This window comes from Macrotis lagotis, chromosome X (genome assembly GCF_037893015.1).
Source record: "Macrotis lagotis isolate mMagLag1 chromosome X, bilby.v1.9.chrom.fasta, whole genome shotgun sequence".
Lineage (NCBI taxonomy): Eukaryota > Metazoa > Chordata > Mammalia > Peramelemorphia > Peramelidae > Macrotis > Macrotis lagotis.
The window spans coordinates 643,117,128-643,405,323 of NC_133666.1; the positions used below are offsets into that span (position 1 = coordinate 643,117,128).

The following is a 288,196-nucleotide window of genomic DNA, read 5'->3' on the forward strand; positions in this document are numbered from 1 at the left end:
TTTGACTGAAAGTCACTTTCTCACTTTCAGGTAAGAAATCAAGTTCACCTGGATGAAAATTCCTTGGGTCTTTGCCATACATAAAGTACCTGCAATACATGCAGGGGTCCCTGCAGCACAAGAAACATTCCAAATGGAAGTCTGGGCAAGAGGTTCCAGTAGGTTCTTCTAATATATATGGTACCCCAAATTTCCTCAATGGACCCCTGCAACACATATGGTCATTCAAATGATGGTCTGAACTTTCCCCTCACTAGGACAAGCAAGCTAGGTCAAAATTAAACTCAGAAAAATCCCAAAGAAATGTGGGGCTTCCCAGAAGGAATTAAATAATTGGAATTAAATAAGGGCTTCTAGGTCATCAGGCAAACCTTATCCTATGGATATAGCATTTATAAGAATCTCATATAAACTTTCTGGACTTATGCCACAATAAAGCAAGAAGTATAGCTATGCTTAAAAGCAAAATAGAAAATTAACAAAGATTGGCTTTCACAACATGTTCTAGGAAAAATTGTTAATCACTAGTGCTCTAGGGATGCAGCTTATATAGTGCTCCTATCATCTTTCATACTGGCACAGCAATATTGGATCACAGTTATCAGTACTTAGGAATTTAATCATGAAAATGTTATCTCAAAGACACTTATCTGACTTGTAAAGGAAAAACAACAGAAAACTTACTATCCAATCATACTCTAAAACAAAGACACTGCACATGCACACTAATCTGGGGAAAATCAAACACACACACACACACACACACACACACACAAAACATATATACTCTATATTGCAATCAAATTAGATGTGTTTATTTCTGGATCTTATTTTGCCTCTCCCATCTCTGTGGATTTGAGAGACCACATCACATGCCTAGAACTATCTCTTCTTCCCTACTCTTATCAATTCATTCTATTAAAATCCTTTCCTTTCATCATATCTCAGTTCAGGTCCTATTAATATCTTCCCTCTACACATAATCATTTAATAATTTTCTAACCTATATTAAAGTTATTTGTTTGTGTGCCTCATCCCCAGCTAGATTGTAAGCTCTAAAAAAGCAGATCTGAACATAATAGGGTTTAAATGTTTAATAAATTGAATGTCAATTTGATGAAATTACTAATATTGACCTGGGTGGGGGGATAGACCTGATGAACCACTGACTTGATTTGTAACTACAACCACCACTTTTTTTAATGAATATATACAGGAAATTCAAAACCACTAGTTTATTTCAGACTAGGCTAAAATTCTTAGACTCATTTTCTAAAGCAATCAGTCCTAGAGTTAAATCTTAAAATTCATCCAATTTATTAATCTTCCCAATGGATTACTTGTCCTTTACAAAATTCCAAAGAAATAGTCCTCTAAATTTACATTGAACACCTTCAGGGATGAGAAATTCACTCCTATGCTGCAGTTATTTCATCTTTTGATATCTCTATTGGAAAGATTTTCCTACACAGTTTAAACTTCCCTATGACTCATCCTATAACTTCAACATCCTGATTCTAATTCTTATTCTTCATGCTTCTCTGCTTCACACATGTGCTCAGTGACTATTTCCTTCAGAACTGAGTCCATTCTGGACATTCAAATCCCTCCATAATTCGGCACTGACTTACCTCTTCTCCAGATTTAATTCACACTGCTCTCCTATATCAACTTACTATTCCACTCTGTAGATTCCCATTTCCAAACCTTCTTCAGTCTTTAAGGTCTAGTCAGGTACTACCCTCTCTACAAAAGCTTCTTGGACCTGTCCATGAAAATCTTTTCCTCCTCAGAAAGTATATCACTGAATGTGGCTAATCAGACCAAATCAAGTTTGGAATGTTCTACCACAGGTTGGGCACAAATAATTCATACAAACTCCTGGGGTGGGTACTTTAAACTTATACATCTCATGTTTCTTTTGAATTGTTTCAATTCTGCCTTGCTCATAAAGTGCAGCACCCTCACTGATGAGGACATGCCATGCTGGGCAGTCAGTTTTGTGCCAGTGTCTCCCATGCTATATAATCTATTCCAAAGTTCTTAAGAGAGACCTTCAGGGTATCCCAGTATGACTTCTTCTGACCCCATTGTGAGCACTTGCCTTATGTGAATTTTCCATAAAATAGCCTTTTTGGCAAATCAACGACTGGCATTTTAACAATGTGTCCAATTCATTGTAATTGTACTCACTTTAGTAATATTGAAATGCTAGGCAGTTTAACTCAAGAAAGGACTTAAGTATCTGGTATCTTCTCCTGCCAGGTGATCTTCAGATTTTTCCTAAGACAATTTAAATGGAAATGATTCAGTTTCCTAGCATGGTGCTGGTAGACTGTCCAGGTTTCACAGGCACACAGCAATGAGGTCAGCACAACAGCTTTTGTCGACCTTCAGTTTGGCAGTTTGTCTAATACCTCTTCTCTTCCACACTTTCCTTTGGAGCCTCCCAAATACTGAGCTAGCTCTGGCAATGCATATGTCAACCTCATTTTCAATGTGTACATCTCTGGAAAGTACACTGCCAAAGTAAGTGAACTTATCCACAGTATTCAAAATTTCTCCCTTTGCTATAATTGATGGTTCTGACTTGTGTTTTCTTGATGTTAATTGTTAGATCAAAATTAGCACAAACAGCAGAGAATTGATCCATACTTTGTTGCATCTCAGCTTCAGAAGCTGCATTGAGGGCACAATCATGTGCAAACAGAATATCATGCACCAGCATTCCCTCCCCTTTGGTCTTGACTTATAACCCTTTCAAGCTGAAGAATTTACCAGCAGTTCAGTAGCTGACCTTGATGCTGTGTTAATCCTCAGGGAATGCGTATGATAACACGGTTGAAAACATTATGCTATAAAGCATGAGAGCAAGGACACAGCCTTGTTTCACTCCATTGGTAACTGGGAAATCTCAACAATATCCAGAACCCGGTTATGCACGCTGTCATGAGATGTACAATACTGATGAACTGATGAATTTCAATCATAATTTTCCATAAACCCTCTTGACTGATGGTATCAAAGACCCTGTTCGGATCTACAAATGTTGTAAACAGACCTCTGTTCTTCTCTTGGCATTTTTCCTGGAGTTGTCGGGCAGCAAATACCATCCTCCATCTTTTCTGAGGTTTTCCTCACCCTCCCTGGCTCTCAGGGAGGTGACCATCTTCCAGGTGAAGGATCAGCCTATTGAGGAGGATTCTGGCAAGATTCTTACCAGCAATGACTAAAAGAGAAATACCCTGTGATTGCCATAGGACAATCTATTCCTTTTACCTTTATAGAGAGGGAGGATAGAGGCATCCTTGAATTCCTTGGGGGTTAATCTCTTCATGCCATATAACCTAGAAATTTTCACTTAGCCTTTGTATGAGCATTGGACCCCCTACCTTGTAAATCTCAGCTGGGATTGAATCAGCACCAGGTGCTTTGCCACATGAAAGGAGCCTAATGGCATTCAAAAACCTCTTCTTCAGTTAGAGTTTCAGTTAGGAATGGATTTATTTCAACTCGAGGTAAATGGTCAGTGGCTTCTACATTGATTGAAGAGGATCTGTTAAGGATACTAAGAGAGACTGGCCAGTATGACCAGAAAGGACAATGATCAATGTTGGAAGAGATGTGGGAAATTTGGAACACTAATACATTGTTGGTGGAGCTGTGAACTCATCCAACCTTTCTGGAGAGCAGTTTGGAATTATGCCCAAAGGGCAACAAAAATGTGTATACCCTTTGATCCAGCAATACCACTACTGGATCTATACCCTGAAGAGATGATGAAAAAGTGCAAAAACATCACTTGTACAAAAATATTCATAACAGCCCTGTTTGTGGTGGCAAAAAATTGGAAATCAAGTAAATGTCCTTCAATTGGGGAATGGTTTAGCAAACTGTGGTATATGTATGTGATGGAACACTATTGTTCTATTAGAAACCAGGAGGGATGGGAATTCAGGGAAGCCTGGAAGTATTTGCATGAACTGATGCTGAGTGAGATGAGCAGAATCAAAAAAACAGTGTACACCCTAACAGCAACATGGGAGTGATGGTCAACCTTGATGAACTTGCTCATTCCATCAGTGCAACAATCAGGGACAATTCTAGGTCGATGGAGAATTCCATCTGTATCCAGAGAAAGAATTATGGAGTTTAAACAAAGACCAAAGACTATTACTTTTAACTTAGAAAAAAACTTATCTTTTTATATAATTTTGCTATCTCTTATACTTTATTTTTCTTCCTTAAGGATATACTTTCTCATCACATTCAACCTAGATCAATGCATACCATGGAAACAATGTAAAGACTAACAGACTGCCTTCTGTGGGGTGGGGGGAGGGAAGCAAGATTTGGGGAAAAATTATAAAACTCAAAATAAATAAAATCTTTCTTGAATGACATATGTCATTCAAACAATGTTTTGTTTAGTTAATGCAGTGGATAGAATACTGACCCTGGAGTCAGGAGGACCTAAGCTCAAATCCAGCCTCATACCCTTAATAATTACCGAGTTGTATGACCTTGGGCAAGTCATTTAACCCCATTGCCTTACCAAAAAAAAACAACTATGGAAGTGTTCAATTTATCCCTATCATTAATCAATGTGATTCCCTCAGCACTGACTAGTTGAGATGCACTGTATTGTTTTGGCCTATAAATAGCCTTCAGAGCAACATAAAAGCACTTTGGATTGTTACTAACTGCATAAAACTGAATTTCATCTGCCTTCTTACTGAACCAAGAATCCTGCATCTCTCTAAGCTTCATTTACACTTTTCTTCTGATGGAATTAAATACTGCTCTCTTAGAAATGGATGAACTATCCTGCTGGTAAACCGTGTGGAGTTTTGTTTTTTTTTCCTTTGATTTCATCAGGGTTCCTCATGGTGGGAGCATAAGCACTGATGGTGGGGGGCATGGCATTTTCCTGGAAATGGCAATCTCATTGTCATGAGCCTGACATTCACTCCTTTTGGTAGGCACTCAAGCTTGTCAACTACATTAGCTTTGATTGCAAAATCTACCCCAATTTCCCAGTGCTCCTCTTCACTGAGGCCACTCCAGAAAAATGTGTATCCGGCTCCAACTTCTTTTTTTTTTAATTAATTAATGTATTTATTTTCATCCATTTGTACATGCATATTTCCAAGTTACAAAATTTCCCTCCATCCTCCCTTCCCACCCCCTCCCCTCAGCAGGGAATAGTCAGTATTATACATACATATTTTGTTAAACATATTTACAAATTAGTAATTTTTGTCATGAGGAATTAGGATTAAGGCAAAGAGATACATAAGAGATAATTTTTATAAAGTGTTCATCTAATTCGAAAGGGTTGTTTTTTTCTGTGTGTTTTGTTTTATTTTGTTTTTCTTCCTCTGATTGGGGATAATATAGTTCATATCCAGTCAAAAACAATTGTCCTAGCTCTCTGGACTGTTGAGAGGAGTTGCTTCCATCAAGGTTGTTCATCTCATAATGATGTTGATGTGTACATTGTTCTTTTGGCTCTACTCCTTTTGCTCAGCATCACATCCCATAAGTCATTCCATGCTTCTCTGAAGTATGACCATATGGTTTCTTATAGAACAATAATATTCCATAGTATTCATGTACCATAACTTGTTTAGCCATTCCCCAATTTCCAATTCTTTGCCACTATAAAAAGAGCTGCTACAAATATTTTGGACTTTTCCAATTTTTTGCAATTTCTTCTGGATGTAGTCCTAAAATTGGAATTGCTGGATCAAAAGGTATGAACAGTTTATTGCTCTTTGGACATAGTTCCATAATGCTTTCCAGAAAGGTTAGATCTGCTTACAATTCCACTAGCAATGCATCAATATCCCAATCCTCCCACAACTTCTTCAACACTGATCATCTTCCTTTTTTCTCATCTAGGCTAATCTAATAGGTGTGAGATGATACCTTATTGTTGTTTTAATTTGCATTTTTCTAATCAATAGTTATTGGAGAATTTTCTCATATGATTATAAATAGCTTTAATTTCTTCATTTGAAAACTGACCATTTATCAATTGGGGAATGACTTGTGATCTTATAAATTTGATGCAATTCTCTATATATTTTAGAAATAAGACCTTTATCAGAACTCCTGGTTGTGAAGATAGTTTCCAGATTTCTGCTTTTCTTCTAATTTTGGCAGCATTGATTTTATTAGTGCAAAAACTTTTTAATTTAATATGGTCAAAATCATTCATTTTGCAGTTTATTAAGTGCTCTATTTCTTGTTTAGTCATAATTTTATCCCCTTTTCCATAAATCAGATAGAATATTTTTTGGTCTATTAATTTATCTATGGTATGGCTCTTTATGTCTAAATCCTGTACCCATTTTGACTTTATTTTGGTATGGGTTGTGAGATATGGATCTATGCCTAGTTTTGCCATACTATTTTCCAGTTTTCCCCAACAATTTTTATCAGATGGTGAGTTCTTATCCCAGAGGATTTGTCGAATAGTAGGATGTCTGTGGTCACTTACTGCAAATTCTTTTGAACCTCTCCTAATCCACTGATCCATTACTCTATTTCTTAACCAGTACCAGGCAGTTTTGATGACTGCTGCTTTATAGTACAGTTTTAGCTCTGACAGATCTAGGCCACCTTTCTTTACATTTTTTTTTCATCAATTCCCTTGCTATTCTTGCCCTTTCTGACTTAGTAAGCTGGCCTTCACTTGCCAGCCTTGTTTCCACTCAGGGCTGCTATCTGGATAGGATTCCTGCTGAGTTTTCTTGCAACAAGAGCTGTTCATTTTTCACGTCTAGTGGATCTTGTTTTGTCTATGAGTATGTGCACATTCCATGCATTGATGGTGAATGGAATCTTCTTTGAAGAAGTTTTTGTTCCTTTTTCTGTTCCTTCTTAAAAGGACTGTCCACTGGCAGGGGGCTGCCGAATCCCACTATTGCTTCCAGTGAGGAGAGGACCCGATGACCTGGGCTACCTTACTTGCCTGTAATCACAGGACTTTGAGATAGGAATGGTAAAGTGGTTTGGGTATATCTTTTGATTTGTGCATAAATTGGATTTAAGTGAAGCAGAGTTGCATTAAGTTGTCAGTCTCACTTTCTCTTCCAAAGTCATCATTGTCCAGTGACAAGACAGAATCAAAACAACTGTTGATGGCTCTAGATATAGTGGATGACCTTGGCATCTTCAATGTCTAACTAAGCTCTAAGCACTCCACAGTTTGTTTCTGCTGCCTTCATGACCACTAGAATGAATTGTTCTCATCTGCCCATTCCTCCACCAAAAGACTTTACATGTTTGGGGTAAATATCACCCCCCTCCCCACTCACTGATGGATTTGAGATCCAACAAATACCCTCAAGCTGATTTAGCCTTTCTTCCAAAATGATTTACTGGGGTGTGCCCATTGTTCATGCTACAGCTTATTGGGAGCTCAGGTGAGATTTAGGTGACTCAGGTAGATGTCAAAGGTGGAAAGCAGCCCCCAAAAGGATTCAGTAGCCCTTATAGCAGAGATACTATTCTTTCTTGAACATACCCTACCCACCTTGGTGGAGAAAATAAATATATCAATGAAACCATCAATCTCTAAAGAGATGTGATCAGTGCTAGGGATACAAAAATGTAAAATTACAAAGTCAATAACCTCAAGATGCTTAAAATTTAATAAGAAACTAAGGCTCTAAAATGACATGTTCTCTCATGTTTACCTTTTCTCATCACTAGCGACTAGGTCAGTTCCCTCACTGACTCCAAACCATTCCATGCTATGATATATGTTGCTCCCTGAGTAAAATACCTGACTTACTCCCTTATGCCTCTTCACAGATTTGAGAACTAGTATCACAGACCCTCAACAACCAGAAATGCCACCAAGCAGAATGGGGAAAAGACAAGTCAATGAGAGGCCCAAACATACTCCAAGAGCCAATTACAATTTTAAAAACTATTGATTAACACTTTAATTTACTTCAGCATTTCAAGAATCCATAATTGATGTGGGCTTGTCCATCACCTAAGAGAGCAAGTCCTCCAAAATTCCTCACTTGGTGCCAGCCATCTCTTGATGAGCAACCTTAAAATCAGATTAGTCATCCAGGCCAATATTTGAAGCCTTTCCATCTTGGTGGAACCTACCAATGTTTGCATTTCATGGGCATAGACTTTGAAAACTCAAAAATCACCTTTATATCATGCTGAGACATTTGAGGAATAACTGAGTGGAAATAACAAGTCCTTCCATTTAGCTGTATGTAACACCTTTTTAGAATGTAAGCTGGAGTTGCCAATTATCCCAAAAAGGCAGTGACTTGTTTTAGAATGAAATATTTTTGTTTTCTTGTCTCCACTGTAAATTACAGCTTTCTCAGCAACCTATATACCTCTCTTCTAATTATAAAACTATGTGCTATTTTGTAAATAAGGCAGGGGTCTGCTGTATCTAAAAATGTGGTTCAGAACATAATTCTGGATCATTTAGTTTCTGAAATGGAATCTTCAGTGCTTGCCAAAATGAATCCTTGTCAGTCCTATGCAGCAGGTGTTGGAATTATACCAGGCTTCTACAAACCACATCTGGGAACATTTAAGAGTTTAAAGAAAGTTCTGTAAAAACTGCTTATACAGTATATAAAAACTATTCATCAGTCAAATCCATGAGCCATATTCAGTTATCCCTTGCATGCCACAGAGCTGAGTGGGGTTTTTTTTAATGAAATTTACAAAAATAGGAATTAAACTCTTCACAAAATCCCAGGAATTTCAGGAACTTTCTAGCAATCTGGATATGTGACAGTAGGCATTCAATAAATACTTGTTGATTGATTAATATGACTGTGTGGAATGGTGGTAGTAAGAAGGAGGTATTTCTCTTCTAAAGTAAGGGATGTAATGATAATAGCTAACATTTATGTTGAATTTTTTCAGCACAATATATTTTTTATATAATATTTCATTTCATCCTCACAATAATCCTATTAAGAGAAATGGTGAAAATTATTATTTCCATTTTGCTTATGAGTAAACTGTAGGCTCAGCCACAGAATTACAGGCTTTCATGACAATGGGTCATGAAAATGAAGCATAATATATGAGGCAAACAGAGATCAAATGACTTGCCCAGGGTTATAAGCTAGTAAGTATCTGATACTGAATTGGATCTTGGGTCTTATTGATTCCAGGACAGGCGCTCTATACACTGCACCACCTAGATAGTTGCTCTGTCCCACAAGATCATTCAAAATTCATAATATTAAATGAGAAGTCCAAAGTACAGTTTGGGTTCAGAGAAAATAGAGATTACCTCTACTTCCGGGGTTCAGAAAATGCTTCATTAAATAGAGTAGCCCATGATCTGGGCCTTGAAGGATAAACAAGATGGCAACTGGTGGATAGGATAGGGAGGGCAATACAGATCTAAAGAATAATATGACCAAATATATAAATGAATGATGAATAATATGATTGTGTTAGAAAGTGAAAGGGAACAGTGGAAATGAAGACTGGAAAGGAAGGCATTGAATTTTGAATGACCTTATGGGACTGAGCAGCTGTCTAAGTGGTACAGTGTATAGAGTGTCAGTCCTGGAGTCAGGAAGATCCAATCCAACTTCAGATACTTACTAGCTTATAACCCTGGACAAGTCATTTTATCTCTGTTTGCCTCAGTTTTTTTCCTCTGTAAAAATGGGGATAATTACAGTAACACCTAACTTTCAGGGTTGTTGTTGATATTAAACAAAATAGTATTACAAATGAGAAAATTGAGGTTGCCTGGTTTAACCAGGGTTCCTTAGGTAATAAACAGAAGGGATGGAGGTATCCTAAGTTTGGAGACTGAAGAGGTGGTGGAGATGAAGGTCATGAATTGTTTTGGAGAAGTTCAATTTAAAATACCTAAAGAGTGGGAGGCTAGGCGGCGCAGTGGATAGAGCACCAGTCCTAGAGTCAGGAGTACCTGGGTTCAAATCCGGGCTCAGTCACTTAATAATTACCTAGCTATGTGGCCTTGGGTAAGCCACTTAACCTCATTTGCCTTGCAAAATCCTAAAAAAAAATACCTAAAGAGGCATCCCTGAGGAGATGTCCAATAGGAAGTTGATTTTATATATATACATATATATGTAATATATATATATATATATACATTTGTGTGTATATACAAAAACATATATAAATAATATGGAGCTCAGAAGGATAATTAAGAAAAGGTAGATAGAATTTGGAGTCATTTTCATAGAGATAATAATGATGTTTGTCCTTCCTCCTTGAAGAAGACAAACCATCAGGGAAGTGATGCCATGATAAGTACATGAGTTGGATTTGAGTGGTTGGGGGTGGGGCAGTGCTAAGTCACCAGTCTCACTTTCTCCTCTGGAGTCATCTGGGTCCAGTTGCCAGATATAAATCAGGATGACTGGAGACAGCCCTGGATGTGAGACAATCAGGCTTCAGTGACTTGCCCAAGGTCACACAACTAGTGTCAAGGGTCTAAGGATGTGTACAAAAATATTCATAGCAGCTCTGTGTGTGGTGGCAAAGAATTGGAAATTGAGTGAATGTCCATCAATTGGGGAATGGCCGAACAATTGTGGAATATGTACACTATTGTTCTATTAGAAACCAGGAGGGATGGGAATTCAGAAAAGCCTGGACGGATTTGCATGAACTGATTCTGAGCAAGAGGAAAAGAGCCATAAGAACATTGTACAACATAACAGTAACATGGGGTTGATGATCAATCTTAATGGACTTGCTCATTCCATCAGTGCATCAATCAGGGACAATTTTGAGGTATCTGTGATGGAGCATACCCTCTGTATCCAGAGAGAGAATTGTGGAGTTTGAACAAAGATGTTATCTTATTATGTAATTTTGCGCTTATATTTTATTTTTTTCATAAGGATATGATTTCTCTCTCAACACATTCAACTTAAATCAATGTATAGCATGGAAACAATGTAAAGACTAATAGACTACCTTCTGTGGGGAGTGGGGAGAGGGAAGCAAGATTAAGGGAAAAATTGTAAAATGCAAAGATAAATAAATAATTTAGTCTAAGTCTAAGGATGGTTTCGAACTCAGCTACTACTGACTCCAGGATTGGTGCTCTATCCATTAAACCATATAGCTGACTGATTGAGATAATAATTGAACCTATGCAAGTCTTGAAATTCTCAAGGAAGAGAATACAGAGAAAGAAGAGATGAGGACCCAAGACCTAGCACTAACAAGAAAAAGAAACAGGAAATAAATCCAAGAAAGGAGAATAAGGAGTTCCTAGATAAGGAAGAGGAAAACCACTAGAGAATAATATCTCTGAAAGTCAAGGGGAGAGAATGGAGAGAAAGGACTCATCAATAGTGTCAAAAGTTGTAGAAAAGACAAGAATCACGCTTTTGGACATCACATTTATACATTAATAGATTGATATAACTTTGGAGAAGTTGATCAACTTGGAGAAAGCAGTTTCCATAATAAAAGGAATAATTCAATTTAGCAAGCACTTATTAAGCACCTATCTGCTAGGCTCTATGTTAAGTGTGGGAGTTACAAAGATAAAAACATATCAGTTCCTGTACTCAAGGAGCTTTCAGGAAGATCTAGATCTAAGCAGCCCCTCTAACATATACTAGTTTTGTGATCTTAGACAGACCACATAACTTTTCAGTGTCCTCAGACTACTCTCTAATACTATATGAATTACAGAATAATGGCAATCTGCATTAATAGGTGTTCCATGTTCTGCTAAAAGAATAGGTCCAGTAACCCTATTCCTCCCCAAATATTATGAATATATGATATTTCTAAATTCATGTTTCTAATAGATTTACATCTCCCAACCTTACCCATATCCATTCCCATCTTTCATTTCCCTCCCTCTATCATTAATACACTCATTGTCAGCTTTTAATTTCATATACTTTTAATCTTCTTATACACATTAAAAATTAGGTTTCATCAGAAGGCATTGAACCAGGAGTCAGAAAAACCTGAATTTAAATCCTACCTAAGGTGCCTACTGACTGAGCAAATCACTTTTCTGTGCCTCAGTTTTGCTTCTAGTTCTAAATCTATGATCCTCTATCTTCACCTACTCCCCACTGGCACTGCTAGACTCTAGTCATCATTTGGTGACTTTTCTGCATCATCCTGGAAAAATCCTTATTTCTGTAATTGATAGGCTTCCAAGTTATTATCTCTCTTTTCTTTCTTTTTGTGGTTTTAGGAGAATGCTCAACATGAGCAAACAGTCTGGGGGCCAAAACAGCTAATGAAATCATGGGCTATATCAAGAAAAGCTGAACTTCTGAGAATAAGAATATGACAGCCTTCTCACTCATCAGATCTCATCTGGAATATTGAGTTAAGTCCTGGGCACCATAGCTTAGGGGAAACATCTATTAGCTGGAAAGAATTCTGAGGAAAGTAAAAAAGAATGGAAGGCCCTTGAGTATGTCATATGAAGATAAGGAAAGAAGAGTCGAGGAGAACATGATGAAAGCTGTTTTCAAGTACTTGAAGGGCTATTCTATAGAGATGGGTCCTAGTTGACTCCAAATGTCAGAATTAGGAGCAAAATGGAAATTGTAAGGAGGCCAATTTGGACCTTGCCAGTTTAAAAATTGGTGTCATCCTCATCTTCACCCCCCACCTGCTGCCAGCCTCCTTTGGAGATGTTCAAGCAGAGATCAGATGACCACTTGTTGGATATGGTGTCATGGGGATTCTTCTGGGCATATGAATTGTATTAGATGGTTGCAGGGTTTAATATGCTAGGAACACAGTGAGTGCTTATATTAACTTATATGTGGTTCCTAGACACCCTTTCTACTCCAATCCAAGCAGGCCATCTCCAGTCATCCTGATTTATGTCTGGCCACTGGACCTAGATGGTTCTAGAAGAGGCTGTGACATTGCACAGTCCCCCTTCCCTCAAATCCAATTCAAATGCTTGTCATGGCATCACCTCCCTGATGTCAGGTCCTCTTTGAGAACAAAGTACAAACAACAATTACAATCCATTCTCTCACACTTGGAGTATTCAGTACATACACTGATATCCCTTTAAATACTCTGGAATCCTACTTCATTCAACCTCTTATATAGTCACTGCATTTTAGGGATAATCATCCTAAATCATAAGCTCCCATAACTATGTCTCTCTCAAGATTTTGAACTCTGAAATTTGCCTTTCTGATCAGTCTCATTCCTCCTCTTCCTCACCCTTCTTATTGTCTTCACTGTAAATTCTAGCTAATTCATCTCTCTCTCTCTCTCTCTCTCTCTCTCTCTCTCTCTCTCTCTCTCTCTCTCTCAATCTCTCTCCCCTCCCAGTCCATCACCTTTGCCTTACTTTCTTTCATAGTCTTGAAGCTACAATTAAAGAAGTCTATAATTCTCTTCTACTCTCAAATCCTGTACCTCCTAGTCCTACTGATCCCATCTACCATCTCTGCTCTTAATTTCATGCTATTGAATACTACCATAATGAATTAAACAACCATGTTGTACTATGTCTAATACAAATTCATTTTATCATATTTCAACTGGGTACTCACTTTTTATTATCTAATTTTGTTATTTCTTTTATTTCTTTGTTGATCTTACTGCTTCTCAGTTGAGTCTTATGTCTGAGATCTTTTCAGTATTAAACCTGGTCCCTTCACAACTTTGCTTTGCTTTATTATTCCACTATTCATTTTTTTTTAGTTTCGTTTTTTTTTTGCAAGGCAAACAGGGTTAAGTGGCTTGCCCAAGACCACACAGCTAGGTAATTATTAAGTGTCTGAGACCAGATTTGAACCCAGGTACTCCTGACTCCAGGGCCAGTGCTTTATCCACTGTGCCACCTAGCCACCCCACTATTCATTTTCAATAGTATTTTGAGTAAAGGATAGATTAGAAGGAAAAAAAATTAGACATAGAAAAATTAGGAAAGTTAAGAAGGAAAAGTCCAAGAAATGGTAATAACAGTTCACAAGAATAGTTCATATTATTATAATATCTGTCAGTAAATAAAGCATTTTCCTCACAGCTACTCTGCTAGGAGAAAATGAGGGACAAAAACAGGTTCTAGCAATAGCTTGTTAACAGATGAGGAGGTATTTACAACAGTCTCTGCTGAATCTTCATCTACATCCTAATCATGGGTGTCCCAGAGGACTCGGTCCTGGCCCTCTCCTCTTTTCCCTTTATTTCACTTGGTGACCTCATTAGCTCCCATGGATTCAATTATCTCTCTGATGATTGTTCTCAAATCTATTTATCTATTCCTAACCTCTCTTCTGATCTCCAGTCTTACAATTCCAACTGCCTATTAAATATCTCAAACTGGATTGTCCCATAGACAATTTAAACTCTTGTTCAAAAATGAACTCATTATCACTTTTGCCCCAAACTCTGCCTTCTTCCTAATTTTTCTACTACTGTTAAAGGTACTACTTTCCTCCAAGTCACCTTAGCTCACAACCTAGGTATCATCTTCAATCCTTCTACTCTCACACCACTCTCACATTCAGTCCAGTCAATTCTACCTTCACAACATCTGATACATGACCACTATCTCTGACATCATGTTGCAAGTGCTCATTGCCTCAAATCTGAATTATTGCAATTACTGTGATAGATCTGACCACCATAAGTCTCTCCCCACTCCAGTCCATCCTTCACTCAGCTATCTGGATGATCTTCCTAAAGCTCAGATCTGAGCCAGTCATTCCCCTATTCAATAAACTCCAGTGTTTCCTCATCACCTCCAGGATCACATATAAGATTCCACTTGGTGTTCTTGACCCTTCAATACCTGCCCCCCTTTCCAGTTTTCTCACAACTTATACCCCGCTCACCCCATTTTACACCTCACCTACTTGCTGTTCCTTGAACACAATACATCTCTCAACTCTGGGCATTTTCACTGACTGAATCTCTTGCATAAAAACCCTTTTTCCTTATTTCCATCACTGGCTTCCTCTAAGCTTCAGCTAAAATCCCACCTCATATATAGAAAATCTTTACTAATTCTCCTTAATTCTACTATCTTCCCTCTGTGGTTTCCAATTTATTTTGCCTATAGCTTGTTTGTACATAGGTATTGAATATTGTTTCCCCCATTAGACTGAACCTGAATCATAATAGGTGCTTCATAAATGTTTATTGACTTTTTTTTTTGCTGAGGCAATAGGGGTTAAGTGACTTACCCAAGGTCACACAGTTAGTAAGTGTCAAGTATCTAAGGTCATATTTGAACTCAGATCCTCCTGACTCCAGGCCTGGTGCTCTCTCCACTGTGCCGCCTAGCTGGCCCCTATATGATTGACTTTCACAAATTAATCTTTGCTTTACTCAGATTGCACAAAAACCTCTTTCCATCTCATTCTATTTATGCTTCATTTTTCTACATGTGATCCGGATCACTCTCTCTGTACCTGAGTTATCTTTCTCTTGCTCAACAGCTCTCTTCCCAACAGGCTGTTCAGGCCAGATCTGTTGACATCACTGAATGTGACCTTATCTGACTCTCCCTCCCCCAGCTCTCCTGAACTACTTCACTTATTGCCAGAATTGTTTGATAAGATCTGAATTAAGAATCTTAATGGATGATAACGTAAGCAACAGAAAGATCACAGCTGGGTTCATAACTCCCAAGAGGAAGGTTTGATGCTGACAGAGAAGCAGTTGTTTAGTTTGTTAAGCTGAGTGAACCTGCAGTGGAAGTCATTGAAGAAAGTTAAGAATGGAGACATCATGCTGCCATCATGATGGCATCATTAGCTAATGACAATGGATTACTGAACCCTGGAAATCTGTTGTCTGCTAAATAACACACAAATTCCTTAGCCTGGCATTCAAGGTACAATATGTCACTTCTCTACATTTTTAACCACATCTCATATTAGACCCCCAGATAAACTGGACCATTGGCCTGCCTAAATGCATCCTATCCTCTTAGCCATTCTCTCTGCTTAGAACATTCTTCCCTAATGCCTCTGCTGGTTAAATCCCTATTCAGTTTTTCAGAAACATTCAAAAATTCACAGAGGGAAGGAAAAAAATCATTTATTAAAAACTATTATGTTCCAGGAACTATGCTGAGTTCTTTACAAATGTTTCATTTGATCCTCAAATTGGAAGATAAGTATTTTCATCCCAATTTTACAGATGAGTAAACTGAGGAGGATAGTGGTTAAGTAACTTGCTCAGGGTCACACAGCTAGTGGGTAACTGACTCTATCCACTAGGGTTCTACAAACTTAACTACCTAGCTGCCTCTAGGAAACTAAGGTTCATTTAGAATTTTGTCGAATTTTGTATCATAGTTATTTGCAAATTCCTCTACTCTTTCAGTCTGCCTCTACTACAATTCTCATCTATGGACCCAAGAAGCTGTATCATGCACACTGGCCATACTCTAGTAAAACCACCTTGGCAGATGAGCTAAACTAGGTTGAGGGTAACTGACAGGCCTCAGTGAATTGAGGGAAATCTGTCCCAAGGTTGTGAAGACTTCCCTATGTGCAAAGGGATAAGGACAATTTCTTCCAAATGGCCACTTAGACAAGAGCACTTAGACAAGAGCCAAGGTCATTTGCTGCTTTCTTGGCCTTCTCCAGTAGTCCTGACTTTTGTCTTGCCACTAGACTTTGAAGACTTTAGAAAGGCTGACAACTTTGTACAACTCCTCCCTTAAATCCAGTTTATATGTAAATCAAGACATCACCCCAAGATATCATTGTTATGATGAAAACCAATGAACAGCTACACCTAGAGATGACTACTCATTGGATCGCATCATTATCTACAATTGTTCCACTTCCTCAAATAGAAATTGATATCCCTCAGAGGATAAACTCCTATCAGTCCATTCTCTCTATATCTCAGTCCTTCTAAACATATTCTTCAGCCATTTCAAGACCTATAATTCCTCTAAACCTCAAGGCCTGCTCTAACTTTGCTTTCCTCCCTTCCCATTCTCTTCTTAAATTCTATACTGTCCTCTGCTCTGGAATCCCTTGTCCCCTTGCACTATCATCATTCATCACTTGCCAAATCAGTCCTGTTATTACTGACTGATCTGACACTGGTGCCCTGATAGTTCAGGTTCTGTGTTGGGATTAATGAAGCACTCATAGGTAACTGAACTGTTAACAAAAAGAATTTACTTAGCTCTAAGATAGCATGGATATGTAGTACCACTTAGCTCACTTAGCTACAGCCCCACCTTGGATTAGAGAGTGCTTTCCCATCCTGGGATGGTATTGATTTGTCACACATATGGTTATTGGGAGGTTGGACACCCAATGTAGGCAGTCAGTTGTACAATGATGTAACTGTTGATTAACAAGGTCAAAATTCTTGTGCATTTTGCCAGATAGAGACAAGATGAGGGTCACTTAGATTAGATGAGTGCTCTGGTTGGCCCAAGCAGCCCTGTTGGACAAGAATCCAATTGGAGCCTTATCCTTAGTTAGGGGGAATCATTTGATTCTGTGAACAGAACAACACAACATTACCAATCAAAATGTCCATGTTAGCAATAGATCCTTTCCTTTCCTCCCCTTAACCTCTGCTTTTCTTGTATACAATCCAGCTGTTTAGCACATAACATCTCAAGTGGTTACAAACATGTCCCACAAACAACTGTATGCAGAGGGAGATATCCCAAAATTCCTCTTTCGGTCCTAACCCTAATCTTTCTTGTGCTCTCCAGGCACCAAATCCCTTGACCAAACCCATGATTAGCAGCCAAGAATCAATGGAGATAAAGGTTTTTCTGTGCCCCATACCTCAAAGCTCTCTTATCTGCCAGGCAAATGAAGCTGGGTTCACAAAAAGAATTTTCCAGGAGCCTCATTCCCTGGGAAGATTAGCAGCTCCAGTTGTATATGCCTTTCTTGTAGCCTGTGGAGTTACCAAAAAAAAAACCCCATCATTCCTCAGGAGTCAGTCCTTATAGGTGAGGGTCAATTAGTTTAGCAAAGGAGGGAGGGTTCTGGGACCTAGAAGAATAATCTCAGGTTCTGGCTAGGTTATAAACAAATTGTTTGGGAAGGGCACTAACATTGGAGGGACCCAGGCAAATATGATTTTTGAATGTTCCATATCCATTTAGCAAAAGAAGTCTTGTTATATACCTTGTCTTGTGGAAAAGACCATTTTCCAAACTTATAATACACAACTATGGACTAAGGACGACAGTATGACTCTATTTAGTGGCAACTAAGGCCCAGGAATAATAGTAGTCAATTTTCAAACACAGAATAGAGAGTAGCTATTTTGGAAAAATCCACAGTTTTTGTGACCTGGTCTTTGGACAGATATTGATAGAGACTTTACAGGGTTTTGCAGGATCAGGAGGACCTAAGGGAAGAGATGGCTGCATAGTCAGCTTTAGATCTTCTAGGACTGTTAGCCTATTCTGAGTCTCACCTGAAAGAAGTGGATTTGAGAGAAATTTAGTTAGTGAGTCCATCATAATATCCAGATGAGGAAGGTGAGCTCTTCAAAGTCTAAAGAGGTCAATAAGTTTCTGAGCTTCCTTCTTAAAGTATGAAGAAGCCAGTGTTAATAACTTATTATGAACTGTGCCTAGAATCTTCTGGGGTTCTCCCACTCATATTTCCTAAAAGTTGACTGAGTGGGCTTGACCAATGGACTTTCTTAGCATTGATTTTCCTATCTCTTGTTCCACATATGGGCCACAATCTAATCCAGTACTTCTTGTCATCATAGCCTCATCTGGCCTGGTCAACATTACATCATCAATGTAGTGATTCACATCAATGCCCTCAGGAAGGGAGGCCCCTTTCAGTTCTCTGTCCATTAAAATGAATGAGGATTGGGGAAAGTTTAAGTAGCTCTGGGGACAGAAGGGTAATGAAGTTTGTTGGAGAGTTTTTATAAAATCTTTAGAGTAATTTTTGATACAAGACAGCTAAATCTTAGATAAACAGTAAGTCAATCCTGTAAGGAACAAAGCTTGGCAGATTCCAAATATAATATCATATTTGTTTTGTTTTGTTTTTCATTCACATCTTGCTACTCTATACAATAATTAACAATTCACTAAATATAGTTTAACAATCTGGTAGAGACTGTAAAAAACATACTAGAGAAGTACTTATTATTTCTCTTAAGGAGTTGAAAATAATCAAGGATTCTTATAGTTCTTTTCATGCAATATATTTAAACTCTTAAAAAAGCAGTTTGTTTCCTCAAAGCACATGCCATCTTAAAAAAAAATCAGGGGGCGGCTAGGTGGCATAGTGGATAAAGCACCGGCCCTGAAGTCAGGAGTACCTGGGTTCAAATCCTGTCTCAGACATTTAATAATTACCTAGCTGTGTGGCCTTGGGCAAGCCACTTAACCCCGTTTGCCTTACAAAAAAACCTAAAAAAAAAATCAGCAATGCACTCAAATTTAAAATGTTGCTCCATCTTCTCCTGAAAAAATTTGCATAAAAAATTCAAGACTGTCTGCAATATTGCTCCCCTTGAGTCATTCCAGGACCTCAAACCACTAATAAGCACTCAGTGCAATTCTATTGCTTCTCATTTCTGTAGGAAACACAGAGCAGAAGCTGCCTCTGACCACAACTGTCTCCTGATGGTTCCAGTGACAACTTCTCTGCTTTATTTGAAATATTCTCTTTTTTTGGTCTGTTTTAGTAAAGTACAAACAGAATCCAGTTTAAAAAAAAAGGATGGGCAAGGGGTGGGGGGGAGAGAAGGGAAGGAAGGAGGAAAAGAGGGAAGGATTTAATTTCTACCCTGTGCTAAATACTGATAAAAAAATAGACAAAAATATTTTCAGATTTTATCAATTCACCATTTTGAAAGTTATTTTTATTTCTGAAAGCATTTCTTAATGTAAATCAAAAGCAGTTCCTGAGCAAATGTGCAAAACAGTGTGTGTGTGTGTGTGTGTGTGTGTGTGTGTGTGTGTGTGTGTGTGTGTGTGTGTGTTCTTTGCAATTTATCTTTTGGTTCTGCCTTAATTTACCTCCCAGTTTTCAAGTCTAATCACTCTAGAATGTACAAGTTCAATAGCCTCATCTCCCAAGTTCAGAAGCTGCAGGTGCCACTGCAACATCCTTGGGTGCCACAATGGTGGTAGAGAGCATCCCAAGGATCAAATCCTCCAGTGCCCCAGAAAGGAGAATCCTGCACATCTTTTTCAGCAGACCCCCGTGGCTGCCACGTGTGGAATTTACATGACTTTCTGCAAAATCTCTTCTATGTGACTTACCAAATTTTTTGCTTAATTACTCTCTCTGAATTTTTTCATATGGACAGAGTCTCATAGCATGGAATCTTTCCAAATTATTCTTCATCTTCACTACTTTTTCTTCTAGAAATATATACTAGCTGGACAATAGGACCAGAAATGCCTAAGCAGCTCCCCCCATAGTCACACATAAGTGTTTTAGTTCCAATTGAATGTCATTTGACAACATCTGGTTTATGATTTGCTATAGTCCTCTCTGCATAAATGCTCCTCCAGGGGATAGGGTTGTAATGGTAGTACTTGAAGATCACCTGGAAGGATCAGATACCAGACACTGAGACCCTTTCTCGAACTAAACTGCCGAGCATTCAAATGTTGCTACAGAAAGCATAAGTCTAATGTTGTTAGTCATGTTGTTCAAATGCCATATGTACACTTGCCAAAAAGCCTATCTTATGGAGAACTCACACAGGGAAAGCACTCACAGGGGAGTTCAGAAAAAGTGATATAAGGACTCTCTCAAGAACTTTGGAATTGATTGTGCAGCAAGGCGCAGGACCACCCAGAATAGCATGCCCTCATCAGAAGGTGCTGTGCTCTATAAGTAAGGCAGAATGAAAGCAAGTCAAAAGAAAGGAGAGATGTGTAAACTTATAGAACCCACCCCAAGTGTTCACATGGACTATTTGTGTCTAACCTATGGGTGGAACATTCTAAGCCTGTATTGGTCTGATCAGCCACAGTCAGACATATTGTAACTTGTCTCTATGGTGATGCCATTTGGTTTTCTTGATATCAAGAATTAACTAGCTTGTAGCACCACTTGAAAGAATCTGAGTTAGTTTGGGTGTGTAAATTTCCATTTCTTGCTTAATATTCTGAAAATAATTGCTAGTATTGTGTACTGTTGCATATTGGAGAGACTAAATTGGAGGTGGGTCATGATAATACCTATCTGACAAGCTTGGGGAAATTGTTTTTATACTATTATTTCCCCCCACCCCGGTGGCACAGAATGGAGCACTGGCTTTGAAGTCAGGAGGACCTGCTCTCAAATTCAACCTCAGATACTGTGTGATCTTGGGCAAGTCATTTAATTTTGATTTCCTCACATCCAGGTCTATCTTTGGGGTCTTGATTTATATCTGGCCACTGGACCCAGATGGCTCTGGAGGAGAAAGTGAGGCTGGTGATTTAGCACAGCGCCCCCTAACTTAAATCAAATTCATGTGTTTGTTTAGTGATATCCCCTCCCTGATGTCATGGTCTTCTTCAAGAAAGGACAAATCCCATAATCATCATTATATCCCCCCCAAGTCTCCATTTTCAAAGAGTCCCTGTAATTTTCACCCTTTTGACTGAGGGATGAAAGAAGTCTGAATAATTTTTGTGCAGCTGTTCTTGCCATTGAGATCATTTGGAGCTTTTTATTTCCTGAGGCCTAATGCCAGAACCAGAGCATTTTAATGCTTAAATCTCTTGATAATCTCAGTATTGCTATTTTCCTTTATAGATTTGAAGAATTGGAAGTAGATGGCACAGGGAAAACCTCATAGGCCTCATCTAACCATTTATCCTCCACTAATGGGTTTTTCACTCCTAGGGATTCCATTGTTTTTAAACTCATCATCCATTTCAACACATTCTGCAGTCATTTTTGATCCTGTGTTCAGGTGATCTCTATAAAAATAATGGGATTGAAAAAAATTAATGTCCAGAGCTCCTGTTACATGGACTGGTTTCTGTACATTTCATTCATACTGCTGGGTAGGTCCTAAATATGGACTCAATGATACCAGAAGTTACGTTTTATCTTAGGTCACTACAGCCAACATCTGAGACTGTACGTCAGTCAGGAAAGCCCACATCCTGCTACAGGGCTATCCATAGTATTCATGCTTAAACAATTGATCCAGAATTCTTCAGCACTGATCCCAACCAGATCTTTATAAAGCTGAAACAGAATAGGATCTTATTGTACCTGTCTCTTTTCCTTTTCCAGTTCCTTGTTGGTTTTCCTCTTGAATTTAGGTAGCAACTGCTGAGAAAGGTCTTTCTCGGCATCTCTGGCTTTTCTGGTTGCACTTTCACTGGAAAAGGAGAAGTTGGTTCTGTCTCTTCAGTTGAGGCTGGAGTTTAGCTTTGCCATCTGGACTGCTTTTCTGGCATTTTCTTGTTGTTACGGGTCTGCCTTTGCCTCCAGTTGCCTTTCCACCACGAGGTACAGACCCCCAACAGCTTCTTCTGCTGCACTTTCTTTACAATCACTAAAACTTCTTCTAATAGAACGACCTTGCTGATTGGAAGGTGACTGCGGGAGCACGATGAGAAGAGCATCCATTCCTCCGCTCCTCCCTGGGCTCGAGCACGTGCTCGCGCTACCTTCTGGGTAATCTCGCGGCTTCTCGAGGACACGTGACCGGAAGCGACCATGACACTTCCGGTTCCCCACCCTCTCACATTTCACTGGCTCCTCTCTCAGACTCCTCCCCCCAGCACTACCCCACGTGACCCAGCTCAGGCTGCCGGCCATGCCACCGCCCCCCACCCCCATCCTCTGTTTAACTCCTGGAAGTGTTAGTCCTGCGAAGCCTGAGGGCGATCCGGCCAGGGGATCCTCTAGTGAGTGAAAGTAAATGACCCCAGCTTCGTCTCTGGGCACTGCCCGCACTCATCTCATCCACCACGTCTGTTTAGGAGGGTGGCGTCACTGCCCAGTGCCACGTCACTCATCTCGTCTGCTTCTTGGTCTACCAGACTGGCAAGATCGGGTACATCTGCAGCGACTGGCACGGTGGCACGATGACCCTGCGGGGTGCCATCTGGCCTTGTTCTCCTCCTCCTTTATCTCCCGCATCACTAAAGAAGAACTAGCTTTCATCAGTCCCCAGTCCCCAGAGTTGTTTGCTGTCAACCACATGAGATGGTCTAGGCAATTCTAGAGGTTTCCCTTTAACCCTACCTACATTCTTTGCTTCACTGATGTTGCTGAAAGAGCTCACACCTATTTGACTCCAAAATGCCCATGACACCCATTCCTTCCAAGGAAGCTTCCCCCTGAATGATCCAAGTGGGGCAGGGGTTTTAGAAGATACCTTGGCATCGGGTCACCTGATGCTGAAATCTTCCTATAAAATTGTACCAACACATCCAAAGACTGGTTATTAGTTCCTTTCTTATCAACTACCTGCTTCAGAAGTCATACCCAAAGTCCCTTTCAGGTGAGGGTGTCATTGTCCTCTACCTGCCTGGCAGGTAGCCACTCCCCCTCATTTAAACAACAATATATATCCAAGCCACAGCTTTCCCAATCTTATACTCAAATTTCACCACTGATTGGACTGCACCTGTACATTTATGTGACAGAGGAGATGTGTGCTGAAAGTCAGATGAATCTTAAACCATTCTAGTGGCACTCTACCAGGAAGGGAGGGTCAAATTGTTCCAGAGGTGGGCTGATCATAGATTGTGGCAGGATATTTCTTTTAGGAACTTTATGGCAGAAGGAAAATTTCAGCCTTGTCAGGAGGTTTCAGGGTGGAAGAATTTCCCACAGAGAATGAAAAGGTATACTTGGAGATACTTGGAGATCCCTTTTGACTGCAGTTCATCTTTATGAAGCCAGGCACAATAACCCCGCATCTCAGTCAAAAAAAGGAGAGAAAGGGGTTTGTAATTCTAATTAATTAAGGATCCTATAACAATAAGTCCTCAGCTTCCTAAACCTTTGTTATTCAGGTATAGAGTGTATCAGGATTGGTTCCATTAGACTTCAGTTGAAAGTCATTGCCCCAATGATTTATCACGTTTCTATTTGAATTTTTCATGCAACCTCCCAGTTCCTTGTTGGCAAAGACCCATCTTCCCCTTTCTCCCTCTGTAGAGGAAATTATCATTCTCTTATGAATGTCATTCAATCTGGACCTTGAATCTTTAGACCACTGGGGGAGCTCCTAAGTCTTTTCTTCTACTCTCATTATCCTGTCTCACGGCTCTCATTTAACAGGATGTCATAGAATTGAAACGTCTAGACTGAAGGTCATAAAGTAGGTTTCAGTGTGACTTGTCAGTCCCCACCTTCATTGCATAACTGTAGCTTCATGAACTTCTCAGCCTTCCCTGTCTGGTTCCTAAATGCTGGCATCTCTCTGTAGCTGCTGAATGTTCTCAACCTTATTATGTTGGCAATTAAAAGGTTGGTCAGAAACTTGGTGAATTAGTCCATATAAACAGGAACCTACTCCCTGTTCTTGGTAAAGGACTTTCCATGCATTGCAGAAGAGGTCCTACAAGGAAATGCCAAAGTACAGTCCCCTAGTGCCTTCTCCCCAATTCAACCATAGTATGAGTCATGAATCCATGCCTCCCCAAGGAGTACTATGTCAAATGGTAGGTGCAGACCTGAAGCCAGCACTCTGTTATCTCAGGTTCATTTATGGGGTAAAACTCAGTATTCACAAATCATGGAAAGGCTTACAAAAGGAGGTTTACTTGACCCAAATAATGAGGATCTGCAAAGAGGATATATAGGGTCACTTAGCTTTTATAGATGTCTCAATCATCCCGAAGAGAAACATATCTGTGAACAGGTCAGGGGTTTTTGATTGGCATAGTCTTTAGGCATCCACCAAATCAGAGGGGCCCTGATTCTATATGAATGGGACTCTTATATGACCTTAGGCAACTGGGAAACTATCTCAAGGGAGGCAAGGGCCAATCAGGGCTTTTTATTTTTAAACAATATCTTGGGTCTCTTCCTCACTTCCACTCTCATTCTACTGACTCTGACGTTGATCTCTGTGAGATACAGAAGAACCTCTGTGTTGAAGACACAGTGGGTACTATCTGTGTCCTGGCAGTCCCCACCCTTCTTCAGGTTCAATGTTGGGACAAAATGAGGCACTTCAATATTAAACTATTAGAAAAAAAGGTTACATTTCCTAACATACTAAAGATACACATCAGTACTTAGTTCGAGTTTTCATATGGAAACAAATCTGTTCAGCAAATTAGGGTATGATAAATCCTGTGATCTTTGGACTTTTACCAAGTAGGAGGAGCACAGCAAGTGGGAGAGGTCTTTTATTCCCCCTAAGTAACTAGAAAGTCACATCAATACAGCCAGAGATAACCAAGAAACTTTGTCAAGGAAGGCATAGCTTGAGCCTTGTTTGTTGTCTTTTAAGATCTACCCATGCTTCAAGACTGGAGGGCAAAGGGGGCAAAGAGGGAAGAAGAGAACCCAGATATGTAGATATCAAGTCCTCTCACATGTGTATTACTCCCATCATATAATTCCTTTCTACTCATGCACTCTTCCCTGAGCTGAAGAAATACCACAACTAAGAGGTTCCTGAAGAAAGTTAAACTAAAAAAAAAAAAAGTAGTAGTATTCTTCCATCTAGTTATATGAAAAACTGAAAGAAAACCTAGATATATGGAAAGAGTGAGAGGAGTCACTACAACTTCCTGAGCCTCAGGTTCCTCTTTTAAAATTGGGGGGGGGGCAGAGAGAATTGGACTCTAAGACTCCTTCTAAATCCTAGTTCCATGAATTAGTGCAAGGATTTCACGAATATAAAAGTTCACCAATCAGCTGATTTTAAATGGTTTGTCCTTTCTGCTTTTTGAGCACAGATATTAAAATGACAACTGACAAAATGTATAAAATTTCATTTTACATTCATTATGGTTTTTGACTCACTAGCTTATGCTTCAATTACAAGTTTATCTCACTCCTACAAGAGAAGATAAAGTCAAGAAACACTTCTCCCCACCTAGGTTATCTGGGACTATGATTTTTTTTCTTTTAATAGGGGTGGAGCTTTAATAGAGGAAAAAAGAATCTGACTTGGCAGAAGGAAAAATCTCATCCTTGTCAAGAGGTGTCAGGGTGGAAGAATTTCACACAGAGAATGAAAGGGAATACTTAGAGATAATAACAAATTGGAGATTCTTCTTGAAGGGGAAGGAGATTATATTCTAGGGAGGAAGCAGCCACAGCAGCTATACAATGACAATATTTTCAGTAAGGATTAGAGAGGGAGAAGAAGAGGTTAATAACTCCCTGAGCAGGGCACTGAAACAGCTATTTCTTGAAATGATGACAATTAGTTGAGAGGTCTGCTGGCTTCTCCTCCAAAGATATCCAAACAGATGACTACTACCCATTTCTCATGATTCAAGGTGGAGGGGAAGGGATTGTGTGCTAATAATACTGCCATGAGGAACCAAGAAAGCATTACCAAGATTTATGAAGTCTTGGGTAAAAATCTGAAAATGACAGGGTCACAGGTTGTTTTTTTCTTACTGCTCTTTATTAAAAGCAAGGGATATAGGAGACAAAAATTGATTTGTGAAGTGAATTGCTGGCTAAGAAGTTGATATCTGAGAATGTGATTTGAATTTCTGAACCACAGCTTAAAATATAAGAATGATAGACTTTTTTTTTTAGGTTTTTGCAAGACTAACGGGGTTAAGTGGCTTGCCCAAGGCTACACAGCTAGGTAATTATTAAGCATCTGAGGCTGGATTTGAACCCAGGTACTCCTGACTCCAAGGCTGGTGCTTTATCTACTATGCCACCTAGCCACCCCAGAATGATAGACTCTTAGTCAAGGGTTGGAGCAAACCTGACAAACATTGGTAAGAATATATTTGTATGTCATCTTACAAATGTAATCAAATAGCTTAAAATTTTTTAAAAGATGGGAGAGGGAAAAATCCACCAAACTAGATTCAACAAAGACTAGTTACTGTGAAAAAAACATAAGGGAAGCACCTAGAATTTTACACGAAAGATCTAAGTAACGAACTATACTACATCCAATGACTTAGATTTTTTTTATTGTTCAGTTGTTTGGTTGTGTCCCCCTCTTTGTGACCCCATGGACTATATATATATATGTATACATATATATATATATATTTATATTTATTACAATATTACCCATGGGATTTTCTTGGCAAAGTTACTGAAGTGATTTGCCATTTCCTTCTCCAGTGACCTCATATGTCTTTATTCAAATGACCAACATTTAGGCAACCAACCTTAGGAATTGAAGGTTCCAACACAAGAAGGCAAATATAAAAAATATCCCTGCGACTTGCTAAGTTGAAATCCATGGACTATTCCTCTGTATGTGAATATCTTATATTTTTTAAAGGACCAAATAAAAGGGGATAGAGTAGCATTGAATATTTAAAAGGTACTCATGTGAAGAAATCTAAGACTAGAGTAGAGAAATATGATAGAACAGTGGTATAAAACTCAATTAGAAACACATTCCTGTAGGCCATATGATGATTTAGAAAACCATAAATTAATATGATCTCTGTTAAATTGAATTTTTTGTTTACTTTACTACTTTATTTTGCCGATTACACTTAAATCTGGCTTTGCAGGCCTCATGAGCAACAGGTTTGACACCTCTAATGTAGAACATTAGGTGAAGATCAATGGAGGGAGAAACCAGAAGCAATCATTTCATCACAATATAGACCACTAAGACAAAGAAGAAATAGATGAAGAACTCAGGCTACAAATCATAAATCTAGCACAAATGGATGATATGATGCAGTGGGACTTCAATTATTCATCCAAATACTGGAATTCTTTGATGAAAAAAAAAGAACAATTAATAATTTCCTGACTTATTTTAATGATCATTTCATTCTTCAAATGGTAGGAGAAGTAACCAGAGGAAATTTTATTCTGAATCTGCTTTTCACTAACAGAAAGGTCTTGGATGGTAGATGGAACTTTGGAGGGAAGTTATCATGCCTTCCTGGGCTTTATGATGCAGAAGGGAAAGCCAGGCCTAGATTTTGAGAAAGCAGATTGTAAAGGGTAGGTAGGATTCAATGAAAGAAAATTTTGTAGGAGAAGGCAGCTTAGGAGGGATAGAAAGTTCCATCCCTTAGGAGGGATAGAAAGTTAAAAATTCTAAAGGCACAAAAAAGAAACCATTTATGATGCAGAGGAGAAAGTCATTAAAAGAGATTGGTTTGGATGTATAGGAAGTTACCAACCAACTTAAATTTTTTTGAAAAAAGATATAAATTTGTATATACTGCCAGACATAGTTAAGTGTAATTTTTTTAGTTTTACTCAACTGCTCTTTTTTTAAACAAATTCTTTGTTGCAAGGGCTGAACCATTGACTGGCAAGAGATATATTTGGATATGAAAGTGATGGAAAAACAAAATGTATCCAAAATATTTAGAATTTTACATAGAAGATAGAAGTAAGGGTAAACAAGTAACAAAGGATAGATATAAGGGTGTAGCAAGTATACTGTATTTCCCCATGTATAAGATGCATCTTAATTTTGGAACCCAAAATTTGAAAAAAAAATGTTACATAAAGTTACTAAAACTCATGTTTTATTCATCATAAAATTCATATAACTCCTCATCACTTTCAGATTTCCCATCCATTAGCTTGTCCTCATCTGTGTTTGATGATGAATCACTGACTTAGGAGAGGCTCTGACTGCACTCCTGCCTGTTCTCTGGTCTGTGGTTGACCACAGGCACTCTCTGGGCAAGTCTGGGGTGTGGACGCAAGTTTGGTCCATTCTGTTTCATGAACCTGAAGCAGCAATTGTGTCCTCCTATGAAATCAGTCACTTCTTTTTCATCAGCAATTCCTCTTGCCTCTTGCTGAACCATCTTTATGGGCACAGGAATTTCACTGGCTCTTTTGCTCTTCCATCCATCTCTTCAATTCCCTCTCTAAATCAGGCCATTTTTCTGACTTGCCTCTCGGGGCCTTCTTCTGCCCTGGAGTTTTCAGTGGGATTTCTTCCTATAGCTAGTCTTGGATTATTTTGTTAGTTGGAGGAGCACAATTTCCATTCATATTTGCAAACTGGATCACTTTGAACTTGAATTCTGTACTATACAAAAATCTTTTCTGAGCCATTTCTGGATAGAATGTGGCAAAACATAACCTATTATACCGGTAACAAATGCAAAGCAATAAGCACAAAGACAACAAGCATGAAAATGTGGGAAATGCAAGTAAAAAAATCTACAACCACTGGATAAAATGCGCCCAGTTTTTAGACACCAAATCTTTCGAAAAAGGGTATGTCTTATACATGGGGAAATATGGTATATAAAAATAGTGTCAGGAGAGCTAAAGCTGGCAATTCTGTGTGTGTGTGTGTGTGTGTGTGTGTGTGTGTGTGTGTGTGTGTGTGTATTGGATACCAAACCCTCATCAGAGACATTGGATATGAAGTTTGTTTCCCATCCAACCACTTCCCTTCTTATTCTAGATACATTGATGTTTTCTGTGCAGAAACTTTTTAGTTCCAAGTTATCTAAGTTATCTACTTTACCTTTCATAATTGCCCAAATCTCTTGTATGGTTACTCTTATATCTCTTCTTTGTAGCCAGAACCCCTAGAAAAGGCTGTTTACAATGGGTGCCTCCATTTTCTCTCCTCTTACTTCTCAACCCCTTACAATACATTTTCAGATAATATCATTCCATCAGAACTATTTCCTGCAAAACTACCACTGACCTCATAATGGCCAAATCCAATAACCTTTTCTCAATTCTTAATCTTCTTGACCTCTCTACAGTTTTTGATGCTGTTGCTCACTCTCTTCTCCTTGATACTCTCTTCTCTCTAGGTCAGAACACTACTCCCTCCTGGTTCTCCTCCTACCTTTCTCACCATTACTTTTCAGTCTCCTTTTCTAGTTCCCCATCAAGGTAATACCCCGTTTTTTCTTTTCTCCTTCTATATTACTTGACTTGGTTGTCTCACTAGCTGCCATAGATTTAATAACCATTGTGCAAGTCCCTTAACTCTGATTGCCTCGCATCCAGGGCCATCTCTAGTCATCCTGATTCATATCTTGGCCACTGGACCCAGATGATTCTGGAGGAGAAAATGAGACTGGTGACTTGGTCCAGCACCCCCTCACTCAAATCTAATTTACATGCTTGTCATGGAATCACTTCCCCTGATATCTTAATCTTTGAAAATGAATGACAAACATTAAAATCAATATGCGAATGATTCTCAGATCTACCTACCCAGCCCTAATCTCTTTGCTAACTTCTATCTTACATCTACAAATGCCTTTCAGACATCTCAAACTGTATGTGTAGGAGACAAATTAAATGCAACATATCTAACACTGAACTCATTATCTTTCCCCTTAGACCCTCCTTCCTGTACCTTCCCTATCACTGTTGAGGTCACCACATCCTCCCAGTCCTTTATGTTTGTAGTCTAGGAATCTCTTAGATCCCTCACTATCTTGTCTCCCCTCTATCCAATCTGCTACTAAGGCCTGTCAATGTAACTTTTGGGACATCTCTTGAATATGCTTTCCCTCTCTCTCCTTTGACACTGCCAATCCTTTATAAAGAACACACTTTTATCACCTCATACCTGGAATATTGTAATAGCTGCTCCTGGGTCTGTCTGCCTCAAATCTCTCCCCATTCCAATTTCCATAAGTATTTTTCTTTAAACTCAGATTTGTCCATGTCATCCCCCCCTCACCCCAACTCAGTAAACTTCATCATCTCCTTATGGCCTCTGGGATCAAATACAACATTCTCTGATATTTAAAGCCCTGCATAGCCTAGTTCCCCACCCCCACCCTGCCTTTTCAGTCTTTTTTGCACCTCATCCCCTTCAGTCTAATGACATAGGTCTCCTTAATGTTCCAAAAACAAGATTCTCCATCTCTCAATTCTGGACATTTTCTTTGGCTGCCCCCATACCTGGAATGCTTTCCCCCTTCATCTCCACTTCCTCACCTCCCTGATTCTTGTCAAATCTCAACTAAAATCTCATCTTCTTTAGGAAGATTTTCCTAACCACTCTTAATTCTAGTGCCTTCCCTCTGTCAATTAACTTCTGTTTATCCCAGATGTAGTTTGTTTTATATATATATATATTTTTTTGCATGTTGTCTCCTCCATTAGATTGCAAGCCTTTTAAGGACAGAGGCTTTTGTCTCCTCAGCACTTAGTACAGCAACTGGCCCTCTTAATACTTCCTGACTGAGAGAAAGAGAGAGAAATGGCACTGCTGCTTTGGGGGGGAGGGGGTGAAAGAAACAATGATAATAGAGCACAAAGAGAAGGGAGCAGAACAGCTCAATTCTTGCTATGTTTCTGTTTTCTCAATTATGGAGACTGATCATTGCACCAGGAATGGCAAAATCAAAATGCCTAACCAGAAGTTTGCATCTAAACAGCCTTCAATTTCTCTTCATGAGCTCACCTGGCCTAAGGAACTCCTTGTCAGGCTTTGGATGGAACTGGGAGGCATGTCTTCTGGGTCCCTATGAAAGTAGTGATGGGGTGTTTGAAAACTTATAAAGAAGGGAAGAAGGCACCATAGAACAGAAGAAAGACAACTATTATCTTGATTTTTCAGAAAAAGAAAAAGAAGAGTCTCCAAACTGTTTCGATGAGTTAGACTTCTATTCCTAAAAATGTTTTAGATTAGATCATTTAAAGAGATGGTTTGTGAGCTCAAGGAGAAGAACTGCCAGACTGACCTTATTTCCATTTTTTGACAGGTTGGATCAGAAAAAGTGTTGTGGATGTAGCTACATTTTAGCAAAACAATGGAAAAAGTATATAATAATATTCTTGTGTTTTTCTTTTTAAGTTTATTTTTTAAAAAATATATCCCAATTACATGTTGAGATAGTTTTCAACATTATTTTTATAAAATTTTCTCCCTCCTTCCCTTCCCTCTCCCCTTCCCCAAGACAGAAAGCAATCTGATATAGGTTATATATGCACAATCATTTTAAACATATTTACATATTAGTCGCACAGTAAAAGAAGAATCAGAACAAAAGGGGAAAAGCATGAGAAAGAAAAAAACAAAAAATAAAATTCAAAAAAAAAAGTGAAAATAAGTGTGCTTTGATCTATATTTAGAATCCACAGCTCTTTATCTGCAGGTGCATGACATTTTCCATCATGCCTTTTAGAATTGTCTCTGATCATTGCTTTGCTGAAAAGATCCAAGTACATCATAGTTGATCATGATAGTATTCTTGTGAGGAAATGAAAAAGCATAATCTAGATGACAATACAATTAGATAATTTAGAGTTGATTGAATAAAAAAACTGAGAGAGTTACAGTAGGGATTTCTTTTAGTATATGAGTTGACATAGATGACAGCTAATGTCTCCATCAACTCTAAAATTCTGATATGCTTCTGGCCTTCAATATTTGTTACTATTTGTTGACAATCTCTTAGCTCAAGTATAGACAATACTGGTTAAAAAAATGGGAAGAAACATTTTCAAGTAATTTTAGATTTTTCTCTTTTAAGATAGTACAATGTAATACAAAAATCTCTGTATTTAGAAGGCCAGGGAACAAATCCCAACTCTGGTTCTTATTACATTTGTGATCTGGGAAGTAAGTTTAATTTTCTGGGTCTCACCTTCTAAATCTCTAACATTAGGAGACTGGGGGGGGGGGGCGCAGCTAAGTGGTGCAGAGGATAGAGTACCAGCCCTGGAATCAAGAGGGCCTGAGTTCCAGTGTGAGTTCAGACACTTAATGATTACCTCGCTGTGTGACCTTGGGCAAGTCACTTAATCCCATTGTCTTGCAAAAAAACTAAAAAAAAAATGTTAGGAGATTAGTATAGGTGAGTTCTACATTACCTTCCAGCTTTAAATTCTATAATTCTACTGTTTTGCTTGTGTGTGTGTGTGTGTGTGTGTGTGTGTGTGTGTGTGTATATATATATATATATATATATATATATATATTACAGGTAGCTATTGGATAAATAAAAGCATTTTAGAATGGTTATATCACAAAAGAAAACTCCACTGTAACAGGAGGAAAAATAAGACTGATCATACTGAGGGAAAATTCAAGTAATTTAGTAATACAATTACAAAGACAGGGTAATTAGAGAGTAAGTTTAAAATAAGAATGTAAGAAGGATATAACATAGCATTATTAAACTCTCTTGCAATATTTGTAACCATTTATCATTAACTCTCCCCACCCCCCAACTAAAATTCTCCTATCATGGCTGATGGAGGTGAACTCTGAAAGCTATATCAATAGACAGCAAGTTCTGCTGGACTCATAAAGCTGAAATGTTTTGAATAATTCCTATTGACATCTAGTAGGCTTGCTCTCTGAACAAAGAATGACAAAAGTTTTATTTTTAAAAAGCTGAATATTTATCATCCAACTCTTTCCTCTCTGAGAAGTCTATTCTACTTGTTCTTCCTTCCTTCTCTTTGTCACATTCTTCTATCCTCCAATCTCTTAACATAGGTCAGGATTCTCAGATTCCTTTTCAGATTCTTACATTTCCTCTGCATAAATACCTGGAATATTTCATTTGATCTAAGTTTTTATACAAAGTTTGATACAAGTATTTTTACAGGAAAAAACCAATAGGTTGAAGAATGCTTATAGTTCAGATGGTGATTTTTGTTGGAGGGACAATCCATAGAGCTGGTCTATATATACATATATCTCATAGAGACACTAGAGATGGACAATGAATTGGGCACAAAATTGAGTTGAAGAAAGAAAAGGCTAGAGGACCTTTGGGAAACCAAATATTGCTTCTTAAAAACAAGCAAACTTGTTCTGATTGATATTTTTTGTTTTTACATTGCCTATATCTCTTCTTCCCCTCTCCTAGAGTCATCTTATCTAACTAAAACTATTTTTAAAAGAAAAAGAAGATAAGAAAAAAAATCAACAAAAACAGACAATACATTGAAAAAGAAAAAGAAAAGAAAATATATATAGATGATGCTTCACACCAGTGGGCCACTTAGTTCTACAAAGGAGTGGGAAGAAGTTTCTTTTCCTATAACTTCTTTAAAGTCTTTGCTGTTTTGCAGCATTCACTTTCAATCATTTTATGGTTGCTTTTTCTCTATTTAGTCCCTGTGTGTTATTACTGTTTCCTTGGTTCTGCTTAATTTCACTCTGTATCAGATCTTGCAAAGTGATCCCTGCATCACCATAGTCACTGTTGCTTGTAGTACAGTATATTCCATTTCATTCATGTTCCATAATTTGTTTCACCATTCCCCAATCAGTGAGCATCTACTTTACTTCCAATTCTTTTTTTTTTATTTTATTTTTTTTAGGTTTTTGCAAGGCAAATGGGGTTAAGTGGCTTGCCCAAGGTCACACAGTTAGGTAATTATTAAGTGTCTGAGGCCAGATTTGAACTCAGGTACTCCTGACTCCAGGGCTGATGCTCTATACACTGCACCACCTAGCCACCCCTTCCAATTCTTTATCACATAAAGAGCTGCTACAAATATTTTGGTGTAGGTGGACACTTTCTTTTTTTATCAAAGATCTTCTTGGGGGTGTAAGCCCAATGGTACAATCTCTGGGTCAAAGCATATGGACATTTATTCACTTTTTGCACAATGGATTTAAAATTTTCAAGTTTTACTTTGGGGAAAAAAAACTCATCTTTTTTAACATCAAGAGTATCCTGGTGTATGATTTTTAAAAATTAGGGTGCATTTTTTTCTTTGCTTCTCCACAGGGTACCTGTGAGCCATTCTTTGATCCTATAATTTCCTTCTTTCTTTTGTCTTAATTTATAGCAAGAATGTCAAGATTGATAAAATTCAGTGAATCTAATTAAGGATCTCACATTTAATATCAAGAGCCAAGTTAAAGTTTGAGTAACTTCAGTTGAAAGATAAGGTTGGAATTCAGATAGCAGAGATAAAACTGAGTAGAAAAGAAGTGGAGGCTGTTGTTGCAGATAGTTTAACCAGGAAAGGAGGAGAGAGGTGTAGGATGATAGCAGAGATGGATGGATCTAATGAGGGTTTTTTGAAGTTGAGTATGTTTGAAGGCTATAAGGAAGCAGCCAGAAGACTGGAAAAGATTGAAGATAAGTGAGAGTATAGAGATGATAGAGGACAATTTGCTTGAAAAGATAAAATGGAGAGGGATTACTTGCACAAGTAAAGGAATTTGCCTTTGCAAATCTCTTTGTGTGAGAGATAGGAGTGAAAGAGAAGATAATCTTGAATGATGTATATTTTTGAGGAGGAGGGGAGAAGAGGAAGCTATGGGAAATTTAAACAGGCATGGAAAGATTTAGGAAAACTGGTGTGGTGAATGGTGTCTGGAGTCAATTGTTGTTTGTTGCTTAGTCAATTTACTTGAGTCTAACTCTTCATTACTCAGTTGGGGATTTTCTCAGAAAAATATTAGAATGATTTGCCATTTCCTTTTTCAGCTTATTTTTACAGATGAGAAAACTGAGGCAAACAGAGTTAAGTGACTTGCTATAGTAAAGATTCAATTTATGTAACATAATTTGTAGTGGACCAGGTCAACTTGATCTCATGATTTCACTAACTTTGATCATCTGAAGGTGGCAGATGATTGGAGTAATCCAAAGCTGATGCTTGACTGGGCAAGATCTTCAGTAGGGCAAGGGACTCAAGAGAAGACAATGTTGATAGAATTGAACTGGTTCACCAAGGAGTCAAGGTAGGGAAGGGAGGAGGTATAGCAAGAGTGATGGTCTGGTAAAAAAAAAATTGAGTGGAAGGAATAGAGATCATGGTGAGAACAAAGAATCGAATTGGAGAAGTGAGACAGAGACAGAGGCAATGGTGAAATGACAATAGATTAGTCAGGAGTACCTGGGTTCAAATCTGGTCTCAGACACTTAATAATTACCTAGCTGTGTGACCTTGGGCAAGCCACTTAACCCCATTTGCCTTGCAAAAACATAAAAAAAAAGGATTTCAGAGTTCATGAACAAGGAAGTGGGACAGTTGTAGGTGATGGCAAGAGTAAGGCTATGACTAATTCTGTGAACAGCTGAGATGAATTGGGAAAGTATATCAAAAGGTTGAGGAGTTGAAAAGCAAAAGAGTATAAGAGAGTATTGATAACTAATGTTGAGGTCCTTTATATAAGGTCAGGAGCTGAAGGTAAAATAGACTGCCCAGGGTTACACAACTAATAAGAGTCTGAGGCCATTTTTTAATTCAGGAAGGTAGTCTTTCAGATTCCAAGTTTAGAACTCATCCACTGTGCCACCTCGATGCCCTGAATCAATTAGAGAGGTATAAAAGAATTGCCTTGCTTGAGAGGAATGTTTATATGCTTATTTTTACTATACCTTTGAAGTAAATATTTCTTCATAAAAAATCAATCTGAGGGGCAGCTAGGTGGCGTAGTGGATAAAGCACCGGCCCTGGAGTCAGGAGCACTTGGGTTCAAATCCGGTCTCAGACACTTAATAATTACCTAGCAGGGTGGCCTTGGGCAAGCCACTTAACCCCATTTGCCTTGCAAAAAAACCCAAAAAAAAATCAATCTGATTCTTAAGTGGTTAATTTGACCTGGGGTCCTGAGTATTCTTGAAACTTGAAGGAACATAATTAAGGGAGTTTGAGCCAACAGAATAGACTAGATACCTTCAAATCCCTTAAGGGTACCAGAGAACCCTAGAGGAGGCATAATATGTTGGATCTTCAAGCACTGGGGGGTCTAGGTAGCCACTGTTTCAAGATGTAATAATTCTCCATCTCTGGAGGTACAAGAGATCTGGAGAAAGATTTATTGGGGATGTTGTTTAAGAGATTCCTATTTAGATAGAGGTTGAACCAAATGGCCTTTGTGATGTCTTCTCTCTAAGATTCTGTGAGCACCAGATGGTTGGTCCTTATGGTGATGAATTTTTAAACTCAGAAAAACTCACAAATCCTATTGTTAGGTTGTGGTTGAATTGTAACCTGCTTGTTAGAGGGAGGGCCCACAGGGATGAAATCATGGATTCTTGAAATACTGAAGTAACTAATCATTCCCAAATGATAAAGGATAGTTACATAGTAAGATACTATAATGAAAAATATTTCTTCTACTGTGAACATGAATAGTGAGTAACTTGTACTGAAATTTAACAGGAATCTCATGGAAGCATTTTTTCTGCATTATTCGTTCATTCAGCAAATGTAGAATAAATGCATATTATGTACTCTGTACTGTATTTCGATAAGTAATTCTGATCAATTTGGCTCCATCCATAAAAGTCTTTGTTGTACTGCATAAGTTAAATTATAATAGCACTACAATATTTACAGCAATCACCTACATTATGATAGAAACAGTGTATACATAACACAACTCATTTTACAATGGGAAGCAATGCGATGCTATGATATGGGATTCAAGTGCCTAGATTCTAGCCCCCAACATATTGTTATCTTTATCCCATTAGAAATCTCAATATCTGTCTTTAGAAAATGAGAGAATTAAGCTAGATAATATCTAAGGTTCCTTCTGACTCTAATAATATCACTATAGATATTATTCTACCATCTGAATTTTAAATTAAAAAAAGAAAAATTAGTTTACATAATCATCATCATCATCATCATCATCATCATCATCATAATGACTGAGCTCATCCCAGAAAAAGAGATAAGCAAAATCCCCCCTTCTCCCAGGTCCACTCTTCATTTTCTGGACTTTTCCACTTCTTCCCAATCTACCTTCTCACCTTGGAGAGACAGCTATCACTTTAGTCCTCTTTGATGCATCAATCAGTTCTTGCCTAGAACCTCCACTTAAGGAAGAGCTCTATCCAGCCACAATCACTTTTCTCCTGACTCTTCTCCTGCCTTTACACCTTAATTCCCTTACAAGTACCTTTCCCTCCCACTACTCCATCACCCCTAGTTTTGAGCTCCTTTTTATATTTTTCCAACTAGAATGTAAGTTCTTTGAGGGTAAAATTTGTCTTTCTTTTTGCTTGCATTTGTATGACCAAGACTTCTCAAAATGGTTGGCACATAATTAGACCCTTAAAAATAAATTATTTATCTATTTATACATCTTTCTATCTAATTGTATAGCCGGGGGTCTGTGAGTATGGAATATTGCATCTACTGTTATGACAGATATATTAATTATTTTTTCTGAACTTATTTTTTCCTTTGTTATAAAGAATGGCTCTGTGGGTGGAGGAAGGGAAAGATATATTTGAAAAAGATGATGTAGACATAAAAGATATCAATAAATGTTTAAAATAAAAAATAAAGAATCTAAATAAAGAGACAGAGGAAATTCTATAAAATATGTCAAGAGCTAGCACAATATGTTTTTAATTCCTTTCCCATTGTACCACTGCTGCACCTAATCATAGTGTCTCTCTCTCTCTCTCTCTCTCTCTCAGATTCAGAAGGAATCAATCCCTGACAAGTTATCAGTCAGACTCTGCTTAAATATCGCCACAGTGAGTAGAACTATGATCTATCATGGAAAAATATAGTTCTTTATTCTAATTCTAAAAAACTTTTGAGACTCCCAGGTAAGCTCATGACCTCCATTTCTTGTGAAATTTCTCATTAAATATATCATTAAGGGGCAGCTAGGTGGCACTGTCCCTGGAGTCAGGAGTACCTGAGTTCAAATCTGACCTCAGACACTTAATAATTATCTATCCGTGTGGCCTTGGGCAAGCCACTTAACCCCATTTGCCTTGGGAAAAAAAAAAAAAAAAAAAAAAAAATATATATATATATATATATAAAATTAAAGAGCTCTTGTTTAAAAAAAAAGAAAGATGATCTAAGGTAGTGATCCAAAAGTAATAAACAAATCCTCAAAATAATTGCAAACTATTAGCAATCATGTGAAATGTTGCTCCTGTCATTAATCGTAAGAGAAATATAAATCAAAAAAGTTACACTGAGTTTTTACCCTCATGTTCAGCAAAGATAGGTCCAGCCATCACCATGGTTCAGGTCCTTGCCTATACTATTTCTATGGCCTTCTTTCTGTCTCCTGTCTCCCCAATCCATCTACCACATAGATCATCAAAAAATATATTCTTAAAGTTTAGTTCTGACCATGTCACTTTTCTGCTCACGAAGTTTAAGTGGCTCCATATTCTATTAGGACAAAGTACAAGCATTTAAAACCCTTCACAATCTGACTCCCATTGAGCTTTTCACATTGAATATATTTGCCACCTCACATTATGCATACATGTACACAAAATTCAGTCTCCTATTTGTGTATCTTCTATAGGCTGTCACTTACTCCTCTAATGCTAACCCTCTTTACTTTCAACTCACATCATGATCAACTTCTGTACAGACATGACAGTACTGCCCACCACCACCACCACAAGAGGCCTTTCCTGATCTCCCAGTTAGTGCTGCTCTCTGAACTCACTTTATATTAATTTACTTTGCATGTCTTATGCATGTATTGCTCTAGGTAGATGTTGATTTCCCCCCAAGAAACTGTAAAATCCTTGAAGGTAGACAACTGTTTTCTGTTTGTCCCAGAACCCAGCATAGTGTCTAACTAATGAGAGCCATTCCATAAATGCTTAGGAAATTGAAATAAAGAACCTTCTCAGTAGTATGCTGTCTAGCAAGAAAATGGGGAAAGTAGAGAGAGACCATCATTTTACTATTCCTGAATGATGCCTCTCTAAATGTCACCTGAATTGTATTAGCTTTCTTTGCTGCTATATCACATTGTTTATGCTGAGCTTGCAGATCCACCAAAATTCCTAATATTCTTCAGATGAATTTTGGTGTAAGCATATATTTTATCTTGAATTTGTGAAGTTGACTCTCTTTAATCCCAGACATTAGATGTCTCTCTATTAAATGTCTTCCTATTGGAGTCAACCATCCCACAAGCACTTATTAAGCATTTACTATGGGATGGGCACTGAGCATACAAACACAAAAATGGAACCTCTGCTAAAGGGCTTCAGACATTATCAAGAGAAACAACATGTACACATATAAGTGTATGCAAAGCTTATAAAAATTCTGGAGAAGTACCAGCAGCTAGGGGAGCAGGAAAGGACTTGGGTAGGAGGTGGCATGAACTGAGTTCTGAGCCAGCTGGAGAACTAAAAGGTGCAGATGGGAGTTCATTCCAAAAGTGGGACACAGCCTGGACAAAGGCTCAGAGATGGGTGATAGAACATTATCATGTGTGAAGGTCAACAAAAATGTCAGTTTAGTAGTGCCCAAGGTTAGGTGAATGAGGGGAATGTATTACAAGACTGGAATCAAACTGATTGAAAATAAGTTTATAAAGGGCTTTAAGTGACATATTCTGCCTGATGGCAAGGTCTTTTTGTATCCTTAATCTGTCATCCAACTAATCAAACTTTATATAATTTGTAAGTATTATGAGTAAGTCACCTATGCCTTCATCCACGTCATAAATAAAAAATTCAGACAATATCAGGTCGTGTCACTCACTCAAGAGATTCCAAGTTAACATCAAGCTAAGTAATAAATTCTTATATATTGACTAGCTTTAAAAGAAACTTTAAAAGAAATAATAATGGAAATTGTCAAAAATTTTACTAAAATCTAGGTAAATGTGGACAGGACTAAATAAAAAAGATCCATAAGCAATTGAATATTAGGAACCCAGCATTTGGCACATCCAAGAATACAAGTCTGTTGGGGAGAGGCCTCTTCATTCAACAGAAACTTCTGAGAAATGGAAAGCAATTAAATAGAAAGTAAATTTAGGCCAGAATCTAATGTAACAAAATAAATTTCAAGTGAATAAGAAATCTAAATTTACAAATTAGAAAAGAGAAAGTTTTCAACTATCACAGAGAACATTTTTTTACTCAAAGAGATAGATTACATAAAGTTTTTACAAAGCTTTTTGATGAACAATATCAAAGCAGCTAGAGTAAGAATAGAAACTTTTAAGCAGGAAAAATATCTTTGCTCAAGGCAGCTAGGTGGTGCATTGGATAGAGCACTGGTCTTGGAGTCAGGAAGACCTGAGTTCAAATCCAAACTCAGACACTTAATACTTACTTAGATGTGTGACCTTGGGCAAGCGACTTAACCCCATTGCCTTGCAAAAATCAAAAACAAACAAACAAAAAAATCTTTGCTTTGTGTGCCTCCCATAAAAGTCTGATGACCAAGATATATACAGGACTGACAATACCAAGAACTATCTTCTAATAGGTGAGTGGTCAAAAGATATTAACAAGTAGTTTTCAAAAGAAGAACTGCAAACTTCAAAAAGTTTCAAAATATTGCTCATAATCACTAATAATAGGAGAAATGCAGGTTAAGAAAACTGAAGTTTGACTTCATACTTCTTAATATGGTAAAATGTGATCAAAGATAGAAACAGTATTGGAGGCTTTATAGGAAGACTATAATGTAATGTTGGCTGCTCTGTGAATTGGCATAACTGTTAGAAAAACAATTTTGAATTATTCAAGAAAAGTTAATAAACTTTTTGATCTGGTGAACTCACTATTGGTTCACATGTTGTTTCCTTCCCCACTGCAATGAAGATGAATGATAGAAAGGTTCTATGATCTGTCACAGTATTCATAATAACACTTTTTATAGTAGCAAAAAATTGGAAATAGAACAGTTGTTCATGTGATGGATGGAGATAGACTGGACAAATTAAGCTACTATATATAAATGTAATGGAAAGTATTATAACATAATAAATGAATGGAAAGAATTCAGTCTTAGGACAACTTACATGAATCGGTGCATGAACAAACTAATTTCACTTAGTGATTTCATCTGCTCTCTTGGATTTAATAATCATCTCTATGCTGATGATTTTCAAATCTGTTTATCCAATCCTAATTTTTCAGTCTCACATCTCCAACTTCCTCTTAGACATCTTGAATTTTATGTTCTACAGATATACTAAACTCAACATGTCCAACTCTGATCTCATTTTCTTTCTCTCCAAAAACCTCCTTCCTTCCAAACTTCCCTATTATTGTTAATGTCACCATTATTTTCCCAATCCTCCAGGTTGACAACCTAGGTGTCATTCTTGGTTCCTCACTCTCTCTTAAGACTTCTTCTTACCTGAAGAGCAGTACTCTTTTGGTTGATCTTCCTGCCACAAATCTCTCCCATTCCAATTCATCCCCACTTCAGCTATCTAGGCTATCTTCCTAAAGCTCAAATCTGACTCCATTATTTCCCTATTCAATAAACTCCAGTGGTTTCCTATCATCTCCACCTTGATCCTCCAGAATCAAATATAAAATTCTCTGGTTGACATTCAAAACCCATCATAAGCAGCTCCCTCTCACTTTTCCAGTCTTCTTATTTCTTTTACCTACTCTTCCATGAACTCTTTGATATAGTGACACAGGTCTCCTGGCTCTTGCTCAAACAAGAAACTAATCTGTACTATAAGCATTTCCTCTAACTACCCACCTTGCAAGGAATTCTCTGACTCATTGACTTCTCTGATTTTTTTCAAGTTCCAAGTAAAATCCTATCTTCTATAGGAAACATTTTCTGATCCATCTTAGTTCTAGGGCCTTCCCTCTATTATTTATTTCCAATCTATCCTGTATGTAACTTTTTTATACATAGTTTTTATGCCGAATTCACTAAGTTGAACTGTGTTATCCCTTTAACCCTAGCACTTAGGCCAGTACTTGACCATAGTAGGTACTTAATAAATGTTTATTGACTGCCAATGACTTTAATAAGGATGAAGAAAACACTAAAAGGCAGTTGAACTTTGATTATTTTTGTAATAATTAGTCTCAGAGGGGCAGCTAGGTGGCACAGTGGATAGAGCACTGGCCTTGGAGTCAGGAGTACCTGAGTTCAAATCTGACCTCAGACATTTAATAATTACCTAGCTGTGTGGCCTTGGGCAAGCCACTTAACCCCATTGCCTTGCAAAAACTAACTAATTAATAACTAAATAACTAACTAAATAAATAAATAAAAATAATTAATCTCAGAGATCTGATGATGGAACATACCTCCCTACTTTCAATAGAATTTCATAAATTTTATTGTAAGTTTTCTCAGATTCTGTTATAAATTCATTTTGTTAATTTATAAATTCTATTGTAAACTACAATTCTACTGTAAATTCTGTCAGATTCAGTTTCTATTAAGACTGATGTTTCTCACATAGACCATGAACTTTGAGGATCTTCTTCCCAACTTCCACTCTCACAGATGAGCCCTGAGTCATGAAGCAAGACTGGAACTGCTCCTGAGGAGTTAGGAATTGTTGGAATCCTCACTGTCTTCTTTTTCCCCAATATTAACAGCTAAGAATTATCTTAATCAGCCAGGCTTGGGTAGTTTTTAGAAAGGAGTATTTATTAAGGTAGTACAGTAATACCATTAGTACAGTATATTGCCCCAAACTCTGTGACATTTTTGCATATATACATGCTGAGTGCTGGGGAAAGATGACTCAGTCTTGGAGAATACAGGTGGCAAAATGGTAGCTCAAAGCTCTAAATCAATAGCAGTTCTTTTGGCCCATTTTGGGCCTCTTTGCTGAGCTCCTTTCAGGGTTATGAATCAGCATCCAGTCTGTCCTTGGTTCCCAAAGTAATCACTGCTATAAGCTGATCTGGGGTTGCGATGAGCAACTTGATGGCAAAATGGGAAGCCCCACATCCTCTGGACCTTTCGAGATGTTCAAGGTCCTCCAACCAAAGAGAAAAGGAAAGGAGACCTAGGCCAAGACCAGGAGTTTTATTAGTTTTATTAGTTTTATTAGAGTATCATGCTTAATCCAAACTCTTAAATGACTCTGATTCTAAACTAGCTTATTAATTTATAGATTCCTAGGGCATTACCAGGTTTCTTTAACCTTTTTGAAAACTGTTGTCTATGTCCTCCTATAAATATTTCACAGAAAGACTATGTAACATGCTAAACACCTAGGTCTTGGGGAGGTAGTAATTTTTTAAATTTTAATTTGTTTATAATTTTTTCCAATTACATGTAAAGATAATTTTCAAAATCGATTTTTGTAAGATTTTGAATTCCAAACTTTTCTACTTTTCTCTCTTTCTCCCTTTCCTCCCCCCACCCTGATCAATCTGATATAGATTGTACATGTACAATCACATATTAGTCATGTTGGGAAACAAAAAATCAGAACAAAACGGAAAACCACAAGAAAAACAAAAAAAATTAAGTATAAATGATATGCTTCCACCTATATTCAGACTCCATAGCTCTTTCTCTGGATATGGATGGCATTTTCCCTCACAAGTCTTTTAGAATTGTTTTTAATCACTGTATTACTGAGAAGAGTTAGGTTTATCATAGTTGATCAATACACAGTATTGCTGTTAATATAGACAATGTTCTGATTCTGTTCGCTTCATTCAGCATCAATTAGTATTGTCTTCCTAGGTTTTTCTGAAATCTGTCTACTCATGATTTCTTATAAAACAATAGTATTCCATCACAAGTATATACCAAATCTGGTTCAGTCATTCCTCAATAAATGGACATCCTCTTAATTTCCAATTCTTTGCCATCACAAAAAGATCTACCATAAATATTTATATATATATATATATATATATATATATATATGTGGATTTTCCCCCTTTTTATGATCCCTTTGTGATACAGAACTAGTACTGCTGTATTAAAGGATATACACAGTTTTATTGTCCTTTGGGCACAGTTCCAAATAATACCTAGGTTTTAACATTAAAAAAGCTAACAGTGCAACATTTGAGCTTTTTTTGTTTGTTATTTCTACTCTAGATACATAGCAAGTCTATGTTCTTTTTCTATTTATAGAACACAAATGATATTTTATGTAACTTTTAGATATTAATTATTGACAATATACTGTAGTTCAATTTTGCTGACCATGTGTCTCTTAACTTCCACTGGGTAATGGCAATTCTGATTCCTTGGAGCCTCTGATATTCTTTGGGTGAGATTAGGTTGAAGCATATAATTTGTGGGCAAGAAATGGAATAAAATGTATCACTAAGGAAATACATGATTGGAATAAGAGGTGGGCCAATCATGTAGCCAGAATGAGGAACAACAGATGGGTAACTAGAAGGATGAATTGGTACTTACAGATATTAAGCCTTCAAAACATAGGGTAGATCCTTTTTTGAGGGACTTCTGAGAGGACATAAACAAAAGCCTTCTCTCCATCTTTTAGGTTCCTTGGCTTCCTTCGGGTCACAGATGAAATTCCATGATCTGTAAGAAACTTTTCCAATCTCCTCTAATGCTAATGGCCCTCCATTGATATTATCTCCAACTTATCTGGTATAATAGTTTGTATCTTTTCTCTCCCATTAGACTATGAGCTCCTTGAGAACAAGGTCAGTTGAGGGTTTTTTTGGTCTGGAACATAGTAAGTGATTAATAAATGCTTGTTGACTTGAAGAGCCACAAAGGATGAGAAGGCAGAGATGAAATGTGATCTTTACCTGTGCAGGGGCTATTCATTAATGAGATCCCCTAATCACTAAAGTAATCTCTTAGTGATGTGAAGGATGGATTGTAATGTGGAGAGACTAAAGTCAGGGTCACCAGTTAGAGGGCTGTTGTAATAAAAATATGGATTGTAATAAGGCCTGTGCTAAGATGGTGTTAGAATAAAAAAGAAAAAATAGGTGGTAATAATAATAATAATAATAATAGCAGCTAACATTTAATGACTACTATATGTTAGGCACTATGCTAAGCACTTTACAAATTTCTTATTTGATTCTCATAGCAAACCATTAAAGTTGGTACTATTAATGACCTCATTTTACAGTTGAAAAAACAAACAGTAGTTAAGTGACCTACCCGAGGTCACACAGGTAAGAAATGTCTGAGACCAAGATTTGACTTCAAGTCTTCCTGATTCCAAGCCCAGTACTCTATCCACAGAACAACCTGTTGTCTCTACTTTAGAAGTCAAATCAACAAGGCGCAATCTCTGATTGGCTATGAAGTTAAGGAAGAAGAGAAAGATAAACTAAAGTTTATCCCTAACTAGGAAAAAAGTCTGTCAAAATAAAGAGTGAGTTTGGTGGGGGAAAAGATTAGTTGCTTACATCAATGATTTTGCAGTATTTGTGAGACTTCCTAGTGGAGATGTCTTGAAAGCACATGGGAATTCAAAAGCCTAGAACTCAAGAGTAAGAAGAGAGTTAAAGATGTGGATTTTGGAGTCATGTGTAGGGTGATAGTTGAAGCCATGGAAGAACATGAGTTAGTGAAAGCAGAGAATATAAAATATAGAAGACCAACAGCAGAATATGTATAATATAATCCACCCATGAATTGGTTTCCAGTTAGTGGTAGTCAGTAAGTTTTCAGTTATAACCATCCACACTTTTGTTTGATTTCCCTGGTATTTCTATGATGGCTGGCCAAGGTTAGTAGTTCCTGTTTATATCTGTGCTTGACTAACTGGGCAATATAGGAAGTCAATCTGTAACTTTAATCTAATTAACATAATGTTTTACCAGTTGAACAAATGGAAGATGCAGCTGATACATAATCAACAAAAGAAGCAACAGAAATATTTAAATGTTCAATGATTAGGTAACTGAAGAATGAATTACCAAATAAGTTGTTAAGTAAAAACTCAGAAACCAAGAATTTAGTTAATTCTTGTAGATAAAGGGGAACATGTAGAAAGATAGTAAATAACAGTTAACAAATTATGCTAGAAAAGGTCATTATATCTAGATTTGTGGCCGATTGATAAAAACAGGCTTTTTTAATTGTTTCAATGTATTGGGTATGTGTAGAATCATGCCCTGCCACTCAAAGGATCTAAGAAACACTATGAAAAGTATCAGCAAATATGGAAAGACAAAAGACTAATTAAAGGGAGAATAATGGAGTGGGAAAGCAGAGAATGGTGTTCTGCTATTCTTTGAGGTTAAAAACCTGAGGGAAGCTAGTCTTCAAATTCTACACAAAATAAAGGAAGAAAGAACATTTACATAGTTAAGAGAAAGACTAATTGGAGTGTGATTCTACTTCTGACAGGAAATTATCTGAGCAACATTATAAATAACTCATAAGTCAAACCTTATTTGTATATTTGCTCATAAAATACAGTCAGCAAAGAGGTAACCTGTAATTATTTCTACTCGGGTTGGGCAGGCATGCTCTCACAAAGTCATTGGAAATGCATTTAATTGGAAAGACTTAGTGGTTCTGTGAATTAAAGCCTTGGTTCCTAACAGTCTCTGTTATAGCTGAGTATATACTTCCTTCCGGAACCGCTAACAGAGTCCTTGTTCTCCAAGGAGGGGAACATACTGTAATCCAATCAATTCCCATTAGCCTAAAAAGGAGAGACATTTGTTGGAGCCATGACCAGCTTTTTGGCTGGTCATCAGCAGGAGACCAAGCCAATTACTAACCCTGCCATTACAAAGGATGATGAAGAGGAAGAGTTACCTAGAAAAGGAAAAAAGAATTAGAGTTAGGGTTAAATATGGGAAGGGGAATGAGAAAGGAGAAGAGGAGAGAGAAAGAAAGAGAAAAGTAATGGATAGAGCACTAGACAAGGTACCAATAAAATCTGAATTTGAATCACTCAGACACCCAGTCCCTGGGCAAGTCCCCTAACCTCATAGTGGTTAATAGTGTTATTAAATTATTAAAATCTATAGTCTATATAATCTATATTATATTATATATAATAAATATATTAAATAATAAGTTAATTATCTAAAATGATAGGGTTAGACTCAATTCCATCAACTAATTCTCCTGTCTTGCAAACAAGGTCCTTCATCTTTGATTGCCCTGCCCCCCACCCACTTTTTGTGAGGTAGGCTATTGTTTCCAGACATTTCCTCAGGCCTTCCCATTTGGAAAGGACTTTCCTCTTAAACTAAACCAGGGGAAAATGGTGCTGGCCCTATCTCAGCACCAACATTAGCTTCTTCCTCTCACTCCCCACCCCAAAACCAGCCACAGATGACTCATTAATTAGGTTAGAAGGATCCCAATATAAATATTCTTTCTCTATCCTGGAAGTAGTAAAAATTTTCTTTTTTTCAATTTTAAGCCCCCAGAGCCAGAAAATAAAATTGATGGCAAAAATTGTGCAGCACCAAAATCCTCCTCCTCCTCTGTCTCTGTCTGTCTGAGTGTATTTGCCTCTGTGTGTGCGTGTGTGTGTGTGTGTGTGTGTGTGTGTTTCTGTGGTTCTCTCTCTCTCTCTCTCTCTCTCTCTCTCTCTTTCTGTCTCTCTCTCTCCCGCTCTCTTCCACCTGACAAAGTCACCCAATTGAACCCTCCCAACTGACTTTCCAATAATATACCTAGATTATCAATGCTTGTAATTAATACTTTGTTAAAATTTCTGACTTCAGAGACAACAAACATTTAAAGAAAGATAAACAAGGCAAAAAGAAGGTAAACAAACTTAAAAGAAACAGACTTTCCAGTTTCCAAGAAAAAAAATATCGACTCTAATTCTTTTCTTGGGAAAGGAAACCAGGGAACCTAGAGGAGAAGAGAACTAAAGAATCACCACCCAAGGTTTCACATGACAAAAGGACAGAAAATCCATCATGAAGGTATATGCACCAGTCAACCACACAGCTTTGCTCCAGGGAGTTCTGGTATCTACTCTTGGTGGCTGCTTCACTATACCTTTTATTCTATTTGTTCTGAGGTCTCCACATTTCCTCTTCTTTTTTCCACTCACTTGTCCCCTTAGGTGAACTTGTCAGCTAATTGGTCTGCCTTGGGACAAACTCCTTAGGAGTCAAGGTGGGAATACTGGAGAGACTTCTGAAAATTCACTGAATATTCATCTCTATCATCCCTATCTCTTTGTCAGCATAAAGACAGCACTATATAGAAGTATCACTAAACTTGTGCAAGTTGCTTAATGACTGTATCTAAATAGCTATTATCTCATGGAACTATTGTTAGATCTAATTACAATAATGGGCATAATACACTTTATGAACTGCAAAGCAGGACATATATATATACATATATATATATATATATATATATTAGTTTTTTTCTTACTTAAAAATGAAGGGATTGGACTAAATGGGCCCAAGGATCCCTTCCAAATTTAAAATTCTTTGATTCTATGATTGAAAGAATATAATCTGACAAGTCAGAAGGAAAAGAGGGCCGTATTGTGTTGGAGAATGTGGGACAGTAGAGTAATTGGTGCATGTGAACATGATTTACTAGAGCATATTCAAAAATTAGATGCTATACCTTGTTAGAAATATGCACACAGGGGTGGCTAGGTGGCTCAGTGGATAGAGCACCAGCCCTAGAGTCAGGAGTACCTGAGTTCAAATCTGACCTCAGACACTTAATAATTACCTAGCTGTGTGGCCTGGGGCAATCCAATTAACTCCATTCTCCTTGAAAAAAACTAAAAAAGAAATATGCACACACACACACACACACACACACACACACACAAACACACAAGTGAGTCTGTCAAAATCCAGATATTCTTTCTAAGTAAATTACAAGCTATAATCTCCTTCTCTCTGCTACAATTTTAAAATTACAGGAAGAGAAGCCTTTCAGAAAGGAGAAGCACTTGAGCTAACAGTATCATCTACCCTTTGAGCAGAAGTGATGACAGTAAAATCCAAAAAGTTTAACAAAGCAAGATCCAATTCCAAGATCCAATTATCTGTTTCTGGGATCCTGAGCTTACAGACTAACAAAATGATCCTCTTTGCCTTGATCTGAGAAAATTATTATCAGCTCCTTAATTCATTTAATTAAAATGTTTTTTGAACATGTTCTATACATAAGGTGCTGGGAACAGAAAAACAAAAATGCAAATGGTCCCTGGCCTCAGGGATCTTCAATTCTATCAGTATAGTATTGCTATATGCAGGAAGTAACAGCAGAACAAGTAGATAACATGCTCTGCCACTAACAAAGGTGGTGGAAAGGAATAAGCTCAAATGCCTACAACCCCAAGTCTAGAATAAAAGAGGCACAATTAAGCAAAAGTCTGTATATATAAAAAATACCTGAAGGTTAAAGTGAATTGAAAACTCCCTGTTATCAATAATATGACATGGTATCCATAAACCACAGATGTCAGACTCTGTTGGGAGAGGCCAATAAGGGAGATTTTAGTGTCACAAATACCCTGGATCTAAAACCATGTGCAGTTCTGTGCAAGGTTCTTGGTGCTAGTTTAGGAAAGACAAAACCATTAAAGTCAATCTAGAATAAGGTGATCATTCTACATAAGAATTGTTTGGAGAATCTTGGGGTGTTTAGCCTATAAAAGGCAAGGGAAACATAATGACTGCTTTCCAGTTTCTAAAGGGCTGTCATGTGGAAGAGGTATTAAGTTTCTGCAGAATTAACAATAATGGATGGAAATTCCATGTAGATAGATTTCAGCTAACAATAGGAATTATCTAAAAGAGGAATAAACTACTTCAGGAAGTAGTGGATTCTTTGTCACTAGGAATCTTCCATCAGATACTGGATAATCACTGTCAAGGACATTGTAGAAGAAATTCCTGTTGACCATATGTGTTGAATTCTGAGGTCCCTTCCAACTCTGAAATTCTATCATTCTGCTTAAGGAAGAAGCTTTGGAGAAGTGAAAAAGCAGTAGATTAAGAATGGGGTGTCCTAGGAGCTTGACTTACCTCTATCACAAACTCATTGTATGACCTTGGGAAAGTCATTTTTTTTAGGCGTTAACATAATATGAAAGCAGAGCAATTGCACCCTGGAATCAATTAACCTAATGGAGTATCAGCCTTTCTCCTACCTTGAGGCTGTTCTTAGGAAGTTGCTGGGACAGTTAAATCAGTGTTCCTAAATGAATACTTATCCCAAGGCTACAGAGCTGAATGTGTTGACAGGAGAATAAGAGAACCAGATGAGACCACTTTCTGGCAAAGCATTATTGAGGGGAAGAGGAGGAAGCTTGTGCTCCCTTGGGTCTGTATTTCTCTAAGTTAAGTGTATGTCCTGAGAGGTGGCAGGGCATAGGGGAAAGAGCACTGACTGGACTTGGAGTTAAAGGACAAGATTTCAAATCTCAGTTATTCTCTTTGCATAAATTGTACTAATTCCTTAATCTCTCTAAGCCTCAGTTTCCACAAATATAAAATACACTGAATTAAATTGTTGATCTCAAGCTTTTTTTCCAAAGCAAAGTGCAAGCACAGCTTCCTGCACAAGCTTTTACTGATCCATCCACCCTTAGTTATCAGCACTTTTCCCTTTAAATTATTTTTAATTCTTTAATTGTGTATGCATTATATCCTCCAGTAAAATGTAAGTTGGGATGTAGGATTTGTTCAAGGAAACTGCCTCATTAATGATAAATTCTTCAGCTTGAAAAGGTTACAAGTCAAGACTACAGCGGAAGGAATGTTGGTACATGACCTTCTGTTTGCAGATGACTGTGCCTCAATGCAGCCTCTGAAACTGAGATGTACCAAAGTGTGGGCCGATTCTCTGCTGCTTGTGCTCCTTTTGGTCTAACAATAACACCAAGAAAACCCAGGTGCTCCATCAGCCAGCACTACACCATCCATATGTGGAACAATCATTAATTATAGCAAATGGAGAAGTTTTGAGTACCATGGACAAGTTCACTTATCTTGATAGTATATTCCAGGAAGGTCGACACACACATTGCCAGAGCTAACAGTATTTGGGAGACTCTGAAAGTATGGAAGAGAAGAGGTATTTGACTACCAAACTGAAGGTCTATAGTACTATTGTATTGACCTCATTGCTATATGCCTGTGAAACCTGGACAGTCTACCAGAGCCATGTCAGGAAACTAAATCACTTCCATTTAAATTGTCTTAGGAGGATTCTGAAGATGCCCTGGCAGGAGAAGATACCAGACACTTAGGTCCTTCCTCTACAACACTGCCAAGCATTCAAACATTAAACAGAGAGCACAACTACAATGGAACAACCAAATCGTTCAAATGCCAACCATATGCTAATCAAAAAGACTGTTTTATGGAGAAAAATTGATACAAATTGACATTCTCAAAATCTCTTTTTAGAACTTTGGAAGTGATTGTGCAGCATAAGAGATACTGGCAGAGGACCACCCAGCATGGCATGCCCTCATCAGAGAGGATGTTGTGTTTTATGAGCATGATAGAATCGAAGCAGCTCAGAGGAAACATGAGATGTGCAAGTTTAGAAAACCCAACCCAGCTGTTCATTGTACTATTTGTACCCGACCTATAGAGAGCATTCCAAGTTCATAATGGTCTGATCAGCCACAGTCAAACACAGTAAAATTTGTCACTGACATAGTGATATTATTTTAATCTTCTTCAATAAGGAAGGACATGATTTAAGAACCAAATCAAACCAAGTCAAATTAGGCTCTTTAAAGACAGACACTTTTTCATTTTTATCTTTGTATCTCTAGGACCTAACACATAGTGCTTAATAAATATTTATTAAACTGAATTTCAGTTCTAAATCCTATGATCCTAGAATTCTTATCACCAAATTATTCTTCACATTGCCTTCAATATTGGGTACAGAGAACTCCAGAGGACTGGACAATGCCAATAACATAAGGTCTGAGACAGTTGGTATCTTTGATAATTCTTTCTTTCTTTCTTTCTTTCTTTCTTTCTTTCTTTCTTTCTTTCTTTCAGGCAATTGGGTTAAATGACTTGCCCAAGGTCACACAGCTAGGAAATTGTTAAGTGTCTGAGACTGGGTTTGAACTCAGGTCCTCCTGACTCCAGGGTTGATGCTCTAGCCACTGTGCCACCTAGATGTCCCTTGATAATATTTTCTGAACCCTTCACTGTTTTTCTATAAAAAAATAGAAATGCCATCAAAAGGGTAATAATTTTTTTTTTTTAGTTTTTGCAAGGCAATGGGGTTAAGTGGCTTGCCCAGGGCCACACAGCTAGGTAATTATTAAGTGTCCGAGACCAGATTTGAACCCAGGTACTCCTGACTCCAGGGCTGGTGCTCTATCCACTGTGCCACCTAGCCACCCCAAGGTAATAAATTTCTGACCAGGACAAATAGTTCTCTTTAGTCAATAATTATCCCCTTAGCACTTAGCATGGCAAAACATGTCCTTTGATACTGGTGCTCAAGGAAACATGGAGGTAAAGATGAGCTCCAGGGTATTTGGAGTCAATGAAAAGATCAGTGGTATGAATGACAGTGAGTGGCAACATAGTGTAGCTATGGGTCGATGAAATCTGTATGATGCAAAGTAATTGTTTATGTGAGAAAAAGAATGAAGGAAGATTTGGGAGTTTGAATCCTACTTTGGGAAGGGGTCTTATAGTGAGAAAAATAAATAGTCCATGGAATCAGGTACAAATGGTTCATGTGAAGACCTTGACTTCAGGTCTGAAGACATAGTGAGCAAGCATGATATTTGGTCCTTCCTAAAGCACAACCCCATGACAGCTACGCAACCCAATGGATAGAGAGTTGGGCCTGGAATCAGGAAGAATTAAGGTTTTTAAATCAAGCTTCAGACACTAGCTGTGTGACCCTGGGAAAGTCATTTAGCCCTGTTTGATTCAATTTCCTCAGCTAAAAGGTGGCTGTTGTGAAGATTAAATGACATATTTGTCAAGTACTTAACCCAGATCTTGGAGCACAGTAGTCACTTAATAAATGCTTGTTCCTGTCTGCAATATTCATTAGACTCCACTGGTTCCCTTTCCTCCAGGATCAAATGTAAAATCCTAGAACCCTCCATAACTTGGTCCTTCTTTTCCAGTCTCCTTCTACCTCATTTCCTTATGTATTCTGTGATCCACTAACCCTGGCCTCCTTGTTATTCCTTAAACAAGAGGTCATTCTCCAGCAGCCCTCTCAAGTGTGAAATTCTCTCCTCCTCCTCTCCATCTCCAGATTTCCTTGTCTTCCTTCAGACTCTATTTTAAGAAGCCCTTCTTAATCTCCCTTAATGCCAGTGCCTTCTCTCCGCTGATTATCTCCAATTTAATTCTGACTCTGCCATTTGATTGTTAGAAGTCATGGGTCTTTGGCAGTCAAAGACAGTATAAAGGACTCTGTATAAAGGACTAGACCTCAATTATTTTGACCATAAAAATGGGTCTATTGGACTAGGCTCTTTCCAATTCTATTATTTATGTGTTCTAAGGTCCCTCTTAACTCTGATATTTTATGTTCTATTTTCTAATTAACCATTATAGCTCTAATACTCTATGATTATCATAGGTCTAATTTTAGCATAAGTGTCCATTACATGCTAGCAAATGTGCCTAATAGTTTTAATATATATGTATATATATATATACATCTTTTTGAAGATAGTAAAACAAATTAAATATGAAAATTTTCTTACTGATTAATGAATGGTTAATTAACTGATGGTTAAATTAATTAACTGATGGTTAAATTATACTGAATTGAGAGCTCTACAAAGGCATGTGGGGTATTTTTTAATATTTAATTTTTATTTTATTTTCTTCTCAATTACATGTAAACAAAAATTTTTAACATTTTAAAAAAAATTTGAGTTCCATATTTTTCCCTTCTTCCTTTCTTTTGCCCCCTTTGAGAAGGCAAGCAACTTGATATAAATTATATTTATAACAGGTACAGTCATGCAAAACATTTTCATATTAGCCAAGGTATAAAAGAAAACGCAGATGAAAAAACTAAGAATAATAAAGTTTAAAAAGTACATTTCAAATGGCATTCAAACTCCATCAGTTCTTTCTCTGGAGATGGATAGCATTTTTAATCATGAATTCTTCAGAATTGTCTTAAATAATTATATTAATTAAAATAACTAAGTCATTCACAATTGATCATCATGCAATATTGCTGTTACTGTGAACAATGTTGCCTGATTCTTCTCACTTCACTTTGCATCAGTTATGTAACTCTTCCCAGGTTTTTCTGAAAGTATCTTGTTTATCATTTCTTATAACATAACAGTACTCCATCACAACTGTATGCCATAACTTGTTTGGTCATTCCCCAATTGATGGATATCCCTTAATTTCCAGTTCTTTACCAACACAGAAAGTTGCTATAAATATTTTTGAACATATAGGTCCTTTTACTTTTTCTTAGCTCTTTTTGTAGTATAGATTCCATACTGGTTTATTGGGACAAAGAGTAGGGATAGTTTTATAACCCCTTGGACATAGCTCCAAATTGTTCTCTAGAGTGATTGGATCACAGAGGCAAGCTAGGTGGCACAATGGATAGAGTCAGATACTTAATAATTACCTAGCTGTGTGGCCTTGGGCAAGCCACTTAACCCCATTTACCTTGCAAAGAAAACCAAAAACCTAGAATGATTGGATCAGTCAACAATACCAACAGTGTATTAATATACCTATTTTTCCACATACCCTCCTATATTTGTCATTTTCCATTTCTTTCATATTAGCCAACCTGATAGGTGTGAAGTGGTGCCTCAGAATTGTTTTAACGTGCATTTCTTTAATCAATAATGGTTCCAAGCATTTTTAATGACTGCAAATAGCTTTGATTGCTTTGTCTATATACTCTTATCCTTTGATTATTTATCAATTTGGAATGATTCTTATTTTTATGAAGCTGACTCAATTTTCCATATATTTGAGAAATGAGAGCTTTTTTCAAAGAAACTTGCAGTCAAAATTTCCCCCCAGTTTCCTACTTTCCTTCTACTCTTGGTTGCCTTGGTTTTGCCTGTATTGAAACCTTCTTAATTTTATGTAATCAAAATTATCCATTTTACATCCCATAATGCTTCTTATCTCTTGTTCAGTCATAAACTCTTCCTTTATTCATAAAACTGACAAGCAAACTGGTTCCTACTCTCTTGGTTTGTTTATGTTTTTATCCTTTATGTCTAAGTCGTGTGCCTATCTTGATCTTATCTTGGTATATGGTGTGAATTGTTGCCAAACTAGTTCCTGCCAAACTGCTTTCCAGTTTTCCCAGCAGTTTTTGTCAAACAGTAATTTTTTAATCCCAGAAGGTGGAGTCTTTGGGTTCATCAAAAAGTAGATTAGTGTAATCCTCACTACCGTGTCTTTTGCACCCTCTCTATTCCACTGATTCACCTGTTCACTTCTTAGCCAATACCAGATTGTTTTAATGATGACTGATTCATCTGGTACTGCTAAGCCACCTTCCTTCACTTTTTTTAATTGGTTCCTTGATATTCTTGACCTTTTGTTCTTCCAGATGAATTTTGTTATTATTTTCCCTAGCTCTATAAAATAATTCTTTGGCAGTTTGATTATTATGGCACTGAATAAGTAAATTAATTTAAGTAGAACTGTCATGTTTATTATATTGACTTGGCCTACCCAAGAGCAACTAATATTTCTCTAATTGTTTACTTCTGAATTCATTTTGTGAAAAGTATCTTGTAATTGTGTTCATATAGTTCCTGAGTTTGTCTTGGCAGGTAGACTCCCAGAATTTTAAATTATCTGCAGTTATTTTAAATGGAATTTCTCTTTCTATCTCTTCCTGCTGAACTTGAAAAAAACAGATAGAAATGCTGGTGATTTATATAGGTTTATTTTTATATCTTATAGGAGCACATTTTGAGATATATCAGATACAATTCATCACTTGGGAATTCTTGATATTTTGATAAGGTTCAATGATATCAAGATTTCTCTGACATAGGAACCTAGAATAAGTGAAAAACTGAGGAAATGAAAGAAGCATAGAGGGAAGAGAATGGAAAGAGGAAGAAGGGGAAAAGGGGAAATGGTAAAAAAGGAAAAAGGAAAGAAGGGAGGAAATGGAAGGGAAGAAGAAAGGAGAAAGTGGATTGCAAAAAATGACTAATTCAAATTTTTATTCACTTTATCAAGTGAATTAAGTCAAAGATTCCAAGTAAAACATCAAAAAAATTATTATATAAGACCAGGTGTGGTGACTCTTTTTCCATTGTTATAATATATATGTAGTGGCAAATCATGGGTCAAAGTCACATACAGTACTGTTGTATGGTTGGTGACTGCCCCCTACAGGCCCCAGAAAAATATTTCTGGAAGAAAGAAGTCAACAGTTAAGAACCTACTATGTGCTAGGGACTGTGCTAAGCAATAGGGATGCAAAGAGACAAAGGACAGTCCCTAATCTCAAGGAACTCATATCTAATGAGGGAGACAACATGCAAATAATTATATAGAAGCCAGCTTTAGAAAGGTGAGGAAAATGATTATTTTCTTATTATATTAATAACCAATTTATATATGGGACCCAATGATTCTTTTTTTTGATTTTACTAACCAACTATTAGTCCTCATTTAAAGACTAGTCCTTATGGGTCAAAGAAAACTATGAAGGACAGTCAGCTGGAGGAGCAGAATGACCTCCTCATTAATATAGTCACTCTCCTCATTAATTGTTAACCAATCAGAGCTGATTTTTACTCTCAGGTTCACACAATTTTTCCAAAGATACTTAAATATGGGATGGGTGTGTGTGTGTGGGGGGGGGTGTCCTTTGGTTTCAGGAGAAATTAATGACCTCAATCTTTTGACTATTTGCTGGGCCTAATTAATAAATTAATTATTAATTGCCCAGAAACTCTGTCTCTGGGACTTTTCATTTGGTTCTAAGATTAATTTGAGGTAATCAGTAAGGGAAGGCACTAGCCTTAAGTAGGATTGGGATAGGCTTCTTGTGGAAACCTTTAAGTTGGATTTAATCAAGAATTTAAAGGAAATTATTAGTATTCACTCCCTGGAAATTACTTTATATATTAATTTGCTTTATATATGTATCATTACATTTAATTCACTGTATAAGGGAATGTAAACTTCTTGAAGGCAGCCTGAACTGTTTCATTTTTGCCTCTGTATCAAAGCCTAGGTGTTTTGTAAATGTTTAATGAATTTTAAATGAAATGACTTCTTCCTAGTGGCATTTGTTTCCTGAAACAAGGTCTAGTAAATCTAATCTTTCTTCTAAATAGTCTTCTTTTACCCAAGCCATATCTATACCTGTCTTTGCATCTATGTACCTTTTCTGATTCCCTCAATGATAATGCCTTTCCTCTATTGAGTATTTCCATATCTATAGTTCATTTGTATTTAGTCGTTTGTACATTATCTTCCCCATTCAATTATGAGCTCCTCCTGCAGGAAGAAACTATTTTTTTTTTTGCAAGTCAGTGGGGTTAAGTGGCTTGCCCAAGACCACACAGCTAGGTAATTATTAAGTGTCTGAGGTCAGATTTGAACTTAGATATTCCTGACTCCAGGGCCAGTGTTCTATCCACTGTGCCACCTAGCTGCCCTAGGAAACTATCTTTTACCTCCTTATATACCCCATCACAGCACAATGTCTGGTACACAGTAGGCATTTAATAAATGTTCACTGACTGACTGCTAGTACCCTGGTATCCATTTGAACTCTTGCAATAGTCTACTGGCTGTTCTCCCTGCTTCAGGTCTCTCCTCAACCCAGATAATTCTCTATTGAATTGTGAAGTTGAGTATCTTAAGGTATGAGAAACACCATACCACCTTCCATTTTAAGAAACTTCAATGGCTCCTTTTCACCTCCAGGATCAAATATAACATCCTCTGTTTCTATTATAAAGCACTTTATAAGCTGGTACCTTCCTGGCTTTCCAGTTTTCTCATATCCTGCCTCCTTCTCTCACCGCCTATGTGGTCTATGATTTGGAGAAGTCACTGGCTTCCTTCACAAACAGCATCCATTTCTTGACCACAAGGCACTTTTTACAAGCTGTCCCCATGCTGGAATGTTCTCTCTTCTTTCTACCTCCTGGTTTCTACCATTTTCTTCAAATTTCAGTTGAAGAAACCATTCCCAGTTGCCCTTCATACCAACTTACCTATTTCCATTTGGTTTTTCTGCACATAGTTGTTTGCTCGATGTGTCTTTCTTTGGATGGGAATTTCCTTAAGAGCCTAGCCTTTCTATTCCCAGTGTATTTATCTTCTTCATATTTATTCTGTATGTTTATATATGATCTCATCTCACTAAAACATTCTTTGAGAAAAGGGCTTGTCTTACTCTTTGTCTCTCTATCCCCGAAGAATAGCTCAGTGCCTGGCTCATAGTTCTTAATAAATGTTTAATGACTGACTGATTAGTTAAGATATCACAGATATTTTTAAGCTGGAAAAGATTTTAGAAATAATCTAACCTAACCTTCCAACTATGGACCAGTTGTTATTATAGTGTTAGATAATAACAGCTGGAAATCTGGAACACCTAATATCTGGGAGGAAAATATTCATTTTATTAAGTGTTTACTAAATATTTGCTGATTAAATGAATAAATAAAAAAGAAAGCAAGCCATCTGAAAGCAAGAAACCTGGATGTCACAAATAGTAAAATATTCACTTAGCATTCAAATAGCATTTGAATGAATACACAAAATATTCAAATAGTAAAATATTCACTTAAATGCTTGAAACTACAAGTCTTTTTTTTTTTAGATTTTTTCAAGGCAATGGGGCTAAGTGGCTAGCCCAAGGCCACATGGATAGGTAATTATTAATTGTCTAAGGTCGGATTTGAACCCAGGTACTCCTGACTCCAAGGCCAGTGCTCTATTCACTGCGCCACCTAGCCACCCCCTGAAACTGCAAGTCTTTATGAAAAATATTCACATAAAAATAGGCAAAACATAATGAAATGTGGAAAATATTCCCACCTTCATGTCCTATGCAGATGACTCCTAAGTTTGTATCTATAACCTTTACTACTCCAGTTGTTCCTCTCATACTGTGTATCTTCAATTGCCTTCTAGACATTTCTATTTTCTTTCCTGTCACCTCAAACTAAATATAAAACAGATTGTCATCATACCCTTTCCTCCTCTCCCCCCCCACCTCAATGATATCCTTCTTAACTTCCCAATTTCAGTCAGTGTTATTAGTCAGAAAACCTAGATTCCAGTTCTGACTCCTATGCTATTTACAAGCTGTAAAATTTGGGGCAATTGGTATCATTTGAAGAAACTTAAATATCCCATTTCTTATCTAAAATGGAGATGATATTGTTAAAAAGATCAAATGAACTAATAAATATGAAATTTTTTTGTAAATGTGTAAAGTGCTATATGATATTGCCTATGATTAATATCATTTCTCCATGTGACCCAAGTGGGGATATAGAATCATAAAATTTAAGAGTAGGAAAAAACCCTAGATCTTTTATAAAGTTCCACCTCTCATCAAAGATAAAGTGCCTTCCTCTTATCTGTCATATATAATTAATCTCAAGTCCTTTAAATTCTTCCTTTGATTATAACCATACCTTCTTTTCTAGTTCTATCCCAGTGTAGGCCTTTTACCTCTTATCTGAATTTTTAAATAGACCATTAAACTGGGTTCTCTCTTCCGTTATCTCTTTCTTTTTTTGATTCACCCTGCATGCTGCTGCAAGATTAATTTTACTAAAATATCATTTTTATGTCATTTCACTGATGAAGAAACTTCCATGACTGTCCATCACTATATATGATTTAAGCCACTTGGCCTAGTTTTTCTAAACCTATAATTCATGCTCAACAGAGTTTTACAAACTTACCTCCGACTTTTTCCCAGCATGACGTTCTATTCCAGCCAACCTGGTCTAATCACTGTTCCTGGTACTCATCAAACTCATCTCACTTCACCATTGCTATGACCTCTTCTTTATCTATCCCACTTCTTTCAAATACAATTTCCACCTCCCTCCCAAAGGTTTTTCACCTGAAGATGGTAATAACATTTTTTTTTTTAGGATTTTGCAAGGCAATGGGGTTAAGTGGCTTTCCCAAGGCCACATAGCTAGGTAATTATTAAGTGTCTGAGGCCAGATTTGAACTCAGGTACTCCTGACTCCAGGGCCAGTACTCTAACCCCTGCACCACCTAGCCACCCAATAACAAACTGAAAATCCCATTCAACCTATATGTTGATCACTTATTGTATCCAAGGAATTCTTTTAGGTGATGTGCAGGATCAAAAGATGAATGAGACATAGTCCCTGCCCTTTTGAACTTTACAATTTAGTACAGAGAAGAAGATACGCACAAATAAATGTAATTCAAGATTAAATATGCTAATTGCTCTAGGATAGGCATAGCCAAAGTGCAATCTGAGCATTGAGGATAAGATTATAGCTGACTATGGGAATCAAAGAAAGGTTTTATTGGTTATATGTTGCAGCTTGCAACATTCACTTCATAGCTCTCCATTTCCCGTTGTGTAATAACTTTTTAGTTCTTCAGAAGCAGTTGTATTCCATGTCTTGCTGCTATGTAGCAACATCAAATAGAAAGCTGGTATTAAAAAGACGTCTTTTTGTTTTCATGGGAAACTGGGGTCAATTAAGAAGTTTCATTAATTTCTAAAAGTAATGCAATCTACTCTGCTGCTTTTCTTCAATTCTGAGCTCAATTTGTGCATCCATACTATTTTTCCCAGATAACTAAACTAATGATGGACAATCCTTAAAGGGTAGGGATCCAAACACTTCTCTCTGCTTTATAAGATGATTCTACTTATAATTGTCTCTCATCTTTTTTTATAAGATTTTATAAACAAGTTTATATTCTAACCTAGTATTGTCTTTGTCCATATCTTTTTGACAAAAAAAGCCAGATGCTTGTTGAATAAGGAGATTTCTTTTTATCTCCTTGTGGAAATGCATCTACATTGATTAAACTTCTAGATAAAATTTTTATAGTAGAAGTTAATGTCATTTTTGTTGTACATTTTTCCTCCTCCTCTTCCTTATCCTCCATAAATTTCTGGTTTCATTGTACTTAGATAACTAACTCAGAGATAATTTCCACAACAGTAACAAGACTTTTCCTTTTTAACTTATAATCTATTTCCTTCTTTATGATGTTATTTGTTTACTGAGACAAGCTTCTACCAATTATTTTTAAATATATTTTAGTCCTTTTTTTTTTTAGGTTTTCGCAAGGCAAATAAGGTTAAGTGGCTTGCCCAAGGCCACACAGCTAGGTAATTACTAAGTGTCTGAGGCCGGATTTGAACCCAGGCACTCCTGACTCCAGGGCCGGTGCTCTATCTACTACGCCACCCAGCCACCCCTAAATATATTTTAAGTATTTTCCAATGTCATGTAAAAAATGTTAACAATCATTTTTTAATATTTTGAATACCAAATTTTCTCCCTCCTGCTTACCCTTCCGCCCTTCAGAAGGCAAGCAATTAGATATTGATTATACTTGTGAAGTCAAAATACTTTGCAAAATGTATTTCTACATTAGCCATGTTACAAAAGAAAACACAGAAAAAAATAGAGATTTTTAAAAAATATGCTTCAACCAAAGCTATTATCTTCAATTTTTTTTTAAGTTGGCTTATGTATTATATTATTTTGTTAAAATATTTTTTTCTTCCTTTTGGATCTGATTCTTCTCTCAAAACACATTCAATATCTATTGATGGTCTTGAAAAATTACCAATTCTTTTCTTAATGAAGGTATTCATAATATAAAAGTTCAAAGTTTCTATTCTTGAATCATACTTTCCCATATAGTTCCACCTGTCTTCATCTTTTACACACCTTCATTGAAGTGACCAAGAATCAGGGTATGATTTTTAATTTGGAATCTTTTGAGTTCTTTATAGTTTCCCTATCACTGTATCCTCAACAACCAATATTAGTACATATGATACAATTATTTTCATGGTGATCTTTTTGGCAATATTTATCATGAGCACTATAACATGTGATGGCCAAATATACCATATAATATTTTTTGTTGCTGTGGGAAGTACAATAAAATCTACTCCAATAACTCCTTTTCTGCCTCTTCAAAAAGTTATCTGTATGCTCTCCTTCCATGTATCTGTAATTTCTTTCTCCTGGTTTCACTTAGAGCAAGAATATCAAAAGTGCTATGACTCAGCTCCTCCCACAAAACAGCCACTTGTTGGTCTTGAATAAAGAGCTTAAATTTCAAACTTACTAAAGATCTAAACATTATGTGACTCTTAGCACTTTTGACTCCTTTTCTGTGAATATGCCACTATCCCCCTGAGAGTGTGGTCTGGATTAAGAAATTCCTCATTTTTTTTTGTTGCATTGATTACAATCTTCAAAAAAATTCATTATCAGGGGCGGCTAGGTGGCGTAGTGGATAGAGCACCGGCCTTGGAGTCAGGAGTACCTGGGTTCAAATTCGACCTCAGACAATTAATAATGACCTAGCTGTGTGGCCTTGGGCAAACCACTTAACCCCATTTGCCTTGCGAAAAAAAAAAAATTCATTATCAAGTGGTCAGCCCCTTCTTTCACCCCAATTGGGGAAAAAACAAGATTCAAACTAATATTAATAATCAAAGCCTTTCTAAAATTATGCAATCTGACAGTGCTTACATGATGCTGGCATGGCCTCTAAGAACCCACCAGCATAATGCACTGGAGCAGAGATACCCCAAATCACTAATCATAATACTATGGACTCACAAGTTTTGGGAATGAATAAATGAAAGATGGTCTGCAAGAATTATGTTCCCCTCAAAACTCCAAAATGTTCCCATTTCTCATTCATCCTCCTTATATACACTCTACTACAGTCAAATGGGATTATTAACTTTCTTGTACATGTATATTCCATCATCTGTCTTTCATTCCCAGTGCTTGAAATATCTCCCTAACTCATCGTACTTTCATCTATCCTATAAGATCCATCCTGTAAGATCCAATTCATATGCTATCTCCTTTCATAAAGTCTTTCCTGATTTCTCAGTCAGGGAAGAAATTTTCTACTTTTCCTCACTCAAAAGACTGCATATATTTATTTTGGATCAATCTGGAATTTATTATATACCATTTTGTATTCATTATTTGTAAGAGTTAGTCAATTTCTTCAGTGAAAGCTTTGATGAGGACAGGAACTAGGTCGTATTTATCGTTATATTCTCTGGCAGCATAAACTGTTAATATTTGTTGTAGTTGATGTTAATAAACAAGTTTTTAAATCTCCTGTTTTCCAGATAATATGGCCAAAATAGAAATTTAAAGTTTTATAAATAAATTACACATCAAAGTTACTAAATATGTAGTGTCCTGCAATAGTTAAAAAAAAAGATAGAACTGCCCAAGAAAAGATATTTTCCGGGATATTATACACAAATGCCAACTAACATTTGGTTTGGATCATTGATTTTGAAAGTCAGCATTAAAGCTTTATTTTCAAGCTGGGAATCAAATCATAGCAATTTCTCTGACCTATTTCAAATGAAAATCAAAATGGGTATATTTGTGTGATAAGGTAATCAGATTCTTTTTCTTGTTGAAATGACTTGCTAAGCTTATTTATGGACATGGCTTAAACAGTTTTGCAAAATCTAGCTTCCGATGTGTGCATTCCTGAAAATAAAGCTCAAACTGTTCACTGACCACTGACAACTCCACCCTTTTTCCTAAGCTTGATTTAAATCTAAAAACCTTATTGTTAAAATTAACTTTCTTTCTTACATGTTCTGAGCAGAATGCTCTGATAATGATGAATGTGCTCTTGGTCTTCTCCCTTTTAATAGAGTTCAGTTTCACTAAAGAACTAGCCCATAAAATTGAATGAGATGAAGAGTCAATTTTTATTGCCAATAGATTTTAGGATAAGAATATTATTTCCTTGTCAGTGTTTATAATTGACTATCCAGTGTTCAAATGAAGTTACAGAGCTCCAAAGATAATTTTTGAGGTTTAGTTTATAATGAGAGGCTATTCTGCTTCACATTATTTATACCTAAATTATTTTAATGGTTCACTATTTGTACACAGGCCTACACCAAAGAGAAATCTTTGGTAACCTTTTCTTTATTGATTATGTCTCTCCTCCTGCATAGAGATTTTTTTTTCCATTATTTTTGCTGACCATAGAATGTTAGAGCTAGAAGGAATTCTAGAACAAAGACTTTAGGATTTAGAATACAGAAAATAGAACTAAAAGGGACCTTAGAACATAATGCCTACAATTATAGGGCTAAGAGCTACCATAGAACATAAAATACCACAGATCTGAGCTGGAAGTCATCTTGGAACATGTACTATTAGATTTGGAAAGCCCATGTAGTCAACCCTCTCATTATACAGATGAGAAGTAAAGTGACTTGCTCAGGGTCACACAATCAATCATCTGGTTGAATAGTAGTTAATGACCTAGTGTCAATGTGGCAGGTTTCCAGGTGAGAACTCAAGGGTTCTCTGCATGACTCAGTGTTACTTAACATTTTTTTTTATCAGAGACTTGTATAAAAGGCCTATATTGTATGCTCATCAGATTTGTAAATGACAACCTTATTCACAAGAGTGAATAAGAAAGTCAGGATACAAAATGATTTTTACCGGAAAAACCCTGGGAATCTAATAAGATAGAATTTGAGAGGGATAAATATAAAGTCCTCCACTTGGATTAAAAAAAAAAACAAACCCTTGATAAATATGTTAGGGGAGGCACAGATAGACAGCATCTGTCTTGAAAAGCATCCTTTTGTTTGACACAAATGCTAATACAATCTTGAGGTACATTAGGTGAGATAGAGCTTCCAGGAATGGAGAGATGATGATCCCCTTGCATTCTGCCCTTGTTAGACCTCATTCAGAGTCTTGCATTCACTTCTGAGCACAATTTAGAGATATTGATAAGCTAGGGAGCCCAGAAGATGGCAACCAGGCCAGTGAAGGGTCTTAAATTTACTGATATGAGGATTAAAGGAACTGGGTATGTTTAAGCTAGAGAAAAGATTCAGGGAGGACAGAACTATCTTATGGTATTTGAAGGGCTGTCATATAGAGGAGAGATTATATTTGGTACTTCCCTTTCTAGTCAAATTATCTCGTTTGCTCCCCAAATGAACTGGACCCTCCCCAAATACACTTCTGAAATGAGTCTTATCTTCCTATTTCCCATTCTAGTCAATAAATGTTAAGTTGAATTCAATAAACATTTGTTCAATGCCTATTTCATACAGAACACTGTGGCAGGTACTAGGGGAGATATACAAAGCTAAGAGAAGATGTAATCCCTTTCTTTAGCCTAGTATAAAGATAAGATATAAACAGATAACTATAATTCATTATGGAGGTACAAAGTGCTGAGAGTGAAGCTCAACAGACTTCAGGGATGGAATCAGGGAAGGATTTATTGAGCTGTGCAGGTAGAAGTTCATTAAGCAAAAGGATAGGGAAGGAGGGCATTCTAGACCCAAAAGCATGTGTAAGGAACGGTACAAAAGCATGAATGTATAAAGCTTGTTCAGGGAGGCTAGAGTATAAAATTTGTGGATGAGGAACTTCTGGATCATATGATTGACAATATAGAGGACTAAATATTTTCTCTGAATCTGCCAAAGATAAAGCAACTTTAGATGTTACCATAATATTCAGGATCCCTCCCCAACCAATGAGGTTAAGAAAAACAAACAGGTCATGAAGCATGAGCATCCCCTCCTCCACAACCCACTACACTCCTATCGTGGGATTTATACCAGGGATGATTTAATGTTAAGAAAAAAAATAAACATAATTAATCATATTAAAAATCCAAAATGTCTAAAACCATATGATTATCTCAACTGATGCTGAAAAGACCTTTGATAAAGTACAGTGCAAATTTATGCTAAAAACAAAACAAAATCCTACAAAATATTTGCACAAAATAATTTTTTTTAATTTTAAAAGACATCTATCTAAAATGAAAAGCAAGCATCACAAGCAATGGAAATATACTAGAATGTTTTTCCAATAAATGCCAAAGTGAAGTAAGAATGACCTCTCTCCTCCACAATTATTTGATATAGTCCTTGTAACAGCAGACAGTAAAAGCAATGAGAAAGAAATTAGATAAAGTAAAAAGGTAATAAAACTATCACTGTTTACTGATAATGATGTAGTCATCCTGTGAATAAATAATGAAGCCAATTTCTTAAATCCAAGGTTAAGACTTTATATTTATCCCTCAATATCCCTTTCATCTTTATCATTAAAAATTTAGATGCCTTTATTTTGATAGTTTTTAAAAATATTTTGGACTTAAAATGCCAAAAAAGACTAGTACAAATTATATAATATAGAAAATAAAAAGGTTATATATGAAATCATGAATCTCTACTCCATACCACTTGTTTTAAAATATATATAAAATAGGGGCAGCTAGATGGCATGGTGGATAGAGTACCTCAGGAGGGCCTGAGTTCAAATCCGACCTCAGACATTTAATGTTTGTGTGACCTTAGGCAAGTCACTTAACCCCATTGCCTTGCCAAAAAACACATAGTTAATTTGATTTGTTATTTTCTTTCTTTTCTTTTTCTTAGGTTTTTTCCTTGCAAGGGATTAAGTGACTTGCCCAAGGTCACACAACTAGGTAATTATTAAGTGTATGAGGCTGTATTTGAACTCAGGTACTCCTGACTCCAGGGCCGGTGCTCTATCCACTGCGCCACCTAGCTTCCCTTTGATTTGTTATTTTCAGAACTCTTCTGCTCATCTATACTCTTCGATAGCACTCTGGACCTAGAAGTTAGACCTGAGTCAAATTCAGTCTCAGATACTAGCTGTGTGACCCTACAAAATCAATAACAGCTATCTGCCTGTTTCCTGAAATATAAAATGGAGGTGATGATAATAATAAGCATCTATCTCAAAAGACTGTTGTGAGAATCAGATATTTGTAAAGTGCTGAACACTATATCTGGCACATGTTAAGTGATTCTTTTCTTCCCTTCCCCTTCTGAATATATGAATATCACAGACTATTATTGTGCTATAAAAAAGATCAAATATGAGGAATGTAAAGAAGCATGAGAAGATTTGAACAAAAAGAAAAGTTTTGTACTATAACTACAAGGTAAATAAAAGCAACACTAAAAGATAATTCAGAATAAATGCAAAGACCAGTATTGAATATAGATACTAGACGACTATGAAAGCCAAAAGTAAACAGTCACATAATTGGTTGGTTTTGCTTAATTCTTTTGTTAAAAGGGACAAGTTTGGGGAGAGAAATATATAGATATTGGGGAATGATTTTGATGTAAAAATAAAGACATTGGTTTTTAAATGTCTTTAAATTAAAAAAAAGCTGGACAGTGAAGGGGAGAAGAGATGGAGAGGAACTAGTTGATGTACAAAGGTCAAGAGGTTTTTCCCCTTTGAAACCTGATTCAAAATCCATCTCCTCTAAAAAAATTTTCCTTGATTAATTCCATATGACAATTCTTTGCTCTTTTTAGCATTATCTTTGTATTTTTTTTTCGTTTCTCATGCTTTATACTTCTGATATGGCAAAGGATCTGTGATCTCATCCAAGTGGCTACTCCCTTTAAGGGGTAGCTGCAAGCCTGCTCATGCTGATTCTTGATGTTCTATAAATCCTCTAAAAGGCTGGGAGACTTCCTCCAGGTCTCGAGATAATTCAAAGATACTAATGGAATGAATATCTGTATCCTTTGCTCTTGCAGCAAGAATAGCTTCCTTTCCCAGTCATGCTCTCTTCAATTATGCTGTTTGTCACTCTGATGCACAATCAATGGGTCAGCAATAATTTTGGGGCTCAGAACAATGTCACCCCCACACAAAACATCTGAGAAATGTCATGATCTACAGGGAATCCTTCATATTTGCATACTTGGCAAATATCTTAGGTGAATATGTCTTTCTGTTCCATGCCTTTACTTGATATAAATCAAATGGCTAATAGAATTAGTTCTCTTGGTGTCTTTCAATCAATCTTGTAAAATTTTAACATGTGGCTTTATTGGAGGATTGTCTTTATAGTGGTATGGTGCTCTACTAAATCTAATGCCTTTTTTGATCACTATACAATAAGCATGAATCCAGTATTCTCGTCCTTTTCAATTGGGAGTTGTGACTTTGAGAAAGCCTGTTTTTGTCAGTTTTGTAATGTTTTCCAGATTCTTTATCAATTTCTTCTAAGGGTCGTGCATTATATTTTGAAGATAATACTCTTTTTCTGCCCCTGCTGAACTTCACCCAGATGCGACAACTTCCCCTCTATGGTTCCTGTACTTTCTCAAGAATTAACACCAATTAATTTAGGTTTGGGTTTTTTTTGGTTTTTTTGCAAGGCAATAGGGTTAAGTGGCTTGCCCAAGGCCACACAGCTAGGCAATTGTTAAGTGTCTGAGACCAGATTTTAACTCAGGTACTCCTGACTCCAGGGCCGGTGCTCTATCCACTATGCCACCTAGCTGCCCCAACACCAATTAATTTAGCAAAAATGTATTAAGCACCCAGTATGTAGACAGACACTGTGGTTGATGCTTGGGATATGAAGACAAGGCAAACTTTCCATATGCTTATATTTTTCTGGGAGAGAGACAGCTCTCCCACACTATTGTTGTTCCCAGTCGTATCCAGGTTAGATATACTAATGCAATTTTCTTTCCCCCTCATGGGCAAATTTCTGGGCATGAGCCTCACTAATCCTCAGACCAGAATCAACAGCATCACAAACTGTCAGAACCTATCCTTTATTCATCAAATGGCATCTTAGTCCCTTCCCTCTGAAATTATCTACAATTTATCCTCTATGTTTATACACCTATTTAGATATTGTCTCCCCTCTTAGATTACAAACTCTTTGAGATCAGAGTCTAATTTCATCTTTCTTTGAATCCCCAGTCCTTCTCACAGGTGCTGAATATGATAGCTGACAACTTGCTGCCTTTAAAGTTAAGCAGGGGTGGCTAGGTGGCATTGGGGCGGCTAGGTGGCATAGTGGATAGAGCACTGGCCCTGGAGTCAGGAGTACCTGGGTTCAAATCTGGTCTCAGACACTTAATGTCTGAGAAGGCGAGCATCTGTGATACCTGAGCTCTCTTGCTCATTCTACTCAGGAGCCTGTCAATATTCAACTTCTCCACTTCTTAGAGATCCAGTGTTTCCTAACTTACATTTAAAAATATTTTGAGGGGAGGCTAGGTGGCACAGTGGATAAAGCACCGGCCCTGGAGTCAGGAGTACCTGGGTTCAAATCCGGTCTCAGACACTTAATTACCTAGCCGTGTGGCCTTCGGCAAGCCACTTAACCCCGTTTGCCTTGCAAAAAAAAAAAATAAAGTTAAGCAGACATTTTGTTTGATACAGACTTCCTTCTGATAAAAAAAAAATATATAATACTAATATCTTTCCCTAAAGGGAAAAAGTTGTAGTCTCAAAAAAAAAAGCCATAACTAAGCCTTAGGAAATCCAGGTTCCACTTCTGGCTTTCTGCCATTTAATCCTGTGTGACTTTGTTTAAATCATTTCTGTTGGGAGAGCTTCAGCAGTTTCCCTATCTCTACAAAGAAGCTAGACCAGATAATTTCTTGGGTCCCCTCCTAGCTCCAAAACATGTGATTCTTTTTTTTAAAGGTTTTTGCAAGACAAATGGGGTTAAGTGGCTTGCCTAAAGCCACAGAGCTAGGTAATCATTAAGTGTCTGAGGCCGGATTTGAACTCAGGTACTCCTGACTCCAGGGCCGGTGCTCTATCCACTGCGTCACCTAGCCGCCCCAAAACCTGTGATTCTAAAAAATTTTAATGTTTCTTTTAAAATTCAAATAAAAATAAAAACACAGGTTCCTCTCTTCTGTATAGGTATTTTTATATTGTGCACCACTATCAAAAAAAGTAAATGAAGTTCTCCCTCCAGTGGCAGAAATCTGTAAAGGCAGCTAAATTAAACTACAAAAACTACACTTAATTCACCCATGAAGAAGTGGTAAAGAATAGACTCAAATCTATTTGAGCAGTGTCATTAAAACAGAATGAGACATATAAAAATATTCATAGCATCTCTTTTTTTGCTGTGGAAAAGAATTGGAGAGATATCCATCAATTGGGAAATAGCTAAACAAATTATGGTATATGTATGTATGTGATGGAACACTATTGTTCTATAAGAAATCATGAAGGACAGGGTTTCAGAAAAGTCTGAAAAGACTTGCATGAATTGATGTGGAGTGAAATGATCAAAACCAGGAGAATATTATACACATTAACAACATGGGATCATGACCAACTATGATGGACTTGTTCATTTCAACAGAATAATCAAAGACAATTTTAAAAGATTTGTGATGGAAAATAATATTCATATCCAGAGAAGGAACTGTGAGGTTTAAATCAAGAACAAAGCTTATTATCTCTAATTTTTACAATTTGTCTTACATATTATCTTTTTTTTCTCTATAATGTTTTCCTTCTTCCACTCGGATCTCATTCTTCTCTCACAACATAATATTAATCTATGTTTAGTATGGCTATAGATATAGAACTTATATCAGATTGCTCTCTATCAGGGATGGGGAAAGGAAGAGAGGGAGAGAAATTATAAGTCATAACTTTGTCAAAAAAATGGTTGTTAAAAACTACTGTTGCATGTACTTGGAAAAAAAACAAATATTAAAAAAAAACAATGTGAGAACTAGAAGGACTTTTAGAGTTATTTCTGTTCAGGGGTTCTGAGTTATGTAAATTTGTTTAAAATATTTTATAAACAGTAGTTTAATATAATTGGTTTTCTTCATAATTCTATACATTGTTCTATCCATTTGAAACCTTATTCAGACTGTCAATGGCCAAAGTTAAGAATCTTTACTTAGTTAAAACCCCTCATTTTTTTTTTTGCAAGGCAAACGGGGTTAAGTGGCTTGCCCAAGGTCACACGGCTAGGTAATTATTAAGTGTCTGAGACCGGATTTGAACCAGGTACTCCTGACTCCAGGGCCAGTGCTTTATCCACTATACCACCTAGCCGCCCCCAAAACCCCTCATTTTATAGATGGAAAAACTGAAGCCCAGAGGTGACACCTGTTCAAAAAAAAACAAAACAAAACCTCAAAACCTTACAGGGAGGGGTTCCTTTCAATGTAACAAAGGAAATTTCTTCAGGCCTACTTCAAATTTAAAATGATCTGGCCTTTTTATATTGCTAAATATTAAAAATTAAATGCACCCATTTGAAAATGCACAAAATTTTATGCCAGGAATCTTTTATTTTTGATATCCCAAAATCTCTCACAAAATATAATGCAAAAACATTTAATACACATTGATTTTAAAGTGCTAAGTGTTCTGAATGCCATAAAGACAAAAATATGTTCTCTACAGTACTCAAATATTTATGCAGAGAAATACCAAACCACTAAAAATGTAAAACTGTGTCAGAGACAACTTATTGTTGATGTGATAAACCTAAAAATATAAGCACCTATTAGGCCTTCAGTTGTTTTTTGTAGTATTCTCTGAATTCTCTCGATTAAAATACCACTGGCTTAGGTTCTGTGTGCCTTGAGTCTCTTCCCAGACTTCTTGGTTAGTTAAAGCAGCTTCTTTACTAACTTCAGAGGATAAGTTAAGCACATGGGCAAAGCTCCTGCAAACAAATCAGAAAAAAATTGGCATTTCCTTTGTCCAATGACGAGTTGGATAACCACAGCAATGTCAATATTAGTAAAGAAATGGTATAAATATAAATGCCTGTTTGGTTAAAGAAACTGGTAACATTTAATCTAGAGAAGATTTAAAGTGAACATGATGTTCACTGACTTCAAAAATCAAAGAGTCATCTCTTGTCTCCAGAGGAAATGACAAGGACCAAGTGATGTTCAATCATTTCAGTCATGTCCAACTCTTTATATCCCATGTGGGATTTTCTTGGCAGAGATACCAGAATGGTTTTCCAGTACCTTCTCTAGTTCATTTTACAAATGAGAAAAGTGAGACAAATAGGGTTAAGTAACTTTTCCAGGGTTGCACAGCTAGTAAGGGTCAGAGGCCAGATCTAAATTTTTCCCAATTCCCAAATTCTATCTGCTAAGTCAACTAGCTGCCCTAAGGACAAACTTAAAACAGTTAAAAGATAGAAGACTTCAAATCAAGATAAAGAAGGATACTCTGAACCATCCAACAGTAAAACGGGGTTATGTCGTGACATAGTGAGATCTCTATGAATTCAAACAAAAACTAGATGAACACTTGCTAGGGATTCCAAAATGTGTAATCTGTTCCTTGTTGAATCTGCATTTTTTTTCTTTCACCCTTTATCTATCTTTGTTCTTTCACACCTGATGATTACAACAGCCCCCTATTTGTTCTATGATTTCATCAGTAGTACAACTGTGATTTAATAATTTCTAATGAGCTATACAAAATGATTTGTCCAGCATCACAGTACTAGGAAAATGTCAGGGAAGGATCTGAACCCAAGTCTTCTTGCCTCTAAGATCAATATGCAAACTATACTATGCTTCTGTTTATTCATATTTTCTACAGTAAATGCAGTTGTTAAAGGTTCAGAGATAAGGAATTTATGGCATGGAGAGTAATAGTCTAACCTATCAAGCAATGGAATCAAAACTTCTCTTTGGAAGACATTGAAATACAATAAATCAAAGTGAAATAAGTGGAATACTATTCAGTAAGGCAAGGCTGTCCCACCTTATTTTAAAAATTTTTATTGAAACAATAGACAATATATTTTGATTTGCCATTTTAGTGAAAGCTCTGCAGTAGCTTGGCTTTGTTTTCTAAAGTATTTAGTAAACCCACAGGGGGCTGCATAAAATTGGGCCCTGTAATAAGTTGATTGTTTTACCCCTTACTAGTCATGTAACCATAAGCTCATCATTCTACCTCTGGGAGCCTTCATTTCCTTGGATAATACTCACCTGTCCTACCAACTCACCCAGGTCTATATATATATATATGAAAGCTGGGATCAGAACCCCCATCTTGTGAGTCCATTATGCATTCTATTTCAGATCACCCAACTAACTCCTGCTAGAGGGTCATTCCAAGTTTCTTGGGATTACTGGATTTTAGAGTTAAAAGGAACTTACAGATCACTTAATAAGCCTCCTCACTTTATGACTGAGTAAAATGGAGCACAGCAGCCCCAGCAGGCTTCTCTTCTTCCCCTGGGTACAGGGGATACTGCTTTCTGGACAAGCATGCCCTAAGTCACAAAGGTCTCCCTAAAGGACAATGAAGGCAGGGCAGCTACAAGTGCTGAGAGTCCCCAATTTAGGCAGAAAGGTAAAAATCACAGGAGGTTTAAAATTGGAGTTTGGAATTAGATTCCTATTGTCCTAGAACCTGCTCTTTCTCTAGCTTGAGTTTCATTTCTAAGTTTTTATTTTTCACATTTTTATGTTTCAATTTCCCACCTTGGTTATAAGAAGCTGTACATGGGAGAAAATAAAGGACTCATCTCATTTTCTGTCTTTACAACTCCAAAGCCAACCGCAGGGCTTTACACTCAGTAAGTCAGTGCTAAATGTGTATCACTGATGAATTTAATCTGTGTAGGTCACACTGCATTTAGTACAATGAAAGGGGCTCACTAAGCACTCATTGCTGATTCAGAAGAAGGCCTTGCTGCATGACTGGAGCAGCAAAGGCAGGTCCCTATGGTTCAGTGGAACTCAAGAGCAGTATGGAAATGCAGGGAGGGGACAGGAAGGAAAGGCCTCAGACCCCAGTTGGTGATGCAAGTCAGGTTCTCAGCTCAGCCTCTTCACTACACTGCTCTGGAAGAGTCACAACTTCTAGAGTCTTGGCTTTCTCACATGCAAAAAACATGGGATGGCAACATGTGAAGATGGGCAAAGGGAATGGACATCATACAGATCAAATGAAATAAATGTAAAGTATATATAAATATTAAATATGAATAAATATAAATATCACCATCATCATCATCATCATCATCATCATTCTTATCCTGACAACCAACCCCAAAGCAAATCTGAAGGACATCATACAGATAGAATGTCCAGTAATTCATGATTAAATGGATATTTCAAAGAGACAAGAATTCAGAAACAGAAAGGAGAGGGGGCAGAAAGACAGATGGACACAGGCAGGCAAGCAAAGACAGAGCATCAAATAGAAAGACAGAATAAGAGACAGAGACAGAGAGACCAAGAGACAGAAACACTTGAGCTGAACTAACTCCTTTATCTCCAGTTCCTGGTTTCCCTGGCTGCCTTCAAGTCTCAGCTAAAATCCTACCTTCTACAAGAAGCAGTTCCCAGTCCTCCTTGATGTTAGTGCCTTTCTTCTGAGATCATCTTCAGTTTATCTTGACTACAGTTAGTGTGTGTACAGTTGCTTTTACAAGTATGTTTCCCCACTAGAAATTATGCTTCAAGAGATCCAAGATCTGTTTTTTGTCTTTATTTTTTGAGGGCTTAGCAGAGTGGTGTTAGTAAAGGTTCCTGACTTTTTTTGGGAAACATGGGGTGCAATGGATGGAATGCTGGACCTGGAGTCAAGAAGACTCCAGCCTCAAGTCACTGTACCCTGTCTGCCTCAGTTTCCTCATCTGGAAAAAAAGCTGGAGAAGGAAATGGCAAACGACTCCAGTACCTTTGCCAAGAAAACCTCAAATGGAATCAAGAAAAATCAGAAACAACTAAAATGATGGAACAATAACAACAATGACTAACTTTATTTCCAATTAAATTATCATTTGATTCTAATTGTTATCTTACTTTATTTTCATCATAAAAAGCAATACAAAAGCTACCTTGAATATAGTTTATTTTGCCATAATGTTAGCAAAAAATTTACAGTGGCATCTTATTTTATAGAAATTTTTCAGAGGAATAAACCCTATTTCTTTAATAAACAAACTACATTTGATGCATTTTATATAGAAATCTTGCAAAAGTATGATACTTTCCTGCCTTTTTAAAGTATACAACACATAATTTCACCCTCTCCCAATTATAAAGGGACATCTTTAGAAACTCTTAAACACCCTCAAGTGTTAATTTAAATATATAAAGCTGTTTGCTCCTAGACCAAATGACTTCAAATGATTTTTGTAGTTTGTATATCTATTCTTTAAAAGCTCTTCTAATTTAGACAACTAGCATTTCTTAAAAGTCAATGATGTCCTGACATTTCCATGCTTTGGGGTTGGTTGTCAGGATAAGAATGATGATGATGATGATGATGGTGATATTTATATTTATTTATATTTAATATTTATATACACTTTACATTTATTTCATTTGATCTGTATATATGTCTTCAGAAGATACCTTGCAAAACCATTCTGCTCTGGATTAAGAAACCAGATTATCAAGCCTTTTATGACTGTGTACAAAGTAACGTAGGTCAACAGGTTCAAAGGATTTGAAAGTAAATTACATGCACTTTCCAATACACTTCAGCAAAAGGCCTTTTCCACTGACTTTACCAGCACAGTTGGGTTTCATGTTTTAAGGTTGACAGAAGTCTGATTTCTAGACAAATAAAGTATTACTACATTTTTTAGCAAGTTTATGTAGGAAATACCTTTTAAGTTCTATATCCTTTTCCCGCACTACTTCTTTAAATTCATCCAACACATCAAATACTTTAGCAGTCTGTCCTAAGTGACTGGTAGTAATTTCTGCCAACAAGTTCTGTGTGATAGATAGTTGGTGTTGTAAATCATCTACAAGGGAAAAATAACATTTAAAAACTGCTTTGGGTTACCAGGTCTGCAGAAATATTTTTACATCTAAAAAAAGGTTCAACAAGGCAAGGATTCAGTCAGTATATAAAGTGTTACACTGCAAAATAGGGGAGGGGAGGGATTAAGCATTTAACGAGTACTTATTACATGTCAAGTACCATGTGAAGAAGCACTTTACTAATATCTCGTTTGATCAATAACCCTGTGATACAGAGGTTGTAATTACTCCCATTTTGCAGTTGAGGTGACTGAGGCAAACAGAGGCTAAATGACTTACCTAGGGTCACGCAACTTAGTAACTCTTTAAGGATTTGAACTCAGTTCATCTTTTTCTTTTTAAAATCAGATCTTTTTGACTCCACTGCTAAGAAGTATTAATTCCATTTTGGAGATGAGGAAAATGAAGCTCAGAGATGTGGACTGGCTTCTCCATAGTCAAACAGATAATAACTATCTCTACAAGGATTAAAACACAATCCTTCTGACTCCAAGTTCAGGGTTCTTTCTGTTGCCTCCAAGGAAGATATTTGCATAGTGCTTCTCTAATATACTAAGTAGAATGGCCATGACATCCATACCTAAAAATTTGTCTCTGTCTCCTTCCATGTGAATAGATTTCATAGGTAGTCCATGTCTGGTAGAGTCCAATGCAGTTGCAAAAATTTTATAATCCTTCTTAAACCCCTCAGACATTGCCACAAAGGGAGTAAGTAATTCATTCTGTAAGCAAAAAAAAAATTTTTTTAAAGCATTATTATAAACTAAAAATTGTGATCAATAATCTAGTATCTCCTAGTCTGCCACTCTAAAATACCAACCATACCATTCTGTACTTGGGGGAACTGGTATGTCTTAGTGATTAGGAAATTCACTGTAAATAAGGTTTTTCTGCACCAAAACAAAGGGTTATGTTCCTGTGATTTTACACTACTTCCTCTCCTTAAAAATCTCTAATACATATGCTCTTTAACTAAACAGAGTCAAAAGTCAGAAGTCTACAAACAAAAAATGATTTAGCACATGAAATGAAAATATTGGACTTTTTAGTCCACCATTATCAATGTTACTACTTAGTGAGAAGCCCATTTCCTGACAGTTATTTCTACCTACATATGCCCATTCTCTAACATCGGTGTAGCACAAAGTAGGGTTAGACAAACCTGAGTAGCAAGTACATCCACCATTTCCTCCTCTTTCTGGTTAAATAAAAGTTTATGTTTCAATTCCTGCAGTTTTTTCTGCCGTTTGTCCTTTTCTTCACATAACATGATTAGATTTCTTTCTGCTTTTTCTTCCATTACAGCAAGACGTTTCTTCATCTGTAAAATTCAAGAGTCCCAACAACTTTACCCTCACTCTTTAACAAAGAGTCTGAAATTTTGGCTACTGCTGAAGGATCTCCTCTTCTGAGACAGGGGCAGCACAGCATTGTAGAAAATTCATCAAAGTCTACCTCAGACAGGTAGTCTGACTTCAGTCAAAAAACACTATTAAATAGGCTCCTTCTAAGTGCTAGGCCAATAGAAAGTCCCTGCCCTCAAGGAGTTTACAATCTAATGGACATGTCACTTACACTCCACAAAATCAGTGGACTGGCCTCTCCAGTCCTTTTTAACTCTAAATCTATGGGATTTACAATTTGTCTGAAGTTAAGGGTCAAAATTCACTGCCTTGCTTGGGGTCACACAACTAATAGGTGTCACAGGAAGGGTGTAGACTCTCCATGGAGCCAGTTCTCTATTCCTGACTCTGTACTCCCTCAAACTCTACTACAAGACTGACTCCATCACTATGACATCCCCTCCCCTTAAACACCTGAAGAGAGGCCAAGAGCCTGGGGAATAGCAATGCCTTCCAGATCACCAGTTCATGGATCCACAATCCTCACCACCGCTAACACCACCAATGCATTGCCATGAATAGGCAGGTAATATAGAAGAACCTTGGGAATACCAGTCCCCTATGCCAAGATTTGGTTTCCAGAGCAGTCCCTGGAGCCTTCAAGAAATCGACCCCCTCATGAATAAGGGGTCTGGCCAGCACTAGCACAACTGCCACTCACTGGACTTGTAAGGACCCTAAAGAAACATAGGACTTCTGCATGTGTCAGATGTATTAAACTATCACCACCTTTTTCCTTTAGCAAAGTATAGCTTTTTTTTTGCGAACTGTTTTTTCTTTCACAAAATGCCTAATATGGAGTATGTTTTTACAAGTATACATTACACATATACAACCTTTATCAAATTGCTTATCATTTTAGAGAGGAGGAAGAGAGAGAAGAAAAATCTGGAACACAATTTTATTTAAAAATAGATGTTAAACATTGTCTTTATATGTAATTGGAAAAAAATAAAATACTATTTAAAAATTCCTCCTCCACCTAGTCCACCTTCCCTCAGAAAGAGAAAGCTCAACAAACTCACAGACAGTAGCACTACCCATCCAGACACTTGCATCTAGCCCAGACCAAACAACCATCAAACATAAGAAAAATCCTGACAAGCTATCTCTCACCTCAAACATTATGGTTCAATCGAAGATGTGGTTATGGTTTGTTTTTACAAGAGGAAATAATATTAAATAATATTATCAAATATTAAAGAAGATGCATTATCTTCTGCTTTGCCACTGTACTGTCAAGACAAAGGAACTTTTTTGACTAGCAGTTGAAATTTGAAAATATTATCTCCTTCAAGTAGAAGATAAGATTCTAGACACTGTTCTGCTTTGCTTTGCTTCTCACTCGTTCACTGTCCTATAAATATATTTGAAGTCTTTAATTTACCTTCACTGCCAGAAGGGTTAGAAGTAACGTCTGGGACTCCATCATTCTGCTATCTTCTGGGGAAACCTAAAAAAACAAGCATAAAAAAAAGTCTATAACGTGTTTGATTACAAATTATTTTTTGCACATTAGTATACTTCTGGGATTGGACATTCCTACTCAACATACAAAAATATATTTGTAGGATTATAAACTGTCCTCCTCTACTCTGAGGTTTCATTTCCCTCATCTGAAAAATGAAAGTGGCCTAGATGATTTTTTACATCTTTTGGCTCTCAATCTTATAATCCTTCCTCTCTGCCCTTTGTCCTCACTCTGGGACTTTGAATCAAAGGGTACAAATGAAGCTTCCCCTGCTTAGGACAAGCTTTGGACCCAATACATGCTGGATATTCTTCAGACCTCAATATTTCCAACCTGTTCAAAGTCCCTGGAGTGAAGAGGCAAAAAAAATTCATCCTAGGGGAAAGTAGGAGAATGGAAAAGGAAAAATAATTAGAAAAGAATTGTGAAATATAGGCTCAGCAAAGGTTGGAGTTAAGGGGACAATGTCCTCTTTTATACTTATATATCTTTGTTCTAGGTCTGTACAAAAGATCTATATGCTGATGGGGTCAGCAAATCTGATGCTCAGCCTGTTTAAGTGCATGACTATCAATGGTTTTTACAATTTTAAATATAATAAAACATAATTTTGAAATGTAAAAACCAAGTGGCAGCCAGATTTTGTTCATACTCCCTATTTTGCTGATCCGTGCTGTAAAATATTCAACTGATCATCTATCTAAGGTACTTGAGAATAACTGAATTTCATTAAACATTAAGAGTCTATGTGCAGGCAGCTCACCAAGACATAAGTGATGAAAGGATAAAGACAGGAAGAATCCCCAAAAGATTGTAAACTATTAACCATATGAAAATTACTCCAAATAACTATTATGTGAAATACAAATCAAAACAACCCTGAGGTTAACATCTCACATTTAGCAAAATGGCAATGATAACAAAAGAAACAATCAATGTTTAAGAGGTTCTGGAAAGACAGGTATACTAATGCACTGTTGGTGGAGCTGTGAAATGATATAGCAATCTGGAAAACAATTTGGAATTATGCAAAGATTATGGCCCAGATATTCTACAGCTAAGTATATTCCCTAAGAAAGTCAATGTCAAAAAGATTCCATATGTATCAAAATATTCATTGCAACATTTCTGCAGTAGTAAAAAATTGTAGACACCCAAAGAATGGAAAATGGCTAAATAAACTATGGTGAATGAATGTAATCAAAAATCCAATGCTATAAAGAAATGAGAAACATGAGAAGGTTTACATGAACTGATGCAAAGTGAAAGCAGACACAGGAAAAGAACATTCACAATGACAACATAGAAAGAATGATACAACAGTTTAAATAAGGTAAACAAAGGTACAAAGTTCCAAGTATGATCAATTTATTAGTAAAGCACAAATTTACTAAGAGCCCAAATTGGGGGATGGTTTTCTTCTAAAGGTTTTGGAAAATACAAAACAAAGAACAGAGCAGGGTAGCTGCTATCATGGGTTATCATGATTGGTTATGGAACTGAGCCAAGGGGAACAATGGTTGGAACAATGGTTGGAAAAATGGTAATGAAGGCCTAGCAAAAACCCTCTTTCCTTCCCTCCCTCAACTAAGAAGTGCTCAATGTTTGAGTCTACCTACAAGATAGTGGCCCAGGTTTCTTTGGATAGAAAACTAGATATCCTTGAAGGATAGCTTGGTGAAATAAAGATATTTATCTCAACTTCCATTTGGCAAGTCACAAGGTTAGTAGAATTCCTTAAGTCAAGAATAGAACAGTGATTAGCAAGGGGAACAGAATTTCTGAACTTAACTCATTTTAGACCAGGTGAATTTCTGAACTAAGTTCAGAGAACTTCAAAGAACCATGACTTAAAGACAGACAAAATCAATTAATTGTAAACAATATTGGTCTTTCATGCTTGAAGATCATGGCATCAGGGAAGTGACATCATGACAAGCAAGAGAATTAGATTTGAGTGAGGGGGGTGCTGTCCTTGTTCAGTTTCTTCTCCAGTCATCTGGGTCCAGTGGCCAGAAATGAATCAGGATGAATGGAGATGGTCCTGGATGCAAGGCAATCAGGGTTAAGTGACTTGTCCAAGGTCACACAATAGCCTCAAGTGATATGAACTTGACTCCAAGTTCTCCTGACTTCAAGACCACTGCTCTATCACTGCTCTATCCACTATGCCACCTAGCTGCCCAATTGTAAATAGAATCAATTAAAAAGTATACAGAACCAATCAATCATTTCGATACAAATGAAATGGAATGCCGCAAAAGTATATGGTCTAAAGCTTGATTCCAAAGTGATAGAAGAAAATAGCTCCCCCTGCTCTTTTGCAGCAGTGAGAGCTCCCTGAGGTGGAATACTGCAGATTCTTTTGAAGTACTGAGTGGTTTTCCTTTTCTTCCTCTGCTTTTCAAAACATATTTGTTATGAGGTATGGCTGTCTGAAAGAGAGTAGAGGGTCCTGGGGAATAATACAGGTGATGTAAAAACAACAAAAATCTATTTAAAAAAAAGCTTATGTACAAGGAATTATGCTACTGCATGGGAAACAAAAATAAAAAAGGAAAAAGTCTTTGTCCTCAAGGAACTTTTATTTTACTAGGACAGTTGTTAATTGTTATTAGAAAGAGAATTTTTATTCTATGTAGAATACAAAGATCTCTACCAAAATAAAAAAGCCATTACACCAAGAACAATGAAATGTAGAGGAGCAGATTGAAACATATCAACAATGAGGAAACAATGACTTCCCTCAAAGAACTGCAGGATGGAAGATGAGTAAGGAGGCAAGAGAAAAGAAATGAGTAGAGTCAGAAGTTTCCCGAGACCCTTGTTTTGTCTAGAGAAAGGCCTCCAATACACTGGATGGTTTTGCTTGAAGACTCTATGGAAAGACATGGACAGTAGGTAAACAGAATAGGCAGGCATTGCAGCTTATATTGTTGGAGGGAACTTCTAGATCAATCAGATCACAGAGTCATCGAACTGCTTGAGTATGACAGTTCAGTTCAAGTAGGTGTTTGAATGCTAAAGAAATGCTGCTAAGTTTAAGAAGAATTCTTGCAAATGGTACTTCAGAGAACAAGTTCGAAGCACCTACAAAACAGCAGCAAGAATAAAGTCCATGTAGCAATAAGACATGGAATAGTCTGGTCCTTCTGTTCTGGTATATTCTCCACCTACTGAGAGAGAGCAGGCAAAGGATGCAGAAGAGCAAGAATGCCACAAATTTCAGGCAGGTTAGGTCACCTGTGTGAATACATGATAGTAGAAACCAAGAATCTGGAACTTCAGAATTTAAAGTGGTCAGTAGGAATTCCTAGAATGGCAAACATTTATTTACAGGGAAGAGAAGACAAGTGCAATAGTGGAGAGTGTTAGATTTGGAATCCCAAAGACCCATACTTTGTAGGATTTAAATTCTATCTATAAGACAGAAGCTGAGTGACCCCTGTTACTTTTCAGAGCCAGTCTAGGAATTATAATAGAATCCTCCTCAGAGAAGTGGAATGATGAAATGAGATAATGCATATAAATTGAGTTGAAAACCTTAAAGCAGTATATAATTGCAAGCAATTATTATTATTATTATTATTATTATTATTATTATTATTATTATTATTATTGAAGAGAAAAAACATGAGGTAGAAAGTCAGTATCAATAATAATAATTATCATTTTTATAGTACATTACATACAACTTCTCATTTGATTTTCATCTCAGCCCTGTGTGAAGATCAAAGTACAGGTATTATTATACCTATCTTTAAAGATAGGAAAACTGAGTCTCAAAAAACGTTAAATAACTCACCAAAAACCACAGACCAAGTAGCAGTGGTAGAATTTGAATCTAGGTCTCTCCTGATTTCGAACCCAGAATTCTTTCTACTCTACTATGCTGCCTCTAAAGAAGTAAATGCTAGTTAATTCTGGGATTCCTCCTGGAAAAAACTAAGTAGAGATATTTCACTATCATAGAACAATGGTCTATATCAGAAGCACCCTATTGACCTGAAGGACCCAAGAGATTCCACTGTGGTCTACTTCAATTATTTGGTTGACATGTGTTTGAAGGATTATGAAAATCCTCAAGCTATCCTACAACAGCAATTCAATCGAGACAGTGAAACATGTTAAATGCATTCCCTGACTCCTGGAAGACCAATTCAATGAAAAAGAATGAGAGCTATCACTCCACAGATGAAGGAAAAAGCATCAATAAGTAAAGAGCCCCAAGAGAATGAGATGTTATTGTGGCTTAGCCAGACAAATTCCATGTGACTGAGATTCTCTGAAACAGAAAATAAGAACTAGGTTCTACTCCTTTCCCCAAGTTTTCTCTTTCCCTACTAACAATATCAATATTGGCTTTAAACAAAATGTCAAAGTCTATAAATAGTAGTTTGGAGTCAGGAATCCTGCCTAGAGTAAACAGGCTTCCTAATATTTTGTTGAGTTTGACAGTTAAATTTACAGGTTTGGGGAGACAAGTATGAACATGGAAAACATGGGCACCAAATATAAGTACATTTGCCTGAGAAACTGATATTTAAACTCAAATAAATAATTTGAAAATGAAAAATCCAGCAATTCTTTAATTTATTTGCTTTAGAGAGACTGCTCTCTCTTTAACAGTAGGAGAATTTATGCTTATAAACATTTAAATGACAGGCATGAAGTAACTATAGATATATAGATTTCACTTCTTAAATGTGATACTTATTTCCCTAATACAATTCCTACACAATCCTAATAACATTTGTGGTATTAGAGATTAACTGGGGTTGAGGAAAAGTTGTTTGAGCATTAAGCTGGCAAAACTGGAGTCAGCAATTTTTGTCTAAAAGTCATTTTATGCCTTCTTGCCTTATCTACAAACTGTTACTGCTGACACTCAGATGAGAAGGGAAATTTAAAAAATTAGGCAGACAATGCCTACTTAAGTTTTCCTGAATTTTTGTAAGTAAAGCATTGATCATAAATCTCAAGCTACTCTTATTTTTATTATTGACCAAAATAAAACTACTGGGCTTGGCTTTATCCTCCAAAATTTTTAGCTACAATGAGTTTCTTCCATTTTGACAAAGGTGGTAATGATGCTGATATAGCCAAGGATATATTTGTTCAAGGACAAATGCTGCCAGGTCAAGCAAAAATAGGAATGCTTAAATACAGGCCTAGTGAGAAACAGTCCATCTACTGTCAGAAGATTAACTTCTTTAGGTTTAGAAATGATCTTTTCCAGAAAGTCACTAGACTATGAATTTTTTTGGACATAGCAATTCACAAAACCAACTACAGCATGAAGGGATTTATAGCCTGCATTTGGAGAGTATCCTCTTGAATGAAATCATGAATTCTTAAAAAAAGTATAAGGATATAAGAATTCAATAAATTTGTACATGACATAGGTTTTAGCACAATGTTCATAGGATTCTTCCTAATACTACATATGGTCTTTTAAAGGATAGTTTATTGACTTTTTTGTTTTTCTACTTAAGCTTAATTAATCTAAATTCTTCCTACACAACTATTTGACCAGTTTCAAAATGTATAGGGTTGTACTGATTCTAATTGGAACTACTCTATTTTTTAAATTCCCAGTTCTTCTATCATTCTAGTATTTCTTCCACTAGACCAAGCAATAGTTTTCAGTGGGAAGAACACTGGAGAACTGGGACTCAAGTCTCAACCTCGGCTCTATGAACTGAGATCTGGAGCAAGACACTTTAGCTCTCAACCTCAGTTTCTTCAACTACAAAACAGATGTCACTGAAGTGGCCACCTATCAGAGTTACTGGGAAGACAAAACAATAACATACTTGTAAAATGCTTTGTAAGCCTTGGATACTACATAAATAACAGATATTACTACTTAGCAGCAAAAATGAAAAACCTATCCTTGATCCCTGTAATAACCCAACTGATCTTTAGTCCTTGAGTCCTGCTTTTCTTTCCCCATTGGGTGTCTCTCCTCTCAAATTCTGGTATCATTTACATTCTATGTCATTCATCTAAGGAGAATGAGAATAGAAATTGTTTCTGTTTTGGCCAGAAATACTGAGGGTCTTCCCAAGACTGATTCCTTTGTGAAGGTAAACTAACCTAGCCTTTAGTTACTGAATGAGTGTTGCCTCAGACAAACTGAGACCTGGGAAAGACCTTAATATAAAAAGGCTAAGGTTTCCCAATGCACCAGAAACTATCACCAGTCATAATAACCTATGTATTATCACTAGACTCCAAAGACTCTAGAAGAGAGAATGAGGTTGATGACTTTGCATAGCTCTACCTCACTTAGATCCAATTCACTTCCAAATCAAAATGTTTCCTTGATGCTGTCAATGGTTCTTTTTGAGAACAAAAGACAGAAGACAACATTCACCTAACATTGAGTCATATCAGAACTTAACTGAAAAAGGTCCCTTGTTTCAATGGTGAGGGTATGAAGAGACACCACTCCCATGTCAATCTGTAAACACTGGCTTCAGCATATATGGGAGCCTTCCCTTACCAGAACTCAGAGGCAGATTACTACATGAAAGATCTCTGCCAATAGTCAAATAAAAGCTCTGCTTTACAGGCTCTCTGACATCCTGAAATGGGATTTCCTTATAAGAAGTGAAATCCTAAATCCTGTCTGTATCCTCAGTCCATACACAGTGCTCAATAAAAGGTTTCCCACTGCATTAGAAGGTCTCTACCTGGTCCTCTGAATATCTAAGAAGCAACAACCTCAAGGCCCTGCCCACTGTTTTTCAGGTCTGATATCTTTTCTCCAAAGCACAAGTTCTGGTTCCTTCTGAGTTTATGGTCAAACTGTTCTAGTTGTTCTGCTCTCAGTCATCCTATGGATTACCCAGAGAGCTTCAAGTTTTGTAGCAGCAAAGCTCCCTGGGATAACACTGCATCTTGAACTCTGTCCTAAATGCATTCTTTCATATGTTTGTCTTCTCAATTGTTGGAGAAGATGAATAAATTTCTGTGTAATTCAGTGCCCAGCATAGTCCTAAGCATACAATGATACTCAAATGTTTGTTCATAGTAGGATAGCAGAAGTTTGAAACCATTTTTGTGTCTTGAATCATTTTTAGCAATCTGGTGACATCTATAGACCTTTCTCAGAATAATGATTTTTAAATAATTGAAGAAAATGCTGTGTTTAAGGAAATGCTAAAGTTCAGTTAAGGAATACTGAAAATAAACATTTAATTTCAATTTTTCTTTCCAAATTCATGGACCCAGGTTAAGGGTCCCCCCCACCATCTTGGAGTATTTTTTTCCTTCTTTAAAACACTTACCGTGTTGGGATTTTTTGGTGTTTTGGAAATTTGTCCTGTATTAGCTTTATTGGCTAATTGTGGAGTCCTTCTCTTGATATTTTTATCTAAATCAAACAAAGAATAGTATTTTAACATGATTTTACAAAATAGAGAATGCTTATTTTATTTCAGACTAAAGCAATGAAGTAACACTGAAGTAAATTATTTACCATTAATAGCAGAAAGATCCAGATCAGGAGGTGCAGTTCTGTGTCCTTCTAACAAAGTTGATTGCAAATCATCCTTTTCAATTTGATTACTATCTAATGATCAAGCAGAAATTCCTAGAAGTTAACTCATAAAATGTCAATGAGGAGAAATTTGATTTAGGTAAGAAGTCAAAATAAAAAGGCAAAACTCCATAAAAGCAAAACCTGTTTTTCCTACATTCTTGGACTTAGTATTAGTAAATACCTATTTAGTCTAGTAAAATTCTCAGCAATGGTCTTTTAGATTTTCAAATATAACAGAAATACATCTGAAAAACTGCAACTGAAAGGATGAAAATCCAATCCTAGGATTTAATTTGAGGAAAGTTCTGTCTAAGATTTGGGAATTTCTAATATGCCTGTTCAATTTCACTTGCAAACAGAATTTTTCACCCTTCATTCTATTTTTATCCTTTACTGTATGTAGTTCCTGCCTTTCTATTTAGAAAGAGTATTACCCTTTATCAATCTCATTTTCATTTTCCTTTTCCCTACTCTCATCTTGACCATAATAATTTTTATTTAATACTGTTTTGGTTTTGGAAAACCACACATTAAAGACATAAGGAAAATGCTTGAATGTGTACTACTGAGTCAAAGGAGTAATTTCTTAGGCAGAAATCTCCTCAAGAGCAGGCTTTCTTTCTTATCTATACATCTGTGAAAATATTCTCATCTCTGTACCTTTTCTCATAGGGATACTGATTTGGAACTCAGAGACTCCAGAGGTTTGCTTCATCTAATATCTTTTTTATAAATGAAGAAACTGAATTACAAAGAGAAGTAATCTTCCCAGGTCACACAGCTATTACATAAAGTAACATCTGAACCCAAGTTTTTCTACCTCCAAATCTTACACTATCCACAACACTGAGTAGTCTCAAACTTATGATTTCACTTCCTCTGCCTGAATTGGGTTGTAGTCTCATATCTGATAAATTCATTGGGCTTAAGAGTTGGAAGGGACCTTAAAGATCATCTAATCCAATCTCATTCATCTTCATAGAAGGAGATCAAGTCTAGAGAGGTAACATGCCCAAGGTCACAAAAGTTACTGAGTTCTTTTAATCATTTGCCTCACTGATACTATTCAATAATAAGCACAAGTATCTCCAACACATTGCTAAGTGCTTTGATTCTTTTTCTGCCACACTGATGGTAAATTCTTCAATTTGAAAAGGTTACAAGGCAAGACAAAAGCAGAAGGAATGTTGGTGCATGATCTTGTTTGCAGATGACTGTGCATTCAATGCAGCCTCTGAATTTGAGATGCACAAAGAATGGATTGATTCTCTGCTTCTTGCGCTCAGAACAGCAAGAAAACATAAGTGCTCCATCAGTCAGCACCACACCATCCATGTGGATCCAACCGGAAAATGGAAAAGTTTTGTATAGTGTGTATAAGTTCACTTACCTTGACAGTGTCCTTTCCAAGGAGTTACATATCAACAAAGAGGTTGACACTAGCATTGCCAGAGCTAACAGAGTATTTGAAAGTCTCCGAAAGAAAGGGTGGGAGAGAAGAGGTATTAGACTGACTACCAAACTGAAGGTCTACAGAGTCGTTGTGCCGACCTCATTGTTGTATGCCTGGGAAACCTGGATAGTGTACCAGCGCAATACTAGGAAACATTTAAATTGTTTTAGGAAAATTCTTAAGATCATCTGGCAGGAGAAGATCCTAGATACTGAGGTCCTTTCTTGAGTTAAACTACCTAGTACTACAACATTACTACAGAGTGCAGTTACAGTGGGCTGGATGTGATGTTGGAATGCCAGATGAACATTTGCCAAAGAAACTTTTTTATAAAGAACTCACACAGAGCAAGCGCTCACAAGGGGGTCAGAAGAAGTGATACTGAGAAACCCTGAAGGCCTCATTGAAGAACTTTAGAACTGATTGCGCAGCATGGAAGACACTGGCATAGGACCACCCAGCAATGGTGTGCCCTCATCAGTGAGGGTACTGCCACTCTCTGAGGAAGGTACAATTGAAGCAGCTCAAAGGAAAAGTGACATACATAAGTTTAGAGTACCCACCCCAGGTATTCACCTGGACTATCTGTGTCCATCCTGTGGTAGAGCATTCCACACTTGTATTGGGCTGATCAACCACAGTTGGATACACTGTAATTTGTCTCAAATACAGTGATGTCATTTTGGTCTTCTTCGATAACCAACCAAGAGTTTTGAAGGATTTCAAAAGAAATGAAAAAGCATCAACCTTGCCCTCGAGGGACAAAAAACACACTTTCTCCTCAACAATCTGGACTTAAATATCAAGGAGAACAATCACAGTAGTGTGAGGGTTAGAGAAAGCAATTTTGGCAGAGATTGGAATATATAACATTCAAAAAGAACAAAAAAATACAACTCCGAACTATAAATTTAAACTAAATATCATAATAATCATTGATCATTTAACAATTTTATTTGTCCTGACAGAATTTAGAAAAGCTTTAAGAATATTTCTTAAGAAAACTATACAAGGTTGAATAAAATTATAACTTTTTCTGCTCTTAACATGCTTCATTACAATAAAAAATATTAAATGTCCCTTTAGTGAACAAATTTATTAAAAAAAATTTGAGAACTAAAATTTAATTTGGAGATTTAACTTTGGAGTCATATTTTAAAAAAACTGTCAAATATATGAAGGTCTAAGAATTCAGCTGTAGAAGTTTAGAAACCAGAAATCACTTAAATGTAGTCTTGCTGGTCATCTTAATTCCTCTTACACTACACCACCATTATCAGATAGACTAGAAGGACAGGTAAAAGACCTACCTGGAAGGAGAGAGTTTAGCAGTAAAGAACTAAAACACAGAGAAAGGACATGCACAGTTCCTGCCCTAATAATAGCTGGAGAGAAAAACTAGTATACATAAGGAATAAAGTGTAGTACTAACTGAATTAAGTAAGCAAAGGGAGTTGCAAAACAAAAAAGTCTGATAGAAGAGGTGGGCCTTAAAACTTGTAAAGATTGTTAGGAATGTTAGGTGTCCCAGTAGATAGAACACTGATCTTAGATTCAGGAGGACTGAAGTTCAAATCCAGCCTCAGACATTTGACTCTTACTAGCTGTATGATCTTGGGTAAATCACTTAACCCTAATTGCCTTGTATCCAGGGCCATCTCCAGGCATCCTGCATTATCTGGTCACTAGACCCAGATGGCTCTGGAGGAGAAAGAAAATCCAATTCATGTGCTTGTCATGCTATCACCTCTCTTGATGTCATGGTCTTCTTCAAGAATTAAAGACAAACATCAAATATAGTTAGAATTCAACTTGGCAGAGGATAGGAGAGAAGATAGGAAGGAAAAATAGTATTAGCTGCAGCTTAGAAGTGGTTTGTGTGAGGAAGAATAAAAAGAATAAAGCTGTGTTTGGAATGTTGTGGGAAAAGAAAGAGTCACAAAAGCAGAGGAGTTTAGATTTGTACTGGGTGGCAGAATTTGCCACCCAGACTTGACTTATTTGCAGTTTAGAATATGAATGCACCCCTTGGCACCAAGGGGTATCTTAAAACGTTCCTCCAAAGTTAATAATTACCTGTGCCACCCTTCTGAGACACAGTAGATTTTTTTCCACTTTCAGTGAGTTTCCCACTAGAACTGTTGACTGAAGTATCAGATGCAAGTGCCTGTCAATAAGAAAGGAAAAAAAAGATTTAAAGCTGCTAAGGTACCATCCTTAAAATATAGAAATATATTACAAATATTACAGTTTTCTTTTTTCTCTTCTTGCTAAAACAACTTTTTTTTATTTATTCAAACATTTATTGATTACCTAGTATGTACAAGGAATTCTAAAATTTAACCTGACACACTAAATCCTACAAAACCAGTGATAAATCCACACATGGACCTACAGCAGGGGTATCCAACCTTTTCAATTCCTGGGCCCTGTGGCCCCTCAAGGACTGCATACAGGATTCAATACCCATTCATGAATATAATGCAACCGACACCACCAAGCAGCACAAAAACATATGCTATGTGGGTCTACTGCTGGCCCAGAGGCTGCAGGTTGGACATATCTGTTCTAGAGCTTTAGCTGACCCCCTTAAAATAAGGGTGATGCAAAACACTGTTATTTCAAAATGAATTAATTCAGTCAAAAGTAATACCATGTCCTTTGAACAGTATAAAATAGTAAAACTATTTTCATAGCAACAAAGATTCTTCCCCAAAATTTTAAGTATTGTACTTGATTGATAACCCTGATAAAATCTGACTTATTCCCTTGGCCAGTTTCATTTCAATAAATTTCAATGTTCTATTTTCAAAAATAAAAGGAGAAATAAAACTATCTCCACACAAAGGTTTAATATCAAAATTTTAAAAGCAGAATCCTATTCTAACATAGCAATATTAGACTGGCCTGCCTATTTCAATATAAGATCAGTTGGAAAGTAACCAAGAGATTAAAAATAAAGTCTGTCTCTTTTAAGAAGCTATAAAAGGGGGGCAGCTAGATGGTGTGGTAGATAGAGCACTGACCCTGAGGTCAGGAGGACCTGAGTATAAATCCAGTCTCAGTCACTCAATAATGACCTAGCTGAGTAACCTTGGGCAAGTCACTTAACTCCACTGCCTTGTAAAATAAATACAAAAGAGTCAACTACAACAATGACATTAAAAATATTTAAGTAAAGAATGAAATCTGGCAGAAAATTTAAGATTCTATTATTTAGAATAACAGTTTAATGACTCATAGTTCAAACTCCTATTCAACAAATAAATGTCCTCTCTGATTCTGTTTAAACACTTCAAATAATGAGGAACATACTACCTCACAAAGAAACCTAGTTCATTCTCAGATTGTTCTGTTATGAAGTGTTCTTATAATACTTCCCTTTTAGATCATTTCAAGATAAGCCGACTGTTGCAATTCACATTAATTAGAATTCATTTCACAGAATCTGTTGCAAGACTTTCTTTACTTCTAGAACAAGAATTTCAGAAATAAATGTTATCACCTTAACAACTTTTTTCTTCTCACATTGCAAATACCGAGACTCTACTATTCTTCCAGCTGTGGAGACAAAGAACAGTGCAATTCTCAAAATACTTTCATTTATAATACTTCATACTGGACAGTAATTGCTTACTTCTAGGGGAAAAAAATCTGCCATACTAAAGCAGCAATATTTCAATCCACCCTACTTTCCTCCTCCAACTCTAAATTACTCCACAACCTCTTTAGACAGTTATTCTGCTAATTGTCTCATTCTCAAGAATAATCATTCCCTTATGTTCATATTAGAAACTTAATTTAGTGCCATCAAACAATTACTGAAAAAAAGAGGTGTGCAGCATAATGGATATAATATTGCCCCTGGAGTCTGGAGAAATCAGTTTCAAAATCTACCTCTAATTCTTAACTAGGTGTGTGATGGGGATGCCAATTAAATCTGAAAGTCACTTGGGTCTCTCACAGTCTGTGCCCCTGGAAAATGGGAATAAAACTACTTACTTGAACTAAGTTGTTATGAGGGAAAAATTTTTGATTTGTTAATAATTTTTTGAGTAAATGAAAAGAGACCACCATGAGTTTTGTCCCTGCAGTCAATTTTCAAAAGAAAAAGGCAGATTGGGGAGGCTAGGTGGCCTAGTGGATAAAGCACCGGCCTTGGAGCCAGGAGTACCTTGGTTCAAATTCGGTCTCAGACACTTAATAATTACCTAGGTGTGTGGCCTTGGGCAAGCCGCTTAACCCCATTTGCCTTGGGGGGGGTTGGGGGGGGGGGAGGCAGATTTGGGCAGTGAACTACTTCTTCAGAGGATGGTGTCTGAGATCCATCAATTGGAGAATGGCTGTGATGGATTACTACTTTGCTTACAAGAAATGACAAGCAGGATACTCTCAGAAAAAGCTGAAAAGGGTTATGTGAACTGATATAAAATGAAATGAGCAGAACATTGTATGCAATAATAGCAATATTGTATAATGATCAACTGTGAATTACTTAGCTATTCTCAGTAATACATTCAATGACTCAAACCAATCCTGAAGATTTAGGATTAAAAATGTTATCCATCTGCAGAGAAAGAACTGATGGAACCTGAAACTTTGAATGTAAATTGAAAAATACCTTTTTTAACTTTATTTTTTTGGTCTGTGTTTTCTTTCACATGATTTACATGGAAATGACTAAACTGCTTGCTTTCTCAGTCCTGGGGAGAGGGGGAGAAGGAAGGAGGAAAGGAGAGAAATCTGGAACTCAGTATTTCAAAAAAAGCAATAAAATTTTTTTACCTGTAATTGGGGAGACAAATATTAAAATAAAGTTTTTCTCCTTACTCCTCCCCTCTCTCCCCCCCAAAAAAGATGTTATCTAAGAAGAAAGAGATCTGAACTTAAGAACATGGTATCTGAGAAAGAAATTTGGACTTCTGGACCTCAGAATAAAATATAGAAATGATAAGTTTCTGGGCAAGGATGAAATCTAATATAATACAAATCTAATAAAAAGGGAGTAAAACTAAAAAAGATGAGAGAGAAAAATCTATGTATGGTTTCCAAGCTGGACATTGTAGTGATTCTAAAGGAGGAAAAAAAATCCAAGAAAAGAGCAAATAAAGCTGGATTGTACATTGTAAAGAATAGTCATGTTAAAGAAGACTAGAAAGTTAGGAAGGGGACTTTAAATGCCAGAGAATTTTATATTTGAATGGGGGAATCATGGGGAGCTACTAGAGCTTGTTAAGCAGGGGGAGATTGACAAGATCAGACTTAGCCTTTAAAAAAAAAATCATCTTGGTAGCCAAGTGGAAGATGAACTGAAGCAATAGGTTAGGGAAGAGAGGCATGCCTAAACTAGAGCTGTGGCTGTCTCAAAGTAAAGGATAATAAAGAGGTTGTGGGCCTAAATGACTGATATAACGGCAGTAGCCTCAACAACAGCAGTAAAGAAATGAAATCACCAAATAAGACTGGGGGTTCAAGAACTTATAATTTTTAAAATATTTTGATAACTATATTTTAATTGTAATTAATTTAATGCTTTGTAATCTGATGTTTTATGTATTTGAAAATATTATGCATAAATGAACCAAAAGTTTTACTAGACTATGGAAAGGGTCCATATGTCACAAGAAAAGTTGTGAACCCCTAATATAAAATGGAAAAGATAAAATGGCTCAAGACAGAACCTTAGGGGACATTCAGGGTTAGTGGGTATGACATGAAGAACTAGCAAAACAGCTTGAGAACAGCAGTGTGAAAAGATCAATTAGACTTTAGTATCACAATCACATCATATGAGGAACTGCCAAGAAGGAAAACGGTTAGCCTGGAGAAAACAAGACTTAAGGGGGCATGACAATTGTCACAAGGATCTGAAGACTTGCCACATCAAAGAGAAATTAGTTGCCCTGTTTTGACCAGAAAACAGAACAGGTGAAAAAGGGGTGAAGTTGAAAAGTCAGATTTAGAACTGACCTAAAATAAAACTTCCCCAAAGTGAAATGGAATGGTTTGGCAAGTAAAACATTATTTCTTACTAATATCTTCAAGCAAAGTGTTGAATATGCATTTTGGTATCATTACAGAAGGGATTCTTCATTGGATATGAGTTTGGCTAAAGAGATTCTAAAGTGTTTTCCTAATTTCAGATTCTGTGAGTCTTTAAACTCTAGAAGGCCCACATAATCAAAGTCATCATCTGGAAGGGCCCTCAGAAGATAGAATTCAACAATACTTCCCAGGTAAAGGGGCTTGGAAGTCATGAGACCATAAGGCTTTTTATAAAGCTAATCCAGTTAAGTGCAGATTAGGAAACTGAGGCTTAGTATGATTAAATGATTTGCTCAACTTTTAACACAAGTAGTAGTAAACTGTAAGATTTCCCCCTCGGACCTCTGGTTCTAAATCAAGTACTTTCTTCCCAATCCTGGGTGGGAGGTAGCACAAACATTATTTTTGATTTTGATTTTGATTTTTTCTTTTTTTTAATTTTTTTACAGCTACTGAAGTTCAAAGGAGGAGAAAAGTGAGCCGGCCAAGGCTTCCCCCGACTTATCCCGCTCTGGCTCACCTGGGACTCTTCTCCCCTTGGCCTTGGGGTTCCCTGCGACACCGGGGCCGGCTTCGGCGAAGGACCTCCTGAAGCGGCAAAAACACAACAGCGGCTTCACCTGGGGTCGGGGCTGGGGGCGATCTCCGGGGTGACCCCGGGGGGGGGGGGGACCCCAGGGACCCGCCGGCTCGGCAGACTGGGGCCGTGGGAACGGGCGTTAACGCCAGGGTCCACCCCTCGGGGTAGTTGGGAGGGCTCGGAAAGCGCTCCGCAAATCTTAAAGCGCTACCTAGATAATAGTGTTATCGCTATCACAAGACGTGTCAGAGGGGCACAGCGAGGCCCGGGCGGGCGGGAAGCCGGGAGACGGCCTCCGTCCCCTCCTCCGATGCCGGGGCGGCAGCGGCGGGGGTGGGAGGGCCTGGGGCCCGAGGGCGCGGGGTTCGGGGCTTCACGTCCCCGCCTTCCCCTCCGTGCCCGCCCCCCTCCCTAGCTCCGCGCACCACTCACCCCGAAGGCCTCGGCCGGGGCTCCGCCATGTTCCCGCGCCTCCGTTGAACTGGTCCGCAGCCGAGCGGCGCCCCAGGCGTGGGAGAGACCATTGCCAGAGGGGCGGAATCGGGATTGCCCCCCCCCCGAGACGAGGCCGAATCTTTTCAGCGGAGGTACCAGGCCAGAGAGCGGGATGGAAGTCTCCTGTAAAGGACTCGGGTTAGGTCTGGGGGGAGGCTCGGCCGGCCCGGGAAGGGCTCATTTTCCGCTTGGAGAGCGGCTCTCCCCCTGCTTCCCCACTTGGTCGCGCCCCGGGCGGCACTTCCCGCCCCGCCTCCCCGCCCTGCCCCGCCCCTCCCCCTCCCTTCCCCAGGAACCCGGAAGCGCGCCTCGGAGTGGGGGCTGCGAGCCGAGCGGCCGGGAGGAGCCCGAGCCTCTGGGGGGCGGGCGGGCCTGGGATGGCGGGGGGACAGGCCCCCGCCGCCGCCGCGCACATCCCTCTGCCGTTCGGCCGCCGCTGAGGTGAGGCGGGCCGGGGCGGGCCGGGGCGGGGGCGCGCGGGAGACCCGGGCCCGCGCCGGGGAGGGGGAGGGGAGGCCCGGGGAGCGGAGGAGGGGGCTCCCCGGAGAAGCGGGGCCCCGGGGTGGGAAAGAGCGGCGACTCCCCCGCCCCCACGATCAGGCGAGGGGCTGCGGGGGGGCGTGCATTTGGGGCGGGCGCGGGGGGCGCCGGCCCCCAGCCGGGGGGAGACACGCCCGGGACGGCGGCTTTTTGTCTTTGTGCGGCCCAAGGCTGGGGGCAGCCCGGGGGGCCGCCGCCGCAGCACCCGGGCCCGGCCTGGCGCTGCCAGGCGCCGTCTTCGGGGTTCCAGCCCCGGCGGCGGGCCCGGGGCACCGGGAGGGGTGGGGGCCGGCTTTGTCCCCGAGCCCCTGGAAATCTGTCATGCCGGCGCTGCCAGCCCCGGCGAGCTGGGTCACCAACCTACCGGGGCGCGCTTGGCACACACTGGGCATTCCCTCTCTTCCCCCCAGTCTCTCAATCCAGGCTGCTCTCCGTAAATACACCCTTCTAAATAAAGGACTGGACGGGATGTCTCATCCTTGTTTCTAAAGACTCCCCTAAATGTGGGCACAGGTGCCTCAGAAACAGCGCCAGAGTCGTTCCAATACGCTCTGTCACAGGGTTTGAGCAAAAAAAAAAAGGAATTAACTCTGCTAACTGCTAAATGTGCCTTCCGGTTTTAGCTAGGCTGGTTTTCTTGCTCATGATTGTCATGCAACAGACTGCTGCTCTCAGTGGGTAAGATGATTCTTTGTGCATTAACCCACAGCTTTAGGAAAAAAAAAAAGCTTTACAGCCTAGAACAATGGACCGAGCCTAATAAAGATTAATAAAATTATACACTTAAAAAAAATCAACTTTATAGGTTCAGTATAAGGAAATCAGGGTTAGATGAAAGTTGTGAAAAAAAAAATCTGGGAGTTTTAGTAGACTGCCTACTCAGTTTGAGTCAACAGTGAGACATGGCAGCCAAAAAAGGATAATTTGGGCTGCATAGTGTCATAGTCATAGTGTCCAGGCCTGGGGTGGTGGTAGGCCTGTTTTAGTCTGTTCTGGTCAGGCCACATCTGGAGAATTTTATTTTCAGATACATAGTGATAAAAAAAGACAGCCATGATGCTGGCTTAGGGAGATTTTTAGCCTAGAGAAAAGAAAACTTTGTGTGGTACAGGAGAGCATTCTTGAAGATTTTGAGGTGGGTTCCATCTAAGGAAAAAAAGTCTCCCTTAGTTAGAGCTATCCAAAATGTGAAAGGGCCTACTTTTAGAAGGTCATGGACTCCCCCCTCATTCCAACAACATCAGTGACCACTTGATGGGTTAGTCGAAGGAGAGGCTTCCTTTTCTGGTACAGTTGGATTAGATCTCCTTTGATGTCGTTTCTAAGAATGACATTCATCGATTGACTAAACATTCTTTGTTTCTTTTATTTTCTCTCAAGTTAGAGATGTTCTTTAAGTTTCATCTAAGCAGGCTTTATCAAACTTTTCCTACATGCTTCTGCAGATGTTTTATCTTTGATTTTCATAGAATGGCAAGAGGATCTTAATTTTGAGGGTAAAAAATTAGATCATTGAAATTTTATGAATATGTTCCAATTCAGATGGATTTTGTTTCCTGTTCTTGGATTTTGCAGTAGGATCTTGTTTCTGTACTTAATCATATTTATATAACGCTTGAAAGTTTGCAGGGTTCTGTCTTTACAACAAATGTGTGAGATAGGTTGTTACAGATGTTATCTCCATTTCACATCTGAGAAAAATGAGGCTCAGTTGTTTCACAGCTAGTAAGATTTTAAGGTAGGATTCAAGTCCAGTCCCAGTACACATCCCATTATTCTGGGCTATAACTTGAGATGATCCACAAGCATTTTTTCTGTGCCCCCTGTGTACTGGGCACAAAATTGGGGACAATGAGTGTGTAGGGAACAAAAAAAGCCTAGAATTCTCTGCCTCAGCATCATTACCTTCTGGCTTCCTTTAGATCTCAGCTAAAAATCTCCCCTTCTTCTAAAAGCCATTCCCAAGCCCCCTTCCTCCTGTTATCTTTTCTCTGAGGTTATGTTCAATTTATCTAATATAGATCTGATTTTTACAGAACTGTTGGCTAGTTTTTTTCCCTTCAGTAGATTTTTGAGCTCCTTGACAGGAACTATTTTTAGTTCCTTTTTGTACCCAGATTTTAGTACAGTGCCTGGCACAATAATAGGTGCATAATAAATTCTTTTTGACTTGACTTGATTGAATAGTCCCTGCCCTCAAGGAGTTTTCAGTCTAAAGGAGACAACATGTGCCTCAATTTTGAGTATAAATATAGAAAAAATATGCAAAATAAATAAAAAGCAGTTTTTTGGAGGAAAACTTGAGTCTTGAAGGAAAACAGACATTCTAGGAGGAAGAGATGATGAGGGAATACATAGAAAATCTGAAGATCAACTAACGCAAAGGTACGAAGAGAGGGGAAGTGGAGTAACAGAACATTGTAGCTAGACCAGAATTTGTGGATGGAAGAGTATGAAGCAGGAAATGAAAGAACTGGAAAGATAAGAAAGATTTGAAGAGTTTTAAATGTCAAGCAGAAATTTATATTTGATCATAATTAGGAAACTATCTTAATCAAAATGTTGTTGCTCTGGGACCCTAAGAAGCTCCTGCCTGACTACTTGAGCATCCTAGAGCCCAGGGATGAGATTCTTTCTACCTCCCCCATCTCAGAATGGAAGAATGGGAAGGCAGAGCAACCAGCCATGCCTCAACCAGTGCCCACTACATAACAGGACTCTGTGATACCTGGAATGGTGTGTCCAAAGCTCTTCTATAAAAGATCTTTAATAAAACAAAAAAACAAAAAAGAAAAGAAAAAAGGAAACTATATTAAGTAATATTTATTTTTAGTTGCAAATACAAACAATGGAGAATAATTAACAGTGAATTTGGAAAGCAGAGGCTAAAACTACATTTTTTAATTTGATGAAATTTTAAATGTTAATATTTCAATTTTTTTATTTTGAAACTGATTTTGATTTCTTATGAAAACTATTTTGAAAGTACGTTGAGTTCACTTGTTTCCTTCTCTTTAAAATTAGGATTTCTCCAACTTTATTTTCTCTAAAAGACTTGATATTAAAATCACTAAAATAACTATACATTATTGTAGTGGATTTTTTTTAGGCTAGGGTTAATTGTTACATATACTTTTTTGACTCCCAATTATTCAAGATTACTCTAGCCCTTTATATTTTATATGTTTTATTTTATTCTTCTAACTTCTTGGCCTTGCGTTTCATTACTTAACTCTTCTTTCATTAAGTATCAATATCGTACTTTACCTTAATATTGAAAAGGAGTACATTCAAAGTTTTTCTCCTTACAAATGAGATCGTCTATAAGGTCTTTCCATCTCTAGATATATGATCCTATGATTAAAACAAGTTTGATCTGCCTCCTCATTTCATTTTTTCCATCTTTATAAAAGCAGTGATACTCTGTATGCAAACATTTTCAAACCTGTCTGTACCAGGCAGCCCTTTCTCACAGTGATGAACATTGATTGAGCTTCTATAGTCATCTTAGCCAGACCAAGAAAAGCCCTACTCTTCTGTCTGAGAATGTTGAACAGATTTAACAAAGAGCTTTGTCTGGGGCCTTACTTGCTTGTAATGTGTGTCACTCAAATTAGGCAGCCCACAGCTTTCCAGAAACAGCTTTGAACCATAACAGAAGACATCTTATTTCCTCTCCCTATTTTTATTTTGGCATGTAAAAGACTTCAGTAATTTCAACAATGTTTAAAAAAAATAATTGATGAATTTTGTGTTTTACTCATATCCTACTTTTGAGACTATTCAGACAGAGCTTTATGATAAACATAGTGATTCAAGTACTAGACCTGTTGGTTCATATGACGTGTTAATAAATTAACTTGTTATGACTCAGTTATATCCCAACTCTGCCCAGCTTAATTTTTTTATTTGATTCATGGGATCAATAGAATTTAAAACTATACAGTGATTGTTTTTATATTTTGAAGGAAGTTTGCAAGAATTATGTGTTTAGTTATAATTAACCTTTCAATTTATAACTTACACATGGGATGATATAAAACATTTTTAGATGTTAAAAATTAATTTAAAATATTGACAAATGGTCTCTTTTTTACTTTTTTGTGCTTAAAATCTTCAGTAGACTTTTTTTCAATTACAGCATGAGCTATAGGCCTGGTTTCTAAGTGTGGCAAATTCACATATATTTCATTACGGGTGTTTGCTTTTTATTTTATATATGAAATTACTTTGATTACTAAATAATTTGTAGAGAAGAAACAGCCCATCTCAACTTGATTTCTGAAAACTACTATTAACCAAAAAGTTTCCAAGGATGAAGACCTGGTTCTTATCACTTTTGATCATTGCTTAAGTTTGATCAGTTTCCTCATCAGCGGGTTTAAAATGAGAGATTGTAATAGGTCTCTAAGCCGAGCTCTAAAATTCCCTGATATAGTACAAAGAATTTTGGGTATTAAAGTTAACCACGATGATCAGAATGTAGTATATAAAAGTAATCATCTATTATTGCTAAATTTACAAAGAGGACAAGTTAAAAAAGAGATCATCAATCAAGTCTACCTTGAAAACCAGACATTATATGAGGGGCTGGGCATATAGAGGGAAAAAATGAAACCGTTCCTCTGCCAAGAAGCTTGTATTCTGCAAAAGAGAACTCCTTTATACACTTGACTGATGAGTAGGGAATTTTAAAGATCTTTTGAGAGATCTTCTATTACAGCTCCTTCATTTTAAACCGGCTGATGAGGAAACTAATCAAACTTAAGCAATGATCAAAAGTGATAAGAACCAGAGGTTTGCAGCCTCAGAGATTTTTAGATAGATCAAGTCAACTAGAATTTATTAAGCACCTACTATGTGTGAGGAATTTTGCTAAACACTGAGTATACAAAGAAAAGCAAAAAAAAACTTCTCCTGCTTCCATAGAGCTCCTAGTCTAGTGGAGGAGACCATATGCAAACAACCTTGTCACTAAGCTGAATAGAGCTGAATAAAATGAAAGATGGTCAGCGATGAGGAGATAATAGAATTAAGGGAGATTGGAAAAAACTTCCTACAGAAAGTGGGATTTTAGCTTCGACTTTAAGAATGGGGAATGAGTGAGGGCATGGGGGCAACCTGTAAAAATGCATGGGGTTTATAGATGGAGTATCTGGTGGTGGGAATAGCCAGGATCACAGAGGACATTAAGAGGGAACTAAGGTATAAGAAGACTGGAAAGGCAGAAAGGGACAGAACTTTAAAAAACTTTAAAAGCCAAGCAGATATTTTTTTTATTTGTTCCTGTAGGTGACAGGGGGGCGCTGGAGCTTATCGAATCATTTAGAGTAGAGTGTATGACATGGTCAGACCTCAAAAAAAAATCAATTTTTACAGCTAAATGTATGATGGGCTGGATGGGAAGAGACTTGTTACAGGGAGATTGACCAGCAGAGTATAGCAGCAATCCAGGTATGAGGTGATAAGAACCCCTTATCAAACTGGTGTCAGTGTCAGAAAGAAGGGCTTGTGTAGGAGAGATATTACGAAGGTAGAAGAGATATTATGAAGGTAGAATAGATGGGATTTAACCACTGGTTGGATGATGGAGTATGGAGATAAGAGAGCTCTTCCTAGGTTTCAAACCTGACTGTCAAGAAAGATGGTGGTACCCCTAGCAAAATTAGGAAGTGGGAGAGTTTGGCGGCAAAGATAATGAGGTTAAGTTTTGGACATGTTAATATCTATGGGAGTTGCCCAGTAGATGGGGATTTGAAGCTGGAAATCAAAAGAAGTTAGGGCTATATAGATAGAACTGAGAATCAACTGCATGGAAATAATTGAATCCATGGGAACTGATAAAATGACCAAGCAAAATAATATAAAGGTTGAAGGAGAAGAGGGCCCAGAACAGAGATTTTGAGGATACCCATGTTTAGCAGGCAGTTCAAGCTAATGGGGGGGGGGGGGTGGCAGTTATAAGGTGTATCAGAAAAGACTTCAAATAAGTCATGTCACTTGACCCCCCCCCTTTTGAAAGATACTAGGAATTCTAGATGTGGAAGTGAGTAGGGATTGCATTTCCAGTCAGCAAAAGAGGAAGAGAATGTTGTGTGTAGGCACCAAGTAGATCAATTTGGTTGGACCAAGTAGACCAAACTGGCTGAACTTATAAAGTGAATGAAGAGGAGTCATGTAATAAGTCTGGAAAGACAGACTGGACAACAAAGGTAGGATTTGAATTTAAATATCATACAAAGAAGTTTATATTTGATTCTCAAGCAATAGGGATCCACTTGGACTGATTGAATAGGATAATAATATAAGACCTGTTCTTTAAGACTATTACTTTGGTAGTTATGGGTGAATGAGAATTGGAAAGCATAAAGAGCACCTGGAGGCAGAGACCTATCTAGAGGCTGTTGCCAAAATCCCAGGGGAGAAGTGAAGGTTTGAATTCAATAGTGCCTTTGAGATTGGAAAAAGGAACCTTGGGTAAAAGGCAATATGTAGGGGAAATTTAGGAAGACTGTAAAATCTGATGCAGAAAGAAGCAGGCAGAATCAGGAGAAAATGTAAAGATAAGCAGTGAAAGACTTCAGAATTCTGATCAATGCTATGATCCATAATGAGTTTCAATGATTCATGATGAAACCTGTCTTTTGCCTCTCAGGAGAGAGGTGGTAAATTGTAGGTGTGGAACTGAGGCATATGTTTTCAGACATTACTACAATGTGACAGTTTGTTTTGCTTTGCTATATTTTGTTACAAGGGAGAATTATAATGGGGAGGAGGGGTGTGGAGAGGGGGAAAAGCAGGCAAGCTGGGGCAAGGTTCTTCGATATTTAATTTTAATGAGTTTCCAGGGAGCGTAATCATGTTGAGCATCCATCAGGTTTTATCCCCCTAGTTGCCCTCCTTGAACTGGACTCCATGAGACTTTTATCCTTTGAGCTCACATCAGCTTTGGTACTCACAATCCATTACTTTCTGACCCCTAATTGTAGGACTTGCAGGATGGAGCAAAGAACTCCTCTCAAAACCTTCCAGACCAGCCAACTTTTCATTTCCCAGTGGCTTAATTCCGATTTGTATTTAAAACTAGAGCAAAACAGTAAAAATCTTTATTATTGAATGTGATAGATAACAAGGTTCAAATCTTTGTTTTCATGCTAAGTAACACATAGCTTTCATGGTTTTTTCCTCAGTTCTTGTACTAAAAAACTATTTTATCAATAAAATATTTTTGAAGGGAAGGGGAATGGAATAAATTTATTAAACACCTACTATGTGCCAGGAAAATTTGATATGTGGCCCACAGGCATTTTTACAAATACTTTAATGGCCCTTTAGAGACAATTGTTCCAGAAGGGATTCAGAGTACTTGATGTTGAGGTGGTCTGGGCATTTTAACAGGACAAAGAAGAGGGAGTTGAATTGGGTCTTGAATATGGGGAGACAATGATTAGGGCCTTCTAGTTGGGAATGACCTCATTCCAACATCATTTATTAAATGTTTATGTATAGGCATGGAGGCTAGAAAGTATAAGATGCTGGCTGGGTTATAGTGAAGATTCCTTTCACATGTCACTTGTCTACTGAAGTTTCTTTCAAATATCTGATTCTGTGACTTTGTGTAATAGACCCTAGGGATGAAAATGGAAGGTATTTTCCTGTAGAAAGTTTGGATTAAGATTTATATAAGAGACAAGTACAAACTAGGCAGTCTAGGTATGATCTTCAAATTATACTCTGAGAATCAGCCAAAAGTGAAATGGACTGCCTTGAAATTTGAATTGTTCCCTATCTTTGGAGATCTGAAAGCAGAAATGGGATGAGCCCTTATTGGTTATGTTATAATAGAGATTTTTTTTTTTGCATATGACTTGGAAAAGGTGGCCACTGAGGCTTAGGAAAAATCTTTTTCAGATGATGTACAAGTTCTTAGGTTAGTTAAGGACCACTACTTTGCCAATCTCGCTTATCCTATGAAAAAGTCTTAAAAGTTCCAGTAACTGGAACAGGTAGGTGGTGGCACAGTGGATAAGTACTAGTCCTGGAGTCAGGAGGATCTGAGTTCAAATGTGCTCTCAGATACTTAATAATTCCCTAGCTATATGATCTTGGGCAAGTCACTTAACCCCATTGCCTTGCAAAAAAAAAACAAAAAAAATTTTTTTAAAGTTCTGGTAGAATCCTCTTTCCACCATTTCTATTAATAGGCAATATTTTCAGGTATATGAGAGACAGCATTTTGTATGTTTTACCACATATTTTCTGTTCTAGCTGTGACCCACCGATAGTGGTTTCTTTTTTAATCATAGAATTTTGGATGGGGCGGCTAGGTGGCACAGTGGATAAAGCACCGGCCCTGGAGTCAGGAGTACCTGGGTTCAAATCCGGTCTCAGACACTTGATAATTACCTAGCCCATTTGCCTTGCAAAAATCTAAAAAACAAAAAAACCAAAAAAAAATGTGTAATCATAGAATTTTGTAACTGAAGCTGCTTTAGAGATTATGTAGTCAAAAAAAAGAGATTATATAGTTCTATCTTATGTTACAAAAGAAATAGCTAAATATTGTGATAGCCTTTATACTGCTGAGTTTTTTAAGTTTTTGACCATGTATATTAGAGGAAATTTGCATGAAAATAGGAATAAACTTAAATATAAAACTGTTCTTCCTGAAAGATTTTGTTGTAGCACTAGACATCTCTTTTTAGATTTAGTATGATTTCATTGGATAAACATGTGGCTTCCAATTATGGTCTTATATAAACCAAATAGTTACTCTTTACTGATTGGAGCACTATTTGACTTGTTTTCCAGTAAATCTCAATAGTTTTCCTAAACCAGCATATAGAGAGAGCTGATTTTAAGCTTTTACTAGGTTTGGAGAACTTTTAATTGAAATTTTTGTTTACAAAATTTTGTCTACTAAACTGTTATTCCCTATTTCTAAGGTTTTATGTTCATATGATCTATCAGCTGTTTATAAAATTCAAGTCAGTCATCTCCTAAAAGGGACTAGATTTTCTCCAAGGATATCGGATATTGCTTTTCCATAGTCTCCTCTTTCTCAGTAGTCTGTAATTGATTAGGGAGTTACACAATGTGCTAACTATTCATAACTTGCCTTCCACTTAGTGAAGTACTACTAACAATAGTCCTTACTTGGTGTACTGATCCATTCAGTTTGGGTGACTTGCTTTGCTTCCTGTTAATGTGATTCAGATACACATTCGTAAAAAAAAAAGGGAGAGAGGAATAAAAATTAGAAAAAGTTGGAGTTTTTATACTGTTTTAACACCTCAGTAAATAGTTTTGTGTTGGGGTTTTTTTTTAAGGTCATTACTCCACTGAAGTGAAATGGCTATTTTATTTCCAAGTTTAGATTAACTTCCTATCCAACATTTAACTGTTATTGCTCTTTGGCATTTATATATTACATTTTATAGTACTTCATGTTTTAACTGTCATTTGAATTGCTAATTAGACTTAAGTTACTTAGTGGCACTTTCTCACTTTTGTGTAGGAGCTGACTGTTCTCTCTCCCCTTCTCCCCCACCCCAGCCTGTGTCACTTGCTTAGTTTTTCCTTGACAACTAGGGTGCTTTCTTAAGAAATCAGATGTAGGTGTTGAGGTGCTATTGTTTTAATTCTGAGCATGTTTTGGATTCTCAGAGGACTGCTATATTACAGTTTTATGTCCACATGTGACAGAGATTTGGGGCCAGGCAAATGATCACATTTTGGTTGATTTCCAAGGCTCTTGAACTTGGTTAATGAAAAAGGTCTGTGGTTGCAGAGAACAGGAGAGAGGCCCTGTGAGCTAAGATGATAAGAAAGGATTTCATTTTTTTATATCCAGGCCCCCATAGATAATTTTAAGTTTTTCTTTTAAATCCATTATTTCTTTAGAAAATAAAAGCAGTGGTCTTCTTTTTGTCTTTTAATTGAAAATAATTTCAGAAAAATAATGATGTATAAGTACCTTGATTGTAGTACATTCTTTTGGTATCATTCTTATGAGTATCATAGAACTATTGATGTAGAATAGAAGAGTAGAGAAGCTATCTAGACCAGGTTTTCATTTTACTGTTGAGAAAACTGAGTCCTAGACAATTAAGTGGCACAAGTTACCTGAAGACCATGAAATCTAGAGGAAAATGATCCGAGTCTTGGAGTCAGTGTAGACTTAGGATCAAGTTTTGTCTCTGAGACATATTAGTTGTGTGACAATAATTGAGCAATTCCACTTAAATTCTCCTATTTTTAATTTTCTTATCAGTAAATTAGGCATAGTAATTAATGCCTGTAGTACCAACTTTTCAAGTCTTTGTAAAACTCAAACTAACAGACTGTCCCAGAAATCTTAGTGCATTTTAACCCTTTAATAAATTTAGCAGCTTTTTATGAAAATTGTTTTATAAATCTTCAAGTGCTACATCAATATAAATTGTTTTTTTTTATACCTTAGACATAGCATCTACTTAATACCTATTTAACTTAATTGTAGTCTAGGAAGCTATACAAATTATTATCAAGATCAAATGATGATTTTTCACTCTAAATTCTCTTTGAACTTTCTTTGAGTAAAGATTTTTTTCTACTTCTTTCATAATATATTTAATTAATTTAAAGCTACAGTGTAAGTTGGAATAAAAGTTGACGGTGGACAAAAACAGTTTGGTTATTGAAGATTGATATAAATGAATTAATAACTTCTTTAAAAATAAAACCTCTTTTGTTTGTTGAATGTGGGAATCCCATTATGTGTTGGTGCCTTTTCCTCAGCAAACCAGAATTTTAGAATTATATAACTATAAAAAATCTTACAGATCATCCAAATTTCTTATTTTACAAGTGAAAAAACTGAAGCCAAAATAAGTGAAATTAAGAAAAGACCAAATTAAAACTAGAACTTAAGTCGCTTGACTTCTATCTATGTCAAGGAACAAAATTCCTAGATTAGCAAAGAATTGTGCAGCATCAAGTTCATTCTAAAGAAGTCTTTACTGCCTGTTCCATCATCCTTGTGAAAAGAATATTGGCTTAAAACTGGAATCATGTTGGTCAGAGTTAATGGTTAATGAACCTGCACATTCAGTAGTTTGTTTTTTATATAAGGTTTGATTGAGCCCAGAACTTACAGGCAGTCCTGTTCTGTTTGTGCATTTCCTAGGAAGGGTTCAAAGATCCTAGATTTCTCTAAATCCAGATAGATAACAAATACCTGTTGTCTGTGCATAAAGTAGTGCTTTCTTTCCTCATCCTAGCTATGTAAGGATTCTGACTTTAAAAGCCATTTTAAGTAGTGTTTGTTTTTTAAGCAATTTCTATTTTATTCTTTTAAATTTTAAACTTGACAAACACCTTTAAACAGAAACACTTCCACGTCCAAAGGACAGAAGAGGAATTACTTATTGAACTGTGTGCGTATTGTTTAAAATATATAAGAATTCAACATTTTAGTTTCAAAGCTTTCCTATTTGTTATCCCTTTAATTTTCCTTCGGTTCTCTTCTGTATGTTTAAAAAAAAATATCTCATTGACTCTCGTTTCTTCTCCCTTCCTTTTGCAGGTGAGGGACATTATTAGCACTAGGCATCCCCACTCACTTTCTTTTGCCACCAAAAGACCTTTCCTTTTTAACAAATATGCATAGTCAGGTAAGCAGATTTACTCATTGACCATGTTGAAAAGTTGCCACTAGTTTCTTAAGTGCAACATCTAATGACCTCCTGTCAGTTCTATTCTTTTTGACCTGTGTGCTGCTTTTGACAATGTTAATCACCCTGTTTTCCTTAATAGTCTCCTCTCTCTAGGCTTTCATTACACTAGTTCTCTTCCTACCTTTTATAGTGTTCCTTAATTTCCTTTGTTGGATTTTCATCCAGGTCACATTCAACAACTATGGGTGTCTCTCCAGGTCTCTATCCTGCACCTTTTCTTTGTTACTTTATAGTGTTTAACTTGGTGATCAGACCAGTTTCCAGGATTCAGTTATAAATGCAGATAAGTCTCAGATTTATTTATCTAGCCCTAACTACTCTCCTGATAGCTAGTTTCTCATCTCCAATTGCCTTTTGGACATCTCAGATTTTTTTATTCCATAGATATCTGAAAATCAACTTGTCCAAAACTGAATTCTCTATATAATTTTGTCTCATATTCTCCCCCTTTCTAATTTTCCTATCTCTGTCTAAAATACCACCATCCTCACAGTCACCCAGACTAGTCTATATTTGTATATGCTATCTTCTCTTCTCTGATATTGCTACTGTCCTGCTAAAGGCCCTCATTACCTCATACCTGGACTGTTGCAATAGATTTCTTGTTAATCTTCCTGTCATAAGTCTCTCCCCTTAACAGTCCATCCTCCACTCATTTATCAAATTGATCTTCCTAAAGCACGAGTCCTAATTTTGTAAACCCTCTCTTCCCCCCCCCCCCCATTCAATAAATTCCAGTGGCTTCTTATTGCCTCCTGGATCAAATATAAATTTCTCTGTTTTGGCATTCATCACCTTTCATAATCTGACAATAGTCGTTGCTCTATTCCTCACATATTACATGCTACTTCTGAACTGAGGATTTTTATTGACTGTACTCCATGTCTGCAATGTTCTCTTTCTCATTTCCACTTCCTGCCATCTGTGGCTCCTTTCAAGTCCCAACCAACCACCTTACCTTCTACAAGAAGTCTTTCCTAGTCCCTCTGAATTATAGTCTTCTGTCTGAAATTCTCTCCAACTCATCCTATATTTATTTTGTTTGTAAAAACTTGTTTTGCATTCTGTCTTTCCCATTATTAGACTGAGCTTCTGGAGGGGGGAAAATGGTTTTTTTTGGTCTTTCTTTGGCACATAGTGATGCTTAGTACATATTTCTTAGCAAGGTCTCATTCTCTATCTCTATCAGGAAGTAGATTATATACTTTTTATCATAAATCTTCTAGTTGATTGTTTCATTGATCAGAGTTTTTTGGTCATTCAAAGAAATTTTTTCAGGGTCATCATTCTGTGAAGTCATCTTATTTTATTTTGTATCATTTGAAAGAGGTTCTTCTGAATCATTTCTGTATCCCTTTCATGATTTTTTTTGGAGCAATAATATTCCATTATGCTCCTGTATTACATTTGTCGCATCATTCCCCAGTTGATGGACAACTCCTTCACCTTCCTGAACTACTCCTCACTTCCCCTACACATCCAATTGTTGCCAAATCTTATTTTTAGTCTCACCACCCTCTCATGCTCCTTTTTCTCTCCTCACACAGCTTCCATCCTAGTTTAGCCTCTTTGGGACTTCTCTTTAGGACTTTTGAAACCATCTATAGGTCTTTCCCCACTTCAGCTCATCTCCCACTCAATCATTTTCCTCATTGTAGGTTTGATCATGTCATTCCCCCCCTACTGAAAAAAATTCTAGTGGCTCCCTCTCTCTTTGGGATCAAATCAAAGGCCCTCTTCATCACTAGACTCATTTTTACCTTACCAGTTGTACATTCTATTCCTCTCCATACTCTGCTGGTGAGCTATGCTTGTCTATTTGATGTTCCTTCAAAAAAAAAATTTATTCATAGTAAGTGTGAACTCCTGTTGCCTTGACTCCAAGCCCAGCTCTCTGTCCCCACTGTCACCCAGCTGCCTCTTGCCTTAGGCTATGCCTCATACTGGAGCTGCTTCCTCTTTTCCTTAGTTTTCCTAGCTGCAGTCAAGTCTTGGCTTGGATGCTATCTTCTGTGGAAGGCCTTTCCTTTCATCTACTCCTACTTTCCTCTCTGTCATTAATGTCCATCTCCTCTATTTATATATGTTGTGATACCTAGTTATTTTCATCTTGTTTCCCCCATTAAGATGTTTACTCTGGAAGGGGAAGGATTGTTTTTGTCTTTCTATCCTGAACTTTTAGTATAATATAAGCACTTAATACTTCTTTACTGTACTGATTTACTAATAGAATTTAGTTTTAGTGCTGCTATTTCCTTTGGTGAATTTATCCATATATTTCTTCCTCCTGCTCTCAGCACAGTTAGCACCCTGGATGATCTCTTGTGGGTGTTGGCAGGCCTAGGTTCATGCTGGTTTTGTGGTGACATCTCTTTCCTACCTAGTGATGAAATGATGCTTTGTCCTTCATTCTTGAAGAAGACCATGACAAGCAGGGAGGTGATACTATGACAAACACATGAATTGGATTTGAGTGAGGTGGGGAGGGCTGTGCTAAGGTCACCAGCCTCACTTTCTCCTCTGGAGTCATCAGTGTCCAGTGGCCTGATATGGCTCAGAATGTGAGGCAATAAGGGCTAAGTCCCTTGCCCCAAGGACCCATAGCCAATAAGTATCAAGTGACTTGAGGCTGGATTTGAGCTCTTTCCACTGCACTACCTAGCTGCCCTTTCCAAGATGATAACTCTGTGCTAATTGAAGACACATATTGTAGACACATATGGTACTATCTCTTTGAATTTGAGAAGCAGTATATTAATAATGAAGAGGCTACTAGCCTTGGAATCATTAACACCTCAACTACTTCTGCCACCATTCCTCTTTTTGCCCCCATTTCTTCATCTAAATGAAGGACTTGGATTCAGTGACCTTAAAGGCCCCTTCTAGCTTGAAATCTATGAGACTAGGATTTCTTAATCATTATTCAGTCTAGGTCTTTCTTGAGATCTTTGGTTGTCATTTTCCCAGCCTTGAAATTTATTAAAGTAATTTTTAAACAAACTTTTAAAAACCTCTTGTATTTTAAAAATCTATCTTTTTTTCTTAATCCCCAAATTTAGAATTAGTGAGAAAACAGATGGGATTGAAATTTCTGTTCCATGTGACCTGTGAGGCAAATGTGATATCATAACAAGGTCACTGGAGAGAAGACCAAAGTTAGTAGCCTTGAGTCAGCCATTGTTATGGTTGGGTAACCTTTGATAAGTTACTTCTGAGTTTTAGTTTCTTCATATACATGATGCTTGCTCGTCTTAACTCACAGGGTGGTTGTGCGGACTCATCGACATTCATACACAAAAAACACTTCGTAACCATAAAGCAAGTTAGTCAACAAGTACCTGCTATTGACCTGGCTCTGTTCAAAATCCTGTTATGAACACAGTTAATCCTTGACTTTCACTGGGCTAACATTCCTAGAAAATTACATTGCTTCTGAGAATATGTACTTTTCCTAACTCAGTGACAATGAAATAACCTATAAAATTCAATACAGAGGGGCAGCCAATAGAGCACCCACCCTGGAGTCAAATCCAGTCTCAAACACTTAATTCAAATATTTAACTTAGCTGAGTGACTTTGGTTTAGTCACTTAACCCCATTGCCTTGCAAAGAAAAAAATTCAATACAAAAAATAAAATTGGTTACATGCAAAACATTTTTTCTTGCTAGTAATTCCCTATAATTCTTTGTGCTAACTAACATCTTGTTAAAAAATTGATTTCAGACAGTATTCAATTTTTATAACATGAAATCTATAGTACCATAAATACTTCCTTTTTACAGATATAATGAATCATTGATTTGCTAATGGCAAGTGCATGGCCAACTGCAGGTACACACATTCTGACATGAAGTTTATTTAACCTCTTTATTTTCTCACTAAGCTGTTTCACTGACTTTGCACACTTTGACTTAAAGCCCAGAGGACTTGCACTACATTTTGGGGGAATAATTACAACACAGAACTTGAATTTCAAAGACAAACAATTTAAAATATGCAGCAAATGCATAGCAAGCTCTTTACAATGATAGGGTGAATAAGAGTAGTTGTACCCATCTGCCTATATCACTCCTCTCCTTTTTTTCTACTTAATATAGTGCAGTTCCCATCACAAAGGTAAACATGAGGTTACTAATAAAATCGTGTAGAGATTTGAAGTCAAAAAAGTTAAATACATGAATGCTAAGGGTCAACAGCAAAATAAAATGAAAGATATCAGAGTATAAAATTGCCAAGCATGTGGTGTGTATCTGTGATCCCTGCTACTGAGGAGACTGAGGCTGGGGGATAGCTTGAGCTCAGGAGTTCTGAATTGCATTAAGGCTAATGAGTACAGCCCCAGTATATGAGCCCCAGAGAGCTAGGTACTGCCAAGCTGTCACAGTAAAAGCAAACTAAATTAAGCCCAGGTTGGAAATGGAGCACAGGTCAAAGCTTCAGTGCTGATCAGTATTAGAATTGGGCCTGTTAATGTCTAGTAGACTTCCAGCTAGTAAGAAATAGACCAAATTCCTGTGGGTGTGTGCACACAATTGTGCCTATTTAATAGAAGTGAGTGTTGTGTATATGAAGTATATATGTATACACATATATACACACATACATAAAAATACAGGTAATTTAGGAGTATTAGTACCCGAGAGGATCTGGAAAGGCCCTCACAAAGGACATAATGTTTGAGTTGAACTTTAAAAGAAACTTGGAGGTTTTCTCAGAGCCCCTGTACACACATTGTTGTTACTAGATCTATCTATGGGTTTTAAATTCTATGCTAGTCCTCGTTAGCAGAGTCATGACAATTATCTAATATTGCATAATTACTGAAATCAATATTGTCCCCATTCATTCATCTATTCATATACTCTGCTACTATGTTTAATAATCTTTAAATAATGATTGCCTACAGGGAGAAGTAAAACAAAGTTCATGCCTTCACAGAGCTTCAAGAAGGTGTAGAGCAATGTGTGAAAGATAAGATATTTAAATGCATAATTATACTATCAGACAGTATGTTAAGTATGATACAAAATTTATGGGACAACTTTCACTTGTGACCCATAATCAAAAGAATAGACTTTATGATTGATAGGACTTGCTAATGGTAGCTTTAATAGGTGAAAATGGTGAAGGAATGGGGCATAAGAAAAGGCAAGATGTTTTTGAGAAGGTGTTTAATGCAATTTGTCTGGAATTCAGGGTACTTATAGGGGGAATTATGTTAGACAGATAAAGTTGGTCAGATAGGCCCTAGAATATAGTAGTGCTGATCTATATCAGGTGTTTCTGAAAGGGAAAGTGTGGTTCTTAATGAAGATTAAACTTGCTAAAGTGATGGTATGTAGGTTGGAGTAGAATAGAGGAAGGAAAACTTGGAGGCAAGAGATAGCCTTCCATAATGATCTTTAGTAGTAGTCTAAGCATGAGTTAACAATGGTCTTTACTTGAGTGGTGGCATTTGAAAAGGAAAGGAGTTAGTGAAGACATTAAAATGAAAGAATCTTCTTGGTGACTGATTAGATATGAGCTTCAGGGAGTGTAATTTCAAGCATAATTGAAATAAGGAAGGTAAGAAGAGAAGTTTGGGGGGGGACAGAGAGAATGAATAGTTCAATTTTAGATGTGTTGAGTTTGAGACATAAGTAGAACCTCAAAAAAGAAATACCTGAACAAGGCAAAATTAGAACTTGAGGGAAAGGAGAGGGCTGAAGAGAGATTTACAAATTATCTTGATAGAGTTATAGTTGAAGCTATATGGGAATTGATGAGATAAGTAAAGGAGAGCATGTCTTGAGAGAAAAAAAAAGAAATCTTTTCAAACCTTTGAAAGGAAGGGGAGAAAGAATAGTATCATTCGAGGAAATAATTAGGGTTATTTTTTTCTGATTCTGGAATGTGTTTTTATTTTTAATGTATAGGACCACTCAACATCTTTTTAAGGAAAGTAAAAGAAGCCAAGAAGAGAAAAGGAGATGAGAACAAGAGTAGTGGTACTAACTCACCTTTAGATAATCACTTGAAAGCCTCCATAGTGTTTTCCTCAGGCCATTCCTGTGAAATAGATAATGTCACTATTGTCTTCCATTTTATGCTGACAGAAAACCAAGACTTTTAATTAAATCACCTACTGATCACTCAGCTAGTAAAGATTTGAAGGGAATTTGAACCCAGGTCTCCTTTACCAGGGATTAACCATGCCTCTTCTCTGAGGCAGGCAAAAGACATGTGATAAATAATTTATGGATATAAGGAAAAATTTTGAGGAGAAAATTGAAGGGACACAATTTAACTCTGGTCCTCTTGATCTTAAAACATCTAGATGATGAAGTGAACAGTGTATTGGCTCTTGAAAATCAGGAATACTCAAGTTAGAATCCTATAACAGTGGCTTTAGTACCTTTGTGGTCTGGGCAAGTCATTTGACTTTTTTAAGTCTGTTCCTCATTTGCAACATGGAGAAAAAGTGGAGAAAGTAATACTTATCCATGGGATTGTTGTGAGAATCAAATGGAATAATATAGGTAAAATACTTTGTTTCATCTTTGAAAGGCTTTAGAGGTGTTCAAAGAACAAATGAAGTGAGACAACCAAAAAGGTAGGACCCATGTTCTAGAAGGTCTTAAGCATTAGACCAGGGAATTTGGACATTATCCTATAGGCAGTGAATAGTCCATAAAGATTTTTCAGTCAGACAGTTGAATGATCAAAACTATAGAGTGGGAAATTTAAATGACCTGCTTTGTTCTCTCTTTGGAATTTAAGGAAACCTTTGAAGGAGGATGGGATAATGCTGACCTTCATTGTCAGTCATGATCAGTTCAACCGTAATTTATAACAGTGTGTTGATGTATCCCCTTTCTGTGTGGGAGCTCCATAGATCAGGGCAGTTCCCAATGTTTTGAAGGATAATAGATAAACTTGGAGAGTTGCTGGGGCCCTCAAAGGTTAAGCATCTGTCAGGGTCAGGATTTAAATCCAGGGCCTAAGTCCCAAATCTAGAATACTGTGCACTGTATCAAATTGCTTCTTAACTTGTGACAAGCCTTGCTTAAAAAAAAAAGAAAAACAGGGTCAGCAAGTCCTATTTTTTTTTTGCCCCAATTGTTATCTCCTGCCTGACAAAGAAAGATAATAGCTTCACTCAGGACAGTTGATTCTGTACTAAATGAGAGTGATTTTAATGTTTGCTTGTCAGGGCCCAAATCAGACTCAGAGAAGAGGGTCCAAGTGTCTCTTTTTTCCTTCTGACTTTTACTTCTTTGGTATCTCCCTTAGGTGAGTTTAGAAGAATAATTTTCTGTTTTGGGACATTATAAGTGCCCAGTAACTAAATTATTTCCTTATCAAATGTATATTGTTTGGGATCTGTTAAATAGGGCAATTAAAATGGAGACAAAACATTTGGCCTACTGTTTTTAAAATATGTAGAAATTCAAAATTTAGAGGCGAGAAATGGTTTATGCTGGTTTGTTTGTCATCTTGGAAATGAAGAGATAGGCTATTTACCACAATCCAATTAAGTGATGGATGTAGTGGAGGTGAAGTTCTGATGCTTGTCCTTTGTTGCATTATAATTCTAAATGAAGTAACATTTTTAAAGGTCAGCCCTCCTGAATGAATAAAGTAGAATGTGTCTTGGCAGGGTAGTTCAGCATGTTTGTAGCATTGACCTGATTTAGAAGTATGATGTCATTGGTCACTTGATATGGTTGCTTTTAAATCATCTCCTCCGAGGGGATTCTTAACTATATCCTCCCTAGAGAATCTGGCAAAAGCCCTGGAAGAGGTCTTCTGCCTACACCTGGACAGTCTACTGTGTATGCCAGGGGAACATGGCATGCTTCATTTTTACTCTTAACAGCAACTGCTGTTAAGTGATAGTGTTTAGAGTACTTGAAGGTTTGCAAAGCCCTGAACATATATAATCTCCTTACATCCTCTCAAGAACCTTCAGAGGGAGGGCCATCATTATGCCCATTTTATAGAGGAGAGGTTTTGATACTCACATTGATCTTATAAGTGCCTGAAGCTGGATTTGAACTTGAATCTTCCTGACTCTAAATAAAGTGTTCTCCTGCAGACCTATCTGTGGATGCCTCAGAGCTGTCCCACCTCCTTTTCAGTCCTACATGTCCTCGATCACATTTTTTATGCCACATGTAATATATGTCATCATTAGTAGTATGTCCACACTCACCAGATAAATATTTTTAAATTATTATTTATTTGAGCCATCTCTTCTTTCCCATGGCCATGGCTACTACTAAAATGTTAATGTGGTGCAGTGGAGAAAGTCCTAGACTTGGAGTCAGAGAACCCTTGCTTCCCAATCAGTCGGCTTTAACATTTAGGACCTCCTATATGCTAAGTACAGTCAAAGAAAAAAAAACCTTCAGTGAGCCTATAGTCTGAAGGAAGACAGCCCCTACCAAAGGAATCTGAGAAGGTGTAAGGAGCACAGCTTGGGGGCATCCTCCTTGGGCGTGATTCTGGGAAGAGCTCTTGGCCCTTTTCTCACCTGTCTGGGGATCCTAAGGCTGAAAGGAACTTGCAAGATGGAAGAGAATCCAGGGGCTTATATATGATAGTGATGTCCAGAGAAATGCTGCTGGAAATGTCACCTAAAGACTCTCATGACTTAGAACGAGTCACTCACCCTCTGAGAGCCCAGGGTTCCTTATCTGGGCAGTCAGGATACATGGGATAGATAGAGTGCCAGATCTGGAGTTAGGAAGACCTGAGTGCAAATGTGATCTCTGCCACTCATTAGCCATATGACCTTAGGCAAGTCACTTAATCTGTTTCCTCATCTGTAAAATGGGGAGAAAAATAGCACACAATTCCCAAGCTTGTTGTGCAAATCAAATGAGATCATAATTGTAAAGTGCCAGGCAAGGTACCTGGGATTTAGTAAGCACTTTATTAATGTTTGCTATTATTACTACTGAACTGAGAATCTTGGTCTTAGGACCCTCACAACCCTTCTTTTATAGTCCTAGGATCCCACATTATTCTGTTAGTCCAGTCTATATTTCATTCTCCTCATTCTTGCACACTACTAATACCAGAAAAATCCTAAAACATGGATCCAATCATGCTCAAACCCTTTCAGTGGTTCCCCATTACCTGAGTAAAGGCTGAATTTCTTAGCATCACATACAGTCTCTTGCCATATGGCACCACCTTCTTGTTCTAATCTTGTCTAGTTACTCTCCCCAACAGTCAGAAGATTTATTATTCTTTGAATACCTTTCACACAATCACTTCCATGCTTTTGCTCATAATGTTCCCTCCATCTTCAAATTCCTTTACTCTAGCCAGTCTTTTTTGTAATTCTATCTTTTAGGCTGAATTAAATTGTTCCCCCCCTGCTCAATAAAATCTTCCTAGTTTCTGTAGCCTTACATCATGTTCTGCCTCTTCTTAGGCACTTTGATTCTGCCTTGCATTAAAGTTATTTGCATCTGTGTCTTAACTCCCCTGCCAAATTGTGAACCCCCTAAGATCAGAACCTGTGCCTTTTCATCTTTTTATTTCCCCCTTACTCTCTCCTCACCCACAGAATCTGACATGGTGCCTTATTCAGAGTAACCTAAAACTTTTGTTGACCAAATGACCTTTCTGTATTGCCTACCTGGAGAGTTCAATCAGAAATTAAATTCTGTTGAAGCACTTGGAAAGTACTTGGAAGGAGAGAAGAGACTTGGGGATAAATAACTTCTAATGCCTCTTTTCACTTACACAAACTAAATTTAGTTGATTTTCTGAGAAATGACTCTTAGTATTGGTCAGTACTGTGTCAGTCTTTTGGAGTTGCAATATAGATAGCCTTGTAAATCAAAATATAAGAAATAGAAGGAATTAGATTTCATCAATCTTAGTTTGCCCCAAGGCTATGTAGAATCTCTGGACAGGTCTCTAACCAACATCATATTAACAGGAAATCTCTGTTCAATGAGGCTTTTAAGCTGTGCCAACATAGTAGTAATTGAAGTTCTGAATGGTGACCCTGAGGTGCTACACTATCATAAAGTGCCTTCTGAGTCATCAAATTTAGACATATTGAATGTTGTTTTAGTGCATTTTATCTTTAGTTCTTTGTAAAATTTATCATCTGTACTGAATATTGACTGTATTAGTCAGCATAATTATTTTCAGTTGTGTCTTTCCCACAGATGGGACATAATAGTGGATGTATTGCAGCATGACTGTTCAAACAGTCTTCTTGGGACTAGAATAGGGAAATGATGGAAAGACCACAAAGCTTAGAAACATAAAGTTTAAAATCTCAGATTTTAAATTTGTTAGCTTTGGACTAAGAGCAAATCATATAACCTCTCTCTAAGCCTCGATTTCATCATCTATAAAATGCAAATAATAATTGTCATCCCTGTTTCATAAAGTTATTGTAGAGTAAGTGCTTTTTAACCTCTTTAGATGCTTTGAGAAAGGTGAGACTGCTGGTCTATTGACTTTACCAACCTGCCTCTCATTTACTAAGCTTTAGGAAAAAGTTTAGGTGGGGTTTCTATTTTTAAGAAGACAATTTTATTTTCTGTCAATATTGCCCCCCCCCCTTGTGGATCAGTAGTCCCATTGAAGGTTCACCTTCCACCCACAAGACTCACATCCCTTCCATGTCTTCTTGCCCACATCCTCATAGTTGTCGTCCATAGGACATGTTACTCCTAAGTGTGTCAGAAGACTTCCTTGAAGATTTAGGATCTCTAGGTTACCAGTATAATCCCTGGGCTGTACATAGGTTCTGTTTCATTCTTCCTGGGTACTTGACCCACCTTCTTTTCTAGTTAGTTGTGTCCCTTATCATATCTTTCCCCCTTCCTGAATGGATGTCATTGTTGACAGTGTTCACCTACATCCACCTACCATGCCTCTGTCAATGAATGACCTTTTGCATTATTTGTCATTTTGATTCTTGACTTGTAACCAAAGAGCAGCACTGGGAGAAGCACCTTGCTGCAGAAAAATCATAGCTCACTTCTCTATAATGCTTTCCAGTTTAATAGCATGACTTAGGAAAAAACAAGCAATTTATTTATCATCATCATCATAACATGTTTATATAGTGTTTCAAGGTTTGCAAAATGCTTTACAAATATTTGATTATTGCAACAACCCTGACAGGCAAGTATTATTATTAAGCATATTTCGTAGATAAGGAAACTGAAGCTGAGCCCAGATCATAGTTACTAAATATCTGAAGCTTAATTTGAGCTCAGGGCCTCCTGACTCCAGCTCTCTCTCTGTGTTTCCTGCATGCTAGAGATACAGTAAAAAGCAGGGAGCAGTCCTTCCTCTCAGGTTGCTCCTAGTCCAGTTGGGGAGACAATGTGCATTCAATGCTATATAAACAAGCCCTGTAGGATAACTTGGAGATAATTCAGAGAAAAAGCACATGATTAAGGCAAAGCCAAAAATGCTTTTTGCAGAAGGTGGGATTTAGCTGAAAACTGAAAGAAGCAAGGAGGTGGAGATGGGCAGAAATAGTGCCAGACATGGATGAAAATACTCAGAGGTGGAGCATCTTGTACAAGGAGCAGCAAGCAGGCCACATACCCTGGAATGTGAAGTGGAACACTGGGGGGTGAAGAAGGAACCTGGTTGTACAGATTTAAAAGCCAAAAAGAGGATTTTATGTTTTATCCTAGAGGTCATAGAAAGTTTAAGGAGAGTTGTAAAGTCACACTTTGTACTTTGGGAATACTTTGGTAGCCATGTAGAAGAAGCCGGAATGTAAGAGTAATAATGGAAGGCACCTTGAGTGACATGAGAGGAGGAAGAGAAAGGGAAAAGAGAAGAACAGCTTCAACTTTTTCAGTTAAATATGGGGCAAGCTTTTCACCCCAAATCAAAGGTTTGGAAAGATCACTGTAGTGAGTGGAATAATGAAGTTAGGGAGGTGTGAAAAGATTGCCTTGCTACAGTAAGGACACGATTAAGATTTTATAACAAATTTGTGGTGGATTTAGTGAGCATGGTTTCTTAATTTGCTTTAGCTTCATTCAGTATGTTAAGCAGAAGTAAAGGGCAACCAATAGGACTTATCTAAGGTTGAGACTTTACATGGCAAAATTGGTGGTATAATAAGAGGAAAGGAAACTAGTATAGGATTGAACTGGTTTATCAAGGGATCATGATGGGCAAGTAAGAAGAATGTAGCCAGGGCATGAGGAGAAAATGTGGGAAAACTGAGAGTTGGAGGGATTGCAGGTCATGCTGAGGTCAAAAAACAGAATTGGTGTCTTTAGGCAGAAGAAACAGTGGAATAATTAAACATTAAAGAATTTCAAGAGTTCTTGAATAAGGAAGAGATTGAAAATTATAGTAAAATATATTAGAAGATATGAAAATACAGTAAAATAAAGAATTTAATCATATCTGAAGTGAGGTAGAGAAATATTTCCTGGAAAATGAGTAAATTGAGGTACTAGGAAGTAAGAATGTTTAAGAGAGAATATGTTGCAGTTCTCTGCTGTCAGGACAAAATTTGGGAAGGAAAGAGAGAGGGATAGAGGCTGGGAGAGACAACAGGTACTAAATTCTTTGAAAAAGGAAGGGATGACCTTGGGGGGTGAGATGGGAGGGTGTTGATGAATAATAAATTCTATCAGAATTTGGATAGGATGATAAATCTTTGAATGAATCTTAAAGCAGCAGTTGCTGAGTAATGGTGCAAGAGAGGGAGCCTGGAAGTGGCAATAGGGAGCAAGGAGTATTCCAGCTACAAAGAATATTCCAGCACAGTGGACTTGGTGGGATGGAAGGCAAGGAACAGAAGAGTCAAAATGCAGCTGATTCTGGAAAGGGTGGCTAGGGAAACTGGGTCATGAGGAAGGAGTCAGTGAGTGTCAAAAGATGAAGTGGTAAAATGAAAACAAGTTGATTTGTGTAAGGAGGATATTCCCTCCATTTCACAGTTGAGTAAACTAAAGTATAGAGAGGCAGGATCAGGATTTATCTCTTGGTCTCATGACTTCAGACATGGTTTGCTTCCCCCATTTGTCTCTTTACGTATTAAAGTTTAGGTTTAAGTCTACTTGGTGAATCTGGTATGTCATTAATTGAGGATGCTGTGGTGAATTAACCTCAGATAAACTGGGACTTTTCCTTGAAAGGTTTTTTGTCTTTGACCTAAGCCCAATGCTTTTTTTGTTGTTGTTTTTTTTTTTTTCAAAATAGAGTTTGTAGTGAATTCAGGTTGTTGATTTTAGTGATTTTGGAAGATTGTAAAAATCAAAACTTGCTGTGCCATTTATACATACAGAAACATTTATACATCCTGTTTGTAAGTTGTAACTTTTGAAATCTTTATAGGTACTCAACACTGCACACCGAGCCAGGGAGGTATGCTGAAGTCCGGCTTTGGCCAGAATGAGTTTAAAAGATGCTGGCGGTGCTATTTGCCAGGAGAAGGCAACCTACCATCTAAATATTTACCCTCAGCTGAGTACAGAAAGTGCACCCGTCTGCAGAGTAACAGCCACTAAAGATACCACCACTTCAGATGTCATCAAGGATGTGATAACAAATTTGAACTTAGATGTCACCAAATGTTATGTTCTTGTGGAAGTAAAAGAAACAGGAGGTGAAGAATGGGTTCTAGATGCAAACGATTCACCTGTGCACCGAGTATTACTCTGGCCACGGAGGGCTCAAGATGAGCATCCTCAAAAGGATGGGTATTATTTTCTTTTGCAAGAGAGAAACACAGATGGGTCCATAAAATATGTTCACATGCAGCTGCTCTCTAAAGCAAAGGAAGCTCGAAGTTTGCTTGAAAGAGGTTTTCTTCCTTGGCAACAGGAAGACTTTGATGATCTTTGTAATCTTCCTAATTTAACAGAGACAAATCTTTTGAAGAATTTGAAGCATCGTTTTTTACAACAGAAAATATATACTTACGCAGGAAGTATCCTTGTTGCAATTAACCCCTTTAAATTCCTACCCATCTACAACCCTAAATATGTTAAAATGTATGAAAATCAACAGCTTGGAAAATTGGAGCCCCATATTTTTGCCATTGCTGATGTGGCCTACTATACCATGCTCAAGAAACATATCAACCAATGCATAGTTATTTCAGGTGAAAGTGGGTCTGGGAAAACACAAAGTACAAACTTTTTAATTCACTGTCTGACAGCATTGAGTCAGAAAGGTTACGCAAGTGGAGTAGAAAGGACGATTCTGGGTGCTGGCCCTGTATTAGAGGTACATTTTTTTTTCCTTTTAATCATGTGATTTTTATGTATGTCTTGTATTTTGGATTTCAGACTTTCATACCTTTGGATTTTCAGAGTTTTGAACACATTTGTAATTCTTTAAAAAAAACAATTAGCACTTTCTGGAAATAACAAAAACAAATATTTTTAAACACTTTTTTCTTTTCTTTTCTTTTTTTTTGGATGCAGAGCACTGGGCTAATCCTTAGAAAAGGTAGGCAGGTGACCTGGATTCAGGAAGACTTGAGTTCAAATCCAACTTCAGATACTTATTAGATGTATGACCCTGGGCAAGTCACTTAACTATGTTTGCCTCAGTATTTTATCTGTAAAATGAACTTGAAGGAGAAATGGTATCTTTGCCAAGAAACCCCATACAGGATACAAAGAGTTGGAGATGACTGAGCAACAACAACAATCTTTATTTTCTTTTTCTTCTTTTCTCTACAACCAGTATAAAAGTTGATCTATTCCATTTTCTAGTAAGGATTTCCTATATACTGAATATTTGAGATCCACAATTTGTGGGGGGTTTTTTCCCAGCTAAAGTGTTCTTCATTTAAAAAATGAGGTAAGGTATGCAGACAGAGTGAGACAAAATGTTGGTCACTAGCTATTGAATTTAATTCATATAGGAAGCTCAAGACTATTTCAAATTCAGATTTTCATAGCCCATATAATTCTGACTAGAAGAACCTAGCTATCATTAATCTCTTGACTAGTTTTTAGAAACTCAGCTATAACATTGCTTCTGTGACATAAAATGTACAAGATGCAATATTTTGTGACTCCTTTTTTAAAAAATACCTAAATGTCCAAATGCATGTTATCCCTCTCAAAGTATAGATAATGATGTTGCTATTGCTCAAAACTTTCTTGTTTCCTCTTTTGGAATGACTTTTAGTGTCTGCTTTACAGTCTTTTCAATATCTTTGGTGCTAAAACAAGCTTCATCATTGAGGACAGATTTTGATTTTAGGAAGCAATTTTCCAAACAACTAGTAAATAAGATGGGTTATTTAGGTTGTGCCTCTTTTCATCTCGTATTAGGTATAATTATGATATGGGTTTTCTTATTTGCTTTGTAGAGAAGGCTACAAAGGCAATTCCACAGATTTCTGAGTTAGGGCATCATTGTTGGAATAATTGGATAGCCTCCTAAGATGACTCATCTTCATGTATTAATTCTGGTCAGCTTGTTTAAAAAAAAGTTTCATTATTTAAAAATCCTACTATGTAATCCTATCAGTCATTCAGTATTTATTTCCTTTCTATAGTAGGCCTCAAAAATATTAATTTTTAACTTGACAACAAAAGAAACAAATTTGAAGATTTATTTAAAGGAGTCTCTTTAGGACTGAAAAGATATATAAAGCATGAAAGGTTTTTTTGCTTTGTTTTTTTTTTTAATTTGCTTTCTTCTCCTTGAAAGGAGAAGTTGACTTGTTTTGAGGTTTGCTTAAGACTGGATCTCACAAAGCATGTTGCAGTTTAACTGTGCAATTTTCAACAAAAAAACAGGAAGGGGTCACTGTGGAAAGTTTATTTCAATCAGCTGATCCTGCCAAATTTGAGCAAGTTAACTGTTTACATGTCCCTGAGGGTTAGTCAGGGATGCAAGAAATGAAATTGTTGACTCCATCTTATGCCATATGGGAAATACAATATATATTTCAGCAATCTGTTCTTTATAGACTATATAGTATAAACAAAAACAGCATGTTCAAAATATTACTGTAATCAATATTTTAATTAGTTTCATGATGAATTTTAGATTGCAAATAGCAGTTTATAATTTTATCTGCTGCGTGTGTGTATTTTTGGAAATGTTAACCTTCACAAACACAAATTTAATATATGTTAATTTTTTACCACAAGATATAATTATCAACCCTAGTGATTAGGTGTGAAACTGTATACAGTCTCTATAATAGGGATTGTTAACCTTTTTTTATATATTGTGGATCCTTGTGACAGGCAGGACATTGAAGTCCCTGAACTCTCCTCAGAGTATTATGTTTAAGTGAATAAAATAAAATATATAGATTTACAGAGGACACCAGTTTTATTGAAAAATAACTGTTGAAATATTTTTTTTAAAACTAGGTTTATGGATACCAGATTAAGAATCCCTGTCTAGAGGCAGCTAGGTGGTGAAGTGGATAGAGCACCAGGTGTGGAGTTAGGAGTACCTGAGTTCAAATCCAGCCTCAGACACTAATAATTACCTAGCTGTGTGGCCTTGAGCAAGCCACTTAACCTATTGCCTTGCCCCCCTCAAAAAAAGAATCTTTGCTTTATATTTTACTAACTTCTCTTCTACTTTTATCACCCTCTTTAAAGTTAAGAAATGTTAGCTGTGTTCAACTCAGCTTCTTTCATGCACAGTGCTCTGTGTAGGTGCTGAAGACAAAAAGAGAAACTGGCACAGAATATACAGAAATGAGTATTATCAAAGGTTAATTACAATAGGGACAAACAATAATTCCAGTAATTGAGTTCTTAAAAGAATGTCTGATTAAGAAGATGCCTCCCCTACTTCTTGGTATAGAGTGTGCCATCAACATGCATATAGTTTCAGACTTTTTCCTAATGTATTGATTTTTTTTGCTGATTTTTTTCTCTTCCTCTTCTTTAAAAAAAACTTAAAAATAATATGCAGAAAAAGAAAATTGAAAATTGGAAGAGAGATCTTAATGCTTCAGATGGAGAAAAATCAGGATAGAGCATGACCCTTAAAAGGGAGTGGCACCTGAGCTGGAAAGAGAATTTCAACAGGTAGAGATGGGGGGGGCTAGTGAGAGTGAGTACATGCTGGGGGTGGTGTTTTGTGTGTGTGTGTGTGTGTGTGTGTGTGTGTGTGTGAAAAAGGAGGTGGAAGATGTAGAATAAAATGAAAAGTCAATGGCCTAATTTGGCCAAAACAAAGACTGGAAAACTAAGTCAGAACTACATTGTAACCTTAAGTGCCTGGTTAAGAAATTTGAAGGAACGATTGAAGAATTTTTGGAGTAAGGGAGTGACATGGTCAGAATGAAACATAATTTGGCATCTGTGTTGAGGATAGAATAGAGAGGGGAGTCACTGGTGTTAAACCACTTAGAAGACTTAGGAAAAGGGAGGTTATAGGAACATGAATTAAATCAGTAGCAAAAGTACTATAAATAGGGGAATTGAGATGAGAGATGTTAAGAAATTAAAATTGACAACTCTCCAAGTGACTGAATGTCAAGATTGAAGGGGAGCAGGCGGGGGGGGGGGGGTCAAAGATAACATTGAGATTTTAAGACCAGGTGACTAGAAGAATAGTGATGACATCAACAGAAACTACAAAGTTTGGATGCAGGTCAGGTTTGAGGGAACCTATGTTTGGCCTTTGCCATGTTGAGTTTGAATTTTTGATCAGATATCCTAGTGAAGATATCTAGCAAGTGGAAGAAACATAGGAATAAAGTTATGCTAGGTACTTGAGTATACTGGAAAATATTGGGGAGCTTCCAAGGAGAAATGTCCAACTCAAAGAAGAGGTGGTAGAGAAATGGAGGTGCTAAAAGTTAATGATATTGTCTGAACTCATTATCTTTCCCCAGGAGGATGTTATTCTCTCAAAAACTTGTGTTGTGGGGTGGCTAAATGGTGTAGTGGATAAAGCACTGGTCCTGGAGTCAGGAGGACCTGGGTTCAAATCCGGTCTCAGACACTTAATAATGAATAATTACCTAGCTGTGTGGCCTTGGGCAAGCCACTTAGCCCCATTGCCTTGCAAAAACCTAAAAAAAAAAACCAACAACTTGTGTCATCCTTGACTTCTTACTCTATTTCCCCTCTGTATCCAATCTGTTGCCACACTAATCAATTCCACTTCTGTAACATCTCTCCTCTAATGTTTCTACCACTGCTGCAGACCTTCATCACCTCACCCTTGCACTTTTGCAATAGTCTCCTGTTGGATTTGCCTAACTCAAATCCCTTTTCACTCCAGTCTGTCCTTCATTTAGCTGTCAAAATGATTTTCCTAAAATATATGTCCAACCTACTCATCCCTTTATTCAGTAAATTCTAGTGTCCCCTGTTGCTTCCAGGATCAAATACAAATTCTTTTCTGAAAGCCATATTAGAGTCTTTTATAATCTAGGCCTCCCTCACCACTAGCCTGTTCAGTCTTTTTACACCTTACTTCCCACAACCTTACCTTGCTTCTTCAAAGCAGTGACACAGGCTTTTCTTGCTCTTTTCTCAGACTCCCTCCTATTGGGTCCACTGGTTTCCTTCAAGTCCTAACTAAAAATCTTAACTTCTTTAATAAACCATTCCCTACTACTTTTAATTCTAGTGCCCTCCTCTTAATTTTTTGTATTTGTGCTGTATATAGCTTATTTTTACCTATTTGTTTGCTTTTCCTGTTCCCCTTAGATTATGTGCTTCTTGAGAGCAAGAATTGCCTTTTTTTATTTAATTTTATTTTCAATTCCAAATTCTCTCCTTTCCTCTGCCCATTGAGAAAGCAAGAAATGCAAAATCTATTAGAAATATGAAGGAATGCAAAACAAATTTCCACATTAGTCATGTTTAAAGAAAAAAATAGAAAACTGCTACTTTTTTTGCATTTGTCTTCAATTACCTTCCTTTTGTTTTGTCTTTTGTACAAGTGTTTTTTAAAAAGGAAATCTAAGTTGATCAGTTTAATCCCCTGTGTATCAACATTGATGGTTTAGAACATTCTCTTTTTTCTTACAGGAATAATTTCTTTTCCTTCTTTTAATTTACAGGAATTCTTCTATACCTATTGAATTGACTTCTTTTATAGAATCTTGGACCATAGAATCATGCCTGTCCTTTCTCTGAGATCTTGAATATCTGTTCTTTCTTTATCTAGAGTATGTGCCTGTCATTCCCTTTCTTACATTTTTTAAACTCTTAAGATGGCATGAGCACTCCTTTTTTTAAGATTCTTTTCTATTTATGCCATCTAATTCACTTTATAAATTAGAATCAAACTCAGAACCTCAGGTCCCTCATTGCTTCCTCTGTCATCTTCTGAAGAATGAAATTAACATTAAGGCAAGTCTGGAATTTGTCTGCTGATCAGTTAATTCAACAAGAAACATTCAACAGAGTTGAACTCTTCCATTACTACTATATTCTGTCATCCACTTAGGAATTCCTCATTCATTTCTTAATTCTGGCCAGGCATTCTGTAATTTATTTCCCCTATATTGTTGCTTCTCTTTCTCTTCCTTTTAATTTCATTCAAATAGTCTTATTTCCCTCTATTTCACAGATTTTCACAGATAGGTATATCTTCTTGATATTCAGTGGCACTAACATTTTAGAAAATCTGTTCCTTTTTAATAAATATACCCATTGTTTTATTCAAGTCATGTCATTAAATCCCACTAAACTTTGCTGATAGCTTTAAGATTGCATTTGTTTCCTTGAAATAAGAGCTCTAATTACAATACAGAAATGTTAAAGTGCTTCCTGTGTGGGGTATGATACAAGGTGCTAAAGGAGATAAAAACTTTATTTAAGACACATTCATCTGCTCTTGATGAGATTAGGGTGATAAGACATCAACAAAGATAGCTATGATGCACAATATTGCATAAATTCCATTAAAGAGTTATGAAATGATCTATGAGAAAGAAATGTACATAAAAGTCAGAATAGCAAGTTGAACTTTAAGTAATGGGATAGAATAGGTGAGATTTCAACAGAAAGAGGGAAGGTATTCACATATCTGGAACAGCTTGTTATGAAAGTAACTAGAACTTAGAGGGTAACTGGGAAAATAAACTTTGAACCTTACTAACTAGACAATACTAGGAAGTTACTGAAAAAAATTTAACAGATGAGTCCTATGACCAAATTTATATGTAAGAATTTATTCTGGAAATGATTCAAAAGTAGGGTAAAAGCCATGAGAATAGATGATATGACAGATTCAGAAGCTGTTTTGGGGATAAAATGGATAGGACTTTGTAACAGTTTGGATATGAAAAAGGATCAAAGGAGCAATAACCCTGAAGTTATCAACACTGGAGACCATGTAAATCATGGTCTCATAGATAGAAAGAATGAAGTCAGGAGGAGGAGCAAATTTAGTAGAAAAAATGATGAACTTGGTTTTAGACATGCTGAGTCTGAATCAATAGTGGGATAACCAAGTAGAAATGTGGGTTTTGAGTTCAGGAAAGAAGTCAGGATTGTAGATTTAAATTTGGGGGTCATCTGTGTAACAAGTGTTAATTGATATATAACAAAGTTTATTAAATACCTTAGTATGATTTTATAGGGCTGCTAAGTGACACAGTGGATAGAGTGTCAGTCCCAGAGTCAGAAAGACCCTTACACATTTACTAACTAACTACATGACCTCAGGCAAGTCACCTAACCCTGTATGCCTCATCTCCATATTTTTGCCAAGAAAACCGAAATAGGGTCATGAGGAGTCAGACTCAGTTGAAAAGACAGAACAACAGTGATTTTATCACCTATAGTTTTGTGTTGGGTATAGACTATCTGAAGCTATAAAGTATTAATGCTTCCATACACTTGTCTCTTATGAAGTACTGCAAGCCTCCACAGATATTAGTCTTCTTTTCTTTGCTGTGTATGATATTCATTGTACTAATTAACTTAGTATTAGTAGGTGTGTGGTTTTCTCTCTTCATTTCCCCTTAATTTTGAAAGCCTTCCTAAAAAGACATGCTTTTTAGCCCTTTTTTAGATGCATTCCTTCCCTGACCTTGAGTTCATTATTCTTATCTCTTAAATGTTTGTCTGGAAATAGATATCATTCTTTAACACTTGGAAGGAAGTGTGTATAAGTTTATGAAGTCAGGGACAGGAAACTTTAAAAATTTAGTAGCATAGTCAATTAAGAATCTGGAATCTGAAAATGGAATTTGGGTTTCTGGACTGTAGTTCAAAATATAAATTGTTAGATTCTTGATAAGGAAGAGAGATAATAAGTAAATGTATGTGTGTTTGTATGTGTGTGCGTGTGTGTTGTGTGTGTGTGTGTATATATATATAATAAGAAAAAAAGACTTTTAAAAAGGAAAAGAAAAAGAGGGTACAAGGGCGGCTAGGTGGTACATTCGATAGAGTACCTGAGTTCAAAGCCAGCCTCAGACACTTAATAATTACCTAGCTGTGTAGCCTTGGGCAAGTCATTTTAACCCCATTTGCCTTGAAAAATCCTTAAAAAAAAAAAGAAAAGAAAAAGAGGGTAGAAGAAAAAAACTTACTTTTATCTTTCAGATCAGATACCATAAAGAGGCATATAGAAAGATTAGTAGTTAGTCTAGTAATTCACAGAAGACAAAAATCCATTAAAGAAATCATGAATAAAATTCATGGTCTCAGAAGTCTGTATATGATGGCACAAAGTATGAGTAACTAGCAAAGTAAGCTATAATAATAAAAATAAGAGGAAGCAAATTTAATTTGACCTCAAGTCTTGAGGTTTTAACAGGACTCATTTTTGAAAAGGAGTGTCAGGGAGATACAGTGGGCCTGGAATCAGGAGAACCTGAGTTCAAATCCAGCCTCAGATGCTAGCTGACCAAATCAGTCACCTCATCTGTCAAACAAACTGGAGGAAAAAATGATAAATTACTCCATTAGCTTTACCAAGAAGACCCTAAATGGGGTCATGGTGAGTGGGATACAACTGAAACAGATTAAACAAACAAAAAAATTGTATATGATTTAAAATGACTTTGTATTCAAGAGCAACAAGTATAAATAATAGGGGAGAGTCGAAAGTCACATTGGAAATCAAAGGATAGCATGATCAAGACCATTTTCATGAAAAACCAATAAAGGCAGAAACAGACATAATATTATTGCTGGATTATCCCAAATACTATCTGGACAGAAGGAGGAAATCATTTAGGAGTACAGGAAACAGATCATAAGCCATGGAGACAAGATTCAGTGATTGGGAAATATAAATCCAGAGTCAGCATAAGTTTTTGGGAACAGAATGAGAAATGATTGAATAACAAGACCCAAAGAGTTAATGGCTTTTGTTGGAGAATTCTAAGAATACCTGTCTGATTCTAGCCTGATCTCCAGTTTTATCAGTTTCTGAGATAAAAGGTCTGTAGAAAAGATGCTTTTAAAATTTACAAATGATATAAAACTGGGAAGTGACAGCTTCAAAATATCTCGAATAGTTTGAAACATTACACTGATTTAGTTAGAATAAATTTTTTAGGGATAAGTATAAAAATTTATCCTAAAACTGAAAAAGTCAATTTTATAAGTATGAGATTTATACCATAGCTGAACTGTGATTTGTCTAAATGAAATCACTTGAGTTTTTGTGAACTCGCAGTTGGATATGAGTCAGTGAATATAAATGACAGCCCTAAAAATGCACTTTTTGGTGGCATTAAGAGAGGCATGGTGTCCAGGATTAAAGAGCTGAGTGTGCCCTAGTCAGACCATATTCACAGTATTATGTTCAGTTTGAGGTGCCAAAATGGATGTTATGTTAAATCCATCTTGATGGATGTTAAATCCATCCAGAGAGCATCCATAGGAAAAGGAACCAGGAAAACTGGATGGGCCTTGAGATCATGCCAATAAAGATCAGTTGATGGAAGTGGAGATATTTAGCCTGAAGAAGTAAAAAATAATTTTCTTTTTTGAGTATTTGAAATACTGTCTTAGTTCTACTTGACACTAAAGGGCAGAACTAGCAGAAGTGGAAATAGCAGAGAATTTATGCTTGATCTAAGAAGAGGCTTGCTAACAAGTAGAGCTATACAAAATTGAAATGGATCGCCTCAAAAATGTAGTGAGAAGCCCTCCTAGATCTTCAACAGGTCTCACTGCAGAGATGGAAAAGACTAGATAATAACCAACTTTTACCCATCTACATTTGAGAGATAACATGTTTTGGGGGGGTTGTTTTGGGGGGGGGGTTAGATTTTGGCAAGGCAAATGGGGTTAAGTGGCTTGCCCAAGGCCACACAGCTAGGCAATTATTAAGTGTCTGAGACCAGATTGGAACCCAGGTACTTGTGACTCCAGGGCCAGTGCTTTATCCACTATACCACCTAGCTGCCCTGAGAGATAACATGTTGATGGTCCTGAATCAAATCTGGGATTTATCATAATCCTGCCCCCTCTTGACAATTATTAAAAGCCATTGAGAGAAATTGAGGCCATTCACATAAAAGCACCTTCAAAAAAAATAAATAAAAGCTCCTTTGTCTCCTCTTCTTACCTCATTACTCAAATACCTTATTCTCATTCTTTTCCTACATGCATCTCAGACTAACAGGTTGCCATTCTCCTTGCCAAGGAATCCTTCCTCCTCCCATCTTCAAATTAGCACCACTAAAATCCTCACTCTCTAATTTTCAGTCTCTCCCTATCCATTGGTCCCTTTTCTGCTACCCAAAAGCAGACCCATATTTCCCAGTCTAACTGTCTGTGCTAGCTATAATCCCATATCTCTCCCTTTCTTGTCTGAACTCCTTAAGAAAACTGGGTGGCACAGTGGATAGAGCACTGGCCCTGGACTCGAGGACCTGAGTTCCAATTCAGTCTCAGACACTTAATAATTATCTAGCTGAGTGACCTTGGGCAAGTCACTTAACCCCATGGCCTTGCAGAAATGAAAGAAAAAAATTGTTTATACTAGATGGTTTCACTTTTCTCATTCACTTCTAATCCCATAGCAGTTTGGCTTCAGACCTCATTACTTAACTTTCCAGTGATCTTTTAATTACCTGTCTAATGGCCTTTTCTCAATCTTCATCTTTTTGACTTCCCTGTAACCTTTGATTCTATTAATCACCTACTCTTCAGGGATATTTGCCTAAGTTTTCATGACACTGTCCTCTTCCAATTCTTTTATCAGTCTGACTTCTATCTGATTCCCTTTGCTAGTTGTTCATCCTTGTCATACCATCTAACCCTGGGCTTCTCCCAAATTCTCTATTATGGTACCTCTTTTTCTTTTCACTCTATACTATCTTGTTTAGTTTATAGGGGCTTAATCATCATTTTTCTGCAGATGATTCACAGTATGTATCCAACCCTAGTCTGTCTTCTTAACTCCAATCTTACATTGCCAACTACAACTTAGATTAGATATCCCATAAACACCTCATACTTAATATATCCAAAATAGAATTCATACTTTTTCTTCAGAATCCTCCCCTCTTCTTGCCTTCCCTGTGGTACTGTTGAAGGTAAATTTTCTTCCCAGTCACACAGGCTCACACACTCCAAACCAGTAGACAGGTCTTGTCTTTTCTACCTTCCCAATGCTATATATTCTATATGTCCCAGTAGCTCCACTCACACAGCAGCCAACATAGTCAGGCCCTCATCTCCTCTCACCTGGGTTATTGCAATAACCATCTGATTGTTCTCCCTCCCTGTTGTCTCCTTCCACTACAATCTATCCTCTCAATTGCTACAGTAATTTTCCTCAAGCATATAGCTAGCTGTGTTATCCCTTTACTCAGCAAACATCCTGTTACCTCCAACATCAAACAAAGTCCTTTTGGCATTTCAAACCCTTCTGGTCCCCTCCTACTTTTCTAGCCTTATTACTCCTTCACACACTGTTTCAATGACGTGGGTCTCCTTGCTATTCCTTAGATAAGACATGTCATCTATAATCTCTGAACTTTTATACTATCCTCCATTTTGGAATGTTTTCCCACCTCACTTGCTTTTCTCCACTTTCCTGGCTCCCTTCAACATTCAAATCTCATCTTTTTTTTGGAAGTCACCATTTCCCTTCTCCCTCAACCTTCAGTTACTCTCAGATAATCTTCCATCTTCTCTTTGTATGTACATGTTTGCACACACCCCCACATTCACACCTCTTATATATATCTAATTACTTATATATCATGTTCCCCATTAGAATATGCTCCTTAAGGGCACAGTATTTTTGTCTGTACATCCACTATTTAACAAAGTATCTGGCACAAAGATTTTATTAAATGTGTTAATTGTGTATGTTTTTACTCTGAAAACATAGAAATAAACTGAAGGAGGAGATTTCCTGCTGTTGATGAATTTATAATGAGAATCTTAATCTAATTGAAAATACTTATATACCCAAAAAAGACAGTTATAATACAGTGTTTAATCGGTTCCTAAAATAAATGTGTGTAAAGAGAAGAGAGGGTTGGGGATACTGAGAATGTTAGTTCTATCAACAGAAATAAGGTTAAGAAAATATAAGGAAAAGTTAACTCGAACCTAGTCAATCTAAAATATTTTTCCCCTCGAAGAATTATGGTTTCCTAAAATAGAGTAGTAAATAGCTCTCGTGCTCAATGTTGACTGTGCTTGGTGTGGAAAATTGTATGAAACAATTTTCCCCCTTCCTTTCAGCCAGCAGATAAGTTAGAGCTGAAATTTTAGGATCAACTTAGTCTCTCAAGTAAGGAAGTATTTTTAGTCAGAAAACTCCCTGTTAGGTGGCTAGGATGAAAGTCAACTACTGTTTCTGGTTTATTCCACATAAACATAGTCTTGTAATTTGTGACAAATGATTTGAGACTTTTTTTAGTCGATGAAAAATAATCATATTTTGGAGAAATCACTTTCAAGAGAAGGGTGAAATTATAGTATTTTTTAAGGATTAAAAATATCTCTGTACAGTTCTGAAGTAGTTTGATTAAAAGCTACACACAGACTTAGAATGATACACTTATACAGCTAAAAGAGATCTCTAAAATAATTTAGTCCATCTACCTTATTTTTCAGATGAATAGAGTGATGTCCAGACATGACAAGTGGCTTCCCATCAGTCCTACATTATAGACTATAGTCTCCTGGATCCCAGTCTATTGTTTATTTCTGTTACATCAAGCTACCAACTTCTCATGAAGTTTCATATTAGAAAACTAAATGAATAATTACAGGCCTGTTTGGAATATGCTAGGTGTTTACATAGCACAAAAGTCATTTTTTTATGTCCTCTTTTGAAAGTAGATGCAGCCTTTAATGGAAAGAACAGTAATATCATTAAAATCATAGAATCATTTGCATAATTAAGATTGAAAAGTACTTTGAAAACATGTAGGCCATTTATTTTGCTTATTATATATTATAAATGAGAAAACTACAAAAGCTGCCCTTTTTTCCTAGCAGAATTCAGTCTTGGTTAACTAGTTTACACAATCGTAGTTTAGAAGTTCTCTCAGGAATTTGTTTTTGGATGACTCGACTGTTAAACAAAAGCCAGCTCCCCAAACCAGACCTCAGTTATCTGAATTCTAAACTCACAAGATGAAATTTAATGGAAATAGCCTTAAAGATTTATACTTGATTTCAAAAAGTCAGCTATACATTTATAGAGTATAGAAGCGTTAACTTAATAGCATTTTCATTTAAAGAAGATCTTGTAGTTTTAACTGGTTTTATGAGCCAATAGATGCCAATAAAGTCAATTTTGGGCTGCATTTATAGTTTTATAATGTCTAGAATGAGGAAGGTGTCCTCTGTTCTTGATTAGGCTGCAGATGAGACAGTTTTGAAAAGGCATCCAAAAGAAAAGTCTTTGTTATTTTGCTCCAAGATCTTTGAACATAACAGATATCTTAATAATAGTTGATAGTTGAATGACTATTTAGCATTTTTTAAAATGCTGACTTAAGTAAAAACCTGACTACACTAATGAACTTTATTGTGATTGGGCTATACTAGTTCTCTGTGGTAAGAACTTACTCTTCAGTAAATTGCCATAACTTTCTCTTCTGTCTATCCATAGTCCTAGCAATGAATTCAAAGAGGGAAGGGAAAAGGAAAGAGACCTTTGGTTGCCAACTCTCCCTGATCTTTCTTATAGACCAGCTGTGCTTGTGGTCTGAGTTGAAGCTCTTGGCATAGGTTTAATGATACCTCATCGCTGGTTTCCATTCACCATGTTACAATCGCCCATAATATACTTAGATATACTTTGTGGGCGTTAGCAACAGGCTATTTCAAGTAGAAAGTTACTTTAGAGACTTTCCAAAGAAGCCTGGAAGAAAAATAAATTCAGTGCCAGAAAGTGGAATTGGCATTCCAATTTTAGTTAAGCTCTCAGAGGTGCCTAAATGATGAATTCTTGTTAGTAACTTTTACCCATCTTATGCTGTTTTCCATCCCCATCCCCACTCCCACACAGCTGAATTCCCTGGAGAATGTAGTTACAAGTCTGAAAATATCTATTTAAGTGATATGTTGCTCCAAAATTATAAAAAATGCTTTTAAATATGACTAGCTCATGTTTTTATAGCACTTCCCTCATAACAGTCTTGTGAGATTGGAATAACATGTATTTTACTCATTTTACATATAAGCAAACTGAGTTTTTAGAGGGTTTAGTGACTCTGCTGCAGTCATTGTGACTTATCCATGGTATTTGACAGACTTCAAAGCCAGATCTTCAGATATTAAGACCCTATCCTATTGTATTATATTTGCAGTGCTTCTGCTCATCTTCCTTCCTTTTCTCCTCATAAAAATATTGTTTCTTTAACCCCTCTCCCCACCCCGAATTGTTTTCTGGTAGTTGTTTCACAGATTTTTAAAGAATTGTGAACAAGTTAATCAAGACCATGAAACTCTTAAAGCTTTATTGATTATCACTATATCGTCTTTTTTAATAAAGGGCATTACTTATTCTATCTAGAAATATATTAAAGTTATATAAAGTCTTTGGTTTCATCAACATAGCCTATGTATTAGTAAAACTAAGAAATAATTCTGTTGACAAGTCAAAGGATTATTAGAAGGACATGTAAGGAGTAAGTAGCCAAGTAGCTGGACTATTTGGAGAGAGATCAGTCAAGTAGGGTTAGAGGAAGGAGGAGTCAAATGGTAAGATTTGGTAAGTCCCTGCTGAGTGGGATTGAGGTATATACTGTCTACTTAATAATAATAGAAATGATCTGCTGTCTTCCTGGAATGTGAATCCAGTATATGATAACAAATTTCCCAAGACCTGTCAAACCAGGTAACTTCTACCCACTTCTTGTGATTTCCCGAGCATAAATGATACTGCTAGCAGAACCCAGAATATAAAAACAGTTACTTGAGTTAGTGGAATTGTCAACAAAAAACAGACCTTAGAGGGTGTAAATGGTATTTTCATCATTTCATCATTTCAGGTGGCTTTAAAGTTTTTGCAAGGCAAATGGGGTTAAGTGGCTTGCCCAAGGCCACACAGCTAGGTAATTATCAAGTGTCTGAGACCAGATTTGAACCCAGGTACTCCTGACTCCAGGGCCGGTGCTTTATCCACTGTGCCACCTAGCCACCCCTCAGGTGGCTTTTGAGAATTGAATTTAAATTTCTGGTATATGAAAAACTCCTAGCCAGGTACTTAACAAATTTAATCAAAGTAGTTTTTAAGAGAAGAGAAAATTGCTTACCAGCTAGATACCACAGAGAGTAGCTAATATATAAAATTACTGGCAGAGACAGCCAAAGTTCTGCACAGACAAAATTCAAAAAAGGTATAAAACTCATGACACCAACTGCACAAATATGAATAATAAAGTGTATTAAATAGCTTAATGAAGCATATTTGACCAAATAGGTAACACTATGATTTGGCATGATGAATAGAAGAATGAATAAATGAATTTTTAAAAGTATTATTTCCTTACCAAGTACCAAACACTGTGTTAAATGCAGAGCATACAAATATAAAAAGGAAGAAAAACTCTACCCTTAGAGAACTTACATCCCAATAGAGAAGAAAACCTATGTAGGAGGGTGAGGGGCAAAGAGAGACATGTGGTCTGGGAAGTCATAGAGATGGTAAGCAAAACCACAGGATAATGTTGATTTAATTATTGTTCATAGAGCAAGAGGTAGAAAGTATTGAAAGGGGGTTGTGGGGGGAGGGGAGGATTGGTGGCATGTTTGATGTATTGAACTTTTACTAATTTGGGGAGCTTAGGACCTTCCCACACCCATGCATTCATATGTATATGCACAGATGCATTACATACACATACAGCATGGGTGTGGCAGGGTACAGTGACAGGGTGATGTCTGGGTAGAAGCATAGTTGGTCCTGGTCTGTCTCATTATGGAGATCTCTAAATTTGAGTCCTTTGACAGGAACATGGCTCCAGAAAAAAATAATTGATTCAAAAGAAAGTTGGGCAAGTGGATTTAGACAGTTAACATGTCCTTTTTAAGTGCAGACTGTGTTTCTATCATTGGAATAAGCACTAAGATACACAAATATTTCCTGATCTGATGTTCCTGTTATAATGGGGGAGAGAGTATACAAAATAACTATTTACCAAAAAGGTGAATTATAGATAATCTTGGGGGAAAGGAATCAAGGAAAGGCTCCCTGTAGAGGGTAGGATTTTAGTTGAGACTTAAAACCAGAAGGGAGAGGTAAGGAGGGAGGCACTCCAGTCTATCAGAAAAGCAGATGGAAATTCCTGAAGTCAGGAGGTGAAGGATCTTGTGCAAGGCATAGAAGGTAGGTTAGTGTCACTGTATTTTAGAGTATGTAAAGGAGAATAGATATAAGAAGACTGAAAAAAGATGGAAATGGATTATGGTTATGAGAAATTTTAAAAAAGATCACTTTTGGGGCGGCTAGGTGGTGTAGTAGATAAAGCACCGGCCTTGGAGTCAGGAGTACCTGGGTTCAAATCCAGTCTCAGACACTTAATAATTTCCTAGCTGTGCAGCCTTGGGCAAGCCACTTAACCCCATTTGCCTTGCAAAAAAAATCTAAAAAAATAAAATGAAATAAAAAAGATCACTTTGGTAGATGAGTGGGAGATGGAGTAAAGTGGAAGAAACTTAAAGTTGGGAGAACTAACCACCAAAGTATTGCAATAATCCCAAGAGTGAGCAATGAGGACCTTGTACTACCAAGAGAATAATAGTGTCAGAAGAGAGATGGAGACATTTGACAAAGGTAGAATTGACAGCAGAGGAGAACCTAGCTGCCAACCTGGTGACTGGCAACTGGTGCTACTTCCAACAGACCTAAGGAAATTTGGGAAGGGGGGGGCTTGAGAGAAAAAAAAATGAAGAGTTCATTTTTGGATGAATTATATGTTAAATTATATTTGTATACAGTTTTTATGAAAGAAACACACACACCACCACATAGTTGTAGGGTGTTGTAGTGTAAAGAGAGCTGACCATAGAGTCAGAAAGAGCTAGATTTATGCCCTGCCACTTGATCCTGAGGAGATTACTTTTAGGGACTTAGGCCACTAACTTTGAAGTACTCTGAAATCAAAAGTCTGGTTTGACATGCACACAGAGACACTTCCCTTATGGCAACCTTGATGTAGGCATTTAGAAAGAAATAGGCAGGCTTTTGCAAGCATTGTTTTGTAGTAGACTATACTATCTTAATAACTATAATTATATAATAACTATCAATAACTATACAAACCCAGAAGCTCTTTAAGAGCAAAGAATATTTTCAAGTTTTCTTTATACTCTAAAGTTTAACATAGTAAGCAAAAAATGAGTGAATTATTGAATCAGTGAAATGAATCAATAAAAAAAATTAATTAAAGTTTTATTATGTGCATACAAATTTAGAGAGAGAGGAGAGCAGACATAAGAAATTAAGATAAACCTTGCCTTCAGAAAGCTTACATTCTAAAGAGAAGACTGAACATATAGGGGAGTGGTGATCAGAGAGGGACACTTTACTTCTAAAGTTACAGGAATGGTTGAAATACACTTTTTAAAGCACTTTTAGTTCAGTAAAGCACAATGCTGCCTTAAAGAATTTCTTCAACAAGATATTTCTTTTGCATTTGTAAAAGTTACACAAAGCCCAAGTTCCCCATCCTTCCCCAGGATTGTCCCTCTGCCTCATTCTTCCTCTCCCTCCCCTTCTTCTGCTGACCAGTGCTCCCTTGCTTTCCCTTCAGCCCCTATCATTTCTCCGGTTCCCTTTTCCCTTCACTCGCCTAAGCACCAGAAGTTTTAGACCTCCATTTCCACCAGTGACCAAAGATTTAACCACTTTACAAATCCCCAGAACACTATGTGATTAAAGGTGGATTAAATGCAGTCTCACCATCCAGCTACTTATGCATGGAAAGGAAATTGGAAACATTATTGGAAAGAAAGGAGAATCAGTCTAAAAGATGCATGAAGAGAATAGAATGGTGTGCATGAACATCTCAGAAGGGAATTGTTCTGGGAGAATAATTACTCTGGCTGGACCCACTGTTGTCATCTTTAAAGCCTGTGCTATGATCATTGACAAATTAAAGATGACAAAACATCAGTAGCCCTATGACCAATTGTGTAACTGCCAATAGACCCCCCCCTCAGTCATCCTGAGGCTTCTGGTCCCTACTAACCAATGTGGCTCTCTCATTGGAAAATGAAGAGGTAAGATTAAGGAAATGAGAAAGTACAGGAACTCAAGTCCAGATGGCAGGGGTTATACTGTCAGACTCAACTGAATAGGCCAACACTATTGCTGGCATCCTGCAATCTGTCATTGAGTATGTCAAATAGATTTTTATGGTCATGTTGGAGAATCTCTCCCAGTTTCCCCTAAAGGATATGATCATCCACCATCCAGCTCTCTAGTTATCTTTGCAGGTGGTCAGGACAGGTTCAGCATAGGCAGCAGCACTGTGAGCTTTCCCCATACCACCCTATCCATGTCCCTCAACCCTGAACTGGATGGACCACCTCTAGAGTTCCATACTTTTCAGGGACATACCAATTTAACCAAGCTACAGCAGTTGGCAATTCATCAGTCTCACTTTCCCATTACACTTGGTAACACTGGATTCAGTGGCATGGAATCCAGCCCTCCAGATATGAAATGACTTCATTGGTACCAAAATCAGTAATATTTGTCATATGTCTAGGACTCAAATTAAAATTGCCAACCCAGTGAAAGGATATCTTGATGGGCAGGTTACCATCACTGGATCTGCTGCCATTATTAGTCTGACCCAGTATCTAATCAATGTTAGACTTTGCTCAGAGGTGGATAGCATGGGGAGCAGCTAAAATAATGGAAACTTACCCATAACCCCTCTCTACCATTCATCACCCATGATCCATCTGTATAGTTTCTGAACAGTCAGTGGTTTAAGATTTTAAATAGTTTGTAATTTTTCGGTTTTTTATACAACTTTATCATGCACTCATGATTTCTTTTAATTGCAGTATCTTAAGTTCTTCTTTTAATTACAACATCTTAATGTCTTCATCAACACTAAGAACCATATTTAATTATTATAAGCTTCTCCCTGTTTTGTTTTTTTGGTGGTTTTTTGTTTCTTTTGAGGGGACTCATGAATTTTTTTCTATTTTTATCATTAAAATGTAAGAGTGGGGGGCGGCTAGGTGGCGCAGTGGATAAAGCACTGGCCCTGGAGTCAGGAGTACCTGGGTTCAAATCCGGTCTTAGATACTTAATAATTACCTAGCTGTGTGGCCTTGGGCAAGCCACTTAAACCCCATTTGCCTTGCAAAAATCTGAAATAAAATAAAAAAAGAAATGTAAGAGTGGAATATTAAGACAATTTCAGTTAAGTTCTGTAATGTCTGGAGTTTTTCAAAAAAATTAAAAGATGATCTGGAACTTTTTCCTTGTGAATAGAAACTGGATGTGACAGTGAAAAAAAAAGTTACACAAGATCCAGTCATTAAGTGTTTACTAAGTTCCTACTATATGCCAATCATTTATATGAAAAAACAAACAAAACACTCTCCTCCCCTTGACAAATTTATATTCTACTGAGACAAAATAAGACTTACAGATAAGTTATGTAAAATACATATCAAGTAAATTCCAAGTAATTTCTGGAAAACTTCAGAGAAAGCTAGGAATTCCAAAATGTTCTGGTGAGGACAGTATAGATTCATTAGGGGTGCCATATAAAAGCATAACTGTAGGAAATGGAATGTCAGGTATACAGAATAAATAGACGCGTTTGGTTGTAATGCAGAGTCCCAGAAGGAGATTAATATGTGATAATCCTAGAAAGGTAGGCTAGAACCAGATTAGCAAGAGTTTTCATTAACCAGTAAATGAGTTTGTATTTTGACTTAATGAAGTCCCTAAAGTCTCTTGAGCCCAGAGTTATATGAACCTGTCCTTTAAAAATATCTGTACTTATAGTTTCTGTATAGAGGGTAGAGTTTAGAGATAAAGAAACCAACTTGAAAACTATACAAGTGGTGTGGGCAAAGATGATGAGGACTTGAACTGGAATGGTGACCTTATGAATAGAGAGAAAGGTAAGAATTTGAGAGATATGGAGGTAGAGATGATGGGATTTGACAGCTATATTTGGATCTAATGAGGAAGAGGGGGGAAAGTTGAGTATGGTTTGGAACCTGAATGACTGGAAAGTTAGTGGTCTTGTCACCAGAAATAGGGAAGTTTGAAAGGGGGAGGATTTGGGAGCATAAATTCTGTTTTTGACATTCCAAGTTTGAGATATCGGTGGGACATTCAGTTGGAAGAATCTGGTAGGCAATTGGTGAGTGTCATTTAGGACTTTAGAAACACAACCAAAGCTAGATATTTAGTTTCTGAGTGTCACCTGCATAGAGAACGTGGTTGAATCTGTGGGTACCGGTGAGATCATCAAGAAAGTGTAAAAAGGAAAAAGGAAAGTCCCAATACAGAGCCATGGGCTCCACCCATGGGTGGGAACAGGATATGGATAATGATAGAGGGAAAAAAATTAAGAAGGTACAGGTAGGAAAATCAGGAGAGAACAGTGTCCCAAAAATCTAGGAAGGGGAGGAGAGGGGCCCAGCAATGTCAGAATGCTGATGAGGGCAAAATGGATGAGGACTAAAAAAGATGTCTGGTTTATCAGTTAAATAGCTCAATGACTAACCACCCTAGAAAGCAATTTGAAATTAAGCTTTTTGAAAGGGTATAAAATGTCTTTAAATTTTTTTGACCCAGATTTTACTTTTTGACATAATGTAAGCCATATCCAAAGAGGTCAAAAACAGAAATATCCCATATTTTTTAAACTATATATAGCAACATTTTTTTGTTCAAGGAAGAAACTGAAGGCAAAGTGGGTACCTTCTGATTAGAGAATGGTTAAATAACTCTCAGTACATAATTTAATAGAATATTACCACACCATAAAAAAAGTGGCAACTATGAATGATTCAGAAAAGCATGGGAAGGGGCAGCTAGGTGGCGCAGTGGATAGAACACTGGCCCTAGAGTCAGGAGGACCTGAGTTCAAATGTGGCCTCAGACACTTAATTGCCTGGCTGTGTGACCTTGGGCAAGTTATTTAACCCTATGACCTTAAAAAAAAAAGAAAGAAAAGAAAAGCATGGGAAGATTTACACACATCAATGGCAGTAAAATAAGCAGATCCAGAAAAAAACAGTAAAATGAAACTGAACTCTGTAATTATGATGACATTTTGATTCTGGAGAAGAGCTTAGAAAATGTGCTTCTTTTCAGAGATAAGGAGCATGACTGGAATATTGACTATATAAACAGTTCAATGTGCTGATTGATCTTACTGAACTGGTGCCCCTTTTTTCCTTAAGTCTTTTGTTATAAGGAATAGTTTGTTGGGGGTGGAGGGAAGGGCATAAGAAGGCTCGTATTTGGAAATGGATATATTAGAAAAGCAAAAGGCAAACACCATTTTTTACTTTCTGGGTCTTGTTGATTGGATTTCTGTTAAGAGGTTTGGTTCATATCATATATGGGGAAAGATCAGGAGATTTTAGAACTGTGCCTGTCTTCTCTCTGCCATCTTGACCAGAAGTCCCCCCCAAACACATTTTTTTAAACAAAATGTCTAAAAATCATTTGTCACCTTAGAGTTTAACAGTTCAGTTTGGTGATGAGGCTGAAAGATAGATTGCAAAGGGTGTCTGGGAAGTAAGAAAGCAGAGGCAACAAATAGAAGCATTTTTCCCCTGGGAATTTGTGAAAGGGAGACATTTTGAATGATAGCTTGATAGTAAAATCAAATGGATGTTTTTGTTTTTTAAAAATAGAAAGAGAAGGAAAACATGGGAAGATTTGCACACATCAATGGCAGTAAAATAAGCTAGGTAGGCTAGGGGCGGCTAGATGGCACAGTGGATGGAGCACCAGCCCTGGAGTCAGACGTACCTGAGTTCAAATTCGGTCTCAGACACTTAATAATTACCTAGCTATGTGACCTTGGGCAAGCCACTTAACCCCATTTGCCTTGCAAAAACCTTAAAAAGGGGGGGGGGTAGGCTTTAGCTTATTTGTAGACAGCTTAGGAAGGAGCCAGAAAATCTTATTCAATATATTCAATAACCCTCTGATCTGTATATGACAAGATGTTTATAGGTACTGCCATGGTTGCATCAAGTTCTAGAACATTTAATGAGATTCCCTAATCATTCAATAATTCTACCCTAACTATCCACACAGGGAAAACCAAGTGGATGAAATGCATCTACTGTCCAGACTGTGATATTCTTCAGTTAGATAATCAGATTTTTTTTTGATGTCCTTTGTTCTCGAAGAAGACCATGACATCAGGGAGGTGATGCCATAAAACAAGCACATGAATTGGATTTGAGAGAGGGGATGCTGTGCTAAGTCACCAGCCTCACTTTCTCCTCCAGAGTCATCTAGGTCCAGTGGCCAAATATGAATCAGGACAACTGGACATGACCCTGGATGTGAGGCAGTCAGGGTTAAATGACTTGCCCAAGGTCACAATAGCTAGTAAATGTCAAGTATCTGAGGGCAGATTCAAACTCCTGTCCTCCTCACCCCAAGACCAGGATTCTATCTAGCTGCATACCAATTGATAGTCAGATGATACAAATGAATGGTAATTTGAACTTATAATATAGAAAGTAAACAACTCTTTTTTCTGTAATGTCTAATGAATGAATCATGACATAATGCCATCTCCAAAAAATTGAACTTTGGGATTACTCAAAAGACAGAAGCTTATGGTGAACTTGAGTAGGTTACAACACATTAGAAAAAAAGGAATTATGGGGAGCAGTTAGGTGACACAGTGGATGGAGCACTGGCCCTGGAGTCAGGAGGACCTGACTTCAAATGTGGCCTCAGACACTTAATAATTGCCTGTGTGACTTTGGGCAAGTAACTCTTAACTATTGCCTTAAAAAAATTAATTTTTAAAAAAGGGAATTATGAATATAAAATCATGTAAAAGATATCAAAGAAATATATAATAGGAAATGAAAATGAGCTTAGTTCATGGCAAAACTGACATAATTGATGGATACCTGCATAATCCATTGGTATCCTTGCAGTGTCAGCAGAATAAAAGAAAGACCTCACTACCCCCCCCACCCACCCATCCAGGACATTGAGAAGTCTACCTGTAATGAAATTCAGAGAGAACATTGACAAGAGTCACATACTACAGATAGACATCATGAATGAATTGGAGGGAGTGCACACATCAGTGAGAACATAGATCCCTTGAAATATCCCACACTTAGTGATCAGCATATAATAAATAGATTTGAAATATTCAGGTAAGGAAATTCAGAATCCAGAGCTGGGAAGATATTTAAGTAGAGAAGTGGGGAAAGCAAGAGGTAAGAAATAGAAGCAATAATATTTGATTATATTACAGAATACCTGGATAGAAAGAGGAACTAGATGAGGAGTTTGGAAAATAGAAGGCTAGAATGGAGGTGTGATAGCAATTGATAGAGAATTTCAGTTAAATGAGTGTCTTCTAGTGCTCTGTGCCAAAAAGAAAAAAAAGCTGTGGTTAAGAATTTCTTGATTTGCCTTAATGATAATTTCATTCTTCAGAAGGTAAAGGAAGAAGCAGAGTCTCTTGGCATGGTGGCAAGATTTTCTAGATCTAGAAATCTAAATACCAAATCCTGATGGGGAAATCTAGAAAAGTCCCAGGAAGTCATTTGTCTAGCCCAGCTCAGCATAGGGAGATAGGGAGGGAGATGTGTGGACACTGGGATAGGGTGAGACCAGGAGCATCTCAAGCATTCTAGCAATCAAAGAGAGGCTATGGATCAAGTCAGGGAAAGTCCCCAGGGCACTGCAAGGGAGGGAGGTGCCAACCAGCAGCTTTGTCACCCACTACTCAATTTTAGGTCACAGATTCAGGATAGACTGGGAGATAGAGCAGCAGTGCATGCTATTCCTATGTAGGGAAACCCTGGGCAGTGTACCTAGAAAGGAACAAGGCTAGAAGCAGCAGCAGTTTGGCTCAGTTCCCAAGTACAGAGCCAAGTCTGGAAGTAGACTAGAAGAATGAGTAAGCTAAAAAGAATGCCCTCCATTAAAAAGCTATTATAATGTCAGGTAAATGCTAGACAAGACAAATGTAAAAGAAGAGAATAACTCCAAAATGTTTACAAGCAAAGAAATCAGAGAAAATCACAGCTTGAGCAAAAATTAAGCTAGAATTCCTAGCAGAGATGAAGCAAGGCTTTTTAAAAAGAATTTTAAATGAAATGAGAGGCCTAGATGAAAAATTTCTAAAAGAGATGAGAGCCAAGGAAGGATGGAAATTAACAGCTTGGCACAAGAGCTACATTACAATAAACACATACAATTCAATAATGCTCTTACTATAAACTCCCTGAAAATTAGAACGAACCAAATAGAAGCCAGTGATTCCATGAGACAAGAAGAAATAATAAAAACAAGATCAAAAGGAAGAAAATATAAAACAGCTCATAGCAAAAGGTAAAGTAACTAAAATTAAAGATATCAGGATCCATTTCACACCAACAAGAAGGAATTTGTTTGTGAGATGGAAATGACAAGGGAACTTTGGGAAGAAGTGATCACTCTATCTTCAAATATGTAGAGAAAGGAAATACAGTCAAGCATCATCTGACATACACACACATCCTTTCCCCAAATTACTTGAGTACAGATTTCTGAGGGTTCTGATAATAGTCTAGGTAAGACCTATTGATCTAAAATTCAATAGGGGATGTCCTTTATTCGTAGAATCAGATCTCAAGGTTGAAGGCAGCTGAGTGTAAGACCCAGAGTCAGGAAAACGAATTCAGTATTCAGCATCAGACATTTGCTAGCTCTGAGGCTGTGGGCAAGTCACTTGGCCCATCTGCCTCAGTTCCCTCATCTGTAAAAAATAGGGATCATAATAGCACTGAACTCAAAGATTGTTGTGAGAATATAATGAGATAATACTTGTGTTTTACAAAATTTAAGGCTATTTCTGAATGCTAGCTTTTATAAAATTATTAGCAGGAATAGATATTTTTAAAGCTGATGGAAGCAAGGATACAGGATTAATAATATAAAATGATGGTCCAGTTCTATAAGTAGTGTTGTGTCCTTAAAGTGTAAAGTAAGCAGTAGTTAATGAGAGAAACAAAACTGATGCCAAAGCTGTTTTTGAGCCACCTTTAGTGAGGAATCAGAAAAGTACTAAGAATGCTCTCAGAAGGATGACACTATAAACAACCAGTGAGAAAGAGAAAGCAGCACCTAGTTTGTTTACATTTTCTCTGCTGAAGAGAATGATGTTTGGACTGCAAGAGAGAGCAAAATGAAAGAGATGGTAAGAAAGAGCCTAGCTGCCTTTGTTGAAAGTGTTGAGAGACCCTGATGAACTTTAACCTGTCATACTTAAAGAATTGTCAGATGTGACTCAGCCACTGCCAATGAGCAGATCCTAGGAAACTGAGGAGGCACCACAATGTTGGGGAAGAGAAAATAAAGGCTGAAAACTCTTATTTAAGTGATCTTGGCTTTATCTGGCAAACTGGAAAATATTATTAAAAGAACCATTAGTGAACATCTAGAAAATTAACAGACCATCAGAAATAGCTAGGCATAGCAGACTAACGTTGAGACACGGGATTAATATGATGGTAATAGAGAATGTTTTATACTCTTTTGGGGGAGAGGAGAGGGAGACCCTGGCTCAATGTCAGTACAAATAGATGAATTTACTGGTTTGATGTCAGCTTGGAGGCAGTGCCCCAGGAATTGGTGCTTGGCTTCTTGCTACCTTTAGCAGTTCTACGAGTGATTCAGATGAAGACATAGATAGTATCCTTTAGCATGTTTATTAAATTGACAGATGACATAGAGCTTTCGGGAATAACTCATATACTGGAATCACATTTGGAGTCAAAATGATCTTGTTACATTGGGCCAAATATAATAAAATGAAATGTAATAGAAATAATTGTTTTGGTTTTATATTTGAGTTTTTAGAAAATCAGCTTTACAGGTATAAGATAGGGAAGATGTGACTAGACAGCAACTCACCTGAAAAAATCTGGTGTTTTCAATTCACTGTCTGCTTGGTATGAGTCAGCAGTGTGATAAGGTAGTCAAGAATATTTATTCAACTTTGAGCTATTTTAAGAGTTGTAGTGTCCAGAATTAGGGAGGTGATAGCACTAGTATACCCAGTCAGACCACAAGTGTAGTATAAATTCTGGGTACTACAGTTTGGATAAGATATGGAAACCCTGGTGAGTATCCAGAGATGGTGGACCAGGATGGTCACAGGCTTTGAGTTTGTCATATGAGGACTGATTTTTAAAACTGGAAATGTTTAGCTTTTTGAAGAAAAAGTCTGAAAGGGAACTTGATATCTATCATCCAATATTTGTAAGGCTCTGACACGGAAGAGAAACTCTTGTTCTGCTTTGCCCCCCACTATGGCAGAAATAGGAGTCATGGATAGGAGTTGCAAAGAGATAGATTTAACCTTGATAAAAAGGGAGAAAAAATTTCTCTAAGTCTTAAAATTATCCTTAAGTGGGATGGGCCATTTTAGAATTAGTAGATTCTTCTTCATGGCAGCTCTTCAAGTATAGGCTGAATAAGCACTTGTTTGGGGTGTTACAGAAGAATTTTTTTCAGGACAAGGTCAACTTAGATGTCCGAGATCTATTCTAATCCTCATGTTTCTGTGGTTTAGAAAGTCCCTGGAAGAGCTACATCTAAATAGAAATCTCTCCACCATGTTCTACAAATGATAATCCATAAGTGGATCAAATGTAATTTAATTAATAAACAGCTTAAGATTTTTGTAAGTTTTCTCCTTTATAAGAGTTTGATTGGGGGCAGCTAGGTGGTGTAGTGGATAGAGCACCAGCCCTGGAGTCAGGAGTAGAGTTTAATTGTCTGAAATGTTTTAAAAACTTGAAGGGTTATTTAATACAATTCCTTCAGAATCTTTAAGCAACTTTTTTCCATCTGAAAAGCCCCATATATATTTGAATATTAACCTATCTGTATTTCACTTTTAAGTGTGAACTTCACTTCTCTGCACTGAATGTCAATCATTGAAATTGAAAGACTTGTAGTAGACAAGCAAAAGTGATTTCAATTTTTAAAATTCTATGTTCTCTGATTCCTTCTGGCTTTGATATTACAGTCATCTTTTAACTCTAAAATCCTGTGACCTGTGCCAGATTTCCAGATCCATTGTTATTGTCTTCATCATTATCAGTACTTATTGTTTATGGGGTATTAGAAACGACTGAAGAATAGTAGGGATCATAATTTGAATTTATGATGCGGTAGTCACTTTAAAAAGGCCTGGCCCCGAAGGAACTTAATGCTTGACTTATCCTCTTGGGGCAGCTAGATGGCGCAGTGGATAGAGCACCAGCCCTGGAGTCAGGAGCACCTGAGTTCAAATGTGGCTTCAGACATTAAATATTTATCTAGTTGTATGACCTTAGGCAAGTCATTTAACCCCATTTGCCTTGCAAAAAAATATATATATCCTCTTACCCTGATGAGAAGAGATATAATAATAGTATAGTGACTAGAGAGCTGACCTTATGGTCAGGAAAACCTGATTGTCTCTGCAAATTGGCTGTGTAACCAATAACAACTTGGCATCAAAGATTGGTTAATTAGGGTAGAATTCACTTCTTAGAAGACCTTGAGAGGAGGAATTGTTTCATTCTTTGTATTGGAATTTCCAGCTCCTAGCACAACACCTGACTTACTGAACCTGTCCTAATGGGTCTAATTTTTCACATGAGGGATTTGTGGTATTTAGAAAGGTGATACAGGTGCCCAAGATCACATAGCTGGATTAATAGCACAATTAGATTTGAACCATGACTCCAAAGGGTCTTCAGCCCCCTTTCTCTTGTCATATGCTTCTTAGGCTTAACTAAACAATATATACAAATAGGAAAGATAAAAACTTATAGCAAAGTTCAGTAGCAAATTCTAAAAATCTACTGTGTAAGCAACAAAAGAAGGCAAGAACTATCCACTGCCTGAAACCACAGAAGAACAAAGGAATATTAGATGTGACCACAGTCTTATGTGACTTGAGATGTCATTTCCTTTCCAGGGGGCATAAGTTAACCTCCTCATTAAAATGAGGGATTTGAGCTAAAACAAAGATGTAATTTATGTCATTTGCCACTAAAATGAAATTAACTCTTCAAGAACTAACTATGAATAGCAAACTAGAAGTAGCATTCTTGTTTAACATGTTGGATCTCTATCCAATACTGGAATCCTAACGGAAGTGCTATTAGTATTTTGGCTTTTATTTAGTTAGTTTACCATATTATATAAGATTATTGCTTACATCCCTCAGACCTCTTCCTTCCATCATCCCATTGCATAATACCCATGTAATTCAAAGTACTTTCTCTTAATCATTTAATTTTATTTGTGCTATTAAGCCTGTTTGTCATAAAATTTGATGTAGACCTCTTTTGAAACTCCAATGATTAGTACAAATGAAAATAGACCCACTCCATCTAAGCATTGAGCACTTTTCCCACAGCTTGAAATATAGAATATAAGCCTGATATTTTTAGATGGGTTTTTGAAAAGTTGCTCTGCGCTGAGACTGCATACCAGACATGTGAGATCATTGGAGCTATGGGACAGGTTTAAGCCATACACATTGCTTATGAGAGTAATTGCAAAATAAAACATCTTGGTGTCTAGAAGGTCAGGCTAGACTAGACTTTCTTCTCAGTGTTAAAATTATATTCTAAATTGTTTAAGTTTTTGTTTTTTGTATTCGTCAACAAATCAAGTCATTCAACATTTATTAGGTGCCTACTATTTTCCAGACCTGTGCAGAGTGCTAAAAAAAAAAATTCTATCCTCAACAAGCTCACAGTCTAATGGAAGAGATAAGAAGGAAATTACTATGTCCAAACAAGCAATATGGAGATCATCTCAGGGGCGGCACTAAGATTAAGTCATGATGGAAGAGAATTCTTGCTGAAGGAGGGATTTTATATGGGACTTGAAGGAAGCCAGGAAAATGATGTGGAGATAAGGAAGAGAAGAATTCCAGGAATGGGAAATAGCCAGTGAAAAGAAGGGTCCTCAGAATGAGGAGAGCATAGTGGTGAATAAGGTCCAAAAGAACTTAAAAGTTAGAAGGGGCCAGGTTCAGTTGGTCATAAGCCAGATGGTACAGGGCAGAGAGCACTAGACTTGGAGACAGAAAGATACCTCTTCCTGAGTTCAAATGTGACCTCACACACTCCCTAGTTTTGTGATCTTGGGTAGGTCATTTAACCACATTTTCCTTGGCTTCCTCCTTTGTAAAATGAGTTGGAGAAGGAAATAGCAAACCACTTCAGTATCTTTGTCAAGAAAACCCCAGGGGCGGCTAGGTGGTGCAGTGTATAGAGCACCAGCCTTGGAGTCAGGAGTACCTGGGTTCAAATCCAACCTCAGACACTTAATAATTACCTAGCCATGTGGCCTTGGGCAAGCCACTTAACCCCATTGCCTTGAAAAATCTAAAAGAAAAAAAGAAAACCCCAAAAATGGGGGCATGAAGAGTTAGACATAACTGGACTACAACAAAAAGCATTAAGTACCCCCTCTATTCCAGGCAATATGGTAAACCCTGAAGATACAAAGAAAGGCAAAAGACAGTCCCTGAGCTGGGAAAACTCAAAATTTAGTGAGGGAGACAAAATGTAAACAACTATGTACAAGCAAGCTATAAACAAGATAAATAAAAAGTAATCAACAGAGGTGGCAAGGTGGTACAGTGGATAGAGCACCAGCCCTGAAGTCAGGAGTACCTGAGTTCAAATCCTGCCTCAGACACATAATAATTACCTAGCTGTGTGACCTTGGGCAAGCCACTTAACCCCATTTGCCTTGCAAAAAAAAACTAAAAAAAAATCAACAGAGAAAACAGGAATTGGGGGGAATCAGATGTTTCTTTTAAGAGGATTTTGGAGGAAATCAGATAACCCAATAAGTAGAGATGAGGAGGGAGAGTATTCCAGGCATAGGGGACTAAAGAAAAATGCTAGGAACCAAAAGATGGAGTTGCTTCTTGGAGGAACTGCATAGAGGCCAGCATCTGGACTGAAGAAATATGTGGTAGGAGTAGGGTGTCAGATGATTGAAAAGGTTGAGAGGTGGAGAGGTTAGGTTATGAAAAGCTTTGAAACTAGAGAATTTTATATTTGATCCTAGAGGTCAAAAGAAGCCACTGGAGTTTAGTGATATGAGGGTGATATGGTCTGATGAGCTGTATTTTAAGAAAATCACTTTTGATAACTGAGTGGAAGATGGACTGGATTGGGGAGAGATTTGTGGTAAGGAGATCAATGAGCAGATTATTGTATCAGAAAAATGAAGGGAGCATATTCTAGAGATGTAATGGTGAAATCATTGAACCTTGGCAACAGATGGGATAGAGGGGGTGAATGAACAATTGGAGATGCAAGATTGTAGGTCAGCAGAGAGGTTAGAGCTGGATTAATAGATTTGAGAATCATCAACATAGAGATGATAATGGAGTTAAATGATTGGATTACCAAGTGAAGTAGTACTGAGAGAGAAGAAAGAGAGCCCATAACAATGTGCCCTGTATGAAGATCCCACAAAGAAGACTTAGAGGGAGTGGTTAGATACAGGTAGAAGGAGAACCAGGAGAGAGTGGTATCCGAAAAACCTAGAGAGAAGATAATACTAAGGAAAAGAGGATAATGAACATGACAAGAAATCCATAACTTTGGAAAGAGCAGTTTTGAAAATAAAAGCGATTGGGTTAAAAGTCCCTCAAAAGGCAGGAGAGATATGGAATAATAGTGGGGGTGGGAGGATTAAATGAGTGTGTATTGAGAATGGAGGAGACATGAGCATGTTTGTAGCCAATATGGCAGCAGGTAATACAGAAAGATTGCTCCCTCTAACGTCCGTGCTCTTTATTTTCAATCTGCTGGTTGAAATGGATGGAATGAAATAACTTGTATGGGTAAACCCTTCACAAAAAGGGTTACCTCTTTGTGTTAGGTTTAGTGCTTCATCCTTCAGTCCCATAATCAAAGGGGGGAGGACATTCCTCTCTCCTTCACTTCATATGAGACAGGTAAAGAAGATGGTAACTAGAAACTACTGAGTGATATGATATGAAATGAAGAGGTGAGAAAAGGGAGCTTTCAGCAAATGACTTTTGAATGAACACCTTTTTTTAAGTTTTTTTGCAAGGCAATGGGGTTAAGTGGCTTGCCCAAGGCCACACAGCTAGGTAATTATTAAGTGTCTGAGGTCGGATTTGAACTCAGGTCCTCCTGACTCCAGGGCCGGTGCTCTATCCACTTTGTCACCTGGCCACTCCCTATTTTCTGTAAGATTTTGAGTTCCACATTTTTCTTTCTCTGTTCTTCCCCTTACAGAGTAATCTGATATAGGTTATACATGAATAACTATGTTAAATATATTTCCATATTAGTCTTATTTAAAAGAATAATTAAAACAAAAGGGGGAAGATCATGCATGGGGGGGGGAACCATAAAGCCTAAAACATTTTAAAATTTGAATTCAGACTTCATAGTTCCTACTAAGGAACTATCACAAGTCCTTTAGATCATTGTCTTTGATCATTGTACTGCTGAAAAGAGCTAAGTCCATCATAATTGATCTTCATACATTGTTGCCATTAATGTGTATAATGTTCTTCTGGTTCTGCTCACTTCACTCAGCATCAATTTATGCAGGTCTTCCCAGACTTTTCTGAAGTCCACCTGTTCATGATTTCTTACATAACAATAGTAATCCATTACATTCATTTACCACAATTTGTTCAGCTTTTGCCCAGTTGATGGGCATCCCTGCAGTTTCCAATTCTTTGCCACTTCAAAAAGTGCTGTACAATGTGGGTCTTTTTCTCTTTTTTTCATCATCTCTTTAGGATCCAGATCTAGTAGTAACCTTGTTGGATCAAAGGATATGCAGTTTTATTGCCTTTTGGGCACAGTTCCAAAATGTTCTTTAGCATGGTTGGATGAGTTTACAACTCCACCAACAATGCATTAGTGTCCATAAGGGTCAGACTTAAAACCAAGTCTGTATCTGTATGGTAGTAATAGAGCAGCAGGTGCCTAAAGTTAAGTAAGGAATTCATGTCTTATGAAGAATTTGACCTTTTCCAGAGAATAAATAATCAATTTCTGTGTCAAGTTTCATACATTAGTCCTTTGCCAGGCATTGCTGGAGAGTCAAAGAGCTTTCACTGATAAGGGAGGGAAAAAATAATACTCGAGAGCCAAGAACTCAACTAGCATCAAAATAGTCACCAAAAGCCCTCTTTCCCATCAAATCAGGCATTGGGGTTAATGGTTTTGGTAAAGGCAAGTAAGAAGAATGTCTGCACAACACTCCCCCCTCACTATAATAAATGTGATGGGCAAGTCATGCCCCTATTAAATTGAAAATTGAAGGACAGCTCCAGCTGACATTTGTATGTACTTTATTTTTTTTTTAATTTTTATTTGTTTAAGGCAATGGGGTTAAGAGTGACTTGTCCAAAGTCACACAGCTAGGCAATTATTAAGTGTCTTAGATCGGATTTGAACTCAGATCCTCCTGACTCTAAGGCTGGTACTTTATCCACTGTGCCACCTAGCCATCCCATATGTACTTGCAGGTTAAAGCCACAGCTCCCATCTGATCCTCACATTTTTCTGAGGTAAGTGCTAAAGGAAGAGATTGAAGTTGTAAGAAGTAAATGACTTGTCCTTGTCACACAACTTGTATGAGTCTGAATCATATTTCAAACCTATGAGCCCTGCCCTCCATTGCACTGTTCTGCCATGGCACTAGGGTGATTGGTTAGTTTTTGTCCTTCATTATTGAAGAAACCAAAATGACATAATTATGTTTTTAACAAATTGTCCAAGTGAATGTCTGAGGTATTTATTTTAAACATATATCTCACGTTTCCTTTAAGCATTCTTCCTTGCTCATAGAACGCAGCACCATCTCTGATGAGGGCACATCATGCTGGGTGGTTCTATGCCAGGGTATCCCAGGCTGTGCAATTAATTCTAAAGTTCTTAAGAGAGACCTTCAGGATATCCTGATATTGCTTCTTCTGACCCCCTTGTGAGCACTTGCCCTGTGTGAGTTCTCCATAAAATACTTTTTGACAAGCTTATATTTAGCATTCTAACAATGTGACCAGCCCATCGTAGTTGCATAGTACCAATATTTGGGCACAACTATTGCATGTGTTTGACTTTGGAGAGGGGAAAAAAATTCTTTACCTTTTTTATCTTGGAGCAATTCTCAGAATAAAGTTTTAATTGCACAAAATAAAAGGCAAAGGATTGGAAAGAAAATCAGTTCTATTTAAATAGTTATCAAAATGTGTTTTAAAGTTTATGAACAGGGCAACTAGGTAGTGCAGTGGATAAAGTACTGGCCCTGGAGTGAGGAGGACCTGAGTTCAAACTCGGCCTCAGACACTTAATAATTGCCTGGCTGTGTGACCTTGGGCAAGTCACTCTTAATCCCATTGCCTTAAATAAATTTTAAAAAATATGAATAAAATTCAAGAACTCAAGTTAAGAACCCCTTTATTAAAAGGACCAGAGTAATTGAAGAAATTACGATGTTATTTCACATCATCTCAAGATTCTAGGAGTATCATAAAAAATAAGTTGAACATTTGAGAGAGGCCTTCCAGATTTTTGAATTCAGCATTTGTAGATAAGAAAAATGAAGCTCAAAGGAAGGCGTAATCTAGTAGGGAGCATCATTGTTGAGTTGGCAAACTGAGCAGAGACCTGAACTTGAAGCCATAAGGACCATCATATATGGTGTGACTGCTAGCATGACACTCATCTTTTTAAGTTTTGTTTTTTTCAGTTCTAAAATGAGATGCTTAGACTAAGAATCTTGAGCATTAAGAAACAAGAGTGTAGCTTTTTCTCTGAATCAACCTCAGTTCATGAAGAGCAGTTTTCATATAGAATTGTTCTGTACTATCTCCAACATGACCACTACTACCACCTTAAAACATAAAGAAACACATCAGAGAAAGCAGTGAAAAGGGGAGGAGGAGGAGGGAGGATACAACTCCCCACAAGGTAAATCGTGTAGGAAAAATCAAAGTTCACATTTCAGATTCACTACTCTGCATTCAGCATTACCCATATGCCTTCCTCAGAGTAGATTTGACATCAGTGGACCTGGCTTCAAATGATTACCCCTCTGATCCAAGACACTTCATCTTTTTGAGCCTGTTTCCTCATCTGTAAGTGAGTGTCACTTTCCAACTCTGCATCTAAAATTTTGTGGCCTTAATGGTGAGGAAGCCGTTCTAACTTTCTGTGAGTTTTTGGAATTGATTTATCCAGGTTGTCACAACTAATACTAGAAGAATATATCAATTTATATCACCCCCCCCAAAAAAAAAAAAGCAAAAAGAAATCTTGGACTGCCACTTTTCTTAGAGCAATAGCTCTTAATCTGGAATCTATGAACTTGGCTTTTTTATTAGTATAGTAATACATTTATTTCAGTTTAATTGATTTAGGCTTCCATAGACTGCCAAAAGGCCTATGCCATAAAAAGGTTAAGATATGGTCTCTTTATTGGGAAAGGGAAATAATAGTTATTTTTCCTTCTCATTTTATTACTTGCCTTTTGATAGAAAAGCTGAATCCTTTAATACCTTTCCACAAAGTAAAAAATACTGGGCATCTGCGATTTTGTTGATAGCTATGTTGTAGGATATTAAATATTAAATATTCTAGCAAAATTCTCAAGGTGTAAAATTAGTTTCTCTAACACCTTCATTTTTACTTTTAATTCTAACATGCTTAACTCTCAGAATTTAAGTTTTAAGAGTCAATTTCATAAGAAGGTTCACTTTATTTCTGTCTACTAGGACACAGCTTAGACTGTGGTTTTAAGTGTTCTTGTGCAGACATAGCACTTATTTTTGGAACAGGAAGTTGATCGTCTTGTGACCCTGATAAAACAGTCATTTCATGATGACCAAAGAAGACTTCCTATTATGAAGATGCTTCCAGACAATGATCTGCTCTGCTGCTTGCTTTGCTTGAGGGGAAGCTTTTCTACACAGTGTATTCATTTTTGTTGATCTTGTTAGGTACTTTAGAACATCTTGGAAATTGTCATACATTTTATCATTGCAGTCTCTCATAGCTCCTCTGTGTTTTCCTTTTTTATTTAAAAGAACAGAATAAATATGAGCAATCCCTGTTTAGCATCACAACCAATATCATTTTACTCTATCTTGGTAATTGACCATTAAGACATTTATTTAACCGGGGTTTCCAAAAACTCCTTTATAATGATTTGCCTTCTGGCTATGAGCAGACCAGCTCTGCCAAAAGCTCCCTCTTGAGCTCTACCTCCTATTCCTCCATTTGACTTTCATTCCCAAAACATATGTAGGAATAGATCTCCAAATTTTATCATCTGTATCACTGTCCTTAAATATATAAGCACATTCCAAGACTCTGTCCTAGTCCTTTTTTTATACTTTCTCCTTGATGACCTTATCAGCTTTCCTTAGTTTCATAATTTATGCAGATGACTCCTGTTTCTACATATCTTAGCCATAGTCTCTCCTCTGAACTCCAGTCCCACATCACAAACAGCCTTTCAGACATTTCAAACCAAATGTTCCTTAAACTTTTCAAACTCAGTATATCTAAGACAGAACTCATTTCCACAACCTCAGCTTTATTCTTAACTCTTGACTCTGCTCTTTATAGTGATTAATTCCTAAATCCTACTATTTCCATCTCCACAAGACTCTTTGGCTCCAGGCCTTACTTCAAGTTCTTATCATCTATTTCTGGGACTATTACAGTGATCTTCTAATTGGTCTCCTTGCCACAGTTTTCTCCCTACTCCACTCCATACTCCATACTTCCAAAATAATTTTCCTAAAATTTATATCTGACCATGTTAGACCCCTACTCAATAAGCATGTTCTTTCCTAATGCCTCTAGGATCAAACGAAGTCCTCTTTCTTTTTGTTTTTAAAGCCATTCCTGAGTATCCACACAGGATTTCAGAAAAACTTGGAAAGCTTACATGAACTAATGCTGAGTGAAGTGAGCAGAACCAGGAGAACATTATACACATTAATAGTAACATTCATCGACTGTATTCATCAACTGTGATAGAGTTAACTCTTCTCAACAGTACAATGATCAAAGACAATTTTAAAAATTATGGAAAATACCATCCACATCCAGTGAAAGAACTATGGAATCTGACTGCAGACCAACATATTATTTTCACTTTTAAAATTTCTTGTTTTTTTCCTTCTCAATGGCTTTTTTCCTCCCTTTTATTCTGTTTCTTCTTTCACAACATGACTAATATGGAGATATGTTTAACATAGTTGTACATGTGTAGCCTATATCAGATTACCGTCAAGGAGAGGAAGAAGAAAAATGTGGAACCCCAAATCTTACCCCAAAAAAATGAATGTTGAAAACTATATTTACCATGTAATTGGAGTGCGAGGAATTTAAATGTAATTAGGAAATGTTTAATAAAAATTGAATGTCCACACAAACATTAGTATCTGCTGTATCTTGTATCTGTTTGGTATGTATTCAGCATATACTTCAGTGCACAAATTGTCTCCCTCAATTTGTATCTACTTTGAGAATAGGAACTGGTTTAATTTCTTGTCTTTGCATCCTCTGGTATCTGGCACATAGCTAAGAAATGCCAATTGATTGATTCAGACTGACTTTCATTAGGGCCATTATAAAAACATTAGAGTTTTCTTGTAGCTATTAGGGCGCCATTCTCTTTTATACAATTATTACTTAGGTATAACCAGAGTCTTGAATTCTAGTCCCAACCCTACCACTTATCTAAGCAGTGTGACCTCAAATAAGTTATTTATTCTTTCTCTGCCCGAATTTCCTTGTTGGAAAAATTACAGAACTTTGATGTTTCTGAATGTTCTTCCACAAATTTATATTTTCATAATGTATTTCACAGATTCAAAATGCTTAGATCTCAAGTTTCCTGTGATAAATACCGTGCCTTTAAAACATGATATATTTTGGATTTCATCATCTGAAAATTTAATTTTACTTCTATTGTAGGCATTTGGAAATGCCAAAACAGCACACAACAACAATTCAAGCCGTTTTGGGAAATTCATTCAAGTCAACTATTTGGAGAATGGCATTGTCCGAGGGTATGTACAATAATTTCAGTTTTATATAATTTCAATTTAGCAATCATTTTTTAAATGCCTACTTTATGTAAGGGACTAAGGTTATGCACTTGGGAATGGAACAAAAAACTGCTTATTATATTATATTGAAGGATACAACATAGTGGACTTCACAGGAAGAAAGAGCATTGAAGAGGAAACTTGAAAAGAAATAAGGATTCTGGAGGTGGAGATGAGGAAGGGAAATGCATTCCATAGATTGAAACTGTTCCTTGTATGATTATGGGGGAGGCAGGGAGATGTTGTGCCAAGTCAGGGAACTGAAGTTCTAGGAAGTCTTGTTTTGCTAGGAAAAAATTGTTTATGAAAGAAAATAAAAAAAGCCTTATAAGATAGGTTATTTAGTGTATGTGGGAGATGAGGAAACTTATTGAAATTAGGAACTTGGGTGATTTAGTTATGAGAATGATCAGTAAAAACAAGACAGTTTAAGAGCTATGGGAAGCCAGCTATTTGAGGACTAAGGGTTAATGGTTAAAAGTTAGATGAGATCAAATAATGAGTAAAATGAGATGGCAGAATTGTACTGAAAAAAAAGTCTTGTAATAAGGATGCCACCACTCATCTTCCCATCCTCCAGTCAGTCACCCTTGTGCCAACCTCCCACTTTGAAGTTTTAAGATGCTATAGCCTGCCAATTTATTTAAATCATTATTGCTGTCCCCTATAAGCTAACATTGACAACTTTATGTTACCCTGCACTTATGTCTTATCCATGTCATTCATGAAAATGTTAAGTAGCACAGATCCCTTGAGCATTCTACATTTCGGGTTGAACTCCAACCATTAATGACCATTCTTTAAATCAGGCCATTCAGCAGTTCCAAATCCATCTAATTTTACAGTCATCTAGCCAATATCTTGCTGCCTTTCACAAGAGTAACATTTTTAAATCTAGTTAAATTCCACAGCTTTTTCTTAAGGTTCTAGTTTAGCAGTCTGATTTTTTAAAAAAATCAAATGAATTTGTTGTGTATGGTGAACCTTTGAAAAAAATAGTAATATGTTCATTGATACCTTTTCTATGTGTCTCCTCTGCTATCAGAACTGAACTGTCCCTTGTAACAAAGAATATCACAGTGATTGCAACAGTTACTATATATGGTAATGGATGCAACATAATGGTCTCAAGGTCCTTCACCTTCTAAGAGGAGGGAGCTTTATTCATTATCTTTTCCCAAAGACCATTATTGGCCTTGGGGTTTTTTGTTTTTGTTTTGCTTCTGTTTTTGTTTTTAGAAAGCAGTGGAGTTAAGTGACTTGCCCAAGGCCACACAGCTAAGCAATTATTAAGTGTCTGAGGCAAAATTTGAACTCAGGTACTCCTGACTCCAGGGCTGGTACTCTATCCACTGCAACACCTAGCCACCCCTTAGCTATCAGTTTGATCTTTTTTTAATATCCTGTGGAACAGCTTTTCTGGTTCTATACATCACTTCTCACAAGTTGTCCTGTGTTTCTCTGAATTCCCTTTATACATCATTTGGGTTTATTTTCATCCATTTGTATATGTATATTTCCAAGTTTCAAAATTTCCTTCTACCCTTCCTTCCCACCCCGTTCCCCTCAGTAGGGAACAATCAGGTTAGCATTTTACAAACATATTTTGTTAAACATATTTACAAATTAGTAATTTTTGGCATGAGGAATTAGGATTAAGGGAAAGAGATACTATAAGAGAAAATTTTTATAGTGTTCATCAGATTCAGTAGGGGTGTTTTTTTTTTCTGTATGTTTTGTTTTTCTTCCTCTGATTGGGGATAATATAGACCATTACCAGTTAATATAGTTATACATCATTTGTTTAACCATTTCCTAATCAATAGATATTCATTTTTTCCCTGAATTTTTGTTACCACAAAAGGCATCAGTCTTTGAGAGACAGCGGAACTTGATATGTCTTTTATCTCCTTGTGACAAATACTATTAGTAGGATTGCTGGTTATTAAGAATGGATGGCTGCATTCACAGCTCCCCTCATGTGCTATCACCAGTCCAGGTGAGCCCAGTGGATCATCAGGCATTGATTGAGGACTTAGTGTGTGCCAGGTGCTGTGCTGCTGAGAGCTGGGTGCACAAGGGAAGGCAGAAGACATTGTCCTCTTTCAAGAAGCCTACAGTCTGATGGAGGAGGCAACAAATAATTCACTGTACAAACAAAATATACAGAACACATTGGAGAACTATCTCAGAGGACCATAAACCTGGGAACAATTCTTGCAAAAGGGAGGACTTTAGCTGAGACTTGAAAGAGACCAGGGAAGCCTGGAAGTAAAGATGAGGAGGCAAGGCATCCCAGGTATGGGGAGATAGACAGCCAGTAAAGATGCCCACAAATAGGAGATTGGAATTTCCTATGCAAGGAATAGCCTGGAGACCAATGTCACTTGATCCCAGAGTTCTCAGAGCAGAGTAAGATAAAAGAATATAGGAAAGGCAAGGTGGGGATCTGAAATTCTAGAAGATACCCAGGTTAAAATTTATCTTTTATTATCTACAAAGAGTTTGCTAATCAAATCCTCAGTGTAAAGAAGACTAGAGGCCATTACAAAAAGCTTTTATCAGATTGACCTTTTTAGAACTTGTTCCATGTGATCTTCAAAAGCTTGCATTCTTTGGAAAACTTATTTATACTGTTTTCTCATATGTTGAGGAATGGCTCTTGGTCTTATATATTTCTGTCAATTATATATATATTGAATATGAGACTTTTGATATTCTCCTACTTTTGTGGTTTTATTCTACCTTCATTGATTTTCCTCATGCAAAAGCTGTACATAATTATAAATGATTATAATTATATAATATGAATATATATTAATAATATATAAATAATGTAATTATATAAATGAAAACAACAATACAAGGCAGCTTTTTTCCCCTCTTGAAGGGAGGTAGGACAACAAATTTAATAGGCTGTATACATTGTCACAAAATGTTACTTTGCTCAAATTTACTGGTTTGTTATTTGTTAATTTGTTTGATTATACCTTTTGAAAACCAAGAAGTTTGAAATAAAAATTGTCTCCCTTGATTTATATGTTTATTTGATTGCTATGATTAAGTTTACAATAACAGTTAACTTTCAAAATGATGGTTCCAGGTTTTAATAAGGAACCTATTTATTTAATAAATTGGTAAAAATCCAGATAAATGCCGAGATGTTTTTGAAATGTTGATGATACGGTTGTTTAGTTGAAATTCTGCCTCTACTCTTGTTTACATTGAGGATTTGATTAGCCAACTCTTTGTAGAAAATGAAAAGATAAATTTTAACCTGGGTGCCTTCTTTAATTTCACAGATTTTCACTAAATGAAGGCTTTGATTAATGGGGTTTTTCTTTTCTTACATTGACTGATAATGCTTTCAGAGAATTTTTTTTCACATTCATAAAGTAGTCAAGTAACATGCCCCTTAAGGACCAGGATGGTCATTTTTCATCTTCTAGGCCCTATTTAATATAGTACCTTTCACATAGTAGGTGCATAATAAGCATTTCTTAAATGGATTTTTAAAAGTTCATTAAACCATCATGTAGGGAATTAAGTTGAGGGAGGAGGAGTCTGGTACAGGGGTTCTTTTTTTATATATCAGAAACTTCTTTGACAGGCAGAATGGTGAAGTCTATGAATCCCTGCTCAGAATGTTTTAAAATTCATAAAATAAAATACATAGGATTACAAAGAAAACTATTTGTAATGAAGTACCATTATCAAAATATTTTTAGGTTTTTGCAAGGCAAACCGGGTTAAGTGGCTTGCCCAAGGCCACACAGATAGGTAATTATTAAGTGTCTGAGACCGGATTTGAACCCAGGTACTCCTGACTCCAGGGCCGGTGCTTTATCCACTGCGCCACCTAGCCGCCCCTCAAAATATTTTTAAATGTAAGTTAGGAAACACTGGATCTCTAAGAAGTGGAGAAGTTGAATATTGACAGGCTCCTGAGTAGAATGAGCAAGAGAGCTCAGGTATCACAGATGCTCGCCTTCCCAGGAAGACACCCAGCAGATAATTTAAAGCCAGAGAGATTGGGTAAGTGACCAAGATCCAATTAGTTGATTATTCCCCAGCCCCAAATAAACCAGTCTCCACCCAGGAATGTGAATTTCTACCTCCCAACTTAGGTAGAATTTAGATTTACCCTACCATGGGAATGTTCCCTATTTCTCCTTCTGGCCAGTTCATGCCCATGACCTACTTAAAGACTTGATTCAAATTCATGTCATGAAGTTATAAAATTCTAAACCTGGAAAAACCCAAATCATCTTAATCCAACGCCCTCATTTTGCAGATGAGAAAATTGAGGCCCACAGAGATGGTAACTGAGCAAAGATTACCAACTAGTTAATGATAGAGTTTATCCTACCTGATTCCTGCTACCTTGTCCAAGGTTCTTTTAAAGCAAGCATTTCTTTTTTAAAATATATAATATTCTATTTTTTTCTAATTACATGTAAAGACAATTTTTCTGACATTCATTTTTTTTTTAAATTTTTAGTTTGAAATTTTCTCCTTTCTTCCCCTCTAAGATATTAAGCAATTTGATTTAGGTTATATGTGCAAGCAAATATCTGAAGCACCTACTATAATATCTACCAGGTGCGAGATACACAAATAAAAGTGAAGCAGCCTCCCCTAACTTTGAAGAACTTACTATGGAAGAAATGTTCCTGTAGCCTAGAGGAATATGCAAAAATATATAATGAGGTAATGGAAGTGGAAGCTCACTAGCATCTCAGATCAGGAGGGAGGAGGGACAGGTTTTCTAAGATGACTTTAAGAAGTGACCCCTATGTTATTATAATAGACTCAGGAGCTTGTGATTCAATGGAGAGAGTCAGTAAACCTGAGTTCAGATCCCAACAAGGTCACAACCAGTGATATAACCTTGTACATTTCATGGTATTCCTTCCTCAGTTTCCTCATCTGTAGCATGAGAGTTGCTATGTAGTAGAAGATGACTTATGAGTTCTTCCATATTGACATCTGTGATCTTTTGGGGACAGAACAAAGACAGAGGGCATAAAGTTGTCTTAACAAGTTACGGAGGGGGCGGAGCCAAGATGGTGACATGAAGGGATCAAGTCTTAGGAGCTCTCTGATAAAAACTCATAAACTAAGGTCTCTAACTAAACTTTCGAGAGACAGAACCCACAAAGGGACCCAGTGAGGCAGTTCTACTCAAGGTAACCTGGAAAAGAGCAGAAAGGCTCTGCTCCCGTGGCCTGCCAGAGCTAAAGAACTTCAGCCTCCCGGAGGCAGCCCCAGGGAGCTGGGAATCCCAGCTCACAGCAGCAGGGGAGTTTCCTGAGCTGCACCCCAAGGAACACTGGGCACAAAGTGGGGGAACTGCAGGGGACCTCTGCCAGAGCAAGCATGTGGAGCCCAGCCCTCAGGGCACACAGGGAGCTGCTTGGTCTTTGGGCAGCCCAGACCAGGAAACAGAAGCAGGCGGAGCCAGTGAGCAGGAGCCCCCAGGGCATGAGCCCATTGAGCTGAGGGAGGGGAGTGAGGAGAGACTGCAGAGCTCTGTCCTCTGCCTCTGGAACAGGGCTCTGACCACATTCAGATGCTGATTGCAGTCTAGGTCCCCCCATAGAACAACAGGGCCCCCGCCACCTCGGCCCTGTGGCAGAGGGGGCCGCTTATGGTCATTCACAGACCAGGAGGGAGGACAGAGCCTCATACACTGAGACCCTCGTGGGAGTGTCCCAAAAGCTCAGGAAGCACCCCAAAAAACAGGCTTAGGCTGGGAAAATGAGCAAGCAAAGAAACAAGAGGAAGACCATTGAGAAATATTTTGCAAATGAGCCCAAGAAGGATCAAAATACTCAGTCTGAAGATGAGGAAGCACAAGCTCCTGCATCTAAAGACTCCAAGAAAAACAGAAATTGGGCTCAGGCTATGACAGAGCTCAAAAAAGACTTTGAAAATCAAATGAGGGAGTTGGAAGAAAAACTGGGAAAAGAAAGGAGAGAGATGCAGGAAAAACATGAAAATGAAGTCAGCAGCCTAGTCAAGGAAATCCAAAAAAATGCTGAAGAAAATAGCATGCTAAAAACCAGCTTAGGTCAAATGGATAAAACAGTTCAAAAAGTTATTGAGGAGAAGAATGCTTTAAAAAGCAAAATTGGCCAGGTGGAAAAAGAGATCAGAAAACTCTCTGAGGAGAACAAATCCTTCAGACAAAGAATAGAATTCAGGGAGATTGATGAATTTACCAGAAATCAGGAATCAATACTTCAAAACCAAAAAAATGAAAAATTAGAAGAAAATGTGAAATATCTCACTGAAAAAACAACTGATATGGAAAACAGACTTAGGAAAGATAATTTGAAAATTATTGGAATACCTGAAAGTCATGATCAGGAAAAGAGCCTTAACATCATTTTCAAAGAATTACTACAGGAAAATTGCCCTGATATTCTAGAAGCAGAGGGCAAAATAGAAATGGAGAGAATCCACCGATCCCCCCAAGAAAGAGATCCCAAAAAACCACCCCCCAGGAATATTATAGCCAAGTTCCAGAACTCCCAAGTCAAAGAGAAAATATTACAAGCAGACAGAAGGACACAGTTCAAATATCGTGGAGCTGCAGTCAGGATCACACAGGACTTAGCAGCAACTACATTGGAAGCTCGTAGGCCTTGGAATACAATATACCGGAAGGCAAAAAAGCTTAGAATGCAGCCAAGAATGAACTACCCAGCAAGGCTGAATGTCCTCTTCCAGGGAAAAAGATAGACTTTCAATGAACCAGGGGAATTTCAAATGTTCCTTTTGGAATGGCCAGAGATGAACAGAAGGTTTGATCTTCAGATACAGGACTCAGGTGAAGCATGGAGATTGGAGGAGAGGGGGGGAAATATGAGGGACTTAATGAGGATGAACTGCATGTATAGAAAAATGATACTGATAATATTCATATGAACCATCTCAGTTAATAGAGCAGGTATAGAGGGAGCTTTTATAGTTGAAGCACAGGAGAAAGCTGAATTCGAAGATAAAATATGGTGTAAAAATGGAGTCAATAGGAAAAAAGGGGAAATGGAATGGGAGAAAGAAAAAGGAGAAGGGGAATAGTCCAAGATATTTCACATAATAAGATTTTTTTTATTACAATGAGCTATTGCAGTGATATGGAAGGGGGGAGGCAAGGGGGAATTGAGGGAACCTTTGCTCTCATCAGAGATGGCTAGGAGAGGAAACAGCAAATATACTCAATGGGATATAGACATCTGGAGTAAGAAGGAGGGGGGAGCAGGGGGAAGGGGTGGGATGCAAATGATGGAAGAGAAGATGCACCATGGGGGGAGAGTGGTCAGATATAACACATTTTCTTTTTTACTTCTTGCAAGGGGCTGGGATTGGATGGCCTGTCCGGGACCATAGGGCCAGGTGGATGCTGGGCCTCAGAGGTGGTATGGGGGCTCAGGGCTTCTTGGCCCCAGGACCAGGGATCTGTCTGCTAGGCCACTCAGTGACCCTACAGCAGAGTCAGAGTGAAAGGAGAGAGAAAATACAGTACATGGTAGTGGAGGAATAAGAAAGGAGGGAGTTGCAATCAGCAATGGCAACATTGGAAAAATATGGAAGTAACTTTTGTGATATACTTATAAAGAATGTGATCCACCCGCGACAGAGTTGTTGGTGTTGGAACAAAGACTGAAGCACATTTTTTATTATTATTATTTGGGGGAGGGTGCAGGGCAAGTGGGGCTGGGTGGCCTGCCTGGGGCCACATAGCAGGGTGATCTTTGGGTGTCTGGGGCCGGATTTGGACCCAGGTGCTCCTGGCTCAAGGACCAATGCTCTGTCTGCCACCCAGCCACCCCTACTATTATTACTATTTTATTTTATTTTGGGTCTTTTTTTTCTCTTCTTTTTGGTTTTTGCAGGGCAGTGGGGATCGGGTGGCTTGCATGTCACATGGCTGGGTGATTGTTGGGTTTACGAGGCTGGATATGGACTCGGGTGCTCATGGCTCCAGGGCTGGTGCTTCGTCCATTCATTGCACCACCTGGCCATACCTACAATTATTACTATTATTTTTTTTAATTTTAATTTTTTTTCTCTCCCCTTTACTTTTTTCGCCCAAGCAAGTCTATCTATATTCATGGGGGGAGGGGTATTTTGTTTACTTGTAAACAAGAATATTTTATTAATGTAAAAAAAATGTACAAAATAAGAATAAAAAATAAATTTAAAAAAATTTAAAAAAAAAAACAAATTACGGAAAACAAAACAAAGATATCCAAGATAACTTTAGCCATCTCTGCAGAGCAGCATATATCAAGTACAATTTAATGTGCTATAAACTAAATGATCCTGGAAGTGCCATGAATGTACATGAACCTCCAGATTGGGTAGGTTAGACTCAAGGAATCTTGTTGTAAGGAAAAGGATGTTGAACCCTGATCCTGAAGGTGGTGAAGGCTCTCAGCAGAAAAGAGTAGTTTGTACAAAGATGTGGACAATGAATAAGCAGGGAATCACAAAGAAACTAGCTTAACTAGAGGAGAAAAAATATAGTAGAAGAAAAAAAAAGAAGGGAATTTTCAGAGTATAAGTAGATATGTAGATGGAGATCCTTCAAGGCCCAAATGAGAAATTTGGGCTTAAGTTTCCTAGCAAGAAAGTTAGATGCAAAGTCTGGAGCAATGGAAACTATGGGTTCACTTTTACCACATAGCAGTGTGATCCTAAACAACACACTTGTATGCCTTTTACTTCCTCTGTTAAATAGTAATGATGATCAGGGTGGAAAGAAAGTCGACCTAGAAGCAGAGACCAGGTTTTTAATCTTACCTCTGACCCCTTCATAGATGTAAAGACTCCGAGCTTCCATTTCCACATCTATAAAAATGAGAATAGTACAATATTACAATAGTACAGCAGAATTTAATTCACCGGGTTGTTATGAAAGTGTGGTACTTTGTAAATGTCAGCTATTACTATTATTTACCTCTATCACAGAGTTGTATAGACCCCCAAAATACTTCAAAATCATTTGCTCTTCCAAATTCAGAGAGGCATTGTTATTATTTCTCAAAGTAATAAGGTACCACTGTAGAGTTTTCCCCAAAGCTAGAACATGAAAATGGAGGCAGCAAAGTGGTTCAGTCAAGAAGTCAAGAAGACCTGACTCCAGATACTTACTGTGTGACTCTGGGCAAGTCATTTAACTTATTTTTGCCTTACCACTGTAGAAGAAAATGGCAAACCACTTTAGTATCTTTGCCAAGAAAACCACCTGGACAGTTTTCTGGATGCTATGGTTCACGGGGTCATGAAGAGTCAGACCCAAATGAATGACTAAACAAAAACCTAACATAAAAAAGATATTAACGGGCGGCTAGGTGGCATAGTGGATAAAGCACCAGCCTTGGAGTCAGGAGTACCTGGGTTCAAATCCAGTCTCAGGCACTTAATAATTACCTAGCTGTGTGGCCTTCCAGAGCCCTGCTGTCATCTAGACTAGTGATCAAACAGGGGCCATTCAACCATTCAGGCCACCTATTGACTTGATGTTAAATTGTATTGTTATCTGTATTTTATTGTATTTTTATTTATTTTGCTAGATATTTTCCAATTCTATTTTAATCTGGTTTGGAAGCACTTGGTAGAAAAGGCTGCATACTAACAAAATCTCTGCTCTAGACCAAACCTTGTAGTGATTTAGATGGCAAATAGTGAGTGACTTAGAGTAGTTTTTGTGAAAATGGAGAGGAAGGGATGAATCTTAAGAGTAATAAGATTTGCTGAAAAAGTATAGGTAATGAGGAGAGGAGAAGAGTCAAATTCAAATTTCCAAACTAGGAAGGCACAGGTGTTTTCTAAATAGTAAAAGGAAAGCTTTAGAAGGACTGTTGGTTTATAAAGTAATATTTTAGGTGTTGATGGTGTGTTCTAGTAATGTGAGGGTTATGTAGACAATTGAAGGAGAGAAAATTAGAACTTCTTGTTTGGAAATCCATGAAAAAAAAAAAGATACTGAATGCCTGAGGAAATGAACATAGAACAAGGATTCTTTGTGTCATGGAGCCCTTTGGCAATGTGGTGAAGCCTCTTCTTCAGAAAAATACAGAATTTACATAATTATATAAAACACAAATTATTGAAAAGGAAGCAAAGTATATTGAAATAGTTAGCAATGGGGCAGCTAGGTGATAGAGCACCGGCCCTGGAGTCAGGAGGACCTGAGTTCGAATGTGGCCTCAGACACTAATTACCTAGCTTTGTGACCTTGGGTAAGTCATTTAACCCCATTGCCTTGCAAAAACCTAAAAAAGAAAAAAATAGTTATCAAAATATTTTGTAAAAAACAAATTCATAGATCCTTGGTTAAGGACTCAAGACATTGGTGGGGGGGGGGAGCAGAAGGCAAACCTCTAATTTGGGGATGGGGTGGGGGTAAAGGAACTATCAAAGGCAATAAAATGCTCAGAAAAATAGAAGAGAAAGTGATGAAAGTAGAGAGATTAGAGGAATGAGAGCAGAGTAAAGATCACAGGACATGGTCAAGAATAAGCCTTGATAATGACTAACTTTAATGAAATTAGCACCAGATCCAAAGTGATTTAAGAAAAGTGTTGAGAGGGGCGGCTAGGTGGCGCAGTGGATAGAGCACTGGCCTTGGAATCAGTAGTACCTGAGTTCAAATCCGGCCTCAGACACTTAATAATTACCTAGCCGTGTGGCCTTGGGCAAGCCACTTAACCCCATTGCCTTGCAAAAAAACTAAAAATAAAAAGTGTTGGGGAAAATGGAGTTTAACAGTAAGATGAGATTAACTGAAAAGAAATATGATGGTCAAAATCATATAAAAGGGACTCTTGAGAGAAGGCTCAGTATAAAGAAATATGTTCCAAACTAACTCAAGAACTGCCAGAAATATTCCAAATAAAATCTCACAAAGAACACTGATTTTTCTTTGAGGATTTCCTGCAAGTTGTAAGTGAGTGACCCACAAATTTGTTTTCAATTTGCATGGTAGATATCATTAATTGTTACCCTCCTATTCAGTAAACTCCAGGGTTTCCCTTTTATCTTCCAGATGAAATCTAAATCCTTTGTCCTGTAAATCTCTGCATAACCTTTCAACTTTCTGGTCTTGTAATCTTCCTCTCTCTACACGCTCCAGCCCATACTGACTCTTCTTCACATGTGATACCTCTATGCCTTTACACCTGGATTGCTCTGTCTCCTCTTTTATCTTCACTTCAGAATCCTTGACTTCCTTTGAGATGCAGGCACCATCTTCTCAATAACACCACCAATCCCTGTCCTCTCAGTTGCTAGAGTCTCTCTCCTGTTTACCTCCCATTTATTCTATGTCCCTTGTATGTCACTCTACTTCAAAGAAAAAAATTCTTTTAGCACAAGGACATTTGGTCTTTCTTTTTATCCCTAGTGTCTGCCAATATATTAGGTGCTTAATAAGTGCTTGTTGATTGATGGGTCTTTTAGAATTCTACTAGATGAAGCAACTGGATTGTATTTTTTTAGGGAGATAACTGTGCAAATCAAAAATTACTAGCTTCATAATGTTTGAATATTATTAAATCTTTCCATTAATGTCAACTTTGAGTAATAAATACTGTTTCATTTTCTCCAAATGAAAATCACAAAATAGTCTATTCTGATGTGTTTATTTCTGTCATCTATTTAAGAAAATGGAGTTTTTTAAGCCCTCATGAAGCTGCAGTGTTAACACAGGAAAAGTTAAAAAGTCAATTGGTGGTTACTGAGGGGTTTTTATTACCATATCTAATTAATATCAATTGTTGAAAGCTCCATCTTTGTGTAGACTCTGCATATTTGAAAAACTGAGACTCTTCTTTGCCAGGAATCTTAGAATTTCTCACTCAAAGCAATTCTACATCATAACTGAGGAGTGGTTGGTTTCTGCCCTTTTTGATTCTGCCCTTTGGATTCTGCTTTTAGCTACCAGAGAGTATTATCTCACAGCATGTCAAAAGAACAATTAAAATATTATCTCGGGGAAGCTAGATGGCGTAGTGGATAAAGCACAGGCCCTGGAGTCAGGAGTACCTGAGTTCAAATCTGGTCTCAGACACTTAATAATTACCTAGCTGTGTGGCCTTGGGCAAGCCACTTAATCCCGTTTGCCTTGCAGAAACCTAAAAAAAAAATATTATCTCTAAGTTTTCCCATTTGGCTCTACTGGTATTTTCTTTAACCTTAAAAAAAGATTTGGAATCTGTATATTTTATTTGTGGCTTATGTGGATTTGAACTTGTAAACTGAAGACCTTTGATCACCAGGTGAGAGGCAGCTTGGGCTTATGGATTGGGGTCCAGAGGGACTTGGGTTCAAGTCTTATCATTAACACATATTTTGGTTCATCAAAATGGGGAAATTATTTTAATTCTTGGAGCTCCTGGCAGTTCTCTAAAATTAAAGGTTGCAGAACTGCCAGTTCAGTGAAAGAAAATTTCTACCCCATCCCCCAGAATTACATTATTTGAAAAAGACGGCATACTTGAATGATTCATTTAATTTGTAACTCTTTACAATATTACAAGTTATCCTGTTTTACTATGGAAAATGTTTATCAATTTTTGTTTTAATGATAGGGCTGTTGTTGAAAAATACTTGCTTGAAAAGTCTCGCCTGGTCTCTCAAGAAAAGGATGAAAGGTAAGATTGTTATTCTGAAGTGACATATGAAAAGAATTTGGGTTTAGGGGAGGAATTGTACTAATATCTGTAAGAGGAAAAGGCTAATGTTTGAGAATTCAGCAGGAATATGTCTTCATAAGGAGCCCTTTGAAAATCACTTATGTTCTGTTACAGTTACAGTGAGCTAAGACTATCTCTCTCCTTATTAGGAAAATTTTCTGAAGTAACAAGGCATTTGTGGGAAAGGAAAAAGCTTCCAAACGTCATGCTTACTAAACTCAGCTCTGAAAACACATTTTTGTACATTTGTATTTTCCCCACCCACTAAGGAGATTTTTAAAACATAGCTGACATTTTCAGTTGGGTTTACATGAAAAATCCAAAAGAATACTGGACTATTTTTTTAAGCTATAAAAATTTTTTTTCCTTAATTTTGATTCATAGAAACTATCATGTGTTCTATTATTTGTTACTTGGAGTCAGTGAGGAAGAGCGCAAAGAATTTAAGCTCAAACAACCTGAAGACTACTTCTACCTCAACCAGGTAAACAACTTAAAACTGGGACAACCAAGGTAATTTCTGTTCTGGTCTGTTCTGTTCTGTGGTGGCTGTTTACAAGCTGTTGGAAGGTCAGAGGCTGTTGGGCCTTTTTCCTCTTCTCTTCTGAAACAAGCTTCAAGGAGAGCAGAGGAAAATGATATAAAGGAGCCCATTGATTCCCAGTTGCTTGGCTAGTCACTGTTAGTGCCAGTAGAAATTATTCTCATTTACCAACCCAAAGTTCCAAAAATGCTGAGTAGTTTGATATTCTTCTTATACAGCATAACTTGAAGATTGAAGACGGAGAAGATCTGAAACATGACTTTGAAAGATTGAAACAGGCCATGGAAATGGTTGGCTTTCTTCCAGCAACCAAGAAGCAGTAAGTCAGATTGTTTTAATAAGGAGTTCAGGTAAATTGTTACAATGTCCCCAGTTGTACTTTATTATGGTAATATTCTGAGAGGTAGTGTGGTATCACAGAGAAAGTCTCAGCTCTGAATGTAGAGTCCCAGCTGCAAGTTCCCACTCTGCCCAAGCTCTGCAACAAAGAACATAACTTCTGTGAAACTCCATGTTATGTCAAATGAAATAAACTTTATCCTCCCTCCCTCCAAGGTCATTGAGAGGATCAATTAAAATTGTGGGTGTCAAGCACAGTGTAGTTGTAAGGTGTCATCTACACATGCATATTTAGTACTTGTTCTTTGCCAGCCTATAATTTCATAAGTGTCAGGAGCTTACTGGAGAGGAAATACCCTCCACCAATGAAGATTGCAACTGCTCTCTGTAGAGTTGCCTGGGTAAGGAAGGGTGAAGCACCTTCTGGAATCAGACAACAGTTCGTCTGAAGCAGGATTGAAACCTGCATCTTCCTGACTCGGAAGTTACAGCTCTTGTTTATTAAATTTTGAGAACCATATATTACCATTTTATTATATATTGATTATTAATATTAAATGATCATAATAGTCATTGTGGCTAGTTAATAAAGTATTAAAATTCTTTCTAGTCACATTGTAAAGAAAAGTATTGAATGATATTTGTCTTATATAGTTAGAATCATTCATTAATGATTTTAATAATTTGCAAAATAAAAATTTATTTTCTTTTTATCCAAGGATTTTTTCAGTTCTGTCAGCTATCTTATACCTGGGTAATGTTACCTATAAAAAAAGAGCTACAGGTCGTGATGAAGGTTTGGAAGTGGGACCCCCAGAGGTACTAGACACACTCTCCCAGCTTCTAAAGGTAGCTCTTTTTTTTTTCCCTGCTTTGCTCAAAATATTACATTTGAAAATGCTCATACTTTGCATATAGCCATTCAGTATATACCAGTAGATGTCTTCTAGAAAAGTATAATATTAAATCTTTGAATAAAAAAATTTTCCTATGGACAGTTATACTATGCCCTATACATTCATACAACCCATGACTTCTCAGGCTGATTTCTCAACTCATAATGCCATCTTCCCTGTCTCTTACTAAAAAAATTCTTTTTTGTTTGTTTGTTTTTGAGGCAATATTCTTTCAACACTCCTTCCCAGCCCAACCACTTGCCCTATCTTTCATCTGAACCTCCATAGCACTTGAGTGATATGTTGTTTTTGGTACCTAGAGTATTCTGCCGGGTACTATAGTCATTTGTGTTGTTAGGCTAGCTATATGTAGGTATATTTAGGGTAAAGATATGAATTCAAATCCAGTCACAGAAAATTATTAACTTTGTGACCCTAAGCATATCACTTAATCTCTGACTTCTTTAGATTCCTCATTTGTAAGGTAGAGATAATAAAGCACTTATGTCCCAGGGTTGTTGTTGAGAATAAATTGAGATGTTTATAGAGCATTTTGCAAACACATAATTGCTATCAGTAGTAGTATCATTATTTTATATCCCTACTGGAAGTATGCTTCTTGATGTCTAAGAATGAACTTTACTCAACTCTGTGTTTCTAAAACTTCCTTCATGAGGTAGGTTTTCAAAAAAGCCTTGAATCTCATTGAATAAGATAGTATAAGAAAAAAACAGAAAATTGTAAAGCACTATAGAGCTATAAGGTCATCTGAAAGTTAAGTTGATATTATTACTGTTTGACAAAACCATCATGGTTAAGATTCCTTAACCAAGAGTTAACATGTCCATCTCACACAGTTTGGGATAAAATCTTTTGGCATGCCCCCAGGCTTTTCCACTTCAAAATCAGAATGTGACTCTTAAGTGGTTAAGAGAGGAGCAAGATTTGAAATACTTTACTTTTTCTTTCCTTTTTTCCACTGTACAGGTAAAACGAGAAATTTTAGTAGAAGTTCTGACCAAGAGAAAAACTGTGACAGTTAATGACAAACTTATTCTTCCCTACAGTCTCAGTGAGGTAAGTCCACTTTATCAGAGGGTCCTTGAGGGTCCTCTTGTGAAGAAACAGTTGAACTCAATATCTAAGGTTCCTTCCCATTTAAAAATACTTATCATTCAAAATAAAATAAAAGTTCTATAGTGAAACAGTATCTCGTAGTCTTTTTTTATGCCTCTGATTTAATTAATGGAACTCTCTTTTGACATTGCTTCTTATTACATAACTACAGATGGCGATGGGTCACATTATGTTCCCCACATACAGTGACTGTTTGCCCCCCCATAATAGTATAATTGTGTTATAACATGTTAGTTCATTTATAATAAAGAATCTGCTGTCATTCTTTTTCCTATGAAAATATTTTAGTTGAATCAGTGGTGGTTTTGTTTTTCTTTTGTTTTTAAACTACAAAAGACAACATTAATACATGTATCAGTATTATTGTGGGGGGGGCCCTTTTCCTTTTCATTTTTTGACTGTCACTGAGAGACTTGTGCTTTTGTCAACAGGCAATAACAGCTCGTGATTCAATGGCAAAATCATTGTATAGTGCTCTTTTTGATTGGATTGTTCTCCGTATCAATCATGCTCTCCTTAATAAAAAGGACATGGAAGAATCAGTTGCAGTGAGTTCTTTCCTACCGATTATTTTTACTTCTTTTCTAAAGTGCTGTTTATAATGGTCTTTTCACTGTATAGGTGCAGAAAGCCCTAAGAATAGCTCCATTGCATCAGAAATTCTGAAATATTCACTTACTATATTGAATAAGAAGTTCATTATTTAACTTATTCAAAGCCAGAGTAAATTAGGGCTTGATTAGCTGACACAGATTGGTTTTCTCTAACACTAAATTGCTGTTTTAAAATAAATCTTTTTTGCCTCTCAGTGCTTGTCCATTGGGGTGCTGGACATTTTTGGGTTTGAAGATTTTGAGAGAAACAGCTTTGAACAATTCTGCATAAATTATGCAAATGAACAACTTCAATATTACTTCAATCAACATATTTTCAAACTAGAACAGGTAAGAAATTGAATTCTCTTGACTATCTAGTTTCAGGGAGAAGAAAGAAAGGGTTAAAACTTGGGGATGATACTTTATGACCAAGCATTGAAATTGGAATTATAATTTACCACAGAATTACCCCTGGGCTATATGACACCTTCTGATCTCAACCCAGAAGAATATTTTGTAAAATCCCAGTCAGCTTTATTGGGGAAAAACATCAGGTGCTTTTTTGGCACACACATCATTTTAGAAATCTTTTGTTGCCTCAGATTTGCAAGTAACTGAATCCCTAGTGGAGACAGATGACTTAAAGTAGCTAGCTTTCAGTATCACTGCTATAGTCTAAATAAGGATTTATTTTGGATGAAGATAAAAGTATTCTCTCTTAAATATTTGATCTGTTTTTGCCTTTTGTTCCCTCCACTGATAAGTCTTACTGAGGAATTGATATATTTATGCAAATTTATAGAAATTATTTTATTAGATCGTTATTAAGATTATCTCTTAATTTTGTATTACAAATACATAATAGCTATTGAAGCCCATGTAGCCCTTCAGGTTTTTTTGATAATAAAACCTATTTTAATTGTATAGGAAGAATATCAGAGTGAAGGAATTACTTGGCATAATATTGATTATACAGATAATGTGGGGTGTATTCACTTGATCAGCAAGAAGCCTACTGGCCTTTTCTATCTGCTGGATGAAGAAAGCAAGTAAGTCTTCATACTTTTTGTTCAGTATAAACTGAGTGTCTGGTCATCAATAGACAAGAAAAATAGAGAAGTTGAATGGCTTACTATCTCACTAAGAAATGTAGTGACTTAGATAAGTTTGATATTGCCTGTACTCTAGAACTAAGATAACAGTTTGCAATTGAGCACAAAGAATATTTATTACTTGTAAATCTAGAAACTCCATATCTCTAAGCTGAATTTCAGAGATTTTTATCCTTCTCAGTCTCCCTCAGCTAGTATAGATTATAAATCTTCCACACTTTAGCACAGTCTTCATGAAAAATTATTCTCCTGATGATGGTTCCCTCCTCACTCAGATAAATTTAGACCTGATTCAGAGTCTTCCTTCCACAGTTGGTTCCCTCATAAATCTTTCAAGAAACCATTAATCTCCAAGCTAGCAAAGTAAAGGCTTCAAATCATATTGAAATTACTGACATTTTGTACCTTACTATGTATCACCTGAATAAGATTTTCAGTCTAACAGTGTCTATAATGACTTATTAAAGGAAACTCTGAAATTTCTGTCTCTAGAATTCTTGCCCCTCTATTCATTCAGTGCTATCGAATACATAGCTATACTCACTGTTTGCTATCACATGATAGTTTTCACTAATGTCCAAATGGGAAAAGGCCATAACTCATGTGCAGAACATGAGAATTTTAGGGGGCTACATGTACAATATAATTTTAGTCAACTATGTAATATGACAAAATGTTATATTTCAAATACATCATGCCAGAAAAAAAGCTAAGACCATCCTAGGCTGCCTTAAAGGAGGCACAGTGTCTACAATCAAAGAGGGAATGGTTCTTCTGCCTGCCTTTGTCGGGCAGTGTTATAATCAGTTCTGTGTAACATAAAAGGATTGATTGAAAAGGTTGAGCATCTTTACAGTAGAGAAGAAAATATCAAGAAAGGTCCTGATAGCTATTTCCAGAGAAGTACTGTCATACAAAATGTAGTTAGGACTTTTTCTGCTTGTCCTAAGAGTACAGAGTTTAGAATTACAGGCAGAAATGGCTTTGGAGATTTTCAACCTGATATGAAGAAAAATCTTCCTAACATCCAGAAGTAAATTGGAATGCCTTAGGAGATGGTGGGCTGCCCATCTTTGGAGGACTCCAGGCTAATACTTGGGGAACCCCTTGACAGGGAACCTGGTCAGATGCAGGTTGGCTTGAGTAAACTCTAGGTTCCTGTAAGTTCTTAGCTGCAGGCACAATTTCACCACTTTAAGATTCACTTTCAGAATGCTAAGACCTCTTAAGAAAATGCATCAGAAAGCTATACCCACCTCTTTTTGTTATTGTTCTAGTGGTGTCCCATCTATGCTAGACCTGTGAAGTACCCACTAGACCTTTGAGCCTAAATTAACTTTACCTATTGTTATTTTAAGTTTCCTTAGTGAAAGCTCTTTAAAAGTCCCCAAAAATGAATTCTGTCTATGGAATACTATGAATCTTTTGCTTTGGGTGTATTGTCTAGAAATTTATTTTTTATTTTGAGTGATTTCTAAGTTGCCCTGTGTATAGCATACTTTGTTTTCTTTTTAATCACTATGATTAGATTTATGGCTAACTCAGAAAAACTCAAAACATCTAATTTCCTTCATTGTATTCACTCTTCTCAAACTTGACATTTTGATTTTCATTATAGTTTTCCACATGCCACCAGTCAGACTCTACTGGCAAAATTCAAGCAGCAACATGAAGAGAACAGGTTCTTTGTTGGAACCCCAGTAATGGAGCCTGCATTTATCATCCAGCATTTTGCAGGGAAAGTTAAATATCAGATAAAGGTATGCATGCAATATGTATTTGTTTAAGCCCCTGCATGTGATTTCATTGGTCAAGAAATGTCCAGTATGGATTGGTAAGGAAACTCTTCAGCAGCCCAGATCAATCATTGTTCTGCGTTGTATAGGATTAGCTGTCTGGACCACTGAGAGATTAAATGATTTTACAAGAGGCACCAGTCAGTGTCTGTGTCAGAGGCAGGACTTGAACCCAGATTGTCCTTATTTTAATGCCAGCTCTCTCTACTTTCTGTGTATTTAATTTAAAGTTGTCAGTGATGTCTTTGTTTGTCCAGAAATAAAGACTTGGTTATACTTTTAAGTGGCTGGATAATCTGTGATCCAGCCATCTTCTTACTGTAAATAGTAGCCATTTACTGTGGGGGGGGGGGGGGGGTAACCATTGTTCTTGCTATCTTAATAGAGCATTATTGATGCCAAAATACATCTAGAGTATCTTCTTCCAATAGTGCAGAAGCCAAGGAAGATGCTTCAAGTTCCAAATTTGCTATTGACTAACTGAATTCAACAAGTTATTTCTGAGTCTTATTTGCTTTTACTTACAACGGAGGAACTGAACTAGATGACTGACCCCTAAATTGCTCTGAATCTATGTTTCTATGAACCCCTTTTCATTCTGACTTAAGAACAGAAGTGCATATAGAAGACAGTGACTTTCAGATCATATGTCCCCAGGATTTTCGAGAGAAGAATATGGATTACATGAGACCTGACATTGTGGCTTTGCTCAGAAGTAGTGAGAGTGACTACATTCGGGAATTAATTGGGATGGATCCTGTGGCTGTATTCCGCTGGGCCATTCTCCGAGCTGCCATTCGAGCAATGGCCATTTTCCGAGAGGCAGGACAACTCCGTGCTGAAAGGGCTGAGAGAGCTTCAGGTAATGGAGCGGATCATAAACAGACCATAAACCACATCTGATGGCTTCAGAAATCCCAAAATCTACTCATGGCTGCCTAGGAAATCTATTATGTATCCACAGAACAAGCTGCACCTTCTTATAGGGGATATCTTGAAACAAGCATTTGTTCCCTTTTAGCATTTTGATTTCCTAAAGCTAAACCAGGGTCCTAGAGGTATTGCTACTTCCTCTATATCTATGTCAGTGCCCTGCCAGACTTCTGAAATGGGTAAACAGAATCTCCCCCTTTTTATGGTTTCAGCTTATTTTAAATCTCATGTCAGTGCTAAGAACTAGTTTAGAAAAGGAAGTGAAAGTGTAATGGCAGAGTAAGACAGTAGGGACTTAGAATGAAGAGTAAAGTGCTTACTGGGCCTGAAGTTTTCCTTCCCTGGTATTATATTTCCCAGGACCTTGTAGTTCCTCCTTTCTAAATCTTACCCAGCAAAATACAAAGGCAAGAGTACTAGACATGAGTTTGAGTTCTGACTCTGACACTTAATATCTTATTAATCCTGGGCAAGTCATTTAATACCTGTGAGACTTAAGTTCCCCATTTACCAAATGGAAATTGTTCTATTATCTACTTCCTGGAGTTAATGAAAGAGAAAGTGCTTTGTCTTCTAAAGCACTGGATTCATATGAATTATTATTCTCTTCCCACTTCAGAAATGAAGAAAAGCAAAACTATAGGATATCTGATAAAGCACTCAAATCCTTAATTTAACATATGTTGGACTGTATAACATGACTGAACAGAAATGGTCAACATATTGCTTTTGCTTGAATGTTTTTTTTTTTTTTAAGGAAGTGTTCAGAGTTGTGGGGTTAAGGAGAAATTACTGTGATAAAGTAAAAATGAAAGTCAGAGATAGGAATAGTTCTATACTTGAATAGTACTTTGTGTCTAGGTCAAAGTGCTACCCAGATGATTTCTAAGTATCATTTCCTATGGAAGGTTGGTGTTCTCCTTTGGTACCCAGTGACCAGTGACTTTCAGTTGTCCTTGTAAATCAGGTCCATCCAAAATGACCAAAGAGGAGGAGCGAGAGTCACAAATAACACCAAAAGAGGGAGCAGTGTGGTAGACAGGAGGCAAGAGGGAGTCAGCAGACCTGACTCCTAGGCTGGGCTGGGGCGGTTTAGCAGCTGGGTGGCTTAGAGCAAAATTTCATTTCGACCAGTTTTTTTCAGATTAGCAGACTTTTATTAAGTATCTGCTTTGTTCTACACACTGTCCTAAGTGCTAGGGATAGAAAGAAAGGTAAAAAATAGGCTCTTAATCTAAATAAATTGGAAATATTCTCAGGGAAGAGGCACTAAAGCTTCTTGTAGACAATGGGATGTTAACTAAGATTTGGAAATAAGCCAGGAGGCAAAGCTAAGAAAGGAAAGAATTCTAGACCTGGGGACAACCAATGAAAATGTACAGTGTAGGGGCGGCTAGGTGGCGCAGTGGATAGAGCACTGGCCCTGGAGTCAGGAGTACCTGAGTTTAATCCAGCCTCAGACACTTAATAATTACCTAGCTGTGTGGCCTTGGGCAAGGCACTTAACCCCATCTGCCTTGCAAAAACCTAAAATAAATAAATGAATGAATGAATGAATGAATAAATAAAAGATTATTAGTAACCTTCCATAGTTATAATATTAAGATAAAAATATTTCCATTATCTGCTTTACTGGGTTGTTCATTCAAGATAATATCAGTAAAATATTTTATACCCAGAAAGGGGTATAAATATTAACTTGCTATAATTTATTATAAAGTTTATATTCAAATTTTTTTCAGTGATTTAGTAATGTTTAATGTTTCTAAATGAAACTGAACAATATGTTTTACATCAATTTAGCTGTTAACTATTTTGACCATTTTAGGAAATAAAAATTTTTCTTTATTGGCAAGTTTCCTTTCTTTTTCTGCTTAATTGTTTCAAGGGCTAATATAAGTTCCTAACGAGTTGTATCCCTGACCCTCAATACCAGTCTCTAAAGATTGAAAAATGATGGGCTCACACAAAAGCTTAGCTACAATATTTGTGCATTTTATTAATGACTTTTTAATAAGTCTTTTGAGATTTAAAATTTCCAATTGTATGCATTTCAACAATGAAAAGTTTTAGAGAATGCAGTTATTTAACTCAGATTCACAAAGATCACTTTATAATCTGTTTTGTTCATGTGCACAATTGTGTGATTTTGTTTTGTTAATGAAGGAAAAAATAATGGAATCCTTGTGAAAAGGAAGAAATAATTATTAGTGATTCATTAAAGAACATTCAGTTTTTCAAAATATCTTTGTATTGTTTTGATTCTTAGTTAAATTCTTTCCCATTATACCTATGTCCTCTTCTTTCCAAGTAGGTGTAGCAACCCCTACAATCAGAACTCCCCCAGGAGAGCTACCAAAAACCAATACACCTTCAGAAAAAGTTTATCGGTAAGAGAAACCTTAAATTTATTTAAATCAAAGACATTTGAATGTAGCCATATAAAAAAGCCAAAATATTTAGTCAGGATTTATGTAATTGTTTCTGCTTAACAACAAAAATACAGAAATTGGGTTGCTTATTAACTTAAGGGTGAAATAAGGCTATTTTCATGCCATCTGCTCTATTGAAATGTATTTAATCTCAGTTTACAGAAGATTCTTTTAGAGTTTGTTTGTAGATATTTGTGTTTGACCAAAAGACCTTTTGCTCATGCAAAGTGATACGTTTAATTTAGGAACATTTCTCTTATTCTGTTAAAATGAAATTATCAAGAGCATAAGATGCTTCTTGAATTCATCTGTTTCTGCTAGTTCTCAATTAGTATCTTCAGATTTTTGTTTGAGATAAAACAAAAATTTTGAGGTCCTATGGCAGAGCTGGGAAAGGTATTTGATGCAACCTAAGTAAAGTTTGAAAATTATCCTTCTACTCACTCCCCAGTGAAGGTATGAATGTAACTTTATCTCTGAAAAGAGTAATTTATTTTAATTTTATAGTGCAATGATGGTTATAGGGGAAATCCCTTATTATTTAAATTTTTGATATAATATTTGTAGGATTCTGAAATTTTGTAGAAATTTTCTTGCTTCTTTCATTTTTATTAGCCAACATTCAAAAAAACAATTTCTTGACAGATTTTATTTTTCTTCAAATTATGTACCTGTAAATGGGATAAGTCTCTTTGAGACTTTGTACTTTCTCTGTAATAGTTGTATCACAAAATAAATACCAAGATGTCATATACAATGAAATTTTCTGGTGTTAAAATGCATATAGAGAGTAAGGATCATATTAAAAACTGCCTTTTGTTACAACCCCTCTCTATTCCCTCTACCTCAAACCATTGCTTACCCATCTCTGTTCTAACAAGTCTTCCTTCTTCTGTCGCAAAAGGAACAACTAACAGTCACCCCTAAATATGCCTCTCTTACCATCATTGCATCATCAATGGTATATGACATATGTCTAAGGAAAATCAGACCATTCATCAAGTTATATCACAAAAATCCTTTCTTCACAAAGCTACTAAGCAAATAGCTCTTCAGCTGAAAATTAAATTAAAATGTAACCAAGTTATATATCGAAGGCTTCACCCTATGTTTATAAAGCTTTCTCTTTGTATATATTTCAGGGAATCCATGTTGGTATTCCCACCTGTGGTGCAAAATCCTTGCTTTCTCAGTCTGTCTGCTTCTTTTCTGTGTTTTAAACTCTGTTCACAAATAAAGAAGAGACATGATGTTACAAAGAAATATATGTGCTTTTAAAAGCTGACCATTAACAGCGGGATGCTGTGAAATAAAAATAAGTTTCATTTCAGAATGGAGCCCAGGTGATGCTCTCCTTGTTCAAAATCACCTTTTCCCAATGCATTTAGGTGATATAAATTTTCCCTTTGCAGCCGTTCAGTGCTTGATTTCTCATTTGATTGCTCTGAGGAATTCGATATTAACGCTTTTGAGGACATCATTTCTTTTTATGAAAGCAAGAAGTAAGTAGGCTTTGTAAGCAGAGACCAGGGAGGCACATTCATGGGAAGCTAATCTTCCTGAACGGGCTCAGTGCAGAATTCAGGCCAAGAAAAAAGTGATACCAATTGTTCCAAAGAAAATGGAATGGATTACAGATTACAGATCTGTGAAATGCTAGAGGCTGAGGCGTGGTGACCTTGACAGATTTGGCACGGCAAAATGCAAAAAAAAAAAGTTGTTTGTTTTTTTTTTTAAAGAGTTTGGGGGAAAGCAAATCTTGTTTTATTTTGGAAAGTGGCTGTTGCACTGAGAAGCTCAGGAGTATAATAGCATTTTATACTTAGAAGTGAAACTTACACTTCTGTTATCTTTGGTTTGTGCCTCTCTGGAGAATGGGTGAAAGAAGGTAGGTACTTAATTTTGAACCAGTTAGCATGGTGCATGAATTGAACTGAGTGGACCACTAATTAGGGCTTATCCCAGGCTAACTTTTAAGAGCTTAAACATGTATTTAAAATAACCTATCCCAAAAGAAGTGAAATTTGACTGTTCTTTCAACTACTTCATTTCTAAAAATATCAACCACAGAGGTCAAATCCAAAACTCTAACAAAAGTATCAAATTTAAAGTAATGTTTTGAAGTGCTTAATTTGAATCTCTTCAAACTGTTTCAGAGAAGGGTCTGTAAATACTATAATTTTGAAAATAAAATCAAATGATTAACAATATTTTACTTGCTTTAGTACTACAAAAGCATTAAGTATAGGATCCTGCCTGTATTGACATAAATCCAACTCCCAGTTCCTTATAGAGTCAAGAGCATAAACTTTTGACAACTAAAAAGCACCAGACCAAAATTAATGGAAAATTTTCAATTACAATTTTTTAAAAGAAGACCCTTTAAGATTATTTTATATATATAGTTGCTATATAAATTAATCTAGCAGACTGTTAAAATGACATTAAATTCAAACTTTTCCTTATTCTTTTAAGGAAGTTGGTATATCAGAAAAATAAAAAAGAGGAAAATCAGTTTACGTCTTCCCAAAAAAGGCACCTTCTAATTCTGAGTCCTAGGACCCTGAGTGAAACGTTATTCTTTGACATATTAAAACATATATTTTGACACTTTTTAATAAGTCCAGTAAAGATCATAAATTTGTTCTTATGGAGAATTGTTCATGGTTATTTATTTTCTGATTTCCATTGGTGGGAAACCTGTTACAAGTATTCATCCATAGAGCAATAACTCAGTTCATGTAAAGATGGGATCCAAGAATCCTGATTTGAAGGGACATCAGAGATTATTTTGTTCAACAGCTTTCTAAGGCATGGATCTGTCCATGATATCCCTGACCGTTGTTCCCTAAATTTCTATTGGAAGACCCAGAAAATCAATCCATTTTTGAATAACTAATTGTTAGAAAGTTCTTCCTTATTTTAAGTGAGCATCTCTCCTTTAACTTTCACTCATTGGTCATAATTTTTTCTCCTAGGGCTTACCAAAATAAGTCTAAAGTATTTGAAAGCCAACACCTTTCCCCTCATTTTCTCCTGTTCAGACAGTATAAATAAAGTTCTCCTTGTCCTTATCCATATCTTAAAGCAAAGGAGAGTTGATCTCCCAAAAATGAATTGAGCATTGTTCAAGTACATGTTTATGATCATATAGCCTGAGAAAGCACCCTAATTTTAACTTTGGGGCACATTGGGTAATAGAACTTCCTGTTTCAACTCCTGTGGTGATGGGTCTTCCTATTTTAACGCCTTGTTTTCTCTATCTGGGACATCTTCCTCTCTGCCTTTCCCCCTGGACCTCTTAGGGATTTGCATGACCAAATCATCAAGACTATAAAAGGACTGCCCTGGCAGGGTGAAGACCCTCGTAGGCTTCTTCAGTCCCTCAGTCGGCTTCAGCAGCCCCGGGCCCACTTCCTGTGAGTTCTTGATGCTATGGGTAATACTTCTTTGCAAGTGCAACAATAACCATGCTATTCCTTCAGTGCAGAAGCAGATATATCTGCAGAAGTGCATTGCCTCTGATAGAAAATAACAGGCCCAAATAGTTTCTAGTCAGTGTGGTGGCTGCTGAAAATATTTCTTATTTAGCACTAACTCTTGCTAAGATTTCCTTGAGCACAGTGATTGTGCTGTAGAATGCTAACTGGCTCCCTAAACCACAAAATGCTTTGAAATCCTCCCATAGTTAACAAAATTTTTCTGTTCACCATGAGAATAGCCTCCTAACTTGTCTCCCTTCCCTTCCTCTAGTTACTCTCCTCTCCAGTTCATTCTTCACACTTCAACTAGAGTAATCTTTCAGTCACTTTTTAGATCCTGTTGTTAATCCTGCTGACAAACTTCAATGATATTCCCTTTCTCCTAAAAGTGAAAATACAAATTACGTAACTTGGTGTTTAAAGCCCATTGGCCTGGCTCCAAACAAACCTTAACTCCTCCTGTCCTCTTCCTGCCTTCTATTCTGTGCTTGTCTTCTACTGGCAATGACCAGATCTTGCCATGCCCTCTCTCACCTCTCCTCTTTGTGTAGGTCCATTCAGTGAGCTCTTATTAAGTGTCAGTTATTTGATAGGCTCTGGAACTAAACAAAAGCAGTCTCTGATCCTTTAGAATTGACATTCTGTCATAATATGTACTTAGAAAAGTCAGTAGAAAATATGCACGAGATAGATACAAAGTAATTTGGGACAGGAGGGAGGCCTCTAGGTTAGGATAAGCTCCTTGTTGTATGTATCTCTTGGACTAGTCTTTGAAAGAAGCTAGGTATTCCATGAGATGGAGGAGAGAGTGTATTCTGTGCCGAAGGGACAGAGACACAAAAAGGAATATTACTTACAGGGAAGGTGGACGAGCTTCACAGCACACAAAGAAGACAAGTGTGTCTTTGAAGGTGCATTGGAGCCAAATTGTGAAGGGTTTTAAAAGCCCAACAAGGGGGGTTGTGGTATATCCTGGAAACAAAAGGAAATGACTAGAGCTTCTTCAGCAGGGAAGTGACATGATCAGACCTGTCTTTTAGGAATATTTGTTAGGCAACTATATAAGGAGTGGATTGGAAAGGAGGCAGAGAGCCCTATTAAGCCCTATGAAGAACAGCTGTAATCTATAGTCCAGAGGAGAGATGATAACTAGACTAAACTGTTAGTGGTTGTGTGGTTGAAGAAAAGCAAGCAGATGTAAAGAAATATTGTAGATGGAGAACTTTCAAGTCAGCAATTGATTCTAAATAGATAAAGAGGAAAGAAAGAGCAGATGATGACTCTAAAATTGTGGTAACTTCAACAGAAAGGAGAAAGTTGGGGTGGGGAGGAGTGAAAGATCACAGAAGATATTGATGCCTCCAGGATATCCAATTAGAGATATCCAGTGTAGACTTAATGATGTGGAGGTGTTCATGATATGGACATGGTCTAAATTTATAGAATTTAAAGTCAACTTCAGAGAGGTGGAATTTGAATTTGCAAGCATTGGATTTGAAGATCACAGACAAGATTCACTTTCACTTTGCACGTAAAATCACCCAGAGAATACAGGCATATCCTAAAACAAAGACCTGCCATATACTCATGGATGGGGGGTAGAACACATGGTAAAACTGGGAACAAAGAGAAAGTATCATGAAAACTCGAAAAAGAGAGTAGAAGGGATGGATGGTTAGCAGTTTTAAATGCAGCAGAAAGATCAAAAAAGATGGAGACTGAGGAAAGGATATTTTATTTGGCAACTCTGATTGTAAGTAACTTTGGAAAAAGCAATATAGTTGAAGGATGAAGTTAAGAGGAGCAAGGGACTGAGAAATAAAGGAATGAGGTGAGAAAGCAGAGCTTCTGAGTATAGAGTAGATAGTTTAGAGTATAGATAGTTTTCTCTTTTTTTGGAATTTGGTTGTGAAAAGCAGGGGATCAGGATCCCCTCAAACTTTCATTTGAGACTCAAGAAAAAGTTTAAGGAAATTAGGGAGAGTGTCAGTAGATAAGGAAAGATAAAACACTAGGGAGAGAAAAGGGATTGAAGAGGTGAGCTACCAAAGGAGATGAAAGGAAATAAGGATCAAGGGTACAAACAGAGGGATTGGCATTGATACCTCTTTCTTAGATTGGAGTAAAATTAGGGGTGATGTTAAGGTAATGTGATGTATAGAATTGGGATGAAGAAAGAGTTCACAATAGATGGCCTTAGTTTTTTCTTGAGAGTGGAAGTGAGGTGTTTTGCTGAGTTAGGAGGAAGGAGACATGCTGTATGTGGCTTAAGGGAAAGGAATATTTGGAAGAAAGACTGGGGAGTAGTATAGACAAAAGAGAGAAGAATAATTAAATATTAGCAGACATCAGTGAGGGCCTCATTGAGATTACATACCATAAATTTGTAGTGGTCCCAATAGGTCCTTCCTTATTCTTTGAGGCTCAGCTCAATATAATTTTGTTCCAAGATGTCTATGTTGATCCTCCACCACCTTCCTTGAATCTCCTAAGTAATTCTCTCCCAACTTTATTCCCTAGCTAGACTGTAAATTCCCATTGCTTTTGTTTCTCTGCTTCCAGTGCCATCACAAGACCTTTGACAGTTTAATAACTGTTTATTGCCTTTACAACATACATATTTCAAGAGCTTTTATTTTCTTGCCCTGCACCTCTCAATTCCACCTCAAATTCCCCCCCCCCAAAAAAAACCCACAACAATCTTGAATATTTATAGAGTTAAATCTCAGTGTGCAAAGGGAGCTCCCATTGTTGGCCTCAAAGAAGCAGCTCTAACATACATGTGGAAATTTGTAGATTCCAAGGACTTTGTAACACTTCCCTACCTGATCCCTCATTTTGATCTTATTCCTTAGAATAAACTTAGAAACTAGTTTCCATCTTAAACTCTTTTATAGAAATGGGGAAAAAAATACTCCTTTTATCCTTGTAAAATGAAAGTTAGCAATCAACCAGTCTTTTCAAAATTAACACAGGTGAAAGCTTCATTTTCTAGCTAACCCATACTGTAGCTTAGGAAAACCTAGAGACCTTTAGACTGGTTGAATTTTCCTCAGAAATGTTATCCAGTACAAGGAAAACTATAATCAGTGTCTTAATCAACTGATGCTTGTGATCTGGAAGCATAATCATGAACTTGGAATCACTTCTCCCCTCCCCCCAATCTCTTTATATTATCCTAAAACATGTTGTTTCTGTCTTTCCTTTACCCTCATCACAGTATACCTTGCTTTCTACTCTCCTATGTCAGATACTTTCTTTGTCCTTTTCATCTGTGAATTCCCAGTGTCTAACTAGTTTTGCCCTGCATTTAATAGGCATTTAATAAATGTTTGTTGATTTATTTTGTGATCCTTCAGCAGGCCACGGTTTTTATAGGTTAGGAAACTATGCTATTAGTCATTGAAACTTCCTCTTGGAAAATGTGAATGATAACAGACCAGATCACTTTTACTAGTAGTAGTTCTGCTCTCAAAATAAGAAGTAAAAATTTACCTTTGACCATCAAAGTGTATACATTATAGTATGATTATTTAAATTACATAGCCATACATCCCCCTCCCTTCCTACTATGTGATTTTTAAAGGATTTCTAAATTGAGTTGTTGCACTTGTTCTCTTCCTCTCTGGCTTTTTAGCTTGACCTAGCTAACCTGCAAGGCATGGCTTGCTGAACTAACCCAAATATACAAATCATGTACATTCAATTTCATAAAAACAATTTTTAATATTTTAACAGGAAAAGTAAAGGTATCAAACAAAAGCAGATCATTCCAAAGGTAAACTTGTTCAACACATTTAAAGATGTCTTATTTTACAAGTCATGAAAATGCATCTCAACAGGTGGAAATGTCTAAATATAGCATAATATAATAAATTATTTTCTTAGTTTATAAATTATCTAGCCCTCTCCTTTTTCTATTGCCAGTTCAACATAGAAAACATGTCTTTCAACTTTTGTAGAAGTGACTTGTGTCTCACTTATATAAGTTGCTTACATATGTAAAATGATACAGAATCGGGGCGGCTAGGTGGCGCAGTGGATAGAGCACCGGCCCTGGAGTCAGGAGGACCTGAGTTCAAATCCAGCCTCAGACAATTAATAATTACCTAGCTGTGTGGCCTTGGGCAAGCCACTTAACCCCATTGCCTTGCAAAAACTAAAAAAAAAAAAAAAAAAAAAGATACAGAATCCCTAAAAATTGTACAGTCTAATCTACTGAGTGGCAAAATGGGTACATTTTATTAGTAATATTGATAACATCTTAGATTCTGAGCCTCGATTTCCTTAATTGTAAAATGAGAGTGATAATATGTTAGAATACTTTAGTTAGAAAATGTTTTCTAAATATTAAAGCACTATAGTTTTCTTTTTGTTATATCATTAAGGTCAAATGGCATAACTTTGTAATCATCAAATGCTATATAAATTATCAGGCAAGAAACATAAATGTTATTAACATTTTCTGGTCATCCAACTCAACAGAAAGGTTATTACTGGTAGAACAGAATAATTCATTCTGCCATATAAGTAGGATTTAATGAGATAAATCACTGTAAAAAGGATAAAATTACTTGGAATGTACTTTTGTATTCAAGAAACTAAATCATTAGCCATCTGAGTAACAAACATCATGCTATAAAACTTGTTTTTCTTTATATAAAGCAGATACTCGTAACTTTTTTTGTCTTAGAATACTTTTATGCTTTAATAATTAAAAGATTTTCATTGGGTTCTTAAAGTGGTTTTTGAGTATTTGGGTTATATCTACTGATGTTTATAGTATTAGAGATTAAAATATATTGTTATTGTTATTGTTGTTATTATCATTATTATTATTATTATTATTATTATTATTATTATTATTATTATTAAAATAATTTGACATCATGAACCCCCTTAAAAAGATCTCAAGAAGCCCAATGTATTCATCCAAAGTGAAAGTTCAGAAAAAATTCCACCCTTTGGACTACAAAAGGAGATTGAAATACAAATTGCAGAGAATTTTAAAAAGAACTCCCAAATCAAGACTCCATTCAGAATGGAATATAGGTTAAAATTCTAACAAGAAATACAACTGTGAGTTTACAAGGCCTCATGATACCCAAACTTAAGGCCAAACTCTATCTTTATCAGAGAACTCAGGTAGTCTTTAATGTTCATTGTTACAAGGTTAGACTTGTATGTGAAAGTGCTGTTTCATTGTTATAGCTGACTTTTTTATTTTAGTGATGACATGTTTCTGTTCAGGTGTTCAGGGGGTATGTGTGCATATCAGTCTCTATATTTCTGTTTTAGAATTTGTTGGATTCCAAGTCTCTGAAGCTTATTGTCAGCATGACCCTCCATGACCGCACCACCAAGTCCCTTCTGCATTTGCATAAAAAGAAAAAGCCTCCTAGTATCAGTGCCCAGTTCCAGGTATAGTAGAAAGGGAGAAGCATATGTATGCGTGACAGAAAGGAACAATCAGGTGTTGGGGGGGGGATTTTTGTGCATTTCAGACTCCTGGGTTTCATTGTGTTATCTACTATAATTTGGGAGAAAGTATACGCGCACACACATGCACACACAACACGCGCACACACATCCCACATACATACACACATGCACCCCAAACAGGACAAAAGAACTTTGTGTGTACATAAAAATGTCTCACTTGTTTTTTATCCTGCTAGTTTTGAGCATTTACACTTTATTATAAGCATTTCACTATATTATAAGCACCATCTACATACCACACACTGCTGGATGCTTGAGAACTATCTCATCTGAGCCTTAGAACATCCCTGGGAACTAGGGGTTGTCATTATTCCCATTTTACAATTGGGGAAACTGAGCCAAACAAAGGTCTAGTGACTCATGTATGAAGTCAAATTGGAATGTGCTCGATTCACTGTACCACCTAGTTGCCTATCACTGTTTTCTTCATCTTTTTCATTGTCATCATCTTCTTTCTTTCCTTCCCACTAACACAGAATTATACCTCACATGTAGATTTTAGATAAACCAAATGTAGAGGGAAAAAAGTAACCTATATTCAGACTAGTGTCTGAAGTCAGTAATCCAATCAAGAGGTGTTAGCAATGCTTAGAAACGGATGCAAAGTTCCAAGAAGAGTGCAGGAGGGGTGAAAAGTAACCATCTTGTCTGTCTGTTTCTTTCTCTTCTTTCACTTTTCTCTTTTTAAAGAGGAAATTTAAATGTAATATCTGAAATGGTACCAATGATCTCTTACATTATTGCCTGATCAGATTTCTACTTTTCTAAAAAAAAAAATTGACAGACATTGTCTTTTTCCCCCAAGGCCTCCCTTAATAAATTGTTGGAGACTTTGAGTAAAGCTGAGCCATTCTTCATTCGATGCATTCGCTCTAATGCTGAGAAGGTAGGTAAAGACTTCTAACATTCTTCATGTGGGGATATCCTTGATCAGAAATATTGAGTTAGCCAACGGTCATTGCAAAATAACATCACTACTAAAAATCTTTTTATCCAACTGTTAGCAACAGATTGTAGACCATAGGACATGTACCTATAACATTATATTGCCCAAAGAAAGTTCAAAATTAACTAGTCAAACCCTTTCTTTCCAGGCTAGAGTCAAAACCATCTGACTGATCTGTTTTTAAGGTTCTCCAGTCATGAAGATGTTAAAACTTGCCTCAATAAACTATTCTAAGAGTCATTGTCTTCAAATATTCCTTTGACTAAGTGCCTGTTATAGCCCTTTTTTTCTTGTTTTTTTCCCTACTTTGGAATGGAGAATTGGTCAGGACTTTGCTTGAAGATGCTTGCTGAATTACCCATTAGTCACTTTTTTCCCCAAGTTGAAGGAGTGCTTTTGAAATTTTATTCTTGGAATGTATTTGTTCTAAGCTTTTCTCCACTCTTCCATTGCCCTCCTCCCCAAAACCTTGGTGCTTAAAGATATAATCTTAAAGGTAAAATAATTTAATTGAATAATAACAAATGACTACTCCTCTCAGTGATACCTAGAAGACAAGAAAAATTACCAAAATTAAGGACGTTCATATAGTGTAGACCCCCCCCCCTTTTTTTTCCTATTAAATCTAAAAGTAACTTCAGAGAATGAAAATTTTGGGAAAATTTTGAATTTCTTTTTTAATTTTGGAAAAAATACTTTTGACCAGAGTGGGAGAGTAAAGTTCAGGATTCCTGAATTCTTTTGAGTTGTATCTTGTGTTCTTTCCAGAAAGAACTCTGCTTTGATGAAGAACTGGTTCTGCAGCAGTTAAGGTACACTGGAATGTTAGAAACTGTCCGAATCCGGAGGTCAGGTTACAGTGCCAAGTATACCTTTCAGGTATTTAAATACACCTACCACACTGAGCTTTTACAATTTAGTTCTTTTTAGCAACCTAGGGACAGTTCCTGCACACAGATAATATACTTAAAGTTAAGGTAAAGTTTACCTAAACTTTACTTGACTTAGCTACAATATTACATAAATCAAATGATTTCTGCAGGAACTTTTCAAAGAATCAAAGATTTTTGTAGCTGGAGGGAACTTTATAGGTCATTTAATCCAACTCTGTCATTTAACTGAGGAGGAATCTGAGACCCAGAGAGGTCAGTAGCAGAACTGAGATTAAGAACCCAGGTCTTCTGATTCCCAGTTCTTATGCACATGATAACTATATTCTGCCAACTTTCCTTGTTTCACTGTGAGAAATGTTTGCTTAAAGGGGGCTGCTAGGTGGCATAGTGGATAGATTACCAGCCTTACAGTCAGGAAAACCTGAGTTCAAATCTAACCTCAATCACTTGACACTAACTGTGTGACCTGGTCAAGTCTCTTAACCCCAATTACCTCAACAAACACACACTTACACAAACCACCATCACCACCACCCCTACACACACACACACACACACACATACACAAATAAAATATAGAAATGTATTTTGACATTTTGCAATATATTTCTATTTCATTATTTTATTTATTATTTTTATATATTATTATTATATTTACTTATGTAAGTGAACAAAAGCTGCTTATTTCACTGCATTATTAGTTCTAAGGTCTCTGTTCTTAAACAACCTTAGAATCCTAGAGATTCAATATTGGAATATCATCTAGTTCAGCCCCAGTGTAGGATTCGAAACTAGCACCTCTGACACCAGGGTTTACACTCTCTCCCTGTACTGCCAGTTTTTCTAAAGTAACAGTTTGGATTTAAATTATTATATATTAGGACAGTGGTTTAAAGTATAAGTTACAGTTCAGAGACCAAAATATGCATTTTTTTCTTTCAAGTTGATAACCCAGTACCATCACATTCTAGCAAAACCATATGTATGATCTTATTGAAGGCAACTAATCTTGAGGAATCAAATGGATTCTAGGACTGGCTCAGGTTATTAGTCTCACCTGAAAATTCACTTAACCATTATGTGCCTTAACTTCCTCATCTCTAAAATGAGAACAAACACTACCAAACCTTCCCACACATCTATGAGGATGAAATTCGTTCATATATGAAAAAGACTTTGAAAATTAGTCAGACTAATGCAGGAGTAGTTAAAAAGAAACATCATAAGCTACTTTATATTCAAATAATATATAGTTGCAATACAATCTTAAGAACAATCTTGGGGCAGCTAGGTGGTGCAGTGCATGGAGTACCGGACCTGAGTTCAAATCTGGCCTCAGATACTTAATAATTGCCTAGTTGTGTGACCTTGGGCAAGTCATTTAACCCCATTGCCTTAATTAAATAATTTTTTTATTAAAAAAAACAGATCTTTTGTATGAGTAGATTTCTTAATTATGTGCCTAATTCTTTATCTTCTGAATACCTAAAGACAGTATCCCCCCAAAATGAGATTTTTCTTAACTTTCTTGTAGAGCAAAATGATAGTGTCTGCAGATGACCCTAAATTGGATGTAAACATAAAAAAATTATTGTACACTTTTCCAATGATGCAAAGTCTCAAGTAATTGTCCTTTTCTTGACCTACTTTATTTAGGATTTCACAGATCAGTTCCAAGTATTACTCCCCAAAAATGCCAAACCTTCAAAGGAAATGATATCTACTCTACTAGAGAAGATGGGCATGGACAAGAAAAACTACCAAATAGGAGAAACTAAGGTCTGTTCAGTATTTTCTGACTCTTTGTGAAATCAATGAACTTCTGTTTTTTACTTTGAATTTGTGAACTCCCTTTCCTTCAGGAGTTCAGAGCACATTTATTCCCTCAAATGTTGGGAGTCAGGTCAAAAGGGAAAATTTATTGTAAAATTAAGCTTTTGATAAAAATGTAGTCCCCCAGGATGAAAGCATTTTTATTTTTTTCTTCAAAAATTATCCTTGACGTGTAATTTTATCTTTTTTTGTTTGGGAATTTCTTTGAAAGGAAAAAGTATTTAGAATATTTACTCAGTACTCATTCTCATTTGCTTTCTTATTTTAATACAGGCACACTGATGATATCTTTAACTTGCAATCTGACTTTACTTTATGCCCTGTTAATCACTGTTGCATACCTCCCCTATAATAAGGTATAATTTGTTGAAATTAAGGTGGAGATTTTGTTTTGAATTTCCCTCCAGTTGAATTTGAATGAAGTACTTTTTAATCCTAGGTCTTGCCTATTTAGGAAGATGCCTCTGTAAATTTGAGGAAAGGTAGATGTTTTTAACAGAAGAGCTCAATTTAAGCCTTCTCTTCTGAATTAGGTGTTCATGAAGGAAACTGAGCGACAGATTCTACAGGAGACACTTCACAAAGAAGTGATTCGGAAAATTATTCTTCTTCAAAGCTGGACCCGAATGGTCTTAGAAAGAAGACATTTCCTCCAAGTGAAGCAGGCAGCCATCACCATTCAGGTCTGTTCCTTTCAGGATAAGCAATTGATATGCTTGTTATAGGTCTGATGCAGGACAAACCAGTGGTTACCTCTCATTAATTGAATTTTTACAATATTTTTTAGGCTTTTTGGCGTTCTTACAGAGTTAGGAGGTCTCTAGCAAAATCTGAAGCAGCTGTCTATATTCAGGCAATTTGGAGAGGATACCAGCAGCGGAAGGCCTACCAGAGGCTACAGCGGAGCATTCTTCTCCTGCAGACCATAGGCAGAGGATACCTGCAGAGACAACGGTGAACAAAACTTGAAATTCTGTGTTGCGTGCGAGAGAGAGAGAGAGAGAGAGAGAGAGAGAGAGAGAGAGAGAGAGAGAGAGAGGTGTGTGTGTGTGTGTGTACTCATGTAAGTCTAAAAACAAACTTGAGAACACTGAACTTAGTGAAGGTGAATTTTTGTTCTTGCTATTAATATCATTAACTTTTTTATGAAGGAAAAGATTTTCTTATTTTTTTTTTGCAAGGCAAATGGGGTTAAGTGGCTTTCCCAAGGCCACACAGCTAGGTAATTAAGTGTCTGAGACCGGATTTGAACTCCTGACTCCAAGGCCAGTGCTTTATCTACTACACCACCTAGGCACCCCAAGATTTTCTTATTTTTAAGTCTTCTGACCTGGATTTGGGAACATGAAGTTGGATCACACCTGCATGTCTGTATGTTCACCCCTATCTTAAGTGGCCAGGAATTGTACAGTATAGATTTATGTGGTTTAAAGACTGATTAAAAAGCCAATGAGTCAGGTCTTTATAGATTTGTTTTCACGTGTCTTTCTGAAGCTCTTATCTTTTTTTTTTATACAGTTTTAGTCAGATGGTTTTAGAAAAGAAGAGGCTTGAGGAAAAGCAAAGGGAAATCCAACAGGCCCTGGAGAAAGAGAAGAAAGAGGCTGAATTCCCCAAGGCAGAGAACAGGGAACCAGTGCCCAAGGAGGAAGCTGTCTCATCAGGGTTGGAATTGACTCCTGCTTCTGTTCCAGATCATCAGCTTCATGAAAAACATGCAACAGAAGATGAAAAACATAATTTACAAAGAGAAAAAGAAAACCAGAATACTGAGAAGACTCTTCCTTCCCAGAAAAATCTTGTAGAAAGTCATGAAAAAACCACAAGTAGCCGAGAAAAGCGTGAATCACGACGACAAAGAGGTCTTGAACATGTAAAATTACAGAATAAGCACATCCTGTCCTGCAAGGAAGATAGCAATATCAGAGAACCTCCAGGAAAGACAATCCTTGGGCAGAATCAATGTTGGCAAGAAGTTACTTTGCAAAGTAAAAAAGAAGAGAAAGTCCCTTCAGACATAAACTCTCTTGATGAAATAATGGGCGTAGAAAACTTATTGGAGAAAAAATCCACAGAATTAAAGCAAGAATTTTCATGTAACCAGGCCATTGAGTCGAAGAAAATAGAAGAGAACCAGGAGCTGCAGCAAAAAGGAAGTCAGAGTTATAACACTGTTGAACGGCCATCCACTCTTCCCCTGAATGACAAGGTTACCAAATGTACCACTGAGCAATCCCAAGATAAACATAAGCCAAACACTGGCCAGAAAATAAATGAAGGATCAGAGAGTCCTACTGCTTCCCATATTCAGAGATATAGGGAAAGTGATAGTGAACGATTGTCTACGGTAGTAGAGATTTGGAGAGAAAAGAAGATGATAACTGTTGGCTCCAGTATAATGCTGAGCCAGTCCCTGGACCTGAGTGATAAATACAGGACTGTTGGGTCACCCCTCACACCCGGAGAGTAAGAATACTTTTTTTTTAACATATTTTATTAGTAGTCATCACATCAATTGATTTTTTTGATTGGTAATTTAATTGATAAATTGATAAAGATGTGTATATGTTAAAGTCAAAAGCAAAGATTTATTACGTAACAATTTGCACTGTAGGAGAGATGGAAGAAATTAGGCAGAATCCCTGCCCTTGTACAATTTGCAGTCACCCCAAGATCCCTGAGTCGGCCTTACCAGCAACTGAACCCTGAGGATTTGCAAGGATGGGCACCTTTTTCCTCTTTCTATCCCTAGGGCTTAGTATATAATCAGGGCTTTTTCATGCATTTACTAGAGAACATGGCACATGGATAAAAGCTGTAATAAACAAGAATGCAGGAGAGATGGAAACAATGCTTCATGAGTTTCAGGAATAGCAGGGGAATCATGCAGCTTCATGGAAATGGGGACATTCAAGCTGGACCTGTTTTTAGGCTAAGATTGTTTCAGCAGCAGAAATCTAAGCAGAGAGGACTCCAGACCTGTAGTTCCTGAAAGAGATCTTAGAGGTCCTCTGGTCTGGTTCATTTTACAGATGAAAAAATTTAAAACCCCAAATGATGTGGTAATACCCCCCCCCCCCGCCAGGTCACACAGGTAGGTAGTAAAGGGCAGAACTAGAACTTGGATCCAAGCCCTCTGACACTTTCTTGACTATTCCTCACTCAATCATGTAGAAATAGAGAAGTCAGGACCCTTAGGCAGTGCACAGGGGATAGCAAGGAGTCCAGTTTGGCCAGTGAGTTTCAAAAGAGACAGTGATAAGAGACTGTGGAGGACCTGCAATACAAGACAAAGGGATTTAAATTTGAGGAGTAGAAGTATGGAGAGACTAAGCAGATATCATGACCCAGAAAAGTAAAAGTTTAGTTTTACTAATCCCACAAAAGGATTTAGAATATTCCATGAAAGGTGAAGGACTGAATGGTTAGTGATGAATCTTAGATGAGTGATGCCAAGGCAATTATTCATTCAGTAAGGAAATATCCATTCTCTTCCATGACTAAGGTTCAATGTGAAGTACAATGAAGGGTACAGACTCTTCGGGCACAATCCATACTCTCTCAGAATCATCAATCCAGTTAAACAAAGAAAGCAAAGGAAACAGTGAAAGATGGGGGTGATATTACCAGAATAAAATGAGAATCAGAGATCCATATTTGGGAAGCTAAGAATAAGAACATCAGCTCAACAACATGGGAGCTGAAAATCAGGTTCTTAAGTCAAAGTCAGGAAGGCTAGGAGAAAGAAGGTAGCACCAGTATTCAGGATCAAAAGGGGGTTTAAAGCAAGATCCACAGGAGAAAAATGAAAATCTCCAGATGTAAAGAGTAGCAATTTCCCAAAGGAACTCCTCCACCATTCACAGGAGGACTTCCTGGCACGTGTCTTGCCTGCCCTCTTCCACCAGCACATACTTAGACATGATAAGGATCAGAATCCCACTCGAGGCTCTCTCTGCTGCTTCATGGCAAGCAGCCTAGTATCTACCCTGAGTTCTTAGGCAAAGTCAGAAAAAAAGTAAGCTGTGCCATTTCTGGCCAGTCTGAAATGGCCACATGTACAGGCCCAGCCCAGCAACGGTGTATGTGTCCTTCAGTTTAACCCAGCCTGGCTGAACCTCAGCAGGTTTTTATCACCAGAGTGTTGAACTCAGGAAAGTGTGTGTCTGTTGAGGCACAGTGAGGTTGTAATCCTCAGTGGAAGGAATATCCACATAGATGAATTCAGAGTCCAGTATTTAAATCAATCAGTCAGCATTTATTGAATGCCCACTGTTTACCAAGCCCAATGCTAACTACTGGGGATACAAAGAAGAGCAGAGAATAGCCCCTACAGTAGGGGCTTAAGAGTAGGAATCTTCCACTGAGTATGGAATACTTTATGATTTTCAAAACACTTTACATACATTATCTCACTGGACCCTTACAGCACCTCTGTGAGTTGAGTGTTAATGGCTGTTAACATCTCCACTTAATGGATAAGAAAATTAAGGCTCAGAGAAATCTCATTCAGCCAATATAAGTAGCAGCATCAGGTCAAATTCAAACTCAATTCCTCCTAATCTGAGTCCAGCTCACTTTGTCTGATCCCACATTAGCAAGGGGCTAGGCCCTGGGTTGCCAAGTTGAAAAAGAGGAAAGTCCCTGCCTTCAGGGAGCTGACAGTAATGAAAATACTAATTCATGTTTCTATAGTATACTTTAAAGTTTTTAAAGCACTTTCTTCTAAAAACTTTATGGTAAAGTTCAAATCTGACCTCAGATTTTATTAATTGTGTGATCCTGGGTAAATCCTTTATCTATGTTTACCTCAATTTCCTCATCTGTGAAATGGATTGGAGAAGGAAGTGACAAACCACTCTGGTGTCCTTGCCAAGAAATCCAAAATGGGGTCACAGAGAACAAGAGCAGATAAGTACTTGTAAATCTTTTTCATTACAGTTATCCTTTTGTGATTTTGCAGGGAACGAGGATTTTCTTTATCGTTGAGTGATGTTGATAAACTAGTTTCTTCATCTACCAAGAATCAGGTAGGATCTTCATGAATATCATTAAAATCCATAATTCTATTCTCCAATGAGAACAGATTTTCAGACTACACTACAATTGTTTTACTAGTCATAGGTTGCCCACCCTTTCCAAGTCTATATAGACTATCTGACACCTTCCCCCCCAAAAAGAAATTTTTAAAGTATAAATGACATTTTCTATCAAATGTTATGATGATTCCTTATAGAGTGATCTAATGAAAATATAGGTGAAGTCTGTGTATTGAGGTTCTGATATAAACCACCCCCTGACATTTTTTTTTTATCTGCTACAGGTGTCTGCAGAAGTGGTGGATGGCAACAAGATCTCCAAGAAGCAGACACTCCAGAGGAAGAAGCCTGGGGAGCTATCTGCTCACAGTGATGGCCTGTCCCCAAGCCAGCAGACTGATTCCAAGTACGTGCTTGTTGTCACTAAAGGGAGAGGACCTACCTTGACATAATTGGGGGCCTTGACATATCCCCCCATTCCTCCTGCTGCAGGGCCAAATATTTTTGTGCTGGGATTTGCTCCTTTGTGTTAAGATTTCTTTTAAAATGGATATGTTAACCCTGTTCTAGTCAATAGCTATTCATTCATTCATCTTAGCTTACACTTCTGTAGCTCTGTAAGGTATGCTGAACACTTCAATAAGCATCATCTTGTTTGATCCTCAGGGCAATCTTATAAAATAGGTTCTGTTATAATCTCTATCTTAAAGAAGAGGAAATTTACCCTCTGAGAAATTCATTGACTTTTCAGGGGAAAACTGTTTTGAAGTATTTGACCCAGGATTCATGCCCAGGTCTTCCTGATTCTGAGTACTAATTCTCTTTGTTTGATGCCTGGGTTGCCAAGTTGGAAAAAAGGAAAGTCCCTGGAGCTGAGAGTAATGCAAATATTAATTCATGTTTCTATAGTACATTTTAAAGGTTATAAAGCACTTTCTTCTAAATAACTCTGTGGTACAGGTGATAAAGTAATGTAGCCGCATGTTATAAACAAGAAAGCTGAGACTCATAACCAGAATTTGAACCATGACTCCTGTCTACAACTTTAGCTCTTGTGCCACAATACTGTGCTGCCTAAACACATTAAAAGGAGATGAGTGTGGTCAGAGGACTGGAGGGAGGAGGAGGAGGAAGATAAAGTGTCAATAGCTAAAATGAAGACAGAATATCATGCATGTACATAGATAAGAGAGAGCAGGAGACTCCTGTGACTCCATTGGTGGGGAAGGGAATTTCCAGGGGAGAAGGGCCACATTGGATCTGCAACTTTAGAGTCTTAGAGAGGGAACAAGGCCTGCCTGTGAGTTCATGGGTGCAGAGAACTCCCAGAGAGAGAGAGACTTCCTCTCTGCCCATGCAGAGCAGCATCTGGGAGAGTAGTCTAAAGCTTCAAGAGGCTGACTCCCTTGGAATCACTCAACTAGTTCAGTGCCAGAGGAACTTAGCCAGTTCCTGAATCTAGTCTCTCTCTTTGGCTAGATTAGAGGACGCAAAAAGCATGTAGTGAATTAATTGGAAAAGGGAGATAGAATCCACATTCCAGAGCAAGCAATTGAACATTAGACTGATAGTATAGTCCAGATGAAAAGTTAAAACAGGAGAAAGGAGTCAAAAGTGGGGAGTACAAGGTCAATAAAGGAGTGATAACCATAGGCTATGGGGAATGATGCCAAGTTTTGAGGTTCAGCTGATGAGTAAAATAATAGAGAAAGAGGGAATGGTAAGAGGATGGGCAGGTTTCACTGAACTAAGGCTAAATTCCTTTTTTACACACATTAAATTTGATTTTGGTATCAGGTTTCCAGATGGGCATATTAGCAGACCATTTGTTAAGTGAACAAATTCAAGAGTGGTAATGGGTAAAGGTTGGAGTAGGGGGTAAAGAGTTGATAATCAAGTAAATAGAGGTGATCATTAAAATGAGCAAGAGTATTGAGGGAGAGCATGTAGAATGAGAAATTAAGAGGGCTGACAATGTTGGTGGATTCCCACATTTACTGGATGAGAAGAGGAAAAAACCAGCAAAAGAAACCATTAAAGAGTGGTCAGAGAGAGGAAAATGAAGAAAGAAGGGCTGCATATTCTGTAGATGGGAGGGATCAGCAGTGTCAAACGATACAGAAAACAGGAAAACTGAAAGAAGCTCATTGGTTTATTAAATACAGAAGAGAGGGATTTCAGAAGATCAAAGACATTTAAGAAAGTGAAGGTGGTGAGGAAGTAGAATCAGCTTGTGTATTCTACTCTTTAGAATTCTGATAGTGAAAGGATAATGCCCACAGATGATAGTTTGAGGGTTAGCAACCTCAAGAATAGACACTGTTAGAAAGGAGAGACAAGATATAGAGGAGCCAGGGAAGAGAGAAAGAAGCTGAAGTTGAATGAGTGAATGATAGCATTTTCTTAGGAGGAATGGAATGCTGTTAGCTAGCTTGGCAAGAAGGGTGACCAGAGGGAAAGAGAAAAGGTTTTGAGCTAGGCCAAGGGGACATGAGTGAGCCTCAATCTCAACAGTGAAGCTAGGAAGTTAGAGCTTTTGTCCTGTGAAAGAAGAGAACTGCCAGGGATTTAAGCTAATGGGATATGAGACAGATCAGTTTTGATTAAGGGATTGAAAGGTTGGGAAAGGCCTGAGAGCGAGCACATGTCTCAGAGATGTAGGTTAATACAGTGACAGCTCTTAAGCCAAACAAAGGCAGCAGCAGAAGAAGAAACAGATTCAAAAGGGTTAGTTGAATTATCCAGAGTCATTAGGTAATAAGATATCAAATCCTTATTCTTTGTCTTAAATTCTTACATCACGCTGTCTTCTTAGACCCAGCCCCAATTTCCTGCTACATTCAAAAACCCCACTTCATCTAGAGAAAAATGAAAAATATATACTCTTGGATAGAGAAAAATTAGCAAAAAAGGAAATTAACACAAAAATAAAAGTTTTCCCTTTTTTTGGAAGATTTTTTTCTTTTCATTTTTTTTTTGTTTGGTTTTGTTTGGTTTTTGGGCAAGGCACTAGGGTTAAGTGGCTTGCCCAAGGCCACACAGCTAGATAATTATTAAGTGTCTGAGGCTGGATTTGAACTCAGGTACTCCTGACTCCAGGGCCGGTGCTCTATCCACTGCACTACCTAGCTGCCCCCTGGAAGATTTTTTTTTTTCTAACACTATAACTTCTGAGAAATTCTTTCACAATCATAGGGAAGTTTTCAACAAGGTTCATTCCTAAAAGAATCAACCACTTGTATGATAGATTGTAGGGGGTGTGGGAAATCTATGTATATTGATTATATTACTATATTATTGGTAGTAAAACAGTCAGATGTCTTCCCATTTTCAATTTATACTATCTCATTAAGGCCTAAAGAATCTAAACATTACTTATATTCCTCATAATTAAGCAGATTTACTCACACTTTTTCCCTTAGATCCACATTTAAGTGGCTTTTCATGACTAAAAATAAAGATAAAAAGTACAACATTGAGGGAACAGAGGAGATGGAGACTGTCACACCTGTACCTGCGATGTTGGAAGCTGTAGCACCAAAAAGAATCTCAGAAAGTGAGTTGTCTGCATAATGATTGCTCTTGAGAACAGGAGTAGAACTCAACTATGAAATGGTATAACAAAGACATCATGTCGGGAAATGAGAGAATGGATGTAGGAGAATATTATTGGGCAAGAAGAAATGACCAATATTCAGGATTTAAGTGAAAATAAGGAGAGGTATATATAAACCAATGGCAAGCAAATAAGTCCAATAGAGAGTGATAGATATAGTGCAAATGGAAATGGAATTCCAAGGCATAGGGAAAAGCATCAGAGGGTTCTCTCCTCCCTGATAGTAGAGAGGTAGGGAACTGTGAGATCAGAATAAACTGTTGGGAGGATCACATGAAATAACAGATGTAAAATATTTGGCAAATCAAAACACTATAAAAATGATGACTATTTTTGTTAGATGAAGTCATTGTATCATGTGCATTTGCTCAGGTATTTTTCTTTAACATAGGGAAGGGTTCAGACCAGGGCAAGGGTTGAAATGAAGGAACTAAAAACAAAAGACTTACAAAAAAGATATTTTTTTAATTGTCAATGATTTCAGGACCAGAGACCTTGTGTGCACCATTAAATTCTCTTATAGAAGTGATATTTTAGAAATTTGATGGATATAGTTTAAGTTTAATGTAATATAATGCTGTGCTATTTCATGCACTTACTGCTATAGAATTGCTCCTTTCCCTAGCACCATCTGGACATCAGAACCGCTCACATACAGGAGAGCGAGACCGCCCTGTGAAAGAGCCAGGCAGCAAAGCAAAGAAGAATCGTAACATTAAGATTGGTAAAATCACAACAGTGTCTGAGAAGTGGAGAGAATCTGTGTTCCGGAAAATAACAAATGCTAATGAACTGAAATACCTTGATGAGTTCCTTCTGAACAAGGTGAGGTGTTTAAGCAGACATTAGTGAAGAGTTCTAGTACAGCTGTGCCCGAGAGGGGAAAAAATATCCTTTTCCTAGCTATGTGTGAAATCCTATAGTCTTTGAAAACTGTACCTGCAAAGCATAAACCCTGACAAGACCTATGACTGGAAAGGCTTCAGGGTTGGGACCAGAAGCAGGGTATTTCCTCTCCAGAGACCAGCTCAGTTCAGCTGACCTTGACAGTAACTCATTAAACTCTCCTCTAAGATGTCATGTCCTTGGAATTTATATCAGTAAAGAAAGACACAGATGAAATCATAGGTGCTTCTAATATTTATGAAGTCATCTTCTCCTCCCCCCTACCTGGAAAAGTAAGCAAGGCATCTATTAGGGAATAGAGAGAAAATGTGCTGAAGAGGCCAAAAATGCTTTCTCCTACTGTCTAGGAGGCATACCAGATCAGGGACCTTTTTAAACTATTGATATTGTCGACTGGAAGAGTAGGAAGCAGGAAGAACTCTTCCTGAGGCAGGAACTCCCAGTTTTGCAAGTCCTAGGACCTGGGGAGGTGAGTGGGAGGAAGAAAACCATTCTCCTATTACCAGGAGAAAATAACAGCACAGTTGAAGGCCTTACTTAGCTGATCTGGTATAGCCTGGTATCCACAAGAAGTTACAAATTCCACATAAACCAAATAAATCATTGTCTGAAAAGAAAAAATTCATTATTTTTTATGTTTGCCTATCAGATAAATGACTTACGGTCCCAAAAGACTCCCATTGAAAGTTTATTTATTGAAGCCACAGAAAAATTTAGAAGCAATATAAAGACTATGTACTCTGCTCCGGTAAGTAACTTTTTTTCTTATAAAGTCCAGGTTTAACTTGATGTAGCAGTGTGCTATTCAGAGTGGGTTAAGAGGGTGGAAAAGGAGAATACAGATGTTAAGAAGACCTAGTTCTATCCCCATGAACCTTTCAGTCTCATAGAATATGAGATATGGACAAATAATCATAATACAGAATACAACATAAGAAAAGTGCAATAGAAGGTAAGATCATTTCCCCTGGGACCTGGATTGACTCCCCCGGTTGAGCCATATCCATAAAGGATGAATATAGTTTCAACAGGCAGAGAGGAAGCAGCAGCAATATGATGTCATGCAAAAAACCCTAGGCTATAGTGCAAGTACTTGGGGTTTGGGGCCCAGCTCAACCTGCCTTTCCTGAGCTTATCTTTATAGAAGGAAGATAGAGGACCAAATGATCTCCAAGGTCACTCCCAGTTCTAAATAGTGTTTTCCTGTGGCCAGAAAGAAAAAGGAGCTTGAAAGGATAAGGACTAGCAGGTGTCTCAAGAGGTGTAGAGGTTGGGGCAGCTGAGTGGAGCAGTGGATAAAACACTGGCCCTGGAGTCAGGAGGACCTGAGTTCAAATTCACCTCAGACACCACTTAATAATTACCTAACTGTGTGACCAAACCGATTAAATAAATTTAAAAAAAAAAGGTGTGGGGGTGGGAGGACATAGCATGTATATGAGGAGGCCCACAATCACCATAAGTCTTAGAACACTGAACTTTTTAATTTCTATAACCTGCAGTTTAATGGACTATATTTGTTGTAGAATAATAGAAAATATGGAAATCTTAATGTACTTATACTTTAAATTTGATTTTTTAATATTAGAATGGAAAAATTCATGTTGGCTATAAGGATCTGATGGAAAACTACCAGATTGTTGTAAACAACCTGGCAATGGAAAGAGGAGAAAAGGATACAAACTTGGTCCTGAATCTATTCCAGTCGCTTCTTGATGAGTTCACCAGAGGATACACAAAAAATGATTTTGAACCACCAAAGGTATTATGACCAGTCCCTGAGCTAAACGTTCTTATTCATTCATAAATACTTAAGAATTCTAACAACTCTTCTCATTCTAACCTCTGTTCAAATTCAAATGGTTACAAAGAAGTGTCTCACAAAGAGTATCTGAAGATTGCAAATTAAAAATACTAAAAGTAAAAATGTTACAACATCAAATTTGTTAGATTGTCTTTTGGCAGTGACCCAACACAGAATGAAAGATTGCAGGGATGAATTCTCAGTAGATCTGTGGAGGCCTCCAGAGAGAAATTCAATTCAACTGTCATAAGCACTTGTATGCAAGGCACAGGGAATTCTGTAATGAAAAGTAACATCTTCCCCACCTGGAAAAGGCTCCAGAAGGGGATTTGTATAGGTATAATAAAATGTTCAGCATGATTTCAGAGGAAGGAGAGAACAGTTCTGCAAAGAGAAAAAGACCATAGATTTCACTTATAGCAAGTAGACAGCAGGGTTCTTGGCTTAGCAGTGACCTGCAGAGTGTGGGCAGTGATTCTCTGCTATGCCTGTGACTGGTATCCACACTCAAAGTCCAGCTAATCTCCCTCCAAGAACAGAGGATACATTGGCTGGAAGAATGATTCTTTACTCTCCACATTATCCAAGTTTCTTTTTAAAAAGGTGTTCCAGGGGCGGCTATGTAGTATAGTGGATAAAGCACTGGTCTTGGAGTCAGGTGTACCTGGGTTCAAATCCTATCTCAGACATTTAATAATTATCTAGCTGTGTGGCCTTGGGCAAACTACTTAACTCCATTTGCCTTGCAAAAACCTAAAAAAAAAAAAAAGTGTTCCATTTTTAAAAAAGAAAGAAGTAATGGCTTCCATGTGAAAACAGAAACAATGGATCTGAATTAAAAAGTGGAAATCCTGACCTAGGGCAAGAGTTTGCATCTTGGAGAAAAGGAAGTTCAACCTGTGAAACTAAATAATAGCCCTTACTTTGGGTCTTACCAAAGAGGAGAAAATGATGACTGATCCTGTGTAGCAGTGTTGTAAACCCAGAGGCACTACAGGCAAGAGACTTCATCCAGTGAAGCAGCAAGTCTAGCAGTGGCAATGTAGTATCATAATAAAAATGGAGAAGTCTTGCCTGAGGACAAACTGCTTGCACTGACACACAGACACCAATTCCAGAATGTGTTTCTGAAGGTGGCAGCATCTTCGACAAGAAACTGGAGCTCATAAGGCACATAGGACACTTTCATCCATATTGCTCCTCAAAAAAAAGAGCTACAGAAGAGAGGTGAATGTGAGAATTGAACCATCTGGTAAAGAAACTGGTACAGTCTAAATACAAGATTTAGATTTATCAACTGTAACTTAAAAATCAAAGAACTGATAGATAAGGAGAATATATGTGCTAAGCTAGAGACTGTAAAGACTAGCTCCAATGTGGAAAGAACAGCACAGATGACAGAATCCATTGAGGGGGTTGGTAATCAAACCCATTTTCTCAGATGTATTAAATTGACCTTACACATGGAGAAGGTCTCACAGAGATACTAATAGGAGGATAAGAGTTGTCACAGAAATATGACTAGAAGATGGCCCTATTCATAGAAAACAGGATTGGTTTGATTTTGATTGTTTTTATTTTTGTTTTTAAAGAGAAAATAAGGATAGGGAGAAAATGGAATTGTATATTAAAATAGGCTCACATGAGGAAATCCATGAACCAGAGAGGGAATAGTATAATGCATGAAGTTATACAGAAGCAATATTATCATCTGAGTATACTGCAGATCATCTGAGAAAAAGAGTCACAGATGAGTAATTTGGGAGGTAGGTACAAGCCAGACACAGGTATGCTAGTTCTAATGTAATTTTACTTACTTGGATGTCTACTGGGACTCACTCTTTGCCCAAAGCAATTAATAATTTTTTGACTTGCTTTAATGATAATTTCATCCTTCAAAAAAGTGAAAAAATAAACAAAAAAGAACTTATATTCTGAATTGGATTTTTGCCAGGAAGAAGCATTTGGTTGCTGGGGTAGAAACATGGCAGAGGAGAAAGGGAGAATACTATTTCCATCTTAAAATTTGGGATAGAGAAATAAAGGATAGCTGATGAATTTAGTCTGAGCAGATTTTAGAGTACTGTGGAAAAGGAAGAAGAAAAGGAAGAAGAATCCTGGGAACTAAAGTTGTGTAAGGGAAAGTTAGCCCAGGAAGAAAAGTCTCAAGAATTAAAATTCTGAAGATGCAAAGAAATAATTTCAATGCTGAGGAAAAAAGAGAGAATTTTCTAAAGAAATTAATTTGGATAATCAGGATATTAATTCTAGGACATATCCCCAACTGTTGAGGATTACTGCAAAGATATAAATTAAGGCTGTGTAGCAGGAAAATCTTCCTAACCATTACAGCTATTTCAAAGTGGAAGGGACTGCCCCAAAATATGAGTTCCCCATCCTTGAAGGTCTTCAAGTAGAAGCTAGACTAGTCCTTTCTTATATTGTAGAGACTGCATGGCTACTGATATGTCCTCAAATTCTGTGATTCTGGGAAGGGGTCTTTGGAAAGAAAATAGTTATTACTTTGTCAAGGGCTGGTTATGCCAAATTAACCTTATCCTTTTTTTTGATATTTTATTATAGGTTGGTAAATCAGAGTAATGCTACAGACTGGGTTTACCTAAATTTCAGCGAAGCATTTTAAAGTCTTTCATGCTATTTTCATGGAAAAGAAGGAGAGATGAGATCTAGAAACCAGCATGGTTAGGTAGATACGCTACTGCTTGAATGCAAAATTTGCTTGAAAGAAATACCTCAAGCATCTACTTGACCTGGTGTTGTACATTTGTCATTGTCTAGGATGAACGTCATATTTACATACAGTTCAGCTAGGATTCTGAAAAATCTTGACAGACTACAATATTGATCTGTATCTAAGAAGAAAAATAATATTGCTAATGTAATTACACATGAGTTTAAAAAGAAAACTACACAAATATAAAATGAGAAGTCTCTAGCTGATAGGTGGTCTGAAAAATATTTGAAGGTTTTAGTGGACCACAAACTTTAATATGGCAGCCCTTAAAGCTAATGAAATATTGGGTTACCTTAGACCGGATTGTCCTGATGTCCTCTGCCCTGATCAGATCACATCTAGAATAATTTCAGGTGGCACATTAAGGATAGGTGCCACAATAAAGAAATGGGAATGTTTAGCTTTGAAAAGAGATAACTTTGGGCGGCTAGGTGGCGCAGTGGATAAAGCCCTGGAGTCAGGAGTACCTGGGTTCAAATCCGGTCTCAGACACTTAATAATTACCTAGCTGTGTGGCCTCGGGCAAACCACTTAACCCAATTTGCCTTGCAAAAACCTTAAAAAAAGAGAGAGAGATAGCTTTGGGGAAACAAGATGACTAAAGAACTGTAATCAAAAGGAAGGTTAGACTGATTCTCCTTCATTTGGGGGACAGTGTAGAACCTGTAGCAGTGACAAATCACAGAAGAAGCAAATTTAGGCTTTTGTAAAGTGGACTGCATTTCACTGTAGATCTTCAAATACAGAATGATATCTTGTCAGATAAATTGTTATAAGAGTTCTTGTTCCAGTATAGGTTGGAAAAAAGGTCTCCAAGAGCCATTCCAACTTTGAGATTCTGGGAACATCTTCATGTGGGTACTTGACTAAGGTAAATCAGTAAAATTATTGGAAACTCAAAAATAGGCCTATGTTCTTTTTGTTCCTTCACAGCAAAGCAAATCTCAGAAGAAAAAACGAAAGCAAGATCGTGCAGTGAGTATATTTTTTTAATTTTTAAATTAAATGATCACGTGTGTAATTTAATAAATGATCCAGACTTTCCAAGGTTATCCAAAGGCCTTATTTCTGTAATCTAGGCACACTTAACAGATATAAAAGATAATTACATGTTTTTAAGTAGAGTTTGATTATTCTGTGAGAGGCTTGATGAGAATAGTTTCAATTTTTTTTTAAAAAAATACCAATAGTGCCCAGAGATAGCAAATTCTGGAAATTCTCCATTTTACTTCTCTTAGGAAGACTTGTATAGAAAGACATCTTGGTGTTGGAATGCCATTTTCTTTGTTCACTTTTTTCCTTAACATTAAGGGATGTGTACAGTTGCCTTCTGATCTAGCCTGCTTCTGTTTCAGATCCAGGAGCACAATGGGCATGTGTTTGCAAGCTACCAAGTAAGCATCCCCCAATCCTGTGAGCACTGCTTGTCCTTCATTTGGCCCATGGATAAAGCACTACTTTGCAATGGTGAGTCACAGGCAGCTTGGCTGTAAAGCAGCAAGGTAGAACTGCTTTGTATTGATGAGTCCTTTGGTTCCATAAACCTTTACAGGGGTGCCACAAATGATGTCTGTAATTACATGGATTTATTACTGCTCAGACTGCTATGAGGTTTTTTTTTTGATGTTTTTATCCTTGCTAGCTAAATCATACTGATCTACTTATTCAGCAGATGGTTATTTGCCTCTTGGGCAACCTATCTACAGAGCTCTGTGCCAGACTCTAAGAGAGATACAAAGATAAACCACAGCCCCAGCCCTCAAGGAGCTCAGTCTAGTGAGGGAGATAAGACATATACCCAAATAAATATGATGCAAGTTAGAATAAGAATATATTTCTATAAGATAAGGATCTGTCACTATTGACTTGGGAGGGGATTGAGAGAGGACTTCATATGAAGTGGACCTTGAAAATGGATAGGAGAGAGCAAATTTATGAAGTTGAAAAAACACAAAATGTGTGTGAAAGACCATAAATAAACCGGTTTGGCTAGAGCCCAGAAAACATGAGAGGGAACAGTATGAGATTAGACTCTCCAAAGCTCTTTTTCTATATAGAAATTTGAGGAACAGAGAGATTGAGTGATTTCTCCAGATGTGATGATCAAGAGCTCAAGATTTCTGATTCCAAGAATATTTCATATGATTTCAACCTTATGAGGAATTATTTTCACTAACCCTGATGTAGTAAATAGATCTCTCCAAAGAATTAATAAGATAAATGGGGACGGCTAGGTGGCACCAGTGGATAGAGCATCTGCCCTGGTGTCAGGAGTACCTGAGTTCAAATCCAACCTCAGACACTTAATAATTACCTAGCTGTGTGGCCTTGGGCAAGCCACTTAACCCCATTGCCTTGCAAAAAAAAAAAAAAAACAAACACTAAAATAAGTGAAATCAAAGCAATTTTAAAACCTTACACCACAACAGTAAACTAACAAAGATGGTGGGAATATATTGGAGCAGTTGGGAAAAGACTAATAACAAATACACGGTTGATAGAACTGTGAATTGATCCAACTCCAGTTGTTTTAGAAAAGCAATTTAAAATTATGACCAAAAAGTGACTAAAATATCAAAAGCATCCCACAGAGCTATTGATATACCTCAAGGAAGTCAAAAGCAAACTCATATACTCCAAAGGTCTCATAAATGCCAAAATATTCATGAATGGAAAATATTCATAGAAGTAATAAAAAATTAGGAAACTAAGTAAAGTCCATTGATTGGGGGATAGCTTAACAAATTTGAGTGTATGGACATAATAGAATATACCTATGCTGTAATCAATTGTGCATATGAAGAGTCAAGAGAAACATGAGAACATTTGGGATGCTGTAAAGTAAGCAATATTAAGAAAACAATAAACACAATGAGTACACTCATGTCAATGAAAAATAACTAAATAAAAATTGAACACTATAATTCTGTTGAGCAGACTTGGACCCAAAGAGATAAGAGAACACACCTTTCTCCATTTTTTGCCAAGGTTGAAGGAACAATAGGAGTGTGGAACATTACATATATTATCAGACTTGATTCCTTTATTGGTTAGTTTTGCTGAAATAGCTTTTTCTCCTTTCTTGATATTTCTTAAAAGAGAAGTCTGCTTTGGGTTGAGGGGACCGATTGGGAAATGAAATAAATATACAAGGTTTCAATTAAAAAAATATAAACAGTAAAAGAATTGAAAATCATTTCTTGAAAACAACTGCTGCTGCTGCTATAGGATAGTCTAGTACTAGTTTCATCCTGAAGGATCTCCGATCTCTGAGCTAGGAGTGTGCTTCAGCATTCATCCCCATAGAAGTGGAGGGCTCTCAAATATGACACATTGACTTCTGACCAGGGAAAGGATTGTTTTTTGACACACTAGAACAACACTGGTAATTCAGAAACAATATTCTTTCTCTTTCCTTTTTAGAAGGAAACTCCCTTTTTGCTTATTTTGTGGGGGTCATCAGCATCATCAACTATGTATGAACTCTTAAAGATAACATAGAACTCATCCAGACTACTACACCATTGCTTTCCAGACAAGAGAGACTCAGTTGTGAAGTCTTCTGACCAAGGTCACTTATGATAATTTATCAGCAAAGCTGGGCCTTGAATCCACTTGCTAAATTCTAAGGTTTGGGGATACAATTTTAGCCCTAAATTCTATTCCCTTTCTGCATGTGCACATACATGCATACGCACAATTTGAAAAGTTTGTCTTACTCAGTCTGAACAATTGTAAACATTTTAACTCTTAACTCTTACTCCCTGTTTTTTCTAGTTTGCAAGATGACCTGCCACAAGAAATGTGTGCACAAAATTCAGACTTGTTGTTCCACTTTTGGAAGGAAGGTAAGTCTGTCTTACAAGTACATAGAGTGATGGGTGAGTAAAGAGCTCTGTCCCCCAGTAGCTCTGGAGTCTCTACAACTCTAGGCCTTGAGCCAAGTCCACAAAGCCCTTCTCATTGCCAGGGCCTTCTTAACCTGCATTTTTATGACCTTCATCTCATTTGAGCTTTACAACAACCCTAGAAGGCAGGTGCTCCTTATTTTATAGATGAGACTGGGACACATTAATGACTTGGCCAGGGTAATGCAATGGGTAACTGTCTGAAGCTGAATTTGAACCCTGATCTTCCTGCTCTATCCACTCTGCCACCTAGCTGTGTACTGTGAGAATTATCTCTGTTTATATAGATGAGGAAACTGAGATCCAGGGGCAAAGCTTTTGACTTGCTTTAAAGCATTAAGCTAGAATTGGAATCAATCTTTTGTCTCCAAGTCTATTGCTCTCATAACAAATATTTCCAAATATTGAATGTTTTCTATGGTTTGACCATGATTTTAAGCCTCTGAGATTCAAAGTATAAGACAAGATTTCTGGCTTTGTTGAAGTTATGAAAAGAGGACATCTCCCCCAAAAGAGGATATTCCTCCACAGAATGTGCTGAGTGCTGCCAAATGACAAGTATAAACACTCCCTTTCTTTGGCACGTGAAGGTTTACTAACATATACTGTCTCCTAGCCACCTTTTGGATTAGGCAATTACCTCATTTCATACATGAGGGACCAAGGCCTAGAAGTGGTGACCTGTCCTGGGACCACCCAGCTAGCCTGGGTCATGACTGACAGATCCTATTGAGGGCTCTGGAAACTCAAGGCTAAGCTAACTGGCAGAGTCTTCTCCCAAGAGACAACACTAGAGCTGAACCTTGAAGGGAGTGTAGAAGAGTAGGAAAGAAAGGTTTTCAGGTAGGGAAGAAAGAAATAGGTAAACCACTTTCAGGGAAGGAACCTGCCCCATCCTTCCAAATGAAACAACCTTGTTAATAAGGTTGGAGACATCTCTAAAAGGAACAAAGGGGACTCAGGAAAAGGCAATTGGCACAATTACTTGGTGACTATTCTGCCATAAGGCCAAGGCTTAAAGAGAGCACTGTGACTCAAAGGGAAGGTTGCCTGAAAGTAAACACGTTAGGACAGGGAGGCCAGAAAGACCCACACAGCCTCTGTAAAATCAGGCTTATCCTATACTTGAGGCAAGAAGCAACCAGAATTCTTGAGACTAATGATTAGACAATAAGAAGTCTTCTGCTCTCAGATAGATTATCCCTCTTTTGGGGTCTAGAACCTCTGCAAGCCCAGTAAGAAGACAATTCCTTCTCTAAGAAACTCACCAACCTCAGACACACTCAGCAAGATCTCAGCAAGATCTAGGAGACTGCCCAGAAAAACTAAAGGACATTCTACTAGGGTGACCAAGAAGGCATAGGATTTTTTTTCCTTAGATTTTTTAAGGCAATGGGGTTGAGTGGCTTGCCCAAGGCCATATGGCAAGGTAATTATTAAGTGTCTGAGGTCGGATTTGAACCCAGGTACTCCTGACTCCAAGGCCAGTGCTCTATCCACTGTGCCACCTAGCCACCCCAAGGCATAGGATTTTTAATAGCTTCCCCTCGGAAAATTGGTAGCCTTCCCTCAGGCTCCATAGACTATTAAATCAATTAATTTGAGCTTCCACTACACTATAATGGCTATTGAGTACCTGAATATTTAACGATGCCATAAAGCAGCCTGACAGTGTAGGCTGAAGATCTGTACCCTTATATAAACTCAAGGAGTAGAATAGTTAACACTTCATGGCAGTTACTTGCCAAAGGAGTACCTTGCCAACCTTTAGGGGAGGTTGGCATGGTTGGATGTCTGCTTATTGATCACGGGAAAATGTAATCACAGTGCCCCCACAAGATCACCAGGGATCTGGTGGGAGATTGATTATTGCAACAACATACTAGGCCTGTGTGACCTATTAGGCTTAAATCAATAAGCATTAGGGATTGGAGTGAAGGAATAAAGAATGGTGTTAGGACTTAGAGCAGAGGAGAGAAGAGATACTCAGAGGAAGTGGTCTCTTTTCTCAGTAAAGTATTGAGGGGTGGGGGGGCGGCTCAGCTGTGACTTGAGCCTCTCTCTTTAAGCAGGGGAAAGTCACAAAAGGGCAAGATAATGGAGACAGAAAAATCTATTAGATTTGGTAATTTAAAAATCATTGATGACCTTGAGCAAGTTACTTAACCTTTCTGGGTTTCCGTTGTCTCCTCTAGAAAATGAGGAGGTCTCATCAAACAGCCCTTTTGATTGTTTACAGCTCTGTATTCATGAGCTTAGGAGGCTGTGGTCCCAGTCCATGGTACATGTACAGAGACAGAGGCTAAAGAAGCAGCTGGGTGGTAGGGAGATAGAGTAAGTTGAAGCTGTTCCTTTTTATAGTTTGGGTGTAAATGGAAAGATAAATAATATATTAATTGTAGTTTGGGAAATTCAAGAGGAGTTCTCTTTTTTAGATTAGGAAAAACCTTAGCATATTTATAGATGCAGGAGAAAACCCCACTGGAGAAAGAAAGTCCCCAAAGAGTTAGGAGGCAGTGATAAGAAGCACATAGACAGCAAAGTTAAGAGTTAGAGATGCCTCTTCCCTCTGAGATGGGTAGAATGAGAGAGATATAGAGATACTATGAACCAGAGCAGGTGGAAGAAGCTGTCCTGCATCACCTTAACTCATCAAGCATTCCAGGACTGTGCTAGCTAATGGGAGTCTCCAAAATCAAAACAGAAACAGTTCCCTGCCCTCAACAAGTTTCTATTTTATTTATTTGTTGTTGTTATTATTAATTTATTCTATCAGAAGAAACAACGTGCTTGTATAAGTATATATAAAATAAATACCAGGTAATTGGAAGGTTTGAAGGGGGGAGGGTCACAGCAAGTGGGGTATCAATAAGAATTCCTGTAGAAGATGGTGCTTGAGCTGAGTCTCAGGTATCCTCAGAGGAGGGAGCACCTTGTAGACACATCCTATTCAGCCTCTACATAGACAAAGCCATGCTAGAGAGGAGCAGAGAGAAGACTAGTATGACTGGGTTGTAAAGTACAGGAAAGGATGTCATGAACAAAAGAAGTCTGAAATGTATGGTGGTTAAAGTCTGGGCAGGTAGTTGAAGTCCAAACACAAGAGTTTATGTTTGATCCTGAAGGTAGTACGAAACCATTAGTATTTACTGAGTTAGGGAAGTGACTCAGTTAAATATATGTTTTTTGGAAAATCCCAACAGTAGAGGATGAGTTAGTTGAAGGAAGTCAAGACCAAGGGGAAAAATTAGGAAATTGGTCCAAAAGTCTGAGAAAGAGGGGGCAGAGGCCTCAACCAGGATGTTGGCTGTATGAGTAGAGAGAAGCAAGAGGGGAGATGCATGAGATGCTTTGGAAGTTCAAATGACAATATTTGGCAACTGGTTAGATATGTGAGGTGAAGGAAAATGAGGAATTGAAGCAAAATGCCAAGGTGGCAGATCTGAGGTACTGAAAGAATGGTGCTATTCAACAAGAATAGCAAAGTTTGGAATACAGGTGAACCTAAGGGGAAAGATGAGGGGTCCTATTAGGGACTTGTGGAGTTAGAGATCCCTTTACACAAATCTTATCATCTTATTCAAAATGCCCAGAAGGCAGAATGAAACACAGAAGAGAGACTGAGACTCTCAGGATAGAGTATAGGGTTAAAAGAAATCTTTGATCTAGTTTTTGCCCTGATTATTGAGGTAAACTCAGAAAGTTCAAAGAATTGTATTCTATATACCAAAGCAACAAGCATTGAATGCACTCAACACAGTTTGAAGCTGCTTTTTATAAAAAGGAGTCAAAGAGGGCATCTAGGTGGTGCAGTGGATAGAGCACTGACCCTGGAGTCAGGAGGACCTTAGTTCAAATTTGACCTCAGACACTTAATAATTACCTAGCTGTGTGACTTTGGGCATGTCACTTAACCCCATTGCCTAGCCCCAAAAAAAAAAAAAAAAAAGAGTCAACGACTCCCATTTAAGAGAAAGACAATCCTGAATCTTTCACATTTCATTAGCATGGGGCTATTGCCATCTCAACTCCTCCTTTAGTATTTTGATTGATAGAAGTTTCTTATTAAAATATGGGGTACATATTTATCTGGGGTACTCATTATGAGGAGAAGGATTAGTGCTAAGAATATAGATTCATGCTCCTGCATACTGTCCTCTCCTCCAGACTGTCTACACAAGCCAGAGTCAATCAAAGTTAAAATATAGGGTGATTTCAGAGCGATTTCATTTGTGACTAATTTTACACTCCCAAAAGCCATCAGAACTGACAGGCCTCCCATCTGAGATTGTGGACAGGGAAGAGAGTCCAGGGTAGCACTTTGGAGCCTTAACAACATTAGGGCATGTGAGATGAATGATGTTCCAGCAAATCAGGGTAAGGAAGAGAAGTCAGGCATCTGGAAAAACCAAGAGAAAACAATGTTACAAAATCCTAGAGAGGAGAGAATGGTCAGCAGAGTCAGAGGCTTCAGAAAGATCAAGAGGCCATGAGAAGTCGTTGATCACTTTGGAAGCCAGAGATTGCAGGTAGAGTTGAGAAATGAGGGTAGAAAACTTCTTCTAACAGTTTAGAGTGAAATGAAAAAGAACATTTGAGTTGGATGGAGAATCTACAAATGAAGAGTAAGAGTTTTCTGGTAGCAATGAGAACTCCAGTGATTAGCTGAATGTGGGCACTTTGTCTTTACTCCTTTACTGGCTTAAGAGCAGGAATGGAGGAAGCAGGTGGTAGACGTAACCTGGGGCTAGATATGGGGGGCTATTAAGGACAGTTCTGAAGTGACCATCCACCCTGTGTGGACTTGGCTAAGGAATAGCATAAAGTCAGAAGAAAGCTATTTGATGAATAACAGTAATAATGTGTAACATTTATAGAATATTTTAAATTTCATGTGTGATCTTGTTTGATTCTCACAACTACCAAATGAAGTAGGTGCGGTCATGATTGGCATTTTATAGATGAGAAAACTGAAGCTGAAAAAAAATTAGGCTCCTTGTCCAAGGTCACCCAGCTAGTAAGTGTCTGAGGAAAGATTCAAACCAAAATCTTGTAGCCCTCTATGTCATATGCCACCTACCTACTGATTAAATGAAATGAAAGAAGAGAAAGTATTGTTCCCCATGAGCACCCAAGTTAAACCCAATAAGTAAGAGTGTGTAAGAGGTGGGAAGTCAGGTGATCCCAGCTGTCAAGAGAGGAGGTTCCCAAGTCCAGGGCCTGGCTGAGGTGGCTTGAAGGTGGGAGACATTGAAGGATAGAAGAGAGAAAGCATAAATGAAGAACTTAAATGACAATTGTTTTTTGAAGGCCCAGGGATGATGGTGCAGAGTGGGGGTCCTGCAGGGAGTGAGGAGGGAGGGAGTGACATGAGTAGAAAGGAGTTATCGAGGGAGGCCCGAGATGTGCCTGGAGTAGAGCTAGGAAGGGAACTTCATGCTTTGTAAATAGTGAGTGCCTGCTATGCCTGTCCCCTTTGAAACCCAATCTTCTTGCTTTGATTGCAGAGTGAGCCTGGAGCAGAGTCCAGGCACTTTGGGGTGTCAGTGAGCAATCTGACCAATGACAAAATTTCAGTGCCTGTTGTACTGGAGAAGTTACTGGAACATGTGGAGATGCATGGTTTATACACCGAAGGGATTTATCGCAAGTCAGGGGCAGCCAATCGAATGCGAGAACTCAAACAATCTCTACAAGCAGGTAGGCAAGCGATAGATCCTGAAAAGGGACAGCCAGCAGATCTGCTCTTTTATTTCCTCTCAACCATTGAGGGACATTGAGTCACTGTTGAGTCATTCTTGGCCATCCATTTCTCCTTTGATCCAAAAATAGATGTATTTTCCCCCAGACCAACTTATTAAATAGTTGCATTAGCTACTAAAGAGGTGTTAGAGGAAGCTTTGCCTTTCTCTCACTCTATAGACTGACGCCTTGTTCTCTCCTAAAGTTAAATGTTTAGCTTATGGAGTCATTTTTTCCACTTCAGATCCTAATTCTGTGAAACTGGAGAATTACCCCATTCATGCCATCACTGGAGTTTTGAAGCTGTGGTTGAGAGAGCTGCCAGAACCTCTTATGACATTTGCTCAGTACAATGACTTTCTCCGAGCTGTTGGTAAGTGTCTTCGGGGCTCCACATTCCTGACGTGTTTATGCCCACGGCTTCTCCTCTGGAACCAGGGTCTGGGCAAGAGTCGATGTCTTTGTGGTAATGCTTTTTCTTCCTTGTCTGCAGAGTTACCAGAGAAGCAAGAGCAGCTCGCTGCCATCTATGCTGTGCTAGAGCATCTTCCCCAGGCCAATCACAACACCCTGGAGCGACTCATCTTTCATCTTGTCAAGTGAGTCACTCTTGCTTGATCTTCTGTGAGAGCTACCTTGGCTGGCCATGGGCATGGTTCCTCTTCCATGGAAAATCCAAACTGGGAGTAGCTTGAATGTTTCACTAGAGAACTCAGCCTCCCCTTCAAGAATGTCCTGACCAGGAAGTCTTTAGCAGACGTGTTTGCAGCAGGATTTGGGGGGGGGGTGGAGTTGGGGTTGTGGCAGAGCCCCAGGCAGCCCACTTTACTGGGCTGGGGTGACTCAACATACATGTTCTCATGCTGTACCAGGAGGGCATAAGTTAGTACTAAAACCTCAGAGAATCAATCGCCTGTAGAGAGAGGGCATGGAAGAAACTGAGGGGAAAAAAATGAAAAGAAATGGTCAGGTGGAGGAGAGGGTCATGCCCAACTGAAGGGCAGCCATTGAAGAGATATCAACGGAGCTTATAGAACTGGAGCATCAGATGGATATGTCTGTCCTGCAGAACATGGAATTCTAAATCAGTTTCCACAGGTTCCCCTAAGAAATTGGAGGAACTGCTTAGAGCCACCTCTTTGATTCCTCTTGAACTTTTTATTTAAAATATAAACCTGTAACTGACAGGCAGTTCTCTAAACCTGACAAAGTTATTCCTTAGATGACAGATCTATGGTCATTCTGTGGGTCATTTTTGTAAAGCCTGGGAGACAACTGCCAGGACTGAGTCCCTCCACTCACCACCAAGGTGACCTCTGCCTCTCTCAAAGACTCCCTTACAATCACAGTAGGCCTGCAGAGGCTTTGGTGAAAGAAACCCCCAGATGAAAAAGCCTGAAGTTAGGGACGGCTAGGTGGCGCAGAGGGGAGGCTAGGTGGTGCAAAAGTGGATAAAGCACCAGCCCTGGAGTCAGGAGTACCTGGGTTCAAATCCCGTCTCAGACACTTACTAATTACCTAGCTGTGTGGCCTTGGGCAAGCCACTTAACCCCATTTGCCTTACAGAAAAAAAAAAACCTAAAAAAAAAAAGCCTGAAGTTTAAGTCTCTACTTGTGAAACTAAATGCCTTAAGAGGATGGATTCTTTCAATGATCAGTTTAACATTTTATGTGGCAGAGTGGCCCTAATTGAGGAAGTGAACAGGATGTCACCCAGTGCTTTGGCGATTGTCTTTGCTCCTTGTCTGCTGCGCTGTCCCGATAATTCAGACCCCCTCACCAGTATGAAGGATGTTGTGAAAACAACCACGTGAGTCTTAGATGTTTCTCAGGATTTGGACATTATTATTTATACTGTAAATCTCAGCCTTTCTCAGGGACTCTTCCCACAGCCACTGAGCTCTGGTTTGTGGAATTCCATTTTTTCTCCCCAGCTGGGGGAGGGGTTTGGGGGAGAGGATTTCCCTCCATGGCATGGCAGAAGCATTTCACCTTTCACATGATCTGAATACTAAATTACTTTTCTGACTAGCCTGCAACAAAAAAAAAAAAAAATTGGATGAAAATATTGTTGTTGTTTCTTTTTAAAGTGCCATTATTGTTACCAAAGGGCAAAATATGAAAGAAGGAGAAAAAAGGACATTTGATTTAAGAAAGAGGCCATGAAGAGAGCAAGGGCAAGGGGGTTCTTGATAGTCTATCCTCACCTGGAAATGTTTTATCTTCTGCCTCATCAGGGGCTCCTCAGAGCTACAGAGAAAAGCAAGTGATTCTTTTAATAATAACCTATTAAGCATTTGGAATTTACTGCCAAAGTCAGAGTATAAAGAAGTGGAAGGAGAGATTAGAAGATCACAGAGGTGCTCAGAAGGGCCTCTGCAAGTGCTGCTGAGCTTTTCCATCTGAATCCCCTGAAATATCACCATTGGCTACAGATAACTGTTCCAGATGAGAGTTTGGGCAAGCCTAGAATACTTTTTTCCTTTGTTATTTTCTGGGTTTAAACCCACAGTGATGCCTGTAAGTCCCTCAAATTGCTTTTAGAGATAGCACTACCTACTGAGAAAGAGAAAAGCTCATTTATCCCTATTGGTTGGGAGCATCTCTTTTTAAAGAGCATGACCAGTACCTATGGATCACTACCAGTTACCCAGTACCTAAAGCAGGGACCAAAACCATCCCTCTATGAATAAAAGTCTGGATTGTTTCCTTTTTCCCTTGTATCTAATCACTCTCATCTTGTACTGACACTGGACACTGGACTACTCTCCTCTCACATCTGTACCACACTCCATTGAAAAGTTCTCCTTATATCCAAGTGTTCCCTCTTAATTGCTGATTCCTTGGAGTGGTCTCCTACCTTCCCCATATTTCCCTAGTATGATATAATGGAAATAGCACTAGACTAAAAGAAGACTAGAATCCAGATCCTATATTTACTAGCTGTGTGACCTTAAGGATATCACTTAATGAGTCTGAGCCTCAAAGGCTTTGTTGGTAAAAATGGAAGTAATACAAGTGCACCTACCTCCACAGGTTTATTAGGAGGATCAAATGAGAAAATGTATCTAATGTATTTTACAAACCTTAAGAGTGCCCTATAGGGGGCAGCTAGGTGGTGCAATGGATAGAGCACCAGCCCTGGAGTCAGGAGTACCTGAGTTCAAATGTGACCTCAGACACTAAATAATAACCTAGCTGTGTAGCCTTGGGCAAGCCACTTAACCCCATTGCCTTGCAAAAAAAACCTTTAAAAAAGAAAGGGGGGGAGAAGAGTGCCCTATAAATGTTTATTGGTTCTTGACCTTCGTTATCAAGGAAGACCAAAATGACATCACTGTGTTTGAGACAAATTTCAGGGTGTCCAACTTTAGACTAACATTAACTCAGAATGCTCTATTACAGATCAGGCACAAACAGGCCCTGTGAACACCTGGGATGATAATAAACAGTGGATTTCTTGTTTGACAGTAGTTTACAGAGTAAATATTGGGGCTGCTAGATGGCACAGTGGATGAAGCACTGGCCCTGGAGTCAGGAGTACCTGGATTCAAATCCGGGCTCAGACACTTAATCGTTACCTGGCTGTGTGGCCTTGGGCAAGCCACTTAACCCCATTTGCCTTGCAAAAACCTAAAAAAAAATAAAAATAAAAACATATAGAGTAAATATTTCTGCCCATCCTGGGTCTCTGTTGACTCTTGTAGCCCCCAAGGTTACTACCACCCAAAACCCCCTCTCCCCCACTCTTTGGACCTAGATGTGGCAAGGTCTGTCTTTACCCATAGGTGTGTAGAGATGCTAATCAAGGAACAAATGAGAAAGTACAAAATGAAAATGGAAGAAATTAACCAGTTGGAAGCAGCAGAGACCATTGCGTTTCGAAGATTGTCACTTCTCCGGCAAAATACGGTAAGTTTTCAATGATTGACAGTGGCCAGTATTGAGAGTTGAAGATGGGGATGCAGATTTGGTCCTAGAATATTTTTGAGTCTTCCTGAACCTTGAACAGAAGTAAGAATTCCATTGTGGTTACAATAGACAGCAGAGGTTCCCCTTCTTTGTCTTTAAGCAGCTCTGTCCTATGACTTTTCTCACTATGAACCTTAGACTGTGGTGTTGGTTTAAGGAGACCCAGAATCTACAAATGAAAGTATGATTAGGGGAAATGGGTCAGGAGGCCAGGGGAATTATGATTTGTTGCCAGGTTGGCTGAAACACAAGAAACAAGTAATTAACTTAAAGATTAGGACTTAGTGAAATACAGAAGATTCAGTCAGTCAGAGCAAAAAATGAAAACTTCCTAGGCCAGACTGACCTTTCCAGTGAATTCTGTCACTGTCCACTGGTAAATAGGATAAAGAAAATTTCACCATCACACACATCCCACTCCAATCCTCAACCCTTAAACCCTATCCCTATAATTCTCTTATTACCTTGCCAGAGAGTATGTGTCATGTCATAGAAGCATATCCTATACTGTGTCATTGAGCTACAATCTTTATTTCAGTAGGCATTATAGAAGTGAAAGCATGACTTATTAAGTATAAGCATGGGTATTTATTTACTCATGTAAAGGTACATGTACATATTATCATCTTATTTCTCATCCAACCTGGAGACAGAATGCCCTTGACTTCCTTACCTTTTACCAATTTGATCTTTTCCTAGACACATTCTCATTTGTAGCTTCTGAGTCTTCTCCACTATCAACAGTCTGAGACCCAGCAAAGGAATATTGTCATATAATTACAAACCAGGAGGCTCTCCTACCACAAAGTCCCTGCTTCCTCAAGGAAATCCTTGCTGCTGGTTTGCTTTGATTTTATTTAAGGATACCCATTAGTTGTTCGTACAGATTCTTAACTTCCTCACTCAGCAGACTTATGTGACAGAGCAAAGCCAGGCAGATCTGAGCTTTACTCAGTTCATTGTGTTGCTTTGGCTCCATGTTCACATGTCCAAGGCCATGCACCCACACAGCTTTTTTTTTTCTCCATTTATGCATAACTGACAAATGAAAGATTTGGGTGAGAAGGATAAGGGTGGTGGGTATGGGTAGCTGAATGAAGCAAACCCATTTCCTGTGACCCAATATGCTTCCTCCCCTACCTCCATGAAGCAATTGTTGTCTGAACTTTTTTAAGTAACCCGTATATGTTTGATATAGTCAACTTGGTCTTCGTCTCTCTCTAGCTGTGGCCTCTAAAACTGGGGTTTTCTTCTCCTTATGAGGGGGTGATGGTACGTACAGAACTTAGTGGCCTCTTAATGCATGATTCTTGGGCACAATGGCATGACATGGGGTTTTTTTTTCATGGCTTCTTAGGAATTCTTTTAGCATGAACTCAGTATATTAAATCTACTCAAAGTGCATGCATGCCCATCTGTTGTAGACATTTGCCTTTGTTATCTTTTGGAGCTGGTAGATAGCAACAATTAATAAAAATAAGTACCTTGGAGCTAAAAAGATAGGCTATTAATGAGCTGGGCAAGAAATCCAGATTTCCTACCAAGAGAATCTGTGTCATATGTTCTCTGTGTATGAATTAACAACTTGTCAGCTTCTCTTGCTTGTCTGCTGTTATAGCTAATACTAACTCTTGGTTGAAGAGAGACTGCCACTTAGATGTTCTTCTTTGTTCTAGAACAAAAGCCCCAAGTCTAAGCTCAGTGATGGCAGTTCAGACGGATTAGGTGTTCTGCAGGAGGAGCAAGCTGAAGGAGATGATGACCGGGAGAAGGAAATTCTGATTGAACGCATCCAGTCAATAAAGGAAGAAAAGCAAGTTCTGGGTTTTACTTTCCTTTTATTCAAAATGCTGTCCTTCTCTGACTATTTCTTGCCTTTCCCTGCCACTTCTGATCCCCAAATCTTAGGAAAACAAAAGGAAAAACCACTACTCCTACCAGCCACAAGAAGGAGCAGGCAGTGTGATAGAGGAGGTCTGGGCCTGCAGAAAACTTGGATTCTGGTCCCTGTTTTGCCACAACCTTGAGCAAACCCTTTCCTTTCTTTGTTCTTCAAATTTCTCATCTATAAATTGGGGGAGGTTAGATTCCCCCATTGATCAGTAGTCAGTAAAGTCCCTGTTAGTTCCAACAGAAAATGATTTTCATGGTTCTTAGCCACTTTTTTTTTTAACCTTATGCATTATCATTTACATTAAATCTGTTTTTCACACAGGGAAGATATAACTTACAGGTTACCTGAATTAGATCAGCGAGGCTCAGATGAGGAAAATCTGGACTCAGAGACATCAGTAAGCACTGAGAGCCTTTTGGAAGACAGAGCAGGGCGGGTGGACACGGAAGGTCAGTATTAAGGTAGTGTGTACTTTTCTTACCTTCTCTAATGATATTTCAGATTTTGGAGTTACCTCTGCACTGACTCTCAAGTCTCATGCCTTCTCCAAAAGATGCAATAATTTGCCTTATTTTCCTTTTAAAAGGAATGGTTACATTCGCATTTCCTTGCCACAATGTGCCTACTTCTAGAACATCCAGCATTTCAGTTCCTTTGATCTCCTCAACCCCTTACCCAGTCTCTTCTCAGAGGAGACAAAGACCATCTTCCATGACGCTTAGAATCAAAATTCCTCGGAGGACTCCAGTAATGCCAACATCTAATATCAAGCTCCCTCATGGCATGTCAACCCACCTCCAGAGGCGGACTTCATCTTTGAAGGAGACTGACGTCCCAGTGAAACGCAGGGAGCAGCCAGCCCGGCGAACAGACCAGATTCAGTCTGTGTACATCACACCAGGGGATGACCCAGCCCAAGCTCAGGAACCTTTGAATGACTATGACCTGACAGCTGCAGCAAAGCGGAGACACTCAGACCCTCCAGTTTACCCATTTGTTCCACAGGTCAACAAATCTGAAGGCTGAAATTGGACCCATAATGGTAACCTCCCTGTTGATGATAAAGCCTTTTGGAAATCTTCATTTCCTAGGGGAGCACGCACCTGTATAGAGGACTAAGTGAGACAGGACTGACTTGGATACTGCCTTGGTCTTCCAGAAGTGCCCTTAGGCAGTAGTGCTCAAAATCAATTCCCTGCTCTTGGACAACTTATTAAATTAAAATCTATCTAGGTATTAAATCAATGAAATTACCCTTTCAGATGAGCCTGCTATTTGCAAGCTATACCTGGTGCTGTGTCACCTCCTTTGCCTTTTATATTTTCTCACTGTGGGTTATCTCATAGGACCAAAGGGGAGAACAGATCCCTTTGCCAATTTTGTATGTTTCTGTTTCTTTGTATGCAGTTTACAAAATTTTAAAAATGTAACAGTCTTTAATGGACGACCAAATTATATATATTATATATATATATATATATATATAAACTTATATTAACGCTGTGCAGCTTTCCTTTAATATGTGTTTAAGTTAATGAAGAGTTGGGGCCATTAATTTGACCACAGCACACCTATAAAACTTCTTTTCAGGTTGGTGAAGAAATAGTATATCTTTCTGAGAACCCAGAAACTAAACTATTTCCATTTGAAAATATGGAAAAACTTTATAGTTGTGTCTTCCCTTGATCACATAAAAGTACTTTGGGGACATTGTGAGAAAGTGTTTGCCCATCCAAGGTAGACCTGGGGATAAATTCTCAGAGGAAACAGTTTACCTCTCATCTCCCTACGGACACTGGGACCATGACCTTATGATGCTCTTCTTCACTGCTACCACATCTGTGCCATGGAAGTGAAGCAGTGAAACTCTGTGTGCCATGAACCTATTACTCTAAAGAGAAGGTATTTTTAACTTAAGTGGCCTGTTGTTTATATGTTGCCTTTGCTGCCTTGTTTTGTTTCCCTTGTATTTTCTTTGTGCTGATGATGAGAAAGAGAAAAAGAGTCACATATGCAAAGAGGAGAGGCAATAATCTTCAGGCCATTCTGAAAAGAGCAGTGGAGAATCTTTTCTTTACTACAGGGGAAGAAAAACTTTAGTTTGATGTTGTCCAACTCAGAAATGTACCCAGAATGGCTGAGCCTGGCAGGCCTCAACTCTTTTTTCTCATAAAGTTGAAACATTCCTGAACATTCATTAGAGTGGAGGTATCTGGTGTCCAGCCTATGCTTTGATCTTTTCTCAAAGTCAGTGTGCCAGGGCCTGCCTGGCAAATAGAAAAAGTCATGCATAGCAATTGACTTGTAATAAATAATTATTTTTGCCTGTCTCTTCGTGTTGTTTATTTATTGTTATCATATACTGAAATAAAACTCCTTCTGAATGATCCTTTAAAAAATTTAAAGTCATAAGGGAGAGGAAGGTCATCTGGGGAGATATTGGAATGGGATTGGGGCAGAAAGATACCACCATCCTCCAGGCACTGATGGAGAGTTCATCAAGTGGAAGAGGGGCCACACTTGTTCTCCTGGACCCTAGCAGCCAAAGCGCAAGGTGCAGTGTAGGGAAGGGACAGCTTGTGATCTGATGGATCTTCCCAACAATCAGAGCTATTCAAAAGTCATTTTGGGTTGCCTTAGGAAGATGTCATTGGTTGTCTACAACCAGAACTCAAGAACTGCTTATTGGAGATGGGATTGGGGAGATGTCCGTGAAAGAAAGAATATGAAGTTAAAGGGGATGACCTATTAATGTAGCTACCAACAAGGGGAGACAACTTTGCAAAATAGCAAAATCTCTGAACTTAGGAGAACTTTTGTCCCCAGCCCACCCCTCCTTCACCTGGCACTTAAAAGTTTGACCATGGGCACTTGACAGTACCTTCTAAGTCTGTCTTCTCATCCATAAGATAGAGAATCTTGTATAATTGTGTGGATTGACTCTTTAACCATGATATAAGTTACAGTTAATAAAAATGTAAAGTGTAGTCTTAGAGTTTGGGGTTTTTCTGTTTATTTTTTAGAAAGGAAAGAACCTTTAGAAAAGGAAGGAACCTTTGAGATTTAGTCCACCCGTTTTACAAATGGTAATACTGAGTAAGAAAAAAGAGTGACTTGTTAGTGATTCATCAAATTAGTGGTTAAGCTAAAAATGAACAGTGGGTATGTCAGCAACGGCTAAGAACAGTTTGAATATCTGTAAATGAATTGATGATAAGTCTCTAAATGAAATAACATTCTCATAGATTCATATCTATTAACAGAGATGAGGTCAGCCAATATTTTCTTACACTAATCAAGGACAGAGGCCTAGTTGTTAAAAGGGGCAGAAACGTGATTTTGTAACATACTTGGAGACATTTTTGAGCCCATTGAAAATGAATTTGAGGGGCAGCTAGGTGGTGCAGTGGATAGAGCACCGGCCCTGGAGTCAGGAGTACCTGAGTTCAAATCCAGCCTCAGACACTTAATAATTACCTAGCTGTGTGGCCTTGGGCAAGCCACTTAATCCCATTGCCTTGCAAATTAAAAAAAAGAAAGAAAGAAAGAAAATGAATTTGATAAAGAAAGGAATTTTTAAGTACAATTCAAAAAGTATTTTTAAGGACAGCTAGGTGGCACAGTGGATAGAGCACTGGCCCTGGAGCAAGAGAACCTGAGTTCAAATCCAGCCTCAGACATTAATAATTACCTAGCTGTGTGGCCTTGGGCAAGTCACAACCCCATTGCCTTGCTAAAATATATATATATATATATATATATATATATATATATATATATATATATATATATATATATATATATGTAATTCATATTTGATCCTCAAAACCCATAAAGAGCTATTCTCAGTATGTTACTCCCCTGATCAAGAAGCTTCAACACCTCTAGATGCCTTCCCATTGGCATTTAAGGCCCTTCACTATCTGGCACCAGCCTTCTCTTCTAAGCTCCCTCTTAGGCTATATGTTCTAACCACACTGGCCATCCCTTGCTTCCTCATCTTTGCACAAACTATATCCTATTCTTGAATGTTTTCCTTCCCCCAGAACCCTGTCAGATCCCTCAAGAGCTCTCTGCCATACCTCAGATTATGAATGTAAAGGATATTTTTTTCTAACAAGTTCATGAATACTCAGTTAAGAATCCTTGTTCCAGAGGCAGTGTAACAGTGGATAATCAATCAGCAAGAATGAAGTACCTATACTCTTTAGTGATGCTGGGCACTTGAGAATACAAGTGAAAAAGAAGAATCCTATTCCCAATGAGCTTGCATTCTGAGAGAAAAAGTACATATTTAAAAAAATAATGTAAATAATTACATATACATATATATACACACACATACACACAAGTTAAATACAGGGTAGCTTGTGAGAAAGGGCAATAGGAATTGGAGGGTCAGGATGGAAAGGCCTCCTGTGGAGAGATGGAAATAGTGATTTCTAAAAATGGGGAACAGCCAGGGCAAAGACATAAGGACCAAGGCAACTGAGGAATGGGGAGAAAGCCAGCTTCTGAATTGTAGAGTTCAGGAGGTTCTGAATAAATTATTTTAATTTCTAAGTTAACTCTCCCAGTTACCTGTTTGGATTGACAAAGGGAATCCCTTCATTAGCAAAGAAATCAAAATTACAGCTGTCAATCACCACCATCATTCTTCCCCTCCCCCAAAAAAATCCTGATAAAAGAATTTCTTTTTGCCTTGCCTTAGTATCCCAGAGCAGTGTTTTGTACATAGTAGATACTTGAATATTTATTGGGTTAATTTGGATTTACTTCTCACATGATGAGTACCAGGGCCTGAAGTGGAACCCAGGTTTTCTGGCTCTTAAGTTTATGTTCTTTTTTTCTCTTCTACCCAAGCATGTTTAAAATGCTGTGTAAATTTACCTAGCTGTGTGGCCTTGGGCAAGCCACTTAACCCCATTTGCCTTGCAAAAACCTAAAAAAATAAAATAAAATGCTGTGTAAAACATGATGAGGCTATTATCTGGAGCAGTGAAAAAAAAACACTGGAGGATTAGAGGCAAGGAGCCAAGATTATTCTTGTCATTTAACCACTATTTAAGTGTCGGGCACTTTGCTGGCCTTTGGAGATTCTGGCACAAACTTGAGATGCCTTGCCCTCAGGAGACTAGGGAAAGAAGTGTACAGTATAGGTATGTACTAGTGAATTTGAAGGAAGGGGAAAGGTTTCATTTGGAAGGTGGCACCTTAACGTAAAGAGGAGAAAATGTTTGGGGTTTTTTTTTTAAGAAAATTGAGGAGAACCAGGTAGATAGAACCTTTTACAGGCCAAAACAGAAATGGAGGAATCAGATAAAAATAAGTAATTCCAATTTCACAAAATTTTAAATCTATAGCACAAATAAATCAGTACAACTTAGATAAAAGAAAGATTGGTTGGTAGAGGGAAAAAAGAATGTTTGCCACAAGAATATCTGATCAAGGTCTGGTATCCACTATACCTAAGAGGCAACATGATGTGAACAGAAAGCTGGCCTAAGAGGAAGCCCATTCAGCTCCTGTTCGTGATACTGCTGTACTACGGCTGTATAGCTATGGGCCCATCTTTACTTCTCAGTGTGCCCAGGAACTTCTAGGAATATCAATTGAAGAGAAGTGTTGATCTGCATTAATGAAAGAATTTCTCATCTGCATCTCCCAACAGCTATGAAACTTAAGACCAGTCAAAAAGGAAACCCAAAGCATAAAAGGTCCTAACAATTATTAAAGATCAAAAGCTATTTACACCTAGAAAGGCAACCCATCACTCTATACATAGCTTTACAAATGGTAAATGAGTAGCAAGCATTGTTTAAATGAGGCAACCTAACTGAGGCAGTGTGACATAGGAATGCTGAAGGATCTGGGTTTGAATCCTACCTGTTGTGCTTACTAGCTATACAACCACAGGCAAGTCAAATAACTTTTCTTTATTTCTTCATCCATAAACAGTGATTGAGAAGATTAAGTGATATAATTTATATAAAGTGCTATATAAATGTCATCTATTAGCAAAGGATGGAAATGCCCTTTTAGCAAAAATCTGGCCACCAAGTAATGAATCTTTTGTCCATATCCCCTGGAAAGTTGAGCTTTGACTTGAATTGCAGCCAATACTCATACAAATGCCTTTGGAGTATGAACATTTTACTGTTGGTAAGAGGCCCACAGAAGAAAAAGAATCCAAACCAGTCAGTCATTGATCCTCTCTTTGCTCCTCATTTTGCCAACCAGCTGGTAGATGATAACCTAGGGAACTCACAACCAGACTAGGGAGGCCTAGCCACAGTAGAGAATAGGGAAGATTAGGGGAAAGTATCAAAAGTATTGACAGTAAGTATTTGACAGACATTTGATCAAATTGGAGAATAGAGGGGAGTCCATGTTGCCTGCTAAAGTCTGGGATTTGAAGTGGACATTGGTAAATGGGCAGAAATTATTTAGGCACAAGTAGGAACTCAAGGCATAAGACAGAAGGAGGCCTTGACTTCTCCAGCTTTTGTCAACCCACTTCTGAACACTAGAACCAAAAGTTTATTGATACATTCTGGGGTTTTTTTGGTTGTTGTTTTTGGTTTTGGTTTTTGCAAGGCAATGGGGTTAAGTGACTTGCCCAAGGTCACACAGCTGGGTACGTATTAAGTGTCTGAAACTGGATTTGAACTCAGGTGTTCCTAATTCCATGGCAAATATTCTATCCACTGTGCCACCTAGCTGCCCCTGATAATTTAGTTTTGTTTTGTTTTGTTTTTGTTAGGTTTTTGCAAGGTAAATGGGATTAAGTGGCTTGCCCAAGGCCACACAGCTAAGTAATTATTAAGTGTCTGAGACCAGATTTGAACCCAGGTACTCCTGACTCCAGGGCTGGTGCTTTATCCACTGCGCCACCTAGCTGCCCTGATAATTTAGTTTTAACTAAAGCATAGACACTTCCCATCAAACCCCCTTAGGAAAAGCATTCCCAAAACTAAGCTTAGCAACTGTTACCAAAAGGACTGTGTTCTTTTACTGACCACATAGCGTGGTGCTGACTGTTGAACTTAATCCAAATTTTATTGACTTGAAACCTATTATCCAGTTAATAAGCATTTATTGAATGCTTCCTGTGGTAGTTCAAGGCTCTTAAGTACTGGAGATACAAAGAGGCAAAAGACAGTGTCTGCTCTTGAGGAGCTCACAACCTCCAAGCAAACAAATATGTACATACAAGCTGTATATAAGATAAATAGGACATCACTTACAGAGGGAAGGCACTAGAATGGAGAGGGCAAAGGGTAACATTTATTACTATTGTATAGTTTATTTTTGGATTCTGCTTTCCTCAATGCACATACATCTCCCTTTGTTTCTCTGAGTTCTTAATAGTCATAATTCCTCATGAGAAAGTAATAATCCATTTACATATATACCTTAATTTTTTCAATCGCTTAAGTATTGGACAGATTTTTGTTACCACAAATGCTTCTGTGAATGTATTTGCATACTTCCATACTTCGATGCTATCAGTCCTTGGGAATATAGTTCCATTTGTGGAATCTCTGAGGAAACTGAGGTAAACAGAGAGTGACTTGACTAAGGTCACAGAGCTAGTAAGTATCCAAAGCTAGATTTGAACTCTAGTCTTTCTGATTTCAGGTCCAGCACTCTATTCACTAGTTACCTCTAGAAAGAGATTGGTGGGTCTTCTGTGTCAACATCTGGATTGAATCAGAAAGGCTAAACTTGACTTCTTAGGCAAATTACTTCCCTTCTGTAGGCTTTAATGTCTTTCTCTGTAAAGTAAGGGAATTAAACTGGATGATCCTTAGATTCTTCCAGTTCTAATATCCTTTAATAGATTTAGGAAAACATTCAGTAAAAGTGGAAAGTTTCTGGTCTGAATAAAATGGCAGCCAGAATGTTTATTCAACTAAATTTAATTCAGCAGCTCTTATTCAAGCACCTAATTCATGCAGCCATGGACACTGGGAATAAAGTGATGAGTAGAGACCCATCCTTTCAACATACTCCATCAGAAAACATTTATTAAGCACCTACTATATGCCTGACATTTCTAATGGGGGGGCTACAAAAAAAGGTCAAAAGATAGACCCTGTTCTCAAGGAGTTCACAATCTAATCTTATATTCTATATATCAGTCTTATTTCTCTTCCAGTCAAATGGACCTGCCTGCTAGCTGGTTCTCCTTTGTGACATTTCATTTCCCATTTCTCTTCTCCACAGGTTTTCCCTCTTCCCACTTTTACAAACACACACACACACACATGCCATGCACACACAGCCAACAATCCTTCCACATGCCTCTTACGAGACCCTCACTTCCTCCAAGGCTCAATCTCACCTGCCATGTCCAACTTCTCTGGACCATCTCCATTTTCTTTCCTTTGACCCAGCAATTCCATTTCTGGTCCTATACCCAGAAGAAACCATAAAAAAATGGGGAAAGTCCCACATGTTCCAAAATATTCATAGCAGCTCTTTTTATAATGGTAACGAATTAGAAATTGAGGAGATGCCCATCAGTTGGGGAATGGTTAAACAAGTTATGGTACTTGAATGTCATGTAATACTATTACTCTATAAGAAACTATAAATGGTCAGGCTCTAGAGAAGCATGGAATGATTTACAGGATCTGATGCTGAGTGAAGGGGAGCAGAACCCAGAGAACATTGTACTCATTAACAGCAACACTGTGAGCTGATCAATCTTGATGGAAGCAGCTCCTCTCTCAGCAGTTCAGAGAGCTAGGACAACCATTTTAGACCAGAAAATGGACAATGTTATCTCCATCCAGAGGTTGAAAAACAAAACAAAACAAAAATCCTTCAGAATCTGAGGAACACTACATGCATTTTTTTTAATCTCTTCTATATTTCTTACCCTTAGTCCTAATTCCTCATACTGAAAATGGCTAACTTATAAACATGCTTAATACAAATGTATAAATACAATATTAACCTGACTGTTCACCACTGAGGGGAGGGGGTTGGGATGGGAAGGTGGAAGGAAATTTTGTAATTTAGAAATATACATGGACATATGGATGAATGTTAAAAAAAAACTTTCATAAGATGAATTTGGAAAAGTAAAACATCAATAAAAAAATAATGTAAAAAAACAACAGAATTCCCCAGATAGGTACAAATTATATTTTTCCTTCCACAAAATCTGTTTCCAATGAAAATGTTGCCAGTTATTAAAGATTTAGAGATTGAAGACAGAAGATTTAAAGCCACTGAAAAGGCAATGGAATTCACAGCTCTCTGGGATGTTAAAATTACTCAGGATTTTATTATGGTAAAATATTGTTACAAAGTAAACAGGCCAAAATTAATAAGAAAAGTAGTAGTAAGCACCCTGAGGACAGGCCAGGTGAAGTCTGGGGGGGGGGGAGGGAGGAGGGAGAGAGAGAGGGAGAGAGGAAAGAAAAGAAAGGAAGTCATGAGGCTTGACTTAACCAGGCCACATGGTGAGAGGTCCACAGGGCTCCACATAGGTTAGGGAAGAGCCTGAGAAAGCCCTATCCTTTTGGATGGGAGCAAGGAAGAAGCAAAGAGAGCTCGAAGGGGCAGCACTTCCTATTAAATACCTTTCTATGGTAGGTTGGACAGAGGTTGGCAGCTTGGGGAGTGGTCTTACACCTGGGGCCAGGTATCTTCCAATTCCAAGCTACTTACTGGTCTGTCCTGTCCCAAGGTGCTCAGCCCCAAGTTCAACATGTCATTTCCTCACACCAGCCTCAAGGCCAAGGTTAAGTGAAGGGAAAAATGGAGACAAGACAGGCAGGATACAATCAACAAGGAGTCAGTTTACATCTCAAGAGTGGGGAACCTCCACCCATTTAACAAGATTTAACAGCGTTTAAGATTACAGTTTTTTTTAATGCTACATTCATAATTCTCTACATCTTTTCCCTGTATCAACAACATGCCCCATATTCAGAATTCCTTGCATCAGTTCATACAAGATATGTACAGAATAGATTGAAGGTGATCCCAGAGGACAAGGCATTAGCAGCCAGGGGAACTGGGAAAGACCTAAAGAAGGGGGATCTTGAGGTAACTCTTAAAAGAATACAGGGTGAAGGCAAAGAGGAAGAGTCTTCCAGGCCTTAAGGGCAGCCAGGGCAAAAATCTAGAAAAAGGAAATGAAATACTATATTGGAAGAACTGCAAGTAGGCCAATGTAACTGGACCTATAGGTTTGTGAACAGGAGCCAAGCATAAGAAGATTGAAATATTAGGAAGGGGCTACATTATCAATCAATTGTTTTTATTTATTAAGCATCTACTAAGTGCTAAGATACCAAGAAAGGGAAAAGATAACCCCTGCCCTCTAGGAGCTTACAATCTACAATAAATACAAATCTAAACAAAGGAAACTCTGTACAGGATAAATAGGAAATAATTAACAGAAAGAAAGCATTAGAACTAAGAGGAATTGAGAACAGCTTCCTATAAAAGATAGGACTTTAGATGGGACAGAATTTAAAGAAAGTCAGGAAGGTCAGTAGTAGTCTGAGCAAGGAGAGAACATTGCAGGCCCTGGAAGTATCTTATTCATGGTACAGCCAAGAAGCCAGATTAAAGAGTACATGTAAGGTAGTAAAGTGTAAGATAACTAGAAAGGTATGTTAATAGAACTTTACAGGGCCAGGCTCTAATCTGGGCATAACATAGCACCCAAAGGACAGTCAAAGGACAGTCAAGCAAGGTTATATAGGTCCTAACATAGGTCCCCCTCTCCCTAACCACCTTCTCCTTTAACTCATTGACTGAGTCTCCAGAGGTACAATCTTATTCGTGGAAAATCTACCCCAGGGGTGGCTACGTGGCAGTGGATAAAGCACTGGCCCTGGAGTCAGGATTATCTGGGTTCAAATCTGGTCTCAGACACTTAATAATTACCTAGCTGTGTGGCCTTGGGCAAGCCACTTAACCCCATGTGCCTTGCAAAAACCTAAAAAAAAAAAATCTACCCCAGCAACAGACACAAAGAAAAGAATGAAATGTTTTCATAATAATTTTCCCACCAGATGATGAGGTAACTAGGGACCTTTATCACTATCTTAATGAAGTAATGTCTATGGTTAGACTGTCCTCCCAGTTTGCAAAAATAGTCTTATTGTAAAGCAAGTGGCTCATGAGCTTCTCTTTTGGAATGCAAGGTCTTTCTAGGAATAGCCCAATAATAGTAATAATTTGTTTTTCTTAATATTTCTTAACCCCAGGGGGGGCTAGGTATATATATATTGCATCTGAAGTCCTCTCACACTATCCTTGATACCTCCTCAGGTTCTATTCTCTCTTCCTGTCCACTTCGGACCCATCTTCTTCTTGGAACCCTGACCAAATAACCCATATACACACACATCATACACACAATGGAGCAAGATGAACTCATCCGGTTTCTCTCTTTTCCCCTGGAGACATTCCATATCTTTCTGTATCTGCAGAGTCCATTCCAATCTCCAATTCAGGTAACTTGTTGAGATCTCCTCTGGTAAAGGAACTTCTTAACACATCTTATCAGACTTAGATTCATGTTTTTTCATCATTAGATCATAAAATTCTAGAACTATTACAATTCATATTTTGACTTATTGACTGTCACATTGATATACATACTTCACTTTAACAAAAATGAAACTTCCATAATTGTTCACTTCACAAGTGAATGTGTTGAAAATTATCATGTTAGGAGTGGCTAGGTGGCGTAGTGGATAAAGCACCGGCCCTGGAGTCAGGAGTACCTGGGTTCAAATCCGGTCTCAGACACTTAATAATTACCTAGCTGTGTGACCTTGGGCAAGCCACTTAACCCCATTTGCCTTGCCAAAAAACCTAAAAAAAAAGTTAACTTGAGTTTATAACATTTACATTAGATGGTCATCTTAGTACAAAGAGTGTCCAGCAAGTGACATACAAACAGCCTTAACCTCTTGCTCTTCATTTAAAAAACTCAAGCATCCTTAACTAAAATAAATTTCCTTCCTTCCCAAAATGTTTCTAACTAAACTATAGGTGATTCTTCTGATATACTCAACTGACTTACATTCCCTTCCTAAAGTAGAACTTGAAACTGCTACTGCACAGAAGTATATCTTGAGAGTACATAAACTTTTTTTATTCTTCTTACCTAAATATCCTTTTTTTCTAGCATCAAATTAAATCAAATCAAGGAATCTTAATTCTCCTCAAAAGATAGCTAACAGCAGAGGTCTGCTAGCCTATCTAGTTATTAAATTCCAATTGACATAAAATTTCTATATCAGATTTGCTTATAGCAATTTGCTATATCGATCCAGAATATCAAAGGAAAATTCCTTTATAGGTAAAATTCTGAGTGTTGGTTTCCAAGCAGAGGTCATGTGAGTAGTCAAAAGTCTTAAGTCAAATTTTAGATTTATCAGGTGAGACATTATTCAAATGTCACATTTGGGGAAGTCAAGTCAGAAGGGTCCAACCTCAGGTTGAACTGAAAAGCCACCCCTTCAACTTTTTATCCCAATACACCTGTCACCTGTGTGACTTCTTTTGGGCTTCCAGGCTTCAAGAGAGCATTGACTCAAAAGCACTTCCTTTGCTGATCATACCTGATATCAGACACAAAACAAGTCAATTAAAAGTCCCATAATCTAAAATAGTAATTACATCTAATTAGATCTCAAAGAAAATCCACTTCACAAGGACTAAATGCTAATTATAATCTGGAGAGGGGAGGGTGTCACAATCAATCAGCCTTCCCTACACATAAATCACATTTATCTACTCTGAGTGTCCCTGTCATCAAAATACATTAAATAGGGTTACTTTCTAAACTTTTTCAAAAAGCAGTCAAGTTCCCTCAGCATCTGTAATATTCCTTGACATACAAAAATACTCTTCACAGTTATATTACATAATTTAACTAGATGATCTGTCCTTCTGGTGGCACTAACTTCTGATCTATGGACCAGCATCCCTTTATCTGAAATCAGATCTGTTTTATTTCTAGATAAAGATGGTATGTTAGAGGCCTTTTTGGCAAGAAACCCTTCCTTCTAGCTAATCTCCTTTGACTCAAAATTCTCACATAACAATTAGCCAGAGATTGTCATAGAAAAAAATCACAAATTATTATCATTATTGTTTTTCCCATGTTGCTCAGGTGCTTTTACTTCAAAACAAATAATTACAACCTTGAGATATATATACATATATATATATATATATATATGTATATAAGACCATAAAAATTCCAATTTACTTATACAATTGGCAAGTTCTTATGCAAATAATTCTCTATAACAAACTTCTTTAATTATTAGCCATGTTTGAAATACAAATCATGACTTTCAGAATTCTTTCAATCCATTAGAACACTTGAAGGGACTCTAAATTTGTCAACATATGTTATTAATTAAAAATGTAACAAAACAGTAATAAATGTAACACAATAAGTACTAGATCTCCCAAAACAATCTTTCCATTATTTCGTTAAGACCTGGATCTACAGCTCTAAAAATTTCAGGGAACCCAGAGGGTCATGACCTTTAATAATTTCCTTCAATATCCCTACAAAGCAATCAATCATTAATTCCAGGTTTTGACATCATTACTGTAAAGTAGTTTATATTTCTAAAAGTAGATCACAGGGCTCATAAAAATTTTTCAACATCTTACCCATTTATAATCATCTAATTAGGATTACATAATTTTCAATTTCATATTCATTTTTCAAAGCCCCTCACATTTATTCAAGATTAGTGGAAAGGGTATCTTGCAGTAAAGATATACTTCCCAATCTCTTCTATACTATCCTTCTGAATCTGCATTCATCATGGGGGGGAAAAATCTACAATTTTACTTCTTTAAAATGTAAACATTAAATTCTTAATCTACATGACACTTAGGTTCTAGAACTAGTGCTGACATCTCATTCTCTTAAAACAAAACAAAACATCAGGTTCTCAACCTTATAATTGAATATCTGTTATACACAAATTTGTTTCATAAACTTATTTACTTCTAATTTTTTTTTATTTTTTCAAGTTTTATTTATTTAAGGCAATGGGGTTTTTAAGTGACTTGCCCAAGGTTACACAGCTATGCAATTATTAAGTGTCTGAGGACACATTTGAACTCAGGTCCTCCTGACTCCAGGGCCAGTACTCTATCCACTGCACTACCAAGCTGCCCCAGCTTATTTACTTCTTATTCCAAAATACATTTCTATTGTCAAAACAAAGAAAAGAAGATTTTCCATGAATTGTTTTATACATATAATAATTTTAAAAACCCAATGTAAACATTTTATCCATGCCAGTGTGGCAAGATACGTATGTAAGTCTTCTTAAAACAGATATTAAGTAAGCTACTTTGATCTTACATACATAAGCAAAACCTTTCACAAACTCTCTGAGTCAAAAAGACCTTGAGAGATATAACCTGTTGGCAAGGTATTCTCTAGTTTTCTCATAATAAATCTTTATAAATGTGATAGATTAAACCTCAATTCATTCATTGTTTGTTATTGTAACACAATTTTAAATTCTCCAAAAGAAAGCTTAGTTTGAATCTATTCCTATACAAAGTTTACTAAATATTCATAACACATTTCAATTTCATGTATATTCCCTTAACTCCCTAGAATTTTGCAACACAGAGAAACTTATGACCAAATGTTTGAAAAATCCCTCTTAATGGTTACAAGATTTTCTTTATACTTCTCTTAATAATCTCATATTCCAAAACTCATATCCTAAATAATCATTTCAAAAACCTAAAAAGTTTGCAAATTTTTCTTATCTTTATCAGTATAATTCTAACTTGCTCTAACTTATAAGAGTTTTTTATCCTCACTGATCAACATTTCTTAATATTGGAACATTTTATGTTCTGGGAATTGGAGATTCCCCAAAACTTGAGATATCAAGGTAGTATGTACTGTTCTTTACCTTTACTGTTTATCATTCCTCGCTCACTCCAGATTTTTCCAGATACGTGAACTATATATACCCCAAGCATATTTTAAACCTGTGTAAATGTTCCCCCCACCCATTACCAAATTTAAAGCTTGATTAAGAGCACATAAATGTCTGTACTGACAATGGTCTTGGCAGACTCCAGGCCTCTCTCAAGCCATTCTATCCCTATCTATTATGGCATATCCATTCATTCTTTTTCCTCCTGTGACTCTGGAGGAGCCAAAAAACATTTACAAACCCCTTAATTCAGTTTACCTGTATTTTCAGGTTACTTTGTACAAAAAGTTAGAGCATTATAGAATTACTTGATTTGAAGAAACAATATTTACCTAGTATTTGCTTTCATATCAAACTTTTCATATTATGGGGTTTATTACTTTCCAATCAAGTCACTGCCAGATAATGCAAAATGACAGTCTAATGCAATTTTCAGATTACCCCAACCTCATTTAAACACATATCTCCATTTGAACTTTTAAATTTCTATACCTTTTTTTCTTCTTACACTGATTTTTAAGTCACCTCCCAAACCTCCCCAAATCCCACATCAATCCTTGTATTTATATGTCAAACCTGCTCATTCCTTCTGTTTACATTCTTTAACCAACTTCCATCCCTAACAAAAAAGTTCAAGCCCAACCTTCTCTATGCCTTTTCATTTTTCCATGCAATCGTTTATTCTCTTCCCAAGTCTCTAAAAACTTACATTACTCAAACTATACAACTTACATTTGCCCTTAATATACTATTCCACTATTCTTTCCCATTAACTCTTTTTGCTTTTAGTACATGCTGTTCTGAACTAGTCACATAGCTTATTTAAAACTTTTATTTTACAAGTAAAAAACCACATACATGATTCTACTTTTCACAATACATTTTCCATTCAAAGGTTTTAGTATTTAACACTTCTTGATTTTAACTGGTAAAACTTTTCAGAAGGCAAACAGCCACTTAAAAAAAAATCTCACAGCCTAATTGGAGTATCCCCTGCCCCCCCCAATAGAATAAACCATATAACTTCTCCCATAAGGGGATAGTCCTAAATCTTTTCTGGGAGCTCTTCTGCTCTTAAATCCTCAGTTTTCCCATTATAATATCTAACATTATCAGAATCCATATTAATAAACTCCTGAAGATATAAAATTACCATAGAGTAAACTTGGATTCATTCTGTTTCCCTTTTTCTAGCATTTTTTTATAATCAAATTATATACTTTAAAATGTACCTCTCTTGTCTCTCTGGAATTTATTTCCTCAAAGCTTTCCCAATGTAAAATAGCTTTTCTTTTTTTATGTTTTCTTTTAAAATCAATGAATTCCCTTTTTAACATTTGTTTCACCAAGTCTTCATAAAACAGTTCCCTCTCTCTCTTAGGCCTTTTTCTTAATAAATTCCCTTTTTGCTCCCATTTCTCAAGGTCAAGAGATAACAAACCAAGTTTGGAGAAAAGCAGGGAGGAAATGCATTCTGGCATTACAGAATAGCAGTGAAGAAGCAGGAAAAGAGAAAAAGTCAACAGTTATCACTTTCTACACTTTCCCATTTTATTTTGGTATTTCTTCTCAGTTATTAAGTCTAGACCTTAGATTCTCAGCCAGCACTTCTGGCTCCTTGTGGCTCACTTGAATTTAACCCTTCAAATCTCCACAGACTTGAGATGGGCCTTCTCTGGACACTTTGGACACTCTGGACCCTCCTCTTCCTCTCTAGGTAGAGGCTCCTCTCCACTCACCCTTCAGACTCAATCTGATTAGGCAAAGTGGAAAGGTGGGTCACCCAGTAGCTCACTGCTCTTGTCCCAGTCAGTTTTAGGGGCTTGAACCACCTAAATTTTCCCAAAAATCATAGGTCTTGCCTGATTGGGTTTGTGTACACAAACTTACAGACCCCAATGGCAGCAGGGCCCTTCTTCCCTGTTGTTATACTGCCTCTGGAGGTCTTCTGGCTTCCACTTTTGCTCGGACTAAGTCTCTCTTTGGGATTCTCCCCTGACCCCTCAAGGGGTCTGCCTGGGCACTAAATCACAAGCTGTTGACAATATCCAGTGTAGTGCCTGCTCATGTCCATGTCCAGGAGAGTCTTAAGGATGGGATTGTTTTCTGGCCAATGCACCAAATTGTGTAGGATAAAAATACTCTAAAGAAAATTTTTGGACTAGTCTAAGTAAAAGAAAGTTTTTATTTGCTTTTCTCAAGAGAAGGGCAGACTCATGATCAAAGGGCTACACTTCAAGGACAGTCAAGGAAGATTATGTGGGTCCTAATGTAAGTCCCCCCTCCCTAACCACCTTCACCTTTAACGCATTGGCTGGGTCTCTGGAGGTACAATCTTATATGTGGAAAATCTACCCTGGCAACAGGCACAGAGAAAAGAATGAAATGTTTTCATATTTTCCCCAACAAAAGGTGAGATAACTTGGGACCTTCATCACTATCTTTTTTAAAATTTAAGGCAATGGGGTTAAGTGACTTGCCCAAGGTCACACAGCTAGGCAATGATTAAGTGTCTGAGGTCACATTTGAACTCAGATCCTCCTGACTCCAGAGTCAGTGCTCTATCTACTGCGCCACCTAGCTGCCCCTTTTTATCATTATCTTAATGAAGTAATATCTATGGTTGGATTGTCCTCTCAGTTTGCAAAAATAGTTTTATCATAAAGCAGGTGGCTCATGAGTTTCTCTTTTGGAATGCAAGGTCTTTCTAGGAATAGCCAAATAATAATAACAACAATAATTTGTTTTGTTGTGTCATATATATTCCAGGCTAAGAGCTATGAAGGGTTAATACAGAAATAGTTATGTGCTTTAACCAGCAAGATGTACTTCAGAGCTTAGATAAGGGAGTAGCTGCATGTCTGAGCTAACAAGGTGTATTCCCAGGCTCAGATAGATAGTGCATTCTGAGATAATTACCTTCTGCACTTTGTTTATCAAATCACTGTTTGGTTCTCAAAACAATCTTCACTCTGTTTATCAAAACACTGTTTGGTTCTCAAAACAATCACCTAAGACATACACAAGGTATGCATGTGAAAAAAAATGCTTGCTAAAACGCTTATGTAATTGGTTACGTAAATGTAGAGTATAAAAGTATGTATCCTGTGATCAATAAACGAACCAGCTTATGCATTATATTGATGTCAGCCTGAGTTCCCTCCTCCGGACTCGACATTGTTTTTCTTAATATTTCTTAACCCTGAGAGGACTTCACTGGGGACATTAACTCTGTGAGGGTTTTACTGGGAATATTCCACTCACTTGGATACAGAACAGCTATACAATTTTCTGATTCATGTTACTTAACATATGCAGGCATTATTTTTGAAGCTGATTAATTCTCTCAGCTGCTTTGTAAGTCTGACTCCCAAACCAGAGTCTGCTGAGGAAAAGGATCTCTAGAAACTAAATTATTATCATATCGATCCTATGAAAAGCATGATTCTCTTTTGACAGGACAGACTAGGTTTTTGAAGGGCTTTGAATTTTAGAGTACTTTGTATTTCCTCTTGGAGACAATAGGGAAGCTCTGGAGTTGAGTAGGGGAATTGAAGCGAGCAATTTTCTTTCTGTATTGGAAACAAGTCTTGCCATGTTTCTGTACTGTGCTTTCCCTTCTGTACTGCTTTTGCAAACCCCGGTTAGCAATAAGTCTGGCAACAGACACCCCCTGTGTATCCCTATGTCCTTGCAAATACTAAGCCACTCTAGGCTTAACAGTGGTTGACCTTAGCCACATACACTTGCTTCTGGGGCAGGCGGAGTAGACTCTATCTCACACCAAGTGTTAACTACTCCTACACTAGGTGTTTACCACTCCTTAAACTCTCTGCCCTTATTCTCCCACACAGAAAGGATATTTAAAGGGAGCCTTGCCCTTTGCTCTTCCTCTTTTTCTACCTTGTTCATCTAGGCAGAAGGCTTCCCTGTTTCTACTGTGAAGTCTTCTTCACATAGCCACATCTCTTAAAGAATTCTTAATTCTCCATAAGAAATTTAGCTTGCTAGCTTTCTCTGTCATTTATCTTTGTTGTAACTTTTAATAAATTTTTACTCTTTTTTTTTTTTAAGCCTTGCATTCAGGGTCAGACAGTTCTGTGAATTCCTTTTAGGGAGAGGTGTTTGTTTTTTTTGCAAGGCAAATGGAGTTAAGTGGCTTGCCCAAGGCCACATAGCTAGGTCATTATTAAGTGTCCAAGACCAGATTTGAACCCAGGTACTCCTGACTCCAGGGCTGGTGCTTTATCCACTGTGCCACCTGGCCACCCCCTAGGGAGAGGTTTGAGGCAGGGAGACCAACATTAGGCTGTTGTAATAGTCCAGGCATGTGGTGCTAAGAACCTTGGTCAAATTAGAAGTGGCTTTTCAGATTATGCCTTCTGATAGTCCAAATGTGCTGTCAGAATTTAAACTATATTCCTGGTAATAAAGTCTGAATTCTTTTGACAGTATTCAGCCTTTACTTCTCAGTCATTTTTGCCACCAGGTATTTCACCTATATTAATTACAAACTCAGGAAGAAAATGATCTAGATGCTGAAAAACTTCTCTGCCCTCAAGAGGTTTAAAGTTCAGAAAGAGATAACAATTCATCAGATAGTATTGTATAAAGGTGATAGTCTCTGAGAAGCAATTGGGCAATTTAAGATTGTACAACCTTCATTATCAGGCCAATAGGGAGGTTAATGATTTCCTCTATCCTTTATTTTTGTTTTTGGATAATTAAATATTCCCCTCAAATGACCTTCACCTATAGATTTACAGTAAATCCTAGAGAATATAACTTCAGTCTCAGTTTTTCTATCATTTTATTTTAGGGTTCATAGTATAAATGCGCCAGTTCAGGACTCCATTGTGGGGGGATTTGGCTCTCTAATCAGACCTCCCCATGCCTGCATAATCAGCAAGCTTAGAGAAATATTAATGTGTATATTAACCTAACTTTCTTGATCTTTCTTGAGACCAAACTTCTGGAGGTTAACACATATTTATTATTTTAAGGCCAATCTTTAAGGCCTCAACTCCAGGACTCAAGTCTGAACTGGAAAGAAGACAGAGCTCTCTAAACAATCTTAAATGATAAAAGGAATTTATATTTAATCGTGAAGTTAATTGTGAGCCACAAAAGCTCATTGGGGGTGGCCTGATCAGAACTACCCTTAGAAGCCACCTTGGCTGAGTGAAAGATGGATCAGTGGAAGAAGAAATGAAGCCAGGAGATCAACCCCAAGTCTATTTTATTAGTTTATAAGGTGTCTGTGTGAATGGAGAGAAGGGAACACATAGAAGAGGTGTGAAGGTAGAAAGGACTAGGGTGGATATTAGAGATGAGTAGGTGTGTGAAAAGTCAAAGAGTTCGGTGGTGAAAAAATAGTGCCTTCTAGGGAACTTCAGAAAAGTTGAGCATTTGGGGGTTAAGAACAGTGTTCAGTTTTCAATGTTGAGTTTGAAATGCCTATGATTCAAAGGCAGTTGTGATTCTGTACTAGAGGTGGGAGATAAGAGAGGGGGAAAGGAAAACATATTAAGTACCTACTGAATGCCAGATACTATTCAAAGCTTTACAAATATTATCTCATTTGATCTTAACTACCACCCTGGGAGGTAACTGCTATTATCTCTCTTTTACAATGGAGGAAATGGACTGCAAGAAGTTGCTCAGGATTAGCCAATAAGTATTTAAGTCCTATTAGGTACTAGGCTCTGGTGAATACAAAGGAAGGCAAAAAATGATCCCTGTTGTGAACTCTGAAAAATTGTAAACCTTCATGTCAAATCTATTTTTCATTATTGTTGCTATGTTATTTTAACTCTATGTTTTAAGGTTCTTAATTTTATGTAAGCAAAGGTTAAAATCAAATATATGAAAAATGAAGATCAGAAGACATACAGCAGCAAGGGGAGGGGGACAGAATATAGATAACAAGAGTAGGCAAAACCTAATAATTTCCTGGACACCAACCTATTAAGTTGATAATCCTTATAAAATATTATCTGATTACTGTATTTCCCCATGTATAAGATGCATCCTTTTTTGAATTAAGGGGTCTAAAAACTGGAAGCATCTTATGCAGTGGTTGTAGATTTTTTTTACATGAATTTCCCAGTTTTCACACTTGTCTTTGTGCTTATTGTTTCACATTTGTTACTGTTATATTAGGTTATGTTTTACCATGTTCTGCCAAGAAATAGCTCAGAAAAGATTTTCATATAGGGCTGAATTCAAGTTCAGAGTAATCCAGTTTGCAAAAGTAAATGGAAATCGTGCTGCTGAATGTCAATCTGGTCCTCCTCCAACTGAGAAAACAATCTTCTTTCCATAGGAAGAAGAAACCTGACTGAAGACGCCTGGCAGAAGAAGGCCATGAGAGGCAAGGCAGCCAAATGGTCTAAGTTAGAGAGGGAATTGAAGAGATGGATTGATGAGCAAAGGCCCAGTGGAATTCCTATGTCCACAAAGATGGTTCAGCCTGATGCAAGAATTGCTGATGAAAAAGAAGTTGCTTTTTGAAGCAATTGGTGCTTCAAGTTCATGATAGGGAATGGACTAAGCATGCATCCACACACCAGACTTGCCCAGGGAGTGCCAGGAGAGCAGTCAGAGCCTCTCCTAAGACAGTGATTAGTCTTCAAACACAGATGAGGACAAGCTAATGGACTGGAGTTTTGACAGTGATGAAGAGTTGTATGAATTTTATGATGAATAAAACTTGAGTTCAATAACTTTATGCAATACTTTTTCAAATTTTGGGCCCCAAGATTAAGGTGTGTCTTTCACATGGAGTGTTTTTTATACATGGGGAAATATAGTAATTCTTATCTCTTCCTGAACTGTAAGTACCAAAAGGGAAGGGGACAAATCTTCTAGCATCCTATTATCTTCCTAAGTTTTTAATTAACAAAGGGGGAGTCAGTGACTGCTTCTGAACATTTTCTTATTATTTTAGTAAGGCAGTAGGGTACATGATTAGCCCAAGATCACACCTAGGTAATTATTATAATTCTTTGTTATTTTAGAATTTTATTTAAGGGGAAATGGTGTTAAGTGACTTTCCCAAGGTCACACAGCTAGGTAATTATTAAGTGTCTGAGGTCACACTTGAACTCAGACCCTCCTGACTCCAGTGTCAGTGCTCTAATCCACCATCTAGCAGCCCCCTAGTCAATGGTTTTCTAACTACTGACAAAGGTGACTGTAAAGTGAAGGTTGACTACTTTTCTAAAGAAATTGGCCTTTTTACCAGAAATATAGTATTGAAAAACTCTATTATCATTACACTTCCACATTGTCCTCTAGCTCTACTTCACAATCTCATAGCTCACAGGGCTTGAGTCTGAAGGATTTTGGACTTTAGTTTTTCCTGACTCCACAGTTTCTTTTAGAACCAGGGCTCAAGAGAGAGAGAGGTTAGGGCTGGATCTACAAGTCTCCCCGGTGAGCCATTTCAGTTCTGTCCCACTCTTTGTGAGTCCTTTTGGGATTTTCTTGGCAAAGATACTGGAATGGTTTGTCACTTCCTTCTACAATTCATTTTACAGATGAGGAAGCTGAGGCAAAGAAGGTGAAGTCCAAGATCACGGGGCCTGAGCTCAGATGCCAAAGCTTTGGACTCCATTCTGGGCCCTCCGCAGTGAACATGCGTGGAATGGCCCAAGGCTGCGCCAAGGAAGCCGACGACTATTCAGAAATCTGACAGAGCTGAGTGTGAGGGGAAAATGAGAAAGCCTCTGGGGCCTCAATGAAGATGGCGACAGGAACTCTTCCTCCTCCAGTGGTTGAGATGGCGCCAAGCCCCGCCCACGACACCACCAACTTCCGCCCACGACACCACCAACTTCCGCCTGTACTAAGATGGCGCGGGCGGGGCGGGTCACCGGAAGTTCAGGATGACCTTTAGGTCGGAACTAGAATGGTCGTAAAACTGCCAATAGCAAGAATGGTCGTAAAACAGCTTCCGCCGCCCCTAATTATTATTATGCCGAGGGTCATTTTCCACTTGGCGGCAAGAGTAAGAGTCTCCTTCCGCCCAGAGTTAACATGGCGGCCGGCGCGCCTTCTTCCGCCCGTAATTGGTTGAACCGCGGCGGAGTCGGCGGAGGCGCGGGGACGGTGATGGCGGTGTCGCGGCTGGAGCTGAACCTGGTGCGATTGCTGTGTCGCTGCGAGGCGCTGGCGGCCGAGAAGCGCGACCCGAGCGAATGGCGTCTGGAGAAGGTGGGAGGCGCCGCGGGGCTCCCCCCCCCCCACAAAGCTTGATGGGGCAGATGTGGCGCTTCCGGTCGCCCCGCCCCCACCTCAGACGTGCTCCCGCCCCCACTCAGACGTGGCCCCTCCCTCCCTTCCCCTCATTGGGCGTGGCCCTGCCCTCTTGGCCTTTCATTGGCTCTGCCCCGTGCCTGTCCAGGGCCTTCTCCGAAAGCTTCCGGGTGGAGGTGGCATCTTAAAGTATGGGTAGACTTCCGCCGTAGGAGAGGGCGGGCGGGAAGGCGGGAAAGGACCCCTCCTAGGCTAAGGGCAGTTTTTCGATACTTATTAAGATTAGAAGGGTAGAGGGTGGGAATGTGCCCGGGGGACCGAGGTGGGCGAGCACTGTGCCCTTTCTTCTCATGAGAACTCTGCTACTGCCAAATTGAATGACTTGCCCAAGGTCACACGGCCTGGGGGAGCTAGAATTGGGGGCCACAGCCCCATCTTTTTCTCCCATCTCCTCCATGTATTGTGGGGTCCCCTGTGCATGCTTTTTGTTCATCACCCAGAATGTTCCCCTTCTTGGTACATTTGCACCTTATATCTGGAATGGGGTTTGGGGGGGGGATAGAATAAGTTGAAGTTGGGTTGTCTCTGGGACACTTAGGCTGTTGGAGGTCTAGATCTGGGAGTCATCCGTCTTTTTGCTTTTTTAGTCCTAATAGGAGCTTCACGAATTGCTTTCTGACTGCCTGACCTTCCAGTCCAGGCCTTGAGATCACTTTGAAGGTGGAATAGCCCTTCCCTGCGCCTATGCCCACATCCATGGCCTCTCGTCTGCCTTGGCACCTTTCTCCTCAGTTTGCCTCCTTTCAGCCTCTCCTTATCCACTGACTCCTCCTCTGCTGCCTTCACATATCCCCCATCCTTAGAAAACCCTCACCGAATCCAGCTGCCTCCTCAGATCATTGTTCTCTCCGTCTCCTCTCCATACCTCTCTTCCACAGGAAAGCTACAAAAAGCTGTCTACGCTCCTTGCTTCTCCGTTCTCCTTTGTCATTCAGTTATCAGCCTCCATCCCATCACTTGACTGAAGCTACTGCTCCCACTTTTCTATATCCAGTCCTTACTTATCTAGAAAACTGCATATTAACATTATCTATGCCCTGTTGTATTTTTTACTTGTTTTGTTAAATATTTCTAGATTGCATTTTAATCATTTGATACCTCTGCGTGCTAGAGGTCTCCATCTGCAAGTTGTGTAAAGACAGAAGAGGAAACAGGATGCTGTAGTGGAAGGATCCCTGGCCATGGAGTCAGACACCCCAAGTTCAAATCTCACTCTGATGCTTATGTCTTCTGGGGCCTTGGCCTCCACCAACTTCAGTCTCCTCATCTGTAAAATAAGGGTTTAGGGGGCAGCTAGGTGGTGCAGAAGATAGAGCACTGGCCCTGGAGTCAGGAGGACCTGAGTTCAAATGTGGCCTCAGACACTTCATAATTACCTAGCTGTGTGACCTTGGGCAAGCCACTTAACCCCATTGCCTTGCAAAAACCTAATAAAAAAATAATAATAAAATTAAAATAAAATAAGGGGTTTGGATTAGAGTCTCCAAGACCTTTTCCCCTCTCTCCTTCTACAATCCTAGAAATCAACTTTGATTAGTTTAGTTATCTTTTCCTTCTCCTTCTAACTCTTCCTCCCCACTTCTCTGCTTAGATGAAGGGTCAACTGGGTGGTGAAGTAGAAGAGGTCTGGACATGAAGTTGGGAAGCCCTGAATTCAAATTCAGCCTGAGACACTTACCATCCGTGTGACCCTGGGCCATTTCACCTGTTTCCTCAACTGTAGTATAGGGGATAATAATAATCCCCACCTCCCAGGGGCATTGTATCAAATGGGATGTTTGTAAAGTGCTTTGTTAACCTTAAAGCTCTATATAACTACTAGCTATTAATGTTATTATTCCAGGCACCTTAGAGTTATCCTCAATTTTGCCCTCTCCCTCACCTCAATTTAATCATTTACCTATTCTTATTGGTTCCACTACCTCAATGTGTCTGGAATCTGGCTCTTCTCTCCTTATGTCATACCAACCTTGTCATGCTCCATCACTACTGCTGGGATAGGTTCTTTCTCTCCCTTCTCCAGTCTTCTTCCACATGGCTGCCAAAATGCTCACCCCAAAGCCCAGACCCATCTGTCAGCCTCTGCTTAAGAAGCATCGCTGGCTTCCCAAGTCCTCCAGATGATGTCCAGCCTCCTATTTGGCCTTTAAACTCTTCACAGTCCCATGTCAACCCGCTTCTCTCCTCTTTACCTTCTCTACCTTTTTTCCTGCCATTCTGACCTCCTTGCTGCTCCCATTTACAACATCCCAGCTCTGCCATCCCTTCTCATAGGTCTGTCTTCCATGTTTGAAATAGGGTAACAACTGCTCCTTTACCACCTCTTGGGACCCTGGACCAGCCCTGGGAAAGAGACTGTGAAAATCATAACTTGCTTTAGTGAAGGCAAGCCTTCAGGAAATAAAAGAAAATTGTGAATGCTAGGCAGACCTGGGGTTTGGGAGCAAAACAAGTCCTTTCTTCTGGGAGCCTGCTCTCTCTTGAGGACCCACCCAGGGTTCAACAGTATGTTAAGTGTATTGAATGTTGCAGAGGACACCTGAAGTAATAGAAAGAGAACCTTGTTCTAACACCTTCTGACTTTGGGCCCTCAGGTCTGAGAGTAGTAGTCTGAGGCTACTATTCTCTAAGACTGAAAATTACCCCGAAGCTGCTCATCTTCATCAGTTCAGAGTATTTCCTTACCTGGCTTCCTTCACACCAAGGATATCAAACTCAAATAGAAACAGGGGCCACTCACCCCTAAGTAAAGATCCTTGTGGTAGAAGATTGACTTAGAAAACTACATATTAACATGATATATGTCCTGTTGTATTTTTTTCTTGTTTTGTTAAGTATTTCCAAATTGCATTTTAATCATTTGATACCTCTACCCTAAATCACAAAAACCAAAGAGCAAATGTGTTGGAGTCATGTCAAGTCAACCCAAGAAGCATTCATTTAGCACCTGCTATGTGGAAGGCTAGGCAGCTAGATGGCCCAGTGGATCGAGCACAGAACCTAGGATCAGGAAGTTGTTATTGTTGGACCATTTCACAACTAACTTCATGACCCCTTTTTTTTTGGAGGAAGGCAGTTCTTGATAAAGTTATTGGAATGGTTTGTCATTTTCCCTCTTCAGCTTGTTTTGTAGATGAGGAATCTAAGGCAAACAAGGTTAAGTGACTTGCCCAAGGTCACACAGCTAAGAGTCTGAGGCCAGATTTTAACTTTTAAAGAGGAATCTTCCTAATTCCAAGCCTAGGTACCTCATACCTAGGTATCAGGAAGACCTGAGTTCAAATCAGCCTTATACTTACTAACTGTGTGACTTTGGGCAAGTCACTTAGCTTCTGTTTGCTTGGGAAGCAGCTATAGAGCTTTAACCTCTGTTTGCCTGAATCCCCCAGAGAAGGAAATGGCAAACTCCTCCAGTATCTTTGCCCTTTCCAAAAAAACAAACAGGGTCTCAAAGAGTTGGACACAACTGAACATCAGTAAAACAGGCAATTATTTAAGCACTTGGGATACAAAGAAATGCAAAAACAGCTCCTAACCTCAAGGAGCTTATATTCTGATAGGGAGGACAACATGTCCAGACAAAATAGAGACAGACTATATTGGGCATAATTGGCAGAAGGAAAGCAACATCATTTAGAAGCTGTTGAAGATGGGACTTGAAAGAAGGTGTCAGGCCCTGTCTTCACCATGTCAGTAACGTGTTTACCCTTGTTTTTAGTATGTAGCTGCCTTGGAAGAAATGCTCCGAGCCTTGAAGGAACAATCAAGGTAAGAGTCTGATTAAAAGTTTTAGGGGGTGAAAGGCAGCTTGGAAGAACAGATAATGAAGCAGGCTCTGATTCAAGAGGGTCTGAGTTCAGATCTTTGACCCATACCAGCTCTTCACTCTCCAGGAATTCTTTTGTTTGGGCAGTCTGGGGACATCTGGGGCCTGCAGTTTCAGAATGACGTTGTTAGATGTAGAAAACAAAGTAGATTGGATTAGAAAGGAAACTAATTCTATTGAAATCCAATTTTCAAACTATTTTTAAAAAACAAACTCACCAGACCTCACATTATGATTCCTGTTGCTAGAGAAAGTATTGCAGTTTCATGGCAGGTCCCTTATGCCAATTAATTCATAGATTCAAACCAAACAAAACAACCAAACAAAAACAATAAAAAATGACCAGTCTGAATCCCATAATCAGGAAAGATGGAGAAAACAGTTTGGGGAGAGTAGAAGGCCCTCAAAGATCTCTGTTGCCTTCTGCATTCCATAGGAACTTACTCAAAGGGATATAGGTGGTTATGGGCATCTATTTATAGAATGTTAGAACTGGCAGGGCCCTTAGAACCCAGGATGTCAGAGCTGGGAGGGTCCTTAGAACACAGGATGTCAGAGCTGAGAGCACCCTTAGAACACAGAATGTCAAAGCCAGGAGGTTCCCTCTTTGTTTCTACCCTTCTCTAAATTTTGCAAATGGGAAATTTAATCTTCAAGGAAGTTAAAAGACTTGCCCAAAGTCACCTCGCTGGTTCATAGAACAAAAATTCAAACCCAGGTCTCAATGTTTTAGATTCCTTTACTGTCCCTTGTGAGTATGAGAATGAGGTCACTGCCAGCCCAAGGGTGAGGGGGGCAGGCTTCTGAATGAAGGAGAGGGCTGCTACCTAATTTCTTGTGGGAGCTAAACCCAGGATAATTGCCAGTGAGTCATCTGTGCTAAATGGATAGATGGAGGCAGGTTTCTTGGTGACTTTTTTCTTTTTTGTGCTTTTCAGTAAACCTGCCCCAGAAATGCTTAATGAGTATTCTAGAAAAGTGGACTTTTTGAAAGGAATGTTAGAGGCTGAAAAACTGGTAAGTAAAATAATTGGCCTATTATTAATGTTTCTACAATCATAGGATTTAGAGCTATCAGGGACCAACCTCAGAGATCATCTGGAATCATGGTCCTTTAATCCAATCTTGTGACAACCTTGTGGTAAGCACTATAATTATTCCTGTTTTGCAGTTGAGAAAACTGAGACAAGCAGAGGTGAAGTGACTTGTATAGGGTCACGTAGCTGGCACAGATTCGAGACAGGAATGGAACTCAGGACTTCCTGACTGCAAACTTAGCATTCTATATATTCTGTCACCAGCAGCCCATTTTACATTAAAACAATCTTTTTTAGGTGATAGATCATTAAACTTGGAAGGAGGAGACCTGAATTCACATCTGAGAGTCTTCCCTCAGGTGACAGTATCATTTGTTTCATCTTCAAGTTACTTTATATTTACTTCTCTGTCCACATACCATGTTCCCCAATAAAATAGGCCATTCTTGAGGACAGAGACTTTTTTGTTTCTGTTTTTGACCACTAGGTGGTTCAGTGGATAGGAGGCTGACCTTGGAGTCAGGAACTTGGGTTCTAATTCAGCCTCTGGTCCCTGCCAGCTGTGTGATCCCATACAAGTCACTTCCCCTCTCTTTGCCTCAGCTAGTTCATCTATGAAATGAGAATCCTCACAACAATCCTGGGGTAGGGTCAAAGGGATATATACTAATAATAATAATAATAATAATAATAATAATAATAAATACCAATACCACCAAGAATACCAATAATGATGATAATAACAAAAGGATTCTACACTTACAGCTAGCATTATCATACTTTAAAATTGGCAAAGTACTTTATAGATAGTCTCATTTGAACTCACAAAGCCTGTTAGGTAGGTGCTATGATTACTCCCATTTTATAGATGAGAAACCTGAAGCTCATAGGGTATAAGTGACTTGCCCAGGGTCACCCACAACTACCGTGTCTGAGGCAGGATATATATCCTCAGCCGTCTTGATTCTAAATCCATTCCTACATCCATTTAGTGATGGCTATTAGTAGTAGTAGTAGTAGTAGTAGTAGTAGTATTAGTATTATTATTAGTATTATTATCAGTACCTTGGGGACCAGACTAATGCCCATGTATGACCTGCCCCCAACCCCCAGTGATGCTGGAGGCATGTGCAGCACGATTCATCAGGGTGTGTGCCTAGGGAATTTTATTTATTTTTTAAAGTTAAACACAAATTAATATTTAATCAGGACATTATTTTTATTCATCAAGCTAAAGAAACTAAATTTAATTTTTAAAAATCTGTAATTCCACTCTACTTATAAAGGCTCCACTTAGACCCTTCCCCTTTCTTTAAAGCACAGACCAAGCCTTTTGGCTTTACCCTCTTTGCCTCTGTGTGGGGAGACCCTCCTGCTCCCCCAGCTCTGGCTTAGTTATGAAGGACTGATGACGAAAGGGGGAGGGGGAGCCTTTTCAAATCTGACTCTTAACTCATTTTCTTTCCTGTGCCAACCTGAGCCCTGGGGCTGCATTCCATGGGCCAAGCCAAGGAAAACAAAGTGGCCAGAGGAGTGAAAGGGGAAAGTAATCTTGTTGATTTTTCCCTGACTTGGCCGTAACCACCTAGAGGCCCTGGACAGGATGGGAAAAGACAGAAGAGGACCAGAGAGGAGGCCTTGGACTGGAAAGGGGCCCTGGGCTGACAGGAGGGGGACCAGCCTCCTAGGGGAAGGAGGAAGGGAAGGTAGTTCTCCTATCCCAGACAGTGACTGGGCACTGGACAAGTACAAGCCCCTCAAGTGGAGGGGAGTCCACGCTGCAGGAAAGCTGAAATGGGGTTATTGAGGGGCCCCTTCGACTGTCGCACCACCTCCTGGAATCTGTGGAGGGGGAGTGAGTGAGAAGCAGAGAGAAAACTAAAGTGCTGGTGGCAGTGGCTTTCCAAACCTGAGATGCTGAGAGACCTGGATAGCCAGTCCTGCTCCAGGCCCTCCCCACTCTCATGCCAGGTAGCCCCACCCTGGTGAGAAGGCTGTTGTAGCCACATTACCATGTGCCTCAATACATCAGATATACTTCCTTTGCATGAATCTCATGGGCAATCATCAGCATTTGCTGAATTGAAATCTAATTTTTAAATTAAAATGACAAGGGAATGGGAAGGAAGAATTTTGGAAACATAGGTGTTATAACAAATTTGGACTGGAATAAAACCAACAACCAAAGATATCAAGAACCTTTGTGGAAAAAGAGAACTGCTTGCTAGGACTCAAACAATGAATCACTGTACAGCCTGGCAAACCAGTCCCATTTTGGCAGTTTTCAGAGCTGGTGAGGGTTTGCAGGCTTTCCCCTCTAATGAGGCAAATGAGACTTGGGACCTGGAAATCCTCATTTTAGAGGCTGGTTGTCTCTGGTTATGGGATCTTTAGCAGCCCAGGGAAGAATTGCTAATGGAACATAGATGGAATTGGATTACCTCCTCAACCTCATTTCTCATTTCCTTTTGGAGTCTTCCAGGGAAGAGGGCATGGATTCCCCAAGTGGGATCATAGGGTATACCAGCTCTGCCTCATATTTATTCCAGCCTACTCTCTTCTTTGTCCAGTCATCCTCCTCAGAGAAAGCTCTCGCTAATCAGTTCTTGGCCCCAGGACGCACACCCACCACCACCAAAGAGCGGGTGCCAGCTACCAAGACAGTGCACTTGCAGACAAGGGCTCGGTACACGGGAGAGATGAGGAGTGAGCTGCTGGGCCCGGTAGGTTATGAAAGACTCTTTCCTCCTCCCTGCTTCATCTCCCCCCCACCCCAACCCCCTAGTCACCTGGATTTATTGGAACACCTCCAGAGGCAGCCAAAGGTGCCATATTGGGAAACCAAGATCCACCTTTCTCTGGAGCCTAGCAGACCATAGGACAGCCCTTCAGACATCTCTCAAGACTTCTTTGCCTTTGTCTTCTCTCCACCCCACTGTGACATGGTTAGAGTCCCCTCCTAGTCCCTTCCTCTGGAATGGCATCAACCCTCCTAAAACATGGTACCCAGAACCAGACATGAGACTATTTATACAACCTGAGCACAGCCAGAGCATTGGCCTCCCTTGGGCTCAGATATCTATCCAAGAAACATGTTGTGGGCAGTGGGAACTTCTTTTGGCTGTGATGTGACAGTGTTGAATGATATTGAAACTATTAAGCTCTTACTGTACCAAACACTGAGCTAAGTAGCTCTTAGAATATATAAATATGAGCAAAAAAGACCAATAGTCCATCCCCTTGAGGAACTTTACATTCTGAGGGAGAAAGACAAGACCAAAAGGAAATCAAGACTGGGTATGGAAGTCCAGAAATTCCAACCCAGGACCCTGCCCAAAATGGTGTCCCCTGGAAGAACTCATCCATTGGAAAAGGTACCAGCCTAGCAGAGGGGTATTCCAAGTTGAGGAGGACTGAGGGTGGATGGATGTTCCGGACTGAGGCCAAAGGTGCTGAGGGGTGAGTTTGCAGCTGAGGAAGCATAGTTCTCTTAAGATGCTGACATACTTTTCCCCCCTTCCTGGGGTGATTAGGTTGTCCCTGTTTCTGGCAGTCTCCCTGTCATATAGGTGCCGGTTTGCTGTTCCCCAAAGGGCTTCATTGGCCAATCCCTCCTGGGGTGTACTTAACTGGGGACCAAGGTGACTACTGGGATAATCCAAGTCTGCAGGGGCTGGGCAAGGGCCAGTGAGTCTGAGACACATTTCAAAAGAAGCATCCACAGGATTTGGTTGGTTGGTTCTTGTCCTTTGCTATCAAAGAAGACCAAAATGACATCACTATGTTTGAAGCAAATGACAGTGTGTCCAACTGTGGCTGATCAGACCAATATGAGCTCAGAATGCTCTACCACAGGTTGGGCACAGATAGTCCAGGTGAACACCTGAGGTGGGTACTCTAAACATGCATCTCATCTTTCCTTTGAGTTGCTTCCATTCTGCCTTTCTCATAGAGTGCTGTACTCTCATGCTGTACTCATGCTGGGCGGTCCTGTGCCAGTGTCTCCCATGCTGTACAATCAGTTCTAAAGTTCTTCAGTGAGACCTTCAGGGTGTCTTGGTATCACTTCTTCTGACCCCCTTGTGAGCACTTTCTCTGTGTGAGTTCTCCATAAAATAGTCTTCTTGACAAATATACTTTTGGCGTTCTAACACCATGACCAGTCCATTGTAGTTGCACTCTTTGTAGCAATGTTGGAATGCTAGGCAGTTTAACTTGAGGAAGGACCTCAGTATCTGGGATCTTCTCCTGCCACATTATCTTCCTAAGACAATTAAAATGGAAGCAATTCAGTGTCCTGCCTTGGCACTGGCATACTGTCCAGGTTTCACAGGCAGATAGCAATGAGGTCAGCACAATGGCTCTGTAGACCTTCAGTTTGGTAGTTGGTCTAATACTTAAACTTCTCTGTCCTATACTTTCATTTGGAGCCATCAACGGGCTTAATGACAAATTGAAGATGGGGGTGAAAAGAAGGTATACAGATGACTCCTGGCCTGGCATTCAAGGTCTCCACAGAAGCTCACCTTGAATGCCTTCCCTTGCTACACCCTCCATGCATTCCTCCCCTTCACATATCCTTTAGACCCTGATTGACCCATGCTTGAGCCCAAAGTTGATGTCAGAGTTGTAACAACTGAAGCAGATCCTACCAGCCAGCAAATATAAGCCCCATGACAGTGTCTGTTACCCCAAGACCAACTGGGTTCAAAATGATTCATTATTGAGTTGGCCTCAGGAAAATGAATTTTTTGTCTATGGCCCCCTTAGAAGACCATGTACTAATCACTATGGGGGCTGCAGTCTGTACCGATGAATGCAATAGCATTCTGATGAAATTTTAGCTCCTTGATGTATGGACTTTTGACCTCTCTCTATTTTTCTTTTCAAAAAGACCTCATTTTAGAAGTACAGCCTGTTTGCGGGAAGTTTTTGTTGGGACCAATAGGATAAATATTTATGGAAGTGTATTAAGTGATTGAGGCTCAGGGCCTGCTGCCAGGGGGGAAGCCAAGACTGAATTTTACATGCCCAGGATCTGAACTCCTGAAGCCATCCCTGCTCTCCAGGGAAGCCTTGAACATGATCAGCATATGTGGAGGAAGGAGACTCAGGGTTCCCCCGGGCCCTTCTTAGTCTGGGCTCAGCGGGTCAGTTGGGTGATGGCATACACTTTCTCATTGTAGTTTTTCTCCCTTTAGGAATCCTCGTCGACCAATGGTGAGTAGACACAGCCCTCCAAACCATTTTCTTTAAGCCCTAGAAAGGAAGCCTTGGGCAACTCAGCCCAAGTTGCCTGTCTTCTTTGCAGAGATGAAAGTCTCCAGTTACCTGAAATTGTTACCATGGAGTAATGAAAAGAACACTGGCAAAGGATGTGGGTTCGGATCCTGGCCCTGCTGCCTTCTAACTGGGTCACCTTGAGCAAGGCTTTCCTCTCTTAGGGCCTTAGTGTCCTTCCTGGAAAAACAAGGGGATGACATCAGAGGCCCTCTAAAATCTAACTATATCATGGGGTCTCATGACCAAACTCAGAAAGTAATTCCCATCAGTCTAGGAGGACAAGAAATTACTTTTCTTTTCTCAATCCTAGAAAGAGGTTCAGGGGAGAAAGTCCCTATGGTGAGGGGAGCCCAGAGTCTCTTGTGACTTTCAGAAGCCAACAGCAGGGGGAGACCTGTCTCCCTCTAGCTGCTGACGGAGCCTCATGGGCAGCGCAGCTCATCTAAGGGAATGAGCCATTTGGGAGGAGCCAAGATGGACTCTCTAGTTCAGCCTGGCTGTGTGACCTCGAATAGGGCAGCTCCCCTTCAAGTCGAGAAGGTCGGACTGAAAGCCTCCCTGATGCTTCACCACAAGGAGGGAAGTGACGGGTGGAGCATCCAGCCTGGCCGAGCCATCAACCCCTTGGTCAGTCAGCCAGCATTAGCAAAAATTGACCATGTGCCAGACTGTGGGTATACAGTGCAAAGAATGAAGCCATCCTTGCCCTCCAGGACCCTTCTTCCTAACAGAGGAGACAGGCCGAGCAGGGCAAAAGGCAGAAGTAGGGCTGGCTCAAGCCCCCCCCCCACCAGCTTGCTTAGGGCACAAAGGTCTGTCACCAGGATGCCCATAGTCCAAGGGCATCTCTGTTTCCCAAGTCACTGAGGCCTTGAGAGGAACTTGGGGGAGCAAGGACGCAGGGAGATGAAAATATAGGTCTTTGATGTTTAGAGGAAATGGCAGGATAGGATGGAGAAGTCGGGCTCTGTGGTGGACCTGAGGCCCCAGAATCCAGCCCTATGTGGAAAACTGTTACAGGAAATATGGCCCAGGCCCTCAAGGCTACAATCTGGGTGGGCAGACAAAACTGGCACACAGAAAACTTATAGTAGCACCTTGAGATCATAGGCCAAGGAAATCACAGAACACAAATTGTCAGGGCCAAGAGATCCCTTTAAAGCATCAGTTGTCAGGGCAGGGAGGACCTTTAGAATCCAGAACATTGGAACAGGGAGGACCTTTAGAATAACTCAGAATGTCAGGGTTGAGAGAGCCCTTAGAACCCAGAATGTCAAGGCTAGGAGAGCCTTTATAGCCTGGATCGTCAGAGTCGGGAGGACCCTTAGAATGTTAGCACCTGGGGTGGCTAGGTAGTGCAGTGGATAGAGCACCAGCCCTGGAGTCAGGAGTACCTGAGTTCAAATCCAGCCTCAGACACTTAATAATTACCTAGCTGTGTGGCCTTGGGCAAGCCACTTAACCCCATTGCCTTGCAAAAACCTAAAAAAAAAAGAAAAACTAAAAAAAAAAGAATGTTAGAGCCAAGAAGGATTTTAGAACACAGTATGTCATTAGTAGAAAGTACCTTAGAGATAGTCTAGTCCATCTCCCCTCATTTTGCAGCTGAGCAAATTGACCCAGAAAGGGATCTGCTCATCAAACGTCACCAAGCTAGTACGTGGCAGAGCCAGGACAAAAACTCATGTCTAGACCCTCAGCCTGGGGTTCTTTCCCTTGCACCAAAGCAGCAAATGCCAGTGGCCATATGGGAAACCGATGAATAACATATACTTGAAGAGGGACCCCTGGGAGCTTAGGGGGTTTCATAACATTGAACCTAGGCAGAGAAAGGGTCAGGGGAATATCCCATCATGTCTGCCTAGCACTTAGCATTTCAATAAAGGATGTGAACAGAAGCAAAAGTGAGGAAAAACTATGGCACAGTCAGGGATGGGGAGCCAATAAATATCACTGAAGCATACTTAAGGTGTGATCAAAGGTTAGGATTGTCCTTGGGCCTATACTGTAGAAATGTCAGAAATACTTGGGGCCCTTGGAATGGACTTTGAAAGCTTCACAAAGGAGAACCCCAACAGTAAAATCCTTTAACTGACAAGCACCTCTCTTTTGGTTCAGGTTCTGGGGACCTAAACTTAAGGAAACGAACGTAAGTGACATCTTTGGTACTATTTCCTCTTCTCCTGTTGTGGGGGCCCCAGAGTTCACAGATGGGCAGGGTCTCAAAGCTAATCTAGTCTTAACTCCTCCCTGAAACATGAATCCCCATCCCCACAACAGATCCACCAAATGAACCCAGCTTTGGAACCTTCAGTGGTAGGAAACTCACTATCTCCTAAATAAATCCATCTCACTTAGAGGGTCAGCTTTCTTTTCTAGGCCATTTATGTCTCCATATCCAGCTGAAATCTGCCTACCCTGTAGCCTCTGGGACCAAACAGAACAAGTGCCCTTGCCCTCGACAGCCCTTCCAGTGTTTGAGGACACTTCTCACTTGGCCTCTTAAATCTGGTCTTCTTGAGGCTCAGCACCCCCCCCCCAGTAACTTTAACTGATGTTCTGGATGGAACTTCTTTGTTAGCACCCTAGTTATCCCTCCAGAGAACTAGAGAAAGTGACTTAACTGATGCAAATCCCCTGTCCTGAACAGATGCTTGCCATTCTGTTGTTGCCTGTGGCTATTATGCTGAAGCCTTTTTCTGCATACATATGTGGAGTCCAAGCCATGATATTCACCCTGGAAGTTAGACACATGTAGCCTAGAATAAATAGTTTGATTACCTGTCTCAGGGGCAAAGGGAATTGTCAGTTTTCCCCTTTTGGTAGTTTGGATCTTTGCTGTTTCCCAATTAACCCTCCCCCACCCCCACACACACAGGGGCCTTGGGACAGATGAGAAGCAGTCAGCTGCTGAGCTCGATGCTGTGCTACAGCATCACCACAGCGTCCAGGAGAAGCTGGCCGAAGAGATGTTGAGTTTGGCCCGAAGTCTGAAGAACAACACTCTGGCAGCACAGAATGTTATTAAACAAGATAATCAGGTAGAGTGACAAGAAACCTGAGATGCCCAGCTGGTGTCTCCAGCTGGTAGAGCTACAGAGCAGCAGCCTGGAGGGGGATGGGAATACTTAGAATACAGAATGTCAGAGCTGGGAGGGCCCTTAGAACCCAGGATGTCAGAGTTAGGAGGACCTTTTCAGATCATCTAATCCAGCCCCCTTATATGACAGATGGAAAAATGAGAACCTGTGGGTTTTGTGGGAAAATGATTTACCCAAGGACATAAAGCTTAGCAGCAGGACTTGGACTTGGACTTGAACATAAGATGTTGGGAAGGGGATAGTAAGACCTCTGAACTTCCCTGGATACTGGGGCAAAGCCACCCCTCATCCTGTTCTCCCTGTCCTTCCCCACAGACGCTCTCCCACTCCCTCAAGATGGCAGACCAGAATTTCGAAAAGCTGAAGACGGAGTCAGAGAGGCTGGAGCAGCATGCCAAGAAGTCCGTCAACTGGCTCCTGTGGATTGTGCTTATCTTTGTCTGCTTCATCTTCATCAGCATGATCCTCTTCATCAGGATCTTCCCCAAGTTAAAATGAAACCAGGGGTTGGCCAGCTGGCACATGGACAAGAGTAGGGGCCATGTCCGGACTTAAGAAACAAACAATCATTCACCTCCCACAGTTTCTTTCCAAAAACTTAAGAACATAGGGCAGGAGGGTCTTCTTCAAAAGGAGGAGAATAAAATGGCATTTCTATACTTTGCTCAGGCCTGGCTTTGCCACTCTTGCTGTGTGGCCTGGAGTAGGTCACAACTCTCACTTCTGATCCGGTCTTCTCATTTGTCAAATGTTGGACTCACTCAGAATCCGGCAGCTTTTATGGTTCTGTAGGTTGTGGGTGAAGTCCTGGCTTCAGACTAGTTCTGGCCTTGATGCCTTTGCAGAATTCAGCAAAGAGTGATTAAGGGCCTGTAAGGTACAAGACCCAGTGCTTAGCCCTGGGACCTCAGACCCTGGAAAATGATGTGCTTCTTGCCTTCAAGGAGACTGCAGTCTAGCAGAGGGGTAAGATGTGTCCAAGCACAATAACACAGGAAGGTCAGACAGACACAAGTATGGCATAAGGTAGAGGATGCTCGGGCTTTGGAGGTCAAATGGAGAGGGGTGAGGAGTTGGGAAGGGAAGGCATGGAAAAGATGACAGAGCTACTTGAGTGGCTCAGAACCCCACCAAAAAGAGGAGTAATGAGGAAAAGGTTCTTCCCTCTCCTGCTTTCCCAACCCCATGACCAATCTATAATAAAATCAGTAAGGCATACCTCCCCAAAATCTATTTACATAATCTCCACATGATCAGATTCTTCTCACTTCTTATCTAGACTATTGTCTTTCCTCATTAAAGTCCAGCCAATGCCAAGTTAATATTTCTAAAGCCCTGGGGTGATGGGCACTCTATCACTACATAAACTTGGTACCTTGTTCTTGTTTTAATTTGGAAAATCAGTTTATTCCTTCATTAGCACTAACACATAGTCATGAATTGTAATAGCCTGCTGACTGGGCAAATTACCCCAAAGGACATCATATAAAATGAATAATCAAAGACTAATTTGTATGGAGTTTGCTGGGGGAAAATTTTTCTAAAGAAAAAAAGGAAGAAGCTACCTAGAAATAATTTTAAATCACTTATCAGTTACTGATTACTCTTCAGATTACTGGGCAGTCTATCAATGGTACATCTGTCAGGTCAAAACATACACTTTATAATCTGAGGGTCTCATGAATTAAAAAAGTGCATAGAGTGGAAAGAAATAATATAAAAACAACTCAAGAATTCACTAGAGAGCCAAACTGTGGAAAGGTTTGAACAAAGCTATTTTGCTGATATGTACAATGACAACATTTCACATGGCTGTTTGTCTCCTACTTCTAAGGTTCCTCCCAGTCCTGACACACTGTGTTCTTAGGACCCTCCCAGCTCTGACATTTCTTTTCTAAGGATCCTGCCACTAGATGAAAAGTGGGGGGATAAAAAATATCATAATATACAAACTTCTCTGGCATTTAAAGTCCTTCATAGTCTGACTCCTGCTTACCTTCCCAAACTGACTCCACATTACTCCCCTTTTCACAATCTACATTTCAGTCAAACTGATGCATATGTGGTTTCTTACACAATGCATCCCATCTCCCATCTCCAAGTCTTTGCCCACACTGTTCTCTATGTCTGGTATGCATTCCCTCCTCACTGTTGCCTCTTAAAATCCCTGGTTTCCTTCAAGATTCAGCCCTTCTACAAGGAGACTCATATGTCTTCTAATCTGAGAATCTTGAATGCTTTGAATTTACTAATTTTGTATTTACTTTTCTAAGTAAGGGGACTGTGTCCCCCCTTTGGAATATAAACACTGTGAGGACATTTTAGTTTTATCTTTGAAGCCACAGTGCCTACAATATAGATGATGCTTAATAAACACTTGATGAATGAAGATGAAACTTGACAGGGGGAAATGTAGTCTTACACTTAGGTTCAAAAAAACCCTTAACTTTGAGGGCAGAGCCAAGGTGGTGGACAAAAGGCAGGGACTCAACTGACCTCTCCCCAAAACCCCTCAAAATAACTTTAAATAAGGTCCCAAAACAAATTCTGTCATGGCAGAACCCCCCAAAAAAGAGAAGGGGATGAAACAATTTTCCAGTCCAAGACAACTTAGAAAGTTGACAGAAAATGTCTTGTTATGGTGGGGTAAAAGGAGGTCATTCCAGTGCAAGCCATGCCCCAGCAAACCCCCAGTAGCACTTGGAGGCATCTGAATCAATGGAGGTTTCTGGACCTCTCAGCCTGTATCAGACAGCTGTTCAAAAGGAAATTATAGGAGCCCCTTTGCTGGCCCCAGGGGCAGAACTCTTACCTTGCCCATACTTAAATGTAGATCAGGCTTGGAACTCATTCCCAGCACAAGAAGTATTAGTACACCAGAGTTTGTGGCCACAGGGGAACTGGGTAGAAAGGAGTGATTGTGGTTATTCACAGACCAGAGCACCTTGATATAACCAAAAACCTACAGGTCCCCAGAATTATCTCTGAAAACAACTGCCCCCCCAAAAAAAAGGCACAAAAAAGCTTGAGCCAGTGCTCCCTCCTCTCTAGAAGCAGAGTCTATTTTAGCATAGTGTTTAAAGTCAAGAAATAGACTGGAAAAATGAGTAAACAGTAGAAAAAGATCCTATTATTAAAAAATTACTATAGTGAAAAGCAAAATCAAAACACAAACTCAGAAAATGACAGGTCAAAACTGCTACATCCAAAGCCTTAAGGAAAAACATGAATTGGTCTCCAGTCATGGAAGAGTTCAAAAAGGATTTTAAAAGTCAAGTAAGAGAGGCAAAGGAAAAATTGGGAAGAGAAATGATAGTACTTCAAGAAAAATCGTGAAAAAAGAGTCAACCGCTTAGTGGAGGAGGCCCACATACACAAATAATTTACTGAAGAAAATAACACCTTTAAAGCAGAATAGGCAGGACAGTCTAGGTGGTGCAGTGGATGGAACTCTGGCCCTGGAGTCAGGAAGGCCTGATTTCAAATCTGTCCTCAGACACTTAATAATTGCCTAGTTGTGGGACCTTGGGCAAGCCATTTAACCCCACTGCCTTGCAAAAAACCCCCAAATAACCCCAAACAAATAAAAAAAGAATGCTAAAAATGACATGTAACTGGGGGGAAATAAAACATTAAAAAAGCAGAATGGGCCAAATGGTTGAAGAGGCACTAATATCCAATAAGGAGAAGAATGCCTTGAAAAGTAGAATTGGTGAAAAGGAAAAAATATACAAAAATTCACTGAAGAGAACTCCTTAAAAATAGAATTGGCCTAATGGAAAAGGAGGTACAAAAATCCCTAGAGAAAATGATTCCTCAAAACTTAGAATTGGGCAATGATTCCATGAGACATCAAAAATCAATTAAACAAAATCAAAAGAATGAAAAGAAATAGAAAAAAATGTGAATTACCTCATAGGAAAAACAACTGACCCAGAAAATATATCCAGAAGAGGTAATTTAAGAATTATTGAATTACCTGAAAGCCATGATAAGGATAAATAAATAAATAAAGAGCCTAGACATCATCTTTCAACAAATTATCAAGGAAAATTGCCCTAATATTCTAGAGTCAGAGGGTAAAATAGAAATTGACAGAATCAACCAATCACTTCCTGAGTGAGATCTCAAAAATGAAAACTCCAGGAATATTAAAGACAAATTCCAGAGCTCTCAGGTCATGGAGAAAATCTTGCAAGAGCCAAAAAAGGAACAATTCAATTGACCTGGAGCCTCAGTCAGGATAACACAAGATTTAGCAGTTTCTACATTAAAGGATCAGAAGACAAAAGAGCTTGTATAACAGCCAAGAATCACATACCCAGCAAAACTTAGTAAAGTTATGCCTTCCATATTATGGGGGATAGGAATGCCAAGCTCCCACAACCTAGAAAATCTGTGTAAAAAAATTTTGACCCTCTTTTCATGCCAGAGAAGATGTCTGAATTATTATGGTATTAAAAGATAAAATGTTGATATTATACAATACTATACATAAGTTTTATGAATTTCTGAGTTTCTAAACTTTTTCTGTGCCATTTGTTTGGCCTTCACATGTCATCTGCAGTTTCTGCAAAACTCCTCCCCAAATTCCCATTTAATTTCTTTTTCTTTATTTTTTTTCTTTTTGGTTTTTGCAAGGCAATGGGGGTAAAGTGACTTGCTCAAGGTCACACAGCTAGGTAAGTATTAAATGTCTAAGGTTGGATTTGAACTCAGGTACTCCTGACTCCAGGGCTGGTGTTTTATCCACTGCACCACCTAGCTGTCCCCACCCAATTAATTTCTTTTGCCTACCTACAATATATTAAAACCTTGATAAGGAAAAAGACTTTCAAGCAATCCTTGACAAAATGACCAGAGTTGAGTAAAAAAAAAAAAATTGACTTTCAAAAATATACTTTAAAGTTTAAGACTCAAGAGAAGCATAAAAAGGTAACAAGAAAGAGAAATCATAAGGGATTCAATAAGATTAAACTGTTTTCATTCCTACATGGGAAATTGATACTTGTAACTCCTAAGAATTTTTTCATTCTTGGGGTTTTTTTTTGCTTTGTTTTAGGTTTTTTGCAAAGCAAATGGGGTTAAGTGGCTTGCCCCAAGGCCACACAGCTAGGTAATTATTAAGTGTCTGAGACCAGATTTGAACCCAGGTACTCCTGACTCCAAGGCCGGTGCTTTATCCACTACGCCACCTAACTGCACCAAAGTTTTTCATTCTTAAGATAGAAGGAGTATACATAGACAGAGGGCATAGGTGTGAGTTGAATGTGATGGAATAATTCTCTAAAATGTAAAGGGAGAAGAGGAAAGAGAGAAGATAGAATAAGGTGAAATATCTTGCATAAAAGAGGTGAAAAAGCTTTTTTCAGTGGAAAGGAGAATGGAGGGGGTGGAGGGAGCATGTGAATCTTACTCATCAGAATTGGCTCAGGGTGAAAGGAGAGAGAGTAGAATAAACAGGTGGAAAATAGAATGGAAGGAAATATATAATAATAACGATAAAAAAATTAAGGCAAGTTTCTCTGATAAAGACCTCATTTCTCAAATATATAAAGAACTGAATCAAATTTCTAGAAATTGATAAATATTCAAAGGGGATGAACAAGCAGTTTTTAGACAATCTGTCTTTTGTCATATGAAAAAAATGCTGTAAATCTCTACTGTTTAAAGGAATGGAATTTAAAACAACTCTGGGCTACTATCAGATTGGCAAATATGACAGAAAATGAAAATAGCAAATCTTGAAGGGGATATGGAAAAGTTGAGATTCTAGTGTACTACTGGTGAAGTTGTATACTGATTCAACCATGTTGTAGAGCAGTTTGGAAATATGCCCAAAGGGCTATAAAACTTTTACCCAGAAATACCATTACGAGGTCTATATTCCAGAGATATTTTTAAAAAAAGAAGAAAAGGACCCCTTGTACAAAAATATTTAGCAGCTCCTTTTGTGGTGGCAAAGAATTTTAACTCAAAGGAATGTCCATCAATTGGGCAATGGCTGAATAATAAGTTGTTGTATATGATTGTGATAGAATGATATTATGGTATAAGAAAGGTCAAGCACGTCTAGGGGCGGTTAGGTGGCACAGTGGATAAAGCACTGCCCTTGAAGTCAGGAGTACTTGAGTTCAAATCCGGTCTCAGTCCCAATACTTAACCTAGCTGTGTGGCCTTGGGCAAGCCACTTAACCCCATTGCCTGGCAAAAAAAAAAACAAACCCAACAACAACAACTAAAAAACAAAAAGAAAGGTCAAGCAGAATGTTCTCAGAAAAACATGGAAAAGTGAAGTGAACAGAACCAGGAGAACATTGTACATCATAACAATTTTGAATGATGATCAACTGAAAATGACTCAACAATACAATGCTCCAAAACAGTTCTGAAGGACTTATGATGAAAAATGCTATCCATCTCCAGAAAAAGAATTGATGGAATCTAAATGCAGATGGAAGGATATTTGCATTTTACTTTATGTATCTTGGTTTTTTGGCTCTATGTTGTTCCTTTACAACATGACTAATATGGAAATATTATAAGACTACACATATATAACCTATATCAAAATATTTGCCTTCTCACTGTGGGGTGGTGGGAAGGATAAGAATCTGTATTTCAAAAAAGTTTAAAATGAAAGTTAAAATTTTTTATATGAAATTGAAGAAAAATAAACTCTTAAACTAAAAAAAATGACTTTCCATTACAACATGGATGAACTATGACCATCAAACAGTTGTCCTGAAAAAAAGATACAAGGGTCTTAAGTGGTCTGCAAGTTCAATATGAGTTATCATGTGAAATGGTAACCAAAAAATTAAATGGGATCTTGGGCTGCAAAGAGAAGCCATGTCCATCACTGGGAAGATGGTATCAAACTCTGTGCTGATCAGACCACACATAAAGTTTGAGTCTCCAACCTAGGAGGACCAGAAAGTATCCAGAGGAGGATGACTTACAGAATAGGATGATGGGACCCCAGGCCATTCTGTAGAAAGATCCATCGAAGGAACTGATAAGTTTCTGACTTGAAGGAGGGAAGCGAGATAAAGATAGCATGATAACTGTATTCAGGTGTTGAAGAGGGAGATCCAGAGAGAAGAATCAGAAGCAGGGAAATGGAAGCTGCAGAGGGGAAGATTTAGGCTTGTAGGGAAAATGAGCATCATCTCTTTAAACTCTGACACTAACTAGGTTTAATGTTCTAGGATCCTCCCAGCTCTAATATTCTGGGTTCTAAAGACCCTCCCAATCCTGACAACTTATGTTCTTAGGACCCTCCCAGCTTTGACAATATGTATCCTAAGGGTCCTGACATTCTCTGTTCTAAGGATCCTTGAGGTTCTCAGTTCAGAGTCTCATCTGTTCTAAGATCTCTTTCACTTCTGATAGTGTATGAATCTGAGTCATTTATTTTATTTGGGCCATGGACCCCCTACCCCTAAACTTTACTGTCACTACCTGTATTGTCCACTAAGGGGTGGCTCTTCTCCTCCCCTGGAGCCTCTCTGTCTCCCAACTGCTCCTGTCCTGGGACCCTTGGCTACTAGAGGAGGGTCAGGGTGGTTTTCTTGCTTATGAAGGCAAGTTGCTATTCACAAAGTTCCTGTATTTTACCTTTATCACCATGGTGGTACTTCCCAACCTTATTGGCACAAAATCCATCTTTCATCACCCTTCTTGATTTAGAGACCCCCAAATGTCCCTATGTGGGCCCCACAAAGAAGAAAGCCTCCCCTGCTTTTAAGACAGAAGTCCACAAAGCTCACTATGGCAAGCAATATTTTTTCCTGGGATGCCAAAAACTGCTAGGGGGTTATCCTAGAAACTCAAATACCAGCAAAGTGTTAACCTCCTCTCTGCCCCCCCAATCCAGGCTGTTTGAATTATTTTCCTAAAGCCCGACCCCCAACAAATCTTTCTTATGTTCAACTATCATCAAAGGCTCCAAGAGCCACAAGCTAATGCCCAAATTCTTTGGCCTGACCTTCAGAACTTTTCACAACACATGCTAACTTCTTTTAACCACTTTATTGCCTGCCTCCCACTCCAGTTCCGCGTTCCCCAAACATCACTTTTATTCACAGCACTCTCTATGACTGGATTGCCCTTGCCTACCATCTCTATATATTATAATCCTACTTGATCCTGTTCAAATGCTCTTTCTTCTGTCATTCGTCCTCTCTCTAAGCCCTGATAAACTTTTAATTTTTTTTTGACTTGCCCAAGATCACATAGTTAGTAAGTAATCTGAGAACCAATTTGAATTCAGGTCTTCCTGACTCAAGGATCAGTGTTCTCCCCACTGAGCAACCTCACTCCTCTCACTAAACTGTTGTTTAGTAGTTTTATCAGTTGATTCTTTGTGACCCTATTTGGAATTTTCTTGGCATCTTTGCCAAGCATTTTTGCTGGAATGGTTTGCCATTTCCTTCTCCAGTTCATTTTACAGATGAGGAAATTGAGGCAAACAGGATAAGTGACTTACCCAAGGTCCCACAGGGAATAAATGTGTGGGGTTGGATTTGAACTCAGGAATAGGAGGCTTTATGACTCTAAGCTTGGCACATTATCCACTGTATCACATATCAACTCCCTGACAAACTTTTCTAACATTTCTTTTAAGTCTTCCAAACATAGTACTTAAAAGACCAACCTGGGCTTCATGACCTGAATTCATATCTTGCCTCTGATACATACTAGCTGAACTGGTATAGAGGCAGGGTACCCAGGCAAATGCTAATGTCTTCAAAAAGAAAATATGTGTATTTTTGTGTTCCATTTTAAAAGTAAAATTTAGTTGTTAAATTTTTCAATTCCTAATTTTTAATTTATTCAAAAATATCCTTTATGATTGCTCATTCAATAAATGTTTGCTCTAACAACAAATAAAGTTTCCTGGATGCACACCCTAGTAAAATGTCACATACTTGTGACTAGCTCTGTAATCATGGGCAAATCCCTTAACCTAACAGTATGTCGAGCACCTCTCTGAGTGTAAGTTAAAGATGGGCTGACCATTGGCATTTGTCCATATTGGTTGTTCCTTAAAAGAAATTATAGCTCTGGATCAAAAAAGGATCTCAGGATCTCTTTCAATATGCCATTGGGGATAGAAGATCCCTACACACACACACACACACACACACACACACACACACACACACACACACACACACACACACATACATACACCTGAAGAGATCTTTCCAGAGTCTGCATCTGACATCCCCATCCCTCTTGCTTGTCATCCAAGTCTTTGCTGTGTGCTGGGTTCATTTCAGGGCCTCTTCCTTGTTATTATTTCTTTGAGGAATCAGAATTTATTTTGATGTGTGCAGAGGTCTCTGATCTCAAGAGTAGGGGTAGCCTAATTCACAATCTTGCAAGTCTTTGGTGGTGATGGCAGTGGTGATTTTTTAAAATTTTGTTTCTCAAGTATTAGGCATTTATTTTTTCCCCCTCTCTCCCCACAATTATTTCAAAGAAAAAGAAAAGAAAATCTTTATAACAATTTGTCAAACCAATCAAAAGAAATTCTCAAATTCAATAAATGTGTCTTGATCTTAACCCTGAGTCTACCACTTCTCTGTTGGGTGGTAGGCCATATGTTTCATAAGAGTTCTCCAGAATCATGGTTAATCTTTTCATCAGTCAGAGTTATTAAGTCTTACAAAGCTGTTCAAAGTTAAAATGCTCTTGAAACAATAATTAAGATAATTGAAAAAATATGATTTAATTAAAAAAATAAATTGTTCTATGTTTCTGCTCACTTTCCCCTGCATCAGTTCATCCAAATCTTCTTAGGTTTTTCTGACACCCGACCCTTCATCATTTCTTATAGTCCAACTGCACTTTGTTACATTCATCTATCGTGGTTGGTTCATCCTCTTCCCAAGTGATAAGCACCCTTAATTTGAAGTTCTTTGCCGCCAGAAACAGAACTGCTATAAATATTGGAGTACATTTTTTTCTTCTTTATTTGATCTCTTTGGCAACTCTGGAAATTATTGTAGCAGTTTCCTGATTTACTGTGACTGAGAAGATTTATTTTTTTAGAACCTAACCTGGCCATGAGTCTCTTTATCCTTAATCCTGAAGATCCTCAGATACTAGACACATAGCCTTGGAACTTAGGAGAGCCTGCCAAAAGCTGTGTTTTGTTATGAAAGGAGACCTTCGGGTTCCCAGGGTCACCTCCACAAGTTAGTAGACATCAGAGTACATGAAGGGGGGAGGAGGAGACATCACTCAATCAACAAATATTATTAAGTGGGAAGGGGAGGGGAGGGAGGGAGGAAGAAAGAAAGATGGAAGGAAGAAAGGAAGGAAGAAAAGAAGGAGGAAAGAAAGAAAGAAAGAAAGAGAGAGAGAAAGAAAGAGAGAAAGAGAGAAAGAAAGAGAGAAAGAAAGAGAAAGAAAGAAAGAAAGAAAGGAAGGAAGGAAGGAAGGAAGGAAGGAAGGAAGGAAGGAAGGAAGGAAGGAAGAAAAAGAAAAAAGAAAGAAAGAAGGAAGGAAGGAAGGAAGGAAGGAAGAGGAAGGAAGACTATTAGGTGATGATTATTCCAGGGTCTGTATTTCCAAAGCCACTCCTGCTGTCTGTATGTGTAGCCCAATCCCATGTCCCCATGTCCCTTCATAAATCTCTGCCCTTTTGCCCCACGCACTCTCCTGTCCACACGTCCTCTGTTCTTTTGTGCCAGTCTCTCACTAGTGGGTGTGACCTGTCTTCTTGCAGCTCCCCCACTTCCTTGTGCCGCTGCATCCCCAAAGTCCCAGGTCCTTTTCTCCCTCTCTCCCCATCTTCCTTTGTCCCCGTGGCCCTGCGTCCATAGTGTGGGAGTCCTGGCCGACATCCTGGCTCCTGACTTTCCCTGTGATCCCTGGAGATTTTGGCTGAGGCCAGGCTCCCAGGAGAGCTTGCCTGCCAGGCCTCCCTCCCTCAACCTGCCCCTCCTTCCCCGACTGCCTGGGTTCTCAGCCGTTGCAGAAGGCTGGGTTGGGGGTGGAGGCAGGGAAGGAGCCTGGTTAATGTATAACTGGCTCCAGCTTTTGTCCAGGAGAGACCCACAGAGCAGGCCCGGACGCCCAGGACTGTGCGGCCCAGCCAGGCTTAGGGCCTCCACCCCAGGCCGTTCAGGTAACAGGCCTAGCCCCTCCCAATTAGTGGAGAAAGGGGCAGGAGCCTATGCTGGTGGGCCTGCCCGCCACCTTGCCCTCTGGGGACTAGAGGAGGTGCCCCAGAGAGCCACCAGCAGTCCACACTCAGTCTGGGGGTAGTTCCTTCCCCCCAGCTCTAGGCTGGGGGGAGGGGAAGGGGGAAAGGGAGAGGGAACAGGAAGCTACTGGGTAGGGGGCGCCCCCAGGACCGAGCCTCTGAAGGGGCCACTTCCAAGCAGCCATCAGAAGAAAACCTTAGAGAAAGCGGACTCTTGGACTTCCTGTCCAGGTCCGCCTGGTCCAGTGGAAGGAGCTGGGGGAGGGGGTATGGGTAATGACAGCGCTTCCTTCCCCCAAAGCCTTCCCTGTTCTGTAGAGGTTCCTGAACCCAGGTCTGGCAGTACAGAGGGACTCCACTTTTGCTATTTCAGTTAACCTGAAAGGCCCCAGGCTCAGGGTGCAGAGAGCCTCTGAGTCTAAGTTAGCAGAGGACCATGCAAACAAGAGTCAAATATGGGAATATACACAAAGCTACTGCCAGGCCTCCTCAGCCGCAGACTCAGGAAAGGCAGGAGGGGCAAAGCCATTCACGTGGTCTCTGCTCCCATCCCCACCATTCTGTTTCTCAGGTGGCAGGTCTAGTCTACAGTGCCCATGCCCCGCAGAGAGATGAAGGCAAGCCCCCAGGGGCCAGGAGGGGTATAGCCAGAATCAAATACTCTATGGGAGAGGAGTTGAGGCGACCCCCACCTGCCCAATCAATCCAGGGCATTCAGAGCTCCGGCCAAAGCTCACGAGGACTGGGCTCCTCTCCCAGAATCCCTGCTAGTCTTCTAAGGTCAACTCAGACCATCACTCCTGACCACCACTTTGTCCCACATGCCGGGAAGAAGTTTCTCGAGAAAGACAAGAGAGGGGTCCCAAAGGGCTCTAGCAACCCAACCATCACCTACTGCTTGCCTGCCAGCCCCAAGAACCCTGGGGTAAGTCCTTGGCTCCCAGAGATGGGGTTCCCTGTGCAAGAACAAGCAATGAGTGGGAATAAGTTAAGAGAGAATAGAGGAAGTAGAGGAAGAGTCAAGGTATGTGGGCACAGGAGTGAGACTGAGGTCTGGGGGAATGAGTGAGGCAGACGTGGACAGAGATGTGGGCATATAGGGGCGCTTAGCTGGCACAGTGGATAGAGCACCGGCCCTGGAGTCAGGAGGACCTAAGTTCAAATCCAGCCTCAGACACTTCATAATTATCTAGCTGTGTGGCCTTGAGCAAGCTACTTAACCCCATTGCCTTGTAAAAACCTAATAAATAGATAAATAAATAAATAAATAAACAAATACAGGGGATGATGTGAGAGAGTGGGAACAGGAGAAGATAGGAGTCTGTGGACATCAAAGGACTTGGGTGAAGAGTCTGGGCTCAGGGAAGGAGACTGGTATAATGATATGGCATCTATGGACATAGGGAATCTCTGGGTATAGAAGACTTTGGGGACATAGGGGACAGGCTGTGTGAACACAGAGAGACTGGGACAGATAGACACCAGCCTGCTTTCCTCCCATCTCTTTTCTTCAAGGAGCTTCCTTCTATAATCATGCCTTCTCTCCTTCAATTTCTCCTTTTCTTCTGGCTTGTTCCTTGTTGCCTGCAAAAATGCCTAGGACTCCATCCTTTAAAACCTTCACTTGGCCCTACCATCCCCTCAAGCTATCCTCCCTTTCCCAGACAAACCTTAGGAAGAATTATTTACACTCCACATCTCCATAAACCCAAGGTTCTTTTCTCCAACCTCATCCTCTTTAGCTTCTCTGTGGCCTTTGCTGCTGACTGCCATACCTTGCCTCCTGGACACTCTCCCCTTCCTGGGTTTTCATGACACTACCCTTCTTGTTTCTTCTCCTACATTTCTGGACAATCCTTCTTAGTTTCGTTTGCTGGATCAGTATCTACCTCCTATCCCTTTAAGGGTACAGCAAGCTTCTGTCCTGGACCCACTTCCCCCCTCTTTCAATACTATCTCTCTTTGCAATGGATTCAATGATCATTTCCATACCCAGAGATTCCATGATTCCCAGCTCTATATAACTGTAATGTTCACTCTGAGCTTCAGCTGCCTGACATTTTTCTCATAAACCTCTCCAACTCAATATATTGAAAACAGAACTCATTATGACCTGCCCACCTTTTACCCAGGCCAGCTAAGTGGAACAATGGAAAAGAACCCAGACTTGAAGTTAGGAAGACTTATCTCTTGAGTTCAAATTTGACCTCAGACACTAACTAGCTGTGTGATCCTGGGCAAATCATTTAACCCTGTTTGACTCAGTTTCCTCATCTGTAAAACAAACTGAAGAAGGAAATAGCAAATCATTTTGCCAAGAAAACCCTAAATGGAGTCACAGAAAGTTGGACATGACTGAAAAATGATTCAACCACAGCAGAAACATTTTCATTCATATCCACCCTTTCACCAACCTCATGTCATCATGGTGGATGGAATGAAATGAGCACTGGTTCTGAAGTCAGATGACCAGACTCTGATCTTAATTCTGACCCTTACTACTCATGTGACCTTAGGTAAGTCACAACTTCCCTAGGTTTCAATGACCTCATCTTTTAAAATGAGGGAATTGGAGGCCCTTTCCAGCTCTAAATCTTTGATCCTATGATGTTTTCTCTTCTCTTGTCCCCTATTTTCAATTAGTTGCCAGGAACTCTCTATTCTGTCATCACAAAAATCACCATTTCCTTCTTTACAATTCCACAATCAACAATTATCCCTCCATCATCTCTCACCTGTAAAATTGTAGTTTTCTCCTAATTGGTCTCCCTGCCTCCAGTCTCTCCACTCCACAATCCTTCCTCCACATAGATGTCAAAATAATATTCCTCAGGTACAGGTTTGACTGTCTCATTCCCTTCCCTTCAAACCTTCAGTGACTCCCTATTACCTCCAGTATAAAAATATAAACAACATTGCCTAATATTAGGACCCCCACATTCTCTCTCTAGACTATCTATGGACTTATTTCTTATTGCCTTTTTCATAAAAGATATATCACAGTCATATGGGACCACTCACTGTTTCCTGAAATTCCCCTGCCATCTTGTACAGGTGGACTGCCCCCATGCTTGGTATCAGTGCCTTCTCTACCTCCCTAAGCCCTTCTCTTCTTTCAGGACCGGGTTCAGGTGACACCTCCTCCATGCAGCCTTCCCAGGATCCCCCATCCACTCCTTCAGATTTTCCTAGATCACTTGGCTCTCTTCTCTGCTTTTATCTTGTGTATTTAACTCTATGTACTTTATAGCATATTCCTGTGTGCATGTTGTAGCTCCTCCAGTAGAATGTAAGTGTCAGGAGGATAGGGACTATGTCACATCTCAGCTAGCACAAAGATCAGGGTTTTAGATAGAGTAACTATTGAAGGGGCGGCTAGGTGGCGCAGTGGATAAATCACCGGCCCTGGAGTCAGGAGTACCTGGGTTCAAATCCGGTCTCAGACACTTAATAATTACCTAGCTGTGTGGCCTTGGGCAAGCCGCTTAACCCCATTTGCCTTGCAAAATCTTAAAAAAAATAAATAAATAAAGTAACTATTAAAAAATATTTGATGAATGAATGGATGAAAGGGATCTTCAGTCTCAGAGAAGAATTTAGAGTATGTGAGCATGGAAAAGGGACAGTGGGAGGAAATAGTCTCTAAACATAGTAGGGCAGGGCCTCCTGTCATGTATAGGCAACAGGAGAGACGATATGTAGGTACCAGTGGGTGTACGCTTTGGGGTATCCAGGATATGTGATGATTACAAGGAGCATCCATTATGTTGGCATGAGAGACTTGGGATCTGACGTGATCTTGGGTAAGTCACAACTTGCTGGTAGAGTTGATGTGTAGGTTCTAGTAGGACTGACAAGAGATGTGGGCATTGGGGTATTCAGAGTATGGACTGATCCATTTTGTTGGCATGAGAGACTTGGGACATGATGTGACTTTGCGTAAGTCACAACTTCATAATGCAGTAAAATACTGTGGGCAATGGCATTGTGCTGACATGGGGGTATGTATTGTGTGGGCCAACAGATGATCAGTGAATGTGAATGTGGGGGAGATGGAGTCTGTGGATAAAAGAGGATTTTTTTTTTTAATTTTTGCAAGGCAATGGGGGTTAAGTGATTTGCCCAAGGCCACACAGCTAGGTAATTATTAAGTGTCTGAGGCTGGATTTGAACTCAGGTCCTCCTGACTCCAGGGCCAGTGCTCTATCCACTGTGCCACCTAGCCACCCCACCTATTTTCACTTAATTGCCTGGAACTCTCTATTCTGTCATCACAAAAATCACCATTTCCTTCATTACAATTCTACCATCAACAAGAAGAGACAAAATATGAGTCCCTAGAGGGACAAATGTGTGGTCATAAAAGAAACTGGATATATGGGTACAGTGAGGCACAAAGTCTATGGGTACAGGAAGGACAGTATTTGTAGGCACTGGTTTGTGGGAACACAGAAGGGTTGGTCTATATGGGCACAGGGGTTGTCTTCTTATACATAACAGAGGGGTACAATTAGTGAGTATAGGACAAGGCTGGGGTTGGTGAGGAGAATAAGAATGCGATGATGTCTGGGCAAAAGTTGGGGCAAGGGGAATGATACCTAGGAACACGAGGAGAGACACTTAGGAATAAGGGAAGATGGGATCTAAAGACACAAGGAACAGGACAGAGTCTGTAGGCACAGGAAGGAGAACGTTTGTTGGGTTGTGGATGCAAGGACAATGGAGGCTTTGGGAATAGAAGGAATGCACTCCGTGAGCACAGAGAACCATCCAGGAGGGAGGCAAGGGAAACGGAGTGTCTTGATGTGGAAAGGAATGGGAATGGGGCAAAGGGGTAAATCCTAGGGAGATCTCTGAGTCATGTGGTAGGAGTTGGACGTGAGTATAGAAGTCATTGAGGATAATAGCGTGGATAAAGGAGGGTGGAGGGCAAGGACCCAGAGTAAATGGGCACCTGGGAAAAGGAGGCAAGAAGACCCTGGGTAAAGCAGAAGATGGGGTTTGTGGGCACAGTAAGTATGCCTAGAATAGAGTGCATGAGTGGATGAAGCAGGCTTTGGTGGGCCCAGCAAAGGATCTTGGATCTCTTGAATGTGTGAGCAGGGGGAGGGTTTTGTATATGTGGCAACAAAGGGGAGTTAGATCTGAGAGATAAAGGTTTAACTAGCTCTGTCCCCTATCTTCTCTCCCCTACTTCTCTGGATAGCAAATGGTCAGTGGAAAGAACACTGAATGAGGGGCAAGAGACCTGGATTCAAATCAACTCTGCAACTTCACAATATTATCTGAGGCTAATCACTTCCCCTCTCTGGGCCCCTGTCTCCTCGTTTATAAAATGACAGAGATGAGTTAAAGAGTCTCTGTGCTTCATTCTAGTCCTAAGGCCTAGGATTCTAAGATCCAGCTGGTGCTGGGGCTGGGGTACTTAGCGATCAGGGTCTCAGGCCTAGAGTCAGGAAGACCCACCATTCAAAGTCTGTCTTAGAAATTTATCAGGGGCAGGTAGGTGGTGCAGTGGATAGAACATCAGCCCTGGAGTCAGGAGGACCTGGGTTTAAATCCAGCTTCAGACACTTAACAGTATCTGTATGACCCTGGGCAATTCACTTAACCCCAACTGCCTCAGTAAGAAAGAAAGAGAAAGAAAAGAAAGGAAGGAAGGAACAAAGGAAGAAAGAGAAAGGAAGGAAAGAAGAAACAAAGAGAAGAAAAAGAAAGAAAGAAAGAAATACAAAGGAAGAGAGAAAGAGAATAAAGAAAGGAAGAGAGAAAGAATGAAAGAAAGAAGAAAGTGGGCAAGTCACTTCTCTAATTCTGTTTCCTCATCTATAAAATTGGACTAATAATAATATCTCTCTCACAGGGTTGTTGTGAAGAGATAGTATTGATAAAGTTCTTTGCAAATATTAATCAATAGTCAACCAACATTTATTAAATAGCTACTATGTAAAATGAAGAAGACATTCCCTGTCCTCAAGATGCTTACCATCTAATAGAGGAAGGTAACACACAAAAAAGGATGAGGGAGATACTTGATGTGGGGCATAACACACTGAAGTGATATGTAAATATTTATTATTGTGGTTATTTCTGGGTGTTCTTTCTCTGCTCCCCCAAAGTCCTTTGTGAATGAAACCCCTCCTCCCAAAGTAGCTAATATGAGCAGTGACTGATCTCAGATCTGGAATTTGGGGAGACTAAAGTGAGGGATTCTGAGTCCCAGAAGGGCTTGGCCCCCCTTTATTCTCACAGGATCCACCCCACCTCTCATTTGTTCTCCTTCTGCCCCAACCCTAGGTTTGGAGTCAGCACCAGCAGAAGAGACCCAAGAAGATTGTGTTTGAAGATGAGCTTCCTCTCAGGAGCACTGAGGTGACTCCTGGGTTGGGTCCTAAGCCAGACAAAGGCTCCACAGTGTCTGGCCCAGTCCTTAACATTGGACCCACCCCCCAGCCTCAGTTGATACCTGGCTATGTGTTGTAAGTCTACCTTTTGGGGAGCAGTAGGGATAAATGGGGGAAACACGGGGAGAGAAGTTTCTAGGCAAGAGTTCCTGGGGGGTAGGGGGTGGAATCATGGGGAAGGGATAAGGGATATCAAGGATCTCAAGGTTTTAGTGGAGTAATCATTAGAAAGTCCTTGGGCCAAGGTTATTGGAGGAACACAGGGGTGTGGATGTCAGGGGACCTTGAAGAAAGACCATTTGGGGATGCTTTAGGAAGACTGGGAAACCCCTAAGCAAAGGGTTCTCATGGGAGAGATAGAAAGTTCTTTGAGGGTCCTTGGTCTGGGAATGGTTTCCACTTTTGTAAGATGGATGGGTAAGACTTCTTCAAGGAAAAACCCCTCTCAGATCCCCAATGCCAACTATCTCAGCCCTGCTTCAATCTTCTCCAAGCCCCTAAATTGAGGACGTAACAGTTTGTGGGTCTGTGTACTTTTCTGCAAAAGGACCAGTATTTCTTTGTGTCCATTAAATATGAAAAGGAAAGAGCCCAGAGTTAAAAGATTCCAGAAGTCTGGGGTTTTTGTGTCTTGCCTTGGCTCCATTGCTGACTATGTAACCTTGGATAAGTCACTGCCACACAAAAGTTCTGGTTATGGGCTCAGTGCGGGCCTGCTTTGATCCCAGGCTGAGTCCCTGATGGGTTCCTCTTCTGCTAGGAGATACCCAGCAATCTGCAATGAGGTGGAGAGGCGCCGCTACAAGTTTGTGTTTCAAGACCAACATGCCGAGTACCAGGAGCTCCGCCAGGAAGTGACCACAGCCATGGCCAAGTTTCAAGAGCTGGAGGCCCTACTGGCTACATTGCCCCAGCCAGGCTGCAAAGTCAGTGCCTTCCCTAAATGACTCCCAAAGATTCAGGGCTCCCTCTCTGGACCCAAATGACCCGTCATTCTCCACCCTCCTCTCTAACCATTCCTGGCCAAATCTGCCACCTCCAAGGAGCCATCTAGGATTAACCCCACCTGACTCAACATGACTACAACCTGCAGGTGGAGGGCAAAAGACAGGGACATGGCCCCCTTCACTGGAGAACTCTGTTTAGAGTAGGGAGACTCAGCCCTTACCCTAGAGAGTTTCTGGTTTTGGGGGAGAGAGAGTGGCTCCCAGTCTAAAGAGAAGGAAAATGGAATATTCAGATAAGACATAGCCATGAGGTCCAGTTGGGACTAATCATGGAAGGCTACCTAAAGAACATGGGCTTGGGGCCAGCCATGGGCAGAGAGGAAGGGGGAAAGGGGGAGGGGGTGGGTATACCTAGAGAACTTGGGTCGGCCTGTGTACTTAGGAGGAGCCTCTATGGCCATCAGAAGGTCAAGGTCAGAGTCTGGCCTGCTCAGGAATCCAATCCAATCAGAGAGGCTTGTGAGGAGGGGACAGGGTTGGGCCTTCCTGTTTTAGTGGGAGGGAGAATGTGGGTAGGGAGGAGGGCAGGAGAGCAGGTGGGAGATCAAAACAACAAAAGTTCCCAAATCCTACTTCCTTCCCAGAGGAGGCATCGCCCAGAACAGAGGAGGAAAGTGGGTAGAGAAGTGGCTTAGAGAAATTTCTCACTTAGGAATTTTGGCTCATGCCTAGAGGGTCTTGGGGGGGCAGAACTTGACTTTTTTGGGGTCCCCAGTCTCTGGTCAAATGCAATCAGTCCCTTGATGGGGGTCCTGGTACTACTGGAACCCTGCCTCCAAGCTGGGATGCAGACTTTCATGTAGCCAGGGAGGAAGGGCGGGAGAAGGGAGGTAGGCAGGGGGTCATCCTCTCAGCCTGACCTGGATGGGGGGAGGAAGCTGGTGCAGACGTGATCCAGAACCACATGTGCTTCCACAGGCTCAGCACTCATTCCCTCTACTCTCTCCTCTCCCAGCCCTGCAATGCTGCAAAAGAAAACTTTCTCAGGCGACTTTCTATATCCAGTCTCAGGGTCTTTGCCCTGGCTATGCCTCATGCCCGGAATGCTCTCCTTCCTCACCTCTTCTTCCTGGCTTCCCTGGTTTCCTTTAAGACTCAGGAGTCAGGGGGCAGCTAGGTAGCACAGTGGATAGAGCACCAACTCTGGAGTCAGTAGGACCTGAGTTCAAATGTGACCTCAGACACTTAGTATTTACCCATCTATGTGACCTTGGGCAAGTCACTTAACCCCACTGCCTTGGAAAAACCAAAAAATAAAAGAAGACTCAGGAGTCAGGAGGACCTGGATTCAAATCTAGCCTTACTCACTAAACCTTATTGCCTTACAAAAACAAACAAAAAAAGACTTAGCTAAAAGTCCACTCTCTTGGGAAGACCTTTCTCAGGTCTCTCCCTACTCATGCCTTTCCTCTGAAATTGCCTCCCATTTACACTGGATGCATCATGTTTGTACAGTTGTTTGCATGTTGTTGCCCCCCCCCATTAGACTGTAAGCTCCTTGAGGGCAGGGACTGTCTTTTCCCTTTCTTTGTATCCCCAGAGATTAACTCAGAACCTGGGACATAGTAGGAACTTAATAAATGGTTATTGACTGACTGGAGCAAGGGGGGACTATAGTCTGGGGTCTCCAGGCGGGGGGGTGAGGTGCTGCCCTAACCACAGAAAAAGGCATTCCCCATCATGGGATGACCCAGGGATATAGAGGCCCTTCCAGTCCTCCTATCAACCCAGGCAGGCTTCCTGGATTGTTAGGTGAAAAGCAGATAAGATGGCAGTAGATGAAGATCCTAGCTCAACTCAGTCTTAGCTATATCCATCTGCCTTCCCCACACCAGGAAGAAGCCCGTCTTGCCTGCATCCGGAGGGAATTTGAGAGGAAGAAGAGGGTAAGTGAGGGACTCCTAGAACCTTTATCAATTCTATAGAACCCTCTATTCTCAATCTAGCCCTCCCCTGATATCCTTTCCCAAAGGCCCTACCAGAAGCCATCCCTCTCTCCCCATGCCTGGGAACCATCCTAAGGTCTTCAGTAGATACCACAGAGTAACAAAGCTGGGAGGGATCAGAAAACTCAAACAGAGCCACATACAGAATCTCTCCTGCTTCACCAGATACCCTAGGGAGCATCTGGATACCCTCATAAGTCAGGAGAAGATTGGAGACAGAGTCGAAACTTTCCCACCTCCAATTCTAGGGCCAACCCTGAAGACCCTGAACAATGAGCAAATAGGATCCATTTTATTTTGTGACCTCACTTTGTAAATACTAGAGTCCTGGTCTGAACAAAAAGAAGGCCAGATTATTGGGAAGCAAGATGACTGTTCAGGCTCCTCCTCTCCTTGGGTCACTTTAGATAGACTTCCTAGAAGAGACAAGGTCAAAGCAACTGTTAATCAAGGAGTTCAGAAAAGAGTTTGGCAAATTGGAAGGACAAAAAGGAGGGAGGAAGGCAGTTATAAATATACATTTTTTAAAAACAGAAATAAATTGACTGGTATTGCAACAGTAAAGGATCAAGTTTAGACTGAATGAGGCACTTTCCCGTCCATCAACATTTGACCAGGTTGAGCACTAACCATGAGGGTTTTATTCTTTCTCCCCAATGGCAGGACCCAGTTTTCCTGGAGAAGCAGACCCGTTGTGACTACCTGAAGAGAAAATTGAAGCACCTTAAAGCACAGATCCGGAAATATGATGAAAAGACTTCCCAAGATGGCTCTGTTTATTTCTGAACTGTATATTGTCCACACCCTGGCTGAAACAACTCAAGTAGAGGGGATAGTATGCTGTTTTGGGATGCCAGGGACTCCCCCCGCTTACTGATAAAGAAGAGGTCTTAGCTAGGCTGAGAACAGTGGTTGCCCCTAAGAACCAGACCAATCTCAGCCCCTACCCCAAATCTGGGGAATATCAGTATTTGAGAAATGAACTCTTTGTGTGAATGTTATTTAGTGACCTGTCTGTGACTGGAGTACAAGTATCTACAGAGAAGAAAATGTTTCTGAGAAGAGGCAACAAGCAAGAACCAGTTAGGCCCTGTGGTGCCATTGGCTTAGTCTAACCCTGGGCAAATCCTTTCTCCTTTGTTTCTTCTTCCTCTCCTTCTGTTTCACTTCTGTTCAAAATGGAGTATGAGGAGATGTGGACTATGTGATCTCACAGGACCCAAATTCAGCTCTGACCTTCTGTAGTCTAAGGACCTTTCTTCTGGTCTCCAAAACTGTATGCTCTATGGGATTCATTCTCTGTTCTAATGTCTTTCCCATTTCCAATATTCCATGTTCTAAGATCTCTCTCAATTCTGAAATTCTGAGTTCTAAGGGTCCTCCAAGCTCTGACATTCTGTGTACTAAGGACACTCCCTGCTCGGACATTTTATGTTTTAAGGATTCCCCCACACACACACCCACAGATTGTTCTGACAATCTAGGTTTTAAAATGTCTCTTAACTGACATTCTTTGTTCTTAGGGTCTTCCTAGCCTCATATTTTCTGTTCTCTGTTCCAAGGGTCCTCTTAGCTCTGACATTCTAAGGACCCTCCCAGCTCTACCCCTTTGCATTTCATTTTCCAAGGAAGACATTAAGGAGAGTGGAGAGAGTTCTGGACTAGAGATCAAGAAAGACTTGGGGCCAAATTGCTTCTCTGACACTTCCTAGCTCTTTGACCAAGGACACATTGAGGAGGTCATAAACCTCAATTTCTTCATCCATAAAATGGTGATAATCATATTAATGCAAGTATTGTCTACCTCATTGGGCTACTGTGAGGCTCAAATGAGTTAATATTTACAAAGTATTTTTCAAATCTTAAAACTCTATAAATAAATATATTATTATTATTGATATTATCATCATTATTACTATTCTTATCACTGTCACAGAATTTTGCTTCCAGAGTGAACACCTGATCACCTCAACCCAATGCAGCTCAGAACTCCTAAACTTCCAACAATCCACCAGATTCAACCTCCTCAGCCTCCACCACAACTTCTGAACGTTTTTGAATGTATAAAATGTAAATACTTCAGAACAGTGTTTTTGAATGTTTAACTACAGAGCAAATAAATTACTGAAATACAAATGTCAAAATATTAAAAACATACTCTCATACAAATTTATGGACCCCAAGTTAAGAATACCTACACAGGAGAAATACAACCAGAAGAAAGATGCAGCTAAATGTAAAGACAACTCACACTAGTGAGTGGAGAGACAAAAAGAGGGACTGGCAGAATTGTTTTTATCACATATCTAAAGGCAACAAGAGACTACATTTCATGTGAACATGTGGTTGTCTACTATTTCAGGTCCTATGATAAATGTGTGCAAAAAGACTGCCATAACAACTTAGGCGTCAACATTGGTTGCAGTGGATAAGAGGCAGAGAAACCTCTACAAGAAATTAAGCTATTCCAAATTAAATCAGCATATGGTTTGGTATTCAATGACTTCAAAACAAAGGTAGGAACAGGTGAGGATAGTGAGAAATAGACTGAAAAACAAGAGTGAGAACATGACTAATATGGAAATCTGTTTAACATGATTGTACATGTAGAACCTTTATCAGATTTCTCACTGTCATAGGGAGGGGAGAGGAAAAGGAGAGAAGAAAAAAATGTGAAACTCAAAATTTTACAAAAAGTGAATGTTGAAAACTTTGCATGTAATTGAAAAAAAATTTTAAAAAGAAAAGAAAAACACAGTTGAGAAATAAGGAATGAGAGATCCCAAGGACATCAAAAAGACCTCAATTGATAGGTACTGGTTAATGCCACAATGAATAGCATACACACCAAAACAAGAAATTAATAATATTTTAGTGAAGAGTATATAATTCTTTTTTTAGGTTTTTGCAAGGCAAATGGGGTTAAGTGGCTTGCCCAAGGCCACACAGCTAGGTAATTATTAAGTGTCTGAGACTGGATTTGAACCCAGGTTCTCCTGACTCCAGGGCCGGTGCTTTATCCACTGTGCCACCTAGCCGCCCCTAAATTTGTTTTTGATATGGGAGTCATTCCTGAATCAGCTAGTTACCTGAATTGATAAAGATCAAAATTAAATCTACAGTCTGACAAACCAAAAGACAATTGGGAGAAGAACTCACTATTTGACAAAAATTATTTGGAAAATTGGAAAATGGTTTGGCAAAAACTGGGCATAGACCCACATCACATGCCCTATTCCAAAATAACGTCGAAAACGGCTACAGGATTTAGGCATAAAGGGCAATATTATAGACCAATTAATAGATCAAGAAATACTCTGTCAGATCTATATAAAGGGGAGAAATTTATGCCCAAACAAGAAATAGAGTATATTATAAATTGCAAGATGGATGATTTTGAGTATATTAAATTTAAAAAGTTTTTGCACTAATAAAACCAGTGCTGCCAAGATTGGAAAGAAAACAGAAAGTCAGAAAACAATTTTCACAGCTAGGGGTTCTGATAAAGGACTCATTTCTAAAATATATAGAGAATTCAATCAAATTTATAAGGTTACAAGCCTTCCCCAACTGATAAATGGTCATAGGATATAGACAGTTTTCAAGAGAAGAAATTAAAGCTATATATAATCATATAAAAAAATACTGCAAATCGTTACTGATTAGAGAAATGCAAATTAAAACAACTAAGAGATACTACCTCACACCTAGCAGATTGACAAAAAAGGAAAACAATCAATGTTCGTGAGGTTGTGGGAGAATTGGGACTTTAATGCACTGTTGGTGGAATTGTAAACTAATCTAACCATTCTGGAGAGCAATATGGAACTTTGCCCCAAAAGCAATAAACCTGATCACACTCTTTGACCCAGCAATTCTAACACTAGGCCTATACTAGAAGAAATCATAAAAAATGAGAAAAGTCCCACATGTTCCAAAATATTCATAGCAGCTCTTTTTGTTATGGCAAAGAATTGAAAATTGAGGGGATACCCATCAATTGGGGAATGGCTGAACAAGTTATGGTGAATGAATGTTATAGAGTACTATTGTTCTGTAAGAAATCATGAATGGGGGGTGGCTAGGTGGCGCAGTGGATAGAGCACTGGCCCTGGAGTCAGGGGTACCTGAGTTCAAATTCGACCTCGGACACTTAATAATTACCTAGCTGTGTGGCCTTGGACAAGCCACTTAACCCCATTGCCTTGCAAAAAAAAAAAAAACACCTTAAAAACCCCCAAGAAATCATGAATGGTTGAACTCTGGAATTTTGGAAACTGATACTGAAGGAAGGGAGCAAAACCAAGAGAACCCTGTACACATTGATAACAATGTTTTGAATTGATCAACTTGAGGGAAGCAGTTCTTCTCAGCAGTTCAGAGAGCTAGAACAACCCAGGGAGACCTGTTATGGACAGCACCATCCACATCCAGACAAAGAAAAACAAAACAAAACAAAACAAAATAAAAAAAAAGAACAAGCTACAGAATCTGAATGAATACTTTGTTCACTTTTTAAAAATTCTCTTATGTTTGTCCTTCCTATCTCATGGTTTTCTTTCTTTTCCCCTTAGTCCTAATTCCTCATACAGAAAATGACTAATATGTAAACAAGTTAAATATAAATGTATATGTACAATGTTCACTAGGGAAGTGGGGTGGGAGGGGAGAGTGGAAGCAGGTCATAAAGAGTTGGTTACAACTGAATGGTGGAACAATAAAATGAGAACAGGAATGACTACTTCCAAAAATAAAAATTAAGCTGAAAACTCAAGTCCCTCAGAGTTTCCAAAAAATTAGGAAAAGCTTCTTTTGCATAGTCAAGAAAAAAAAATCAGTCTGGGAGGGGAAATCCACAGGGTTACTGGACAAAATAGAACTAACTGATATTTACATTCACTTTGAACCAATTAGGACCCAAAAATGACCAAGTAGGTTTAGTCTAAGTATGTACATATGGAATATATATGTGTGAATACATAATGTATGTCTTTATGCACACAGACAGACTAGTTGGGTTCAGAAGGAAACAAGAGGAGGATAGATTGGATTTCCTTCAGGAAATTGTGAAGTTCTTTTAATGATCCCAAACTTCTCCAGGAAACAGACCTTTCGTTTTAATGCCAATTTTTCTACTGGCTTAGTTTTATGACTGTGAGACATGAAATATGGTCTCCAAAGAATTGAAAATGGATATTAATTACATAGGGATACATGGACTGGAACACTGTGCCAAATAGGCAGTTTGCAATGTTTAACCAATGAAGAACTTTAAAGTTCATTACAAAAATAAAGATTGTCATTCAAGGAAATGTGTAATAGAAAAAAAGAAAATAGACTGGTCATGTAATGAGGGCAAGAGATGATAGATAGGAAACCAGCAAATAGCTTGGACCCCTAGAGACAAATGTAAGACTTGGCCAAGAGATGGGCAAATATGGACAGGTGGTGGTCTGCATCATTGGAGGAAACACCCCAAGTGATGGATGAGATCACAGTTTTACTTGAGTAATTAGGTGTAATAATTACTAAAATATCTTCCAGCTCTGACATTCTATCTCCCATGTTCCCGAGACTCTAAAGGACCAAATGTTCAGCTGATAAACACTAAAATCAAGTAAGTGGAGAAGTCAGTGTGGGTCATGGCAGTCATGTAAAAGGTTCCTGAAATAATAATAAAAAAAGAAGAAGAAATTAAAAGTTCCATAAAGGAGGTAGGATTCTTTCTTGGGGAAGGAGACAAGAAGGGAGAGCAGGGAAAGGAAATTCCAGGATTGAGGAAGGGTGCAGCAGCTTGAAGATCATTTGGTGTAGGTGGAAGTGAGTGGGGATGCCACCAATACTATGTGCTTGGTAGAGTTGCCTGACCTCTCTCGTCCTCCATCAAACAGAAAAAAAGGAAGGCATGGGGCAGGAGGAAACTAGAACCTAATTCTTCATTTTAATAGAGAAAATTGAATAATTCAAACCGATGCCTCCTGCTAACAATATATTTTTGATCTATATGGCAGATTGTGGGTCAGTTGAGTGTTTTGGAAATTTCCTAGCCTACAGAAGGTAACCAATGGAGAATCCTTCTTGCCCTTCCTCCCCTTTCTTCACTTCACATAGCTCCTTCCCCTATTCCCCACTCTGTGCCGGACATGAATCAGTGTCATCCCTCATACTGAAAGAATGATGCAAGGGTCTGACCCAAGAAGAACTTAACCTACTTTTCCTAAACTGCCGGGGATGACTTCAAGGTTCTAAGGTCTGGTTTAAATTCCTGCCACCTCCTGACAGGATGGGAACAAAGGATTTAAAGTGAGGACAGACAAAGTGGAAGTCCTTTTGGAGTGAAAGCAAAGAAGATGGAGGTGAAGGAAGCAAAGGGTAGGAGGTGAAGGGTCTCATCTCAGCTCAGATTCTAAACTCTTTCCATGTCTCTTATGCTCTTTGCCAGGAAGACTAGCCTTCATCTGGATAATTCACCTTTTCAGGCTTCCTAAATGAGGTGAGCTGTTTTTCAGGAAACTCAAGAATAAAAACACCTGGAAGAAATCTCCATTCAGCACAAACATCTGGGAAAATTGGAAAACAACTTGGCAGAAAAAAGGTTTAGAACAGCCTTTTACACTATATATATATAATGTGTATATATACACATTATATATATATATATATATGTATATATATATATACACATATATGTATATATGTGTATATATATACATATATATATAGTAAGTTCCAAATGGATCTATGACAGCTATAACAGGTCACATCAGAAAAAAGACAAGTGAATGAATACTTTCCATAAATAAGTGGAGAGTTCTAAATCAAACAAGGAATAGAAATGATCATATAAGAGAAAATGGACAATTTCTTTTTTTTTTTAAAGAAAGATTTTACTTATTTTGAGTTTTACAATTTTTCCCCCATTCTTGCTTCCCTCCCCCCACAGAAGGCATTCTGTTAGTGTTGACATTGGTTCCATGTTATACATTGATCTCAGTTGAATGTCATGACAGATATCATAAGATGGACAATTTCAATGGCATAAAATTTTAATATGAATAAAATTAATATAGCTAGGAGAAGAAGGAAAACTGTCTGTGGGGTATATGTGACCCTGCCCTTGGGGACTCTTCATTGAGAGGGGTGACCTGGTCCCTCCCTTCAGAAGTCTGTAATTTGAGGGGCAGACAAAGGTCCATTCTCTTTGGAGTGGCAGCTCCCAGTCTCTGAACTTAAGGTCTGGAGGAAAAATATGGCTCTTGTCTTTAGAGAGCCCTAGTGGGAGGAGGCAGTATGGTGCTTCACAGCATGAGGAAGAGTTCACATTTGCAACCATGCCTAAAGGGCTATAAAGCTGTACATATCTTTTGACCCAGAAATCCCAAAGAATAATACTAAAAAAATAGAAATTTGAAACTGAAATGATGCCCATCAGATGGAGAATGGCTGAATAAGTTGTATTTATGATTGTTATGTATTACTATTGTGCTACAAGGAATGATACATGGTTTCAGAAAATCCTGGGAAGACTTATATGAACGGATACAAAAGAAAAGAACAGAACCAGAGTAACAGAACAGAAGCAATACTGTATCATGATCAGTTGTAAATGACTTAGCTATTCTCAACAATTCAATGATCCAAGAGAATTCTGAAGGACCTAATTTTGAAAAATACTATCCAGAAAAAGAACTGATGGAATTTGAATGCAAATCAAAGCATATACTTTTTTAAAACTTTATTTTTTCTTTGGTCTGTATTCTCTTCTGCAACACGGCTAATGTGTGGAAGTATGTTTCGCATGATTGAACAGGTATAATCTATAGCAAGTTATTTGCTTCTCAATGGGGGGTAGGTGAGAGAAAGGGAATT

The 288,196-nt window shown here is 38.4% G+C and overlaps 4 protein-coding genes and 2 pseudogenes across 15 annotated transcripts; 4 read left to right on the plus strand and 2 right to left on the minus strand.

Annotated features, from left to right (window-relative positions):
• Window positions 1-20,203: 20,203 nt before the first annotated feature.
• Window positions 20,204-22,754, minus strand: LOC141499535 (general transcription factor IIH subunit 1-like; annotated as a pseudogene).
• A 49,194-nt stretch (window positions 22,755-71,948) lies between these two features.
• HAUS8 (HAUS augmin like complex subunit 8) lies at window positions 71,949-95,654 on the minus strand. Its single transcript, XM_074204434.1, has 11 exons — window positions 95,394-95,654; window positions 94,902-94,969; window positions 91,842-91,897; window positions 90,413-90,503; window positions 86,821-86,913; window positions 86,630-86,715; window positions 79,251-79,316; window positions 77,623-77,781; window positions 77,041-77,182; window positions 76,300-76,441; window positions 71,949-72,367 (listed from the first exon to the last, which is right to left on the minus strand). Exons 1-11 carry the CDS (start codon window positions 95,483-95,485, stop codon window positions 72,214-72,216), a joined length of 1,149 nt encoding a protein of 382 aa, XP_074060535.1. The 5' UTR covers window positions 95,486-95,654; the 3' UTR covers window positions 71,949-72,213.
• Window positions 95,655-95,795: 141 nt separating this feature from the next.
• On the plus strand, window positions 95,796-226,415 carry MYO9B (myosin IXB). Of its 11 annotated transcripts, none has more exons than XM_074204435.1 (42): window positions 95,796-95,897; window positions 121,047-121,940; window positions 158,294-158,388; window positions 171,030-171,092; window positions 171,519-171,618; window positions 171,897-171,997; window positions 172,737-172,866; window positions 173,901-173,990; window positions 174,482-174,598; window positions 174,860-174,994; window positions 175,574-175,695; window positions 177,377-177,518; window positions 178,212-178,416; window positions 180,799-180,877; window positions 182,332-182,421; window positions 184,225-184,338; window positions 188,140-188,179; window positions 189,700-189,822; window positions 190,709-190,789; window positions 191,618-191,728; window positions 193,399-193,521; window positions 194,109-194,258; window positions 194,363-194,529; window positions 195,094-196,041; window positions 198,539-198,605; window positions 198,899-199,020; window positions 202,037-202,170; window positions 202,856-203,055; window positions 203,786-203,884; window positions 204,725-204,898; window positions 208,629-208,670; window positions 209,051-209,162; window positions 211,473-211,543; window positions 217,111-217,303; window positions 217,590-217,718; window positions 217,839-217,944; window positions 219,024-219,155; window positions 221,134-221,257; window positions 222,542-222,589; window positions 222,994-223,130; window positions 223,533-223,660; window positions 223,798-226,415. In XM_074204435.1, exons 2-42 carry the CDS (start codon window positions 121,104-121,106, stop codon window positions 224,235-224,237), a joined length of 6,621 nt encoding a protein of 2,206 aa, XP_074060536.1. In that variant the 5' UTR covers window positions 95,796-95,897; window positions 121,047-121,103; the 3' UTR covers window positions 224,238-226,415. The 11 variants fall into 11 exon arrangements, with proteins under 11 accessions (XP_074060536.1, XP_074060537.1, XP_074060544.1 ...); XM_074204436.1 differs by having other exon boundaries at window positions 180,802-180,877; window positions 223,798-226,412; XM_074204443.1 differs by having other exon boundaries at window positions 223,533-223,608; window positions 223,713-223,890.
• Window positions 136,954-146,291, plus strand: LOC141496949 (poly(rC)-binding protein 2 pseudogene; annotated as a pseudogene).
• Window positions 226,416-246,156: 19,741 nt separating the features above from the next.
• On the plus strand, window positions 246,157-260,413 carry USE1 (unconventional SNARE in the ER 1). Of its 2 annotated transcripts, none has more exons than XM_074204448.1 (8): window positions 246,157-246,400; window positions 250,221-250,270; window positions 251,267-251,345; window positions 253,936-254,088; window positions 256,567-256,585; window positions 258,767-258,797; window positions 259,527-259,689; window positions 260,065-260,413. In XM_074204448.1, exons 1-8 carry the CDS (start codon window positions 246,224-246,226, stop codon window positions 260,245-260,247), a joined length of 855 nt encoding a protein of 284 aa, XP_074060549.1. In that variant the 5' UTR covers window positions 246,157-246,223; the 3' UTR covers window positions 260,248-260,413. The 2 variants fall into 2 exon arrangements, with proteins under 2 accessions (XP_074060549.1, XP_074060548.1); XM_074204447.1 differs by lacking the exon at window positions 246,157-246,400 and adding an exon at window positions 246,662-246,958.
• Window positions 260,414-270,898: 10,485 nt separating this feature from the next.
• OCEL1 (occludin/ELL domain containing 1) lies at window positions 270,899-282,481 on the plus strand. Its single transcript, XM_074204449.1, has 5 exons — window positions 270,899-271,895; window positions 277,268-277,449; window positions 278,135-278,300; window positions 280,217-280,267; window positions 280,991-282,481. The coding sequence occupies exons 1-5, from the start codon at window positions 271,407-271,409 to the stop codon at window positions 281,111-281,113; spliced, it is 1,011 nt and encodes a 336-aa protein (XP_074060550.1). The 5' UTR covers window positions 270,899-271,406; the 3' UTR covers window positions 281,114-282,481.
• The last annotated feature ends 5,715 nt before the right edge of the window (window positions 282,482-288,196 follow it).

Bases quoted from the DNA above. Each gene is read 5' to 3' on its own strand.
- USE1 (XM_074204448.1), top strand. From the start codon at position 246,224: ATGGCGGCCGGCGCGCCTTCTTCCGCCCGTAATTGGTTGAACCGCGGC. The intron at 250,271-251,266 runs GTAAGAGTCTGA...TGTGCTTTTCAG, and splicing joins GCCTTGAAGGAACAATCAAG to TAAACCTGCCCCAGAAATGC. The intron at 258,798-259,526 runs GTAAGTGACATC...CCACACACACAG, and splicing joins CTAAACTTAAGGAAACGAAC to GGGCCTTGGGACAGATGAGA.
- HAUS8 (XM_074204434.1), bottom strand. From the start codon at position 95,485: ATGGTCTCTCCCACGCCTGGGGCGCCGCTCGGCTGCGGACCAGTTCAA. The intron at 77,782-79,250 runs GTAAATTAAAGA...TGAATTTTACAG, and splicing joins TAACCCTTCTGGCAGTGAAG to ATGAAGAAACGTCTTGCTGT. The intron at 77,183-77,622 runs GTTTGTCTAACC...TTTTGCTTACAG, and splicing joins TGGATGTACTTGCTACTCAG to AATGAATTACTTACTCCCTT.
- OCEL1 (XM_074204449.1), top strand. From the start codon at position 271,407: ATGCAAACAAGAGTCAAATATGGGAATATACACAAAGCTACTGCCAGG. The intron at 277,450-278,134 runs GTAAGTCTACCT...CTCTTCTGCTAG, and splicing joins TTGATACCTGGCTATGTGTT to GAGATACCCAGCAATCTGCA. The intron at 278,301-280,216 runs GTCAGTGCCTTC...TCCCCACACCAG, and splicing joins TGCCCCAGCCAGGCTGCAAA to GAAGAAGCCCGTCTTGCCTG.
- MYO9B (XM_074204435.1), top strand. From the start codon at position 121,104: ATGAGTTTAAAAGATGCTGGCGGTGCTATTTGCCAGGAGAAGGCAACC. The intron at 194,530-195,093 runs GTGAACAAAACT...TTTTTTATACAG, and splicing joins GGATACCTGCAGAGACAACG to TTTTAGTCAGATGGTTTTAG. The intron at 203,056-203,785 runs GTGAGGTGTTTA...TTTGCCTATCAG, and splicing joins ATGAGTTCCTTCTGAACAAG to ATAAATGACTTACGGTCCCA.